Raw genomic sequence first — 288,358 nt, 5'->3', positions numbered from 1 at the left:
TAGGACATGTTTGAGCTCCAATAAACATAGTGCATTAGCATAGCGATTGAATAGCAAGTGCACGCACTAGAAAGTGACTCTGTCTACAAATTCATTAGCAGAAGAGGTGATCTGCTAGACAAATCATTTTGCAGAATTTTTCTATATTGAAGTACCTCATCAGTAAGTGCCATGTCTATCTACCTGCCATAAGAATCTAATTTCCTGTAAAAGTCATGGAAATGATCTTAGAACAATAGAGAAAAGAGCAGAACAGTGTACCTGTGCCGAAATTTTTCAGTGCTCAAAGGGGGATTGTACTGGCACAGCGAGAAAGTTGACATCTGATATTGCTAGAGAAGACTTGTTTGGGCCAATTCCAGTTATTATAGCTCACTGTTACACCATAAAGATTGTGAAGTGGTTATTGGCAAACGTTTGTAAATGTGACCATGTAAAAAGTATTTATCCTCCTTAACTCACCTAAGTATTGACACATGATAAGATTAGTAAACAGGAGTACTAGAACTACGTTTGCATGATCCACAAGCACCAAGACTAATCCACACAGACTCAGTTAATCTAATGCCAAATAAATACTGGTTGAAATAATGTATGGCACAGAATATAATTTGACTTTCAGCATAAAGAAACAGTTTCTCTCTCTATATATATATGTATATATGAATTATGTGGGCATTCTTGATACTTCAAGTTATAGTTTCCAAAAGTACATAACTAATTTAATTTTACACAAAATATTTATGCAGGTTTTCAGAATTTCATATCAGAAAATAACCTTTCTATGTCTCTCAAATATCCAAACAATTTGCTACAGTGTTAATCTGCATGGTTTTAAGCCTGCTGTAGTTGTATTGCCAACAGTGCATGAAAAACTATTCCGCCGGGCTGCCAAAGCCAGAGAAGTGCATGGAAAGCTGGTAGTCTAGAACTAATCAGATTTCTGATTTTAAGACAAAAGACACCAATGGAATGGTTGTATATGCTTGTACAAATTGATTCTGTGTGTTCTTCTGAACAAAGCGGAGAACATTCTTTCTGTTATCCTCAAAATGGAAATTGAACTTCTGACTTCTCTAATAAAAACAATAAAACACCTTCAACACCTTTACAATGTTTACTCCCAAGGACGTATTTTCCAACAAAATTTTCTCCCTTTTCTTTTTCTGGAAGTGATGGATTCAGTGTTCTTAAAGTATTCTTTGAAGGGCTTATTCACCACTCTAGACTTTTTCCTCAAAAAGCAGGACCAGTTTGACTTCCAAATATTAGGTGCTTGCTTCTCCTCTTCTCATGTCCAGCATGTGAAACTTTTCTAGTTCCCCATTTGATGGTATAGAAAAACATAGTCATTAACTATGTGTCTTTTAGCACTAAGGTCCCATAAAGACTCTGACTATTAAGATAGTATTGCTATTGGATTGCCAATTTTCAAATGGCTCATCTCATCAGAGCCCAGGATCCAGTAACCCTTCACTGAATCCATTGCTTATCTCTTCTTTCTGTTTCTGAGAGGTTCACTGAGTTTTCTTCCACCATAGTAGGATTACAATGTACAACAAAAATATGGGTTTTCATTTCTATTTTAAATTTATATATACTCAAATCCTGTATTCTAACTTCTTATGAAGGAAAATAAATCTTGCTAATGAAAGTAATTAATTCTCTTCTAGTTTTTTTAAGATGCTATTTCAAGAGATATTCAATTACTTTTAAAGTAAAATTCCTGTAAGACTCTCCTTTGCTTTCAGATGGTCTCCATTGCATTTCCCAGATGCACTCTGTCTTTAAAGGGAATTCCTAATAGTGGAAAAGCATATCTGATCTCCCCATGGTTGCTCGGTCTTCCCTGCCATTGACTACAGTGCTGTAAAATAGAACATTAATCCCAGTATTTCAGTGATTTGCTAAACTGATTTTTCATCCTGGGTTCCATTTATTCCAGTATTTTCTAGAATAGATAAGCACTTCTCTACCTTTGTGGACTGTGAAGGAACTAGAGAAGCAAATTTAAGTCCTCTCTTTAAAAGTCTCCTTTGGCAAATGTCAGCTACTAGCTTTAGGTTCCAGTATCATCTCTAAGAGGTGTAAGTTTTCTTGAGTTTTTTCTCCAAAACTTAAGCTTGGCTATACTGAGTCACAGGCTTTTTTGACGTTTTACTTCATCTTTTGTTCCTGCTCACAAAACATTTTGTTTCCATTTGAGAGTCAGGATACAGGAGTCTCAGTTCTTACTTTTCTTCCTTCTTCTAGCAACCCAGAAGTGACTTAACTGCCCTTCAAGATAAGTTGCAATGTTCAAACAGGATTGTACTTCTCTAAGTAGATTGTGGACAATAAGAGCTTTTTAGGAATATAATCAGATTGCCAAGTAACAGAAAGCTACTAAAAGACCATATTTCCTGAAATTTAAGGCATTATTGATGTAATACAAATGTATATACATCTCTAAGTAAAAAAAATCTACATTAAACTCTTAACACTCTCCCCAACAAAAGTCACATAAACTGTTGAGCAGTATTTACCTATCAGAATATTTGTTGTGGTTGTATGATATCAATTAAAAATAATACTCCTGTTTTTTATCATACAGTTTTTATTGAGTATGTTTTTCCTTTCCATTCCCTATATATATTCCACCCTTGATCATCAGAACAAAATTCAGGGTGTCTCCTTCCTGTTCTCTTGACCAGAGTTATGAGACAGTACAGTGTTTTTAATGAATTATAACTAAATCTTAAATTATTTAAAAAAAGTTAATTTAAGTAATTTATATAGACTTAAAATGGAGTGATGTCCTATGCAAGTCGACACCATTAATTTGTAGAGACATTCCTCAACTTACAATGGAGTAACATCCTAAAAATTCACTGTAAACTCAAATACCATAAATAGAAATACATTGACAAATGAATAAAATTGTGATAAATATACTACAAACTACTATGCAACTCTAAGAAAAGGTAAGATTGCATATATGCAATGAAACCAGAGGGTATTGTGTTAAGAAAAATAAGTTGGCATAAAAAAGAACAAATAACTGATGATCACAGTCACTTGTAGAATATAAAGAAAGAAAAGAATAGGCAGTATCAAATAGCAACAAGCCCTTATTCATGGATTGCAAAACTGATTATCAAGCAGCAGAAGCAAGGACAGAAGAATGAAGATTAAATTAGAGATGACACAGACAGTAATAAAGGTCTTAGACATTGATGGGGTACAGTTTCCTTGCGCATCAACACTATAACTACTGTAGGTGTGTCACCTCAACTATAATAAAAGCATTAAATTTCAAAAGTGCATTTAAGGTTACGAGATAGTTCAGTAGGTAGGCACTTGCTTGGATGCAGCAAACTGAGTTTGATCGAGCCCTGACCACAGCCAAATATAACCTAAAACTCTATAGAAAGTAATTTAATGAATATATCCCTTATGTGCCCAGCATCAAAACTTAGCCTATCTTAAATGTGCTTAGATACTATTATAGTATAATTGTACTTATCTATTAAAAAAAACCCAAGTATGTTGTAATCATAGATCTCATGTAATTTATTGAATAGTAAACTCAAAGTGAAACTCATGTTGGTTGTTGACCCTTGCGATCAGCATAACTGGTCAGGAACTGCTGCACACTGTTGCTGCCCAGGAATGAGAGTATTATCCAATATATTGTATGTTCTGGAAAATACCAAACTTTAAGGTCTGGTTTCTGTTGAATTGTGGTATTTCACAGATTCATCGTCATAAAACTGAATAAAATCATTGGTTGGGCAATTTCAATTTGGTTACCATCTATTACACCACAAACTCTCTGGTAAGATATTAATTTCAGAACTGTCAAATTTTTGAGGAAAAAAAGTTTGTCCTAAAATTGACGAAATCATAGTGCTTCAAGTTGTTATGTAAGCTGCTCTGACTTTAAGTTTTCAGTTGGGGGAACAAGTTTTAACAGGACACAAGAGAAACATTGCATTAGAAAATTTAAACTAAGAACTTTCTATAACAGGTTATATTTTAAATAATATCTTTATTTAAATACCATGGCTATGACTACAAATGTAGTTGGGTTTCAGTCATACAAAGCACACCCCCTTCCTATAGTGCAATCTCCCTGTCACCAATGCCCCTACATCCCTTCTCCCACACCCGCTGCCTCTCTTTGACACAGGCATTCTCTTTCCATCACTACCATTGCCATGATAGTTGTTAGTATTATTATTTCTCTAACTGCATTCACCAGTCTTTGTGGTAAGCTTCATATCATGGGTGGTCTTTCCAGCCTTCATCTGTAATGTCTGGGTATTATTGTCATGCTTTTATTTTTCTTAAATTTCACAGATGAGCGAAACTATCCTGTTACTTTTTTTTTTTTTGAGGGTGGCACAACTGGCAGTACTCAGGGGTTACTCCTGGCCCTGCACTCAGAAATTGCTCTTGGCAGGCTCAGAGGGACCATATGGGATGCTGGGGATCAAACCCGGGTCTGTCCTGGGTCGGCTGTGTGCAAGGCAAACACTCTACCAATGTGCCATCACTCCAGCCCCAGACATAATTGTCTCCATGTCCATCATCTAAACATACAGGAACATATAGGAAAATTTCTTCATTTTTCCTGACAGCTGCATAGTATTCCATTGTATTTATGTATCACAGTTTCTTTAGCCACTCATCTGTTGTTGGGCATCTGGGTTGTTTCCAGATTCTGGCTATTGTAAATAGAACTACTATGAACATAGGTGTGCAGAGAACATTCTTGTATTGTGGTCGTGTGTTCCTAGGGTAGATCCCTAGGAAGTGTCGCTGGATCGTATAGGAGCTCAATTTCCAGTTTTTTGAAGAATGTCCATATTGTTTCCCATCAAGGCTGATCTCAACAGCATTCCCTCAGCACTGAATGAGACTTACTTTCCCCACATTCCCTCCAGCATTAATTGTTCTTGTTCTCTGTGATGTGTGCCAGATGTTTACAACTAGGTTTAAAATATAACAATGCATTTCAGAGATAGAGAGACTACAAAAGATAAGGCAGTTGTCTTGCTCACATCAACCCTGGTACATTCCTTAGCTCCACATATGCTCCCTAACCACAGGCCAGATCAAACCCCAAATAGAAATAATAATAAAATTAAATGTTGCAGTGAACTTCTTGAATAATTATTCAAAAATAAATCTTTTGTTATTTATCTCCTCAAAGCATCTCTTGTTTACTCCTCTAGCTGTCTCATTTGATTACATATCTTTCATTTCTGCAAATAATTTCCAGACATAACTTTGACTAGTTTCTTTTTTTTTTTTTTTTTTGTGGTTTTTGGGTCACACCCGGCAGTGCTCAGGGGTTATTCCTGGCTCCAGGCTCAGAAATTGCTCCTGGCAGGCACGGGAGGACCATATATGGGACGCCGGGATTCGAACCGATGACCTCCTGCATGAGAGGCAAACGCCTTACCTCCATGCTATCTCTCCGGCCCCTTGACTAGTTTCTTTATATTATCACTCTTAGTCTCAGATTTTCAAAATTAAGCAAATTACTAACATACATACTGAACTTCTGTACATAAATGCTAATTTTCATCTATGTTAAAAAATGCTGATATTTCACTACTTACTCTTTACGCATGATACATATCACATAAAGGTGTTGTAGCAATCCTGAAAAGAGCATTCTCCAAAAATTGCCATCAAAAAAGGAATGCTAAACATTAGAGCAGCTGCACATTCTCTGATGCACCAAAGTCAGGTGTGTGAGCACAACTTAAAGTATGAGAACTCTGGCAAGCACAACTCAAAGTGTGCAAGGACCAAGGTAAAGGCTGGGACCTGAAATATTTACAATTGCCACAACAAAGTATTTCAGTGGCATGATGGGGAATATGAGCACCACAGTCATCTCTGTCAATGCAACAAGTATATAATGAAGGAAAGAGAACACCAACGAAAACATAATTAGATAAGTAAAACTGAAAATTACAAAATATATAGGGAAGTAGTTTGCTCTTAACGGTTGATCAATAAATAAATGCTATTCAACGCCAAATATGTATTCAATGTAATTTTGTGTGTTTCATACAATTTATCTAGTGCATAATATAGTGTTGATGATTGTAGAGTTCAACATACTATTTTAAGAACATCAATCTAAAACAAATAGAATGATATTTTTTACAAAACCCAAAAGATAAAAAAATAGAAGAGCCTGAGAAGTAGCACCGCGGTAGGAGATTTGCCTTGTGAACAGCCAATCCAGGATGGCCAGTGGTTCGAATTCCAGCATCACATTTGGTCCCTGAGCCTGCAAGGGGCGATTTCTGAGTGCAGAGCCAGGAGTAACCCCTGAGCACTGCCAGGTGTGAACCAAAAACAAAAGAAAGGAAAGAAAGAAAAATAGAATAGCTCTCTGTAACTAGAAAAATGTAAATGTACATATTGCACACAAAAAAGGACTACTTAATATATATTTGGTTCTAGGTAGCTATCTATGGACAGAGAATAGGTTTTATGTGTGGCACAATGCCATACCATATGGCAACCATAACACTGTAGGATGTGACACCAAAGCACATTAAATTATGGTCCCAAAACAGTCAAATCTATCATTATTTTAATGACTATTTCCTGTTCCAATTATATGACACAGAAGTTTACAAGTGTCCAGAGTCAAAACCATTACTTATACTGTTTTGTAATTTAGATTCCAAATCTAGTAGGGAGGCTTCGAAGCTAGTGGAGTTAGAGTTAAGGTATTTGAGCATATGCCTGGTTGTGTGAGGCCCTAAGATCCATTGATGTGCCCCAGGCATCTCTGGGAATAACCATCCCACACAACTCTAATTATTGGATACTAGTTCCTATTTTTATTAATTACTTTATAAGGTTGATCATAATACAGTTGGTTTTTGTTTTTCACAGTTTTCATGATTGAGTTTCAGTAACAGAGTGCAATATCCTACACCATTGCACCTTCCCACCACCAATGTCCTCAGTTTCCCTCCTTCTGCCTGCCTCTTGGGCAGACCTGTCTCTCTCACTTTTTCTCTTTCACTTTCTTTCATTTTCCCCCATTTTAGGCACTGTTATTTGCTTACTGTTAATGAGGGTTTTCATGCCTCTCACTTTTATCTCCTTACAGCACCCAGTTCCTATCTAGAGTGATCCTTTCCAGCTATCATTATCATAGTGGTCCTAACTATCCTAACTGCACTCTCTCACTATTTGTGGGAAGCTTTGTAGCATGGACTTGTTCAGTATATGTTCTTTAATTTCTGCCTTCTAGCTTTTTCAGGCAAGTTAGCTACAGAAAATGATTGAACAACCTAAGAGTATATTAGAGAATGAATCTTACAGGCATAGAAAATGACATACCCAAGAAAAGCACAAAGAATCCCATTAGAAAAGACAACAGCTACCAAGAAACTCGACAGTAAATAAATTGGACATATGACTCTAATACATTTTGAAGTCAAGTTAAGTGCCAGTGTAAAGCAAAGTGAAAATGTGTAGACTTAACAATAGGTTCCTACAAGGAGCTACTCTGACAAAGAATACTTGGATATTAGCTCACATTTACCTGGATTTTAACCTTTTTTTTTTTGAGGGGAGGGGGTTTCCTGGGGACCATACGAGTGTCATGGGTTGAGCCCCTGGTTGGCTGCATGTCAAGTTAAAAACACTACCCACTGTTTTATTGCTCCAACCTACGGCTTTAAATCTTAACTCTGATGGTTCCCAGCTATATATCTTAGGCTTGCTGCTTGTTTAACCTTGCTGAATTCAAGTCTTCCGAATCAATTCAAATCTATCAAATCACTTTGTTCATAGGGATGCTGTGGGAATTATTTCAAACTTTGAATGCAATGAGCATGTAGATATGAATACAGACATTGTATTTCTTGTGGATCACTTCAAGATAGCATTTATGATGAAATGTATTACCTTCTGAACCAAGAATTATTCCCAATAAAGCTTAACTAATAATCCATTTTTAATGAATATTTAAAACAAACTATTTTTTTCATATTTTATGAAGATATGATTTTATGTTTCAAAATAAAATGTATTCAAACATTATGCTATTCTGGGTTAAAGTTTATTTCAATAAAATGTTTAATAATATTCATTAGATATTCTTTACAAACAGAAACTAAAGCTCCAACATTGAGAGGAATGTGGGGAAAAAGAATCTTCCACTGACTGCTGGTTTGATTCTTAATTGGTCAGCTCTTTTTGGAAAATAATATGGACACCTCCCCAAACTAGGAATTGGTCTACCATATAATTCAGCAGTTGCACTTCTTCCCATTAACTTCACGGTCCCCAAACCCTGTTCAGAAAAGACATTTCCACTGTTAAGTTCATTGCAGCACTATTCACAATAGTCAAAATATGAGAAAAACCAAAGTGTCTCATTATCTTTTTGTTGTTGTTGTTGTGGGTCTTGTTGTTTTTGGGTCACACCTGATGCTCATGACTGACTTCCAGCTCTGCAATCAGAAATTGCTCCTTCCAGGCAAGGGCAACCATATGGGATGCAAGGATTTGAACCACTGTCCGTCCATGGATGGCTGCATGCAAGGCAAACCCTCTACCGCTGTGCTATTTCTCTGGTCCTATCTTTTTTTTTAAAAAAAAATTATAGCCATCCTCTCATGTGATGGAATCTCTGCAATTTTATTGTGTATTTCCATGATAAATACTAAATATTTTTCATGTGCTCATTGGCTACCTGTATTTTTGAGAAGTGTTTATTCAAAGATTGTCCATATTATTTATTTTTTATTTTTATTTATTTTTTTTTGTTTTTCGGGCCACACCCATTTGATACTCAGGGGTTACTCCTGGCAAAGAGCTCAGAAATCGCCCCTGGCTTGGGGGGACCATATGGGACATGGGGGGATCGAACCGCAGTCGCGATCTTTCCTTGGCTAGCGCTTGCAAGGCAGACACCTTACCTCTAGTGCCACCTTGCCGGCCCCAGATTGTCCATTTTAAAATTGAATTATTCTTTTACTTTGCTGATATGTAGGAATTTATTATACACTTAAAATTGAGTTATTATTTTTATGTTGTTGAGTTGTAGGAATTTATTATATATTTTAAACACTAATTTCTATTTTTTATTTTATTAAAACACCTTGATTACAAACATGATTATGGTTGGGTTTCAGTCTGTAAAGAACACCCCCCTTCACCAGTGCAACATTCCCAACACCAGTGTCCCAAATCTCCCTCCTCCCCACCCCATCCCTGCCTGTACTCTAGACAGGCTTTCTATTTCCCTCATACATTCTCATTGTTAGGATAGTTCACAATGTAGTTATTTCTCTAACTAAAATCATCACTCTTTGTGGTTAGCTCCAATAGGTGAGCTGTAACTCCAGCCCTCCTCTCTTCTCTCTGAAAATTATTATTGCAAGAATGTCTTTCTTTTTTCTTAAAACCCATAGATGAGTGAGACCATTCTGTGTCTTTCTCTCTCTCTCTCTGATTTATTTCACTCAGCATAATAGATTTCATGTACATCCATGTATAGGAAAATTTCATGACTTCATCTCTTCTGACAGCTGCATAATATTCCATTGTGTATATGTGCCACAGTTTCTTTATCCATTCATCTGTTGAAGGGCATCTTGGTTGTTTCCAGAGTCTTGCTATGGTAAAAAGTGCTGCAATGAATATAGGTGTAAGGTAGGGATTTTTGTATTGTATTTTTATAAACACTATTTTTTTATAACATGTATAATATGTGAAATTCTCTCCCTATTTTTGTTTTGTTTTTGTTCTTGTTTTATGGTTTTAAAGATTGGCCTCGAGTGAAATGGCCTGAAATAGGGATTTCATGAGAATTAAGAAAAGAGATAGAAATTAGATAGAAAATTCATGGGGTAAAGACCCTTAGAATCAAAGTCACAACTGTCTTCCACAGACTATACTTATTGCTTAGAATCAGTAATCAGAATATGGGAAATAGTATAGCTAGTAGGAAGGGTGCTTGCCTCTCATGCAGCCAAAACTCATTTGATCCTTGGCATTCCTTATGGTCTTGCAAACCCCACTAGGAATAATTACAGAACACAAAACTAAAAGTTACCCCTGATCACTCCAAGAATGACCCAACCTTAAAATGAAAAACAAGTAATCATGAGTAGGATAAGAAAAACTTTCTTTTATTTTAATTTTTTATAGAGACCATTGTGAATTACAAGTCTTTCACAGTTGTATTTCAGGTGCATAGTGACAATGAATTAGGGCCATTTCCACCATCAGTGTTGTCCTCCCTCCACCATGGTTCCCAGCATGCATTACAAACCTCCATCCTTAGTCCCCTGGATTGCTAGTGTAACAGATCCATTTTGTATTTAGCCTGTTTTAGTTTGGGCCTCTTGATTCTATTGTCTTTGACTTTGCTTGGGTATTTATATCTGACCATTTTTTCCCTATCCAATGCATCTGAGATCACGTGGCCCCTGGACCCTGTGCATTTGCTTTTGTCTTAATAACAACTTTCTTTGGCCAAATAAATACCTTATTCTATATAGGCTAGATCTTTACACATCCAAAGCCCAGAAGTAAACCTAGAGCACAGACAGATGTGGCACTCATACCCTAAAAAACAAAATGAAGCAAAATGAGATGTGAACTTGATCATTTCAACAAATTCCTAACATGAGATACTTGACATAAATATCACTCAAAAGAATTTTAAAGCCTAATAAGAATTTTATTTATTACCTGCCTTGCCTGCGCTAGCCTAGGACGGACCGTGGTTCGATCCCCCGGTGTCCCATATGGTCCCCCAAGAAGCCAGGAGCAACTTCTGAACGCATAGCCAGGAGTAACCCCTGAGCGTCACAGGGTGTGGCCCAAAAAACAAAAACAAAAAAAAAAACAAAAAAAAAAAACAAAAAAAAAAAGAATTTTATTTATTTGGTGGTGGTGGTTAAGCCACATCTTGCAGTGCTCAGGAGTAATTCCTCATCTATATTCAGAAGTTACTCTTGGTCATAGTTAAAGGACTGTTTCTGGTAGCCTGGGGTCTGAACCTCCATGGGCTACGTTCAGGGCAACAAGTACCTTACTAACTATAGCTCTAGATTTGTGCCCTACAGCTTACATAAAATTTGCTACTTAATTCTGTATAACCATGCACTAAAAATAACATTAACATTCCTAAGTAATTGGAAAAACATGTAAGGGAAATCATATTTGCACATTGAAATATAAAATTCAGGTTAATGTGTCTGTAAATAAAGTTGAACTGGAGTACAATCATATTTATAAACTTATATATGACCAATGACTGCTTTCTTGCAGTCATGGTATATATTTATAACTCTATAACTCATGGTATATATAACTTATGACTGTATGGTCCACAAAGTCAGTACCACCACTACCACCACCACCCCCATCATCTTTATGGTGCTTCATAGAGGCTTTGCACTCCTGAGGAGACTCCAGAGTCCTAGCAATAGTTATTGTTCAGCTGAACTGGTAGATGAGAGGTTGCTCAGATTTCATTTTGCCAGGATAACAGGAAATCCCAGTTGTGCTGAAGGCATCTAGGGTCATACCCAAAGGTGATCTGGGTACGTAAGAGCTGGGTGATGCTTGGGAGACAATATGGCGCTCAGAATAAGCCTGAGTGCTGTGCTATCTCCCAGTTCCTATGCTATATTTTAAAAACAGCATAATCTCTAAAGATATAATTTGGTCCTAGGGCTTTTTGTTTGTTTACATTTTTAAATTAAAAGAAATAATTGCAGAAAGAATGCAGCTTAAATATATTTCAGTCAGCCATCCAGATTTCCGAGGCTTATAAGGGCTAGAATAAAAGGCCCTTAAAGTGGGTCAGGAACAATTCTTTTCATTAATCATCTTGCCATGACAAGTGCCAAGAAAGCTAAAGGACTCTGTCTCAAGGACAATATGCATTTCTAAAGTTACTTTTCAGTGTGAATGCCTAATATTTTGCATTTGTAGGAGAAATGGACCCAAAGAACTGTGACAAAGAAGTGTAGTCCAATCTTGATTTTACAAGAAATAATTAGACACAAAAAATTTCATGCTCAGAACTTGTTGACATTTTTGCTTTTGGGTCACACCCAGCAGGGCACAGGGCTTATTCCTGGTTTTGTTCTCAGAGATCAATATTGACTGTGCTTGATGTCAGTACAGGATGTCAGGGATTGAAACCGGGTCAGCAACATGCAAGGCTACCATTCCGACTGTACTATCTCTCTAACCCTAGGACTGTTTTTTCTAACCCACTTTTTACACTTCAGTTATAAATGCTATTGTATTTTTTACAGCCTGATATTACATTTCTAAAAATAATCTTTGAGTACTCTCTTTTATCCCCTTGCTCTAATCAATGGAAAAATATTATCGGCTTTTTCTCCAAATCATGTCTGATATGGAACCACTTTTTAACATTGAAAAATACAAGTAATGGAAATTACTTTCTTTTGAAATTACAAAGACATAGTTATATAAGTATAGATATAGATATAAAGTTATATATATATATATATATATATATATATATATATAACCTGGTTGCTACTATTGTGAACTCTCCCTTTGACCATTGGCACAATCTTTTGCTTTAATTTTCTTTTTTGAGATTTACAATTCTCTCTTCATATAACAGAGTGATCCTCTTGACCTGTAAATCAAAGCATGTATCTCATCAGCTTAAAATTCTCTAAGGCTTTTTTTCTGCATTAAAAATAAAAGCTAATCTCCTTACCTATAAATCCTTTATGTTCTAGTCTCTGCCACTTCAGTTATTCAACAATTGTTAAATAGCAAAATACCTCTAAGTCTAATGTGTACAAAGAATTATTTCTCGTGAAATGTTAAGCCAAAATCTGGCAAATTTCCTCTGCATTACTTGGCACTGACGTTGTCATTTGCATGGTTGCATTTCATTGAGGACCTGATTGGTCCTTTACTTACTTTACTTACCTATCTGGTAATATGATAACTCGAAAAGCTGCCTTTTTAAAAAATTTTTATTTTTAATTATGAGAACAATGATGCAAAGAAAGAGAACAAGTTAAAGTTACAGTGGAAAGACAATCACTCATAAACAGAGTTCTCAGAAGAAATCCCCTTGCTGATGCCTAAATTTTGGACTTACAGTCAAAGAACATTAAGAAAAATAAAACAGAACCCACGTACAATTACTTTGTCCACAAGTCCCCAGATTGTAGTACATTATGACATTTCTTAGCAGTACACAAAGCAATCTAAAGTCATGAAATTTAAACATTGAAGACATAGTATTTTTTACATTTTCATGCATATGCATATTAGTTTAAGTTAACATCAAAAGTTTAAGTGGTTTTTTTTTGAGGTTTAGAGTCAAAGGAGCACAGTAAATACGGTGTTAGAGTGGCAAATATTGTTTGTATAGGCTCACCAAAATATGGGGGACATGGAAAGGAAAAGCCTTGGCCTAAATACAAGGAGACTCTACCCCTGAAGTTTCCTGGCATAAGACCAACTCTAGGCTCCAGGCAAATGAGTTTGTTCAATCCAAGTCATTGTCTATAGTGCCAATACAGTTTTATTTTTCATGCATTCTCTATTGTTGGCATCAGCTTTCTGTATTAATGATCCTGGAATCTGCATATCCTACATTAAAGTCAGGCTGGTTTGGAGCATCCTCTCATTTCACCTCACAATTAAAGGGCAATGCAGAAAGCCCTGTCCAGTAAGCAGGTTGTTGTTGTTAAGTCTTCTCAGTGTTAAGGGAAGTCTCTTTTGAGTAGGTGTGGTTGCTTAGCACTTCATGGTCAATGTTAGACTAGAGAACTTTTCTGATGCCTGATTATGAGTTTAAGAAGACAAGGAAGTGGTGACAGTTGGCCCATTAAGGGTATTTTAATTCATATAATCTTCAAGGATGTATTAGGAGGAGCTGGGAGGTCAAGTTTCTGCACAAATATTGGCATGAAAATCACATTTTTGTAGTCCTGGTGGTTTCCAGGCAAGAGTACTGAGTTCTAAGAACAAATATGGATAAGAAGTAACTTTTGAGGCTTTGTTTCAGTTCTTGGGAGGAGTATAAAAGCTGGAATCAGAGATGTCTCAGTGCCTTATCTTTTATATGCCTCAGTTTCTTTATATGAAAAACAGGGCTAGAAAAATTTAGCTCTGCAGTTCCTTCATGTCACCCCACCTCCATCTTCCTGTGTAACCTAGCCTGGGGGTAAGACCTGCCCATTTCTGGGAGGGGTCTTTGGGAGGTTTCAAAAGGTTTGCCTCAGGGGCAGGAAGGGGATTTTGGTGGAGATTGAGAGAAAATTCAGCAAGAGAGAGCTGGCTGAATGGAGGGAGAAGGAACATAGTGAATGCAGGGCTGATTATGAATCCAGCATAAAAGGTTATGATAGGAACCACACCTGTTGGCTAGGACCTTGAATAAAACTGATGTCTTCTGAAACCTGTCTGTGGATCATTTTCCTCTCTGCTACCCTGGACCTCAGACCTGGCCTGCTGAAGAGGTTTGCAGGTGTGTGGCCAGGTCTGGTGGAGAAAGACCTCACCCTCCATCCCATCGGCATCCAGCCCCGTCCAGGGCTGTTTTTTACAACACCTTCCATCAGTGCAGCTTTATGAATTGAAGGCATTCTTTACTATAGTTCTATAACCTTCATTTAGCAGTAATGTTTAATTCCAAGAATACTCACTTTTGCATCTCCTTCAACTTTGTCAAAAACACTTTTGAAAATTATGGCATAGTTATTTACAATATTGTTAATAGAAGAACTATATATGTATATGTATATGTATATGTATATGTATATGTGTTTAGATAGGTAGATAGATAGATAGATAGATAGATAGATAGATAGATAGATAGATAGATAGATAGATAGATAGATAGATATACAACTTTCCAACTCTCCTTCTGAATGTGTCCACTTTCTTCCACCATTATGTCATATCCCACTCCACTTATCCTCTGACCTTTTGGACTGATTTTTGGAAATCTCCGTTCTGTTTTCATGTTTTATTGCCTTTGGATATTTGTTTTTCTCTTTTAATCCTTGCTTGACCTTATTCTAAAACAAAATAAAAAATATATACTTTTCCCTTATTAGGCTCCACCAAAGAGCAATAAGTAGTTCCTTACTGTTGCATTAATATGAAATACATATAAATGTATATACAAATATATAATATAAAATATATCTATATTCCTAGCTTGAGGTGCCTTTTTGGCACAGAGCCTGTAGCCCATTGGTCAGCAGTTTTGAAGGTTGCAAGATAATGGTAGAGAAATAATCACAGGCAAAGTTTCATCAGAGTCATCTCGTTTTATTCTATGGCCTATCTGCCATGTGCATTTTCTCACATGGTTTCTATGTTCAGCTTATTCCAAGCAGAGTCCTCTATCCTGCTCCTCTGGCGCTATGTCTCCTTCTCGCCTCTCTTCCCCCAACCAAACTCTATTATTCTTTGGGTTTTGGGGGGTCACACCCGGCAGTGCTCAGAGGCTACTCCTGGCTCTATGCTCAGAAATCACCCTGGCATGTCCAGGGGACCATATGGGATGCCTAAATTCAAACCAATGTCCTTCTGCATGCAAGGCAAATGCCCCCCCCCACTGTGCTATCTCTCTGTTCTCCAAACTCTATTATTCTTTATTTAAGATAATTTTTTTGGTTTTGTTATTGTTGTTGTTTTCATTTTTTGTGCTTTGTTTTGTTGTTATTTCAGGACTGTGGTTATTGTGTAGTGGTTGTCTTTATTGCTGTGGTGCTTTTTGGATTTTTTGTTTGATTTTTCTTTTTGTATTGTTGGTGTGTTTCTCTTCCTTTTTCCCTTTCTTTTCTCAAATTAATATTTATAACTTCTAGAGGCTATAGCTTCTAGAGGGACCCCGCCCATTTTTTGCTTTTATAATTTTTACCCCATTTTATTTTTTTCTTTTCTTCAAACAGAACCACATAAATTGAATCATCTTGTTCCACCTCTCAAATTGAGGGGGAAATAATGGAGGGTACCAAGAACAAACAGTTGTATGATCACTAAGTAGTAATAAAAATGACCAGACTTAAACACCAAACCCAATGCCAATGACAACAGAATCGATACGCAATCTACAACAAGCAAGACACAGAGGAAACCACTTATACTAGCACCTCAGAGGGGTAACAGAGGGGGATATGGGATGCATGCTGGGAACTGGGGTGGAGGAACGACAACTTTGGTGGTGGGAACTCCCCTGATTCAATGTCAATATGTACCTAAAATATTACTGTGGAAGATATGTAATGCACTTTGGTCAAAATAAAAATTATTATTAAAATAATAAAAATGATACCCATGCTCATCCCAGGTGTGGACAGGTCTGATCATCCTGGTGATACTAACATTTCAATATAAAGTTTAGAGCATTGTGGGAAGGAGTACCTCACACCTTACATCTCACACACACACACACACACACACACACACACACACACACTTAATTATGTTCTCCTAAATTTATGCAACTGTGTAAAAAAGTTTACAGTTTACTATTATATTTACATCCATAAGCTGCACCCATGATTGTTGTGGGCTGCTCCTTTCCTACTGCCATCAGTGACATTTTGGTGAATCCACTTTAGGGAGAGTGGGTTGCACCGGTGGTGAAATATGAAATATAAAATAATGAAACTACACACAGGTTATGTGGGGTCAACACCTCTTCTGGCAGGAGTGCAACAAGTTTATTTTCCTAACAGGGAGTTTTATAGGGGTAAGCCAGTCACAGGTGCAGAGAAGGATGTTTATAATGACAAAGCAAAGTTAATTCTGAGTTGCAAAAGAAAAGCTCACACTCAGGGCAGTTTTTAGCAACCAACCTCAAATGCAAAACAAAGGAAACTAAGAAGTAGAAAAAAATCTAGGAACATGGTTCCCACCAAGGTGAACTCTATTGTTTTAGAGGTCAAGGAAGGTGAGTTCCCATTTTCTGAAAAGGGTCAATAGTCCAGGATCGGCATCCTGGCTATGCCCTTGATTCACAGACAACGAGACTGCAAGGACATAAGAGGAAAAATATTGTCTTTTGATTTTATTGCTAAATATTATCCAGAAAAAGGGGTTCTCTTAATAATCTTTGGTGCTGGGATTTCTAAAAAGAATTAGATTGAGGTGAATTATTGCCTGAAATTTTACAAAGGAGAGATAGCCAATTAATGACCGAAAATGTAATGCCAAGCAACTCTTCGGAAACTCTTCAACCATCCAGGAAGGGGAAAAAGGCATCCATAGCAGGCCTTTTGAGGAACCCAGTGGGGGTTATTTCAGTTCCCCCACCAGGAAAATCTTAGGATACATCTGGTAGGCTAAGCTCTTCTGAAAGTTTATGTATGCTGTGGCATATTATATTTAAATCCCTTTGCCTCTTTTCTTTAAAAAAAAAAAAGAAAAGATACCTATGCTTTTAATCAGCTATATGATCCCTCCAAGGCTAACCTTCCATGAGTTGAGATACATGAGTAGAAATAACTAATTCTCTCTCTAACCATCCTGTTTCATCTCCTGGCACCAATGATTCCTAAAGAGTGATTTCTGTATCTGCAGCAACAGTGCTTCTTCATGGAACATGATAAGATACAATTTTATTTGCTATCCAAGTGATCATCTTGGGGTAAGACACTAACCATCTATGTGGTTAGTTAGGTTGTTGTCTATATAGCTTTTATTTGAGAATCACAGCTTTAAGTACAGGGAGATTTAGATTCAGTGTAAGTTCTAGATACTTTGATGATTCTGTTGGAAAACTTCTCTGAGACATCTACCTCTAGACGTGGCTTCTAGATGTACTTAGTCATCACCTTCCTTGAAAGATCCCCTACCCTTATCTCCTAGACCAGTGGTGGGCAACCTTTTTTGCAACTGAGCCATATCTCTCCAAAACCATGATTGAAATTTATTTTGAGAGCTACATTTTTAAAATCGAAAATACCTAGGATGGTACATTGTTTTTAGTTTCAATAAGTTTTTATTGAGAATATTCTGCATGCAAGTATCCACATAGGTCGGGAGGATACAAATAACACAACTAATAAAACACAGAAGAGCTGCATTAAAACGTGTAAAGAGCCGCATGTGGCTCGCGAGCCATGGCTTGCCGACCACTGCCCTAGAGGTCTAGGACTTTGACCTTCCTTTTACCAAAGGTGCTTTTTCTGCAAAAACTTATAGAGGTCACTGATTGGAGAGAAGCCAGAAAAAGGGCTTCATTGATGGTGCACTGGCAGCAGAATAACGACTGGCAGCCCCCAACCTGGATTCAAGCACAGAAGACCTCAGCTGTTTAAGCTCCCAGCAGTGGTGGTGGAGAGCTGGGCACCATGTTGCTCCCAGCTTGCTGGCATCTAGAAATCATGATGATGAGGAAGAAAAAGAAGATGGAGAACACAGGCCCGATGAAGCCCAACAGAGAAGCTGATTTTCAAAACCTCCTGCAACTTGGGGCCGGAGAAATAGCATAGTGGTAGGGTGTTTGCCTTGCAAGTGGCTGACCCAGTTCCAACGTTGGTTCGAATCCCAGCATCCCATATGGTCCCAGGTGCCTGCCAGAAGTGATTTCTGAACACAGATACAGGAATAATCCCTGAGCGCTGCCAGGTGTGGCCCCTCAAAACAAAACAAAAACAAACAAACAAAAAAACAATACTTCTTGCAACTTAACTGTGTTTCAGGTTAATTTCTTGATTTATTTGCATCGGCCATTGTCTTGTTGGTTAAAATGTGTCTTATCTGTATGGAACTTACTGTTTTGTTTTAAGACCCACTGCAAACAGAAAAATTCTGTATCTAACTTTAGTGGTTCAAAGCTAAACTAGTTTGCACAATTCAGGGGCAATGCATGTTAGAGTGTTAGAAGTTCTCAGCTGGGGCTGGAGAGATAGCATGGAGGTAAGGCATTTGCCTTTCATGCAGGAGGTCATCGGTTCGAATCCCAGCGCCCCATATGGTCCCCTGTGCCTGCCAGGAGCAATTTCTGAGCCTGGAGCCAGAAATAACCCCTGAGCACTGCCGGGTGTGACCCAAAAAACCACAAAAAAAAAAAAAAAGAAAAAGAAGTTCTCAGCTACCCTAGTAAATGTTCCCCAATTGCTATGCTGTTTTATTGGGTATCTTACGTACCAGCCTATTTTCAAATTGTATTATCTGCAGAAATGTTCTTCTGATTTTGTTTAGAGAAGTTTATAAAAGGGAACTTGGATGTTCTGGATTTATTAATAGTGCTTGGTGTAATAATGCTAAGAATCTCAAACTCTAAGTGTATCTGCAGAAAAGTTCTAATGTTTATGCTCAGAGAAGTCTAGGGGAAAATTTGAATGTATAAGATATGGAAAAGGCTCTTTTGAAAGGAATTGTATATAATTTAAACTTTGATGCTTTGGGTTATATTAGAGTTTCCACTTTTGGCAGAGAGCAGGAAAACAAAAGCTTTGTAACTGTTTTCATTTTTTTTTTTTAAGACAAAGACGCACCCTCACTTGGGCAGGGTCTGAGGTTGGGAATAAAGGTGTTGCCTGGGGGGTGGGGGAGGAGAGAGAGAAAGGAGCAAGGAGTCACAGAGAGCAGCAGAGAACCTGCTGCTTGGGAAAGTCAGCGTAGAAGCCGTGTGAGGAAATGCAAATGGTGTTTAGGGCCATGAAATCAAGCTGGCTGTCTCCTGAATCTTTAACTGACTGCCTATGGATTTCAACACCATTATCCTGCGCATTCAGATCCTCCAACGGAAGGGGTAAAAGCCTCATCTCAACCTAGAACTTTTTTTTTTTTTTTTTTTTTTTTTGTGGTTTTTGGGTCACACCCGGCAGTGCTCAGGGGTTATTTCTGGCTCCACGCTCAGAAATTGCTCCTGGCAGGCACAGAGGACCATATGGGGCGCCGGGATTTGAACTGATGACCTCCTGCATGAAAGGCAAACGCCTTACCTCCATGCTATCTCTCCGGCCCCTAGAACTTTATATTTTTAATTAATACAACACCTGATGACTTGTTGATATATTTAAAATAGAGTTTAGAATAATATCTGATAAGTACCCATACTTGTTTATATAATGAATCTCAACTACTCACGTGTATATTTGAAAAACATGATCCCCTAGCTATTTTGTTTTTAGGCACTGTGATTTAAATACTATTAATGGTTGGATTCCATGCATAAAATATTCTAACACCACATTCTCCACCAACGTCTTTGTTCCTCCACCTTTGCCCTATGAACCCATCTCCACCCCATGCTGTCCACCAACACCCCCAATCCTATTCTCCCACTAAAATAACAGTTCTCAATTTCTGTTGCGTTTGAGCATTTGTTATTCCTCTAAATGCTTGTCTACTTCATTTGGGGGTCACTGCTAGCAGTGTTAGGGCTACACCCAGAGTTTTGCTTCAAGGTTAAGAGCCTCTTCCCTGCTGGGAGGTCATGTGATTCCAGTAAAGCACACAGGATTCCTTTGAGCTATGTCTCCACTCTATGTGAGAAATACTGGATCTACAAAAGAGCAAAGCCTTAAAAAATAAGCCTATGTCAGAAAATCTTATTTTGCTCTATGGTAGTTTGATTGTATTTGGTGATAGATATATAATAAATGACTCACATGTTTGAAGTTCTCAGCTAACAGTAAAAACAAGAAGGCACAATCTAATATTATTAAGATATAATTAGAGTTGAGTAAAGTGTATTATTATAATTCTAACTAAATTAAAATAAGGAAAATCTATTTCTAATTTTATATTCTTGAAGAAAAGTAATAAGCAATCACATAAAGTCCTTTCTTCTCATTAGTTGCCTCTGAGAATATGAGTAGCAAATTACCTTCAGATTCGGAACTTTGACCAAGTAACTAGTTCCACACTACCTTTAATTGCAGCTTATATGACCTGAGAGATAGTACAGCAGGTAAAGCACTTGCTTAGCACACAGCTGACCAATGTGGAATCCCCAGCACAGCACCGTATGGCCTTGTGAGCTTTGTAAGGAGTGATCCTTGGGCACAGACCCAGGAGTGAGCCATGAGCTGAATGTGGCAAAAAACAAACAAATAGATGAAAAAGAGGCTTATAGGACCTGAACATATTTCACAGCAGACAGGTCATTTGCCTTGCAAGCAGCTGACTCAAGTTCAATCCCTGGTATCCCATATGGTCCCTTTGTTTATCTTGTATATTGACCCTTTTTCTGCTGGTTTATGTACAGATATTCTCTCTCATTCAGTAAAGTGCTTTTAATTTTAGCTGCTTCTTTTGGCAGGTAGAGACTTTTCTATTTAATGTAGTGCCATTGTTTATTTGTGTTTCCATTTTCTTTTCCTGTGGAATCATATTGAAGACTTTAGTAGCTTGAGGTTGGCAAATTTGTATGGTGCTTGCCCTGCATGCATGTGGCCAAAGTGGGTTTCATCCCTGGTTACAGCATATAGTTCCCAGGTCACACAGGAATGATTCCTAAATGCAGTGCCAAAAGTAAGCCCCATGCATGGCCAGATATGATCCCCTCCCACCCCCAGCCCTCAAAAGGAAACTAATCCCTTTGAGGTAAAGATCCTGGAGCATTGTGCCTACATTTTATAGTGTATTATTTTGTGGATTATCTTCTCAATTCAAGGTAACTATTTCTCTTTGAATTAATTTTTGTGTTAGATGTGAGATAAAGATTCCCTTCCTTTCTTTTTACTATCTTTCTTATGCTGTTTTTCTAGTTTCATTTTCTAAACAGGCTATCTTTATTCCATTTTATGTACCCAGGTCCTTTGTCATAAACTTGCTGTCCATAGACTGCAGGTTACAATTGATGCATGCCAGTGATCAAACCCAATGCACTCAAGGTAAGTGCCTAATCCCCTGGACTTTACCTCTGGCCCTCTAGCTAGATTTTCACATCATTCGCCTGAAGCTAGTCCAACGGTCCTTACTTCAGTATCTCAGAAATAGCTTCCAGTGGACAGCTAAAGAGGAAGGTATAAGGTAGAGCAAGTTGGCAGTGTAGTACACTCAGCCACAGCAAGTTGGGTAAGTTTCTGCCCCAAGCTCTCAGTTTCTAATGCATTCGAACTGACTGGACCTGAGATTATGCATTGTCATGGTGGGGTAAGGACCCCATCTCTCACTGTGACTTTGAGCACTCATGAGAGTCCCAAGAGGGTCCTTTTTCTGCCAGTTGAGAAGAGGGCATGAGTGCTCTGCACGTTTGTTCAGGTGCCTGCCCAGATCAGGGCTCACACTGTTAGCAAGTTCCCATCCTCTTGGCATGCTTTGAGGCTTAGAAGAGGAGAACCCCTGAAGCAATATCCAGTCTTTCCATCCAGGAGGAAGTTCTGGAGAGCTGAAAATTCTATGATTAAGAAGAATATGGGATTGAGAAAGGGGTGGGAGAAGAGCTAGTACAGTGGATAAGGTGTCTGTGACAGGTCCAGAAAAGATGAGGCGATACCCTGTCCTCAGAGTTCTTCCAGAATGAGAAAGAGAGTAGAGGAAAGAGGAGAAAGAAAGAAGTGGGGAGGGAGAGGGGAGGTGGAGGAGAGGGGAAGAGAAGCAGCTCCAGTGACCTAAAATCCTTCTCCCGTCAGTTCAGCTCCTTATCTCATAGAAATTCAAGCAGGGCACAGTAACCTAAACCTTGGCCTTTGGCAGGCAGTGGAGGAACGAGTGACCTTAAAGTAGGGCCGAACAGCTAGAATCAAAGGTTTTGGGGTCTATTTTCCTCGTCATCTTCAACATCTCCCAGGGCTGCTGCAACCCTAGTCCCAATTCTTTCCCGCCTTTCCACTCGATGGGAAAGAATACATGGAGGCTTCCATTGTCTTAACTTTTCCACACCCCCACATCCTTCCCAAGGTCTATTTGCAGGAACCAGGGAGCGACTCCTGCCTTCCACGGTGCTCATGGGCCTTCCCAGAAAGCTCAGGCAGCCCCTGCACCCCCAGAGAAAGGGCGCAGATTCCAGAGGAGGAGGGGTCCCCCTTTCCCCTAGCTTTGTCCTGTCGCCTTCCCCTCCTCCCTGGCTCCCCTTTCCCAATCCTGGACCCGAGTCTCCCAGCCCCAAATCCTTCAGCAGCCGACGTTCTGGGGTCCCTCGGGGCTCCCACTGCTCGCCCGTGTTCCGGTCCATTAAGTCGGGAAATGGGGCCATCCATCACTGGCCCTGGCGTCCCCATCTGGGCCTCCCCTAGTTGGTTCGCCCCCCCAGGAAGTCCCCCAGGGAGCCCTGGCCCGGGGTCTCCGAAAGCAGCGGGGTGGGGGGCAGGAGAGCCAGGGAGGGGTGGTAGCTGCGGGGTGGACACTGTACTCCAGAGGTTTCCCCCAACCCCGCCAGAGCTGCTGAGAGCAGTCAGGGGGCTCGACGAGACCGGGGGCCCCAGGGAGGCCTGCCTGAGCAACTGGAGGAACCCCGCCGGATAGTCCCCGACTTTCTGTGCACAGTGGCTTCTTCTTTTCTCTTCTTTCCGATTTTGACGGAGTCCAGCAGGCTGGCCTCCCGCGGAGCTGTAGGCGCGAATGTTCGTGTGTTTAGGGGGACCGAAGCTGGACGATGTGGAGCTGCTGGTGGGGACGCAGAACCCGCCAGCCCGGAGTCGGGACGGCAGGTGGGTGACCGACTCCCCCCAGTTCTGGCCGAGGAGGGGCAGTTAGTTGCTAGGTGCAGGTTTGGGGGACCGGGTCAGCCTGAAGGGGACAACAAGACTTTCTGCTGATGTGGGGTCCGGCTCGGCCTCGCCCCTGGAAACGAGCAACTGAGTGACTGCGATTTGGGTCGCCTTTCTGGCAGCGCGACTGCTGGAGAGGCCGGACGGGCATGTCCTCCGGCTACTCCCATTCTCAGGTTCACCAAGGAAGAAAAGAGATCCAAACACCACGACTTCTCGGCTCGGGGCTCCGTGGAGAGGTGAGAGGCAGGTGGAGCCGGGCTGCGGAGACCAAGGGCCACTTGAGACTGCGGGAGACAGCAAAGGACTGGGGTTCAGCCTCGGAGGGTCGGGGTGTTGGCGGGCTCCTCTGCTCAAATCGCTTCTCCATCAGCAAAATTGCGCGACTCCCAAGTGCCAGGACCCCCAGCGACTTGGAAGCGCTCGGCATCTTTCAGACCTCTGCCCAAGGGGCCTTAGGAGACCTTCTCCCCGTCCGTCGGGGTTGAGGCAGCCCTTTCCAAAGGGAGCCAAAAGGGAGGTGTTGGGTGAGAACGGGGAAATCTGACACTGGGCATCGGCCTCCCTTTCCAGCCCCGCAGCTCTTCGCCTACTCCCGCCCCAGACGGGAGTTTCTGGCTTCAGTCCCGCCGTCCCCACCCCGAACCACTCAGGAGGTGGCATTCTTCCTGGGGCCACCAGGACCCCAAGGAAGACATGAACCACGAGTCCCCCAACCTCTCTCCTTTTGGGTGCCTTTAGTCTTCTCTGAACTGCAGCCACCCCACACTGTCTAGCCTGGGCAGAAAGGGCCCAGTCCTAGCACCTTCGCAATGGTGCACCTAGCACCATCTGACCGAGTTTGGGGGCCCTGTGCCCTGCCACCCCTTCGTGGAGCAGAGGCTCCAACGTGCCAGGAGTCCATCCTCGGAGTCTGGAGTCTCGAGTCTCAGTTTGAAGTCTTGTCTTCCAAAGGGGCTCCGGAGACAGGCACCCCCCAGTCGCGGGGTCACAGGCATACACCCCTTTCCTCAGGAGTTCTCTGGTCTAGAAGCTAAGGACGGTGCTTGCTGCCATGACATTCAGTCCCTGGGTGACATTCAGTCCACACTGCTGGATGCCACCTCCGTCCTTGGGTCTAAATCGGTGCGCCCACCTTGCACATGACGGTAGCTTTAATAATGGAATGTCCGACATGTTTGCCCCCCCCAAAAAAAATTCCTCAGTCATTTAGCAGCCAGACACATTGACTCAAAGAAATGGACAGTTATTCTGGAGCGATCCTCTAGGCAGCTCTCGTTGAAGACAGGAACGGTGAAACCATTGTCAGACTGGGGGAACAATATAGTCTTAACAAGCATTTATTTCTGAGAGTCCCATTCCGCCTTTGCAATACACCTAGATTTCCCCTCTTCCCTTTTTTGGATATTGGAGCACTTATTGCAAAAATATTGCAAAATTTTCACACGCCAAAGAAAGTCATATTAAAGGTCAGTCATTTAAAATATGAAGGGGATGGGGTGGAGGGGAAAAGCATTTTAGGATTCCCTTTCTGTATCAGGGCAGCTACTTTCCAAGCACGATATACAATACAATAGTCTGGCTGTTCCCCCTCCTTCTCACCTTCCTCCCAATGCTAATTAGTATATTTCCCTAGCTAAAAAGCATCAAGTTATGCAAATAATTTTAAATAGACAAGTCAAAGAATAGTCAAGTGGCAATACGGAACCCCTGTGGCATATTAGAAGAGGTCTTTTATTATTATTATTATTATTATTATTATTATTATTATTATGAAATTGCATTATTTCAGAATTCAGCAGTAATCACTTAAATTTTGACCTTAAACCCATTGGGGTCATAATTATTACCTGGAACAAAAAAATAAATAAAAGCCAAACTTTAAAATAATGGTTTTTTATTTTTACACAGAAATATCTCCTACCCTAGTGCTAAGATTGTCTGCTAAAAAAGTAAGGAGGATTGCATGGCCTAAAGACTCATTGGTTGAGGCTAGTGGTAAATAATATAAAACAATTTTAATAGCAGCTACTGGTTGCAAAAATAAATAACTTCTTTTTTCTTTTTCTTTTTCTTTTTTTTTTTTTTTTGGCTTTTGGGGCACACCTGGCAGCACTCAGGGGTCACTCCTGGCTCTATGCTCAGAAATTGCTCCTGGCAGGCTCGGGGAACCCTATGAGATGCTGGGATTTGAACCACCGTCCTGCATGAAAGGCAAATGCTATCTCCATGCTATCTCTCCAGCCCCAATAAATAACTTCTTTACCATTAAATCTTTCAGGAATACTCAGTCACTATATGTTTACTCTGACTTAGGTGTTGACTTTATTATTTTTATTTATTTATAAGTAAAGACTTTTAAAATAAATTTATGAAATTCCTAAGAACTTGATTTCCTAAGAACTTGCTAGAAAGATTTGCATAGGAAAGGCCATTGTTCTACTGCCCTTATCATTCTACTGCTTTCCTTCATTGCAGTATTCAACCTGGTTCCATTCAAGTTAGGTGCATGAAAGACCAGTAAAATGGAAAGAGGAAGGAAATTTCAACAAAGTCATGTAATCTGAGTGTATCAGGCACTGTAGTTTCTGACTTTTTTTCTAAAAATTTTATGAATTAATGCACAAAATATATTTTTATATACTCATCTTTGGATTTTTCACCTCAAAAATGTTTCTGTTCTAGAAAAGCTTTCAGTGAAAAAAAAAACAGTGATTAAATAAAATTATATAATTACTCAGTGATCATCTGAAAATAGTATAGTAAGCAATAATTCTGGTTTAACAGTTCCCAGTTAAACTATCCCAGCTTCAGTTACCTGTCTGTTTCTTTGTGTTTATGTTGGGAAGGGGATTGTGAAGTGTTTTTATGTTTTATATAAAAACATAATATCTTTTTATATTTTAATGAATGGTGTACTGAGCACCACAAGCCAAATCTAAGCAGCAACAGACTCATTTCCCCCCTTTGAAGCTCATGAATGTCTTCTAATGTGTATCTTCCTTTCCGTTTTTGTCAGTGTGTTTCTTGAATCTACAAAAACAAGTGCAACCCAGTGGGGAAAAAAATGCTTTTCAATGAAAATATTTATTTTTTAATGTAAGCTTTGCAGCTCTGCAAATGCCATCGTTTTGCACATTCCACCTGGAAAAATTATTAACTAACAAATTGAAGACCTAATTTATTGCTAATTGTTAAATATAAAAGAATAAAGTGTTACATCTTTGTACCGACTCTTGATTAATATGCATTTCTTCAATTTGCATTGCTTTTCTTGTCTTTCACTTAGGTAAGTTTGTCTGCTTCAAATCTATCTTCTCTAAGAGGCCATTTTGGTCAATTCATCCAAAAGCAACTGTACTTTCAGATTCCTTAAATATTTATGTACACTTGTTGACAGTCAATGCTATATCTTTATGCGTTTAAATTTTCCACATCAAACTAAAAATTATAAATGCAGGTAACTTTCCTTCAACGTCTTTGAAAATCTATCATCTAATGGTATGGGATTCATAGGGACTATATTGTTAAGAAAACATACAACTTGAAGAGAATTTTTTGAAGGATTTAGAGGCTCTTCCAAAGCTAATAGATTTTGAGCATACTTAGCCCTCTGATACTTTATATTGGTCCCACCAGAAGTAATGAGGACATTGACATACCATAATCCACATCTAAGTCTACATCTTATATCATTTCTTCAACTTTTCCATTCAAGAAATGGAGAAATAAGTCATTTTCAGAGTTATTATTATTTTATATATAAGTCAAATATAATGATTTTATGTACATTATCATATCCATTTTCTAATATTTTGTTATTAATAAAGGTATTCATGTAATCAAGTCAATATTTTAACTTTAAAAAATGAGAATATATGTAATTATATATAAAAGAGTCAAAATCATTTACATATATTTCTGCTCATATAATAGTATTGTTCATCTTTGGATATCCAAAGTACCAGGTATAGTTTATATGGTAGGTAGTATAGTCACTTAGTGTTTTGGGGCTAAATTTACTTATCATTAAATTTGAATGATGTAATATTCACTAAAAATGATCTAATATTCACTAATTCACTAGAGAAATCAGCTGTAATCCCTAAGCTTCCAATTTTTTAGATCAAGTCAGAAAAATAAAAATCTGTGCAAGGTCACAAATGTAAGGAAACATGGAGCAAAATTGATTAATTTCTTTCTTAACTGCAGTATTAAAGGAAAGATTATATAAATGTCTCATTATAAATACCTAATTGTTTTTATTATTATAATATTACATTAAAATAAATAACAGTTGCTAACAGAACATATTTTAATTCACATGAATTTTAAAATTTCAATTCATGCTGATAATGATTCATTTTAATTCAAATTTTCTCGGGTTTTCTACATATTATCATTTATGTAGTTTTGAGAAATGTTTTTATGCATTTCAAAAAACAAAATAGTGTAATTTTAAATAATACTTTATCACTTGATTGATGTATAGATCACTTAGATCAATATATCTAATAATTAGTACATAGATGGGTTTCAACAAAAGAACAATTCATTGTTGAACATATACATTAGAGCATTATATACATTTCAGCAATATCAATTACCGCTAGGAATTTATGTCTTCATATTGTTATTTTGTCTTTGAATAAAAATGCAATGGAAAATATTTTGGAGTCACGGTATTATATAATAGTTAATGAAGATTACCTATACAAAGCATGTGATATTTCTATTTTAATTCTAACTGACCATGTGACACTTGGAAGGTCATTTAATAGCTGCAAGCCTGTATTTGGAAATATATACAATCATTGTGAGGTGTATCATCTTTTCTAAACTAGTATGGAAGATAAAATTTATCAATGACTATGAAATTTGTAATTTTATAACTTTGTAATTTTGCCCTTAGTCTGCACTTATTGTTTTATGACATTATATTGCTGTTACTTATATAATGAAATAGCTACAAGAAATTTGTATCACAATCATGACTGAGGACAACACTACCTATTGCCAAAAGATCTATATCTGGTTTAGTAAGCAAGTTAAAAAATAAGCAAGTTGCCAGCTACACAAATATAAGAATTGTAATTCAGTAGTACATTTCCTGTCCCCCTACATTCTGCAGAGTAATAATGGTACGTGTATGTATGTTGCCATTATAAAACTGTTTCTGAGATCCTAAATAAAGCTCACAGACCTCAGGCTTACCTACATACCGTTGCCAGTGCAATCAGAATAACTAGGATGGTGGTGAGCTAGAGTTCAGAGTCCTCATGCGATCCGAACTCAGAGAATGAGCCTAAGTGGTTGTTCTGAATTCACGACTTCATTCGAGGAGGAGGCATCAATTTAACTGGAAATCCATGAGCTCATTGAGAGCAGGGGAGGGGGTCGGCGCCAAATTCAGGGAACTGTTGCCATAGCATTTTCCTTCTCTATTCCTGCCTCCTTTTCCTCCCCCTCCTCCTCCTACTCCTCCTCCCAAAGCAGCCACGATCTGTGCTCTAGCGTTTTCTTTCAGCCATCAGACCAGACGCATCCTCAAACCGGGACTCCAGCGATGTGATTGATGCCTTACCCTCCCTAATAACTGGCTCTAGAAGGGAGATGGAGTAACTCCGAGGGCGCTACCAAGTTTCTCCCGACTGGAACATCTTTGCGGCAACAGTTGCAGAGCAGGAAAGAGACTCTGGAGCATCTCAGCACCCCGCTGCCCTCCCACTGAACCCCATTGGCCTGAGCTCAGCAGCGCCCAGCCACAGTCCTGCTCCCCACGACCGAGCTCTTCAGCACTCCGGCCGTGGACAGCTCCCTCGTCCTGCTTGGCTCTGCGGGACGGACGGAGGCGTTCTGGACTCCAGACCACGGTCCCCGCAGCGCAGCATCGGGCGACACAGCCCCTGGGAGTGGCCTTCTCGTCCACCAGCGTCCCCACTTTCTCTCTCGCCCCCGCCCCTGGCTTCCCCAGGCTCACTCAGCGGAGGGGACGTTGCGGGATTTCCTCTTCGGTGGCCTCAGCAGCTTCCCAGCAAGCATGGATCTCCGAGGAAGAGCCCTTTCCCCCAAGTGGAGACTTCGAGTTCTCCTGATGCTGTGCTGTGAGTAACGTTGCAGTGACCTCCGGGGCAGGTGGCCTCCACATAGAAAGGAACCGGCGGGAGAAAGCCAGTAGCTTAAGTTCGAAATAGGGCCCTTCCTTCCTTGGCGGTTTTGGGGGTTTGATTTTTTTTTCCAGACAGCCTCCTTTTTTCTTTAGAGGGGACGCAAAGCAGCTGGCAGCTCTCCTGCCAAAGAACCACACCTGACTAGTGTGGTTCCAGCATGCTATATGGGCCTGCTTCTTGGTATTGGCAAGTAGAATTTGGTTTAAAAGCCTCAGTTGGGAGTAGAGAGAGAAAGAGAGTAAGAGAAAAGCCAATCACATTTCAAGCTAGGAAGGGTTTGAAATGAAAAGAAAAAAATCATCCCAAACGTGCAACTAAGATAGAGTGGAGATGTTGGTGCCAGGGCAGGTGAGAGAAATGGCTCACAGAGGGCAGAGCAGGCAGCTGGGAACTTTGCCACCAAAGACTGTCTGCAGACCACAGCCTCTCGCTACCTCTGTGCCAGAGACGTGGATACAAGCTGAGCATAGAACCGATAGGATTTTTTTCCTCTGCAGATACAATGGCTCAAATCATGGCAGAACAAGAAGTGGAAAATCTCTCAGGCCTTTCCACTAACCCGGAAAAAGATATATTTGTGGTGCGGGAAAATGGGACGACGTGTCTCATGGCAGAGTTTGCAGCCAAATTTATTGTTCCTTATGATGTGTGGGCCAGCAATTATGTTGATGTAAGAAAACCTTTTCCCCTCCAGTTTGCTCCTAGGGCCCCAGGGCGGAAAGGCACCGTCCCTGGAGGCCCTAAGAAGACCCAGGTCTCCCGCCTTCCCCCCTCTGCCCTTGCAGGCTGCTCCTGAATGCTGCATGGGGGTGCCAGCTTGTAAGGCCTCTGCTCACCCTGCCTGCTTTGAAAGTAAACCCTTCTCACTCCGCTTCCCTACCGCGGGGGTCTGCACGTAGAGCACCTAACCGCATGTACCCGCACCTGGGAGCGGGCACAAAGGAGCGCCCAGGCGTGACATTCGGAGTTTGGACGAACTGCCCTTTACCGTCCCTCGTGGGGCCGGGCACGCTGAGGGGGGACGGGGCGTCTGTGTTCCCAGCTGATCACCGAACAAGCTGACATCTCACTGACCCGGGGAGCTGAGGTGAAGGGCCGCTGTGGACATAATGAGTCGGAGCTGCAGGTGTCCTGGGTGGATGGCGCCTACACGCTGAAACTGCTGTTTGTCAAGGTAACTGCAACCAAGGGGTTCGCAGAGAAGGGGTACAGGCTCCGGGAGAACATGGACAGTGGTCACCACTCTGTTGGGTTTCTAGAAGCGCTCGAAGGCTTTGACGGTCTATTCTCCTTTCTTTCCTTGCCGGGCAGGAAAGTCATAACACTTCTAAGGGACCCGAGGGTACTTGGAGGCTGAGCAAAGTCCAATTTCTCTACGACTCATCAGAAAAGACCCATTTTAAAGATGCAGTCCGTGGTAAGTAGAGGCCAAAGGGACTAGGGAGGAGGTCTGGGAAGAAAGCAAGTTCAATTCTTCAAAGTTGTAGAAACCTCTTTCAGCCTTTGTTCTCACCTAGACTAAGTATGACCCAAGTTTTATGTCTGCGATGAGGAAGAAGGAGCAGTGATCAGTTCTCTGATCTCATGCTTTTGTAGATTTACCAAGATCCCCCGGCCCGAGCAACTGGAGACCTGTGACCCATAGCCCGATTCTAGATGAGGCCTCCAGTATGGGCCCATCTTTCTGTGCTGTTGCAAGACAACCACTGAGCTTTTTAGCAGAGCTTGGAGAAGAGCAAAGCTGTTTAATTTTCTACTGCATCATTTTTATCTTAGGCCTCCGATGAAGAGGGCATTATGCCATTCTTTCCTTTTAGTTGAGAGTCTCGGTATCTTTTTGCTCATGGCACAGGGCTCACAAACTGTCCTCACTGACTGCAGTCCCCCAGAGGGGATTTGAATAGTTCTAGTTCCCGAGCTTTTCTCGTCCTCCATGCCAACAGCTTACACAAATCCTCAAAAACATAATGGCAAGAGGAATAAGCTGTCACCATACTCTACTCTCCCGTTTGCAAGTACCATCAAAAACAACATATGATTCATTTATTTATTCTGTAAATGGTCTGATTTACTCATTTTGAGACTTTCAAATGCTGGGCCACTTGGGAAATAATTTTTTGTTATAAAGATGTGATGAAAAGAATGTGTTTTCGCTCTCATTTCACTTCGTATCATGGCAGCAACAAAGAACAGTATTCTCACTTGATCAAAATTTATGTTCAAGTATTTTTCCTTATAAAATTTTCCCTATAAAATAGACCACAAAATAGGTGTGTCGTAGAATAAACTTAAAGTCAGAAAAGAAGAAATAGAGTTAGACTTCGAATGGTATATATGTGCTCAAGGACACCTCCCTGACAACTGCATTCAGCCATGCTTTTTTGATGCTATGTGAACTGTGATAAACCCAGTCACACTTGTGAATCTTTGAAATATCCATTATTATATTGTATTTAGGAAAATGATGGGATTTTTCATTTGTGTATGGGAGGGGCATGAAAGTGTGCTTGAGTCTGGCTTACTCTTTGTGATGCTGGGGGGACCATATATGGTGCCCTGAATCTAACCTGGTAAGAAGTCCATAAGGAAAATCCCTTACCTATTCTACTATCTTTCCAGTACTCAATTGACTCCTTCAAAAATAAATAAATGCAAAAATAATATTTAAGAAGTTCCTGCTCATGGAAAGGGGAACATTTGTCCTTTATAACAATGTGATATCATTTGCAAAATGACAACCTCAGCAAGGTACGACCATATATACTGAATGAGATGGAAAGGAGGGGTGTGGAAAGGAGAAGAGAAAACTATGGTTACAAGAAGGGAATTTTCTGCAAGTAAGCAGCCCTAACCAGTGCTCTGGGTTTTCTCTGCAGCTAAGAAGTACATAGCCAACTCCCATCACCTCTCTGCCTTGGTGACTCCAGCTGGAAAGTCTTATGAATGTCAAGCACAGCAGACTATTTCCCTGGCTTCTAATGATCCACAGAAGACAGTCACTATGATTCTGTCTGCAGTGCACATTCAGCCTTTTGATATCATCTCTGATTTTGTCTTCAGTGAAGGTAGGTTAATGAGGAGGACATGGAGAGAGGAAAGGGAAAGCTGGCTTCAGGATAGGTGTGGTACTACTGGAAATTTCTCAAGGCTGATATGACACTGCTAGTATCTAATATTTTCCAATGATTAAAATCAGTCAGTGGCATTGTGTCAACTTTCTTCAATGGCTCTCCCCCTTTTCCTTTCACTTCATTCCTTTCATTTCTCTTTCTATCCCTTCTTTCTTCTTTTCTTCTCTTTCCTTATCCCTTTCCCCTCTCTTAATTTAATTCTTTCCCTTGTTTCCTTTGCCAAAAGAAGAAAGGTTAAAAACAATTAGCTTCTGGGGCTGGAGAGATAGCACAGCAGTAGGGCCTTGAAAGCAGCTGACCTAGGACCAATGGTTGTTAGAATCCCAGCATTTCAGATGGTCCACTGTGCCTACCAGGAGTGATTTCTGAGCACAGAGCCAGGAGTAAGTAACCCCTGAGCACTGCTGGGTGTGGTCCAAAATCCAAAAAACAAACAAACAAAAAATCCAAAAAACCAACTAGCTTCAAAATATAATTGATGAAAATTTACAAAGCAAAACCAGCCAAAATTCCCAAATAGTTATCTAGAGAACATAAGTTGGACAGATGCCTTTCTTCTCTAGATTTCAGTTTTTCTATATTTTCCCAGGTCCTTCTATATGTAGGGTCTACTCCAGAGTCTTTGTTATGAGGAAGGTATGGACACATGTACCAGGCATATGTGTAGGTCTCAGAGTGAGGCTCACAAGAACCATGCTTGCACTAGCACGTACCTTTTGTGGGGGGAAGGACACCATGACACACCCCCAAGAGGAAGAAGGAAACTTATAGTTAGGTTGTGAAGGATAAATTCTTCTGAGTTGGTGCTAGCCCTTGGGAGATGATCAGCTGGGTCAAGGTCAGGACATTGCCGCTCCCTTGCTTCTCTGTATGCAGCATGCATGAGGTTGGAGCAGTGGTCACATTTCTGCAGCGATTGTTTGCTTCTTTGTCTGAGATTATTGTTAGTTTGATATATTGCCTATTCCTTTTGGTGAGGATGGAATGGAGAAATGGATACAGATTCTGTTTGATCTCTGGGTGCTTTCTTTACAGCTGGGAAACCCAGGTGAATCTAATCATTTGAATATGCAGGGTTGAAGGAAACCACCATCTGTGTCTGAAACAAATGATTTTCCAAGGAATTCGACTTTTAAAAATTGCTCTCTTTCAAATTCTAATGAATGGAATCTACTCCATAGATAGATTCTTCAGATTGTGAAGAATTGTGACAATTCCTGAATTGCATTGTCCTTGATGAACAAAGATGTAACTTCTTATTCATTTTATATATTTTACACTTACTACAGTGCTTGATACATGGCAGGTGTCCAGACATTTGGCAGCATTTCTATTGTGGAGCTTTGAATTCAATTAATAGAGACTTCCAAATGCTTGAAACAGGGAATAATCAAAATGAAATATATTTAATAAACTAGGGCCATGTTAATTTCATGGAAGGTTGCTATTCCTTTTTAATGTATTTTCTACCAATGAAAACAAAACCTGTCCATATGTCAACATTGAAAACTTTGATGGTAGAAATATGTATAACTTCCAACAACCAGTATCATTCTTAAACTAAGCCCATTCAATATAGAAAATAGAACCTGGCTTGTGTAACATTCAGGAATATTAGACAAAAATTGGACTGTGCAGTATCATTGTCCCTACTACAGGTATTTTCAGTTTACCTGGGCACTTTCAATAGTTTCTAAGTACTATTAAATTTTTGCTTCTCAGCTCTGTATCTGTTGGTGGTATGTTACAATTGCTGCCTTTACTGGTTCTTTATAATCAATTCAGTCTAATTCTTTCTATGTTGTTTTAAATTGTTTTCTAGAGTCCTTTATGGACTAAGAAATTATATCTCATAGCTATTTAGAATTTTATAAGTACAATTATTATAAAGATTACAACTTCTTTCTGAAGATTAGTGCAATTCAAGCTGTGGACTTAGGAGATTCTTTTGTTTAAAACAAAACAAAACAAAACAAAAAACAAAGAAAAACACAGCTTATAGAGCCCTTTGACAGTCCCAGGTAGGAGGACTGCTAGGTTAAAAGGAACTTTGTAAGCCTGTATAACTTCCCAAATGTAGATATATTAAGCACAAGCAAATTGCACTTGTCTCAACCGGGCTTTTTTGGGTAATAATTAGGATGTTCTCTTCTATATGGCGCCCCAGGGCTCAAGCCTTGAGGCTCCTGGGAGGAAGAATTCTCATTCAGAATCACTCACTGGATCGAATTGCCTTTGTGTGACTCTAGTTCTTTTGTTCCTGACTCCTCCTATCTGTGCCTCTCAGCACCTGCCTCCCACTGTGTTTTGTAATAGATTATTTTATGTCATTTGATAGAATCCCCTCAATTCCTTTTAGGGTCCCTTTTCAGGTCATGGTCCCCACAATAGATATGCTTCCGAAGTCTGGGTGTCTCGCTCAGTTCTTTTAGAGCCTGATAAAATGGAGTCTGTGTACTACTGCAACAGTATCTCTAAATTCAGGATGATGATGATAATGATGATGATGATGAAGTGTGTGTGTGTGTGTGTGTGTGTGTGTACCACAGCCAGAGTCCAGCAGTGTCTATCACATAGGTCTTCCAGTGAAGAGTCACTGCTTCTGGTCACGGAATTGTCCATGTTACATTTGATCCCTTAATAAACTGCAACTACTAAGAAAGGACTAGGCTGGAGTGATATAGAGTGGATGGGGTGTTTATATTGCAGGTGGGTAATCTGGGTTTGATTTTCAGTGGCCTAATATGGTCCCCCATATACACACCACTCCTTCCAGGAGTGATCACTGAGCATAATGCCAGAGTAAACACTGCTGGCTGTGATCCCCCAACAAGCAAACAAACAAACAAACACAAACCAGTGACCAGAACTAGAAAAGATCCCTGAAATGGGTTAGAGGACATTGAGCAGGGGCCAAGTACAACCCATATAGAGATGATACTTTTGTTCCACAAATTCCTTTAGTGGACTGAATTTAGCAACTGCATTGCTTCGCAGCAAGGAAGAAAAAAAAAAAAAAAAGATCAGTGTATCTCCAACTGGAAGGTACACAGAAATCATTAGGCATCCCTGTGCGACAACTGTGGTGAGCAAGCAGTCTCACTTGGCCAGTCTGGGAGCAAGGCTGCCCTTTTCCCTTTCCAAAAAAGTTGCTTATTTATGGAACACTATGAAAGGCCTCCAGAAATTTTGAGCCTATCAGGGAAAAGCATTCGACAATAAGATTCAGTAACATAAAGCGTGGCACTTGGTCAAAGTTGCACTAAAATGGAAGCCTTTCACAAGCTCATCATGCTTTGGGAACCAGCATCTGGAAGGGAGAAAGGGCAAGAGAGCTTCTAGGCTAGAGAACTATAGAGATGAAGCTTCCCTGTCTGCAAACTGGCTTTTGTTTGTTAGTTTTTATTTTTATTTTGTTTTGTTGTTGTGCTACATCCAGGACTGCTCAGGGCGTATGCTTAGCGCTAATCTCAGGGATTACTCCTGACAAAGTGGGGTCCATATACAAGGGTGCCAGGGACCAAACTGAGGGTAGCTGCGTGTAAGGCAATCAGCTGTCGGTTGTGCTATTGCCCTAGCTCTATATGCATTATTGTTTAACTACAAGAGTCTCAGGTTAGAGGATAAGAAGTGGTTGGTGGAGGGGTGGTCATAACTACAAGTTCTGATTATTTTGTTTTATTTTGCCTCGACAAGTGCTCCAGGGCTAATCCTGGCTTTAATTGTATTCTCTGAGAAGCAAAGTCTATCAATACAAGTAATTTCTTTAGATTATTCTAAAAGTACTAGTAAGTAATCCAGAAAGGGAGAGGGGCATGAAAGGCAACCTGCACTGGTACATTAACAAAAGATTACTATTGTGGCTTGGGGCTCTGTAGGTTAAACATTTTAAAAGTGAGCATCAGAGGGTTGGAGAAACTGAAGTCTATAGGGGAGAAGTCCACTTTCTGAGACTTCCAATCTAGCTTGTCTGTAGAAACCTAGTAGGACTTTTGAGACTATGGAATGCCAAGGGTATAAAGACAATACCCCCTTCCTTTCCTATTATCCCTAAGGATTGATTTACATGAATCCCTATCCTAGTGGAGTTTATAGTCTAGCTGAAAATTATTTTTTGTTGCCGTTTCACTTATACATTTAACTTATTAAATTTTATTTTGTAACTGAGCTCATGTTGCTTTATATTTGTATGTTTAAGGGATCAATTTAACACAACTCGCTCATTATGAAAGTACTACTATCCCATTATCACTTTTTCTAAGATTGGTCCTGCCCATTCTCCTCCCTTTGGTAACCTCAGTTCCATTGTCAAAAGGAAAAATTCCATCTTTTCTTATAGCCGAGTAATATTTCTTTGTGTACAGATACCACAACTTCTTTATAAACTTAATAATCACGGGATACTTGGTTTGTATACAGATCTTGCCGTTTGGAAGTAATGGTGCACTGAAGGTAGGCATGTGTCTATCTTTTCAAGTTCATGTTTTTGTGTTCTTGGTATAGATTTCTATGAGTAAAATTGTAAGATATATGGTTTTTCATTTTTAATTTTTGAAGACTCTCCATAATATTTCCCATATATAGTAGGAAAAAGTCTATATAATGGTTTCTTGTGCTTGCCCTATTCCTATTTATATTCAATAAATAATTGCCTCAATATCTTTTTCAATCACAAGAGGTTAGAGCTAGCAAGTCTTTTCTCATCTCCAAAGATGATTTATCTTAACAACTTTTTAGTATACAGTAAAATTCTGCTGAGATTATGAGTCCAGAGTCCAGACAACCCAGAGACAAAATAGGGAAAGAGGAGCAAACCACTCGGACAAACTGCTTCATAGTACAGTGGAGAGAAACACAGCCAAAAAGTCTTCCTCCTTCTTGAATAGAAGCAGTCAAAGCAGGAAGAATTTAACTACTTATCTCATGGATCCCAACTCTTTTCAATGCTCTTTATTTGGGTGTACAATAAAGATGGTATGTTGGTGGTATGCTTCAGGGAATAAACTCAATTAAAGAGCTGTAGTCAATAAAGAAAACAAAATAAATATCTAGAAAACAGAGCCTAAGAAGAATCAGCATTTCAGATGGTAATTTTGGTTTTGTGGAACTGGGAGCCTTCCATGACAACTGACAATGGAAATAGTGTTATCCTATTTTGGCTAATATGTCACTACCTGATTCTAATGACGAGGCTGGTTGCTGCCTTTACCCATCAGAAACCACCAATCACGAGTCCTATTTTGAACCCTGAATGCAATTAGAGCAAATGCAGGAGGAACCCAGTGACCTATGGCTGTGGACAGGGAGTTTGAGAGCATCTGTATTGGGATACTTGAGCTAAGCAATTGATGCTTTTTGTTCTGGTCAAGAGATAAGGTCATCCTGTTTAAAAATCTAAGATTCTACTTAGATTAAGGTTCTACTGTTTCTAATATGATCAGTTATATTACAGTGGATCCCACAAGATTTGTGAATAGATTTTAGAGTCTGTAAATTTCAATGGGAAAATGTACAGCTTTATTTTTAGTAATTTTTAATTAATATTACAAATGTCCTTTGATTAAAATTGGAGTTACCATCACCCTCTGACCCAGACTGGCATCTTAAGAAGCCAGCCCATTTTAAATACTGGTTCTTAAACTTTGGGTCTCACCATTTTACTGTTTTTGACTCTGTTATTTGGATAAGGTTTTGTTCTTTCTTAACCCTGACAATGCACCTGAGTCCCTTTGGCCCCTCTCCCCTATTATTTTATATATTTTTTCTCCTCTTCCACCCAATGTCTTTCCTACTCACTATACTCTAAGGTCAAGACTGTTCACAACAACAACCAGTTAAACGATAGCATTTTTCATGCAGTTATTGTAACTATAACATGCAAGTGATATCATCCTATATTTATATTTTTTCTTCTGGATCACTTAATTTAATATATCTTCCAATTTTATAAATGATGTAGAAAACTACATGAATGTATCATTTCTCACAGCTAGTTTATGAACACCGAAATTTTCATAATCTGCTACCTCATTGTCCACAGTCAAAACCATAGGCATTTTATTCATTTATTTAGCTTCATGAGATCTTTTTTATTATTTGTTTTGCCCTCAACCAGCTGTGCTCAGGGTTTTCTCCTAGTTTTGTATTCAGGGATCACTCAGCACTCAGGAGATTATATGGCGGGGGGGGGGGGTGTGATGTAGATTGGATCTGGATTTGCTCCTTGTAAGACAAATTTCTTACCCACTCTTTCTTTGGCACTGAAACTAACTATACACAGTTTAATTTTACATCAGTTTTGAAGATATTTTCAAAGTCACATTTAGTTATCTCATTGTTTTGTTGAAGGGATACATATATAAAAGTGAAGAAATATAAATTTCTATGTTCCCATAGAAATTTGACATTCATTTTTATACCACAGCCAGTTGTTCTTGGGAAGTATTCCTGGCTCTGTACTCAGAAATGACTCCTGGTGGGCTTGGCTTGGGGCACTATATGGGGTGATGGGGATCCAACAGGGATTGGTGGCATGCAAGGTAAGCAATGTATATGTTACTGTATTGCTCTGATCCCCTAGCCCACAATTATTTTTAAAAATCAATATATTTTCAATTAAATGACCATAAAATACACAGTTACAAAGTTGTTCAAGCTTGAGTTTCAGTCATGCAATGTACAACACCCTTTCCCTGCCACCAATATCCCCAGTTTTCCTCCTGCCTTCCCACCTGTCTACCCCTGAAACAGACATTGTTCTTTTCTCTCTCTGTCTCTTCCTTTCTTTCCTTTTTATACACTTTATTTGGCAAATTGTTACTAAAGAAGTATTGTGCATATCACTTTTTCTTCGTTTAGCACGGCTTCTTGTCCAGAGTGATTTTTTTTCTTTCAATTATCATTGGCATAGTGATCCTTTCTCTACCCTAACTGCACTCCTCTGCTATTTATTGCAAGCTTCCTACCATGGATTGATCTTCCTCACCCTATTGTTTTTGTATACTAATACCACGCTATTTAAAAACTAAATCATTGTGATTTACAAAGTTATTCAAAGTTGAGTTTTAGACATACAATGTTTCAGCACCAATCCCACCACCAATGTCAACCTTCCTCCCTGCCATCACCCTCTGACCCAGACTGGCATCTTAAGAAGCCAGCCCATTTTAAATACTGGTTCTTAAACTTTGGGTCTCACCATTTTACTGTTTTTGACTCTGTTATTTGGATAAGGTTTTGTTCTTTCTTAACCCTGACAATGCACCTGAGTCCCTTTGGCCCCTCTCCCCTATTATTTTATATATTTTTTCTCCTCTTCCACCCAATGTCTTTCCTACTCACTATACTCTAAGGTCAAGACTGTTCACAACAACAACCAGTTAAACGATAGCATTTTTCATGCAGTTATTGTAACTATAACATGCAAGTGATATCATCCTATATTTATATTTTTTTCTTCTGGATCACTTAATTTAATATATCTTCCAATTTTATAAATGATGTAGAAAACTACATGAATGTATCATTCCTCACAGCTAGTTTATGAACACCAAATTTTCATAATCTGCTCTCTTTTGTTGGACATCTAGGTTGATTCCAGCTCATAGATAATGTATTGAGTGCTTCCAAGAACAGCATCGTGCATATATTCTTGGTCTGAATATTCTTCTGTTCTGGAGGATGATCCTATCATTTTTAATATTCCTCAAATGTTGAATTTTTACCATTTTGTTAAGCCAAAATGCATCATGTTTCGCTTCTATCTCTTCCGTTAAGGATGGAATATAAAATCTTATTTGCTAGAACAACACCAATATTTTTCTTTGAAGGATAAATCTCAGGTTAGAGAGATGCTCAATAAACTGAATGTATGTTTGCAAGCAGGAGACTTTGATTCAAACTTGGACACTTTAAGGTCCCTCAAGTACTGAGCAGGCATGGGTCCTGAGTAAACTTCTCCCCAACAACACCAAAAGAAAAATACTCTGCTAAAATTCTGATCTAATACCAATTCTGAAATGTGGGTGTTTTAAATCACATTACCAATGTATCCTGTAATTCAGGTGTCCCAAGTGTCCTGTAATCAACTTGATTTTGATATAAATTACCTGGAAAACAAATCCTACCACTTTTGGGTTCACATTCCTAGATTACTTTCTGTTCTTGAGTAGACCTGAGATTCTCAATCTGCAGAGAAAGCAATTTCCATGACTTAGTTGGGTTGTCATTTGCAAGAGCTAGTCATAAAACTTAGAGAAAAAATTTGCTCACTAAATCAACCACATTATTACAAAATATATAACTCAGGACTGCCAGATGGAGATGGGGCAAAGTGAGGCAGGGATACAACAGTTTCTGTGGCTTCTCAGGGCATCTTTCTTTCCATGCGTCTCTAGGAATTCATTCAGATGGACCCACAACCCTTCTGTTCGGAGGTTTTAAGGAGACTTTATTACAGAGGTACAATTCATGAAATGACAGGCCTTTGGTAATTTAATTTAATTCCCAACCACTGCCACCTCCCCCAGAATTAGGATAGAGGAACTAAAAATTACAATCCAGTATTTTAGGAGTGACCACGTGGCTTTCCCAAGGTCGCCCCATTAACATAAAGTTGAATGTAGGGAGAAAATTTGTTGTGTATATTAAGGTAAGTGTTTGCTACTAAAAACTCATTCCCTGATCTATGTTGATCCATACGACAAAAGGGACTTTTTATCCTTAAATGGAAAACAATTAATGGTGGCTTTTAAAATGTCTTCTACAAGTGGCTTCAGTTTTACACAGTGGTGTTTTCAAAGAGGCATTATAGTAGTCTAGGGAAAAACCACTCTGCCTAGAGATCCAGAGCATATATCTGTCCCTTATACCAGGAGTTTTCTTTCTGGAGTAATGAATATATTGACTTCAGACTGATATTCAGCATGTATCTTTAGAATTGAATCAAATAAAAAAAAAAAGGTTGTCTAGTAATTATTTTTGGTGTCTCTGTAGAAAGAAAAAAGGCTCATCTACATCCTTAATACTTGAGAAACTTTGGATAATATTAAAAATACACTTTAAGACCAGAGAGAAGAAACTCAAAGGACAGGAGTGGATGGTAGTACTGGGTGTACTGTGTTCTATTCCAGTCGTGGCTCAGCCCTGCAAACACTGATAGTGGGAGCCTGATAGCCTCTGAGAATGGCTGAGCCTGAGTAGGACCCCATTGCCTGCCAAAACATTAAACCATTTGGGTAACATAGCCAAGCTGAGTAGAGTTGGGAATGGTCCTGAAGCATTGGAAGTGCCACCCACCACCCAAAATAATTAATATTTTAGTGAATGGGTAAAATTTATGTGCTCATTTATTTTAAAACTGTCTATTGCAGAGGTCCTAAAACTTTTTAAACAGGGGCCAGTACATTTTTCTTCAGACTGTAATTAAAAAAATCAACAACAACAACAACAAAAACTAAACATTACTGGCCTTCAGGACCATTTGAGGACCTTTGCCTGAGCTTAAGAGGAGGAGTCAAGAGACAGAGGAGAGGAGTTGCAAGTGCAGTGCACATTCCACATACGTTCACTGAGGACCTGGGCAAGTCAGCTGCTAAGCAATGGGGCAAAACCACTCAGTGGGTTGGATAAATGTCCTTGGGGGATTGCGTGTGACCTATAGTTTGAGGACCCCTGCATTTAGGTATAAATAAATTAAAATAAACTGTACACATTAAAGTATAAGCTATGATAAATAATGCAACTGTCACACTATCATGAGAGATCAATATATTCATCACCCCAATGTGCCTCTTCATGATAGATATTCATCTCTTTGAACTTTTAGAAAGGGAAAGGACCTCTGAGACCTGCATGCAGATGCCCAGAGTGAGAAACTCTTTCCCCCACTACCTTATGTTTTTTTCGAGTCTTTATAGGCCAGTAAGTAAATCAGGCATGACTCAACTGTTTTTGTTTTGATTTGGGGTCACACCCGGCAGCACTCAGGGGATACTCTTGGCAGGCTCGGGGGACCATATGGGATGCCGGAATTCGAACTACCATCCTGCTGCATACAAGCCAAAGGCCCTAACTCCATGCTATCTCTCCACCCTCGACTCTCAACTTTTTTAGGATAGACCTGATGATGTCGAATTAAACAGTTCACATTCATATTGGAACCTCATATACTTCTGGGAAAATTACTTTATTATCTTTTTGCTTTGATTCCTTATGTGTAAAACAGCTGATCTGAGAGAGATAACTCGGCTGGAATTCAAGCTTTAGAGGAGAGATATTTGGTTTGATTCTGAGTGGCTCCCTTGAGCACACTGGGAATGATTCTGAGCACTGAGCCAAGAATAGCTCCTGAGTACCACTGGTTATGCCCCTCCCCCCAAAAAAAGATACTCAAGCTAATGGGAAAATATATTAACACATAATACATCAGTAAGATAAAGGACCAATCTCCAAACATGGAAAGTACTTATACATTTTAGAGGCATCCCCCAAAAGAAAACCAATGGCCCCCAACTAAAAATGTGGAAAGGAGAGGAGATAAACACTTCCATGAAGAGAACACATGGAAGGTCAGTAAGTAAAAGAAAAGTGTTTATTTTTATCAGGTACAATGCTAATCTAAACAAAAAATATCTTCTCATACTAGTGAGAATAGCGTATTTTCTAACTTACTTGGGAAAAAGCATTGTTGTGAGGATGTGGTTAAAATAAAACACACAAAAAAGAAACTCATTTACTGGTGGTGGCAATGGTTTTGTTTGTTTGTTTGTTTGTTTTTGTGAGGATGTTCATATCTGCTTTGCTATAGGCTTATTCATGGCTCTGTGCTCAGGGATAATTCCTGAAGGTGCATATGAAGTGCAGGGGATTGAACTAAGATCAGCCATGACAAAGGCAAGCACCCTGCCAGCTGTACAATCTCTCTGGCTAGAATATTGTCTGGTTTAGTTGTACTGATGCTTGTCAAAAGAATAATAGGGGCCAGAACAGTAGCACAGAACTAGGGCATTTGCGGCCAATCCAGGATGAACGCAGGTTCGATCCCCGGCATCCCATATGGTCTCTCAAGCCCAGAACTCAAAGTAACCCATCAGCACCACCAGATATGACACTACCCCCCCTCAAAAAAAAAAAACAACCAAATTAAGAATAGAACTCCCATATGATCCTGTTATTTCAGTTTTCAGCATCTACCCCTGAAATATAAAAAAACAACAATCTGAGAAAATATGTATGTACTGTTGTTCATTGCAGTGTTTACTACAATAGTCCAAATATGAAAATAACCCAAATGTTTAACAAAAAATAATGAAGTTGTTAGTTACTAGCTCAGTGGAATACAATACAGTCACACAGAATAAAATAAATAAATTATATATTTCACCTTGGACGGAAATGGAGGGTAGTCCTGCAATCAAAATAAACCAGAGGGAGAAAGACAAGCACTGGCTATTTTTACTAATCTGTGGTGTACAGGGAAGGAAACAAGGATATAGACATAAATGAGAACAGATTCTCGGTACAGCGGTGTCAATTGAGAGCATTAGAATAGTGCGAAACTAGGTAGATTGAAATTAACTCAGCATGGGGTATGTGGCGGTCACTTAAATAGGACTTATGTGACTACATATATCAAGGCCATGAACGTTAGCACTGTTGTAAATAAACAAGCGAAAAACCAAAAGCCCAAACCAAAAATAAATAAAATGGGTCTGCTGTAATAAAGTTGACCCTTAACCAACATGAAAATTAGGTTCACAGATCCCTGCAAGTTGTTAACCTATATTGGTAAGCTCTGAAATATATATATTTCTTTTCTCTCTCTCTCTCTCTGTGTGTGTGTGTGTGTGTGTGTGTGTGTGTGTGTGTGTGTGTGATTTTTAGCTTCTATGTTCACTTGTAATTTTAATATGATATAAATAACAGATATCAAAGATTGAAGATATACTTAGTTTCTATCAACTATAGGTTTGGCAGGTTATATTCAACTGTAAGAAATTAAATTTTGTATTTTTTTATTTTGGGGCCACCTTCAACTCTGCTCAGAACTTACTCCTGGTACATTGCTCAGGGGTGACTCTACTGTTGTTCAGGGGACCATATGTGGTGCTGGGAATCAAAACCTGATTGGTTATGTGCAAGGAACATGCCATTCTAGCTATACTATTTCTTTACCCCTAAAAGTAACATTTACAAAGTATTTCTAATTTGATAAATCAAATAAAATGTTAATGATGGCACTCACCAATTTTCTGATTCATCAATATGCTCCAAAAGAAAGCATAGTTACTTAAGAAACAAAAGTCAGACTTCAAACTAGAACATAATATGCAATATTAGCTAAAACTATTTGTGTCTGATTTGTTTTTATTTTTTCTCCACCTCCCTCCTGGTTTGTTTTTATTTTTGTATTGAGGGATGGTCTTGGTGACAGTGCTCAACAGATTATGCAGTACTCAGAGTACCATGTGGTACTTGGAATCCAACTGGGGTTGTCTGCATACAAGGAAAATGACATAAACTCTGCATAATATTTTTCCAGCTCCTAGAACTTTTTATTTTTTATATTATCTATAGTAGTAGAGTTTCAGTAGAAAAAAATAATCTCAGAGATTAAGGATGTGGCTCAATGGTAGGGTACATACTTTGCATATGCAATACCTTGGGCTTAATTTCAGGTACTAGAAAAACAAAACAAACAACTGTAAAAAAAAACTAAATCACAAAATTAATCAGTGCTTTGTTTTCTTTTTGTGATGCTTCTAGTTACTATTGGTAATTGAGAAAAATTAATTTTTTTTAGGTTCCAAGGATCTTTTAAAAGAATTTGAAAATTGACTGTAGGCTGCAAAAAGGAGCTAAGCTGTGTATTTCTGTATCAGCAGAAACCATAGAATTTCCCTTTTCAAAACAGTAGCTGCAAGTTTATCTAAAGGCTTAGAACTTGTGATTTGTTCATGACAATGTTGCTTTATCTATGCTAATATTTGTCTAGTAGCTGTATATCATTTCCCAGCTGGTATCTTACATGGTGCTCAGCGTGAATAAGCATAACAGCATATACTTTACTCATCACTTCCCACCTTCTGTGAACAAGCAAGTCCATAAAACCAAGCTTCCAGAGCCATGTTCAATGAAGGCAATATCCTGGCCTTCACAGTCTTTGATAGAAAGTTCCCATACGGCAATCATGTGTTGCTGCATCTTTTGGTGATGCATGGAAGAGGCTGCTGAATTGGTTAAAATTTCTCAGCCTGAAACATTTTTAGGGAAGCAAACTCAATATTTTGTGATAAAAGGCCTTTTCACTCTTTCCCCATGTTTAGGTTCACAAAATTATCATTGGGGTTTAGCACAATTACTTCATAATATGCTTCGAATGCCATTTGACTACATGGTATCTGCTTCCATGTTGGATGTTTAATTGTTCCATGTTTCATATGCTCATGTTTCACATGTTTCATATGTTCCATGATGTTTTATTGTCTGCTGACTCTATTGACCAGCTCCGAAGACTCCATAGTCTTGAAGAAGGGCAAGAAGAACTGAATTCGATAATGTCTTTTTATTCATGAAAAAAAAAAAACTTCCTTATTAGTCTCTGATGGAATATGTACATTTTGTAATTCTCAGACTCTCCAAAAGCTCATAAATGTATTATTTGAGCAAATGTTTAAGGTCCTGGTGTGTTTGCTGTTCCTCAAGAACATTTTTATAATGGTTAAAGACAAAAGGGTTATATGTCTCAGTGTGTCTCAATTCTGCTTTTTCATTGAAGTCATATTTAAGTTCTAGTAATTGAGATTGTTCAACAAATCTTTGGAAGTTCAGCTTTTCAATGTTCTTGTCTCTATTTCCATCCTATGCAGTGAATTCGTTTGTGTAATACTAATTAGTGAATTAAGCTGAGTTGATTTTTTAGCTAAACATATTCCAATAAAAAATTGACTTAGAAGGAAACAGAAGATTTACATTTTTTCTCAGTTAGGTTTGATCTCCAGCACCCCATATGATTATTCGAGTCACACTGTAATGATCCCTGAGCACTGAACTAGGAATTACCACTGCTGACTGTGACCTAAAAAAAAACAACATCCCCCCAAATAAAGAAAATATTATCTATATCTAATATCAAAATTCTGAAAAGTTAACTAAATAATCTGTATATTTTTCTCACATCTGTTTTAAATGTGATACGTTTCTCTATTTAAATAACGATGTATTTTAGTTAACATTGCAGAGAAATCTTAAAGGTAAATCTGAAAGACTTGGGAAAATATCATTTCTTGTGATAAAAGAAAGTTTAAAGGTTTTTTTAAGAAACTCTTCTTAATAATAAAAATATCTTGGTTATAGAATGACTTCAGGTTCATAAGAATTTGAAGGGCTCACTTATTTTCTTCCTCTTTCTCATTTCAGAGCATAAATGTCCAGTGGATGAACGGGAGCAGTTAGAAGAAACCTTGCCACTGATCCTGGGGATCATTTTGGGCCTTGTCATTGTGATTACGCTGGCAATCTACCATCTTCACCTCAAAATGACTGCCAGCCAAGTGCAGATTCCTAGGGATCGATCCCAATATAAGCACATGGGCTAGGTAGGAGCTGTAATGCAGGGAGTCCTCAAGTCCCCGCCCCAAGCTGGAGCAGGTAGAGAAACAAAAGCACTTTCCACCTTATACATGGGATATACCAACATAGCTACACTCCAAGCCTGGTAATTCAAGGCTTGTTTGACCTGCATCCCTGCTTAAAACCAGGGATGGGGGACATTCTTTTGGATTCCTAGAGCCAGTGGCAACTCTCATTGTTGGGGAGTTGGGGGAGGGTGTCAACCAGCATTCATGCTCATTGGTGTCTTGGCTTTGACTCTCCAAGGAGCAACACATCAAACTCGGAGAGGTATCTAGCTCCAAAGTTTAGGGTTTCTCTTGGGAAGATACCCTTTATGGTTCATAAGAACAGAGGGTGATTTTCCCCTTTAAACACAGCTGGCTTAACTTAACACAACAAATATAGCCTCATTCTCCCTGCAGCAAGATCCCGAAGGTGATCCATGCTTCTGGCTGGCATTCTGCATGTCTAGTGATTGTCTTGGGAATGTTTCACTGCTATCTGCACCCAGTGACTCTGCAGCCCAAGGACCTGTTTAGTGTAACCCTGCAGAGTGGCTTGGACTTCATAGCGTGTCAGGTCCAATAAAGGGCCCTGAATAATTAACCATGTGAGTTTGTTTTCCAAATGAATTAAAAACCACTACTGGCTAATGTTTGGCTGCTTTCTTAAAAAGAAAAAATTATTTGACACCCATGGGGAGAAAGAGATATCAAGTGTGATATAGATGTGAATAGGGCTTTTGCCTTGCACACAGCTAATACAGGTTAGAATCTCATATGGTCCCCTGAGCACTGCCTGGAGTAATTCCTGCATGCAGAACCAGGGGTAATGCTGTGAGCCAAATTCTGTTGCAGTCTTCAGCGCCTGCAAACAGATCCTTTGTGGAGTTCGGGAAAAAATTCCGTGGGGAGAGAGTGGGCACACGGAATGGCGAATGAATGGAACAATATTGTAGAAATGAATGAGACCACACAGATTGCATGGGGACTTACATCTGAAAAGACGAAGACAAATTTATTTTTTGAACTGGCTGCTTTTAAAAGGCTGAGGCTTGGAATATAGGGTGCAAGATCTTGACATCAAAGAAACTGGGAAAAGAATGGAGGACTCTGGCTTAAATTAGCATATTAAAGAACCGATACTGAAGGTGAAAAGGCAGTTTGTTTTGGGCTTGCTTTGTTTTGGGTAAGGAGAAGGGAAACGGGTAATTTTCAGGGAAGTGGGAAGAGAGAGAAATGTTTTAGAGTTTTGGGGGAAAACTGAAAATTACCTTGTTTTGAGTAAACAGGGGAAAAAACTGAAAATTGCTTTACTATGAGCTAAGTTTTGGGAAAAACCTGATCTTGGAGCCAAAGTAGCAAAAATTACAGGGAGCTGTTAAGTGGGAGACTTTTGGCGGGATTTGTACTGTCCTCCTTTGTTAGAAAGAATTTACTAAGGCTTGATTTTTAATATTGGTTAAAAATAAAGAGAGAGATAGTTACAGCCACTATTGGAATTATGGCCAAACAATCCACGCAAAGGGTCAAGTGATTTTGACTGCTCTAAGCGGGCCTTTTTGGCAAATAATTCCTTTTCAGGAGAGCACTACACTTTTTGGTGTGTGCCTCTCCTGAGTGGGATGTGGCAGGGTAACTCCTTAGCATCACCGAGTTGTCCCCCCAAAATAAAAAAATAAATAAGAGAAAGGATAAAGAAAGATGACTAATGGTGGAGATATTTTGGTAAAATAAGTAGTTTAACTAATGCACCTCTTAAAGGATTTGTCTTCAGATATTTTGATGACTTGACATTTCACTATTCCTGAACTTGGTATCCCAGGCTAATTTTTATTTGAAAATAATAGTAAATTACTAATAGAATTACTAGTCATATATAGTTAGAATTTTGGTTATTTCCAATTTATTGATTTTGTAAAAGATACGTATGTGGGACATCCTTTCTCTGGTACATAACAGAAACTCCTCACCATCATTCACTCCACCATATAATCAATGAGAAATAGTCAATGAGATCATCTCTAAACCGTTAAAAGATTTTTTTTTTAACTTTTATTGAGACCATTGTGAATTACAAGTCTTTCACGGCTGTATTTCAGGCATAGAGTGACCGTGAATTTTGGCCACTCCCACCACCAGTATTGACTTCTTTCCACCATAGGTACAAGCATGCATCTCATACCTCTACCCTTAGGCCCTGGACTACTAGTGTAACTGGTGCTTAGCTTGTTATGCTTTGGGTATTTTGATTCTATTGTTGTTGACTTTGGCTTGGGCATTTAGATCTGACCATATTGCTTTCCACACAATGCTCCTGAGATCACTGGCCCCTGAATCCCAGTCACTTTTTTTTCTTTTCTCAAAGACATAGAAAGACATAGAAAAATGAGGCAGCACAAAATGATCCTTCTGCTCAGTTGCAGTTGTTGTAGTCAGTCTTCTGTAATTAGAGATCTTGGTTTTAGCACAGATCCTAGGATGGAGCATCTTTTGATTTCATCTCACTGTTAGGTGGTGAGGTAGGGCAATCTCTCCTTAGATCAAGTTATTGCTGTTTCCTCATCATCATGCTGTCAGATGAACCTACCCTGGAGCACGTTGGTGCCAGAGGAACATTCAGGTCTCTCCAGGGGGAATTTGATTCCTGGTGCTGGTGTCAAAAATTGTGCTGGATCTAACGTTGGGATCCGAGATTTGGGATTCAATGGAAGATGTCCAGTCAATCAAGGCCTAAGCCAAGTACCACTGACAAACGTTCAGGATGAAAGACATACCTGCACTATAAAATGTATGAGTTATTATCCTTATTAGATAAAAGCTTCTTTCTATATGTACAATTTCCTGATTTTATAGTGCCTATGCAAAAAAGGGACAAATGATACTCCTGGTGCATATGGGGGTAAAAATAACAAGATAAACAATCTCTATAACCTGATTTTAACCTGAGCTCATATCCCAACCAAGACTATTCTTCTAGAATGTTCTACTAAGCAGATCCAAAAAAACGGGAGGGATGGGGGAAGATACCTCTACATATAGAAATAGACACTAAGGATTATAACTATTAAGGAACTGCATCTACAGAAACATGCAAAGAAAATATAAATATCCCCTTTAAGTTTTTTGAGATAGTCGGAGGTAAAATCCAGTGCACTGTTTCAATCTCCACCCTCTCACCCAATGATCTTGTGGAGTTTGAGAAATGGTTTGCGTAAGTCAGGGATCAGGTCGTGTCCTTGAGCTGAGTCTCTTGAGAGAGTCTCCCTTGAGAGTCTCTTGGGAACCAAATCAATAGCAAGGAACAACCCACAGTGGGGGGAGGTGGAAGAAAAAGAGCCACATTGAATGGGTCTGTGGAAGGGGTAGCTGCAGCTTCTTCCCAAGGTGAGACATGGTGGGCTGGGAGACTGTCTTTTCACTTTGGGAGTTGACTGGAAGAAGGTTGCGGTTCCTGAGGAATTAAGAACTGAGGGTGAAGAGGTTTAAATAGGGGGAGATAATGGATCAGGGTTGAGGGGATGAAAGGATAGAATAATATTTGTAAGGTGAGGTTGACGGTGAGTGGAGGGAAGAAGGGTATTATAAAATAGGAACTACATACAATATAGCCAGGGACTATGTACAATACAGATTAGACAAACATAGAGGAATCAATAAGGTGCACACTAACATATAAACAGACAATGGAGATCTATTTGTAGGTGACAGTTGAAGGACTAACCCAATGGAATGGGTCAGAGCACATAAAAATTTTATTATGTCTATAATAATTCTTTACTTTTTTTTTATCCACAGGGATTCTTGAAGATATAGGTTGGTCGTCCAAGTTTTGCATTTTAGTGTTTTATCATATTGTACTCCAAATACAGTCTCAACATGTACAAAATACAACATGACAAAATACTCTGATTTGTCCATCTTCCATTTGATTACACCTGCGATTATGATCCAATGCTTATGTCCACAGAGACCATTAAAATAGGCAACTGCACACCATAGACTTTTGTTACAGGCCTTGTTCATTGACTATGCTTTTTACAATTTTTTGTTTTGTTTTTGTTTTTTAAACCAAGCTAGCTTAACTATTAGAGCATAATGCCCATCCATATTGTCAGTTTGCTTCCAGGAAAGGAATCTGGCTGTTTGAGACATTGTAGGCAATATGCCATGAGGTAGACTCCTCTTATAAAGCCTACTATCATATTGCTTAGTATCCTAGATGTGAAATTAGCATCCTAGATTGTTCCAAGAATGCTCCATGCATAATATAACCCTGAAAGCTTTTATCTAGAAAAGTTTATTCCCACCATCAATGAATTCCCTAGGAGCTGGAACTGATTATTTTTTAATCCCAGAAATTTTTTTGGGGGGGTCATCCCCGGTGATGCTCGGGATTTATTTTTGGATCTGCATTCCAGAATCACTCCTGAAGGTCTCAGGGGACAATATGGAGATAGAACCTGGGTCAGCTAGCTGCATGCAAGACTAACACCATCCCTGTTGTACTCTGGCTCTCCCAGAACATTTTGATTAGTATCAGCTAGTTGCTGTTTCAATAACCAGCTAGCTGTGTATTGCTCTGTTAAACGCCATGTTTGTTCTTGACTAATATCTCTTCAGTGTCTTAGTAGTGAGGAGGGAAAAGGTCTGTTACCATATGAATATTGACCATTACACAGGAAAAAAGAGGCACCATTGGTGCTGGCTTTTGGCTTTAAAATTTTACTTTACTCCTGTCATCAATGATCTCATCCCCACCCTTCAAACTTGATAATTTGGATATAATGTCATAAAATTGACAAATTTGAGTAGATAGCAGGAGGCCTGACAAGAAGACCAACAATGCAGACATCCATCATTTGAAAAAAAAAAAAGAGTGCCCTAACTCTTCACAAAATGCTATTGTCAAATTCCTGTGTTGAAGTTGACTAAATCTTTCTAGCAACCACATTCTCTTCTATATATTTTGTGGAAGAAAATCTCCACAAGTGCTGGTGGCCATTTGGCTTACATTTGCTCGTACTCAGGGAACCAGTGCATGAGGCTTAATAAGCACAAATTAAGATATATGCTCACATTCTTTAAGCTATCTCTTCTGTCACACCCCCACTGTTCTTTGAGCCCACACACAGTTAGTTGTGTTCAGGGGCTGCCAGACTCTGTCTTAAACACACTCTGTCTTCAAGAAATAAATCTGGGCCAAGGGTTTGAAAGGCAAGCACCTACCCCTATGTTATCCTTGTTTCTCTCTATTCCATTGTCTCCACTTTTAAAAATAGAAACTGCATCCAGCTATGCTCAGGAAACCCAGGTTTATGTTCTGGGGGCTCACCAAAGGTGCTTATAAGGTATTGAGGATGATGACGACTTCAGTGTTAGGAGATGAATTCAAGGCCTTTGTCATGCAAGGCATGTGAACCATACCATCAATAACTAGAATTCACTGTGAGAGTGTGTCTGTGTGTGTGTGTGTGTGTGTGTGTGTGTGCGTGCGTGTGTGTGTGTGTGTGTGTGTGAGTGTGTGTAATGGGCAATACCTGCTGATATTCAGGAGCTGTTCTGTGCTCAGGAGTGACCCTTGGTGGCTTTCAGAGACCACCGAGTCTATGGTGCTAGGCATTGGTATAGACAACATTGCAAGACAAATTGCTGTTTTCCTTGTACTATTTTTCAAGCATAGAATCTACATTTTTAAGGCTAAAAATTAATGGATTTTCCCCACTGTAATATGCAGTTCATCTAACAAGTTACATTACTATGACTATTAATATCTCGCTTTTGTCTTTGGGGTCACATCCAGCTGGGCTCAAGGCTTATTCCCGGCTTTGAGCTCAGGGATGAATCCTGGTGCGTTTCATGGAGTCACAGGTGGCCCTGGATTGAATTTAGAATGCCTATATATAAGACAAGTGCCTGGCCCACTGTATTATATTTCTCCAGTCCCACTGTGACTTTTGTTTGTTTGTTTGCTTGTTTGTTTTTCGGCCACACCTTGTGATGCTCAGGGTTACACCTGGCTATGCGCTCAGAAATCACTCCTGGCTTGGGGGACCATATAGGATGCCAGGGGGAATGAACAGTGGTCCATCCTAGGCTAATGCGGGCAAGACAGACATCTTCCCACTTGCACCAATGCTCCAGCCCCCCACTATGACTTTTAAAATTAGTCACATGTTTATTGGAACTGTCCCAATATTAAATCTTAAGCTCAGTCTAATTTCTTTGAATATCGCCTTACTTTCCTCTCTATCTCCCATCTTCCTTCTCTCTCACCCTCTTCCTCTCTCTCTCTTTTCATGATCAACTACAAAAAATAAAAAGAGGTTTTCTGGCTGAGCAAAGGCAGTAGTTTGTGGGAGGAGATGCAGGGTGTTCAGAAGGACAAACTGACTCTAAACCTCAACCCTGGGCTAATTTTCCTGCTCGTTGCAATTGTCCTCTCATTGTTCCTTACCCAGTTCAAACTGAGGGTGGATCATCTAGCTGCATTGTGTCTGAGCTTAGAGAAGGGAAGCAAACCAAATAGATAAAGCACAGATGCTCAATTACTTCTTACACTGTCTTTTTTCCTTTTTACTGGGGTTTTAAATGCAAACATCTTCAACCACAAAAAGATGTTGTGAAGATTGCTCCAGGAAAAAAACTCAGGCTGGGTGAAACATAAAATAGATTTATTTGGAAGGGGTATAGAGGACGAGTTAGATTTAAATTCTGATCAGAGGACCAGAGAGAGGGAATAGCAGATTAGGCACTTACCTTGTTTACATGTAGTGTGCTCAAGTTTGCTCCTAGGCACCACGTATGATCCCCTGAGGCACTTCAGGAGTGATTACTGAGCTCAGAGCCACGAGAAAGCACTGAGTACCTCTGGTGTTCCCCTGTCAAAAAACCCACTAGCAAAACTACAACAAATAAATTCTGCTCTTTGCAGGAATTAGCTCAGAGGATGGTGGTCAAAGAGGACTTTCTGTTCTCAGCATAAGCATCCACTGTATTATATATAGTCACTTTTTTTTTTTCCTGGCTCGTTGTCCAATCTTTTCATTGACAAAAATTTGACTAAAATATGGTGAGGAGACATCAGAAAAATGGAATTGAAAATGGAAGGATAGATGTTAGCAATGATCTACAGTGTCTATTAGAGGTAGCAGGCTCTCTTTCTCTTTCTCTCTCTCTCATTCCCTCTCTCTCTCTCTCTCTCTCTCTCTCTCTCTCTCTGAGTGGAATTACATTCATTTAAACACACGCACACACACACACACACTTCCTTGGAATAGAAATTTTGAATAGCCTGGACCAGAGATACAGATTTATTTAACTTTTTGGTTTTGGAGTCACACCCTCAGAACTTACTACTGTCTCTCCACTGGCAGGCTCAAGGGACATATTGGATGCCAGGGATCAAGCCTGGGTTGGCCGTGTAAGAAGCAAACATCCTACTCTTATTACTATCACTGCAGGCACAAGACATTCAGCTTTCAAGTGGTGTCTTAGGTGCAGTTTACAATAGATTCACATCACAATTACTTCTAGGTTCTATGAACCAACATCATTTTTAGTATATCTTCTAGATTGACTACGTGTCTTTATGGTGAAACCTGAGCATCCACTGTGCTCACAATAGAATTAAGATACAATCATACCATAACATCAAGCTTAAACTTTTTTGAACCAGGGAGATAGTACAGAGTGTACGACACCTGGCTTGCCTTGCATGTGGCTGCCCTGGTTTGATCCTGGCATCTCATATGATCCCCGCTCAAGCACACAAGAGTGATTCTTGAGCATGTACCAAGAACAAGCTCCAAGCAGCCAGCTGTGTCACGTTCTCCACCCCAATGTTTTACAGTTTTTGCTAACAGGGAGATAGAAGCTAGTATAAAAATTACTTCCTTGTGGTAACCATGACAATGGTTTGAATCCCAGTACACAAGTAGTCCCCTCCCAGAACCTTTAGGTGTCACTCCTGTCTGTATAGCCAGACACTGAACCATATGGTATCCCTGAGAACCTTGGGATAGGCCATCCTCCCCCAAAGTCTTTGATATCACTTGTGTGCTGTGTGCTACATTAGCCAACTTTGTCCTTTCATTTACTTGAAAATGGAGTCTACTCCCTTATCCTTAGAATTATTTGATGATTCATGATGGCATATTTATTTCTTCAGGAATATCTGGCACACTGGAAAAGCACTTTACCTGTGTTATTTTCTATCAGTGGTTTTTTGGGTTTGGGTATGCTTAGAATTTCAGAAGACCTTTCTTGGCTATTTGTTGAAGGAGGATACCATGCTACTTAAACTCTGCTGTGATTGAGGGATTCTGGGGTGCCAGATTGAGCAGACACTGGAATGGAAAGTAAGAACCCTGCATTCTCTCTGGGCTTCTATGCCAGTTCTTATAAATGCATCTTTTAATTTTACCTGTGATACAATTGGTAAAAGATCCAAAAATATTGAGGCAGGTGTTTATAATAGTTTTCTATGTCAGTTTAGTTTTATTTTCCCCACCCCAGCTCAGCAAACCAAGAGATGGTTAATTGCAAGACAATGGAGGGCAATGCTGGAGTTGATAAATTTATATGGGGAAAATATACTCTTTTATCTTTTACTAATATCAAATGATAGTGCATTTCATTTCAGTATAAGAATTTTGTCCTATATGCAGAACTTAGTATATTTGTCATCTGTAGAAATCACATTAATAAACTTGTTAGAAACCAGAAAAAAATAAACTGGCTGCTTTGAAATTATGGCACCAGCATCTTGCTACTTAATGCATTAAAACTAAAATTTAAGATATTTCTATTTACTATGTGGGACCCTGAGATTTCTGCTTTCTCCATGAAAGTTTTTGCTTTTTGCTAAACTGCTTATTAGCTTCTGTATAGCCCCTTTGTTAGCTTGTAGGCCTATTGGAATGTGACCTTCAGATAAGAGTTGGAGGCAAAAGGAGACTGATGAGTCTGAACCAGATGGCTGAGATGTTCTGGCAGGTGTAAGGATAGGAGATAGGTAAAAGAAATAGGTAAAATACTTACATCAGTCTATTACCATGGAATCAGGCTGTCTGAAATTTGACATTAAGTGGGACCCAATGAAATGGAAGATGTATTCTTTGAAAGCAGGTGTCAATAGGAAAATAATTGGGTGGGTCTAGATTGATGCTGAATATCAATATAACCTGAGTGGAAAAGTGGTTTAGGGTCCTTGACTAGAAGCCTGCTCTCAGGTGGAAGTCTTGGATCCTTAGCTAACTAAGCAAATAAATAGCTTCTGTGTTTTATATTCTCGTGTCTTTGTCAGAGCTTATCAACTGCCCTCTCTCTATCTCGAATCTGTGCCCAACACTATACTTACACATTCTGCGGTAATAATAATTTTCCCAAAGGAACTGTGGTCCATATACACAATGGAATAGTCTGCAACAGTCAGGAGAGATGAAGTCATGAAATGTTCCTATATATGGATGTACATGGAATCTATTATGCTGAGTGAAGTAAGTGGGAGGGAGAGAGATAGGCACAGAATAGTCTCACTCATCTATGGGTTTTAAGAAAAATAAAAGACATTCTTGCAATAATTTTCAGAGTCAAAAGAGAGGAGGGCTAGAAGTTCTAGCCCACTACATGAAGCTCACCACCAAGAGTGATGAGGGCACTTAGAGAAATAACTACACTGAGAACTATCCTAACAATGTGAATGAATGAGGGAAGTAGAAAGCCTGTCTCGCGTACAAGTGGGGGTGGGATGGGAGGAGGGAGATTTGGGACATTGTAATGGGAATGTTGCACTGGTGAAGGGAGGTGTTCTTTACATGACTGAAATCCAACTACAATCACATTTGTAATCAAGGTGTTTAAGTAAAGATATTAATAAAAAAAATTCCCAAAGGAGACTATAGGCTTAGCAAGAACAGAATGCCTGAGTGCAAAATGAGGTCAAGAATTCAAGAGTGAGCATACTATTTCAGTGGTCATTTAAAGTCACAAAACATTATATTGCAAGTGGTCCATCCGGGAGCACCCCATGTGTTTCCCTGAACCTCAACAGAAGAAACTCATGAGCACAGAGCAGGGAATAAGAACTGAGAAAACTAAAAATTAAAAAAATTAAGTGACTTTTTACATTGCCTCAAGAAGAACTCACAAAGGTTCTTGTGGGAAATGAGATAACAGGTATTTGTGTGCCCAATAGTACTTGGTCTGCAAGTCAAGAATCAAGAAAAAAATTTTTTCCTTCACAGAAACTCTTTCAATATGTGAGACATATTTACAAAATTGTTCAGCATCGAGTTTCAGTCATACAATGTACAACATCTTCCACCAGTGCATATTTCCTGCCAACAATGCCCCCAGTTTCTTTCCTGCCCCCCCCCCCCGCACTTCCCTTTGCCAACCTCTGTGGCAGACATTTTTCATCTCTCTCTTTCACTCTGTTTCTCTCAGTGTCTCTCAGTTTCTCTATCTCTTTCACTCTGTGTTCTGTCTTTTGTTTTCCTCTGTGTCATTCACAGGGTTATTCGGTATTGCCATTAATGTGCATCCAATATTAACATTTCAGAGGTCATGGCTAGCTCAGGTAAGATGGATCATTAAGATCTTGGAGTCCTGGAGTTGGAGTGATAGCACAGTGGATAGGGCATTTGCCTTGCATGCAGCTGAACCATATGGTTCCCTGAACTTTCCAGGAGTGATTTCTGAGATCAAAAAACACACATCACTGGGTTTGGTATAAACAAACAAACAAACAAACAAAAAGATCTTGGAGTTTTGTGCAGTTTCTGTGTTAGCATCTGCTATAAATATAACAATATTTATATTTTTCTGGGGCCTGAGAGGTAGCGCAAGCCATAAGGCATCTGCCTTGTGTGCGCTAGACTAGGAAGGACTGAGGTCGATCCCCCACCCGGCTCCCACCCCCCCATCCTGTATGGTCCCCCAAGCCAGGAGCAATGATTTCTGAGTGCATAGCCAGGAGTAACCCCTGAGTGTACCAGGGTGTGGCCCAAAAATAAAAAAGAAATTTATACTTTTTCATAAGTTAAATAGTTGTGTCTAGGACTTTTTCTTATGTTTACTACTTACAGAATTCACACTAATTTGATTTGAAAATACAACACGAATTTACATGCATTTCCAAATTCAAATTGGCTGACTTCCTGCACAGATTGTATTTGTACTTTATTGCTTTCACAGAATTGTTTCTGCTGTTACATTTCATACCTAATTCAAACAAAATTGATATTTTTCTCCTTGTTATTTTATTACCATTTTTTCAATAAAATAATGCTATTAAATTGATGCTTTGTATCAAAGAGTCTGAACTCATCCACTTGTTAACTTCATGGAATAATTTCATTTTTCTAGTAAACATAATTCAGTCTGCTTTCATCACTCTAGCATATTTTTTAGAAGTTGTAATTCAAAATAATTTGGGTTAAACTTCTGTCAGAGGAAGAGAAAGTGGCAACAAAGAATAGGTAGTGGCAACAGACATGGTAGGTCCTTATTTTTCCTTTCTTGCCCTCTACATTCTTCCCTCACAGGCTCTCACACTAACTCATAGCCTATGAAGGCAGTTTTGGAGGGTACATCTGATAAACTAAATGGCCAGAATTGATGTCTTGTAGATTTTGTTGGAAGAGGGAAGCTGTATGAATTAAGTGATTTCCTTTGAGGACTACGATAGCTTTCATTAGACTGGTCTTGGTATAAATGGTATGTGTGTCTTAGAGTAATGCTCAGCCACTTCCAACTGCTGACGTACAGCCATATCTCTTGCAAGTCTCTCTCATGGTGCTTGTCTCTAAAACTCCAATTTGAAGTTGTAGAGACTTTATTGTTTAGTTAAGTGGGTTGGCCCGATCCCTATTCCCTCTTTATCCAAGGCAAAGGAGTATGAGAATGAGATAAGACATAGTATATCTTGTATAGGAGAAGAGAATCATTGGCGGCAGAGAAACTGCTTTTTTTAAGGGCCAAAAAAAGGCATCTATTGCTCTTATTCTTTCATCTTGGGCTATTTGTGAGGATTGTCACTTTTCAAAATTTCTGGATGAGAGAGCAAATATATACAGATATAGCTACCGCGATGACATAAGAAAAATATTGACATCTTTCCTGTCACCCAAATGAGAGAAGGTTCCCCAAATTGTTTTCTAGGCAATATTTATCTCTACCTTGGATACTGAGAATAATTTTTTGTTTTTGATATCCTCTGCATTAATTAGGGGCTACTCTCGGCTTTGGGTATAGGAGTCAGTTGTTCAATATGTTCAATATGGGTGACCCATATTGTACCAACGATGGAACATTAGATCCTAGAAGCAAAGCCTGTGTTTGAGTTATATTTGAGTTATATTCCTTTTCTCCTCTATTTCACTTAATACTCTAATTTTGATATTTTTTGTTGGTAAAAAGCCTTTAGATGAGAGCAATGCATTTGTAGTGGGGATGTGGTGTGAAAGTCTTTGAAATGAATAACTTCCCCTAAATTTGGCTTTCCAGAATTGAATACTACTCCCCTGCCCATTAACAATGTTATCTACTCCATTGCTGTACACTATTTATGAGCTCAAAGAATGGGGATATTTGTCCTTGCTTCATGTAACTATATACTGACTAATTTTCATCTCTAAAGAAAATAAATTTGGAAATCACTAGAGGTTCCAATAACACAATAGAAAAAAAGGCGAACATTTATTTTTATTTGCAAGTGCAGTTTCTGCCAATAGTGCTCACAAAATCTTTTTAAGCTACAGTAACTTTTGGTAAACTCAATGACTACATTAAAAAATACCCAGTGATAAGAAAATTACTGAAAATTTCTATGACACTCTTAAAAATGGTTGGACTCCCAAATCTACTACTTTCCATAATGGTTCTAGCATCTGTTCCGATTATAAAAAGTTTTTTTTTAATTGCTAGTCTATATGGTACTGGTTATAATAATACAATCTGTTCTGTGAACTTTTAGGACTGTCACTTTCGGAATTTAGAGTTTTATTCTTACATATTTATATTAATATTTCAATATAGTACATAAAACATTGATGTGTGTTTTATGAAATAAAATTAAGGATCTTATTTATGTTGAAGCATTTTCAGTCTGGAAGAAAACTGAAAATCTAACCAGTAGAAGGTCATTTTATGCCTTTTTTCCTTTTTAACTATAATAAATAATAAACAACCTATTAATTAAAATTATTCATTAATTATGCTTAGAGAAACCAGTGCATTTTCACAAATTTAAATTCATTCTTATTACAGTAGACGAAATCATTATGAAAAAACCTCTGGTTTTCTAGTTTGGTAACAAATGGCTTTTATCTGATGCATAATTAATAAAAACTAATCATGACTATGTAGCACTTCCAGGGTTTTAAAGGCAAATCTATATTGGCCTACAGTTAACATGCAAATTCATCCAACAAGCAACACAAAATGTATTATAGTAGTCATTCATTTTTATCAACATTCAAGAAGATCTAGACAGCAGCACAACTCTCCTATGTTAGAAACACATTATAACATGGTCACAACTGAAGATCATACCGGTAAAACACCCCCTTTCCTATTATTCCTCTAGAGTCGGTTCAGACTTCCAGCACAATACGTGAACAATAGCAATTAATACTGTGATACAAAGGTAAGTACAGACAAGAGTTTGGTGTGCTAGCATACAGTTTTAAAAAACAGTGACAAATGAAACCAAACATCTTGTCCCATTCTCTCTCCTTTTTCTTTGTGATACTGTAAGTCTCATGGCCTGATTGTAATGTACATTTGGAGGAACTGAGACCCATGATCTCAGCACTGAAATTGTTCCTTGGAAGAGCAATTTGGCCACAAGGGACATGGCATGCCCACTTAAGAGAGGGCTCTAGGAGAAACATCCCACTATGCATCAAGGATGGAGTAATTTTCTAAGATATTTAGCTTTATCCCAAGGAGTAGTTTGGTGGTAAATTGTGGCTCAAATTTTATTTTGTTTTTGGTTGAATCAATGAAATGTGCACCACAATCACCATCACTCTGAAATCTTCTTCCATCACATAAGACACTTGTTAAGATAAGAAAGATATTTTACTAAAGCTGACGGTGATTGAGAGTCATTCAGTATTCAAAGTTCCTATAGAATAGTTGGTTCTCTGAAAGGGATAAAAAAGTAGGAAAGGCTTTGTTCAAACTCTTGCTAGTAAACAAGTATTACTTTAACTGATACAATGGTACGTGACATCAAAGTACTATAAATTATCAAAACTATTGTACAGAAAAATTACAAATTCATTGCAAAATACATTACACTGCTACCATTAAGAAAAAAGTGCTTTTTGTTTCCTTTCTTTTATTTTTTTTTTGCCAGAAAAGTATTCTTTCAATATAGAAAACCCTACATACATATTACCCTGCATGTGGCTAGGATATTTCATAATGGAGTTTGTCTGAATCCTTCTGATTTTCTGGATGAATGGTGGAAAAATATAATAATGACTTATTAAAGCAGTGTTCCAAATGATCATGCCAGCTGTCAGTGGAGAGATGCCTGTTTAAGACACAAGAAGATGCCCTGGTCTATTAAACCCTGCTGGTCATCACATTGTCCCACCAATCAGCTGGTCTTTTGCATGTCCTGTGGTTTCAAGTTCTCCTGAATTATGCGCATGTCCTCTAGCTTTTTGACCGACATGACCCCTCTCCTCAGTGGTGTCTATATTGTCTCATAAGGGGAACGATGCAAGATGGTGGACCTGCCAGTTTCAAGAATGGATGTTCAAGGAGTTCCTGGGCCGTGGCTCTTTGAGAGGGTTCTCTCACTAACATCAGGTCTAGGAATCCCCGGAGTACAGAAGAAACCTGTAAACACATAAGACACCATGATGAAGGCTAACAGACAAAGTTATTCTCTTAATGCAATTCTCTTAAACTCACCTTCTAGCTTATATTTAGAAAAATGTTTTTATCAACCAAAACCAAATTAAACTAACTTGCCATGAGAAAAAACATGTTAGGGAAGCAAAATCAGATACTACTACTGAGTTGTCTTCCTTCCCTTCAAGTTGGCGAGAACAGGAATAAATAAATGTATGATTTAAAACATTTAATTGTTTCTTCATTAAAATGATAATGGTAATAATAGTGGTGACTGCAGCTGGAATGAAGCTGCTACTTTGTCTAGGCCAGGGATGGCGAACAAGTTCGACACAAAGAGCCAAAATTTTAAACGGTGAGAGTCAGAGAGCCACACCACGCAGTGACCTGCCAAAACAGGCAAACACTCACACAAAAGCATCTAATTTTAACAATAATATATTAAACACACACGGTATTGCATCTTGCCATTTTGAGTGAGGGTCAAAATTCTGTTCGCCACCCCTGGTCTAGGCATTGACCACAAAAATTTAAATATGGTATAAATATGAAGATTTTTGTAACAATGATTTTTATAACAATATAAGAATTATTTTTATAACAATTGAAATCATCCAGACTCTCTAGAATCCATTTTACTGAAGAAAAGCTTTATTAAGGATAATAGACACAGCATTTTCCATTTAATTTCTTATAATTTACTATTTTGTAGTATCTTACATACATCCAAATTCATATTAAATGTTTATTTTATAGTATTATTTGGGGGACCACACCCGACAGCGCTCATGGTTTCTCCTGGCAGGCACAGAGGACCATATGGGATGCTGGAATTCAAATCAAAGTCAGTCATGGTTCAGCCGCTTGCAAGGCAGAGGTCCTACCGCTGTGCTATCTCTCTGGCCCCTCCAGTATTATTTTTAAATCTTTGTTTAGATACTATGATTTAGAATACTTATAATATTATATTATATACATTATATATAAATTATGGCACATAATATATAATTTATAAATTATGAATTATATATTATTTATATTGTATATAATTTATATTATAAATTTATACTATTAAAATTAAAACCCCAGACAAAAAATATCCTGACACCATAATGATGTCTCAAGGTCCCTGTCTCTCCATGTTCTTGGAAAATTTTTAAACCCTTTACTACCCACCAAGATATAAAGCCAAATATTTCTACTCTCTTAGGAGATGAGCTCAGGCCCATTTCTGATAATAATCTGCAAAGGACTAACACTACACTGAATTATAAAAGAACAAATAAATTTTCCTTATTTGTCCTTTACATAAAAACTCATCAAATCTTCTCTTTCTGACTTTTTTCAACACCAGATTTATAATATTTCCATTATTGTCTTTGCTGTTGAATTATTATACTTATTATTTATCTATTCAGAAAATAGCCTAGTGTGGTTTCCAGTTTCTGATCAACTCTGCTTATACATGACTTGAGAATATTTGCTCACTTCTTTCATATTTCGGCGGTCTAAGGAAGATTCTACAGTTAAATTAGTCTCCTTACATTTTCTATATGTTCATGCAATCTTTATGAATGATTTTATTCTATTGAGGCTCTTTCCTACAATTTAGGGATTAAGGAAGAGAACATGCTCCCATAATAAGCTATTTTTCCACTTAAAGTAGTTCACTCTCCCTCTGCATTCATGGTGCAGATTGAAGGTAAGTGTAAATGAGGTTAGTGTTGATGGCAGTAAATTTGAGATTGACACTCTTGGAAAGCTCTGTTCCTACTTGTGTTTCCAGCACTACAGTTTCCTTGACATTAGATCACTTTTGCTGAGCCTAGTCCTGTTTTCAAGTCTCCGAAAGCAGGAAAGAGCGATTTTGTCCCTTAGCAATAATGTTATTTGATCTGCACAATTTCCCCCTATTTTACTGACGTGTTGCTTTGACACTTTGCTTTTGCCAAAGGAGAATCAGTATTTTTTTCAGTTTGTCTGAGTAATTTTTCTCCCAGATTTCTTTATTTTTTTTATTTATTTATTTATTTATTATTATTTATTTTTTGGTTTTTGGGCCACACCCGGCGGTGCTCAGGGGTTACTCCTGGCTGTCTGCTCAGAAATAGCTGCTGGCAGGCACGGGGGACCATATGGGACACCGAGATTTGAACCAACCACCTTTGGTCCTGGATCGGCTGCTTGCAGGGCAAACGCCATTGTGCTATCTCTCCGGGCCCTCTCAGATTTCTTTATATGCGCTACTTTGCCATTCCACTCAGGTTCCAAAGATGGGTCCAGGATTTTTGGAAAACAATGTGGATATTCTTCAAAAAAGAGAACTAGAAATGGGCTTTTAAAATGACCCAGCACTACGATCCTAGAAATATACGCGATGGAGCCCAAAAGTACAATGCAAAAAAGCCTCCTGCTCTCCTCTTTCATTGCAGCACTATTCATAATAGCCAGAATCTAGAAACAAACCGAGTTCCCAAGAACAAATGAGTAGATAAAGGAACTGGTACATCTACAAAATGGAATTCTACACAGATGTTAGGAAAAAATGAAATCATGAAATTTGTTTACAAATGGATGATACGGAGAATATTGTGCTGAGTGAAATCAGCCAGAGGAAGAGGGATAGACATGGAGACATCACACTCATTTGTGCTATATAAAAGTATTATGGTAATAATATCCAGAGACAATAGAGATGAGGGCCAGGAGGATCAGTCCAGGGTATGAAGCTTTGCCACAAAGAGCTGGAGTGTGCACTTAATTTAAAGAAGGGACAACTATGCCAATGAGAGTTGGAAATGATCACTCTGGACAAGAACTGTGTGCTGAAGGGAGATAAAGTGATAGACACGATACCCCTTCAATAACTATTGAAAACCACAGTGTCTAAAAATGAAAAAAATTGAGAAAGACAGAGAATAGGAGAGAGAAGAAAAAGGTCTGTTTCAGGGGCAGGCAGGGAAGAGGGCAGGAGGGAAATTGGGGGCATTATTGGTAAGAAATGTGCACTGGTGAAGGGTGTTGTGCATTCTATGAATGAAACTCAATCATGAATAACTTTGTAATTGAAAAAGAAAACCAACTATATTATGAACAACCTTGTTACCATAGTGTTTAAAATAAATTAATTTAAGAAAGAATTTTTGTTTTTGTTTTTGGGCCACACCTGGTAAAGCTCTGGAGTTACTTCTGGCTATGCACTCAGAAATCGCTCCTGGGGGGGCATATAGAATGAACCCAGGTCTGTCCTGGGTCAGCTGCATGCAAGGCAAAAATGCCGTATCACTGTGCTATCTCTCTGGCCCCCCAAAATAATTTATTAATGATATTAGTGTAGAGTCTTGGGCACTATGGTGGTGATACTGTGCAGTAGCTTTGTATATCACTGTTATAAACTTAAATATTATCCAAACTTATCAAAACTATAATTAAAAGTTTAGAGAATTAAAATTAAAATAAAAACACTCTTCAACTTAAAATGGCCCCAATATCCTCTCCTGGACTAACATTATAACTGTAGTGCTTTTATTCCATTCACAATAAGAGAGACCACTTTCTATTTTGTTTTGTTTTTACTCCTGTATTTGTTTGTATTTTTATATGCCTTCTTAACTGAATACAATCGTGTTGTGGTAACACAGCAACTAAAACAGTCCCAGTACATTATAAGTTTTTCACAATGAAAAACTGAGTTAAGTGCCAGATTCACATAAGTAGCTAAACCTAGTAGAGAGGTATAGATCACTGTCCCGTTTACAGATAATACAAAAAAGGCTAAATCACTTGTCAAGGAGTGAAAATAAAGACAGATATTTGAATTTATAGACTAGTGTCAATGTGTATGTCCATAAACGAATATCTACTAAAAGCTGTGATATGTCAGTCTCTAAAAATATAGAAACTGAAGAATCCTAGAATGCTCCTGACTTCAACATGAGTCCGGTTCTCACCTTGTGTAGGTCCTTCACTCTTGGAGGTAAACTGTCTCGGATTCTCCTCATTGCCTGGAGGGGAGGCTCATTGAAGTAGGGGGGCTCACCATCTATCATTTCTATGACCATGATCCCAAGAGACCAGATGTCCACCTGTTAGGCACAACCCATTAGTTAACAAAGACTCGAAAAATGTTCTGAGATGTTGACGATGTCTAAATAACCCAACAGATCCACTCTTTCATAAATAAAGTTGGTAATTGTAATCTCACAAAAATTGACTTTGTTTTATGGGTTGTATCCAACATGTTTCAGGGGCTATTCCTGGTTAGGTTGAAAATATCAGATTGTACACCAAACCCAGGTCTCCTGCATGCAAGCCCTGAGCTTGTCTGTCGATCAATCTTTCTAGCCCTTAGCCTATCAAAATTTATGATGCATATTTGTGGGCTAACGTGATGAATGACTGGATATTTGCTAATGATCTTCATGCCAACTTTAATGTCAACTTCAATCTTCCACCAATAACATGTATAAGTCTATCTTAACATTCTGAGAGTTATAACTATTTCTTATACTTTAGCTTTAGTCACTGAGTGCTTATCAGAGCAGATGCTAAAATACTTCCATTTTATGTTACAAACATGTAGGAAAAACTTGTATTGAAACCATTAAAAAATGCCAAGTGTCTGACATGGTCATAACACATGGCAGAACTGCATTGTACAATGTAGCAAGTATTCTTTACTGTTTGTTGATTTAATTTTTAAAAATAGTTCTTTGCTTCCTCTTAGATTTTTGCTGTCTTTAGTATTTTGAAGCAGCCTATACAAAACCTTGCTTTACAAACAATTTTCAGGGGTTTGGAGGAGAACGAAGAGATGACAAGTAATTCTTTTGAGTGAAGAATGGAAAGCAAGACAATGAGAAACCACAGCTATGCTATAAATTTCCAGTTCCAGCCACCTTCTTTCTAACTGTCTCATTATACTCCTTATCAGTTAGCTGCATTCCTGTTATAACTCTTGTGGTGACCTTCACTGAACAGTCATTCTCTTGGGACCTTAGTGAGAAAAACAAGTTGAGTACATATCCAAGGGCAAGCAAATACGGGAAAGAGAGCAGAGTCTGCCTTAACTCATGTTAATTTCCTTAGCTCTCTCATCTGTGACATCTCTTCCCATGATTCTTTTCTCTGAGAATTGCTATCTGGGCTACACTGTGGAAACATGTTATGCCCAGTTGGAACAAGCACCTTGTCTCCCTTCCCATCACTGTCTTTCTTTTACTTCTTCAGCTGCATATAACAAAAATATAAAGATATAAAAGGTATTTCTTTTTTTCCAGAAGAAATAGAAATTGTGTCATATTTTAAATGGTAAGACATTCATATAGAATTTTTTTCCTTAGGGAAAATAAGTGGTGAATGGCTATCTGAGTAGAACATCAGTATGAGTCAGACCTTCTATTCTTTGAATCACTATTTGTGCATCTCCAGCCACTTTTCAAGTTGCACTATACGGCTTTATGGTCTCCTGCCACTAAGAATTGGATCTGAGTTTGAGTGGCTCACCCTGGGTGTAGTAGCAACTCAGGAAAATGCACCTTGATCAATATGTCTAGATGTTCAGGGTGGTCAGGGTCCCTTTGCGACCATCTGTCAATCTGTCAAAGTCTAGTGGTTGATGAGTCACATGTACAATCAATAGTTATTTATCACCTGGGCTTTTCTCTGTCAACTATCTTCGACAGAGAAACCCTGCTTTCCTGAGTCTGTCAGGTTCTGTGGCACCCAGCCATTGAATGTCCCTGCTTACCTCTGTGCCATAAGGTAGCCTCGAAATCACCTCAGGAGCCATCCAGTAGGGGGTGCCAACCAATGACTTCCTCTTTGGCACCTCTTTGGAAACTTGAGCACAGAAACCGAAATCAGATAACTTTATCTGAAAAGAGAAGAAATGCACAAATGATAATTCAGAAAATTGGCGGCAAGTTCTAGAAATAATGCTTCAAATTTTAAACTGAAGTCTCATTAGCAGGTCTTAATAAATCTGAGTATTGTCAAACAATTTTTGCCAAGACATGATCATTTTATTGGAAAAATCTGACAGTTCCTTCAAAATTAACTTAAAAGTATTTAAACTTTTGCTTACGTGTTTCATAAAATTACAAAACCCCAAACATTTATAAATCAAATACACCAAACACAACGAATTTGCTAAGATTAAAACCCATTTCAATTTATTAGATTTTGTTTGCATATAAATACATTTAATTGTGCATTTTGTATAAACCTCTGTGTTTCTTTTGTTTTAAAAATATTTTTATTTCTAGGTATCATCGGATGACTCAAATAAGTAACCTCTTTTATATATTTGAATTATTGAAATAAAATATCTGATAAAGATACTGAGATAGTTAAGTATTGGTTCTACTCATTCCCTGCAACTACTTCCCATCTTTCTCTTTTTTCATTTTTGTTCATGAAATTGAAATTATCAATGCGAACAACAAAAATAAAAATATGGGCATAGAATATGGTTCTCATTTGGTTATCAGGGATTTAAGGCTGCTATATGTACACTCTGGAAAATTCTTGCACCAAACTTTCTGAATTTATTTAAAATGACAAACATAATGCCCCATTAGGCACCTTAAGAGTTTATATGTTCCAAATGACTAGAATTCAATTTGTTTCTGGTTTTGAGTGTAAAGTTTCTGAGTTGTTGCTTATTGGTGAAGCTGTGTATTCTTCCTTCAAAACTGAATGCAACTCTGGTTGGGTGAAGGACTCTCAGAGATGCATTAGTTTCATTGAGTTTTCTCCCAATGTCCCACCACTGCCTTTGGGTCTTGTCAGTTTGCTTCTAGGAGGAAAGACTTGTGTTCTGGCCTGCATTTCAAATGATCTCCTGAAGACAACCGACACTATAGCTTTTTGTGACGACAGAATCATGAAAAGAAAATAATTCTGCAGTTCAGATTGGCAATTTCAAGTTAACATTTCTTTTTCTTTAAACTTTTTTTTAACACCATGGTTTAAAAGTTTTTCATAATATAGCTGTTTGGGGCGTTTAATGTTCCAACATCAATATCATCACCAATGTGACCTTTCCTTCACCGTTATCCCAGTTTGCCACCAATCACCCAAGTCTGCTCCTTTAGCTGACACAAAATAATTATTTTGTGTTGATTATTAAATAAAATGGCTAATGGATTATACAAAATACATCAGCAAAAGATAATCTGTGAAAATTATATTTCACTGTGGGGCCATTCAAGTCATTGCCTAAAAGTTTATTGAGTTCTCAACATCATTATTTTTGTTTATTGAGTTTAGTTGGATTCTATGTTATACTTATGGATCAAGTTAGAAAGAAATCGTATTTTGACACTATTGAATCTTCCTAACCATAGATATGGAATGCCTCTCCATCTGTTCTTTAATTTAATTAATCAGTTTTATAAAAAAATTGTACATATTTTACTAGAATTCCCCTTGAGAATTTCATTTTGGGGGAAACTAGTATAAATGGTTTTGTGTTTTAAATGTCAACTTTTATTTATTTGTTGTAATAAATATGAAATCAATTTATTCATGTATATTAACCATTTATCTTCAAACATTGGTCTGATAACTTTTTAGTTATAGGAGATATTTTGCTAGTACAATTCTACATAATAATATTATTTGTGAACAATCTTTTCTCTCTTCATCAGAAATCCATTTTTTTGGAAGGGGCCCACATCAGGCAATGTGCAGGACCCACTCCTGGATCTGTACTCAGGAATCATTTCAGGAGGTGCTCTAGGGAGCATATGGGATGCTGGGGAACAAACCAGGTTCAGCTGCACACAGGGAAAGCAACCTACCTGCTCTGACCTCTATCTTTTTCTCCCACACCTGGTGGTGCTCATGGGTTACTCCTGGCTCTTCACTCAAAGGTCATTCCTAGTGGTGCTTTGGGGGCCATATGGGATGCTGGGGATTGAACTTGGGTTGGCCATGTGCAAGGTAAATGCCCTATCAGCTCTGCTATTACTCTGGCCTCTGTAGCTTCTTTTTTGGGTACTATTACATAAGTAGGCATTTCCAATATAAAAAGTAGAAAACAAGATTAGACATTTTTCCCTTTTCCAACCAATCTTGATATGAAAATATATTCCATTCTGTGGCACAACCCAAGAAAATATAGTCAATTCTATATGATTTGCTTTCATTTCCTCCAGATTTTTTTTCTCAGGAGTCTATACTAATTACCTTTCAACAAAATTTGAACTCATCAAATTTAAAATAAGAAAAATGAGCTTCTGTGATGTACAATAGTGTTAATAATAGTTTCTCGTGCACATAATTCAAATACCACACTACAAAATCTCGAACTCTTATTTGGTGCTCATTTTCCCCCTCGGGCCATAGAGTCAGAGATCAAATCAGAGTCAGCCACATGCAAGGCAAATACTTTACTCTATATATATATTTATTATTACTGAGCCAAATTTTGTTGTATTTTAATTGTGAAGTTTCACTATATTCGTGCCTAGCTGTAAAAATAGTAGAGAGGGAAAAACACACAGCCACTAGATTTTATATTGATATGAGCATATATGATGATAAATCACATATAAAAGATGATAAAAAGCGATAAAAATTTAATGGTACTTTTTCTGAAACTTACTGACTTGCTGAATACAGCTGTCTCAAGAAATAAAGTTGGATTATAGATAAAATGGAGGTAATTTTTGAAATTATAAAATGTTATTTTTGTATAGTTTTATTTATAAACTTCTTTATAATAATTCCAAGGCTAGTGATGCCTAGTTTGGGAAATGTAGTGATTGGAGTACTTTAGGTACAATGTAATAGATAACTGGTTTAGTGGAGAGATAATTTTCCAAATTGGTTTGACATATAAAGAATGAAATTCAAGGCCAGAGAGATAGTATAGTGGATATGACACTTTCCTCAAACACGGCCAACCTAGTTTGATTCTCCCATACACATATTGATTCCCAGAGCTTTATCAGATCCCTGATCACAAGACAAGGAATAAGCCCTAAAAACATCTGGGTATGCCCCCCATATACCTAAAATAATAAAGTTACCATGTGGCATTGAGAAAAGAACCTAGCTGATCTATATTTCTTATCATTTTTAAATGGACTCTACCAGAAACTATCACTTTTTAGCCTGGCATTAATTTCAGAAAAATAATTAAAAAAAAAAAAAGACTTTTTACTAATCCTAGTTGATGGAAGGGACTTTATAACAATTTAAGTAGCATATTCATTCCTATACAGCCAAGGAAAAGAAAAAGTCATATGTATTTCTGTTCAAAGACACTATTAAAAACTTTTTTGGGGGGGGTGTTTTTTTTTTTAGTTTTTGGGTCACACCCAGCAGTGCTCAGGGGTTACTCCTGGCTTCATGTTCAGAAATCGCTCCTGGCAGGCTCGGGGGACCATATGGGACGCTGGGATTCGAACTAATGACCTTCTGCATGAAAGGCAAATGCCTTACCTCCGTGCTATCTCTCCGGTCCCACTATTAAAAACTTTTAATAGATCATCTGCAACCATCAGAATGTAGATATGATGTTGCGAAGTATCCTGGAGCAACCCAAGAGGCATGGCCATCTCTAAGAAGTATGTACTAACAGGGGATTCTTCAATAACTTAAAACTAGTAGCTGCTGACCCAAAAGCCTGAAAATATTGCAATGTTTTTACCGTGTTAGTATATGCTACTGAATATTGGCTAAACATGGCCATGGATGCAATACAAGTTCAACAAGTCTATTGTTCTTTTGTGGTGCAGGGATCCAGAAGTTCCTCAAAATTTTAGTAAGTGAGTGAATAATTGTTTGGCTTAAGCCTATGCTTCATAAAATGATATAGGCTTAAGGATGGTTTTCAAGACTGAAAGCAAGACTGGAGCTGTGAAATATAGCTGAGGTGCCCTCAGGAATAATCCAGAAGCTGACAAGAACTTTTATCCTGAATCTGTGATAACAATTCAGGTATCAGAAGATGCCAAAGGTGCCAAGACAGAAAGCAGAGAATAGATCTTGATTTCTTTTGTCGAGAGGTCATATGAGTTGCATTTGCTTCTTATTTTCCTGGTATCCATCTTCAGAAAGACGGGCATTCGAAGTGGAAAGAAGAATGTCATCAAAATCAGAATGATTGAGCTTTGAAAGGTAAACTTGACAAAAGTGAGGCTAATCATTGAATGGCGGGCAATATTTCAATTAGTCAAGCCTACTAGGTTTATTTAATTTAATGAAAATGAATGCCTTTTAAAATATCGCTAATGAAGATAATTTAGAAGATTCGGTTTGTTCTGAGAGACAGAAATTCTAATTGTTCTTGAGAATGTGCGTGTGTGTGCACAGAGTTATTTTCAAAGCTTAAGTGTGAGTAGCATTACAATCCTGCTACATAGCAGAGAGGAACTTTTTCCCCCCCAATAAATTGTGTTTTCCTGTAAATTTAAGAAACCCGAATAATTGAGGTGGTAAATGTAGCAGCATGTTGGAACTGCAGAATTTTTTAATTTCAAAGACTCTAGTGTGCCTTTTTCTTTCCAAATATAAAAAAATCCCACATCTGACAGACTAATAATTATCTCACTGACAACATGTAAGACGAGAAATTGAAACTCAATACTCAGAAGCTAGGTCTGTTCTGTTGTAGGAGTAGAAGTGCTTCACATGATTTTTACTCATCTAAGTACACAAAAGAAACAATTTTCTAAAAGAACATAATTGCCCACAACTTTCATCCACATAAATCTGCAAGTCGATAATGAGAACTCAAGTAATGAGTATAATAAAGCATTTTTGGCAGGTCTTAAAAGCAAGTCACACTGACTCTAGGCTGTGCCTTTACTATATAGACTTGTACAATTGAGCTGCTTGGGAAATCATCAGTAAGCAGTTAGGTTAGGAGAACTGGGTAGTAAATTGTCTGCCTCATGAAAGAAGGATCTGTGACTTGCTCCACAACAGACAGACAAATATCTAGAAGTCAGCACCTAGACAAAATTGTATTTAAACCAGAGAGCTTCTCCATCTTAACATCACCTGGCTAAAAAATCAGGGTTCTACAAAAACATGAAAGAATGAGTTGGGGAAGAAGGAAGTGTATGCACAAGATAGCTATAGGTTTAAAATAGAACAGAAAACTCTTGTATAAGTTATGTTCATTCTAATCAATTCTTATTTCTGCTCTAGGTTTAGCTAAAGCAAATAGATTTGGGGGAAATTTTTTGTTTGCTTGTGGGTCACACTCAGCAATGCTCATTGATTCCTCCTGGCCCTGCACACAAGAACTACTCCTGATATTTATTCTGTATTTTACATTTTTTGTGAATTGACAATTTTCTGCAATAAAATTCGCAATCTCTGAAAAGCAAAAGAGAAAAGCCAAGTGCTTGGCGATTTTCTTTTGGTTACATTCTGATTATTACTGCACAGATTTTGATGTGACATGAACTGTTTCAATATGGCTGAGGTTGCTAGGTTGTAAAAGGAAGGTACATAAAAGGGAGGAAAGATTTCATTCCTTTCAGGGTAATTACTTTCGGTGGGAATTTACAGAACTTAACAGGGTCTTAGTGGTAAGAATTTTTACCTTAAATTCATTCATATCTTGGCTGTTGTAGTCTATGTTCTAGTATACCTACCTTGGAGTGGCTACCGAGTTTCAACAAAATTCATGATTATGTGCAATGAAAGAAATAAAGAGTGTGAGTCTGGAAATATGGTTGTGATTTTGACATTTTCTATTATCTTTCCGATCTATTCTCCACTTGATCTGAGCGAAAGGCCAAGCAACAGTATAGATCTATTCTCATCTTTCTGCAAGCTCTTGGGAAGTCAACTTGTATTGATGCAGTGATGATTTTTGACTGGTTTAAATAAAAAGCAAACAACAGTAAGAGATTGGAAAGAAGGAACTGAGTGTGAATTCCTATCTTTTTTTTTCTCCCAATTCCTGGACTGCAAGTTTATTGTGGTCTAACTTCCATCCAAGTTCAGACCTCTGGCAGGCATCCCTCGCCATTTCTCTGCTTTGCCACTGTAGCACTGAGATTCTAAAAGTGCACTAACAATGCCTTGGGGGTGATTCCTAGCTCTTCATTTAGGAACTACTCCTGTGGTACTCAGGGGACCATATGGAATGCTAGGGATGAAATTTATGTTGACCACATTCAAGCTAAGTATGCCACCTATACCCATGTATTATTTCTTCCTATCCAAGGAGCTCTATTTTAGAATTCTGTACTATAAGTTGCACACTGATCCTGAACATATTTTTAGACTCTTCTAATCATTCGTATAATTTTGTCATCTATTGGCTGCAAGGAATCCCGAGATACTGCAAATAAAATCTCACATGAATAGGGGCTTGGGGTCATGATGTAGCCATAGAAAAGTGGTCTTTTTTCCTCCAACCATGGTAAAAAGATAGTAGAAAATTACAAGAAAAGAAACGTTCTGTTTCTATTACTCACTACACTCATCATTACAACATAAAATTATCTATAAAATTCAGATCACAGGAAATTCTAACAGGATGACACAGAGGATGGAAATATCCTCTTTGTAAGCCTTCTAGTAGGGGAGTGCATGACAATGACTAAGAAAAACTAGAATTATGAGGAAGTGTTCTTATAAGGATAATGCCCATGACAAATAAAATGACAAGCTAAATTGTGGAGGGGCCAAACATGAAATTCTTACCCGGCCATCACTGGTCAGGAGGATGGAGTCACTCTTTATGTCTCTGTGAATCACTCCTTGGTTGTGAAGGTAGGAGAGAGCTTTCAAAACTGACAGACAGACGGTAGCTATCTGTTCTTCATTCATTCTAGAAAGGAAACAACATGTGTGGAGCAAAGTTTAAGAACATCTTTGAGATGATCAAAAGAGGACTATGCCTTACACTCCAGTTCTGGAAAATCTATAAGAAAGAGAAAGGTTTATGGCACCTGATTCCTAGAATTGTGAGGTTTTCCATTGAAGATGAAATGGGCAAATGTAAAAGACTATTGTTTAAATTTTAGTCATCAACTTGAATGTACTTCTTTGATATCTTGTAGAAAATTGTTTAGTTATTGATAAATATTCAGGGTTCTACAAGGACAGCGAACTGAATTAGTAGACCTAAATTCTGGGAGAGGGTTTTAAGTGGCTTTGTGCAAGTCTTTTTAACTTTATTGGGTTTTTCTTAGCTCGTTTTGTATATAGGAAATATCATGATTTTCTGGAAGTCAGAATTCAGGTAACGTTCTCTCTGTGATACTACTACTAGGACTTTCACTCCAGGCACTGAAAGTCTCTGTTGCTCCAAGTCCCTCTGTCATAAGGAAATTTGATAGAAAGCTAGTAATAATAAAGTATGAATGGATGATATTGTAAAAAATGAACCAGGGGAATGTAAAAGCACTGAATATATGTACCACATTTCTGATTGTATTCCTTCCCGAAAGATACTTCTGGCTTTAGAATAGCAGACTGAAATCTGGTGAACTCCATAAAGTGACAAAGCAAGAAAGTAATCTGAAAGTAATTTGAATCCCTCCTCTTCATTTTCTGCCTCTCCGCTGCCTCTCATTGTGACTACAAGCCAAAAATAATGATGAACTAATGTGTAAAACATTTCAGGCCTTCAGAATCTAAGTGGGAAGAACCCCTTGGACAAGAGGCTGTTCACTGTCTTCAAAATGACCCTTTTAAAGATCTGCCTAACTCGTGTAGATATATAATAGACCCTCAGCCTTTTTATCACAGAATTGTGTGAGGACAAAATTAGATACCTAGTCTAGTAGAGCTTTTATTTTTATTTACTTAGAAAACCCTGATGACGGTAACTCTCAGGAGAAAGATTGTCTCTAAATGGCAAGGGCCAAAATTTAAGAACTGACTTGAAAAATCCAGGTGAATCTAAATGAGTTTGAATTTGTTTTTGTCTTGTTAAGACCAGAAAACCTAAAATAAAACTAGAATCTAAAGGAAAACCCAAGGAGACAGCCATTAAATAAATACTTGAATGTCCATGTCTCAGCAAAGAAGATTCAATAGTAGCAAACTAGACTTACAGAAATGTAGGCAGAAGAAATATTCTAGCCAAAAATGAAATGGAAATGGACAAATACTGTGTTTTCAACTTTGTGGAGTTGTCTGATTACTTAAGGTTTTCAGATGACAATTTTCACAACAGCTTTAGGGTCATGGTCAAGAATATCTTGAGTTAATTTTGGATCTAAAGTCATCACCTATAATAAAATTCATTCTTCTGAAATGTCATAGATTTGAATGATTTGATTCAGGCTTAAAGATTATTTACAGATCAACTATGCTATGGCCAATGTTAATTGAATCTGAGCCCTGAGAGCTGCTATCAACTTTCACTGTAATATGCAGTAAATGCTATTGATTCAATTAGAAGTTGAAATTCTAAAATTTACAGGATCAACTTTAGAAAGTGCTTTTTGACTTCTACAGGGAAGAAGCTTGGTATGGGGTTCAATAACAAGCATGTCTGGAGCCTGTGGTTGTTCCCATGGCAGTATGCTTCAAGGGTGGAGAAACTCTGTATGACTTAGTCCAAGGGAATTCTCCCTTCCTAATATCCCCAGTACTTATTGTGCCTATTCAAAAATATAAATAAATATTAACTTGCCACACTATAGACCTCCCTTTTTTATTTCCCTTTCCTTTTCTTTTTTCTTTCTTATTATTGTTTTTTGTTGTTCTTGTTGCTGTTGTGTTTTTTGCCATTGCTTTTTATTCTTTTTATCCTTCTTGCTTTTTTAAATGGATATTTATAGCTTTTAGACAGGCTTTCCCCCAGCCTTTGTTGTTGTTGTTGTTGTTTTGCTTTTTTTTTTTCAACAGAACCACAAAACATTTTTCTGCCTCAGAAATTGAGTGGAAAAAGAGTGGATGATAGTAGGAGCAAACAGCCACTTGAATATTAAGTGGAAATAAAAAATGATCAGACCTAAACGCCAAATCTAAAATCAATGACAACAGAATGAAGATCCCCAATTTAGAACAACAAGCTATATACAAAAGGGACCTGTTATACTAGCAGTCCAGGGGGCAATGGGGAGGTATTGGATGCATGCTAGGAACAGAGGTGGAAGGAGGATAACACAGGTGGTAGTAATGGCCCTAATTCATTGTCAATATGTACCTTAAATATAATGTGATAGACTTGCAATTTACATTGGTCACAATAAAATTTATAATAATAAAAAAGATAATGTAGTTCTGAAATAAACATCAAATCCCAATCCCCTATTTATCACATATTTATTAAATATGTGATTTAAAAAATTTTGTTTTGGGGGCTGGTGTGATAATAGAAATGATAGGGCATTTATTTACACATATCCCAGGAACTCCATATGGCCTCCTGAGCCTCCCAGAAGCAATCAATCCCTGAGTCCAAAGCCAATAGTAATCTCTGAGAACCATAAGGTATGGCAAAAAAAGATACCTTTAAATCTCTGATATGTGGCTTCACCATCTGTTAGGCACATCAGCATTTATCTTATATAGACTTTTGAAGATTACATGAATTAATACTTAATGAACTTTGTATTAATTGATACTTCTGAAAACCCAGGTTTCCTAAAAGTCAGGAAGATGCAATTTTACAGGATACTAGGTAAGGGTAAAACTTCAGTAGTTGTAAGATTTAACTCAAATGTTTGGCTAGATCAAGGAGTCTCATTCATTTGGTCTGAGTAGAATCTGAGATTCCGCACTGCTATGAAGCTTCCATATAATATTTATGATGTGGTCACCAGATCACAATTTGAGTAGCAAAACTTTAGATGTTTTGTAAATCGATCAAGCAATCATTTCATAAACTAGTTATTGAACTTTGATCATTGGAAACCCTCTGAATTCTTGGTCAGGGGAGACAGCTTAAAGCATTGTATGCAGGAGGTTAAGGTCATGTTCTCAGTAACATATGTACACCTCCAGTAGTTCTTGGAGATATTCCTAAGTAATGTGTGAGGAAGAGTCCCTAAGCACCATCAGATATGTCCCTATGACAATATCTAATTCCAGATATCTATGGTATGCTTTGATATACAATGTCTTCTTATTCACAAGTGATAACTCACCTTCAAGGAGAAATGATTTGGCAAAATCCCATGGAGTGAATTTGAAATCACAATGGAGAGAAATTAGCTTTCAAGTAGTTGATGGAAATGAATAGAAAAGAACCAGGACAAAAGGACAACTCTAAATAGATATGACTAGCTCCCCAAAGCTCTCTAAGGCAAAAAATTAACCGTTCCTTGGGATATACATTTATTACTTATTTTGCATGTAAATCCTATATGTATTGTTCTTAATTAGTTATATGTGTCGTATATAATTTTGTCCTACAAACTGAGAACATATGCATTTTTGGAGGATGTGTCCTATGTTGACACTAGCAGGGAGCCGAAGCAGTAAAAGTTAAAATAAAATGTAAAATTTTAACTATTTATTTTTAGCTGTACTAGTTACAGAGCTTGGTGGGGACAACCTTTTAATTTTTCCTTATTTTGGAGAGTCTGATCTATTATACTATATATACTGTAATCTACTCATCTAAAAGTATCCAATGTTTTCTTGCTTCATTACTTTAACACTAGACTTCAAATTTTTTTTTTTTTTACCACATTCATTGGTGTTAAAGGCTTCTCTTGGCTTTGCATTCAGGGATAAATCCAGATGGTTCAGGGACCATATGGAGTACAGGGTATTGAACTCAGTTTAACTGTGCAATACAAATAAATACCTTACCAGCTGTATTGCTTTGCCCTTCAAATTAGTTTTTTTTTCAATGTATGTTTGGGAACCATTTCAGTGATATCAGCTAATACTCAATGACTTTAATTCATGACAACTCCCATTGATATATATTTTATCAGCAAGACTAAATATAAAATTTTCCAAATATAACACACATTTTAATATGTCTTTTCCATCAAACTTTGCTGTTTCAACAACATTGGCATCATCTGGGAGATTGTTTTAAAGCTGAAATCTTGCAAGATCTCCCCCCAATAAATCAGGGACATCATTTTAGTAATATTTACTGGCAATCTTAATGCATATTAAAATTTGAGAATCGCCTTTTTAGAAAGTGGTCCTTCCTCTGTTTCAGTGCTTTCCCCACTATCACAATAATCTCCTGTGTATCAAAACACATCTTAGCTATCATGTTATGCTGAAATTATTTCTTGAATCTCCTCAACAGATATAGATATTTATACATTTGTCTATGTTACTAATTATATATCTTCTTACTCTACATTAAAATATATAATAATATATGTTAAATGCAATAATATATAGTCATAATTTTGAATCAGTGATTTCCCTGAATGACTATATCTTGAATTTATCTTTTGTATTTTTTTGTATGCCAAGCATTTAAGAAAATACCTGGTAAATAAGTTGCTGCATAACTACTTAATTAAGAGATTTCAAGGGATGTAAATAGCTGTGATAACCATGGGAATTAACTATTGCCATATGCAAGACTACTCAAAAACAGAATATCTGAATTAAGTAGTTAATATTTTTCCTATGCAGTTTTGTTATCATGATATTAACCTGGCTTATTTTTCACTATCCTTCCCCAAATAACATTGGTAATATCAACATATTAATGGCATGGCAACTAAAGAGACTGAGGATAGTTTTTATAAATTTATAAAGAAATGGAAAGAATACATTATGTAGAAATATAAAGAAAAATTCTATAAAGCTTAAAGAATAATTCTATAAAGAAGTGAAACATTTTAAAGTCCAAAATTTTATTCTTAGAATACTGACTTAAAATCAATAAGCATTAATACATTTCTGAAGGGCAAAGAAGGTATAGGCTAATTAATAAACTATAAAAATAATATTATACTAGACACTTGAAACAAATATAAATTGTGATTATTTTTGCTGACTTTGAAGTGCTTACAATATATGAAGTGTTCAGAGAAACCATTGCTGGGGCCATATCCTGAAAAGAATAAAAATGTCTTCAATTATTTGTCTGAATAATAAATAAACTTACCTGGTATGAGTAACAATATCTGTCAAGGCACCACCTTCCAGAAATTCCATGACTACCCAGAGCTCATCATTGACAAGGTAGCTGTTGTACATATCAACTACGTTGTCATGGTGGTAATCCCTCATTATTACAACCTGCATAAATAGAAAGTTACTGTTTATATTTGTAATTACAATTAATTGAGAAGTATTGGTTGTGGGAAGATTTATTGAAAATTTTTCAAGAGACATAAAAGTTATTGTGAGCAACTAGTAGAAATAAAAGGAATCAAATTAGTACATTTATGAGGAAATAGCAGAAAGGATGGACTGGGGGGAAAATCAACTGTGAAAATAAACAAAAGCATGGCAAAGTCACATTCGCAAAAGTTATGTTGACTGTTCTGGGGGAAAATGATCAGATATTTTTTTTTCTTTTTGGATTTTTGGGCCACACCCGGTGACGCTCCTGGCTATATGCTCAGAAAATCTCTCCTGGCTTGGGGGACCATATGGGATGCCAGGGATCGATCCAGGTTTGTCTTAGGTCAGCCACATGCAAAGCCCTACCGCTGCGCCATCGCTCCAGCCCCATGACCAGATATTTTTAAGAGTTTTGTGGAATATAAAAAATTCTTAGATTACTTGTATTGCCCATCCTGGAAACAGGGTCATCAACTTGTGGCAAGTGAGTGAAAAGTAAATGGATTTCCTAAGTGGATGAAATAACAGTTAGTAGGGATGTGAGAGGCTTACTACTTGGGAAAAGACTTGTCTAAGGTTTGAAAGAAGTTTACACTGGATACAAAATCTTTGGGGGGGCAGTTTGGGCCACACTCGGTGACACTTAGGGGTTACTCCTGGCTATGCGCTCAGAAATTGCTTCTGGCTTGGGGGACCATATGGGATGCTGGGGATTGAACCTATGTCCATCCTGGATCAGCCACATGCAAGGAAAATGTCCTACTGCTGAGCTATCGCTCAAGCCCATGGATACAAAATCTTAATGATAAAAACAAACATGACAAAATCACATTAATATCTGAAGAGATATTTCAGGAATTATTTCCCTTTGCTCCATTTTGGAGACTATTTTTGGAATTATGCTAATTAATCAATGCTAGTGTTGTTAATGAATATTATACTGCTTGATTTGTTCTGGAATTGTGATGTGAATGCAAGTTCCAGGAATCAGGAATTACCGTCTGAGAAAGTAAGGCCCCATAATCTGTCATTCTGGAACATGAAAAAGAAAGAACATCTACCAGTAGTAGGTAGAACAATCAGGGACCAATTAGTTCATGAGGCTTCCAAAGTTATAGCATTATTTTGTTCTATAATATGGGGGATTGACAGGGTGCAGAGGCTGGAGAGACGTTCTTATCAAAGAATAATTTTGTCTACCATTGGAATACTAATGACTTAGAAACTTAGAATTCCCACTCATAAAACCTTATCTCTGTCTTCAAGATTCCTATAATACCATCAAATTAATGTTATCTTATGTGTTTTTCTACTCTGGACACAGGAACTCATGCTTTTCTACCTATGAGTAATCTAGAGCTGTCAAAGAAAGGTAAATGAGAATGTATTTAAAAAAAAGTGCACCAAATATATAGAAAAAGATGACTGATTAATGTATCAGAATTCTTACAAATCAATATGACAAACAAATGTACTATCCTAAGTCAAAATGGGAAAAATGACATAAGTTAATGAATGAAATAAAGAACCCTAAGTGTATAAAATTCAATTCAGACTCAATCGTAAGAAAAAATATAATTAAAATAATGGAATGCATTAATACCTATTAGGTTAAAAAGGATTCATATTAACATGTATCCAACTGCTAGTGAAGATCAAGCAGAACTATTGAGGAGATTCATATTGGTTCATATTGGTTATACTGGCTGAGGAAAGATTGTGAGGGAGAGAAACTATTGCCATCATATTTTCAGGGTTTTCTGATGCCCTAAAATGCACATATATTATTTTGGAATTGGGACAGAATTGTTTTGTAGGAAAGAATGCTATCTACCTCATTAAAAAGGAGCTCTCGTCTCTGTTGCTTTCGGAGATCCATTTTCTTCACTGCAACTTGTTTCCCTGTGTGCTTTTCAGTTGCAATACACACAATGCCAGTTGACCCTTCTCCAATTTTGATAAAGTTGTCCAAGTATTCCCTGGGGTCTCCCGGGCTGACCACCAGTTGCAGGGCAGCCCGAAACTGTTCATGGGATACTCTAGACGAGGGTTGCTGATCTGAGGAGGAGCCCCAGCTGGGTGGCGGGTAGCTGCTGGATGAAATGCTGAGAGAACTCAGGTAAGAAGCGGTAGAGATATACTGTGAGCTGGTCTGTAGGGAGGGATGGTGGTAGAGAGTGGCTTTGTGATATCCAGATGGGTATTGTTGACTGCTTGATGATTTGCTTTGACTTTGAGGTAGTTTGACAGGACCCCTGGGATAAGTGTCAGAGCCTGACAATGGAGGGCTGAGGACCATCTGTGCCCGATCATAGTCCACCTGGGGAGACAAGTGGGGACAGATAATGTTCAGTTTCTGACTCAATATCATAGGCTTTACGACTCAATATCATACCAACCCCCAGCAGCTCTGATGAAAAGCAACACTGCATATCTGCTAGGGTGTGAAGTCTACCTCTTGAGATGCTAGGATGGCTCTTTCGCCAACTTTTATCTGAATTGCAACTTCCCTTTAAAGCCTCTTTCTGTTTTCCTCTTCTTTCCTATTACATCTCTAGGAACAGAGATGGATCCAAATTTAAATAATAGCAGGTGACTATGAAATGAGATCGGAAAGGAAAATGAGTTATAAAACATAATGTGCTAACTTGTTTGGGTGGTCCTTTCCAATGATTTGGTCAAAACCAGTCCAGATATATGCAGAATTGTTGAGATGTAATTAACATTTGTCATGAGACTTGAAATAAAAGACAGTGCTCTCCAGAATCTGACTAAATGACACCACATCACTTGAAAATAAAGACTGATCACACAAATAAAATAGATTTTTGCCTCTAGATTCCCCATCACTTGTGACAAAATTTCTAGATTGTCTGTCAGCCTGGCATGCATGGAACTGGAAGGCTTTGCAATGCAATGGAATTTGCAGGCTTCACAATATTGAATGGATCCATTTCTGAAATTCTTTTTGTTTTTAATCTTACTCTCATTCTCTTCCTTCCTCCCTCCTTCCCTTCCTTCTCTCTTCCTTCCTTCCTTCCCTTCCTTCCCTTCCTTCCTCCCTTCCTTCCTTCCTCCCTTCCTTCCTTCCCTTCCCTTCCTTCCTTCCCTTCCTTCCTTCCCTTCCTTCCTTCCCTTCCCTTCCCCCTTCCTTCCTCCCTTCCCTTCCCTTCCTTCCCTTCCTTCCTTCCTTCCTTCCTTCCTTCCTTCCTTCCTTCTTTCCTTCCTTCCTTCCTTCCTTCCTTCTTTCCTTCCTTCCTTCATTCCTCTCCTTCCTTCCTTTCCTTCCTTCCTCTCCTTCCTTTCTTCCTTCTTTTCCTTCCTTCCTTCCTTCCTTCCTTCCTTCCTTCCTTCCTTCCTTCCTTCCTTCCTTCCTTCCTTCCTTCCTTCCTTCCTTCCTTCCTTCCTTCCTTCCTTCCTTCCTTTCTTTTTCTTTCTTTCAGATTTTGGGCCACAGTGATGCTCAGGGCTTCTTCCTGGCTCTGAGCTCAGAAATCGCTCCTGGCTCCGGAGATCATATAGGACACCGGGGTGCGAACCCAGTTTCATCCTGTATCAGCCGCTTGCAAGTCTAATGCTCTTAGGCTGAGCTATCGCTTCGGCTCCTCATTCTCTTTTTATCTCTTACTCCACACATCACCAAATAATACAATATGCACAAACATATCCTGTTGGTTTTATTTCTTTCAAAAAATAAAAAACTCTGACACGCAATTTATCATTGAAGTAAATTAAACTTAACCCCAGGTGATAATGCTGAGTACTAAGCATATTAAAGAGATTCCAACTAAGGATCAGATCACTAGAGAGATGAGATATTTGTATACCATCCCTTTGATTGTTATTGAACATCTGTTCCTAGGTGTATTGTTCTCTGGTGCTTATGATCTGACCTTCACTGGTCAGTAGACTCAGTAGAAGTCAGTAGACTTCACTGAGTCAGTAGACTCTGTCTACTTGAAGAAGAAAACTCTTAAAGCAGAACTACTAATGTTGCCAGACTACTAATGTTAGGAACCAGAAAATTTAATAATATTATCTTAGCTGTTTTGTTGTATGTTGCTTAGTAGCAGTCCTAGACTCTACCCCTTACATGCTTATCTATATTATGACTTACACAACACCTTAATGTCTCTAAAATGTGGGAAATGGGAAAGCTGGTTAAAAATATCTTTGGGTTTTGTTGATTTATCTCAATAAAAGCCCACCGGAATCCCAAAAACAAAAATAAAATAAAATGTGGAGAAAATTTCTCTTAACTGAGAATCACTGCATTAGACCAAAACACACACACACACATACACACACACACACACACAAAACAAAGCAGTATTGGTACACAAAACCATTAGGATGTAAAGGGCTCCATGTGGCTGAACACCAATAGCATTTTACAAACCTGAGGGAGTGCCTTCACCCACTCACAAATTCCATGATGTGCTTCATCCAAACTGAATGAAGCAAATAAACAAGTGGCTGTTCCAAAGTCAGGAACAAAATGACAATGGACTACTTGTCCATTGGAAGCTCTTCAGTATTATTATTTCTTCTAGATGCTCAAGTGGCGCACCACAGCTTCAGCTAGACAGCATCACACTCAGGTGGTTCTCACCAGACACCCTCAAAACAATAGATAAGGACTATGAAAGTTATAGAGCCAGAGCTCTGAACTGAATTTAGAGTAGAGAAAAGACCATTTTGAGAGACAAAATTGAGATTAAATTCCAACTCTGATGGTTTTAGCAAATTACTTAGCCCTTGGAGCTTCATTATCTTTATTCATAAACTGGAATCATACAGGAATTTCATTAGTTTCAACTGTGGAAATCTGTGTGTGTGTGTGTGTGTGTGTGTGTGTTTAAAGACTTGGGGATAGATAGTATAGGTTGTATGAGGCTTGTCTTGCAGGTAATAAACTGTGGTTTGAGTTCCTGGTACTACATATGGTCTCCTGAGCAAAGCTCCAAGAATAACTCATTAGTATCACCAGATTTGACAAAAACTTCTATAACATCTACTCTACATCCCGCACCCCCCCCAAATGAAAAAGTAAACAGACTTAGAGCTCAAAATTTTAAGCTTAAGTTTAGCCAAGTACAATGTGAGAGGAAGTATAGTTTATTACTTTTGTTTTTCACAGAGTACCCTGGTGCTATTTTCCAAGGTCTTCTGTAGACAATTTGATTCTAAACTTGACATGAAACTGAATTCATTCCTCACAAGCATGTATAATTGATCTCTAAAGACATTAAAAATCAGAAAGCTCAAATCTTAAACATATCTCTTCACTGTATTAGTCCACTTTTCTTCTTTGTTGACTATAGTAATATTATTCAAATATGCTCTTCAAAGGTCTTGATAGATGGCAAAGAGAAGAGGGTGCTTACTCTGCATGAATGGGACAGTTTCCGGTCTGAGATATAATGTAGAGTTGATCCTGGGAGTTAAAGAGCTTTGGAATTAGGATTTTCAAGCAAAATAATATTTCTCAGACTTAAGAATGCAATGGCTTAAAGGCAAATACTATAAGAAGACAGTTTTGGGAATCAAAGACAGTTTTGGGAATCAAATTTGAGGTAGGTTTCTCAGAGAGGAGAAATGGTGCTTTCTCCCCAAACTTCTATCTATTAAAGGGCAATGAGGACAAATAGTTTACTTTGAAGGGAAGGCTTAGGCTATATTGGTTTATCATATCACAGAGCCATGATGCTAAATTCCATTTTGATTTATCTGTGAGTTCTTTGATGATATATACTGCTAGCCTACACACCTATGGCAGACCTATTTCTTTTATACTTTGAGTGTCCGAGAGAGCAATTTATTCCATTTAATTATAAATAATATTAAGACTGAGTACAATAAAGCTACCTCCATGAAAGAAACATATATCCTTATAGTTCCAAGTAAATTTCAAAGTGTAATATTGCTTAAGTAAATCCTTCACTCTGTGTGCACACTGGTTCACAGGCCCAGGGCCTACCTTCTTGTCTGATTTGTATAATCATCCTGATTTGTATAATTAAGGACAGTGTACTTTATCCTTGACAAGACAAAGAGTGTTTTATTGGGAACCTGAGTTGAGCCCTAGCCAGCAAATAATTGCTCCATTAAAAGTCTATTGCTATATAGCATCTACTGATATTAATAAATTACTTGACTTTACTGAGTGCATCTATGATTCAGGGACTATTATACTCACTTTACATTCATGATTACATTAAACCTTAAGTTATGCAATAAGATATGCATCAAACATGATTGCATTTTACCTATTACAAGAGCACAATGTAATAGTGAGTATAGTCAGCAGGTCCTTTAGCTTCAAGAGCTAAAGAGTGGAATTGGGAATCAAATTGGCAATAAAAATTGGGAATCAAATCAATTCAAGATGTTGATCTTTGCTAAATTATCAAATATAAATATACTGTTTAATGAATAGAGAGTAACTGTGGTTTTCACAGAGCTGGGGTCTGTCTCCTATATAATTGAAGTCTAGTTAGGTTGTTTCAGTAGAGACACAGATGTCTGAGAAGCCTGAAGCAAAATTTAAGAACTGGACTAGAAAATGATGGATGCATATGCCTGGGGGAGGGGCATAAAGGAAAAATTAGGCTTTTGTTTTTAACAGACTCAACCTAGTGAAATCAGTTTAAGAGATTTCTAAAGAAAAATCATGATAGACACCAAATCCAAAGCCAACGACAACAGAATAGAAACCCAATCTACAACAAGCAAGACACAGAGGGGACCACTTATACTAGCACCCGGGGATAGGGGGGGGGTCAAAGGAGGGGATATGGGATAGATGCTGGAAACAGGGGTAGACGGAGGACAACACTGGTGGTGGGAATGTCCCTGATTCAATGTCACTATGTACCTAAAATATTACTGTGAAAGATTTATAATCCACTTTGGTCAAAATAAAAATTATTTAATTAAAAAATCATGATAGAAAATGAATTGTTCACTTAGGGATGTAATTAATTGCTCTTATTTTTGCTTTGGTAAAAATAGAATTTTATATCCTGATACAAAAATGTCCAATGGTTTGTGGGAGTAGTAGTTGTTATTGTTGTTTAAAGAAAGTAAGCTTATATAACAAGGCGCTTAACTGGTTCTGGAAATGTTAACGATTAATTGTTATTCATTATTTTTTAGTGATATTGTCTAAAAAGTAAGTGGATTAAATATAAATGAGGCATTTGTTCAGATCTGTCATTTTTCATATAACACACAAGTATATAATAAAGACTTGCGTAGAGATAAAGCTTGAGCTACATTGCATTTCCTATCAATATCTTCTGGAAGGTGGAAGGGAAGAAGACATAGCAGCAGTTCCTATGAACATGAGGTTTAAATGTGTACTGAGACCACAGTCCACTGTGTGGACATGAAATAAGAGAAGGGATATTCAATAAATTAATATATCTCCTACCAAATTATTTCCAAAAAAATCTACCATATATTTTACAGTAACCCAGAAATATAGATGAAAGCCACTAGGCAGGAAGAAAACAATAATCTTTTTGTTTTCTCAGTAAATAAAAAGGCCTTTCCCTCATTTCTGCAAAGAAAGCAGCTCTGGGATTTTGTGGAGTGTTCCTTGAAATGAGACCTGGGTTTGCAATCTTAGAAAGGGGGGTTCCTTTTGGCAAGATGTAATAAAAAAGACTAAATAGCTTTTTCAAATTATCACCCAGATTTCCAAACTGCTTAGCTGCAGTGTTTCTGGATACCCTTTATCAACAAAGCTGGATAGATGGTAAAAAATAGAATGATCTCCACAGGAATCTCTCAGGAAGAGGGCGAACATGTAAGCATCCTTGGTTGGTGTCTTTTTTCGTTGAAATAGTTTAATAACACACATATGTTTCTCAGTTACTTGATGTCTTAGTGTGATACTCAAGTAAATTTTTATGGAAGTGTGCTTCCTCCAGGCCCTATTCAAACTCCCGAAAAAAAAGAAAGAAATAGGAAATGATGTTATAGGAATAATGATTCCCAGTCAGTAACTCAGCCCAATGGCCCATCCACAGTGAGTGTGACATCTGCCAGGATCAGGTCAAACATGGGCTTGTGATGCATCAAAATTATAAATAATTATGCCAAGGAATTCGGTTTATCAATCAATTTCAACAGTGCTGTGCTGGGTGGACAGGACATCAAACTGCACACAGCTATCAATTGCTCTGATTACAGCTGGCTGGCGGCCAGAATTCTCCTGATCCATGTTAGTTAAATGCACATTAATCTGAATTTGGCAGTGTAATCAAGGACCTAACTGAACTGTGAAATTGAATTCTGCAGTAGAACATCATTTGACCATTTTATGCCAAGGCTGGGAGAAAAAATAAAAAAAAAATTGGGGGGGGGCAGGGAAGAAGAAAGAAAAGAAAGGGAAAAAATCTGCTGCAGCATCTTTTTCATCACCAAGGGCTTTCATGCCAGCGACAAGGCTGCCATGGCAGCATTGTGTGTGTGTGTGGGGGGGGAGGCTGGTGGAGGAGTCTATCTCCATAGTACTAGGACAGCAGAATAAATGTTTCCTGGATGTTAGAGTCTTACCACTTCATACCATCCCAAGGTGTGGAAAACAGCTGGTTCCAGTTCTTCTGTTATTATTTTGGGGACTTACCTGGCAGTGATCAGGGCTTACTCCTGGCTCTGTGCTAAGAGATCACTCTTGACATGCCCCAGGGACCATCTGGGGTGCCTTGGTTTGAATCTGGTTGGTTGTGTGCGAGGCAAATACCCTACCTATTGCTCCAGCTCTGGTTCCGTTCTTGATTATCAATCTCTTACACACTTTTGAAAATACAATAAAACGAAGAGACTGTTCATCTCCAAAAAACAAAGCCAAGATTGTATGTAGCTACAGACAGGAAAAGTGTGATACAAGTTAAGTTTGGGCCTCTGCTATTTGATCAAGGAAACGGTATCTGTCTTTACTTGTCACACTTGACATAAAAGGGAATTGTAATAGTACCAGTCTTTGGGAAAGGCAACAAAGAGAATAGGTAACTGGCATTTTCTGCAGACATGTTTCAGAGATTAGTAACTAGGGTAAGATGACTCACGAACTTCTACTACTGTTGTTTGTGTTTGCTTGAGCAGGGTCCCTCCAGGGTGCTCTGCTATTTTGAGTCTTTCTGCAAAGGACAGGCAGAGAGGGAAGCTGGCTGGTGAGGGAACTTTGCATACTCCTTTGGCAGCAGAGAATTAGCCAGGTATGAAATCCATGAGAATGGGATCTCTGCTATTGACTTTCTTGTCTCTGCTCACTCTGCCATGAGGAGTTTGGCACCCTGAGGGATCTGGTGAGTCACTCCAGAGTATAGGAGGTTAAGGAATTCCAATTGTTCTTCATTTGTGTCCAAATAGAATAGTAACTGCTGCTCCAGCTTGGGGCAAATACTGACAAGGGGCAGCCTATGGTCCTTTACTTTGAATTATGTAAACTCATTTGAAAAATGAAGTGGCCCATTTTTTACATTATTTTACACTTACCCTAACAAAATGCTAAAGAGACATGACCAATGATTTGCACCTAGGGTCAATTTTGGTAAAAAGACGTACGTTCTCTAAAGAGTCACTGCATAGAGGTCAGGCCTGGAATCAGTAGGCCTTGGAAAGTCTTAAAAACAAACAAACAAACAAAAAAAAGGTGGCTGGAGAGATAGAAGGTCATCGGTTTGAATCCAGGCATCCCATATGGTCCCCCCAAGCCTGCCAGGAGCAATTTCTGAGCATAGAGCCAGGAGTAACCCCTGAGCGCTGCCAGTTGTGACCCCCCCCCCCAAAAAAAAATCCAGGTGTCTTCTTGAGGTCCAGAAGCAGGGGGCTTAGGAGGAGAGTTAAGTTTCATTAGGGAAGACACATGATGGATTTCCACACTGCATGGAGCAGAAAGCCATTCTCAATGTTTATAATTTTACAAGGAAAATTCCCTAGTTATTTAGACATGTAACAAATTGTATCTCATGGCAAAACATTTGAATAATAGTGTATTCCCTGTTTTAGAAAATATAAGAGCAAGTGAATTTTATACGTAGGCAATACCTAGTTATAAAAAATGAAAAAGTTTGCCATCAGGACTCTTAAGCATAGTGTTTCAGGATTCTCCTCCAAGTCAGTATTTCCCATTAACCCCCACAGTTGCTACCTCAAACTCAAAAGCCAGCGTCCTCTATTCAAGAGCAGATTACACTGCCCTGGGAGCTGATCCATCACTGTCACCCACTGCCTGAGGTGTTTTTGAGGGGGTTCTGTACCACTGGGAATCGTATTTGGTGCCATAGAATAACTCAAATGTGAAGAGATGTCTGATAGATTCAATACAATGTTAGGAACGATTTTTTTTGTTCATTTATGATGGGAAAACGCACTCATAATCACCCAGTTGCAAATCTAAACTGAACCATAAATTCATGGGAAGATGTGTCCATTCAAATGACAATGACAGTAAATATCTCCATCAGAAGACATAAGACAGGTGTTAACAAATTTTCTATAATTCCTTTCTTTGGATATCAAGGGAACTTTGCTAAGCATACCACAGGACACTACAAGGAAAAATGCCTAAAGGCAGCAATATTCATTGCTACAGAATGTAAAAAGCATTTCTTCTTCTTTTTTTTTTTTTTTTTGTTTTTTTGGGCCACACCCAGTGACACTGCGGGGTTACTCCTGGCTATGTGCTCAGAAGTTGCTCCTGGCTTGGGGAAAAAAACATTTCTTTAATTTTCTCTTAGGTTTTTGGTACAGTACAGCAGAGTGGTCCTGCATTGACTTTTCATTATCCAACAGACCCATAAAGAAATGCTGCAAGATCCTCTGTAGATGAGAAGATATAGTTTTATTCCAGGGACCCTTAGTTAAATCTGGGCATGGGAAGTGTCATCACAGTAGTGGGAATATTAAACTGCAATTCAAGAAGGCTGAGCACAATGGTTCAGCTTTTCTTTCCAAGTAAAACAAAGTGACAGCTGAGCAAAGAAAGCCAATTCACTGTTGACCTCAGGAGAAAGGCATAAGCCGTCAGGAAATCCATCATGCTTGTCTTTCATCCTCTATCTTTATCCAGAACCCTTTATCTATGTACCACATTCTGAGCTGCAAATCTGGCTAAGTTTCTGCCTGGTGCAGAGGAGGTGGTCAGCATACATTTTTGATTCTTGCTTATCTTCTGACTTCTTTTTGTTTTGTTTTGTTTTGTTTTTGGGCCATACCCGGCAGTGCTCAGGGGTTCCTCCTGGCTGTCTGCTCAAAAATAGCTCCTGGCAGGCACAGGGGACCTTATGGGACACCAGGATTCGAACCAGCCACCTTTGGTCCTGGAACAGCTGCTTGCAAGGCAAACGCCGCTGTGCTATCTCTCCGGGCCCTTATCTTCTGACTTCTAAGGGAAGTTTGAGAACTTTATGTCCATATTTTCCATTCCAAAAAGCAGCATAAACTGTAGTGTAGTGGAATGGGGGTTGTTATGGCTATAAATTATGGGCCTTGAGAAAGTTACACACAGCTCCATTAGCCTTTCTTCTGTGACCCTCGTCTCCAAAGTGAGATCAGATAAACTTAGAAGTTGCAGGGGTACATAGAGCGAGGATAACGTCAATGAGAACATGTTCCCATAGTTTGCAAATATGTAAAAGATTATACAATCAGGCTATTTCTATGTTGAACATTAGCATATATAGTAACATGCTTTCTGATCAGAAATATTCATGGGAATAGAAATGGAAACTATTCGTCATAAGTTAACTCCTTTAAATTGATGCATAAAAATCCTTGGAATAGAATCAATGTAGGTATGAAAACATTCAACAAATGCAGTAACTATGGCAAAATCAATGTATACAGCTAAAGTTTGATCATAGGAATCTGATTTAGAAAGTTACCTCTTTTATACTTTTTAGTGGGAGTGAAATATGACCTCTTTTTTACAAAATTTTATCAAACAATCCCCAAAGCCTTTATATATATATATATATATATATATATATATATATATATATATATATATATATATATGTGTGTGTGTGTGTGTGTGTGTGTGTGTGTGTATACATACGCACATATAAGGATTGGCATATAGACTATATGTTGACAACGAGACATTTGTATTTATCAATGTATTTAACCTTCACACATTTGATAAACCTGGGACAATCCTTATTCCCAGTCAATAAAGAAACAGAAGTTATAAATAAAAATAATTTAGTCACTAAAGTAAACATGCGGGACTCAGAACATATCTAGAACCTATTGCCTAATCTTCCAAAAACAAATAGTGTTTCATACATAGCAGAGATCAGTTGTTCTTAAATGAGAAAATTTCACTTCTCCCACCCCATGCAGCCCTTAATAGTAACTAGAGAGATGTTGGCTATTATGAAGGCAGGGAGAAATACTATTGGCATTTAGTGAGTTGCATCCAGGGATGTTGCTTAAATACTTATAGAGCACAAAATAGATCCCCCAACACTCATAAGGCCCCAACTGCAGATTGTGTCAAGGTTGACATAGAACACTGTAATCAAAAGGGACTTTATGACTTCAGGGATTAAAAGGAATTTGTAAGGTACATAAGGAAGCTGTGCCCATGACCTTGGAAAATATATTTAATGTTTTCGTGTCATTGACAGACCTGGTTATTGCCGATCCTCTCAAAGGCCAGGTTTCCTCATCTGTACAAAGGGACAAGAACTTCTTGACAATTGATTCAATTCAACATCTGGCAGATGTATCTGGCAGATGGCAGGTGTGCAGTGAATGGACTGAATAGCTATTTTGATGAGAACTCTCAGAATGAATGCAATACTAAGCACAGATACTTTGTGCCAGCACTAAGGCTAACAAGTAGGCAGTTTTGTGAAAACTGGTCCCTGGAAAGCACTGGTCTTGGACAAAGTCAAGTACATGATGGTAATATCTTCAGCTAGTTTTTCTCCTTCCTGAAAGGCAGACCCATCTCAGGAGGAGAGATGGGAGATTTCTTGTTTCACAACTGGCCATACATTGAATCATGAAGAATGAATGATGCTAACTGAAGTTTGTATAGTCTTATTGTTTTCTGATCCCCAAGGTATCCTCTACTTCATCTCAGCAAGGAGCATTTAAAGGTAGGAAGGCAGATGCCAGTATCTACAGATTTTATGACATGCTGGATTTTCAGACAATTAGAAAATTGGGTAAGTAGATAAGATTGAAGGACTTTTTTTAACTATAGATTAACATTCATTTTATTTTTCTTGAACCCCTAACCTGTTGTGCAGTAACATACACACAAATGTGAAGACATGCTCCCCTCTTCTCAAACTATTAAAAGATGTGAATATTACCTAGCAGCTTCTAGGAATAAAATTATCTGAGTCGTGATTGCTATTTCTTCTCTCAGCAGGAGATCAAAACCTGATTGGTTGATTTTTTAAAGTATAGCTCTAAAGACATTTGCACCTATGTCTTTTTAGGGAGATGTTATATTTTTAATCAAGTAAACGTTTTAATTACTAACATGCCTCCCACTGCCTACCCTCCTACAAAACCTGTTCATGAATTTCTCACTAGTCTCCTATGAAACATGAAGCAGCAGCCTGCTCCTTTGGAGTCTTAATTATAAAGGCTCAAGAGTTCTGACTAGATGTTTCGATGGGTAAATATTCTGTGGAGCCACAAGAGTTCCTGTATTGTTATGAGTTTGAGAAAGCTGTATTTCAGGGCAGGTCTGCTATGCCTGTCCTGGAATATAGTTGGAATATATATAGTTGGAATTCTATAAAAAGACAGAATTATATAGGAAGGAAGAATTACTCCTTACATCTGTCTTATTTCGCCCTCTTCTCATTTCTTCACTTAGTCTGAAGTTCTGCTAACCACCTTTTCTCTCTCTGAGTTTTATTAGCAAATGCAGTTGGACTTCACTGAATTGAGAGAACTACTACATGTGGATTGTTGTCCTGTTGTTGCAAGAGCTATGAAACCTTAAATTTGTCAGTGACTTTCTAAAATTCAGTGTTTCTTTTTATAAAATAAGTGATCGGGGTTACCCCCAGTACCTCTGGGATTAGGATAATGGGAAAAAAATGAATAAAAGGGCTGTGAAGGGGCAATCCCATATAAAGGAATAAGCTTCAGTTGTTTCTATTTCCAATGCTAAGTAAAAATGTGTGGAGTCTATAGATACAAGATTGTCCATTTATTGTCCCACAACCCTGAAATCCGTATGTAAAATCTACTAACTCAAATATCTTAATTTTCCAGATATTGAAATGAATACTCGTTGGACCAATATAATAATGGGCCAAATATGCTCCAGAGCAGAAAAGTTAAAGAGTCTCTTGGCAAATTTTCTCCATGACTATGATCCAAAACATCTATCTAACACAAATGTTCAAATATAAAATATATATTCACATAAACACACATCCATATTCTCTCTGTGTCTCTGTCTCTCTCTGTCTCTCTCTCTCTCTCTCTCTCTCTCTCTCTCTCTCTCTCTCTCTCTCTCTCTCTCTCTCTCTCTCTCTCTCTCTCCCCTCAACCCTAAAGGGCCAAAGTAATTGAACAGCATAGTTATAGTTACCTGGTTCCAATGAAATCACAAAGCCATATTAATCAAAACAGTATTGTGTTGGCATGAAGACAGATATATAAGCAAATGGAACAGAGTAGGGAACTCAGAAATAAAAGCAATATAAATATATATATCCAATTACGTTTTTGAAGAAACACATCTGGGGAAAGGATAAGCTCCAATAAGTGATCTTATCCAAACTAGATATCTACATTTAAAGAATAAAACTGTATCTTCATTTTATGCTATATATAAAAATTTAATGAAAATGCAGAAACGACATAAGGCTTGAAAATGCAGAAACAATGTAAGGAAACATAGGCAGTGATAATGATTTTTGATAATGGTCTCCTTGATGACTTTTTAGAATTGACACCAAAAGCAAAAACAAAAAACAAACAAAGAAACGTTAAATAAACAAATGGTGTTACATCAATTTAAAAAGAAACCATCAACAAAATAAAAGACAACCTACCAACTACAACAAAGAAATCAGACTATTCTCCAACATTTGGGATTAGGTTTATCAAAACTAATATGCAAAGAATAATGAAATGATGACTGCCTACAATCAACAAGCAGGTATATGTAAACAGGCTTCCCTTCCAGAGTTTACTGTGTAGCTTAAATCACCTGTTAAAGAATGAGTTGTGGTTTTGTTGTTGTTGTTGTTGTTGTTTTGAGTTTTGGGTCACACCCGGTGATGTTCAGGGGTTATTCCTGGCTATGAGCTCAGAAATCACTCCTGGCTTGGGGCACCATATGGCACACTAGGGGATCGAACCAAAACCAAGAAAGTATTTTTAAGGGGCACACCTGGCGGCATTCAGGGGTTATTTCTGTCTGTGCTCAGAAATTACTCCTAGCGGGCTTGGAGGACCATAAGGGGTGATGGGGATTGAACCTAGGTCTTCTGTGTGCAATTCTGCTCTGGATTTCAGAAATCTCTGGAAGAGATCTCTTTCAGAAAAGAGTATATGATGTCAACATATACAAGCACATCACTAGTAATTACACTTTATCAGATGGTTTATAATTCACAGTCTATCACCAAATTCTCATTATGATATTCAGATAAGGTAGTAAAAATTATTTATCTTCTCATGAATATTTAACCATTAGTCTATTCTCCAACATATTTTTACAGTACATCAAGAGTGACTCAAGTTTCAAGGCAAATAAACAGCTAAGATTAAAAAATACCATAAGGAGTTAAAAAAAAAATAGAGAACACTTACTAAAAAAAAACAAAAAACCTCAGTTTCTATTCTAAATTTTCATATGAAATACACCATTCCAACAGAAAAAACTTTCAAAATGAAAAAAAAATCTTCATTTTTAGTTGACAAAAATTAATCTTATTACAGAATTATCAAATTATCCTGATTTTTTTTTCACATTTCGAAGACCCATGTAAAATTTGCCAAAATGCAGTAAACCACCATGTTCTTCCATCTAATCTTTTAAAACCGTATATTCTTTACTAGGACACTTATTTAGTACACTATGAACAAACAATAGTTATCAGCATATTTGCTCAAACAAATAATTATGTGCCTTTGTCTCAAACCTTTTGGCGACTTTAAAAGACTTTGAGTTTTTTTAAAAAAAAAAAAAATACATGTACTTTGCCCTAAATCTGGGTCATTGGAATCCATAAAATGGAAATGTCAAATTTTTCTACTTGGATTTTCACTTAAAAGGCGAACAAGCACTAAAATTCAGACTAGGGAAGGGTCCTGCTAACTCATATAGAAAGCAAAATATTGACTATCTACAGTCAACAAAGCAGACAAATGTGGCCAGGCATGCCTTGTAGAGTTTACGGTGTAGACCACCGGCCTTCCAAAGGTTACAGTAGTATGACCTTTGGAGAGGCCCTCCCATTTGGGGGCAGTAGGAAGTGAACATTACCTTTGGAATGCACATTGTAGGCTCGGACAGGCGAGGGTAGGTGTAAGAGTTGTAGGAGTGTCCTTGGGAATGGGTTCTAAATGCACTTGCTCCAAAGGGCGTCATGGGTTCCTGGAGGCCTGAGCCTGACCTGGATCTCTGCCGCATGGCAGGCTGAGGGCTCGTCTGGTTCAAGTAGGATGACTTGGGCCGCCTGTCGTAGTCATCCAGACTGGGTCCCCATTCACTTTCGCTGAATGCCAGGCTTTCCTTGGAGTATCGGCGTGTCCCTGCAGTTCGAGAAGGTGTGAACTGAAACGAATAGTCAAGGGGAGAGCAGCTGGAGGCTCTCTGGTAGCCCCACTTCAGGTCACTGTATTCACTGGGTTTGCTCAGGGCATCCAAGTGTGTGTGGTAATCCACTGGAAATCTGGCAAGCTCCGGTTTCAAAGGCTTCATCTCAGAATAGTAGGCCTCCCCAGACTTCATTTTCATCACATGCCCATTTTGCTTGGCTCCCTGGCTGCTTTTAAAATATGGGTCCAAGTCGTCTCCATAGAAACTCTTTTCTCGAGTGGCGTAGTCAGCGGTGGTGTCGGATTCGCTGGAATACTGGGAGAAGGTAATGAAGCCATTTTCTTCCCGTGGGCCTGGCACATGGCTGGAGGCTCCCTGATCTGGGGTGGGCGGGCTCTCTTTCCTTAGGGAGTTGGATCGAGTCACAGAGATGTTGTCAAAATCCTCAAGAAGGCCATTGATGGAGGTTTCCTTGCAGGGTTTGTTGCCTCTAACGATTGTCTGGGAACAATAAAGGGAATACTGTTTAAAGAAAATATGCCCAAGCTTTTCAAAATCAATGGAATAGGTCCACCCCCATGCCGTCCAATCTCAAGAGGAAAGGAAAAGAGATTCCAGGAACAGATAAAAAAAAAAATAAGTAGCAAAAAGTTATTGAGATCAGTACAGAAATAACTCATTCAACAATATTTTCAAATACCAATTTCCTTCCCATCGACTCAGAAAAAACAAAATTATTATTTAGAAAATGGTATAGTTTTGTCTTAATTTGCCAGTTGATAGAAAAAAACTTTCCCTTTCCTCTATTATATTTTAATAATATCTAAGTCAAACAATAAATCGATTATTTTAAATCTATAAATGTAAAGCTATAAAAAGTATATTTTATTATGTTTTGAATTTATTATTCATGTAAGTTGCAAAACAATAGTAAACCCTATCACTTCAGTGCTATCAATAAAGCTAAAAATGGGTACGTATTTCTTTTGGCACTTGATGGAATAAAATAATACTGGATTTATCAGATTTGACCAACAATGCATGAACTTTCTGAGCTTAAAATAGGGAAGAATATGAAGATTATTTTGCGGGATTTATTTTGTGATTCAAGGAAATGTTCTAATTAAACATATAATGGTAATGAGCGATAAAGCCAAACTTTTGTATATGAACCTTGATGACTTTTGGATGGCGTTTGAATGGTAATGAGAAATCTGTACCTTGATCTTACTGAAAAATTTTTTGAAGTCTCAATATTTTCTTTAATGAACTCAAAGAACACAGGAATAGCAAGAACAAAAGGGAATCACAAACAACTTAAAAACCAAGTCAGCTGTGCCTTGACAGTGACAAGGTTTGTAGCAAAATATGACAGAGGAGGATAAAAGAACAAAGAACAAAGTCTGCTGACTTCAGACTCTCAAGATTTAAGAGAAAAATGCCTTTGCACAGGAAACAAGGAGCTAAAACCACGTTAGTATGTTAGATTTCACACTGAAATAAAAATTCAAAGTTGTCCTGGAACATGTAGCTTTAGAGAAATGAGATCTGATCCCCCACCCCAATTAAGTTATGAAACGTTACCTTTAGTCTCTATGTTTCTCCTTAAATGAAGCTTCAGGAGCAGGAGATAGTACAGAGTTAGGGTATGTGACTTGCATACACCTGCCCAGGTTAGACCCTCCTGGGATCACATATTCTTATGATTGTCTCTAGGTGCAGCCTGGGAATTCCCCACCTGAGATCCCTGCCACAGCACGGCAAACACAGGCCTTTACGTTTAACTGAGGCTAGTGAACTGGGACACCATTTGAGTGCCTAGGGGACATCCTCTCCATGGGAAAAAATTACTTTTAGGATTGCTGTAGACTTATAGAATGAATTCTCACACATCTCTCAAGTTCCCATGTTGCTGACACTTTATGGTAACTAGAAATTAAACCCCACTGTTAAAACAGATTTAGTCTTCCCATAGTGTCTCAGAATACCTCATTGTATTGTTCTTTTGTTTGAAGTACCAAAGTCACACCCAATAATGCTCAAGTTTACTCTTGCCTCTGTACTCAGGGATCACTCCTGGTGCTGCTCAGGGACTATTTGTGAAGCTGGGGGTCGAATCCAGGTCAGCCAAATGCAAGGCAAATGTCCTACCCTAGACTATCACTCCTGCCCTGTACCATATGCCTTCTAGTTTTCGTTTCCTCTGGTCTGTGCCAGTTCCCTAGATAGTTGCTTTTGTATTTTGATGAAGCTCACAGTTAAGGAATACTGGTCGTGTATGCTGTAAAATGTGGTCCTAGATATAGTCCAGTGGGTAGGGTAGTTACCTTGCATGTAACTTACCTGTGTTCAATTCTTGGTACTTCATATTCTCCCTCAAGCCCTGAGTGCAGAGTTAGGAATAACTGAACATCCCTGAGCATTCCCGAGCATCACTGGGTATGGCTCAAAAACTTAATGGTTTGGAGGAAGAAGACTACAGAGTAAGGTACCATCACATCATATCCAGGTATGGATCCAGGCTGACTGAATAAATATGGCTTATCACTTTTGATATTAATCTTATTCACCCAGTGGCATAATGTTTGCCAGGTTTCCACACTGTAAAGTTACATTCCACTTTTTTTCCTCCTAGGCTTGTCATGCTGTGGGAACAAAGTCTTTAAGTACAGCCTTGCATTCAAGGGGTAGGGAGTCAAGCTTGATATCCCTGAGAGAGAAGATCCAAATAGATAATTTGCAGGTCCTGATTTGGTACTCAGCTGCTATTACTCTGTTGAAAAGTATGGAACACTTGCCTTTTCTCCTGATTTATTTTTCAATCATTTACTTACTTCAATATGAGCATAATCATGGATGATTATTTCTACTTTGAGTTACAATTGTATGTTTACAGTCCTATGATAGTTTTTTTTGTTGTTGTTGCTTAATTGTTCCAGTCTTGATGACTGAGCAAATTCTTTCAGGTTGGCAGCTGTGTTCCTCTGCTGTTCCCCCATTCTTTCAATTTCTGACCACTTCTTTATTTTCTATGCTAGCAAGATGCCCTAAGTTCATCTTCTATCTCCTCTGCTCTTGAACTATCTTTTGTTATTTTTACAAATCACCCTGGGTTCTTTGATTGAACAATGATACTTAAACTAATATGTGGGTGCCAAGTGTGCTTATTGTTATTTGGGTTCTCATTATAGTCAGATGCTCTCAAGAAACAATCTTAGAAAATGCAGGACTATGTAGTTATTTATTTATTTATTTATTTATTTTGATTTTTCGGGCCACACCCATTTGATGCTCAGGGGTTATTCCTGGCTAAGTGCTCAGAAATTGCCCCTGGCTTGGGGGGACCATATGGAATGCGGGGGGATTGAACCACCGTCCTTCCTTGGCTAGCGCTTGCAAGGCAGACACCTTACCTCTAGTGCCACCTCGCTGGCCCCTATGTAGTTATTTAGGCATGAAAATGCTATCTCTTTGTTTCTGTACTAAGCTAAGCATTAATTCATACTGGTAGACCTAATACAGGAATTAATACAGATAAATTAGTCTAACTTCCCCCTTATTTATAATCTCAGCATCAATCATTTACTTATTCAATCTCAATACATTACAGCAGTTTAAGAATTATTAACCCATAATATAAGAAATAACTTTGCTAATAAAAGAATAGTGTTTTTATAGTTATTTTAAAGTTAATATTACAGTTTCCATTCAAAACACCTTTTATTAAGGAACCAAGATTTAAAAAAATTGTTATAGTTGAGTTTCAAGCATAACAGCACCAATTTCTATTTAGTTAACTTGGGCTTTTCTCCCTATACTCCTTTTATTGAAGTTACTTAATATGTATTAGTCAGGTTATTTAGTCACAGTCTATAGTCCATTTTGGGATCTGATTTTTTTCTTTGTTGGCTAAATAAAAATTTTCTATATTACTTTAGTTTTTGTATTGAAAAGTTCTATGAGTATGAAAATTGATAAATGAAAACTTTCACATATTATCACTAAAGTGCTATACAAATTAGTCTCATTCTCCTTCTACCCCCTGGAAAGCTTTTAGGAAAAGAAGAATTTTAAAGTAGACTCAGGAGAAAACAATACATGTAGTCGTAAAGAGGGAGGACATACAAAATGATCAAGTCATCCCTTACTATATGTTTGAAGTACAGAGATAATCAGAATGTTTAAGATGATAACAATAATTAATCACACATTAGATCAGTATTTCAATCACTATTCTCTGGAATTTGTATCCAGACAATATGTTAGCTCACTTGCAGCAAATAAACAAATGACTATGTTGGGGGCTAGATGTCTTACATGTCTTCCAGAATATACCATATTTGCCAACGTATAAAACGACTTTTGAAACAAAAGAAAGTCAACCGAAAATCAGGGGTCGTCTTATACGCCAAGTATATCCCGAAAAATGTTTCAATATGCCGCTAAACAAGACAAGAAAAAAAAATCAGGCCGCAGAGTTTTCAAATCTCTTTCTTGGGGGCTCCCAAACAGTACTCAGGAGATCTGGAGGCCACTTCTGGCAAAATCCAGCTAATGGTGTTGGTGGTTCATTGCTAGGGTCCGAGGATGGGGTGTTGTTTGGTTCATGTAGTGGGGGAGATTAACTGACGCCACCAGGGAATTGCCAGAAAAGGTGCCTATGAGAAGGGACCAATCACTGTCAGGCTGCTCAGACCGCCCCACTGACTCAGCCAATCCAAGCAGGCTTTTGATGCATGCAAATTAGACAATGTTCTGGACCCAAATCTACAATGTCAAAAGCCTGTTCAGCTTGGCCAGAGTCAGAGAGGAAGTCGATGACAGTAGAACCTCTGAACCTTTGCTTGTTGTGATTGGCTCACTGTGGTACATACAGTTGCAGCACAGGAATGTTCTGTCTGATACAGGGAATAGAGGCCTAACTCCATGTTTTAAATGCAAAATTGGGGGTCATCTTATACGCCCAGTTGTTTTATATGCCGGAAAATACTGTATACTAAAAAAAAAAAAATACTGTCTTAATTTCATTCAAATCAAACCATTACAGAAAAGTTCCATGAAACTTCAGGATCTTTTAAATATCTACATTTTCCCTCTAAAACTCCTTCAACTTGAATAATTAATTCAATAAAATTAATTCACTTTGATGCCTTATAAAAGGCATCTATCTATTCATAAAATAATATTTTAATATTTATAACATGTATCTAAAGTACACATATGTTAATAAGTGTTTACATAATAGTAACCTGTTAAGATTAAGAACATTTTTACCATTAATTGTGTTATAAATGCACTAGGCTGAAAATCTGAAATGTTATTATTTCACAATAATTTTTTCCCCAAAGTATGTTCACTTATGTTTACCTGGAGATTAAAGGCTTGCTGTTTTAGCATAGAAATTAACCTGTGGGATAGGAACTCATAAAGTTTATATTGTAGGAAGGCCTTTAACTCTGAATATTTAACACAGTGACTTGACTTAGGTTTTAGTGGATCAAACATCAGCTATTCACCGAACCATGGATGCCATCTTTGGAACTAGCACTGTTTTCTGCACCAGCACAAGAAATCAACCTTCTATGGAGGAAGGCCCTAATGCTGCCCTGCGCTGATTTGCTTCAGAGTGGACTTTATGACAGCCTCATGACTTGGTAACAGCTACAACTTGATTTCAGGGCTGGTTTCCCCCCACCACTGAATGATGAGATGAAACCAGATGTTCCATGATACCCTGACTGTGACATATTTGCACAAAACCAAGATCTCTAATTACAGAAACCTGACTGCGACAACTGTGATTTTACTAGGACCATGAAGATAGACTTTGGGGTTATACAACATAGTCTGCCCAGAGTTTGTAGTTGGTCTAATGGCAGCACATTTCATGGGTAGGGTATCCTTGATTTTAGGCCAAAGATTTTTTCTTTCTATTTTTTCCCATTTTTTTGTCGTGCCTATGCAAAAAACTGCCAACCCCCATTTTTTTCTTCTTTTTTATTATTATATTTTTTATCTTTTAAATAGGGGCTCCTGCCTTTCTCACAAAACCTCGGGACATGGATTACTTTGTTTTATTTCATATTTCTGTATTTTTCTATAAAATTAAGGAAAAAGAAAAAGAAAGACTGGGGGTCAGGGGTCAAGTGGTCTCAGGTACATTGGTAGAGGAAAAAAAAGGACATAACGAATTGTCCAAGCTAAAGTTAACAACAATAAAATTAAGAGATCTAAATTTTAACAATCTGAACTTAAATTAACTTGTTATTCTGGCAGGCCAGTGGGCAAAGTTTGGTGATATAGGATGCACTCTGGGTCCATTGGTAGAGGGGAAGTCAACACTGGTGGTGGGAATGTCCCTGATTCACAGTATATCTTAAATTAAACTATAAAGGACTTTGTAGATCACAATGGATTCAGTAAAATAAAATTAAAAATTAAAAAATATTAACCTGTGACCACAGAATTAAGGAATATGTCATTTCCATGTACTATTTACTGCATATGTAAAGCAAGTTTAGTTTATATTACAATAATAACATAAAAGTAAAATGTAGAAATATCCTTATGAAAGAAAATGATGCTATGTAGTAAATGCAATCTAAAAGAAGAATAAAAAATAAAAGAAAAATAAGAACAAGTTATGAAATAAATTTTTTTTTGTTTTTTTTCGGGCCACACCCGTTTGATGTCATGGCTAAGCACTCAGAAATTGCCCCTGGCTTGGGGGGACCATATGGGACGCCGGGGGGATCAAACCGAGGTCCTTCCTTGGCTAGCGCTTGCAAGGCAGACACCTTACCTCTAGCATCACCTCACAGGCCCCAAAATAAAATATTTTAACAAATTTTTCAGTATTTATTATTTTTGTTTTAATATTACACTTTAGTAATTATCTGCTGTGTTATTGGACAAATTAACTTCTTTAAACTATTACTTTAATCTATAAAATGCCTTAATAAATTCTTGCTTTATAGGGTTTTGTGCGATGATTTAATTAAATAATACATATAAAAGTTTGTTTTATTACTGATATACAGAAAGTAGTAATAAGTAACATTTAATTATAGAAAATTTAATTTGAGATGAGCTCAACATAATTTAGAAAGGGAGAATGAAAGGAAGCTACAAATAATAAATAAAAAATTAATTTCAACTTTGTGCCTTGAAAGAAAAGAAATAACTGATTCATCAGAGTTTTTAAATAGTAGTTAATACAGGTGCAAATCACAAATTTCTTTAATTTAAACATGAAGTGCATTGTTAATTATAATTGGTATTACTGTGCTTCTTATTAGTTGTAAGAAGCAAAACACTTTCAGATTAATGTCTGAACTATTGTTATTGTCTTAAAAATACTTTTCTCAAAATAAAAATTATTAATAAAAGCATAATCTAAACATAATCCAAAATATAGATAAAATAAAAATTATAAACTTTGATAGAAAAAAACACAATGTCAAGAGTTGAGGTAATAAAATAGGGGTTAAGGTACATACCTTACATGTGCCCAATCTGACTTTGATCCCAATAACACATGACCTCTCAAGCATCACTGGAATGACCCTGTAGGTCCTGAATCCCACCAGGTTGGCTCTGGTAGTCCCTAGTATTACAGTGCCCAAGCATCATTGTACCTCAGGTACAAGCGCTGAAATGTGGAGTGACTCCAAGGACCTCCCTGCACTGCTTTGGAACCTCCAAAATGAAACAGAAAAAAAGGAAGAACAAAGATAGGCATAGAAAAGAAAAGGACAATAAAAATACAGAAATATATTAGTGGCAATCATCTCAGCAGTGACAGGGTGAATTATAAAGGAGGGCAGTGTTTCCCAAACTTTCATGTGTACATAATCATCTGGGGACCCCATTAAAAGAATATTCAGATTCTGTAAAATCTGGAGATACCTGAAGATCTGGATCTCCAATTCCTTCTAATCTAGGCAATGCTACTGTTCTGACAGTCATATTGTATATTGTAGTTAATGGTGTTAGGGCACTTCCCAAGTTTTTTATATTCAGGGTAATTAATTCTTATAATTAAAAACTAGATAGATATGTTTTATGGTGTAAGATGATTCATATTGTATAATTTTAATAATATATATTAAATATGGAATATATTTTATTAAATATATGCTTAAATAATTCTATGCATAATAAATGTGATTACATATAAATTATGAAGAGTTTAACATGGTGTTGAATATTATAAAAGCATAGTTTTAGATGTACATTGTTATACATATATGTATACTAATATTTATATACAAATGTACATGCTTAAAATTATTTGAAACTACCATTGGCTGGTATGTTATTCATCATTTTTCCATTCCTGCTTAAAGTATTTCTTATGTTTAATCCAATTAAACTTCAATGAACAAATTTCTACATTTGGAACACAATAGTCTTAGTACCATGGAAGAAAAGTAGCCTTGCGTCATTGGAAGAGAAGTTAAAAAATATTCTGTAGCAAAAAGAAAGAGAACAAAATAACAAAAATAAATGAAAACAGAGCCTACTTAAGACATGTTTTTTCCTTGAAAATATTGACTGCTGATGTTTCTGCAGCACACTGAGATAAGCAAATGCACTTTGCTTTATTAGAAAATACAATTAAATCCATGTTAATAAAGGACTAGAAAATGTATGCTAATTAATTTCCTGTCCCATGAAATAAAAAAAATTGGATATAATAACTATACTTAATTATAAAGACCTAATCTTGAACATGTTTCCCTGACATAGGTTTTACTTTTAGAAAATGAAGCAGCGAAACAGTAATAAGGAAATCTAAGCATGCAGAATTTTACAACACGGTTTAACCAAGCTTCCGATGGTAAGGACCCTATTCATTACTGCCAATATCTGACTGCTCTGAAAGCAAGATTGTGCAGTTTTACAGAGATCAATAATATAATAACTGCAAGAATATCAGAGAATGTCATGCATGGAACTGCCAGGTATTAAGAATCAATGCAACCCAATCTAAATGAGTTTGAGGCTGTGGCTCTCATTGTCTTTGCATTGTGCAAAGACCAGCTCAGCGTCTGCTTTGGCTCTGGGTGACAGCGGCCATATTTCATGGCGCTCCATCCTCAGGCTGTCGTCTGGTGATAAGCTATAATGGATCTGTCTGTAAAAACAGCTGTCTCTTCTTGTTCCCAGGCAGAGATGAAAAAGTACCTCTGCTTTCAGTGACTGTATTAACCTTGACAATAATGAAGAGTGTAATTAACAGCTTTGCCCTAATAAGACTTCATGAGGTTTTTTTTGTTTGTTTGTTTATTTTTTTAAAATGTCTTCTATCTCCTCAATGATGTGTTTCATTTTGTATTTCTGGGTAAACATTTTTGGGAGGTCAATTAGCAAAGTATTCCTGTGACTCAAAACTAAACCTGGATTCTCAGAAGCCATCTACTTTTACACAATTGATCTAAATTCTTAATCTCTAGAGAAACCAGTACCCTTGTTTTGATTAAGGAATGTGGTTGGAAACAGCTGGGGCCCAAATCATTACAAACAAACAGATCTGATGTACTTTGATTGTCATTAGAATTAATGCTAATTCTGTTTGTATTTTCTAACATTAAATATCCTCTGATATTCTATTTTCTTTACATAGGTTTTTCTTACAATAACAGGGGTTATAGCAAATTGAGTGAGGAGTTGAGAACCATTTATTCTTTAAAATGATAATTAGGAAGATATTGTAGAGGGGAGCTATGATGATTATTTAACTGGTAAGAACTTTCAGATATAATAAGATGTAGCCCACATAACCTAATTACTTTACTAAGATATTAATATATGCACAATTCATGTGAATGCTTTAGGAAGGATTGCATATAAATTTTGTGAAGCTCAATATTTTCTCATTAAATTAATTGGAAATGTTTATTATTTTATCTGGCCATAAATCACCAACGCTTTTAGTGTCATCTAAGGATAACTCCAGAGAGTGACTTTCTATTTATTGTTAGCTTGGCAAAGCAATGTGAACAGTTTATAGCCCTGATTCTTAGCTGCTTAGATGTGAGGCAGCCAGCCGAAGTCAATTTGGCTAGCGTTAATAGACTTTCTTTAGATCTGTGTTGAGAGTCATTTTTATACTCCGAATACAGTATCTAGGAAATGGAACATTATTTGTTGTTTTCTGGTACCATGTCTTTGTATCAGTGACGTTTAACACATTATGTCTTTACTTTTGTTCATTTGTTCATTAGCTCAAACAAAAATCATTGCTAAGTACAGAGAGTACTCTGAGAGGATATAAGCAAGAATTAATTAACCACAAATTACATTGAAATCTTAGTCTGGGTTCCGTAGTCGCAGGAGCTAAAACAAAGGCTAGTATCTTTAGGAAAGTGGGGTGAAAGAACAAAGAGGGGCTTAAGACAGAGAAGCAGGCAAAGCCAATTTAGGGTTTTGGTGAATGGAGCTCAGTTCTTCTGAGGTGCTGTGAGACCATGTATCAGAATTAAACTTGAGAGCAAAGATGAAAGGAGACGTTCATTGACTGTCTTGCATTACAATCTGTATGGAATGTAATTCCATTACATTCTATACTATGTTCTATCCATATGTTTATTCCCATCCATATTACACTGGCTGAGCGACTTCCACATCCACCACAGGGTGGCAGTAAAGTTCCATGTCCTAATGCTAAAGTGCTGCATCGACTTATCTCCTGGCCTCCTTAATGGTTGCTGTTAGCAAAGTTGGCTGAAAAGATAAAAGATGGGGGAATTCAAGAGATGTCTTAAAGTCGTTTAAGGGCTTAAGGGCTCAGTATGTTTCACAACAAAAGAAATCAATGATGAAGACAGAAACTTTTTTCTTTTCTTTTTTTGTTTGTTTTTGGGTCACACCCTTCAGCACCAGGAGTTACTCCTGGCTCTGTGCTCTGGAACCATTTGGGATTCGAACCAAGGCCTGTCCTGGGTCAGCTGCTTGCAAGGTAAACGCCCTACAGCTGTGCTATCTCTCTTGCCCGGGAACATTGTTCTTAAAGAATGGACAGCATTCCTGATCAATTTAGCAGATAAACTTGATGGGCCACCAAAGATGAGGGCTGGCCTATAAGAGTGTTAAGTCTTCGCTAAGAAGCTGCTGCTAGAGAGGGACCACATTTCCACAACATCCTGAATCTCAATGACAATGGAACTGATTCCACCCATCCCATCAGGGGGTGATTTGTGTTCCTTCCTTCTAGGTCAAAGTTGCAAAGAGCTACATTTTCTTCTCTTTCTTTTAGCATAGAGATGGATGAAGAATTTCTAGCAGGATGTTTAGTTACTGGAAAAGGAATTCTTGTATAATAGAATTGACATCACTTAATACCATCACTGAACATTATAGTTTGATCAGGAAAATTCACACTTCATTCCAAGAGAGAAAAAAGTAAACTATTTTGTTGACTTTAAATTTTTTAATCGAGATGTTAGTTAATAAACAATATCCTCTGGAATTATAATAATCAATGTCTCATAATAATAATTACAGTGAATCTAGAATTAGAAAGCAGATCTGGGGTGTTCCCATCCATTGTTGGTGAGCCTGTAAATTGGTGCAGCTACTACAGAAAACAGTGTAAAGAATTCTCAGGCAATTAAAAGTAGAATTACTCAATGATTAGTAACTCCACTGCTGCATGTTAATTTGAACACAACAAAAATATTAAGTTTAGAACCTGTATATGCTCTCCAAGATCATTTCAGCATTACTTATAAGTAAAAACAAGAAAATCAAATGCCCACAGTAGATGAGTGAATAAGATATACAGCTATCTTTCTAAAGCAATATATTAATAGTCATAAAATAATAAAATATTGGCATATTTCTTGGTATCAAATTTGTTTATGACCATAAAAAATATCTCAAATTTTGGTGTTTCAGAATGATATAAAATCCTGCAGGGAAAAATAAGTACATTAGAGGGGATTATACAGGGGGTACATTGTATCATTAATATTAGTCTCTGATATTTAATTTTTTCAAAATGAGCACAATTCTCTCTTTATCTATGCAATATGATAGTTTAACAATTTTCTAGTGACAGTTTTACGTGGCTGATTTCAGTAGTACAATATTCCAACACCAATTCCATCACCAGTGTTCAGTTTCTTTCATCAATGTCTCCAGTTCCCTGCTGATCACTGTGTAAAGAAAGCAGGTAAATATCTTGATATCAAAAATTTTGAAAACAGAAATATAAAGCTTCAAAGTCTCTGAAATATTAAGATCAGCAATGTCAGACATTCTTAGCTATTAGTCATCCATTTCTCTTCAGTGAACAGTCAGCATAATGTATCCAGGAGGATATTTGGGGAAATTGTAGAGTTTAATAAAATATTTGATATCTTGATCTGGGACATGAGAATGATCACTTGAAAAAAGACTAGCAAGCTTAACATTTAGGATTTGTGTTTCTCATCACATGCAAATGATTTATTGGGTTACATTAAAGTGGTTCTACAATGTAATCAACCGAACATCTGGATGTAGCAAACATTTGGAAAGGTAGGCCATTGGATAGATCCTAGGATGGATGTGTGCTGGATATTTGACATGGGTGGGTAATGGCAATGTATGCATTGACAAAAGTTAAAATGAGGATGTAAATTGGAAGGTAATGAAGGTAAGGCTGACATGATACCAATGAAAGACTGGAAGCATAAGGGAGAAAAACAAGATGTTCCTGGGAATAACAATGGGGTGAGTGAACAGAGATAAAACCCATCATGGCCTATGGAATATTATAAAATCTTATAAAATGCTAAATTAATGATTGTATTAAGAGTTGGGAGTCTCCTTTCATCCTGAATTTGTTCATTATTCCTATAAGTAGAATCTGATGACTCCAGCTACAAACTGTTTACTCAGAGAGATCTGGTATTCTCTGGCACTTTCCTTCTTCATGGCTCCGTGATTAACTCCTTAGGTTTTCTTTAATGTATATATGCTGTGTAAAGAATAAATTGTATACTTTTCCCCTCTTTGTAAAATAAGACTCATTTTTTCTAACTTTATATCTATATGTATACCACTCTAAAACTTCTTACATTTATATGTATTATTCTACTCATGATAAGACATATTTACAATTAAGACACTAGTTTAGATGTTAGAGAGATAGCCCAATAGATTGAGTACATTGCTTCGTATGTGGGAGGTCTGCGTTCATGAAATAGATGGTCCCCCCCAAACAGCTAGAATCATAGAATCAGAAGTAGTTCCCAAGCACTGTTTAAAGTGACCCCCCCATTTAAAAAATCTATGTGAAATGCAATAAAGTGTGTGAAAATGAACCTTGAGATTTTCTTGCAGTATTCAGAAAAGGACAAAACAGTGAATGGGTCAGTTTTACTGGGAAACTTCAGCAGCAATGACTCAACTGCACACTAAAACCACCTAGGTTGCTAATAAACCTTCCATGAAGACAATACCAGCCCCCAGACCAACTACATGGCTGGTGGTCAGTAGTTCTAGGGGTGGGTGGTTTCTAAAGCTCCCTGGGTAGGTGATCCAATGTGCGTCTAAGCATGAAAACAGTATTGCTAATAAACAATAATAATAATAAATAGTAAAATAAAAAACAATAATAATAATAATAATAATAATAATAAACAATCTTCCCTTGATACTCAAGCTGTGGTATTCAGATGAGCAGTGTCAATGTCTCCTGGAAGTTCATTAGGAAATCAGATCTCAATCCCTATCCAAAAATATTGAATCAAAACTTATATTTTAACAAAACAATAGGAACTCCGATATGCATTTAAGTCTGAACAGCTCTACTCAACCATTTGCCTAAGGTTCCCCATTTTCAATTCAAATTAGTTCTTCAAAAAAGCTGTTTAAAATCTATCCATTCACATTAGAAGAAATACATATATCATTATTCAAATATTTAATTTAGACATATTATCTATATATTTTGATGTTTTTATACACACATATAAATATAGATATATATTAGTGAAGAAAAATTAACCCTTAGTCCTTAAACTTCAGGTAAGTAGGGCCATTTGTTTCATAGAAAAAGAAACTCACTCAAAACTGAAAACGGGAAGACGATTGATTTATAACACAAAGGGCAGCTGTGGGGCATTACAGTTCTAGAACATGTTCTGTGACTTAATGCCAGAGCATATTTATCCTGTTACCTGTGTTCAAACATCCCCAGAGGGCAAGTGGCAGGTTGGTATACAGGAGTCTGTAATTTACAGGATAATCTTGTTCACTTAATGATACTGACAGAATATCAGGAGCCTTTGCACCGGCTCGCAGAAATATTCCCCTTCTATCCCTTCCTAAGTAGAATCTAGGCTATTTAGCAAAATTTAAAGGTAGGTGATTGTTATAAGCCACCTTTCCTAACATACCCACACTGGACAAAGTTTAAGCAATATCATCTTCTTTGTCCAGGTTGGTGGGAGTCTATCACTGCATTTTCATAATATGATTATAGATATAACTCTAAGAAACAGGTAAGATTCCATTTAGCTTTTGCGGTAGTAATTTTCTTGAAGATATGACCCACAATGTTCCTGCAGAGAAAGCCCTTATAAAACATTGACTTTAAGTTAGAATTCTCTAGAAAGCCTTGATTTCCTATAGGAAAGACTTTTTCTCTCAATCTCAGTTTCCAGTGTGAAAATTTTATCATGGTTCAATTGGATTTCCAGGAGACTGGGGTGAGGGGATAAAATCTTTAGTTTTACTATTAACTATATTTTTGTGAAGTTTGAGCATTTTTATTATTGTTATTGACTTTTCTGATTTCACTATTTGATTTTTGATCTTTTATTGTATTTATAATTCATCAAACATTCATTATGTAAAATTTTACTGTATTTAGTACCAATCCCTTTTGGCGACAAATTAGTTAAAAAATGGTTCCTCTCAATGATTAGTTCTGGTATTTAGCTTGATTATTTCAATAATACTGGGCATTTTTTAAATCCCTTAATCCTATATCTGACCTAGGATACTGAAGAAAGGTCATTCAGAAGGTCTTCTAAAGGTTATGTTTCCCCTAAGAAAATAGTTGTTCACTGCAACCAAGTAAAACCTAATGAAAAGTGCCGGTATCATTAGCACGTTAGAGATAGAAAACATTTCTCATGCCCAAAATTGTTCCCCAAAACAAATAAGGATCTCTGGTACAGACACGCAGTAACTAAGGTTAGAAACTGGCATCCCAGTGTGCTGCATTTCAAGTTCTATGTGATGACAAATAGCTTGAGTATATTTTTAACATGAAGGTATAATATGAGGCAAATGATTTTCCTTTCGTAAACAAAATTTTAGGTGAGTCTATTATTGCCTATCCGTAGAGCATACTTTAATCACAAGGTCCTGAAATAAAAATCCAAATTTTTTTAAAATTATTGGGTTGAAAGTTTCATATTCTTAACTAAATGGGTAAGTGTGCAATAAGTGTGCAGGACGGTGTAGCTGACATGGGGGTTCTAGTCCAAGTTCTTTCATTGACAACCCTGAAAAATTTATCACAAGTTCACTTACCCTGCTAGATCTATATTTCTCATTTATGCTGATTTCTTTTTTTTAATAATATTTTATTCTTCAAAATCACAAACATGTTTGCATTTGGGCCTCAGTCATAAAATGAACAGCTCCATTCACCTGTGCAGCATTCCCACCAACAATGCCCCCATCTATCGCTCCTCCCCATCTCCTGCCTGTATTCGAGACAGGTATTGTACTTCCTTCACTCATTACCACGGTCATGAGAGTTGTTAGTGTAGGTATTTCTCTAACTGCACTCACCATTTTTTGTGGTGGGCTTCATATCATGAGCCTGTCCTATCAGTCCTCATCTCAGTTGTCTGTGTGTAATTACAATAATGTATTTTATTTTTCTTAAAGCCCATAGATGAGTGAGAATCTTCCGTGTCTATTATTTCATTCAGAATACCATATTTTCCAGGGTATAAGACAATTTTTTAACCCAGGAAAAACTTCTTAAAAGTCGGGGGATCATTTTATACACTGGTATATGGCATGCTGAAACTTACTCCAGCTTCAGGGATGAGTGATCCACCCGCTTCTTTCTACTAGCATCCCTCTGGGAGATGCTCTGGAGGGGCCCCCTCTCCCTGCTCTCAATGTAGATCAGTGTTTTATGTTTACATGTTTGATGACAAATTGCCTTATGTTTATAAGTGACAGTTTTCCAGCTAAGTATATCATGACATAAGCATTTGAATTAAATTTTTCATATTGAAATCAAATCTTACATTTTTAAATTTCCATTTGGTGTGTATTAAAAGAGAGGTAGTCAGTCTTATATGGCAAATATAGCCCAAAACCTATACTTTAACAGGAAAAGTAGGGGGTCATCTTATATACCCAGCCGTTTTATACACCAGAAGATACGGTATATTCATGTCCATTCATGTATAGGAATATTTCATTATTTCATCTCTTTTGATGGTTCCATAGTATTCCATTGTGTAGCTGTACCACAGTTTCTTTAGCCACCCACCTGTTGTTGGCATCTGGGTTGTTTCCAGAGTCTGGCTATTGTAAATAGTGCCACAATGAATATAGGTGTGCAGAAGACATTTTTATTGTGCTTTTGTTTCTCTAGGGTATATCCTTAGGAGTGGTATGGTTGGATCATATGGGAACTCAATTTCCAGCCATCTAAGGAATCTCCATCTTGTTTATCATAAAGGCTGCACTCGATGGCCTTCCAACCAGCAATGAATGAGAGAGAGTTCCTTTCTCTTCACATCCACACCAGCACTTATTGTTCTTATACTTTGTGGCGTGTGTCAGTCTTTGTGGTGTAAGATGGTAGCTAACTGCTTTTATGATTTGCATCTCCCTGATGATTAGTGATGTGGAACTTTTTTTTTCATGTGTCTTTTGGACATTTGTAGTTTTTCTTTGAGGAATTGTCCATTTCTTCTCTCCATTTTTTGATGGGGTTAGATATTTTTATTTCCTTGTTAAGTTCTGTCAGTATCTTGCATATCTTAGATATTAGCCCCTTATCTGATGGGTATTGTATAAATAGTTTCTCCCATTCTGTGGGTGGATTTTGTATACTAGGTACTATTTGCTTTGAGATGCAGAAGATTCTCAGCTTATATACAGTCCCATTAGTTTATCTCTGCTTCCAATATTTTTTTTGAGAGTGCTGTTTCTTCTTTTAAGATGCCTTTAGTCTCAGTGCCATGGAGTGTTTTACCTATGTGTTGTTCTATATTTTTTATGGATTTAACTCTTTAATCCATTTTACTTACCCTTTATGCACAGTGTTACATGGAGGTCTGGTTTCGCTTTTTTGCAAGTGGCTGATCAGTTGTTCCAATACCACTTGTTGAAGAGGTTTTCCTTGCCCTTTTTTTGCATTCCTTGCTCCTTTATCAAAGAATAATTATATATCTGGGAAATATTCTCTGAATACTCAAATCTACTCCATTGATCTGAGGGTCTGTCTTTATTCCAAAACATTGCTGGTTTTTTTATTTGTTTGTTTGTTTGGTTTTTGGGCCATACCTGGCAGCGTTCAGGGTTTACTCCTGGCTCTGTGCTGAGAAATTGCTCCTGGAATGCTTGGGGGATGATATGGGATGCTGGGAATCAAACCCAGGTCCATTCTGGGCTGGCCAAATGCAAGGCAGATGCCCTACTGCTGTGCTATATATCCAGCCCCAATACCATCCTGTTTTAATGATTATTGCTTTACAATACAATTTAAAGTTGGGGAAAGTGATGCTTCCCATATTCTTTTCCCAAAGGGTTGCTCTAGCTATTTGTGAATGGTTATTATTTCAAATAAATTTCAGGAGTGTTTGATCCACTTCTTTCAAGAATGTCATGTGTATCCTTAGAGGAATTGCATTAAATCTGTACAATGCTTTGGGGCATACTGCCATTTTAATGATGTTAATCCTCCCAATCCATGAACAGAGTATATGTCTCCATTTCCTTGTGCCCTCTTTTATTTTTTGAAGCAGGGTTTTGTAATTTTCTTTGTATAGGTCCTTCACCTCTTTAGTTAATTTGACTCGAGGTATTTGATTTTTTGTGACATTAATGTGAATGGGATTGTTTTTTTAATGTCCATTTCTTCTTTATCATTATTTGTATATAAGAAGACTATTTATTTTAACGTGTTAATTTTGTAGCCATCCACTTTGCTATATGTATCTATTGTTTCTAGAAGATTTTTGATAGAGTCTAAATAGGGTTTTTAGGGTTTTCTGCAGCCAGAAGTCGCTCCTGGAAGGTTTGGGGATGTCAGGAATGGTTTTAGGGTTTTTTAAATATAGTCTCAGAACATCTGCAAACAGTGAGAGCTTGACTTCTTCCTTTTCTATCTGGATGCCCTTGATATCTTTTTCTTGCCTAATTGCTATGGCAAGAACTTCCATCACTATGTTGAATAGGAGTAGTGAGAAGGGGATGCCTTTCTTCTACCAGATTTTATAGGAGATGCTTTTAGTTTATTTTCATTGAGAATAATATTTGCCAATGGCTTGCTGTAGATGCCCTTGACTATAATGAGAAAAGCTCCTTTCATTCTCATCTTGTTGAGAGTTTTTATCATGTATGGGTGTTGGACCTTATCAAATGCTTTCTCTCTATCTATTGATATGATCATATGGTTTTTATTTTCCCTTTTGTTCATATGGTATATTCTGTTGATTGATTTATGTATGATAAACCATTCTTGCATTCTTGGAATAAAACCTACTTGGTCATAGTGTATGACCTTCTTGATGAGGCATTGGATATTATGCCAAGATTTTGTTGATTGTCTTTGCGTCTGTGCTCATCAGGAATACTGGTCTGTAATTTTCCTTTTGGCAGTATCTGTCAGGTTTTGGTATCAGGGTGATGTTAGCTTCATAAAAAATATTTGGGAGTGCTTGTGTTTCTTCAATTTTCTGAAAGAACCTGAAAAGGATTGTTAGTACTTCCTCTTGAAAAGTTTGAAAGAATTTGTTGGTGAATCCATCTGGGCCTGGGCTTTTGTTTGGGGAAATACTTTTGATTACCATTTTAATTTCCTCAATAATGATGGGTCTGTTTAGATATGCTAGATCATCCTGGTTCAACCATGGAAGATGTAAGAGTCCAAAAATTTGTCCATTTCTTCCAGGTTCTCGTGCTTTGTGTCACAGAGTTTCTCAATGTAGTCTCTGATTATCCTTTGAATCTCCATATTATCTATAGTGGTCTCCCCTTTTCATTTTTAAGTTTATTAAGTTTCTCACTCTCCCTTTCTTTGTGAATTTTGCTAATGGCTTATCAATCCTGTTTATTTTTCAAAGAACCAATTTTTGCTTCATTGATCTTTCATATTTTTTTTTGGATTTCTACTTCATTGATTTCTGCTCTAAGCTTTGTTATTTCCCCTCTGCCTACCTATTTTCGGTTCATTATAAATTTTCCTCTTAGTACCACTTTTGATGTGTCTCACTAATTCTGATAATTTGTGTCTTCATTTGCATTTGTTCCAGGAATCTTTCGATTTCCTCTTCAATTTAATCTCTTACCCACTGGTTGTTCAGTAATGAGCTGTTTAATTTCCATGTGTTAGTTTTTCTTCTGTGTTCCTTTGTAGTTCAGTTCCAATTTCTGTGCATTGTGTAGTCTTAGAAAGTAGTCTGTACAATTTCTATCCTTTGATTTTATAAAGGTATGTTTTATGGGACAGCATGTGATCTATCCTGGAGAATGACCCATGTCCATTGGAGAAGAATGTGTATCCAGTTTTCTGGGGGATAGAGTGCCCTATAAATATGTATATATATATAGATAGATAGATAGATAGATAGATACATACATACATACATACATATAGTGCCCTATAATACATATATATGAAATAAATTGGCCTATGGATATATATCCACTAGGCCAATTTATTTTATTTCTCTTTTCATAACAACCCCAGCCATACCAGCTCATGCATGGCAGCAGATGTAGGCTGTCTCTGCCCATTAAAGGTAGAACCTGAGGCATGCAGCTACTCTACTTTGCTTCACAGCCGCTCACATCTTCTAGCCAATGAACCCAAACACAACATGTAGAAAACAACACACTACAAGCGTGACAATCAGGAAACCATGTAGGTCAACACTATGCATAGAAAATCAAAATGGCAGCTCTGAAACCCTGAAAAGTGCCAATCACCTATTTAGCCTCTCAGATAAGGAGTTCAAAGAAGAAATATAAAGGATTCTCATAGAAGTATAGCATATAAACCCCTTATATATAATGAATAAACCAGAACACTGTTCTCACACACAACTGCATGTGATTCCTGCTATTCATGATTTGCCAACTCTCGTGCATTCAATTTTCCAAGGGAATTCCGAGAAATTACCTGACGCATCCAAAGAAGGCAGTGGCACATTCTAGTACATAATCCTGATATTTTTTTGGGTGGGTCATACCCAGAGGTACTCAGGGGTTACTCCTGGCTCTGATCTCAGAAATTGCTCCTGGTAGGTTCGGGAGACCATATGGGATGCTGGGAATTGAACTGGGCTCTATCATGGGTAGGCCATGTGCAAGGCAAATACCCTACCACTGTGCTATTGCTCTGGTCCAAGCTGAATTGTTTTAAAATTTTTCTTTATATGTTAGCTGTGCCAAAGATTTACAGTGTCTACAATTTGCTAAGTAAAGCAGGTGCTTTGACTGATAGAAAAAAACCAAATGGGTGCTTAATAACTGGGAGAAAAAAAGTGTATGAACTGGAGAGTTTGTATATATATTTTTATGCTTTAAAATTCTTGGAAAATATTCTGACTCTTTTATAAGCACCCTCAAGGTTAAACACAAGAAACAACCTCACCACAAACCAGTGATATCCTGACATAGACTCTGTTGTATCAAACTGTGGTAGATTGATGCAAAAATCCAGCGTCATGTTCTCTCATAGCCAAGTTCTTTGCAATAGAACTCTGCGGGTTTTCTAATCAAAAGATGTGTGTTTTTCTTTTCCTAATATTTGATTTGGTTACACAATTTGCTTAGGTCAACTAAATGCAGCTAAAATGATATTATGGCCTATTTGAGCCTCTCTTTCTCTACAGATTGATAGCTTTGGGCATTATCCAGTTACCATGTGAACAAACCTGAGCCTGGCTGGAGAACAAAAAGAGATTTAGAGGAGAGACGAGCTATCTCAGCTGAGGCCATCTTGGACCAGCCCACTGGACAGCTGATCACACACACATGAAAGAGCCCAGATGAGGCCAGAATCGCCAGCTGAGCAGAGTCCAATTGATCCTCTTGTAGTATAGTGGGGAACAACAGATGCCTATTGTTTTAAGTGCTTTGAAAGACTGTAGAAAGATATGTAACACATACAACTTGCCATTTATTTAGTTTTCTCTTTGACTTCACCTGTTTTGGTTCTGCTTGGTACAAAAACCTACAAGAAAAAGCCTTGCTTGGGATAAAAGCTCAGGTCAAAACCAGCGCACAGAGATTGTAGCCTGACATTCTTACCCTCAAATGCAAAAGCAATATAACATGTCATAATTCCTTTTTGCAAAGGTATACTAAAAAAAAGGTGAAATCTTATGTATAGAAATAAGCTCTTCTCTACTAGAGATAAGAATCCATACATTTTATAATGCAGGGGCGCCTCCCACCCTAAGCATGTGTCATGTGGACCCAACTTAGACTGCACGTGATCAGACAGCAACCGCCCAATTCCGAGCCCTAGAGCCCAGACATAGAACCGACACAGTTCCTTGAAACAGCACCAGAACCAAACTACCCCTGGGAAATTCCTAATACCGCTCTAGCACCAGCTTGCACCAGTTTTGATATGACATCCTGACTATAGGAAATGGCAACAACTTGATCTAAGAGCAGGTTGTCCTAGCTAATCTTACCTAGTGGTAAGATGAAATCAGAAGACACTTTATCCTTTGATCTGTGCAAAAACCAAGATAGCTTACTATAGAAGACTGATCTTGCCAACCATGACTGGGCAGAACTTATCCTGGGACCAATAAGAAAGACCCTAGCCTAGGCTTTGGCCTAGGATTTGTACAATAACCAAGATCTCTAATTCCAGTGGTCTGACTTTGACAACTGGGACAGAGCAGATCTTCTGGAAACATAGTGAAGGACTCTGTCCTAGGCTCATCCTAGGATCTGTGCAAAAACCAAGACCAGTAATTACAGAAGACTGACTACAGCAACAGTGATGGAACAGAACTGCTAGAACAGTAAAGAAAGACGCTATCCCAGGCTTCATCCTATGACTTGTGCAAATATCAGGATCTCTAGTTAGAGGCCTGATTCTATCGGCCACAACTGAGTGGAAAGTTTCTCCGCACCATAAAAATTCTTTTGGGGTGTGAAAAGGAGCGTGTACTGAACCTGTAGTTACTCCTATGACAGTATGATTCAAGGACAGAGAAACCTGTATCTTTTAGGCCAAGGGACTTCCCTTCCTAATCTCCCCAATCTTTACTGTGCCTATGCCAAAAAAAAAAAAAACCGCAAAAAAACAAAAAACAAAACAAAAAAAAATACAAAACGAAAAACAACAACTAAAAAACCCTGCCACACCAGGTCTCCTTTTTTCTTTTCTTTTCTTTTTTTTTTTTTTCTTTTGGTCTTGTGGTTATTGTTTGGTTGTTATAGTTGTTGCTGTGGTGTTTTTTTGTAGTTGATGATTTCAGTTTTTTGTTTGATTTTTGTTTCTTTTTTTGTTTTGTCTATTTGGTTGTTGTTAGTTTTTGGGGTTTTTTTGTGTTTATTTTTCCTTTTTGTGTTATGATTTTCTTCCTTTATTCCCTTTCTCCTTTTTAAATTGATATTTATAACCTCTAGGCGGACTCCTCCTGGTTTTTTGTTTGTTTGTTTTGTTTTTTTATATTTTGTTTTTTTTTTGTTCATTTTCTTCTTATTGTTTTCCAAACAGAACCACATAAATTGAATCATTTTTTTCTACCTCTAAATTAAGGGAGGAAAAAAAGGATGTTACCAGAAGCAGTCATATGGACATTGAGCAGACTTAAACACCAAATCCCAAGTTAACGACAACAGAATCAATACCCAATCTTCAACAAGCTATACACAGATTGAACCAGTTATATGAGCAGTCTGGGGAGCCAAGCAGGGGGATGCTGGGAATAGGGTTGGAGGGAGGACAACACTGGTGATAGGAATACCCCTGATTCAATGTGACTATATACCTTAAATATTACTGTGAAAGACTTGTAATTCATGTTGGTCACAATAAAAATTATTTAAAAAAGAGTTTTATATGTTTTAGATATATTTAACCATGTCCTGATTTACAAATATTTCTCCCATGCTGTGTCCTTGTGTTTCCTCTTCCTTGATATATATATATATCCACAAAGTTAAATTTACTGACGCTTTTGATGCTTGTGTTTTTTGATTCATATTTAAGATACTGTTACCAAATTCAAAGGCATGAAGATTTCCCCTAGATTCCTCTTTAATATTTATATTGTTTAAGCTCTTCGGTTTAGATATTTATTTTAATGTTTACATATATAAAAAGAAAGACTCCTTTCATCCTATTTTTGCATGTGGAAATTCAGTTTTCCCAGTTCCATTTAATAAAAGATCAATTTTCCCCCCTGAAAGGCTTGAGACCCTTGGTGAAAATCATTTGAACATATATGTGAGGGTTATTTTCTGGGGTACTCTAGTGTTTCATTGGTCTAGGTGTCTATCCTATGTCAGCTCCATAAGGCTTTCACTATTTTTGTTGTAATCATTCTTTTATTGCTTAATATGTTAAATTTTAACACAGAAAGTGGGGTCTTCCAACTTTTTAAAAAGGTGTATGTATTTTGGATCCCTTGAGATACTACAAGTTTTTTTCCTATTTCTGAAAAACTATTGAAAGTGACATGTGGCTAGCACTGAATCTGTACATGTCATTGGGTAACAGTTACATATTAGTATACTAAGTTTTCCAACCCATGGACACAGGATGAACTTCTCTGTATTTTATATTCTAATTTGCTTTCAGCATTGTAGTGTAGGCTTGAGAAAATTTTGAATTCTAGCTCTGGTGTACTTTGTCATATAACTGTATTTAAATATTATGTGATTAATACTCTGTGAATATTAATTCAGGCCACTAATTCAAAACCCACTGCTTTAATTCTAAACTTCACTGACTAGAAAACTCCCAGCAAGGGTTACATTTTTAAAAATGAGAAACAAACTTTAGGGAGGCACCCTATGTTTTTGTTTTTTGTTGCCTCTCTACTCAGTTTGTCTGTGACATGAAATGGACAGAAACAAGATAGGCAAAGGCACATGGATGGCTGGAGGGTACTTTGCCTATTTGGGAGTAAGCCATAAGCTGCTTATGGCTTATGTTTTTTTTTTTTAATTTTTGTCTGCCAATGATCCAAAACTTCTCTTCTACATACCAAAAATATCAAATTTCTAAGTTCTCCCACCTATTTAAGTTGGAAGGTGATTTAGATAAGTGTACTATTTCAGGAATCATTTTTAAATGGTACTTAACATTATAAAGCAGATAACCTGGAATTCAACCTCTTTCCTATAGTCTAATAAAAGGGAGAGCCTGCAAAGATAGCCACAGTTTTCTAACATCCTGTGCAAGTATAACTGAATTCATTGCAAAAAGTAAGTGGAGGTCAAAGAGGAAAATTCAAGAACTGCTGTGGAATGAAAGAGAACAAGAAATAAGGACCTAAATGATAAAGGTTGCATACACTGTACATTTTTAAATTTACCTTTAGAGATTCCAGCCACCCCAGAAGTCATCTTTAATCATATCTCATCTGACAATTGAAAAAGTTACGATGATTGACTAAGGTTCTCAGCTTACAAGTGATAGAGGGGATTGCAATGCAATTTCAATTCTTCATTCTTCTCTCTGTATGATTATCCATCATTATCCGTATAAATACACACACAACTTACATATTGAACAGACTAATATGTAAGGGAATTATTATTATTATTATTATTATTATTATTATTATTAGTGTTTGGGGGCCACAACTGGTGGCATTTAGGGGTTACTTCTGACTCTGCTCTCAGAAATCGTTCCTGGCAGGTTTGGGGGACCATAAGGAATGCTGGGGATGGAGCCTAGGTTAATTGCTCACAAGGCAAAAGCCATACACACTCTTCTATTTTTCTGGCCCTCAGGAATTATTTTATGTTGAAGAAAAACAGTGTTAAATGAGTTTTGAATTTTTCTCTGGGGCAGAAGCAGTCTGTGGGAAAATCCTCCATGGGTACAAGGTGCTCATTCACTGATTCACTGACTCAAACAAAGCAAAATATCCAGCCTTGAGGAAAAGAAGGGGGTTGAACAGAACAGTTTCACAAAAGCCGGAGGAAGAAAATAGAGGTGATAGAAATCAAGTAAATGGATGGCTGCATTCTCTTACCACATAAAAATGGCTGCATATCACATAACCTACTAAAGACCCAATGTTGCATCCCCCTCTAACAGCTCCAGCGATCCAGAAACTCCTTGTATCTTTTGAACTTTATGTGAGAATTGGCTGCTCTTCTATCTAGAAGTGTCTGTGATCTTTCCTCTTGAGGCCACTATACAAACCAGCTTACTATGCTTTGTGATGCTTCTTCATTGAAAGTGGTTCTACTCAGCTTTCTGGGTTCTGTGCCAAAATAAAGAAGGGTAAAATAAATCAATTTGTCTTTCTCATGAGAGATACCCCTGTCTTAGAGGACTAGAAGATAAAATATGATGGATTGCACGTGTTACTTTTGTTCAGTTTGCTTGAATTTTTTTTTTTTTTTGGTTTTTTGGACCACACCCATTTGATGCTCAGGGGTTACTCCTAGCTAAAGCCTCAGAAATTGCCCCTGGCTTGGGGGGACCATATGAGACGCCAGGGGATCGAACCGCTGTCCTTCCTTGGCTAGCGCTTGCAAGGCAGACACCTTACCTCTAGCGCCAACTCACCGGCCCCAGTTTGCTTGATTTTTTTTTTTTTTTGGTTTTTGGGCCACACCCAGTGACACTCAGGGGTTACTCCTGGCTATGCACTCAGAAATCGCTCCTGGCTTGGGGGACCATATGGGACGCCGGGGGATCGAACTGCGGTCCGTCCTAGGCTAGTGCAGGCAAGGCAGGCACCTTACCTCTAGCGCCACCGCCCGGCACCTGTTTGCTTGATTTTTTAAAAAAATTTTTTTCATTGTCTTGAAAGACTAGATCAAGTAAATAAATTTATATTTCATAAAAAATTCTGCTCCTTAAACATCAGGCAAGATGAGGAATTTCTTGTAAGTCAAAATTATTTTTCAAGAGAAAACCCAACTATGATTTATATAGACGATTCTTTCTGTATTTTGATCAGATGCTGTGTTCACATTCAACTAATTTGAACTCATTTTGAATTTCAGCTTTATCAAGTGTCACATATAAACCAAGCCTTTTAGTAGCTAATGATCTAGCAATGAAGAGCTTTGCAGTGTAAATGTGTAAGAACAGGTTGAGCCGCATAGAAGTACATTGAGATTCTCAAGACCTGACTGAGAAAGGCGATGGGCACAGGTCTGGAAAGCCTCTAAACCTGCATGGGTTTTCTTTACCTAGTATAGTGGGGTTAATCATTGATTGGCTTGTTTAATAGGTCTAATTCTATTTTATTTTGGATTTAGTGGCCATATCTAGCACTGAGCCAGTAAGAAAAACTATATTTGACCCTAGAACATTTGACTCTAAAATTTATGCCTCAGTATCTCCAAATTGGTAACATTTTGTTGAACATCTTACTTCCTTTATATCTATCTATCTATATTTATTTTTTGGCTTTTTTTTTGGGGGGGGTCACAACCGGCAGCGCTCAGGGGTTACTCCTGGCTTTAAGCTCAGAAATCCCTCCTGGTAGGCTCAGGGGATCATATGGATACCGGGATTCGAACCACCGACCTACTGCATGCAAGGCAAATGCCTTACCTCCACACTATCTCTCCAGTCCCCAGATATATATATATATATATATATATATGTGTGTGTGTGTGTGTGTGTATATATATGTATATATATAGATTTCTAATTTGATTTATTCAGTCCTAGTCACCATATGACAGGAGAAAACATATGGAGAAATTGAAGGTAATTAGCAAAGTCACATTGATTGTTGAAGATAAAGGATCAAGATTAAAAATAAGTTTTCTTTAGGGCCAAAATTTTGCTCATATTTAGCTATAAATATCCATTCTAAATTGTTGCATGCAGACATGGACTTTTGATGGATACTCCTGCTTTTGTGAGTCCCTTGGATCTGATTTTCTCTCTTTCTTTGCCACACACATCATAAATATCATCTCTATCCCACTTTTTTTTCTAGAAGAGAAGAAAGTTGTTGTTTGACATGGTTTTCTTCACACAGAAAGAAGAACAACAAATGTTCAAGGTCAGGTAGTCTGTGTCATGGAGTGAGCCTGAGCACATCCAACTACTTAATTTGATGTTCCCTAGAATTCTATCCTATTGAAAAGCTGGTTCTTGTTAAAGTAGACTCTAAGTAGAATTTCGTCAAGGGTTTTCCTTTGGGAGATTTCAAGATTACATTAGACAGGAAGAAAAGTGCAAAAGAACTGACAGAAATTCAAAATGGCGTGAACGAGCATTTACCAATGTGATTCATTCCTGCTGCAGACATTCTAAGCTAGAAAGTCCTTTATAATAATGCATGTCTGGATCCTCTCATTTTCTCACTCTGAGCAGGGAGATTTATCCAACAACTTTCTTTCCTTATTGCCTAAGGGTTGCCTTTGAGACCATTAATTCTCTCTTTGGCTTCAGGAGTAGAACAAGAGAGGAAACCACCAACTCTTCAAGGATATTGAAGTGAGTTCAGGATTGTAAAGCAAGGTCCCCATGTGATGACGTTACTGTGGGCCTTGCATAAGAAAAGGGTAATTTAAAACATATATTCTGCCTCCTATTCATGAAAAGATCTTTGAAAATCACAGGAGCCTCTCTAAGCAGCAGATACCTTGCATATAATATAGGATTAATTATATGATTGCTAGACTAACAGAATCAGGTGAGCCTGGAAAAGTGCCAAGTCTGGAGTAAAAACAAACCTCTGTTGGGATAAAGGTGAAGAGATTTTGAACAGGCTTACAGCTGAGATGTATCAGCTATATCAGTCTCTGGCAAATGTTCTGGATACTCCAAATAAAGAAGTTTATAGAACAGAAAGGAAATAAAAAAATTTGGGTAATTACATGAGAGACAATACCACAATTTATATATAGTGACAGTGGTAAGAATACAACTCATGATCATACTATCAAAAGTCAAAACAATATGGCAGCTCCCAAGATAAGCAGGATAGCTCAGGCATTAGAGATACAAGTCAAACTTGCCTATGAAATAAGTTTGATCTTTGGTATGACATTCATGAATACTGTCAGGCATGAAGTCAGCTTAGTGGGCCCAGACAGTACCACATTGTCACACAAATTCTAAAATGATGGGCCTCGTTGGCTGAAATTAACACTAGGAGTTAGCTGGCTCTTGGGTCAAGTGGGCACAATTGGGTAGTCCCCATCAAACAAATACAATAGGTTCTGTAAGTTTCATTTCAAAATTTCATTAAAGGTAAACACTGACAAAATCTCTATGACTAGTGGTAACTTTTTGGGGGGTGGGGGTCACACCCGGCAGTGCTCAGGGGTTACTCCTGGCTCTATGCTCAGAAATCGCTCCTGGCAGGCTCAGGGAACCATATGGGAAGCCGGGATTTAAACCACTGACCTTCAGCATGCAAGGCAAACACCTTACCTCCATAACATCTCTCCGGCCCCTGATTAGTGGTAACTTTGAGTGTAGTTGAGCATGATAAGATAGATCCCTTTCGAAAGGCAGTGAAGATTCATTTTATATATATATATATACACTATATAATAAACATCAATAAAAATTCAAAATATGGATTTGTTTAACAAATATTTTCAAGACTTTAAATACCCTGGAATAAAAAAATAGAGGTATGCCGTTTTTATTTCCTTTTATGTATAATATTAATTAGTCACGTAGAAAACCAAGCTTTTCAGAAAATTACTTTTTTTCAACTAGATGGATATTTAAAACTTGCAAGACCATTTGCCTTGCACACACTGACCTGGCTTCCCATATCATTCCCTTGAACTTCCAGGAATGATTTCTTAACACAGAGCCAGGAGTTACCCTTCTGCACAGTCAGGCCTGATGCCCAAATCAAAAAATTTTTAAGACCACATTTCACATTCCTAAACTATCTTACTTGTTATTTATAAAAAAGAAACCTGGCAAACATAACCTAATGAAGAACAAATATATGTGGTAACAGCTGGCAAATATAACCTAATGAAGAATAAGTATACGTGGTAAAAGCAAGTGACAGGTTAAAACCAAGTAGATCCAACAGGAATCTGCCTGTGATTAACACATCACATGAGTCTAGTGAGGATGTGTTAGATAAAACAAATGGAGGCATATTCAACAAAAATTAGTGTTAGATACTCTTTAGTAAAATGCCAAGTCTGAAGACATCTTATACCTTCAAGAACACTGAAGAGAGAAGGCACTAAACACAATAGATTTGTTTATCTGGAGTCTTTGCTATAAAGGCCTTTATTGGAACAGCTGGAAATCTTAATGGCAACCAAGAATTAAAGTACCAAATTTGATAGTGGCATTTGAATTACCCAGGAGATAATTATTTAAAATTCTAAGTAAAATTATAACATTATATAGGTTTCAAACTTACTTCCTGACAAATAAATATATGTCTACACCACATAAAATTTCCTGTAATTTTTCACCATAAAATTGACTCATTTTAGTACCAAAGCAACACAACAGAAGTTATGACACAATTAAGCTGGCGCTGGTGTTTGAAAGGAAGAGACTTTGGGGTCTTGGGAGAGGGAGGGGACACACTGATGATGGTTACTATGTGCATGGAAACCACTAGCAATCCTGCTGAAAATCATAGAACCCTTGATAAAAATTAGCTTATAACCCAACAGACAAAATTTAATATTTTATCCGATTGGCATCCTAACCCTTTCCTTCCCTTCTGGGAAACACCAACTTTTTCTTATAGTCTTAAACTTGACTTAGAAAATCAATTTTGTTTATTTATCTAATACATTGGAATGAAATAATCGTGACTGAAGAAAGGACCTACATTTGATACATAAAACCACATTTGGTTCCCTGAGTACCACAGTATAGTCAGAGTAAGCATTAATCACCAGTAGATATGATTCCCCAAACAAAAATCAATTAAAAAAACAGGATGCCTTCCATATTGAATACCTGATTAGAGCCAGGAGAAAGCCTCAAGCACTCCAATTATAGGATATTTATTTTCTCCATCTAAGGCAGTTTATGTTACCTGGAATATTTTGCTAAGTCTAATACCTGGGGATCTATCTAAGTTGTTGTATATGGCAGGACCACATATTCTTAAATTGTCATATCCAAATGAAAAAAACAGTAAGGAGGTTCCTCAAAAATCTCAAAAAAGAAATTCCAATCAGCCCAGTTATTTTCCTTCTAGACATTTATCCAAAAAAAGAGAAACATTTATGCCCTCCCCATGTTTATTGGAACATTGCTTATAATAAGATTTCAAAATATTTACATGTCCACTTATAGATGAGTGGATATAGAAATACAGGTCTTTGTACAAAATGGGATGCTGCTCCTCAGAAATAAAAAAATAAAACAGTGGCACTAATTTCCTTTGTGGCACAAAATATACACAATGAGATTTTGAAAAGATGAAGCAAGCATTAGGTTGACAACTTAGTCTCAGCAGACTCAGGGCAAAGAATTTTGTATATGGTGTTCTACAAATTGTATGTTCATTTGATATTATTTGAAATAAAAATGGAAATAAAATAAATAATAAAATAAACCAATGGAGTTTCCATGAACAATTCAGACAAAAGGATTTCTGCACACAGAGGACAGCCAAGTCAGTCAAGAAAAGGAAGGAGATGTGCTCCTTCTTAAAGTGGTTTTATTTTATTTGTTTTGGGGCCATATACAACCTGGATTGGCAGTGTACAAGGTAATTTTCCTGCCCACCGTCCCACTGCATAACTGCCCTAAAGTGATTTTAAATGGATCAGTTAGATGCTTTTGTTTCTATGTGGGATGAGATGTTCAGCTACTCCCGATGCCAAGGTAATGTCTTTTTATCTGATATTGAGTCATTTTCCAAAGCAGAGGAAATGTGTTGCATGTATCAAATACTTTTCTCTGCAGAGTCTAGCAAGATATATTTTTATTTATTTTATTTTTAATAATAATATTTTTATTTAAGTCCCATGGTTCCAAACATGTTTGTCATTGGGTTCCAGTCATAAAAAGTACATTTCCCTTCACCAGATATATTTTTAAAAAGAAAGATGTGTTCAGGGCATATATTCTCCAATTAAAACAAGAATAATAGGAAAGGATCTTAAAATGAATTAATTGATGGTTAATTGTTAAAATTGCCGGATCACTCTAATTAAATCAGCTTGGCTGGACAGGTCCACATCCACCGTATTCTATTATCATCAGTAGATTGGCCCCGACAACCCTAATAATTTAAACTGTCTGGCTTCTGTTTCTCCACCTGATGCCCAAAGAAATGGAAACAATGGTGAAAATGTACGAGAGAAAATCACTACTCATTGAGGCTATTCTGTGTGGTGAAGAATAAAGTAGAGCAAACCCCACCTTAGCAAGTTAATGATGCCAATCCATGGAATTATTCTCATTATCTGCAACATATAAATGCAATGCCCTTCCTGAGGCCAGCAAAAAAAAAAAAAAAAAAAAAAAAAGGTTTTCCTTTGTAGTCACGTGTGGCTTCTTTCAAAAGGTTGGCCGCCTCCAGTTGTTGTGGGGGAGAAGTGATGCTCTACCTCCTCCCTTGCCCAGGTTTTCTGGCATTCAGGGAGTGTTTCTGGTAGGAGGGAGGAGGAGGCCAAGCAGGTTTGTGCCACTCAAAGCACTTATTAGTGTCAGCACCTCCCAGATTGACAAGAATTAGAGTTTTTAAATGTTTCTATATCTTAAAGCTTAGGGCAATATGCAAGTGTTAAAAACACTACTATTTTCTAGGCAGACACCCAAAGGCATCAAGACACCATTTCTTTTCTTCTGCAAAGCCTTCTTCTGTTCATGGTGAGGGGTTTCACTGGGAAAATTAATTCCATGGTCTTTGAGCTCAAAAGGCATCCTGTCAACAGAGGCCAGTTTTTAGAATCAGGCACATATCTGGGATTTAGCACTTTGGCCACTAGGCCTGATGACTGGCAGACAGGTTTTCCATTAGCCAGATAAAAACATTAAAAAATGACAGATGTTCTATGCTAGTACTTTGGGAACTATGGTCATTAGATTAACTGATAGGACTTTAATCAAATAGTATATCTTTTTGTTAAAAATGCAAATTAATCCACAAAAGAGGCTCCAAATAGAGTAGCAAGAAATACAGACAAAATAATGGATAGCAAAATATTGAAATTCAGTCCACAGAACTGCATATGACACTGCGATAATATTTCCCCCCCCCCAAGATAGAAAGATTTGAAAGTACCCAGGGGAGCAAGACTTTAAAAGGAAAAAGGAAAAAGATCTAAATACTCAAGCCAAAGTAAACTGCAAGAGAATCAAGAGACCCAAACTACAGCAAGCTAGACACAAAAGGGACCTGTTACACTAGCAGTCAAAGAGGCTACGGATGGAGGTCTGGGATGTTAGCTGGGAACAGGGGTAGAGGGAGGTCATCACTGGCTGTGGGAATTGCCCTAATTCACTCACTCTGTACCTTAAATATAACTGTGAAAGACTTGTAATTCACAATGGTCTCAATAAAATTTAAAAGAAAAAAAAAAGACATTTATTTTATTTATGGTTTTTGGGTCACACCCGGCAGTGCTCAGGGGTTACTCCTGGCTCCATGCTCAGAAATTGCTCCTGGCAGGCACGGGGGACCATATGGGACGCCGGGATTCGAACCGATGACCTTCTGCATGAAAGGCAAACGCCTTACCTCCATGCTATCTCTCCGGCCCCACATTTATTGTTTTTTAAGAACCACGGATTTCAAAAGACCCATCTGCCCTCTGGTGTTTGATGTAGGTAAAAGCAACTGCAGCTACTAAGATGATTAAAAAGCCTTTTAAGGCTGCAATTATCTTGCTCTACATAAAACTTGGTCTGTGTAGAAGGTTTATGCTATTCATAAAGCCTAGACCATAGTGTTTTGATCACTGATTTTATTCAGTCCCAGACTGGCATCTCCGGTGGATATCAAGGGAATGGAAGAATTCGCTTGAACCTTCCAGATATTTGGACTAATATTAAACACTTAGGAAGACCCTGAACTTCACAGAGTGGGCTTGTGCTTAGACTGCTATGCTGTATTTTTTAGGCTCCTTAAGCAATATATCAGGGCATTGGGGGCGGGACTTGGGGTGCAATTACTTAATTGGAGAGACAATTGACAACAGGGCATGCCTGCATTGCTCTGACTTAGAACCATATAATGAAAGTATTTAACTGAATAGAATATGGAAGGTGTGTCTGATGATAAAATTGCAAAGAGGCAAATATAAGGTGTGCATGAGTGGACCCAATCCTATATATTTCCTTTTTTTCTGACTTCCTCTCGGATCTTTGGTGATCTGCTTGGATTCGCCAGGTCTTTCTTATTCTTCCCGTGTGGGCTTGCGCTTCTGTGAACTTCGCTGCTAATACCTGTTCCTGCAATTCACTGTCCAAGAATGATCCTTGGGTGACAGAGCAGCTTTGCTTGCACACATAAACAGCAGCAAAGCCTGGGAACGGATGCTCCCCTCCTCTATCCCCTTCTCCACCTTTACCTCCCCACCCCTCTCGTTCCATTCCCAGCGGCCCCTCAGCCTCCAGCTCAGAAACCTAGTGACAGGATTCATGCTCGAGAGCGCCCCTGTGGGACTAGACTGAGGAATCTTCGAATTGTTCCCCTTGATTTAATGTCTTGGCTCTGCCCACTTTCTTGTGCTTTAAATATTCATTTCTCTCCCCACCTTAAATTCTCTTAAATACAAATCATTGTGTCTCTTAAATACAAATCATTGCTGAAGGCCCCTTCCAGGGAATTTCTCTTTAGAGAGCCCCATTCTTTTCTCTACATTCTTTAAACAGAGAGGAGTAGTGTGGTCCGAGCTCAGAATTTTCTCACCCTCCTTCAGCAAAAGGTAGATGATCTGCTATGGAAAGAGTTCCAAGTGACATGGCTTAAATTCTGAAGCAGAATGGCAGTGAACCTTTTGCATCCACACTTTGCATGAAGGCCTGCATTCTGGTTATTCGGCCACTTGCTCTTAGGCTCCTCTGCCCTTCATACACCAGGCCAGAGACCACATTTCCACACCTGTCATCCTCCTGACCTCTGTCTGGAAGGCACGTTTCTCAGCATCCCCAAACCTTCTCCCTCATTCACTTCCTTTTCTGAAGCAAGGTCTCTATTCTCCCTAAGATCATCTTTGTACTTTTTATCTCCATCACTTTAAGAGCTGGCACTTATCATACCTGACACTAACTAGTTTTTATATGGCCTTTCATTTGCAAGACTATACACTCCACAAAACAAGACACTTCATTTTATATATCTTAGATCCCTATCACTTAAAATAGAGGTTAGCTTCTTGTTTTTAGTTTAGAGAGCCATAAAGTTTCTGTGGACAGACGAGTCCGCCATTGTACCAATGCAATCACAGAAAGATAGTGTAAATGAGCTTTTTATGTTCCAATAAAACTTTATTGACATCATAGGTGTCACGTCTGGTTTCTGATTCAACACCTATAAGAAGCTTGAGTTGTACCACTCTCACAATAAATACAAAATTCGGATATACCGCGAAAAGGAAATAAATGGTATCTTGACTGGGAAGAAATAAATGAGACTTGGCTGGCTAATGATCTGACGATCCTACTCTTATGTAAGAAATCTGAAACAGTTGTCAAAGTTTGGGCTGGTGAGATAGCATGTTACCTCTTTGCCGTGCACATGCCGACCTCCATTTCATCACCAGCACTACAGATTGTGCCTGCACTGCCAGAATGGATCCCTCAACTATGCCTAGAGCATAGTCAACAAAGCCACAGCCAAGACACAGAAACACACACACACACAACTCCTGTAACTAATAATGATTCTGGTCAAGTTTCAGCACTTTACGTTGATCATTTTCCTTCATCACATGCCAGCAACGAACAAGGAGAATTTAAAAGTAAAAGGACTAAATTATCTATATCACTATCGCTCCAAATTGTTAAACGTATTCCCAACAAAACATTTCCTCTCAATGAGGAAAATGAGAACATTATTTTGAATTTGTTTATTCAAAGAAGAATAACTAAACATAGAAATTTTATTTTTAGGTATAAGAAGACTCAAGGTTAAGTTACCAATTCTTTCCATGTTGACCCACTGATTCAACACAAACTTGTCAAAATTCACTAACTTACTTTTTTGTGAATATTGAGAGATTGAATCTTAAGTTTATATGAAAAGGGCAAAGACTCAGGATAGACAAACCATTGAAGAAGTTATTAAAGGAAAATAAAGCTGAATGACTGACTCTAGTTGAATTAAAAAATAATGACTTCGGGAACTGGAAAGCCTGTCTGGAGTACAGGTGGGGGTGGAGTGGGACGGAGGGAGATTTGGGACGATGGTGGTGGGAATGTTGCACTGGTGAAGGGGGTGTTCTTTACATGATTGAAACCTAATCACAATCATATTTGTAATCAAGATGTTTAAATAAAGAAAAAATATATAAAAGAGAAAATTGGGGAAAGAGCTAAACACTTCATTAAATGAGATATGCATATGATCAAAGGCACAAAAAGACATCCATTTTATCACTTATTATAAGATAAGTGAAAATTAAAACAACTAAGTGAAGGGACCAGAGAGATAGCATGGAGGTAAGGCATTTGCCTTGCATGCGGAAGGTTGGTTGTTCAAATCCCGGCATCTTATATGGTCCACTGAGCCTGTCAGGAGCAATTTCTGAGCATAGGGCCAGGAGTAACTCCTGAGCACTGTGGGATGTGACCCAAAAACCAAAAACCAAAACTAACAAACAAACAAATAAAAACAACTAAGTGATTACAAAGGTCAGATGCAACAAGTAAGTAAAGTCAGGTGGTATAGAGAAAAAATAAAACTCTTCTGGAAAATTTTCTGGCAACAAATCAGAACATCATGATGAAAAATGTACAGAGATTTTTCAAAATATTAAATATGTGTAACACAAAAAATGACTTCGAAATTCCGTAGGAATAAGGAATATTATTTTTAGTCATTTTTCAAAGATTATGAAACAATATTTTTAAATAATATTTTCACACATATGTTCACAGAAGCATTATTTAATTAGGAATCATTAATTAAAGGAAAGATAAAATTGCACTTTTTGGAACAAAAAAGTTTTTTTTGGTAAATGGAGGTGATTTTGTTACATGAAGTAAGTCAGGAAGTAAAATGCTGAAGGGCTTCATTGGTAGATGAACTATGAATTAAAAAAAGGAAATCAATGGGCAAAAAAAGAGAGACCAAACCAATGAAACTAACTCCTAGACTCATTCTAAAAAAATAAAGGGAAAGGGACTGAGGGACTAGGAGGAATGAGAAGACAGATCATTTTGGTGGTGAGATGGTACAAAAACCTTGGTGGTGAAAATTATACATGTATAGTGGTGAAAAACCAATGATCTGACGTTCCATATTTTACAGACACACTGTAAATCAATGTTTCTCTAAAGTGGGTGAGACAACCTCTTTTGGGGGCACTAGAACATTCTGGGATAGGTGAGAGGGAAGAAGTAGTGCAATGTGGGCATTTTTTTTTTTACTTAAATAATAGATTTCCAGGGGGAAATTTGAGGTTTTATTTTTTCTGAAAAGGGAGAGGTAGAGCAAATAAGTTTGAAAAACTCTGACATAAACTGATAGGTAAAAACGTACACAAGTAATGACAATGATTTACTATAAAAATACAGTAAACAAGACATATGTTAGCAAAAGAATAGAGAAATAGGCCTATGAGAAAAAGAGAGCCAAGAAGCAGAATCACATGAACAGTCAACAGATGCTTCTCAAAAGAGTATGAACAACAAAGTACACCCTCCCGCATCATTTTTTTCAGCAATAGTATGGCAACATTCAGAGGCACAACAAATGCATCTAGACACACTTCAACTTCCTTCACAAATGTAACTCAAAATAGATCATGGACCTAAATGTAAAGCTCCAAAACTCTAACATTTTCAGAGGAGAATAAAATCTTTTGATGCAACATCAAAAGGAAACTGTAAAGAAAGTTGATACGCTGGATTCCACTGACGTGGGATAATTCTATTCAGTGAAAAGCACTTTCTTTTTTAAAAAAATTATTTGGTTACCATGGATCACAAAGTTATCCATGAATGAGTTCCAGACATGCCGTGTTTCAACACTAATCTCTTCACCAGTGTCCACTTTTTTTCCATCAATGTCATGTTTCTCTCTGTCTGCTTCTGGAGCAGGCAAATTTTTCCCTTTGCTTTTAGGCTCTGAGATCCATAAAACTGTTACGGATGGTATGTTGTGCATATCACTTCAATGGTCACTTATTATTCTTTAACCATCACCCTCAACTTCAGTGGCAGCTGGTCTTCCTTTAGGAGTACAGTTCTCATGTTCTTTGTTTCTATCGCATTTGGGCAGCTGTTATTCCCTGACTATGTTTTTATGTATGCATATGAGAGAGATGATTTTGTAACTGTCCTTCCCCCTTTTACTCACTTCACTCAGCATGCTACTCTCCAACCCATCCACATAGCAGCTTATATGCCATGATAGAATTACTAATGAAAACAATAATAGTAATACCTATATATTAGAATGGCTTAAATTCACAAATGGGCAACGGCATGAACTGAATGGAAGCCTCATCGACGCTGGGTAGGGATGCAGAGTGGCAGAGCCTCATTGGAAGACAGTGGTTTCCTTCAAATGGAAGTACATGTTTACCATATGATCCAGCAAATGTATTCTGTAGTATTTATAGAAATAAGTTAAAAATGAGCACATAAAAGACCTGCATATGAATATTTATAGATAATCGATTTTTTATTTTGCTTTTTGAGCCACATCCTGTGATGCTCAGGGATTACTCTTGGCTATGTGCTCAGAAATCACGCCTGGCTCGGGGGACCATACGGGATGCCAGGGAATCGAACTGCGGTCCGTCCTCAGTTAGCACATGCACTAACTCTTGCACCACTGCTCTGCCTCCGATAATTTATTAATAATTGTTAAAGCTTGGAAATAACTGAAATGCTCCCCAAATAAGAGAATAAGTAAACTGTAGTATATTCAGACAATACAATATTATTATTAATCACTAAAAGGAAAGGTGAAGGGCTGGGTATATAACTCAGTGATGGAACACTTTCTTGTCTTGTATACCTGTGAGGCTCTGGGTTTGAACTCTGGCATTAAAAAAGTAAAAATTGTCTAAAATTATACCAAGAAAAGGTCATGGAAAAACCGTATGTGCATATGATTGAATGAGTCAATCTGGAAAGGCTCATAATTTCAACTGCTTATTTTTCTAATAACAAAACTCTCAAAGACAATAGAAGGATCAGTAATTGTTGGGAGCTAGGAGGAATACAGGGTAGGTGGAACCAAGAACTTTAGAGCAGATAGTATGTTGATTCTTTCACCTATGATGGGTCAGTACAGAATCCATTGATGCAGCAAATCTTTGAGTCTGGTGTAAAGCTTCCATAATAGCAAGGTATGAGTATATTTGGGGCAAAGAAGTATATGGGAAATCTTATATCTTCTAATGTACCTCATTTTAACTGAGAAACTAAAACTACTTTATAAATATAAGTGCACTGGGGCCAGAGCGGTTGTGCTAGAGGTAAGGCATCTACCTTGCAAGCGCTAGCCTAGGACAGATCCCCCGGCATCCCATATGGTTCCCCAAGCCAGGAGTTACCCCTGAGTGTCAATGGGTGTGGCCCCAAAACAACAAAAACAAATAAAACCCCCAAAATATAAGTCCACTGAGACTAAGATAAACACAAAACAGGATGAGTTGCACTTAGCTGGAAGGCCATACTTCATTGGCCCTGACCGAGACCCCTTGTTGAGGGAATAAAAAAAAAAAAAAGAATCCCACACTGAGCTCTACTTGTTGATAAACTGAGGAAGGCTCTTCTTTTCACTGGGTGCAGCAAACATTTCCCTGTTGGGAAGCTCAGAGAGATATAAAATTGCTGGCCCAAGTCATGAAGCTGGAAAGTTGCCCATCCTGATCTAAAAGCCAGAAGAACCATTAAAAGAACCAACTTCATCCTTCCTGTTCCTGGTACCAAAGTAAGAGGAAGCAGCATGTTGGGAAGCTTGGCAGTGTTCATTCTCTTTGGCTAGCACTCGGTCTTCTCCTTGGTGCTTCTGAAACTTGAATGTGCACATATTACTTAGGCACCTGACTATGATGCTGTTTCTGCTTTGATATACTAGGGGTGGCCCGAGACATGGCTTTGACGTCAACGTTCTAAGGGAATATTGAAACTACAGGAAATGACTCACTGGGGCTATTTGCTGAGGTACTGGGGACAAATAAGGCCTTTGATTAAGAAAAGGATACTAAAATCTTGATTTTAAACTGTTATGGGCAGTTTAAATTTAAAGGATTTAAAGCTAGAAGTCTGGGTGATTGCTCAAAGTAGCAGATTGTTGATTTATTTTCATAATTTGTTGCTCCTTTTAGTTTTCAGGGAAGCAGTTGGGAATTGCTAGTTTTCAGTGTTCAAGTTTTTGCTTTCATTCTTTGTTTCCCCCCCCCCAGACTTGTTTAAAAGTATAGAAAATTACATAAAGCTGGTACACGGCAACTGCATGTGATTCAAACGCAAGTCGAGAGGTCAGATAAAGGGCAAAGCTTAAGTCAAAGGAGATCATATTAAACAAGTGATTCTCAGTCAATGTGACTTAATTGTTCTATCATATAATAGCATCAGCTTCACCAATTATATGCAAATTGTATGTAACTGGAAACATAGACAAGGTAAAGCCCCAGTACAACCTTTTGGGATATAGCCACTGAAAACGTTCAAGGTGTCATTCAACCATTTTTGTATCCAAGCAGTTGGGTACAACTGTACAAACTGAGACATACAGTATAAACACAATATAGACTGCATATATATATAGTAGGTATTGTATAAACAGTAATAGTGCATACAGACACTAGGTGGCATAGCTACATTTTTAAAAAAATATTTTAATGATTAAAAGAAAGGAAGAATATTCCCTAGTTGATTCCTCACAGCCATTAGATGTGCTTGTCTGCAGGTTCTCAGCTTGTTTGGGCCCAGTTTTGAAAACCAGAATCTTTTTTCATTTTAGGATAAAGACAAGGTGACATTTACTAATGGAGACGAGAGAGAATAGAAACCGCCAAAGTCAGGACTTTCTCATCATAAAACATGGAGTCATGATGCATTAGAATTGGCAAAAAATTGTGATGCTAAGAAATTAGTACCACCATTAAGATAGACAGTAGGTCATAAGAGATGCTTTCATTTCTGACTCTCTGTCACTGTACATGACATTGCAGTGTTGTCCCCTTCTACCAATTCCAGAATGTGCACCCACATCTAGGGGCCTGACTTCAAGGACAGTTCATTTAATAGTCCAGGCTAGAAATGTATGATCAGTGATCTTTTCATAAATCAAATCTAATAAAACTACCACCTTGCTTTGAGGATTTTAGGAAAAGGCCCAAAGTCCACAACAGGAAGTCCTTCCTGACCTTATGCTTGCTGACCTGTCATCTTCTTTCTTCTCTGACCCCCTTTTCTTGTCTTCTGTGTTTTTTTGCAGTGCCTTGAACTTATCATGCTGCCATTTCTGGGTCTTTTCTGGGTTTCTGCAGTTCTCTCTGCCTCACATCGTTGCTTCTATGTCAACTTTTTGAGACTGATACAGTCATGTTCTATTATTTTTTTAAAGTCCAGTTCTAACAATAAAAAATGTATCTTGATGGTGCTTAAACAGATACATTTTTCATTGATAGAACTGGACTCAAGGAAGTAACCCTGATCTATCCAGGGTTTCTCAAAGACGCAAAAACCCTGGGAATTTGTATTTGTAATAATTCATCTTTACTTATTTTTCAGTATCAGGTATTATGTGTGATATGCTAGTCCCCAATTTTGTGTAGGTGGCAATGGAGACCGCTGACAGTTAAATTCTGAATTGAAATAATGAAGAAACTGAAGCTGACAATGTATCCTCTTTCCCTGAAAACAAGACAGTGTCATATTAATTTTTGCTCCCAAAGATCTTTATTTTCATAGGATATCTTATTTTCCCATGAAAATAATGAAAAAACGGTACACATTTATTGTTAAATGAAAATAAAGGAAATTTATTACCCGTATACGCTTTGGTAGTATAATATTTGTTCAACACAAACCAGACAAACTGAATCGTACAGATGCCAGTCAGAGTGACCCTAGTAATCAGTTTATGGTAAATTAATATTTATTCCACTGAAGAGTCTGGGGTGGGTTTATTTTCAGAGGATGTCCTATTTTCAGGAAAACATGGTATTCAGTTTTCAGTTGCCAGGAAAATACTTGGGGTCCAAACTTCTTGATCCTGGTTCCAAAGACTTTCATAGTAAATCCAGGAAAACAAAAAATATACAACCAAAGTGAGTTTTATTGTCAACTTATCAAAAAATCTGAAAAACTATCTTTAAACTAAATTGTGGTCTGAAATGGATAGAATTTTTGGAAGGGTTGGAGGGATAGCACAGAGATTATGCACATAGTTTGCCTGCGGTCAACCTAGTTTAATCTCTGGCTCCACAAAGTCTCCTAATTATCAGAGGTTAGAGCTTTAAGGACTCCTGAGCACTACCATATGTGGTTCTGGAGGGCGCCTGAACCCTGTTGCATAGCATTACAGAAGGCTATCAACAGAGCATTCTGGCATAAAGCCACCCATCCTTTTGGTGAGAACCAATGGGAGAGTCTCAAGGCTCCCCAGGCACAATTTGGATGTAAACAAACAAGCAAAGAAGCACAACAAAGAAAAGAAGAAATAGAGAAACAAACTATAAGGATTTAGTATTCAATTGAGCAGCTAATTATCAACTGAAAACCAACCTTTCACAAGCATGCAAGATGTACAGGCATGTAATGTGTACTCACTACCAGCAGATGGAAGCACAGCACAAGGAATGCACAACACGTCGTGCTGCCATCAAGGGGAGACATGTATTGATATTATATTGATGATAACAGCTGATATCAATGCATAATGAATATAATTACCTTCTGTTTGTGGATAAAACATATAGCATGCCCAATGCTTATCAGCCTACAAAATTATAACCAGATTGAAGAAACACATCTTTACATGGAAAAGTGTTTATCTCTGCTCAGAGTTAATATCGAATGTAGTTGATCATCAAAAGTGAATGGTGGGGCCGGCGAGGTGGTGCTAGAGGTAAGGTGTCTGCCTTGCAAACGCTAGCCAAGGAAAGATCGTGACCGCGGTTCCATCCCCCAGCGTCTCATATGGTACCCCCAAGCCAGGGGCAATTTCTCAGCACTTAGCCAGGAGTAACCCCTGAGCATCAAACGGGTGTGGCCCGAAAAAAACAAAACAAAACAAACAAACAAACAAACAAAAAGTGAATGGTGATATGCACAGTTCTCTAAGTAAAACTATGTACAAATTATTATCTTTTATATACTATGCTTCATTCACTATTGAAGGCGCAGAGAGAAGAAGGAGTCAGACTATTTAACAAATTAAATTATTTTTTTAGAACATCAAGGAAATAAAAAGTTTGGATAGACAAAGTCATTGGCTGCATTCAATCATAGATTGAATCAAGATTTGGGCATGAGATCCTTGAAAACTATTTTGTTTTTCACTGGCTTTTTGGATGAGACACAACAGAGACCATGGTCATACTTCTCTGTGTGTGTGAAGATGATTTGATCTCCATGTGAGACTCATTAGGAAATACATTTGTTTTCCTATAAGTGAAAGCAAAGTTATTCAAAAAAGAATAGAAAGAAAAAAATATAAAGGAGGTGAATAAAGAAAACATCTTTTAAAAAAGAAAGAAATGAGAAGTACAGTGGCAAGAAAATGCGTGAAGATTATTGTATCCACAACAAGGTAATTAAAACAGTGGCAGAAGGTTTAGTAAGCTCTTGTTGTTAGCTGTTCATTCTGTTATTACATTTGTTTCCAGCATTAAGTGGAAAGTATAAGTATTAAGTATATTAACTACAGCTGAGGGGCTCTACTTTGCCATCTAAATTGGTGTGCTCCTGTAGGGATGATATCATCAGACAAATGAAGTAGTCCAGGAATTCAAAGCACTGTCACTGATACTGCTGTTTTGTGGGGCGTGTCTCAGCTACCAGGCCTCTTGGAAGGAGGATGCAGGGGGAGTGTGCCCCTTCTTGCTCCAAAAAAAATAATTCTTTGTTATATTAGCCCCAATACAGGCATACCTGAAGTTGGGTCGGATTGTTGTCTCCTAAGAGAATCACAGAGGAGTGGTGAGGCAGGGCCACAGGCAAATTGGTGATTATATGTGATGGATACAGCAGGTGTGGCTCTGGCAGGGTGGGGGCTTGGCCTGTCCTTTCCTCCACAGATTGGCAGTTTTAGGCTGCGTGGAGTGTGTACAATGGCCATCATTTTTATCCCTCTTAGGCCCCTTTGCACCTTTCAATATCCATTCCTTTCAAGGGTGTTCTAGACCCCAGACTCCATAGAGAACCTCTCTTATTCACTCTAGTTTCTCTGGGTATAGACTCCTGCCCCTTCTTTCTGTGCCCTGGGACTTTTATGCATGTAACTGGGTCTGTACTCCAACATTTCAGATGCAAGAGACTGTATCTGGATCAAGACTGTTGGGCACTTGGATCAAAGGACAAGATGCCCACCTGTTATAATATGAAGGACCACCTGACAGTAGAAGAAATGCCCCAAACACATGCACCCACAAATGTACAAAGTGATAAAACCAAGGTGAGGAAAAAGACTTAGAAGTATTTAATAACTGCCAAAGTAATAAAAAATGACCAGATAGCATAATTTAACAAAAAGTGATCATTTTCTTGAAGTAAAGACAGCAGTATGCTGCTTAAGAGAATTTAAGGTAGCTTAATCCTTTTTTTTTGGGGGGGGGTGTTTGGGGCCACACCCGCTGGTGCTCAGGGGTTACTCCTGGTTGTCTGCTCAGAAATAGCTCCTGGCAGTCACGGGGGACCGTATGGGACACCGGGATTCGAACCAACCACCTTAGGTCCTGGATCGGCTGCTTGCAAGGCAAACAGATAGCTGTGTTATCTCTCCGGGCCCAGCTTAATACTTTTGGTATGAAAAATTACTGTATCTACTGAACTGCAATAAAAGAAAATAATTTAAAAATTCTAAAGTAGAATAATTTAAAATATCTATTACTATCCTATAAAATCTCTTAAATCTTAGAATGAAAAACTACATTCTCAAGAAACCAAGAAAAAAGAATATTAATGGATTTATTTTTTTTTAAAAAAAACCTGCAGCTTAAGACATTTGCAGTGATCATTTCTGATTGCTGAATAGATGCTGTAATGTGGCTCTGTGCTGGTGGCCCTCAGCTCTGGCATCCTCTCCTGGTTTCCTGGAAAGGGCTCCTAGCCTCAATGAATAAGGCTGGGAAGTCAAGCCCTTATTTGGGGTGGACTGTAGCCAAAAAGCAATTGATTAGTGGGAATCAAATTCAGACCTGTGAGAGAAATAAGCTGTGAGTGAAATAGCACAGAAGTGCCACCACATTCCAGAGCTTTCCCTATGTCAGGCTCAGGCTCCACTCTGATACAAGCCATATCTTCGCCAGCATTGTTCTTGGTTTCCTCCTTCTTCCTTAACTGTGCATGTGCCTCAGCAAGTTCTCTTTCCAGGAATTATTTGCTCTGGGATCCCATCTCAGGTTCTGTTGCAAAGGGACTCTGTTGACCAGAGTTAAAGAACTGAAAAGGCCCTCACTACTCAGCTAAGCTATAACTCAATGATCAGTCAAGCCCACATCGATTTTAAACATAATCAATCATGGAAGCAAAACCCACTTAGGAGATGAAAGAAGGGGGAGGGACTCCTGTTATATAACAAATAATCGAGATCTCTTAATTTCCTGAGGAAGCTACTAGTTACATAAGGCTATTTCATTTAAAAATGAAGATAAGTTACACTTAAATAAAATTAACATTCTCACCATGAGTCACACTTGACACATTTACAGATCTCAGTATGTCTGTGTAGCTAATAGTTACCTTGCTGGACCACACAGATCTGGGCCATTTCTATCACTGTGGAAACTTTTGTTGAACAGTGTGCAAATTATTGTGCAAATCCGAAGCACTAACCTTAAGAGGGGCAAACAAGAGAAGAAAGACATCGCTGTGTAATTTATCCTATGTGGACCCCTCATGCATATAGTCATTCTAAATGGATACAGATATATATGTATGTATATATATATATATATATATATATATATATATATAGTAACACTGATAACTAAAGGGTCTTGAAAAATGTAAAGAGAAGTAGAATATTTTGGTGTCAGAAAGTAAAGTCAATAGAAAGTTAAGAGGTTGGGAGGTGTTAGAGGAATGAAAGTCACTGAGTAGGATCAAATAAGAGGAAGGAGAAAGCATGGATGAAAGATTTCTAACGGTTTGTCTAATTATGGAGGGACAAGGAGGAAATACAGGATCTTCTAGAGCAACTCGATGCATCTCAGTAGAGAAATTTGGCAGGAGTGGATGGAGTTATCTGTTACCTAGAGTAGAGTAGAGTACCTAGAGTAGCAAATGGGTGAAGCCATTAATGGAATTGCAAAGGAGTATTGTCAATTTAAATGAAAAGGCAATACGATTAAAAAGACAGAAAGGAGAAAACAAAATATGCTAAATAAAATATTAATATGGAAAAATCAAGTATAGTCATGAAATTCATTATAAATTGTGCAAAAACCAAATCAAGACAAAAATGACATTGTTAACAAGCACCTATGTGATATTTACAATAGAAGTGCCAGAATATATTCACAAAGAAAAACACAATTATATATAGGTATACACAAAAAACAGGTTTGTAAATATCAGAATCTGACAAGTGGTCATGACTTAAACCTAAAGCAAACTTTTTTTTTTAATTTTTTGTTTATTTTGGGGAGGGCAGGGCACACCCAGTGGCATTCAGACAATAACCATCTTCACACATTACTGCTTAATTACAGGCATCTGGTTAATTTATTGGGCACTTCATAGTGAAATTCGAATTTTACTATTAGGAATAAATGGGATGGCAGAGATATTTTGAGTAGCATTGTAGTGAAAATCTAACTCACAGATGTAGAATTTTAATATACTCGTAGTATATATCTTAACTTTGGTATAAGAAGTAAGACACAAATAAATGGAGATCAGATTAGTTGGGAACTGGAGAAAGAGGATCCTTGCTACATGGTGGTAGAATGTCTGGCAAAATTCTCTTTAGGAATTTTTAAAAAAGCAGAACCTGTAGCTAATACACTTTGCAACATAACTGGGGATATTTCTAAAGAAAATGGTGAAGGGGTTGCATGCTTTCTACAGTTCATTGTAAAATGCAGAAAGAGATAATTGAAGGAGACTTTAACAAAAGAGTCAGAATCCTATAACACACACCCAATAATATTTGTAGTACAAAGTACTTTGATAAAACTAAATGTCTACAAATACTGGCACAAACTGCCTCCTGAGAAAGAAGGGTAGAATAAAGAACTCAGACGGCAGAGCCAATATCATTTCCCAAGCCATAAAATCTAACCAACATATAAAATCCAGGTTGGATTTGTTTCTTTGGTGGAGAAAGTTTGTGTGTGTGTGTGTGTGTGTGTGTGTGTGTGTGTGTGTGTGTGTGTGTGTGTACATGTGAATGTCTGGGATACACCCTACAGTGTTCAGGATTTACTCCTGGCTCTGCACTCGGGGATCACTACTAACAGGCTTGGGGAACTCTATGGAATGCTAGGGATAGAATCTGGCCTCAAGCAAAGCAAATGCCCTCCACAAATGTACTTTTGCTCTGACCCTGAGACATTTTCTTTTTCTTTTTTTTTTCAATTTAGAATCACTATAAGGTCAAGTTACAAAGTTGTTCATAATTGACTTTCAGTTATATAATGCCGAACACCCATACTTTCCCCAGTGCATACTTCCTGACACTGTTTTCTCTCTCTTTTCCCTCCTTTTCCCTTTTAAACAGTAGTTTGTATTATGGTTACTGAAGGCTATCATGCATGTCACTTTACCTCCTTTCAGCACCAAGGTCTTGTCCCAACTATTATTTTTTTAGTGGTCCCTTCTATGCTTGTGGCAAGCTTCTTACTATGTTCTGGTCCTCCTGGTCCTCCTCTCTTTTGTTTATGGGTATTATTACCAGACATTTTTTATATCCCACAAATGAATAAAAAAAAAAGAGAAAAATACCAACAGAGGTTTTCCTTTTCATAAAAGAAAGTCCATAGCTGAGGAATGGAGAGGAACTTTGCCCATTTCTTACTAGAACAAACAGGTGTTTATTTAAATTTGACTTAACCGAGAAATGATGCTGTAGGCGGGGGTCTCAAACTCGCAGCCTGCAGGCCACTTGCGGCCCTCCATACAACGTTTTGTGGCCCTGCCCTAAAGGAATCTTTTTTCGTTTTGTTTTGTTTTAGTTGTTTGGGTCACACCCCCCAATGTTCAAGGCTTACTACTGACTTTGCACTCAAGGATCACCCCGACTTTGCCTCCTGTGGCAAACTCAAAATTGAGTTTGAGACCCCTCTCATAAAGAGACTTTGAGAACACCAGGCTAATGCAAGAAGATTTTCATATGAGCTGGATATGGGGTCAGGGTAGACAGACTCTAACATGACTCCTCGATACTTCTAGCTTCCTAATATTCATGCCTTTGCATAATGTCCTCTCCCTTATAATGAGCTCTAACATTTAAACATAGCCAGGGTAATGAGTTTTCATGCCCACTACTATGTTTTATAATATAGCAAAAGTGCTGTAATATCACCTTGTAATTATATTGTGATATGCAGTTTACCTTCTATATTTTGGGGTTCTGTGTCTTCAGATTGAATCATCCCTGAGTCAAAAATATAGATTAAGTTTTTTGCCTTCATGAATGTGCCTGTATTGCTTGTTTTTTATCCCTATTCACTCAATGATGTCAACTATATAACATTAATTATGATAAGTAATAAAATATAATTTTAACGGAATGTGGGAAGATATGCATAGGTTATATGCAAATACTATACCATATCTTATAAGTGATGAGCATCAGTAGATTTTGGGGATTTAGGAAAATGCTTTTCTGGAGCCAATCCACAAGAATATCGAGGGACTGTATTCATAAGATGCCAAGCAGAGATGCTCTCACTCTTCTGTCCTTGAAGAAGCAAGTTGCCATAAATTCTATAGCCTCAAGGAAAGGACTTCTGCTAACAACCTAAACAAACCTGCTTTCCTGAACAAGTCTCCAGATGGCAATGAAGTCCAACTTACCTTCTTATAAGGTACCTTCTGGCAATGTTGTAAATCTTTGAGCAGAGGCTCAGTTGAATTGTGCCTAGTGTCCAGACTATTTCTCAGTTAAATGGTGAGAAAAAGTGTGTTTTGTTGTTATTGAGGGCTTGGGGGCTTTCTAGAAAACTCTTGGACTATTGTGCCAACAACTCAATGCCAGGGCAAGAGGCTACAGAGCTGATTGGGCCATGTGTTTCTTGGGATTATTTAGACCATACCCGGAAATACTAGGGGCCTCTAGAGCTGTACTGGGAGAAACCTTGAGGACCAGGTACAGTCAGGATTCAATCTAGGTTGGGCAAGTGAAAAGCATTCACCTTAACTCCTGTGTCTTCTCCCAGACCCCAAAGTGTAAGGTTTTAAACTCTCAAATTTAAGCTATCAAATTATCCTAGATTAATAACATTTTGGCTATGGCTTTTCTAGTTGAAATTTTAAATTTACAGGTAAATAATATCCAGTCAATTGTACTCTGATGTGTCCTTTTGAAAATTATCAAAGCATGAATAAATAACATTATCATTCCTTTATAGGTAAAAGACATAATGCTTTAATTTAAAATTACATGTCAAAACAATTCAAATTATACAGTTGACATTGCCACCAATGAAGCCTAGAGCTGTGTTAGTGCCCCAATTTCTATTCGATGCCAAGCGAGAATTAAATCTTTCAAGTTCAAGCATGTGTAGGACTCACAGTTGCTGGCCTTTTTAACTTCTGATTTAGAAGGATTTTTTTTTTTCAGTTAGGTCACTATTGCCAGAAGAGAAAAGCTAGGGCAAATAAAGCCGTCCCAAGAATATCATCTCTCTTTATATAGAATTTTCCAGTTATCAAAGCATGGCCATCTTCATCTGATGAGCTCAGGAGTACAGAGCCAATCACGCAATGGGAAACCAGTAGAAATCTGAAAGACACTGTGATCTGAAGAGCTAAGCTTTGACCTCAAATATCATCAGCTGGGGAAGCAGCCAGGACCCTTAGAGAGAATGAACAGCTTGCATCTGACTATTTGCTCCTGGCTGCTTGGTGAACACTTTCCTTGACATTTCCTGGTTTAAATATTCTATCCAATTCCCTTGGAAATACAGTGTATGTTACATGCACAGCCAAGAATTCTGCAAAGGGATTCTGAGTACTCTACACCTAGAAAATAATCTATGTTATAATAATGCTGTTATAGGGGCGGGGGAAAAATAATGCTGTTATAATAAGAAATTATGGGTTTTGGAGAGATTTATAGTTTATAAGCTGAATCTAGACTTTATAACTACTTGAGTTAGAAACATACCTTAGGTATTAATTTAATATTTGATATTTCACATTTGCTTGCTCTCTGGCCAAGAGAAATATCTTTGGCTAATGAGATCTTAATTGTCACAAATGTTAGAAGGAAGGGGATTCTAGCTAAGAAGTGTTTTGTTTGACTTAGCATCATTTATATACGTTCCACTTTTTTCATCCTTCAATAAACTCTAGTCACTAGGAGGCAGAGTGTTTTGCTGAATACAAGCATGAATTATTGAGTTATAACAACACTAGAGTTTGAATCCAGGACCCTTTCCAGTTACTATCCGTAAGGCTTATGGCAAATTCTTAAATTTGATAATCTTTGATTAATCACTTAAGAGATAAATCAAATAAATACCACCAGTTAAAAAACTGACATGAAAGCTAAAATGGTTCATCTATTAATTCATTTTCCAAAAAGCTGCATGATAAATCACCCCATTGTAGGACCAAATAAAGTGTCTGGGGTTAGAGCAACTTCTTCAAGCTATAGGGACATAGAGGGAGGGTCTGCCCCAGTGATATTTATTCTTCAGCAATTCCTTTGCCTTTTTAGATTATTTTCTCTTTATAATGATGGCAAAAGCACAGCAGGGTATCTCAGCTGTACATTTCAAGTCTGTTCTCATAATCTCCGAAAATAGAATGTATCAAAGATCCACGCAACATAGGGCATGATTGTTTGGGTCATGCTATATCCCTTACCTCTGCAATTACTATGGACTTTTTGGTGGTTTCCAATATTTTCTTAGCAAATTTCTTTTTTGTCCTACATAAAGAAAAGTAAAAAATGTTTCCTGTTCAGAAACATCATTTCACTCAACTGTTTGTTAAATAGATTTCACTCTTTTCAATTACTGACTTCTTTCCTGTATCAAAAACAAATATTTTGGAAGTAGTAGTAGTAATCAACACCTTAGGGAAGAAAAATATAAATTAGAAAGAAAAAAGACTGAGATAATCACATGCAACTGATGTCTGATATGAGATCTAGGTTTAGCTGAGAAACTCGATGCATTTGAAGAAATTAAATAACCATGTTAAATCAAATTTTCTGTGGGTTAAGAATACTCCATGGTAGTTAAGTGGCTGCCACACAGTATTAAATAGGAAGCATTTTTGCCAGTCAATAATTGGCTAGAATATTCTAGGTCTTTGGACAGGCCTGTTTCCTGTGCTATTTTGGCAAAAAATTTTTGGCAAAAATTTGGCAAACGACTTGAAGATTTGGTACCTTTTTTTTTTATGCACTTGTGTCCACTCTGGGTACAGATTTGGGAAAATGCCAGAGTTCGACTTAAAACTTTAAAAAGAAAATTTAAGGTCCTTATGAGAAACATCACAGCAAAAAGAAAAAATAAAGGGTACTCAGAGTGATCGAAAAGTTGTGAGTAGCAGAGGATGTGAAAGATTATCCTCACCGACCCTAATTTTTTCAATTCCCAGCACCACAAAAGTTTGCCAGTGACTCCAGGCTTCACTCCTGAGCAGAGAGCCAGGAGTAACCCTGAGCATCACTGACTTTGGGACAAACCTCGTTATCCCCTCAACCACTAGACCCTAAGAATAAGACAAAACATTTTGTACAGAAAACTGCTTTTCAGAAGTTACCATATCTGTGTGTGTCCTAGAGGTGACGATCTACATTAAATCTGGTTTTGGTTTGAACTTGATCTACTCTACCTTGCTCAAGTCTCCTGAAGTCAGACATGTGGTGGAATTTGGAGTTAATTCTTGCTCTGATGTTTTTCCAGTCTGCATCAGTTGCAAGGTTGAAAAGGCACAAAGGAGAGATTTCAAAGTCATTGACACTGAGAATTGCGAGAGCACAAGCCTTCTGTCTTCCCTGGGTTGGCAAATATAAAATATTAGAGAGAAATTTAGCAAAGAATGTACCAGTTTGCCCTCCCAGGGGGAAAGTGTGAGGCCTGAGAGAGGAAAAGAGATCTTCAGTTTTAATCAACATAATGAACACTGCTCAGACCATTCATGCTGGTGTTTTTCTATATGAAGTGTAAAGTACAGGCAAACTACTCAGTGGATTTCATTTTATAGCCTTTATTCCTGGCACCCTGAGCACTGCCAGGAATGATCCCTGAACTCATAGCCAGATATAAGATTTGAGCACCAGCAGGCTCAAAAGCATAACTCAAAAGGCATAACTCAAAAACAAATCCACTTTGAAGAAACATTATATATGATCTAGTTTGTAAGGCTGTGCTTCTTGTAAATGTAGTTTGACAATCATATCATTAGAAACTGTCAATGCATCTTAATCTGACCTTGAAATATATCCCTAAAGCCTGTAAAGTTGTCTAGTAAATCAAAACTGTTTTCTCACTATAAAGTGGACATGATTTAGATTTTTTATTGCTATTTATTTGTGTATTTGAGGGTTTGGGTGATACACAGCGAAGCTCAGGGCTTACTCCTGGTTCTGTGTTCAGAGCTTATTCTTGGTCTTACATGAGGAATCATGCAAGACTTTTATACACCAGAGATAAATTGGGACTGGCTTTATGCAAGGCAAACACCTTAGCCCCTGTCTAGCAACTCTCAGTCCCTGGATCTGATCTTTAAATAAATCAAGTCATTTTGTAATTTGTTGTACAGTTTCTTGGTCTGCTACCTGTGTGGCTCATGCACATGTGTGTTTCTCAAAAGGGGCCATGAAGGCCACTTGTGGGTCCTCAGGATATTCCAGGAGGCCCATAAATAAAATTTATGTAAATTGACGTGCCCCAGACTCAGGGCCAACTGATAGAGCAGGTGAGCACAGGGGGAAACAGTCAAAAGGGACTGACAGTGAAAATAAATGAGAAACGCTGGTGCATAAATAGCAAATTCCAGAACATGTCTTACAAAACTCCACCCAACACAGCCTCTACTTCCTGTTTACCTATTTTTTCCATCCTCTCTGCAGCCCACTCTGCAACCCTTTAAGCTTATTGCTAACACAAGAAGTTTGCACTAGTTCTTTCTTCTGCCTATAAAATTTCTCCTCCTCTAGGGCAGGGATCTCAAAATCAATTTACGTGGGGGCCGCAGAAGGCAACGTCGGGGTGAGGCAGGGCCGCATAAGGGATTTCACAAAAAAAAGTCCTCAAACGTCATTATTAACAGTATTAATTATTTCTTATGAACATGAATAGAACATTGAGTGAAGATCATGAACAGTTCTTCTAAACATAGCATCTTTTGCCTATTCCTTGCTGCCAGAGACTTGACAATCCTTCTTCTCACAAATCTGAACCACATTTGGCTTTAGAGAGGAAGTAGTTGAGACCCTCAGTATGGCTTGAAGATGATCATCATTAAGTCTAGACATGTACTTTGACTTATTGAAGTTCAATGTGGAGAATAACTTTTCACACAAATATGTGCTCCCAAAAAGGCACATTCGGGAAAGCTCAGGAAAGCTGGGGGGCAATTCTCTCAAAAATTGCCCATGCATGCCTGCTTTTCCACTAATCTCCCTGAACTTGGCTTTGAGATCAGAGTTGCATTGCAGGTCAATGAGCTCCATTTGAAGCACAGGAGGAGCATCTTGCACATCAAAGAAAAAGTGGTCCACAAAAATTTGAAAAGTGGCTCTGTGCTTTTTGAAGTCTGCAAATCTGTGATCCAATTCCTTTTCTAGCTTAAAAATAGCATCAACATATTTCTCACTGCTGAATGGTATGCCTGCATCCACAAGTTCCTTGCAAAGGTTTGTCTGAGAGAGCTGGGATTTCCATAACACAAGTTTTCTGGAGAATGCTCTCACGTTGCCATAGGCAGCACTGATAAGCTGCCCCAGGGCTTGTAACATCTTGTTTAGTACATTCAGCTTATGTGTGATGTCAACAAAAAAAGCTAAGTCCATGAGCCATTTGTGATCACTCAACTCAGAAATAGCATTCCCATCCTTCTCTCAACTCAAAAAATCTTTTCAGGACATTTCCCCTGCTGAGCCAACATATCTCGGTGAAATAGAGCACATCTCCATATTCTGACTCCATTTCCTCTAAAAAAAGCACAGAACCTCCTGTGCTTTAAGCCCCTGGATCTGATTTGGTTGATGCATTTCAAAACAACAGACATTACACTGTCACACGACAGGCATTTACTGCAAAGGGCCTGCTGATGGATAATGCAGTGAAGAGCAATGGCTTTCTCTACACCCTCCTCTTCAAGTTTTTTTTGAACAAGTGCCACCAGTCCATTTTTCCTCCCTGTCATTGATGGCGCTCCATTGGTTATTATTCCAACAAACCTCTTCCATGGCAAACCTGCATTATCAATGGCAACACACAGATGCCGAAATATCTCATTAGCGGTGGCCTGGCCATGCATTGGAATTATTGTGAGCAGCTCCTCTGTCAATTCAAAATTGCAATCAACATCACGGATATAAATTGTGAGCTGCACAGTGTCTGTTATATCTGTACCCTCGTCAAGAGCAACTGAGTATGCATCAAAACATTTGGCTTTCTCAATAGTTGATGATAAATGTCACTTGACGTGTCAGAAATGCGCTCTGCCACAGTGTTGGCAGAAAGGCTGATTTTGCTAAACTGACCTTTCTTTTCTGGAGAGATAATACTTGCAGCCTGTAACATGCATTTTTTAAAACAAATTCTCCTTCTGTGAATGGTTTCCCTGCCTTAGCAATCATCTCACTAACCATGTAACTAGCTTCAACTGATGCAACATTCTCTTTGGTTGTTTTCTTGAAGAAATCTTGTTGCCTCATTAGACTTTAAGACTGGCAACGTGCTTGGCTCTCTCATTTCCTTGATATTTTGCACATTCCTCAGCATGTTTAGTTGAATAATGGCCTTTCAAGTTGTATTCCTTGTGCACTGCAACTTTCTCTGAGCAAATAAGACATGTGGGGATGCCCCTGTGCTCAACAAAGAAATACTGCTTCTCCCACTTTTCTTGAAATTGTCTGTGCTCGTCATCAATCTTTCTCTTCACTGCAGGCTTTGATGAAGTCATGATGAAGGTATGACAAAATCTAATTCTGTAATAAACTTCTCTCCCTTCTCTCCCTTAGGCCTACGATAACGCAAGGGACAGCGGGCAGGAGCAGCGGAAATGAAGTCTGGACTAGGCACAACGTATTTGTGATTATTCACTTACTGAATATTCACAATAAAAAATCGCTTTAGTAAAAAATAATCGCAAAAAATCGCATTAAACATTTGTATACCCTGAACGAAATAATGTTTAATGCAATTTTTTCTTACTTATGCGATTTTTATTGTGATTATTCGGTAAGCGAATAATCGCGAATACTGCGATATTTGAAGCCTGGCCACGGAACACAAAATGTTGTACGGAGGGCCACAAATGGTCCATGGGCTGCGAGTTTAAGACCCCTGCTCTAGGGTCTTTGCCTGGCTCTATTGGCACATTTTTGAACTACAAAGAGCTTCACTACTCATAATTACTTTATACTGATGTAATGGTTCACTTTTTCACCACATTCACTGCTATTCTAATTCTGATTTTTTAACAACAGGACTTTGAGTCAGTCTTTCTATGCAAATCTGAGCTTCCTCAAACAGGAACCTGGCAGTACTGTTCACCTGGGCAATCCTTCACATGGAACAATGCCTGGAAGATTAAGCATTGAATAAAGCTATTGAGGAAATGAGTCAATTCATTATAAAATTTTCTCTACACTCAGTATCTTAATTCTTTTTCATTTGTATGTTTTATATCCCACAACTGGTGCTCAGGACTTTCATCTGGCTCTACACTCAGTGAGCATTCCTATAGTGCTCATGGTAATATATGTAACACAGAGAATTAAAAAAGGTAGAACATGGGCAAGGCAATAACTTTATTACCTATTTGGCCCGTCCTGGATCTTTCTAAAGATACAGATATGATTCAGCTTTGACTTAGCAAACAAGGATTAGCAATCTTAGGGTAATATAATAAAACAAACTAATTTGGAGGAAATGAAAGCAAAGTAAAATCACTAACATCATCATCAATAATAAAAATAACTTAATGACATCAGGTCGAACTTACAGAGTAGCAACAGCATGTAAGAAGTAGTATTCATTTATCTTTTAGCTTTCATAAAAATATTGTCATCTACAGAAGTTAAAAAAATGACTTCTGAGTTGTGTCTTTGCTAATAAAGGCTGTGTCTGAATATTTGAAGTTCCAGGTTTAATTCCTGGCACAACACACATATGCAGGCACACACATCACACAGAAATTTAATAATAAATTAATGCTGTGCTGTAGTCTATGAAATGACACATACTTGAACATAAAATGTGGAAATATATTAGTATAATACTATTGATATTTTATAGGAGTTTATGCATTTGGTATAATTACATTTTGTAACTATTATGGTATTTTATGAGTCTTTATGTTTTTGTTTGTTGAGTATTTACTAATTTTAAGGTGATTATAGTTGAATCAGTCAAAAATAAAGTTGATATGCTGTGTGAGAGAGAGTATACAACTAGTAATGCATTTTCCTTGTATATGGCATTCCCGATTTCAATCACAGATGCTCACTCAAGCATTGCCTGTAGTGATCTTTGAGCAGAGAGTAAGGGAGAATATCCTGAGTAGAGCATGAGAGAAGATTAAAGAGAGAAGAGAGACTGGAGCAACAGTACAGTGGGTATAGTTTGGCTTACAGGTGGCCAATATAGGTTTGATCCCTGAAATCCTGTATTTTATTCATGTAACCGTGACTTTTCCTAAAGTGAAAGATTTTGACTAATTTAAATAAAAAAATACAATTTGATTGTTTCCCATTGTAGTAAAAGTAAATAAAGTTATATTTTATTTAATATAATAGCAGTTAATGTCATTTTCTTACAACTTATCAGACACCTGAAACCATAAGGTATATAGAACAACACATAGGTAATACAGTCCATGATATTGAGACTAAAGGCATCTTTAAGGAGGAAATAGCACTCTCCATACAAGTGGAAGCAGAGGTAAACAAACAAATGGGACTATAATAAGCTGAGTAGTTTCTGCACCTCAAAGGAAATAGTGCCCAGGATTCAAGAGCCACCCACTGAGTGGGAGAAACTATTCACCCAATACCTATCAGATAAGGGGCTAATATCCAAAATATACAGGGCACTGATGAACTTTACAAGAAAAAAAAATCTAATCCCATCAAAAAATGGGGAAAAGAAATGAACACTTTGTCAAAGAAAAAATACAAATGGCCAAAAGACACATGAAAAATGCTCCACACCACTAACCATCAGGGAGATGCAAATCAAAACAACTATGAGGCACCATCTCACACCACAGAGATTGGCGCACATTACAAAGAATGGCAATAAGCAGTGCTGTCGGGGATGTGGAGAGGAAGGAACTCTTATCCACTGCTGGTGGGAATGCTGCCTAGTCCAACCTTTATGGAAAGTGATATGGATATTCCTCCAAAAAAATGGAAATTGAGCTCCCATATGATCCAGTTATCCTAGGGATATACCCTAGGAACATAAAAATACAATACAAAAAATCCCTTCCTCACACCTATATCTGTTGCAGCACTATTTACAATAGTCAGACTCTAGAAACAACCAAGATGTCCTTCAACAGATGAATGGCTAAAGAAACTGTGGTACATATACACAATGGAATTTTATGAGCCATAAGGAGAGATGAAGTCATAAAATTTTCCTATACATAGATGTACATGGAATCTATTATGCTGAATGAAATAAGTCAGAGGGAGAGAGAAAAACGCAGAATAGTCTCCCTCATCTCTGGGTTTTAAGAAAAATTAAAGACATTTTTGCAATTCTCAGAGACAAAAGAGAGGAGGGCTGGAAGGTCCAGCTCACTACATGAAACTCACCACAAAGAGTGATGAGTGTTGTTAGAGAAATAACTACCTTGAGAACTATCATAACAATGTGAATGAACGAGGGAAGTAGAAGCCTGTCTAGAGTACAGGCGAGGGTGGGTGGGGAGCAGGAAGATCTGGGACATTTAGTATGGAATGTTGCACTGGTGCAGGGGGTGTTCTTTGCATGACTGAAACCCAACTACAATCATATTTGTAATCTAGCTGTTTAAATAAAGATATACAAAAAATAGAAGAACTGTAAACTAGCAATAATAGTTTTAAAACTTCAAATAAAGTGCAGAAAACCATAGCTTAACAGGCAATCAAACTAAATCACAAGGTTAAAATTCTTGAAAACTAAATTCGGTGCTCATGCACCAAATCAAAAAACAAAAACAAAACAAAACAAAAAAACCCAACTTACCAGGTAGGTCACTTTTTTGCATTTATTTATTTATTTATTTATTTATTTATTTATTTATTTATTTATTTATTTGGGGGGTTGGAGTGTCACACCTAGTGACACTCAGGGGTTACTCCTGGCTATACTCTCAGAAACTGTCCCTGGCTTGGGAGACTATATGGGACGCTGGGAGATCAAACCGTGGTCCAACCTAGGCTAGTGTGTGCAAGGCAGATGCCTTATTCCATGCACCACTGCTCTGGCCCTTTATTGCATTTTTAGACTAAACATAAATAGATTATGTTCTTCTTGGTATAACAAAGTTCTGTAGACAATTAGGATCCAGCTTCCTAACTGCAGAGAAAATATTAGTATTCTTATACTTTCTGTAGTTCTTGTTCAAGTGAGTAGGTTGGTGACTTTCTGAAGTCAGAGTGTTTGTAAACAGCAGATCTTGGACTCAGACTTCATGTGACTGCTCCTGGGGCCTTGGATTTCCAGTTCCAGGTGTCTGTCTGGTGAGCCTCTGGATATCATGTTTTAAAAATGATGCTGTATAAAATCGACATTTCATTTCAGGAGAAACAAATCCAAAATCAGCAACAGGTAAAACCATATTGATTTAAGAGGAGTCTGAACACTTTAAGAGAGCATGCAATGAAAATACTGAGATGCAAATCAAAAGAAAAGACCTATACAGCCCATAATGTCAGGTTGGAGTTTATAGTTTACTGGCTACAATGCAAGCCTAGGAGCCAGAAAGGCTCAGAAGGAGCAGCTCTTAGCTCTCAGAATTGTTTGGTGTCTCATGCAGCTAAGAGCCTGAAAACCACCTGATACAACTCTTCAATGACAATTCTCAGAAGGTGTTAAGTGGCATTAAAAAAACTGTCTCTCTGGGCTTCAGTTTTCATCTGCATAAAAGTGCTCATTAAAGGTTTGGAAATGACAAGGCTCCATAAGTAAAACTGTCCTCTTAGCCAAGGGACAGACTGAGTAAAAAAGAAAGTCAGAACGTGCTCTACCTCAGGGAAACAGATTGAAGAGAGAAATATTAAAAGACACATAAATTCATTGAGAACAACCCAAACCTTAAATTCTATATGCTTAATTGTGACTCAGGAAATAGGGGGAAAGGCAGAGGATTTTAAAGGAATTAGGAGTAACTATTATTCAATGAGCTGCCAACATAAACTATGAGAGAAGGACAAACAAAATGGTGACATGATTCTTCCAGAATGGGGTATCCAGACTGAAAACTTAAATTTCTTGAGTGAAGTCTTGGGACCATATATAGAGAAACTCAATCTGGTTTGTGGGCCTGGTGAGTTAGTGTGGCTCAATCTGAAGGGACTAGCAATCTCCAGGGCCATACTTGGTGGTTCTGAGGAGTGGAGTGGGAGGTCATATGGTGTAAAGTATTAAACTTTGGACTTTGTGTATATCTGGCATATGATTAATCCCTTTGAACTATATCCTTTATCCAGTACACTGAATTTTAACGCAATGGTCAGGAGCATGAGATAAACAAAGAGGAGAGGGTATTAGTTTAAGAAGAAGATAAAAATCCTAAAGATGCAAAAGAAGGCACAAACACAATGAGCATACCTTGGAATTTCTTGAAAAAAGAATTGAGAAGATAAAAGCAAGGTTGATAGAATTGATGTTAAGTGTAAGTTAAAAAGAAGGATCTGAATAAGAACACAGTCACTAGTTCAATTAGATTATATGAAACTAAAATGGATAGAACATTACTTTAAAAAAATCTTAGTGTTGTACATACCAGGAGAAAAAGAAACTTACTTCAGAAACCAAAAAAAATATATCTACAATATAAAAAATGCACAGCTAGCATGTGAGGGGCAAGTATAAGAGCTTAAGATAATTCAACTTGATGTCAACCCAAAGCCTGAAGGTCTCATTCTATTTGGTCCCAACATCCTCATCTACTGTTAGAAATACAGAATGTGGCTCAAGCAACAGGGCACATACTTTGCATGGTGGAGTCCTGGGTTGGGTCCCTGGCACAGATTTCGACTCATAATCAGTCTGCCCTAGCTGACTGCAAGTAGCAAAGAATTGGCTCTGTGTTAAAAATCCAGAGGCTGTCACACTTATCATTTCCAAGTTTTGATACATTTTATCATGTCTATTTTGGGGGTGGGTAGGCAATTGCCACTGGGGGTAGTCCGTGGCTACTCATGGTTCTGTGCTCAGAGTGACCCATAAAATTTTTCAGGGGACTATATATAATGGTGAGAATTGAGTCAGAGTCCACTGCTTTTTTTCACTCTTTTGTTGTTATTTTGCTTTTAGGAGACGGGTGACAACTGGCTTATTCTTTCCTCTGTGCTCAGGCATCACTTCTGGTCGCTTATCTCCCTTTTAATCCTCTTTAAAAATCCTCTTTAAATCCTCAGTAATCTAATTAGAAATTTTCACTCTCTTTAAAATCTTTTTTAAATATTTCCTTTATTTAAGCAACATGGTTACACAATTGTTCATGATTGAATTTCAGTCATAGAACATGTACCATTCTACACCAGCACACATTTCCTGCCACCAATGTCCCTAGTTTCCCTCATCCACACCCCACCTGCTTCTGGAGAAGGCGTCTTCTCTCTCTCGTTTCTTTATGATACAGTGGTTTTCACTATTGTTAATAATGGGGTTCCATGCATATCACTTTATCCTTTCAGTTCCCAGTTCTTGTCTAGAGTGATTAGTTTCAGTTGTCATTGTCATAGTGGACTTTTCTCTACCCAAATTGCACTCACTACTCCTTGTAGAAAACTTCCGACCATGGACTGGTCCTGATTTTCTCTGGATATCATTACGAGAACAAGACAGAGAGATTGAGAGAGAAAATGTCTACCTTAGAGGGATACTGGAGAGGGAGAAAGAGGGAAAATGGAGACATTGGTAACAGGAAGTCATTTGCACTGGTGAAAGGATGGATGATAGAATATTGGATAACTAAATTTCAATCATGAGCAACTTTGTAACTGTATCTCACAGTGATTCAATTAAAATTTTATTTCAAAAGCATAGAATAAATGTTACAGAAAGTTTTATAAAAGCTATCTACTTGACTTTAAATCTGCACAGGTCAATTTAATCATAACTTCTTCATAAATTTTAATTTCAATGCCTACTCAGATTGTTCTAAGCTATTATCATACATAGATTATTCTCAAGAAACTTGGAAGACTTCTCCAAAGAGATTATTTCCCCAAAATAGGATCAACTAAACTACATGGCACATTTGAGACCCTTAAATTTTTTACATTCTTTTTAAGAGACTAATGAAATCAACAGAATACTTTCAGACAATTTATTTTTTGTAATATCTACTGACAGAACAAGTTATGCTCAGATATTTGAAGAGAAAAAAAATATCTCAGTCTAAAGAGGTATGGGGAAAGCATGAGGTTAAGATTTCAATGAAAAATGTTTGATTAACTCTTTTCTTTCTGGGGGAGATTCAGCCTAATTGCCTATTATTTTGTCCTTGTTTTTTTTTTTTTTTTACTTCTTACAGGAAAAATTGTACCAAAGTTTCGATGGGCAGGAATTCTGGGCTAGATCTATAATTGGGATGTATTTTTGGCCACCTCCTATTAGCATAAGTTTAAAGGTCCAGAACGAGCAGTTTCATTATCTGCAGACTGCATTTGCCATAACACTACTCTACAGTCAACAAACTCTTTAATAAGGGCAGATCTGTCCATGGCCTTTAGCTAGATGCTAGTTATAACTATGTTAGGTAAGATTCTCCTGCCTTCTAGAATTTCATCAAATAAAATGTACACTCAAGTATAAAAAAGTCATTGGAATTATAAAAAAACAGTTGTTATTAATGAGGACGGGACAATACTCATTATTGTATTGACTTAATTGTACCATTTATTATTTTACTTACTTTTTTCTTTTTTTTTTACCATTTAATTTAAATGTTCTGCAACAACTTCACAAGCAGGGATCAAGAGACTTGGTGTCCCACTGATGATTTTTGGCATTGCAGGGGGTTCAATGCAAGAAGTCAATTCTATTTGGGCCTGCAGTGCTGAGGATACCCAGGTAGCCAGAGTGGTACTCAAGTGCCTTCAGGGCTGCATCCAGCAGGACCAGGTGATGAAAGGAATAAACCCAGGTTGGATGAAGGCACTCGAACTGATGGGCTGTTTCCTGGCCCACAAACACCATGTAAAAATAAATAAATATCCATTCTGTGTCTTATTTTTGAAGATATCACATCTGCCTTCTTTTCATGTGTTACAGTATAAGTAGTGATCAAAGTCATCAATAAAGAATATTCATGGTTAATTTGTGGTTATGTAAGTACTACTACATTATTTCGGCATTTTATAGTTTTCTCACAGAAATGGTACATGTCATGCATATACACTTCATCTATATACTTTATATTTCATGCATGCTTCTTAAGCCCACTAGTCAACAGAATCCTCACCATACCTTCATGGGAGCCAGCTGGATGGGTGTGATGCATGATGGGTCTACCATGGGCTTCGGCCTGTTGGCTGTGTCTGCTAAAAGGCTATGCCACTGCTGGGGAAGGCCTGTAAACTTCTGTTCTTGAGGATCAAATCCAGTGTGAACCCTGTGTTCAAAGTTGGATGGCCCTGATATTTCAATCTTTTTCTTTTTCTTTCCAAACATGGTGAAAATACCTGAGAAAATCAAAAAAGAGGTAGCTGTTTATGACGTGCCAGTAGAACAGGAAATGGTTACTAATTCATTCTTCAGAGATTTCAGTTATTCCTCCAAGTACCAGCTGCAACCTAGCAACCTAAATATTCAGGTTGTGCAGATAAGCAATGTCATTCCCCCCCTTTTTTTGTTGCCATCCTCTCTCTGAACCTGTCATATATAGCTCCCATGTGAGTTTCTCTGACTGATGAACTGTGGATGTAAGATACAGTGTTCAGCATGGAGGCTTTCAGAGACATCGTGTAATTCCACTTCTTTTCTTTTTGTGGCTCTGTGATTTGTCATTGAATATCCCTTTAGTTGACCTTAGAATGGGAGATGCACAAAGCAGATAGATATTTGACTTTCAGATTGGAGCCAAGCCCAGCTAAGTCACATGTGAAATTAGTGTAAGAAAATAAATGTTGGTGGTGAAGACACTGAGGCTTTGTACTTGATTGTTATGAGGTTATTACCAAAGGAAATCCTGCTGTTAAGTAAACAAGGGGAAGCATCTTAAAATTTGTTCATATGAGGGACTGGAGAGATAGCACAGCGGTAGGGCATTTGCCTTGCATGCAGCAAGCAGACCCAGAGGGACCCTGTTCAATTCCTGGCATCCCACATGGTACCCCAGTCTGCCAAGGGGCTGTTTCAAATGCATCTTCATAATAGGGAATACAAATGTCTTTAGAAATTTTTTATATAAAACATTGGGATTTAAAATTGTTTTCATGTTGAGTTTTATACATACAACGTTTTAGCACCCCCTACCCACCAGTGTCAACCTCTCTCCAACAATGTTCCCAGAGTCCATCCCATAACTCTCCCTGTCAGCTGCCATCTTAACAATTATTGTTTTCAGTTTGGTTATTTCAAACTTGGGTCTCATGATTTCAGTGTTGTTGACTCCATGGTTGGAATATTTAGCACTGTTTTTCCTTATTCAGGTTCCACAAATGTACCTGAATTTCCTTGACTACTGTGCTCTGTTATTTCACATTTGTATTTCTTCCCCTCTGGGGCCAAGCGTGCCGAAGACAACAGTCATTTAAAACATTGCATTCTCTCATGCAGTTATTCTAAATAAATAAATGCATAAAGATACTATCCTGTAATTATCCTTCTTCTGGGTTAACATGGTATCATCCAGTTATATATACATGCATATGTATATACATACATACATACATATATAAATATATAGAGAGAGAGCAAACATCTTACTGCTTGCGCCTCCACTCCAACCCACCAATTCTATACAGATTGCAGAAAATTGCATGATTGCATCATTCTTTATATCTTTATATTTATATATCTTTATATCTATATATTCTTTTTTTTTTAAATTTTTTGGGGCCACACCCAGCGTTGCTCAGGGGTTATTCCTGGCTGTCTGCTCAGAAATAGCTCCTGGCAGGCACGGGGGACCATATGGGACACCGGGATTCGAACCAACCACCTTTGGTCCTGGATCGGCTGCTTGCAAGGCAAACGCCGCTGTGCTATCTCTCCGGGCCCTCTATATATTCTTTATATCTATTTAGTATTCCATTGCATATACACACCATATCTTCTGGACTCTGCAGTGAATTAAGATATGCTCTTAAATACACCATTTTATTGAGTTCCTTGAATGTGTTCAATATGTCAGAGAAACAACTTAAAACTTTACTTAAATTTTGATCTAAAGTGGGAATGTTGCACTGGTGAAGGGAAGTATTCTGTTTATGACTGAAACCCAACAACAAGCATGCTTGTAATCATGGTGCTTAAATAAAGATTTATTAAAAACAAACAAAAAACCCAAATAAACCTGATAGTGATATTTGCTTTTTGAATAACTTTAATTAGAAACAAGTTGGGAAGTTTGGTATATAATTCTACTTATCAATTGTAAGTTTTATGCAATCTAGAGACTGGCAAGATAGCACAGCAGGCATGGTGCTTGCTTTGCATTTTTATTCAGCACCCCATATGGTCTCCTGAGCCTCATATGGTCTATAAACTCTGCCAGAAGTCATCCCTTAGCACAGAGCTAGGAATAAGCCCTGAGCACTGCCAGATGTGGGTCAAAAATAAAACCAAAAATATTCATGTAATCTAAGATGAGTTAAACTGAATTTCTGATGAAAGTTTAGCATACAAATTGCTGTTGCCATAAGTATAAAATATATACTTAGATTTTAAAGATAACCTAAATAGGCATATAAAATAATTTACATGTAATTCTAAAATTGCTTAGATGATGAAAGAGAACATTTTAGATATTTTGAATTGGATAAAATATTTTATTAAAATTGATTTCACATTTGAAATTATTTCTAATGTAGCTACTAGAATACTTTTTAAAAATATGTATAATTTTCACAATATTTATATTAGAAATAGTCTAGAATATTAAGGTAAAAGAATACTAAGGTAAAAAGTACTAAGGTAAAAGAATACAATATGATTTTTTTATCAGAAGTTTTAGTAAGAGTTCTCTAAAAATTGTCAACTCATTACAGCATTTGGTTGTAGCAAATGCTCAGATAAACACAGTTTAGATTGGCTATTCGGCTCACTTCAGAATTTAACGAAACACTTCCTAAGTCATGCCATAAAGGAATGCTCTTTCTTCCAACTACTAGGTTTCTGCTACAGCTGTAGATTTTACAGAAGATTTTGGTTAATGAATAATTGATGAATCGATCGATTCAGTGATAAGTGTAGATTTACCACTAATGAATTTAAGATTCCTACTGATTTTTAATTGAAGTTTGTGTCTTTTCAAAGGTTCCAAGAGTGCCTTTTTACACCTCTTCTAATATAAGTTGTTATGTCACACCTCACCATATCCCAAAACAATACACTTGACAAATTTCTATTAGATCCCTGCACCCTTTGTACTCCTTATGTCTTTTCCCTTGGGCAATCTCAAATTCTGTTGTCCAGCTCCAAGTGTTAACTTTGGATTGGTTTTTTCTGTTCTATGTTTTGTTTCTTTATATTTCATATATCAATAGGATTATGTTGTATTATCTTTACCTTTCTAACTTATTTTGTTTGTATTCTCCACTTCAATTCATCCATTATGTTGCAAATGGCAAGGTTTTATCATTTCTTTCTTTCTTTTTGGTTTTTGGGCCACACCCAGCAGCGCTCAGGGGTTATTCCTGGCTGTATGCTCAGAAATCACTCCTGGCATGGTTGGGGGACAATACGGGATGCCACGACTTGAACCACAGTCCTTCTGCATGCAAGGCAAATGCCCTACCGCCATGCTATTTCTCCAGCCCCAGTTTTATCATTTCTTAACTTAGTAAAAACACTATTTAAATCTGCTTGTGGGTCATCATATGGAGTGCCAGATATATCTATATACTGTATGGTCACTAAGTGTTTATTGTATTTAATAAGTATTTATTGTATATAGCCCCATGAGTTTTACACCTATATTCCCATTTAATTGATATACTGACAATTCAATTCACTTGGAAGAATCAAATTGTATTCGGGTGAAAATTAGATTTGGCTTTTAATAATGTTCTTAGAAGTTCCATTTGGTTAGTTCCGATAAAAATGAATAGAAGTGGCACACATGAGAGAATATAAACCTTTTAAGTGTATTCTATATTTTAAATTAGGTAGACTCTCTGGCCAATAAATGTCAGGTCAAACATGATTTTATTTTTTTTTTCTTTTATTCTTTTTTTTTCTTTCTTTTTTTTTTTGAGGATGAAACACATGTCTGGCAGCCTTCGAATTCATATCTCCACCCTGTTGCCTGCCAGAACTGCCATTTTTATTGAGTGCAGAAATCACCCCTGGGTGGGATAGTAAGGACAGTGTAAGGACAGATAGCTCAGGCTAGCCTGAGCCAGTCCCATCCAGGTTTACAAGAAAGACAATCTCTATTTGGGGGTAAATCCAAGTTGTAAACAAACGTACAAAGGAAACAAATGATTTTGTTGTTTAAAAAATTAGGTGTATCCTAACACGATACTGCCATTTTATTTGCAATAAATATTAGCATTATTATTACTGTGCTTCTTTTATAATTGTTTTTGTATGTTTCATTCTCACAGTTTCTTTGAAAGATAGCTCAGAGAGCTAGAGCAAATTCCTTGAATTTGGGAGACCCCACCTTCTCTTCCTTCTATTGTATAATATCTCCATCAATGTAGAGATTGTAGAGATCTAATAGCAAATTAGATTAAGCAAATTAAGCTTATTAAGCAAATTAAGCAAATTTATAATTAGAAATATCATTACAACACTTGCCTTGCATATAGCTGGTAAACAAGAGAACCAGCTAAGCACTAAATTGTTAGGTGGCTGATGGAGTTTTGTCCATAGTGGTCTTACACTTTTAGAACTCTGCTAGAGAAATTTGTTCCCAATTTTTTTTCATTTTTTAGATTTTATACATATATATATATATATATATATATATATATATATTTTTTTTTTTTTTTTGCCAGTCGAGAGGTTTATTGAGGGGAGATCAGGGTTTTTATGCCCTGCTTCAGTGGGCATAAAATTGTAATCAAATTCTTGTCGTTGATTTCTCCTTTCAGTTCATGATTGCCCCCAATTTAACGTTTTTTGCCTGTTTCACTAGTTTATCTCCCCCATTGTTTTACATTTGTTTCTTTAGTCCTAGTACCACTGTGTTTTGGTTGTTTTAATGCCTAAATTGACTGTTAGATCAAAAATTGCCTTATTACCTCTTAAATATAATCTTGTGTCTCTCCCCCACTGCAGTACAAAAATCAAACACTGCCTGATATCACCCTAGCCTTATTAAAAGGCCTAGGTGTTATTGGTGTAAGCACAAATATTTATTCATTGGTTCATACTCTAGAATCTGCTAATGCCTTATAACTGTTGCTAAAAATGTTTACAAACTTAAAGAAGTTTACACTACTGTTGATTTCCTAGCAAAGAGTGCAGAATAACCGCCGTGGTTCAAAATTAACATTTTTTTGAGGGAGGGGGGAATTTGTGCCATCCTTAGAGTAAAATGTTGCTTTTTAAAATAAATTCGGCTTAGCTAGAGATAGCATTCAACACATAGAGGATAATTTAGTAAATAGACAAAAAGATATAGAGCAGAGTGAGAGCTGGTACAAAAATTGGTTTTCTACCACTCCATGGATAACAACAGTGCTCCCAGCCTTTTTGGGGCCCTTCATTGGCTTTATGTTGCCAGTTTCCTTTGGTCCTTGGGCTTTTTGCAAACTCACCACCTTCGTAAAGAATCAAGTGGATGAAGCAACCAGAAAGGACTCAAAGGTTCTGTACCAACAACTATGCACCTCAGAAGACCAGCTGACACCTGACATCTCCCCTCCTGCCAACTCTCCGCCACTTAAGTTTGAAGTTATCGAGGAGCTGGAGCATAGACCTCAATCTGTGCGCTCGCGCCTTGCCAAGCTTTGGAAATGACTGAATCAAGGGTAGCAGATGCGGTGACTGGAAGCCCCACACCTCTTCACCCAGTGTGGCCAGTCCACCGAGGCATGTCTGTCCCTTCCATATTGTATACTAAACAGGGGGAGATGTGGGAGATCGAGCACCCCACATATCAAAGGAACTCTGAATGAATTTTCCACCGCCTGCCTGATTCAAGCCACAAAAGTTTGCATAGCCCCGAACCAACAGAAAACTCTGCAAATAAATTTAGCTCAGCACAAAGAATCTGGATTAACCAGATGCCTTAACCTTTCCATGGAACCTGTTTTTGTAACTGCTCTCAAGCATGTAGTTATAGATATGTTTTTGTAAAGTTTAAATTATGATCCTTATTGCTTGCACAAAAGATAGATCTAAATAGAAAATAGGCTAAACAAATAATTGTATTTGCGTAAATATCAATTAGCTATTTGTTTAAGAATTTGCTTCCCCTCCCCCCATCCTGCCAGGTTCCTCTTTATCCTTCCCGCCATCAAAATGTGTTTATGCTCCCATTGGTTAAAATTGTTGTACTTGTACAAATCTGATTGGTTTATGTTTCAATCCTATGTTACTACTCCAAACATGATTTTAGATTGAACCATTTTATTCACAAATGATAGGATGTAGACTATAATGTATGTTTTACCAAGAAAGAGGCCGACAAGTTGAACCAAAAGATATATAGGTACACCCCTGGGATATATAGACACAAATTTTAAGTAAATAAATTAAGAATATTTAACCTTAGATAAATATATATATTAATTACTTTATGACAAAAGAGACTCTAGATATGATTCATCTGGGAGATGGCTCTTCACAAGATGTTATTTTATATATAGATTAGCTATAAAGAACAATGCAATCACAAATATAATTATCAGAGAGAGACAAGGGGAAATTTAACATGGGAGGTGGAAGGTGATCTAATGATGAGGTCAGAGATTTAAAGGTGTTGCATTGCTTGTCAGAGATTATGAGTCTATTAATGGAGATTTAGAAACTACAAAGGCAAGAAAATAGAGAATTCTTCTCTGGAGTGATTATTTTCCAGAGTGATCATGATGCTGACATTCACCTCTAATGACCAACTTTAGACTCTGAGTTTCAGAACTGTTAAAGAATCTGTATGTTATTTATCTATTTTGGTTTTGGGCCATACCCAGTGACTCTCAGGGGTTATTCTTGGCTATTTGCTCAGAAATCGCTCCTGGCTTGGGGGACCATATGAGATGCAGGGGTATTGAATGAGGTTTGTCCTGGGTCAGCGGCATGCAAGGCAAATGTCTTACTGCTGTGCCAACATTAAGACCCCGTATGTGTTGTTTTAAACCATTTAATTTGTGATTATTTTTTTAGGACAGCCACAGGAAACACCATTTTGACCTATTTTGTGGAAAATACTGAAATCCAGAACTCCCTAAAATTCTTACACATTGTGAATAGAATCTTCTGGAGCAGGAAAAATGGAGTGTAACTATCCCATTCTCTAGATTAGTATCAGACCTATCTCATGGCAAATACTCAATACATACAATCACTAAATTGGTTTCCTTGAATTAGGAATTAGGCAATGCAGCAACAACTCTTAGATAAGAGTTAAGAGTGCAGGAATATAGTTCAATAGTAGAACTTTAACATTGATGTATGAAACCCTGGATTCAATTTCTGGCACCACAGTAACATAAAATAAAATCAGAAAGATTAATAGGAGGTATAGATAGTATTTCAAGTGAGGTCCAACCAGCAACTGTAGTGTCCTCTTTCCACATAAACAGATCAAGTAGAAGGACAGAGTTAGACAATGTTTATCTAACCATTATTACAAAAGAAATCCAACTGATGACTTACATCAGTGTTTTCAGATGATTTGGTATAGATGGTAGTAATGGTTATGTAACATTGTGGACATAAATGCATAAAGATCCATATTTATAGAACTATCTAATTAAGCATGTAAAACAAAATTAACACTTTTTCATTATGCACATTTTGTAAACCTATTAATAAATAGTATGATCATTGGTAGTAATATAATGTTATGGATATGCTCCAGGGCCTTCGATTTATATGAAAGTTGTTGCCAGAAAAAACATCCCACCACAAAGTTCTCAAAGCTATGGGGACAGAAGCAAATGAACAAAGCAGAAGCCAAGTTATTAGAAAAACCAGTGGTTCTTTTTTTGGTTGTTGTTGTTGGTTGGCTGGTTTTTAAATTTTTCATCTTTCTTCTCTGTCTCAAACAGTGTTGTCTAATCTAGCCAACCTTCAGAGGTTAGTACTGATAATTCCTTAGTGGTTTAATGGCAAGCTCTATAGCTAAAGTGGAGTGTCCATATAATTAATGGACTATTAAGGTTTTCAGTCAGAGAGACCACTGGATACTTACAGCGTGACCACAGAATTTAAAAGTGGTGCCTTTCATAGACATCTTTAAGAGTGACTCTTTTAGCATCGACTTCCTCAGGAAGAGATTTTTCTTTCCTTTGCCTCAGATCTACTTAAAGAACTTTGTATATGTACTAGTGGAAATTTAAGTACTTCAGAAATATCTACCTGTGCTCAGATAATTTAGTCTTAATGAACAGCCCATTACTGGTACCAGGATTGGTTTTTGTGAATCAATATTGCAGGGGGAATGTCACCAACCACACTATCCATTCCCTTTTGAGATGTCATTACTCAGGTACATATTTGTCTACAGCCTCAGAATCAAGAACAAACCATCCATCAGATTTTTAGTTATTGTGCTTGTAGTAAAACTATAAAAAGGGTCACACATTTGGGATGAAGGAGAAAAGCAAACACTTAGAACGGGTTCACAACAGAATGAGGCATTTTGAATAATTATGAGCACTGTTTGGCGTAGACCGATGGAAAAGAAAATAATAGACTGAATAGCAGATACAGTTTCTTGTCATAAATAATCAAGTGCCACGAACTGTATGATTTAAACAATTAGAACTAATTTTCTCACAATTCTGGAGATTAGATATCTTAGATAAGGTATGCAACAGGGCAAAATTTTCTTGTCTATTCATTTATTTATTTGGGGGGCACACCCAGTGATGCTCAGGAATTACTCCTGGCTATGTGCTCAGAAATTGATCCTGGCTTGGGGGACCATATGAGACACTGGGGATCTAACCAAGATTCATTCTGGGTCAGCCAAGGGTCCAATATTTCTAAGAACCTGCTTTACTTATAGATGTAAATCTTTACTCATAGATGAACCTTTTTACTTATAGATACTTATTTATATATTTATTTATTACTTCTCCTAGTATCTTTAAATAATCTTCCCTTTGTATTTGTCAAATTTTCTCTTATAAGGACACTAGTCATAGTGAGTCCTTAAAACGCACACTCAGAACTCAACTTATTTAACCTATTTTTTGAGCCCCTATCTCCAAATACAGTCACATACTGAAATACTAGAACTTCAACAAAAGCACATGGAAGCAGAGTCCAGTTTTAAACTATAATCGTATATATTTACATTTTTAAAAATATTGGCAAATTGACTTTTAGAAAGATTGAATTGAGGGGTGTCTGTCCTACTGACATGGTTAGAAAGCAAGGTTAGTCTTTCGTACAAAAACCAAATTCCTTAGGAAGACAAAAGTTCCAAATTTGGTTCCCATCTTATCTGTGTCCACCCATAGTAAGATATCAATACATAATTGATGAAAAATGTTAGCTGACCAAAAATATTTCCCTTGATAAAAAACAACACGTGATTTAAACAGATTGGCACCCAACAAGGTAAAATTAGTAGCTAGCATCCAAATTCTTGCCTCAGGCTCTTCAAAAAACTCAATTTAAAAATACAGCTGCCACTGTGGGTGAGAGAGTAGACCTCTTGGTCTTTTAAATCCTCCTTCAAAATTATCCTGTAAGCATTTAAGTGGGTGTATGAAGATCTGTAGGCAAAGCAGGAAGAAAATATTTTAGCATAGAAAGAAAGGAAGAAGTGCAGTTAAGTTTGGAGTCAGTTAAGTTTGTGTTTAATTCCTTACTATGCCACTTACTAGGGCCAAATATTTAATCTCTACAAATATTAGTTTCCTGTTTCTGGGATTACTAATTATATTTTCAATCTTATTTGTAATTTTCCTATCACTTTGATGAAAAAGCTTCAATTCTTCCCTCTTTTAAAGGAAGTTTATTTGGGTAGAATGGACAGTGGTACTATATAGCAAGGGTATGTATTCCTGGGGAAAATGGTGAAAATAATACAATAACATAGAAACTTTTGTGTACAACAATGTCTTAGTAAAAATATGGAGAAAATATTTTTACTGTTAGAATTTATATTTGTAAATTATAAATTTTACTTCTATTTATTAGTATATAGAGATGTTGAGGTATAACTATACATAAATGGAAGTTAAATAATGTGATGGAAGGTTATTTCAAGATAATTATTTACTTATATTTGTTTTTTGGGACATACCTGATAATAGTCAAAGATAACTCCTGGCTCATTGATCACTAAGGCTAAGGGGTAGGGGTTATGTGGTGCCAGTGATGAAATTGAGAGTGGCTGAGTTCAAGACAAGTATCTTATTATTTTATTATCTTTGTGGCCCAATAAAATATTTAAAAAGCCCAAAGAATCATTTCAAAAGAGTAGTTAATTAATTCTTATGTGATTAATATTATCAGGTAGCTGTATTTTATGCCCATTTTTATTTCCTTATCTGTTTTTACTGTTAATAGTTCAGTGTCACAAAAAGCCACCTATTTACAGATGTTTTATAAAATTGACAACATATTGAATAAAGTAACAAATCTCAGTGTCTCAGTTTTCTTATCAGTAAACCATAACTAATATCTGTCTGTGTCAAAGTGTATCTTAGATATTTAGTGAACCTGTCAAATACTGGCACAAAACGAGCACTTAATAATTGATCATCAAGATTATTATTACACAGAAAAGAAAGCAGTCATTATTATGACGTTAACACAATAATATTATGTGATGGAATTACACTGTTCAATATAGCCTTAATCATATATCTCAGGAATAAGACTAGCTCAAATTGCACCAGTGAAAGGGATTGTACATTTTATGGCTGATACCCAAGTATGAACATGTTTGTAACTACTCAAATAAATAAATAACCTAAAATGAGGACTTGTTTTGAATAAGTGAATCAATGCTACTTAAAGGGGAAAATGGAGTAATCTATCATTGTGAAACTTTTATTACCTAGTTTCAGATGATCACCTTTCTTTTATATTTTATTCCAACGATTCCAAAGCACAACTCTCAAACAGAAGTATGAAAGAAACTTGAACTATTAAAAGCTTCCTAAGAAAACTTTAGTTGAACAGAGATTCCCAAATAGGCATTGGTTCATATAGTAATTTTTGTAATCTGTCACAATTAGTAACAATGGTGTGTTACAGTGGTGTAACAATGGACTCCGGGGAAAGGGGAGATTAAATAAACAGTGAGTCAATTTCCACAGTGCCAATAATTCCATAATTGCTCATTTCAAGCTACTTAAATTACAATTTCTTTTTGTTTTCTGCTTGGAGCCATCTTGGAGCTATAACAAAAGTTAATTTCAGGAAAAGTTGACATCCTGGAAAGGAAACATACCAAATTAGAGAAATCAGGTTGTTGATGAAATCATTCAATAATCAAACCAAAGTTTCCTGAAGCAAGATTTCTGTAGGATCTTCATTACATTTATAAAACAAACAAACAAACAAACACTCACAGTTATCTACTAGACCCTCTTTATCTTTGTTCCTACCGTTGACCAGGAATTTTAAAAGATGAGCATAATTTGTCACTCACCCATTCCAAATAGTATGAAAGACCCTGTGCTTAATAAAAGAGTATTGCAGTGAGTTACATGTTCCACAAGCAGGGATAAAGACACCACATTCTCATAAAGGGTCTACACATTTTAGAGAACTTTGCAACAGAAAATATAAGATACATGGTAGATACTCCAATATTCTAGGCAATGGAAAATAGGAGTGTGTGTGTGTGTGTGTGTGTGTGTGTGTGTGATATGTAGGCATGCATGGCTACAGGCAATAAAGATAAGACATGCTATAAATTAAATTGGAAATACTTTCAAGTTTAGCAATATGAGGTTGTTTTCTAATTCCTTTGTATTCAACAGGAAAAAAAAACAGGAAATAATGGATTTTTTTTATAAAAAAAGAGAAATAAAAGAATATTAAGTAACCATAATTTTACTTTATTTAAGTTGGTTAGATGAGTCATGGAATGCAAACACTTGTCTAATTTTGCTCTTTTTCATCTCATAAGCTAACACCATCTCCTGCTATAAAAAAGGACTCCAGCTGGATAATTCTATTTTATTTAAAAAAATTGTAATTATTAATACTATCACTGTTAATACAACCACAGAGTTGAGCACACACTTGCTTCAGATTATGTGTATAGTAAGTCAGTAAGCAGATCATTTCTAAATCTCTGACCATATGAAGTTTTACAAATAAATGTTTTATGGGGCATAAGAAACATTCCCCACTGAAAGAGTATTATGCAAAACAATCAAAAAGAAATTTCAGTGCCATGAGTTGTAACAACATGCAATCTTTAATGTGTGTGTGTGAGAGAGAGAGAGAGAGAGAGAGTGAGAAATAGAGAGAGAGTGATAGATAGAGAGAAGCAATTTGCCTGCTATAGAGGAAGGCAGTGGTGGGCAGGAAATGGGAGACATAGAGTGCAGGGGTCTGGAGTAGGAGACACCACATAGTCCTGGAGCACAGGAGCAACAGGTACAGCAGAAGTCCAGAAATTTGGCTTAGCAGACAGTTCAGCAAGCAGGAGACAGGCTCTGTAGACTTAATTCACTGCTAGCAGTAGACCAGTTGCCCTCCATCCGCACTCTCCCCACAAGCAAGCTCTTCCTGGATCTTCTCCAATCTCTCCAACCTACAGGCTCATGCTATAAAAATCCCAGTCCCAACTGCCCTCCATTGGCAGTTACAGGGGTGCATTTCATAAGTGATATCATCACCCCTTAAAGATATAACACACTTATGGCTGGATTCCTATAAGAAATAAGGAATGGAATCACTTTGGTAGTAAAATGCTACAGATTTATAGTAATTTTTAAAAAGAACTGTGGTGATTTTTGTTTTCATTCTGAACCATTAGAATCTACCATTGGATATTGCTGTGTTTTCAAGGCATCCAACTTCCCTGAAATGAAAAGGCTTCAAATGAAAATTTCTATGTACCCCTGTCCCAGGGTACAATGTTCTCTTTATGTCTTTCCTCACATTTGCTACTCTGTGACAGCAAACATGACAAAGAGAAAGGAGAAGAAGGGCCTGGTTTAAACAGTTCAAGCCGGATGATTCAAGATCCCAATAACAGCAGCATAAAAAGGAAAACAATTGGCATCTGAAGTCACTCCCTTTAGAATCTGAAGTGCCTGCTTTTCCTGTGGGACTCTCTCTGAAGCCAGTCTGAAGATAACGCTAGCCACAGAGAGTATAGGAAATCAGCAATCTAAAGAAATTCAAAATTACTCAAAGAAGCAGAAACACTGCAAAGTAATCACATAGCAAACTGCTTATGTGCATGTTACTGAACTTTGATGCCAGAAGCTTTGATAGAACAAGTTTAGCTCACTATTCTGTCCCTCATTGCTCTCCCCATTATTCCTTTAACAAATATTTTATAGGATACCTCTAAATATAAGTCCATCTTCATGCCAGCCATGAAGAAAGCAATCAATGGAAAATTACTTTCATGTATTAGAAGTTGTAAGGCAGAGGAATCAAAGCAGGGAAGGGGAATGAGGACTAACTGAGGCAAATTTTTAAACTATCTTGTCAGGAAAGAAATGTTCCCTAGAAGGGAACACCTGAAGTTTGCTCTTCAAGCCCATGTTCTCACTTGAACACATATCTCACTTGCTAGTCTCTATGTTTCTTTGCATATTTCCAATTTGGAGAAGCCTGTGTTGTATCTTGGATATATACTCTCTTTCTCTCCCCTTTCATTTAAAAAAATAATCTTTAGGGGCCAGAGTGGTAGTACAGTGGTAGGGTGTTTGCCTTGCACATGGCTGACCCATGACAGATGTGGGTTTGATCCCTGGCATCCCATATAGTTCCCTGAACCAGGAACAATTTCTGAGTACACAGCTAGAAGTCATCTCAGAGTACTGTTGGATGTGGCCCAAAAATCAATCTCTCAAAATATAAATAAAAATAAAAAGCTTCAATTAATCTATCTTCACACACACACACACACACACACACACACACACACACACACACACACACACACTCAGAAATAAGTAAAAAGAAGAAGGAAACACCTGAAGACAGTAGGGTACAAACTGAGATGATCAGCTCAATGAAAAAAGACACCAGAAAGTACAAAAGTCTGAACATCCGGCATGAACACGGTGGGCTCAGAAAACAGGTACTTGGGATCGTCTGCTGCAGAAGATAAGCAAGGGAGAGAACACTGATGACTCATCAAGTCAGACAGCATTGAGTAGTGTGCTCAATTGTGGTCCTTAGACCCCCATTTGAAGAGGCAGTAGGCCTGAGCAGTCTATTCAAAACTGAAAAGGAGAGGGGTAGCTCTACAGTTACAAAACTCATGGAACCAGCAGTTCCAAGGTATGAAACCCAGAAATTCAAATTTGATTACCCTCAAACTTGAGAAGCAGCTAACCATGATATCATCTGCCTCTGTGTAAAAGTTTTATTTTTCTCTTGAATCAATCTAGAGGTATTTTGCATATTGGAACTCTAGCTAATTTGGGGAAAGATGGGATTATCCAATTTTATGTTCTTCAGGTAGATTCATTTTCTACTAAGGGCACGAAAAAGTCATGAGGTGTCTGACTTTTTAGCAAAGCCTCCTTGTGAGTTTCTTTAATATCCCTGGACAGTGATTAACCCTAAACGAGTGGCAGAATAGTCACCATAACCAGAATCTGAAAATAACCCAAGTGCCCAAGGACAGATAAAGAAATTAAGATAATTAAGTAACAGAATACTACAGAGCTGTTAGGGAAAATGAAGTAATGGAATTTGCTTCTACATGGATGGACAAGGATGGTATTACGCTGAATGAAATAGGTCAAAGGGAGATGGACAGATCAGAATGATTGCACCAATTTGAAAGATATAAATAAACACAGTAGGTGAGAAATACTGTTAATGACAATAGAAAATAAAGCCAGCAGAACTAGTCCCAGTAGAAAGATCTCCAATATTGAGGAAGAAAAGTTAGCTCAGAGAAGAGACTGTTAAGACAATAATAGTGGGAAATAATCATTCTCAACAGGAACTACGTGTTGAAAGAGGTAAAGTGACACGCACAATAGTCTTTAGGTAACAGTATTACAAATCACAGTGTCTGAAAGGAAAAAGTAGAGTGAGAGAGGAGGGGAGAGAAAGAGAGAAAAAGAGAGAGAGAGAGAGAGAGAGAGAGAGAGAGAGAGAGAGAGAGAGAGAGAGCAATGTCTGCTACAGGCTGATGGGGAGCTGGAGGGAAACCTGGGATACTGATGGCAAGAAATACCCACTGGTGGAGTTGTATATTGTACGACTAAAGCTCAACCACGAACAACTTTGATCATGTCACAGTGATTCAATTAAATAATTTATTTTTCAAATTAAAATATATAAAAGACAGGCTTGCTAGTTGATGCCAAAATATTAAAACAGAAGCCTGGGATTTTCAGCAGATCTTTATTGCTGTGACCCTAGCACAGGAACTTTTTTTATATATATATATGCTGGCTTAAGATTTAACATACTGGGCTTGAAAGATGGTACAGAGGGTAAGATTCTTCTCTTCACATGAATAGCCTGTGTTCAATCCCCATACTATGTATGGACCCCTGAGCACTGATAAGAATAATTCCCGAACATAGAGCTAGAAGTAAACCCCAAGAAAAGCCAACAACATTCTCTTGCCCATCCTTCTATTCTTTCCCCCAAGAGATTTAGCATAATTTATTATCTCCCAAATGAAGAACCATTTGTTAATTTAGCAAAATATTGGCATCACTGTGTGCCACGAACTAAGCATTGATAGCACCATATTTCTTACCGTAATCATCCTTTGGTTATTGTAAGATAATAAGATGATGATTAATATGGCTATAAGATACAGACATGGAGGAATGGTATTAGAAGGAAGACTTCATAATTATATGTTTTTAACAAACTCGTCATTCTGTAACATGGAGTTCAGATTCGAAAATTGGTGCTCCTACTGGAATTGTATTTCTATTGGAATTGTATTCTCCATTCCTTGTCTCTTTTGGTATAGCTACCGTGATTATATTTGCCATTCCCTTTATCTTTAACATGTGATCTTTTCTCATCCAGAAAATGCCTGCAATAGTGAAATCAGGCAATTCTGGTTCAATAAATTTTTGTTGGTTGGATGCAGGGAGAAATGAATGCAACGAGGTTTCCAAAGTCACAGTAGAATGATCCTAGCTGGGCCATTCTACTGGGTCATCCTGACTGAGAAGACCAGAAAAATCATGTAAGAAGCAAAACACAAAAAGCAAACAATACCAAAAACTACTGTGCAAATTCAAAAAATTTGAAATTATTTGCTACAACAATGAGAATTATCTTTACATACAAGTCATTTTTTTATATTGACACATGCTGATACCAAACAGCATCAACATCCTATTAAATAGGAAAATACTGGTTACTGTCACAAAATTACAGAAGATTACTTGGTGAGCTTGAGACAGAAATAGGACACCGGTAGAAACATTAAAATCTTTTAATGTAAGTTTATAACAGTAGAGTTAGTGAGTAAAAGAATAAGACACAAAAAAGGAACAACAATAATGTAATAATAGATTATTCAAGAACTGAGCATCATCCAGCAGTAACACCCTAAGGAATATTGTCAATGCAGCTATTAATAAGCTTATTGCATAATTTAGAAGAAAGATCTTACTGTAATAATTGATTGCAGGTAATTTTTACCCCCTTAACTATATTATTAGAGAAAAAACATTACAATGGTAAAAAATTTTTAGTGTTCTGGGAGATAAGGCTTTGTTTTCACAAACCTTTGATTTATTTTTATTATTATTCATTTTCCTAGAAGCAACCTACAATACAGCAGCTGGTCAGTCTGGTAAGATAAACTTGAGTGCAGAAATATTTCCAGAATAGTGACTTTTAACTTCTGTGCCTTGAAAACTGTTCTTGAAGGCATTTAATATGACATTCTACAGTGGGTGATTTAAAGAACTTTGTCACTTTTCTTTGTTACGCATAATAGTAACCCTTTGAAATTCAAACCTTTGAAAAATGTCAAATTTATTTAGTTCTCTAATGTACTACTGCTTTTAAATTTGCATAGTTTTTTTGATCGATATAATTTCTTACTTATAGAATTAAAAAAGGAGTGGTGGAGAGAGCATATTAGATAAGGTTATTGCTTTGTATAAACACAACTTGAATTTGATCCCTCAGATTACCTCTGAGCCAGGGTGGTCCCTGAGCCAGGAATAATCAATCCCCAATCACCATTAGGTGGGACCCATAAACAGAAACAAAACCAAAACAATGGAAAAGGGGTTTACTATTTCTACTTTCAATAATGTCAGAATTGTAAAATATGTAAACTGCAAAGATTACTTTTCCCTTTAGAAATTTAAGGCAGGGCAACACATTAGAGTCCTTAGCCACAGGGTCTCCTATTGTTCACATAGAAAGGAATTTTCTTATCATTAAAAGTGCTAGTTTAAGATATGTCCCATCAATAAAAGAGATAAATCTTATAAATGAAAATAGCCTCCACAATTATTGCTTTATGCCCTGTATATGTGACTAAATTCCATTACATACTGACTTTTAAAGTAGCAAAATTGAGTAATCCATAAGCCCACTAGCAGTAGAAGACATAAAATTGTGGGACAGTCAAGAGATTGCTATATAACAATGAGAAAGAGCTACCATGAAAAATTCAACTGATTTCACAAAATACAGCTGACTGAATAAAAAACTTTGCACACTTTATCTCATGACAGTAGTTTTTTTATATATGTCAGATAACACCAGTTATATAAGCATTTCTTCCCACTGTGGCCTAGTAATCAAAGCCATTGGTAACTTTATATCTACTGTCTTACACCCTTCTACCCTTAAGAATACTTAGGACTCCCTAAGACTAAGAAAATACAAAATGTCTCTCTTGAGACTGGCACTAAGTACTGGCATTTAACAACCATTCTCTGGGGAAAATTGCTTTCTTATATTCCTTTGGCTTTGACTGAACAAAAGTAAACTTTCACAAATTCCTTTGTATGCTCAAGAAATTCAGACCTGGAAAGATGTCATAGCTATCCTACCCAGGTAGGCTTGGTATCCGGTTCCAGTTCTCTGGAGCCTTCTTGGGATTGGGACAGAGAAGTTGGAATTCCCAGCTAGAGTTCCAACCCTGTTGGAATTCCTAGTGCTCCATCCACATCCAACATCTAAAGTCAAATAAATGGCCCAGGAAGATATGGAGATATGACACAGCTAAGCAAACTCAGAAAGAACCTCTCTCTGGGCCCAAATCTCTGGATCCTTCTCTGGATGGGGCAAGCGCAAAGCCCTTTCCTATTGGAAAACACAGCACTCCCTCCAAACCCAACTTCTGCATATAAACTTCCTGGCTGAGTCATTCTCAGTTCTCCAGTTCACAGAGGGGGCTGCACGTATGTGGCCATCAGACATCTCCAAATTTCACAATACCAACAGCCCAGTATGAGCATAGAAATTTATAGGGGAAAGTTACTAAGCTAAATGAGCAAAACAATAATGCAGAAGACACACTATCACCTAATAACTGAGTAAAGACTCAATGACTTTAGGAATATCATCATGACATATGTTATAATAAGCCATATAAAGTAAATTATATTTTTGGCAAGCTAAGGGAACAAACTGGGATGGATAAGTGGCTAACTGGGGACAATCTAACTTGTAGTTAGATTGGTGTTGGAACATTAAATACCTGTAACAGCTATGTTATGAACAATTGTTTTTTGTTTTTGGGCCACACCCAGTGACGCTCAGGGGTTACTCCTGGTTATGCACTCAGAAATTGCTCCTTGCTTGGGAGACCATAGGGGATGCCAGGGGATTGAACCGCAGTCTGTCCTGGGTTAGTACGAGCAAGGCAGATGCCCTAATGCTTGAGCCACTGCTCTGGCCCCTATTATGAACAATTTTGTAAACCATGGGGTAAAAATCAAGCTTCAAGCATTTGAAAATCAAATCTTAGAGCTTTGAGTGGATAGAACTGGACTATGGCCAGGCACCCTCTACACCAATGGCCACTTTTCTCATGGCTACGCTGTAGAATACAACCCCAATGGCATTTCTTTACTACTTTCTGTATATAAGATGCATGACTATGTATGTACATTTTAGTGCCCTCAACTATGCATAACCTTTCCCCATCTAAATATGTATGGGTTTTTCTAAAAATATGACAAGGTATATGTCTATATATACATGCATATACACACCTGCATACAGATGTATGCACTATGTATATAAATATAGATCATTAGGTTACTATACCAGGTATAAAACCTTAACCTGCATTCACTTTCTTTAAAATGTGTTCTACAGCATGAGCTGGCTAGACTAATATCTGAATTTAAATACTTTTCTTGTCAATAAAACCCTATTTTCTAGTCATTTATTCCTATGCATTTGGGATGACACCTCAAGATCTCACAAGATCTAATGGGAAGAGCCCTTGACAACATGTGACTTAGAATGAAGGCTCCTCTCTGGCACCTGACCAAGGCCTAGAAAGATGTTAGCCAATCCTCCAAAGCAAAGAAGCCTATCACTTTCTTTTATAGTTAAACAATTCGAAGATTCACCCCCTATTCTGCATGTGAACGTAGTGTTGACAAGAGATTCTTTTTTTCTGGAATGTTTTTCTACAGCAAACAAAACCTTAATTGATTCCATTCAGTAGTAAAATTATCTTTTGATAATCTGAAATTTTGGAATTTGAAAGTTAATGAGGTGCATATGAAAATGGTTGAAAACTACAACATTATAATTTAATAAAAAACCAAATTATAGTTGATATAACTTTGCCAGAAATTCTTTAAAAGCCATGACCTATTTCAGCTTTCTAAAGAACCGAGAGCATTTGCTGCTGCTGCTGTTTGACGTTACTTTTCCTCTAGACTTCTACAATTATCATCTTGTATCCTTGGGACATGATAGTCACGCATGGATGACAGTTCTTATTTAAAAAATGGTTCATAGCCTCCAGCTTCATTTTATATATCATAGCCCCCTAAACACAAGGCTAAAGGATGATTTTTATCAGAAAAATATTCACTGAGATACATCTTTGATCCATAAACATCAAATTATTTCATTAAAAATAATATCTCACAAAGTAGTCATGGAGTAGCTTTGATTATAACTTGTGGAAGTATGGAGAAATAATTGAAAAATCATCACTGGGTATATTTTAACTGTTGATTTATTTCACAGGCAGTCAATATGAAATGAGGTTAACTGTGCCTCTACTCATAGCCAGCCATGCTCCTCTTTCTAGCTATAGGAATACCTCACTGGACACTAAAAATCCATGGAATTTCTAAAAGCTCTCTGAAACTAAATGACTACTTTGCATTGAAAAAGTACAAGCTATGCATGCAAATTTAAGCCATCTTTTTTTAAAAGTGTAGAAATGCTTACCCAAGAACTCGTTATTATTTCCCTTTATACCACTTGGAAACAATGTACTAAGAACCTTGAAAACCACTTCTTAAAGACAGCACCCTGAACTGTCTAAATTATATCATGGAGCCAAACTCCCTCTATTGCTTACACCATTAAGAAAGAATCTTACTGGATACCAATCTTACTTACACCAATCTTACTGGACACATCATAATTTTTGAGATGCTTTGTTATGGAAACTTTATCTTAACCAATCTTATGAAAAAGAGCTTTATGCATAAAGCTTAATTGATGAGTTGGAGAAAGTAAGGAAAAGGGGGAAATTATAGCTCAGCATTTTTAGAAACATAGTTTAAAAATTTATCGTATTTTTTGTGAGGAACTTATTAAGTAGTGCTTGGGGACCTTTAGGACCATATTCAGTGGTTCTCAGGGGCCTGCATGCAAGGCAGACACCTTAATCATTGTACCCTTTCTCTGGCCCCCAAATCACATGTTTTAACAAAGACATTTCTACATAGGAATAATTTGTGTCCTAATAAGATTAGTTGTGTTCAATATCCTGAGAGTCCACAGGAGTCTACTTATATCAAAAAGAAATCCAGTAATAAAAGAATGAGATTGCCACATATCATAATTCAATATTATGGGTAATTTGAGAAAATATTTTCTTAAAATAAAGTAGGAAGGGGTAATATTTGAATAATGCCATTTTGTTGCCTGATCAATTATATATATTTTCTTGTTCTTACTTAGATAACAGACAGGGTTAGGTAGGAAGCCAATGTATCTACAACCTTAAAGGTTATTAGTCATTTGCCAAGAAACTCAGAGAATGGTATAGATTGTGAACTACATTTTTTGTAAATTCTTATTAGAATCATTATCTAATTCAGTGCTCCTCAGCTGTTTTTCCATCTATGGCCTCAATTACACTGTTGTTTCCTTCTATGACAGTCCTTGTCTTACTGGTTGTTAATTTAATTTCATGCTGTGACTCTTGAACTATAAAAATTTTCAGTGTAGCCCCCTTTAAAATGTCCTGAGGCCCAAACAAGGCCCATCTGGTTACTTCTTGAGAAACACTGCTCCAACAAAGAAATAAAAACATTTATAAAAGTTGCATTATCTGGGACTGGAGCAGTGGCACAGAGCAGAAAGGCATCTGCCTTGCTGGTGCTAGCCTAGGATGGGCCGCGGTTCAACCCCTCGGCATTCCATATGGTCCCCCAAGCCGGGAGCAATTTCTAAGTGCATAGCCAGACACCCAAGCATCACAGGGTGTGGCCCCCCAAAAAAACAAAAAAATTAAAGTTGGATTATCTGGTCTTTATCACCAAGGTCTCATTTATTTAAATAAATGCAATAATCTCTATCTCTTGGAAAAAATATTCAAACAACTTAAAACAATATCTTTATTCAAACACTATGATTACAACCATAATTGTAGTTGGGTTTCAGTCATAAAAAAGATGCAACGTTCCCATCACTGATGCCCCTATCTCCCTCCCTGCCCCTCCTGTATTTGAGACAGGCTTTCTTCTTCCCTCACTGTTAAGATAGTTCTCAGTGTAGTTGTTTTTCTAACTACATCACCATTCTCTGTGGTGAGCTTAATATCATGAGCTGGTCCTTCTCACCCTTGGGAATTATTTTAAAATAATATATTTTTATATTTTCTTTTTTTTTTTTTTTTGGTTTTTGGGCCACACCCTGTGACGCTCAGGGGTTACTCCTGGCTATGCGCTCAGAAGTTGCTCCTGGCTTCTTGGGGGACCATATGGGACGCCGGGGGATCGAACCGCGGTCCGTCCTAGGCTAGCGCAGGCAAGGCAGGCACCTTACCTCCAGCGCCACCGCTCGGCCCCTATATTTTATTTTTCTTAAAACCCAGAGATGGGTGAGACTATTCTGTGTCTCTCTCCTTCTGACTTATTTCACTCAGCATAATAGATTCCATGTACATCCATGAACAAAAAATTTCATGAATTTATCTTTCCTGACGGCTGCATAATATTCCATTGTGTATATGGACCACAGTTTCTTTAGCCATTCATTGTTGAAGGGCATCTTGGTTGTTTCCAGATTCTAACTATTGTAAGTAGTGCTGCAATGTATATAGGTTTGAGGAAGAAATTTTTGTATTACGTTTTTGTGTATTGCATTTGTGTTCCTAGGCATATCCCTAGGAATGTGATAGCTGAATCATATGGGAGAAGCGAGCACAAGAAAGTTGATTTAGCATTCTTTTTTTTTTTTTTTTGGTTTTTCTGGCCACACCCATTTTCTGCTCAGGGGTTACTCCTGCTAAGCGCTCAGAAATTGCCCCTGGCTTGGGGGCATCATATGGGATGCCGGGGATCGAACCCCGTCCTTCCTTGGCTAGAGCTTGCAAGGCAGACACCTTACCTCTAGTGCCACCTCACCGGCCCCTCACAATCTATTTCTATCTTTTCACTTTTCTTTTGTCTTAAAATGTATAAAAGCTTTTTGGTCACAACTGTGGATCATAGATCTCTGGAACCCCAATAACATATTTTCATCTCTATCTGCCTTCCTGTAGAGAACAGCTTTGATTCCTTTGGTCAATGCCCAATGACCATGGCTTATACAAGGATATTACTAGGATCCATAAAAAATAGTGTTTTTTTTTAAACATCATGCTACATGAAATACAATGTAGTATTAATTGTAGAGGCCTATAAATTTCTTTAAAAAAGACATTTTTCATATATATAAAACAGTTATTACATAATCTTTTAAGCTACATAAATATCTCAGTGGCAGTCAATATACATTGTTTTGAGGCAAAGTGATTAAGTTATCATTTATTAATTATTTTTAAAACTTTATTGATGGATTGATTGGTTCTTGGGCCACACCCAGTGGTGCTCAGGCGTTACTCCTGGCCCTGCACTCAGAAATAACCTGACGCAGGCTGGGGGACCATATGAGATGCAGGGAATTGAATCAGGTCCCTCCCACGTGGGCCACATGTAAGATAAACACCCTACCACTGTGCTATCTCTCTGGCTCCTTGGTTATAATTTTAAATGTAATAGAGTATAATTACAATGGTTTCTTCTGAACTCAGATTACTATTATATTTATGTGCACTTTATAATTTAATTTCTTAAATATTTCTTACAATATGACATTAAAATAGAACTAGTGTAATCCCATAAATATTTTGGATAAATATCTATTTTATCTATTTTTCATTTCCATTTTTAAGAGTCATATATATCTTTTTTGTATATATTAGGTATAATGTCTTCTTTAATTTTCCTGAGACTAGAATTATTTCATGTGTTAAAATTTGTACAAATATCTCTGTGATGTAAAAAGTTATAATAAAATATTTTTATTAAATAAAGGAAAATAAAACTTTATGTATCATCATCAAAATAACATCCAAATTGGGGCAATTCTGCCTTATATGAGTGCTGCCCACTTTAGAGCTTAGTATTGTTACACCCCATTTCCTTCTTTGCTTTCTGGTTTATCCTCGAAGAAGAAACCAGCAAAGGGAAGGTTTTGTGAAAGTAAACTTGAGTTTAAGATGGACCAGGATCCTGTCAGAGAAATTTTGATGTTTTAACAAAGCTAAAATTCCCAGAACTTTGTACAGAGTCTTTAAATAATGTGTTGAGCAATAAAAATTAAAGAAATAAAGAAGAAAATTAAAATGTAGGAGATTATCACCTAAGAAAAACTTAACCCCAAAGTCAGGATGACTCTTGGGCAAAACACTTTATCTCTTAGACTATAAAGAAAATACTGTAGAATAGACTAGAGGGCATACAAAAGTGGGCCCAGGAAAGAATAGAAAGAAATCGTTTAGAGTCTTCTAGATATGGAGAGAGATATAGGCAAAAATAGACTAGGAAACTGTCACAATTTATACTTCAAATTTGCTCATTGACTGGCTCCAGGTTCTGCTCTTAGTATATCCAGTTAATTTTCATGAGATTACTAATTTTTCATTGCATTTTTTACCATTTTATTTAAACACCATAATTACAAAGTGGTTCATAATTGAGTTTCAGTTTTAACAATGTACACCACCCTTCACCCATGAACATTTCCAGCCACCAATGACCACAATTTTCCCCACCCACCCTCTGGACAGGTATTTAACTCCTCTCTCTTATCCTTTTTTTTCCTTCTAGACACAGTTTTGAATTATTGCTGATAAAAAGGTACCACACATATCATTGTATCTCTGTTCAACACCAGGTTTAGAGTGATCAATTTCAAATATCATTGTCATAATGGTCCCTCTCTATCCTAACTAAGCTGTTGCACTACTTGTGGTGAACTTCCTACCAAGTCCTGGTCCTCCTGGCCCTCCTTTCTATTATCTCTGGATATGAATACCATATTATTTCCATAATATTATACCATGTTATTTCTTATTTTTATTATGTCACATAATAAAAAGTGAGATTATTCTATGTTAATCCCTCTCTCTGACTCATTTCACTCAGCATAATAGTCTCAATATCCATCATGTATAAGCAAATTTCATGACTTCATTTTTCAGAACAGCTGCAGAGTAGATGTATAACAGTTTCTTTAAGCACTCAGATGTGTTTGGGGGCACTTGGGCTATTTCCAGATTCTGATTATTGTAAATAGGGCTGCAATCAACATAAGAGTGCAGAGGCCTTTTCTGTCTTGTGTTTTTGTATCCTCAGGGTATATCCCTAGGATTGGTATTGCTTGATCATATGAGAGCTCATTTTTTTTATTTTAGGAATAGCCACATTGTTTTCCGAAAAGTCTGGTCTAGTCAGCATTTCCACCAGCAGTAAATGTGAGTCCCTTTCTCCCCATTCTGTGCCAGTACTGCTTGTTCTTGTTCTTTGTCGTGTGTGCCAGTCTCTGTGGTGTGAGATAACTCATTGTTGTTTTGATTTGCATCTCCTTGATGATTAGTGATGTAGAGCTTTTTCATATGCCTTTTGGCCATCTATACTTCTTTTAGGAAATGTCTGGCAATTTATTTTTCCCATTTATGAATGTGATTCGATGGTTTTTTTTTCTGAGTTCTACCAGTGCCTTATATATCTTAGATATTAACTTTTTATCAGATGGGTGCTGGTGAATAGTTTCTCTAATTCTGTGGGTAGTCTTTTAATTCTAGTCACTGTTTCCTCCGAAGTGAAGAAGCTTCTTAGTTTAATAGAGTCCCATTTAATATTCTCATGTCTCTATCAACTTAAACAATAATTCACATTTGAATACTAAGGCTGGACAGCAATATAGTGTGGAATAAATGGACAGCAGTGTGTTCGCTTTTAGTTATCTAGGAGACCCTCAAGCATGAAAAGTTCTTATGTGTTTGCTAGTCTCATTCTCTATAACAGACTCTTTTTTGGTGGAGGTCTGTGAGTCAATACAAATGGCATTAAACATCAGAGAGAGAAGAAATACTAATTTTAAAAAGTAATGTAAGAAATGGTAATAAATCATGAACTAATTTAAATTTAAAACAGCTAAATGCCTATAGTTCATCTTTTTAAAAAACCAGTTTTTAGATGCAAAGCAGCATTCCAACCCCCTGGAAGTTTCAGCATGTATGGTATGCCCTGCAGCCCAAGCAAGACCCAGTGAGACTTGCACACAGAGAAAAGCATAGTTGCTATGCTCCATAGCTGCATTCTAGTCAATGAATCATAGCACAACACATAGAAAACACAATGCAAAGGACACAATGTGAAAACAATGCAGAACATCACCATGATTAGATAATGAAAATGGTAGTTTTGAAGATCCAAAAAGTACAGCCACCAATATAGCCTCTTCAATAAGGATTTTAGAGATGCTAAAGAAAACTGTTCAAAAAACTCAAAGAAATTATGGAATAAACCAAATAAACCACAAATAAAAATCAAGAGGTTATGAAAGTAGAAATGAAAAAATTCAAACTGAAATTACAGGACTGAAAAACGTGGTAGGCAAGATGAAAAAACTAATTGGAAACCCTTATCAGCAGAGTCACAGCTGCAGAGGACAGAATCAGAGAGATGGAAAATCAGCTGTATATTAACTCCATACAACAGAAGAGGTTGGAAAAGAGCCTCAAAGAAAGTGAACAGATGGCAATGAACTCTGGAATAAACAACATAAAAATCATTAGAGTTCCAGAGACCCAGGAAGAAAAGCCCCATGAAGAATTGACTGTCAAGGACATCTCTATAAAGAAATTTCCAGAGCTAAAGAGTGCATGCAACTACATTCTGGATGCCCAAAGAATAACAGATAAAAGAGATCCAAAGAAAAGCACCCAAGACACATCCTAGTCACAATGATGAAAACCACAGATAGGTAGAGAATATTAAAAGCATAAAGGGGAAATTACATAAAAATAAGCATCCTTTACAATAGATTTATCATAAGCAACCTCCAAGGCCCAAAGTGATGGGATATAGTGATAAAATTCAATTAAATGAATGCTTCTCCAAGAATACTTTACCCAGCCACACTTTCATTCAGATTTGAAGGAAGAATAAAAAACGACAGTTCTGAAACTTACAGACACGAAACCAACCTTAAAAAAGAGCTGGAGGGTCTACTTTAAGGCAAGTCAGATCCAATAAACACACTAAACTTCTGAAAAAAGATTCCATGACAATCATTCACATCATGTTAATGTTAATAGACTAAACACCCCACTTAAGATACACAGAGTGGCCAAATCAATCAAAATGTTGAATCCAATGTTTGTTGCCTGCAAGAAACACATCTAAATAGTCAGAACTAATATAGATTCAAAATAAAAGGTTGGAGGAAATTAGTCAAGCAAACAATTTCCTTAAAAAGGCTGAGGTGGCCATAATAAAATCAGAAAATACAGAATTTAGGCTTAGATCAGCATCATAATTGGAGGAAGAGAAATGAATTCACCAAGACCAGATAGCTGTATGTCCATTTGGTGGAAATGAAAAATGAGCAGTCTTGAATACAAAATCCAAAGTCAACGACAACAGAAATGATACCCAATCTACATCAAGCTGTACATAGGGAGAAAAGTTGCACTAGTATTACAGGGAGTAGAGGAGGGGGGAGTGAGATGCATGCTGGGAACAGGGGTGGAGGGAGGACAACACTGGTGGTGGGAATGGCCCTCATTCATTACTATTATGTGCCTTAAATATTACTGTGAAAGATTTGTAATTCACTTTACCCACAATAGAAAGGGTATAAAATACAAAGATGGGTATTTGTTTTATTAATCAAGAAACATGTACACCAAAAAGAAATTTCAATTTTAAACATATATGCAGCCAATTATAGGTGAGCAAAATACCTAAAACAACTACTGATAATTTTGAAGAAAGACATCAACAGCAACACAATATTAGTGGAAGACTTCAACACTGCCTTTTTACTACATGATAGGTCAACCAGGGTAAAATTTAACACAGATATACAGGATCTGAAGAAAGAAATAGAAGAGAGTGGCTTGGTAGATATATAGAGAGTTCCTCATTCCAGAAAGCTGGAGATGCTTCTCCAATGCTTCTCCAATTCTTCTCAATTGGACATTCTCCAAGATAGAGCACATGCTGGCCATAAAACTTATAACCACAAAATCAAGAGAATAGAAATTGTTTCTGCTGTCTTCTCTGACCATGATTCACTGAGAATAGAGTGATTTACAAAGACACACAGAGAAATAACTTTAACACCTGGAAATAAAATAATTCAAAATAAACTGAAAGTAGATAGGCAGAAGAAATAATAAAACTTAGAGCAGAAATTAGTGAACTGGGCATCCTCAAAATATTTAAAATATCAATGAAAGCAAGAGTTAGTTCTTTGAAAATATAAAGAAGATTGATAAGCCATTAGTAATCTCACAAAGAAAAGGAGAGAGAGAAACTTAAGCAGAATCAGAAATGAATAGGGGGATGTCACTACATCTACAGAAATTCCAAGTTCATAGGTTATTTTGAGAATCATTATGCTACAAAACAAAAGAACCTAAAAGAAATAGATAAATTTTTGGACTCCCACAATCTTCCAAGATTGAACCAATATGATTTGGAATACATGAACAGACCTATCACTACTGAGGAAATTGAATGAGTAATCAAAACGCTTCCAAAACAAAAGCCCAGGTTTAGAAGGATTTATGATTGAATACTTTAAAGACTTCAAAGAGGACCACCAGTCCTCTTTCAGGAAACTGAGGAAACAGAAACATTACTAAAGAGTTTATCTGAAGCTAATAACACACTAATACCAAAAGTAAATACATACACCACAAAAAAGGGAACTACAGCCCATATCCTTGTCGATCACAGAAGCACAATACAAAAATGTCCTCTGCATTTCTATATTTATTGCAGCAATATTTACGATAGCCAGACTCTGGAAACAACCCAGGTGCCCATCAGCAGATGAGTGACTAAAGAAACTGTGGAATGGGGCCGAAGTGATAGCACAGTGGTAGGACGTTTGCCTTGCACATGGATGAATGAGGATGGACCCTGGCTTCCCATATGGTCCCTCAAGCCAGGAGCAATTTCTTCGAGCATAGCCAGGAGTAACCCCTGAGTGTCACGGGGTGTAGCCCCAAAACCAAAAAATAAAACAAACAAACAACAACAAAAACCCTCACTGCTAAAAGGCAAGAAAGGCATGCAAGGCACAACAATGCAAATCAGAGTCAAAAAATGTGAAAAATTTCTGAATGCATAGCCAGGAGTAACCCCTGAGTGTCAGGTGTGGCCCCAAAAGCAAAACAACAACAACAACAACAACAAAACCCTCACTGCTAAAAGATAAGATAAGAAAGGCATGCAAGGCACAATAATGCAAACCACAGAGTCAGAAAATGAAAGAGTGAGAGAAGAGTGAGAGAGAGAGAGAGAGAGAGAGAGAGAGAGAGAGAGAGAGAGAGAGAGAGAGAGAGAGAGAGAGAGAGAGAAGCAAAATGTCTGCCCTAGAGAAAGGCTGGGGTGGGGCTGGGAGATGTTAGGTTAATGGGAGACATCAGTAGTGGGAAGGGTGCAATGGTGCAGGGTGATGTATTCTCTAAGATTGAAACTGAAAAATGAATGATTTTGTAACCATAGTGCTTAAATAACGCAATTAATTAAAAAAAGCTCATTTCCATGTAATTCTTAAGTCATATGTCATTGAAAATGAAGCACATTTATATTCACATAACTATTTATTGAAGTTCTGATATGACAGTTTTTGTAATATTTTAATATATGTGAAAATATGGAATACAAAAAGCAGTAAGTTTTGAAAATCAGTAATTGCAAATGCTATCAATCCAAAATTACACAATGAGTTTTCTCTTAGAGAATATATTCACATATATAACTAAGATTTTTCAAAACAGATGACTCTTAACTGGAGTCTACATTTAGTAACTCTTCAGCAAAAGAGCTTAAACAGCTTCTGTAATAGGTGGGAAAGACAGAGCATGACTCGTGAGTTCCATCTGACTCTAAGATAAAGACAAAAGAAACGATATTCATCTATTTTTTCCTACTTGTATCTGCATAATGTCTCCTAACAGAAGGAATCTTTACATAAAAGAACTATACGGGCAAGAAAGAATCCTCAATATGAAAGGAGAGAAACAGAATGTTTTTTTTTTAGGTGTGCTTGACATCTTATTACATTTAAAATAGCTACAAAATACCAGTTGTTCATCCTGTTATAACAGATGGAAGGAACCTGGCACCTCGTCCTTAACATTTTTCCAAGGGATTTAAAGATGTGTTATCATTTTTATTTCAAAAGAGAAAAAGGATTCAAAAGAAATACCCCACCCCCAATCTCTTTCCTTGAACCAATATAATAACCTTAAAAAATAGTTGGTGCGGGGCTGGAGAGATAGCACAGTATTAGGGCGTTTGCTTTGCATGAGGCCATCCTGGGAGGGACCTGGTTCAATTCTGGCATTCCTTATGGGCCCCCAGCCTGCTGGGGCAATTTCTGAGTGCAGAGCCAGGAATGACCCCTGAGCACCACTGGGTGTGACCCAAAAACCATTCAACCAATCAAAAAATAAAGTTTAAAATGTTAAAAAAAAAAGTTGGCACAAAGAACTGTACATTGTGATATTGTATGTGTGAGCTGTCAGTGAAATAGCCTAAGTACTATAGGAAGCTTTGAGCACTTTTAGTATGTGTGAGGGCATCTGTAGCACTACATTTTTCTTGTAGTCGACTTAAATGTATTAAATTTCAATAGCTACATATTGGGAGAGGCTACCTTACTGGGAAATATGTTTATAGAGGCCAGAAAATGTACATATCATCTGCAGAAAGAGAGAGGGCAATTTAATAGAATAAATCATTCTCAGATAAATTTGCCCGATCATCTTGTCATCTCAATCAGAGATGTATGAATCATTGACATTCCTCAAGAGTAGAAAAGTTGAAAACTACTGATCTACTCCTTGTTGTAACTGGCGGTCTGTAGACCAGTATGCGTAAAAGTGGATGCTAGTTCATAGGTGAAAAAAGGTCAAAAAAAAAAAAGCTTTATTAACAATAGTTAACTTGCCTTCTACTTTGAAACATCTTTAGAATAGAAAACTTGTGAGGTCCTGCTTGCCCACCTTTGTTCTGTTACAGATTTATGGGCTTTTTCTGCCTGGAAGTTGCCCTTTGGTCATTTTGCCTCTACTTTCAGTCCTACTGAAAGCGAACCTAATTATTGCTCATTTTCTGCCTCCCTCCCCTCCAATCCAACCCCAGCTCTGGAAGATTCCCTCACCACAGTCAGGTCTATTCATACTTTAGCCAATTAGTAAGATAAAACGCAGTGAGAATAGTTCAACTTGGCTCATCAGAGAAATGAAATCTAGGAGAGTCTTCTAGTTTGCATGCAACTGGGACTCAGTAATGCAGTCTGACCTACTGTACTATAGATGGATCAGTGTACCATAATGGACTCATATAAGTTAGGTGAGTAAAAACAAAAAAAGCTCCCTGGAAGCCAGACAAACCAGCAGTGGAAAAAGTATGAGAAAAGCACAGACATGCAGAAGGAAGGACATAATTACTTCTGATCCTGCCAGTCCAGATTAGTTCCAAAATCTCTTTCCAGTGTGGCCACCATGATTTTATATGTTCCTGAGACTTGTAATTCTAATACTTCTAATTCTCCCCTACCCTTTATTGTTCTAAGCTAACCTGAACTAGAGCATGTCTCAATTCATTACCTATTTAGATTTAAAACATGCATGAAGAATCAAACCATCCCTCCATAGGGGGAAAACATTGAGACTCCGAGGGCTATTTTCAAATAGATAAACTGAGGATCAGTCATAAATAAACAAGATTTATGATTTTAGTTTAGTTTTTATTTTATTTTGGGGTCGCTCTGCTCTAAGAAATCGCTTCTGGCAGGCTCAGGGAACCATATGGGATGCCAGGGATAGAATCTGGGTAGCTCTTAGGTTGGCCACGTGCAAAGCAAACTCCCTACCCACTGTGCTATCGCTCAGATTTATGATTTTTGAGGGGTCACACCCAAAGGGCTCAGGGATTACTCCTGGCTCTATGCTCAGAAATTGCTCCTGGCAGGCTCAGGAGACCATATGGGATGTCGGGATTCGAACCACCATCCTGCTGCATGCAAGGCAAATGGCCTACCTCCATGCTATCTCTCTGGCCTCTGAGAAGGTCTTTAAAAAAAACATTTTTGCTTGTTTTTGGATCAGATCCAGCAGTATTCAGTGTTTGCTTCTAGCTCTACACTCAGGAATTACAACAAGCAGTGCTTGTGGACCATATAGGATGCTTGGTACAAAACCCAGATTGGCTACATACAAGGTAAGAGCCCTATCCACTGTACTATTAATAGCTCTGGCCTTTTCTCCCTCCCTTTTCTTTAAAAAAAATACTTTTGACACTATGGTTTCTTAACCCTCTCTTTAAAGTTCATGAGTTTGGATGAAAAAATGGTTTAATCTTTATAAGCCACACTGGAAACTTATTATTTCCTTAAACTATGTAATGCTAGAAAATGAGACTAGCAAAACATGTGACTCTCACTCATGGGATGAATAGATCGTGTTGTATCACAGGAGTGATGCTTTATTGATATATTATTTATTATCATCATTGTTAAGTATTAAAATAGTTCCCGATCATTGGATAGATACCTTATTAATTAAATATGTTACTAAAGCACATAGCATGTTTTCAAATATCTAATAATTTCAGTTCATAAATATTAAAATCATTCTGATACAGGTTCCCCCAGATTGCCACATGAGGTTGCAAAGATTAAAACTCATTATTTGATCTTAATTTTTAGTGATTTTTTTCCTCCATGATTTTGCTATAATAGTATCCTGCTCTATGAAAAATATTTCTGGTCTTTTATAACCTCATATTTTGACTTAATAGCTGCTGGCTTGGGATCTTCTTTGTTGTTGAAAAACATACCCTTTAAGAAAGCTTTGTAGAAAACAAGCTTGATGACCCCTTTGTGGTTGTTGCCAGGCAGTTATTTCCTCGGCGTTTTGAAAATGGCCTACATTTAATATATTCTGTTTGGGTCTGGTGTGTCTCTGTCTCCCACTATACCAATGTCCCTCCCCAATAAGCACTCTCCTATTTTTCATTTCCTAACTATTGGCATCTGACATTGTAATTGTCAGATTGCTGACATTCAAAAGATATCAAAAGAATAAGGGGAGGACTATTGCCCTTGGGATAATAGAGTAAGGAAGAATTCTAAACAGGGTCCAACAACAGAGTGACAAAGTCATGTGACAGAATCCACTTGCTTTCAAAGACAGAGAGGATAAATTTCCCAGCAATGCTGCTTTCTTTAAAGTAACATTGCTGATTTATTACAAATAAAATCCCCAAAGAATAAAAGCAGTTCTTCCTTCTTGTTGTAAGCAGAGCTAATTCTGACATAACTGGCAGACAAAAAAGTCGGTTTCAATAACCATGACATTTGTTCTCATCAGGCTCGCCATTCTTCAGAAAGGCTTGAGTGAAGGCCCCTGAGACTCTTTTGACATCGGAACGTGATTGAGGTTAGTCTCTGCGATGTGGAATCTAGGCCTGTCCTTGGAAGAGTACAGATTTGTTTCCACTTTCTCCTTTCAAAACCTTGCTGGTGGGACTTATTTCAGCAGAACTGTTCGAGAGGACAAGTGTGAAAAGAAGCTTCAATGATGGATTTGACACTTGTTACAGACAACTCCTTGAGCACTTCAGAGGTGCTAGGACAAAGACTAGTACATAACATTAAAAGTAGAGTTACTGCACTTCAGGCATTTCCAGAATTGTAATTTCTTAACCAGGGTAATTTAGTTGGAGTGACATAAAGGAACACAATGGTGGGAAATGTCTTAATTTGAGTTCTTGGAAAAGGGCCCTAGACAAATGTTTGGGTGTAGTCTTTTATTGTAGAGGTGATCTAAGGAGGTTTGGAGAGTGTGAGAGGAAGTTAGACAAGAAGGAGAAAGTAACTAATACAGATCTGCAACTCCATGCTTGCAAGTAGCCTGTGTTATGCTGACAGTAATTGTGGTTTTCATGACACCAGTCAAAGCAGGTCACAAACACAGGATTAAGAATAGAGAAAACTACATATTATTCCATTGTGTAGGCATACCACTGTTTCTTTTCCTACTACTCATCTGTCCTCAAGCAAACAACTTGAGTTGTTTCTAAACCCTAACTGTTGTGAATAGTGGTGCAATGAACACAGGAATGCAGAAGGTTTTTCTGCATTGTGTTTTGGGGCTCCTAACTCATGGTATTAAAATAAAATAAAATAAAAGAGACAACTAAAAATATGAGCATGGGATTAGAGAACTCCCAATGTTGTGAATGTCTGCCATTTAAGTTCAATATTTATTACTTAGAAGTACTAATCATCAGAAGTACGACATTGTTTGGCCAAATGCCTATCTTAATCTAGAAATGCTAAACTTTTACACAACTGAAGGCCTTAGCATATGGGGAAACCATTCTTATGATGACTGAAAACATCTCAAAGGGAGTTCCTTCTGTGATAAAGACCAGAGATAAGGCATTTATAAGGATTCCCATGCAGGACACCCCAGCCCCCTAAAAGCAGTAGTGTTCTACCTTGGTGTCCTGTTTAGGATGTCAAGATTTTGCAATTCATCCTTTTTGCCTCTCTCCTCAATCTATCTTTCTTAACATTTTGTTCCCAACAGAGTCAGTCCTAAAGGGTCTATTTGGGAGGTTATTTAAACATATTTGAGATCTTCCTGTCTGAGAGGAAATAATTTATGGAGCAACTCCCATCTTCCAAGGATCTGAAATTGTCCTTGGTATATCAATGCCCTGATGTATGCAGCTTTAAGTGTGTGACCTAAGTTCCTAAAACCAGGGAAAGACCACAGAGGGAATCTGGATATTTGCAAATGAAACAATAGTAGACATTAAGCAGCAAAACCACAGTCTGCTTCAGACCAGAGTGGTACCTGTAAGTAAGATTTTTGTAGAGGTCAGAAGACCTGAGAGTCAGTAAATTTCATTTCGACCTTAATTCTACAATCATTAGGTACTTTATTACATGCAACATATAATTATATCAATACAATTAAAGGTTTTTTGTCACACCCAGAGTCGGTGCTCGGGGGTTACCCTGGCTTTGTGCTCAGAAATCACTCCTAGCAGGCACTGGGGACCATATGGTATGCTGGGATTCGAACCACAGTTCATCTTGAATTGGCTGCATGAAAGGCAAATGCCCTACCGCCATGCTATCTCTCCACCCCAGTAGTTAAATGATATATTTACTATATTATGCTATATTCATATTATGTCTATTATATATGAATGTTATGTGTATTATATTAACATATACTATATTTTCATGTATATATTATAATATATTATGAAAATAATATAATTTTTATTTACAAACTGTATAAAATTATTTTAAGGTATGCCTCTTATAATCAAAACTTGTTTTTTAATTTAAAAATGGAATATAGTTAAATACTTCTCAATGAGTGAAAGACTAACCATGCTAAATATCAAAGTTCAAGTGTCATCACACTAACAAGAAATTCTCTTATGTCCCTTACCCTCCACTTTCTTTCTCCAAGGTAGCGACCTATTTTTCATAGATCAAGGAGAAATTTTTGCTGTGTTTTTCCAGTTTATTTGCCTTTCTTACTGATATTCTACATTTGACTGATTCCATCTAGAAATTGTGTTATACTTGCACCCAAACCATTACAAAAGGCACAGCTTCCTATTTCAATTCATAAAATAATATTATTATAATTTATGTAACATCATTACACTAGTGTTAATATTGATAGTACTGAGTAGTATTTTGCTTTATTTTGATTTTGGATCCAGGGCTAAATCCTGGCTCTGTGTGCTCAGAGATCAGGACTCTTGGCTTGGGAGATCTTATGAAGAATCAAACCGAGTCACCGCATGGGCAATCCAAGTGTCCTACTCACTGTATCATTGCTATAGCCCTTGAGCAGTATTTTATTGTGTATATACTACATATTTACCCATTCATTAACTATTGAGAATTTAGGATGATTCTGTGTTTTGGCTACTGTCACAGTATACTTTTAAAGTAGTATATCTTTTGTTTTAGGGGGACTACACTCAGTGACACTCAGGGGTTGTATCTTGCTCTGTGCTCAGGTATTACTCCTCACAGGCCCAGGGGACTGTATGAGAGGCCTGACATTGGACCTGGATCAACCACATGCAAGGCAAATACCCTTCCGCTGAATTATAACTGAAGCCCCTCAAATTAGTATTTTATACCCTCTGTCAAAAGGACTGGCATTAATAAGTTTTTAATATTTTTAATATTTCTAAAGTTTATTAAAAGGATTATGGTTTACAAAGTTACTTATAGTTGAGTTTTAGACTTACAATGTTCTAACACTGATCCAACCATCAGTGTGTCATCCTCCCTCCAAGAATGTTCCCAAAGTCTTCCCCATAACTTGTCCCTATAGATCAGGGGTCTTCAAACTACGGCCCGCGGGCCACATATTGTATTTATTCCCATTTTGTTTCTTCACTTCTAAATAAGATATATGCAGTGTGCATAGAAATTTGTTCATAATTTTTGTTTTAACTATAATCTGGCCCTCCAACAGTCTGAAGGACAGTGAACTGGCCCCCTGTTTAAAAAGTTTGAGGACCCCTGCTAGATTCTCATTATACCTTATTTAAATAAGCAATAAGAATATTGTCTTTTGCTTAGCACACTAATGGCATTTTGAAAATAATTTAAAGTAAAGGATATGACATTTGATTGTTTTATTCCCTTTTTAAAACAGAGTTTCAATATTTGATTTTCTCTAAAGTTCACACAATCAAACTGGAGCGAAGATGGCTAGACAGATTAGTATAATTAGAGTCATTGATATGGGATGATTTATACATTTAAGTAATTTTTCCATGCCTTAAGCTTTATTAACATTGACATTTTTCAGTGGCTAGAACTCCACTATTAAACTATGTCTTTCAGGGCTAGAAAAATAAATAGGACAGTGGGTAAGATACTTGCCTTGCATGCAACTGACCTGAGTTCAATCCCTATGATGACATTTGGTCCTAGAGTCCCTCTAAGAATAATTTCTAAGTGTAGAGCCATAAGTAATGCCTGAGCATCACTGGGTATATCCCCTCAAATATGCCTTTAATTTCAAAGCTGTTGCAACTTTTTTTGCAAGAAAGAAGCATAAATTCACCTTATGTCTCCTTCCATACAGCAACCTTTGATGCTATTTGCTTTTGCTATCAGAGTGGTTAACAGACCTTAAGGCCTCTCAAAATTTAAGTTTCAGAAAGATGGTCCAGAGGTAGAGCACTTGACTTATATATGTCTAAACTAGATGTGATCCTAAACATGCATAGCTGAGCATCAAAAACAAAGTTTTATGAAGAACACACAGAAAACAACAAAAGGACCTGTTGAACTAATAACATTAAGATCCCTATCCTGTTTATCCCCCCACAATTCCTTTATTATTATTTTTTTAAATTTTCACCAATTTTCTTGTTGCTATACTTTAATTTTTCTCTCTTTGTTTCTTCTTTTCTTCTTTTCTTTTATAAAATTTTCATTTAAGCACCATAATTATAAGCATGATTGTAGTTGGGTTTCAGTCATAAACAGAACACACCCTTCTCCAGTGCAACCTTCCCACCACCGATGCTCCCAACCCTCCTCTCCCATCCCTGATTGTATTAGAGACAGGCATTCTACTTCTCTCATTCATTAACATTGTCATGCTAGTTGTTAATGTAGCTATTTCCCTAACAGAATTCACCACTCTTCGTGGTGAGCTTCATATTGTGAGTCGGTCCTTCAGACCTTTTAACTCATATTGTCTCTGGGCCTTATTACAATAATGACTTTTAATTTTTCTTAAAACCCATAGATGAGTGAGACTATTCTGTGTCTATCTCTCTCCCTCTGACTTATTTCACTCAGCATAATAGATTCCATGTACATCCATGTATAGGAAAATTTCATGACTTCATCTCTCCTGATGGCTGCATAATATTCCAATGTGTATATGTACCACAGTTTCTTTAGCCACTCCTCTGTTGAAGGGAATCTTGGTTGTTTCCAGAATCTGGCTATTGTAAATAGCACTGCAATGAATATAGATGTGGGGAATGGATTTTTGTATTATGTTTTTGTGTTCCTAGGATATATCTCTAGGAGTGGTATAGCTGGATCATATGGGAACTCAATTTCCAGTTTTTTGAAGAAATTTTATATTGTTTTCCATAAAAGCTGGACTAGACAGCGTTCCTACTAGCAGTGAATAATAGTTTCTTTCTCTCCACATCCCTGCCAGGACTGCTTGTTCTTATTCTTTGTGATGTGTGCCAGTCTCTATGCCATGAGATGGTATCTCATAGAACAACACGTAGGTAAAACACTTCATGACATTGAGACTAAAGGCATCTTCAAGGAGTAAACAATACTCTCCAAACACATGGAAGCAGAGATAAACAGATGGGAGTATATATTAAGCTGAGAAGCTTCTGCACCTCAAGGGAAATAGTGTCTAGGATACAAGAGCCACCCACTGAATGGGAAAAGCTATTCACCCAATACCCATCAGATAAGGGACTAATATCCAAAATATACAAGGCTCTGACAGAACTTTACAAGAATAAACATCTAACCCCATCAAAAAATGGGGAAAAGAAATGAACAGACACTTCCTCAAGAAGAAATACAAATGGCCAAGACACATAAAAAAATGCTCCACTTCACTAATAATCAGGGAGATGCAAATCTTTTTTTTTAATTTTTTCAAACAAATAGGTATTTCCAGTGCCTCTGACACATAAAAATCATCTCTGAAACAAAGGGACCTGGAGATTCATATTTTTATTCTTTCTTGTACTCTAGACTGTAATAAAATCATGTATTTTTTTTTCAAAATAAGTATTGGAATAAAAAAAAACACATCTTAAAAAAATGAACCCTCTTGACTCTGTTGGTAGGTATTATGGTAAATTAGTCTGAGTCTCTCTGGAAAACAGTATGAAGGTTTTAAAATATGAAAAATAGTTTTACCATATGATCCAGCACTTCTACTCGAGGTGTCTATCTTAACACAAAACTATTAATCAGAATGTGTACAACATATTTAATGTTCACTGCAGTTTCTGCTTTATTTTGTTAACTCTGCTAACAAGACATGTTTGGAAGGTGGGTGGAAAACTGCTGTTTTCTATTTGTTTGCTAAAGGTCACGCTTGGTGGTGGTACTGGAACACTGAATGCCTAAAACAACTATACTATGAACAGCTTTGGAAATCACAATGTTTAAAGAAAGAGGAAGTTTCACTGATAAAATAGAGTACAAACTTTCCACACACAAATACGTTATATAAATCAATTTATTTTGAAATTATGTCTAGAGGTACCAGAAATAATCTTAGACAGGTAGGATTTGAGAGAGCAGAATGTTGGAAAGAAGGAACTGTGTAAATAAGATAACTTCGAAGATATTGTGAGACATTGGATTTATTTTTTGCCCTTTCTTTCCGTTTTTTGGGTCACACCAGAGCTTACTCTTGTCTCTGATGATAGGGATCACTTCTAGTGGGCTTGGGAGACCATATGGGGTGTCAGCGATTGAAATCTGGTCAGCTATTTGGCAATTTAAATGCCCTTTCTGTGTACTATTGATTTAGCTTTATATTTTTACTATCCTGTTACTCCCCCATGAATTGGTCTGAATTATAATTTTGTGATAGAAATTGTTTCTTTTCAGCTTCCTGGGCACAGAGTGAGATTATATTTCCCAGGTACCCTTACAGTTATATTTGGTCATGTGCTTAAGTTCATATCAATTACATATGGGTGGTAGTGAGTTTATCCCATTCCTAAGTATGACTCATAAAATTCTCTTGAATGATCCCAGATTTCTCTTTCTTCAGATGCCAGTGCCATTGAGAGAAGAGAGTAGAACTTTAAGATAGAAGAAACTTGGCTCCTGGACAGGATTTGGAAGGCTGCTGACTAGAAGAACTCACATTAACAAAAAAATGAATAAGATATACACTTAGGTCATGAGGAATTTTAATTTTTGTTTTAGAATCTAGACCAATATCAATATAGGAAAATTGAATAGAGCTATAAGGAGTAAGATCCCATTTATTCTTTAAAACTAGAATTCAGGGCCGGAGCAATAGCATGGCAGTAGGGTGTTTGTTTGCCTTGCATGTGGCCAACCTGGATTCAATCCCTGGCATCCCATAAGGTCCGTCGAGCCTGCCAGGAGTGATTTCTGAGTGCAGAGCCAGGAATAACCCTTGAGGACCACCAGATGTGGCCCAATAAACAAGAACAAAAACTTAAACAAAAATAAAACTAGACATCCGGGTTCAAATCCTGGCTATTTCATTTGCACTGCTGAAATGACTCTGGAGAGCTCCCAAAGATTTTGGTTCTTGCCCAAATCTGTATAAGGTATCTGGACTGCAAGTTTTGCAAATGACCGGGGCATGAAGAAGTAATAAATACTCACTAAGCTAAACCACCAATAAATTTGAAGCTGTTTGCTACAGCAATTTGTCTTTTCCGCTTAAATCAAAAGTCATCAAATCATGAAAGGGTTATAGTCTACAGTTGGAAATATGCAGAGAAGCAAATTTGGATACTTTGCCAGTTTATAAATTTGGAATAATTGGGGCATGTTTGTTTTATAACAATGTACTGACCTTCTCTTTCAGCCCTTCTTCCTTTTCCCAAGAACATCTACCCTGCATCCTGTGTCACCTATTTTCTATAAATAGGTTTCTTTACTCCACCCCTGCAAAAAGCTAATGAAAAAATTAACTTTATTCATGTAGAACGTTTTACTCCAAATATTCATGAGTGTCTTTAAATCTCTTTGGCTTAAAACCTAAAGTCTACCCTGTGGAAAATTATCCACCTAACAATCCCCTGGGTAAACTAGTTTAGGTCTTTTAGAGTGTAATACTCTAAAATACTAGAAAGCAAAAAATGCCCAGGACAGAACAAAACAAACTGTTTCAGACCTTTACATGTAGAGGTCAACACAGGCAAAAATACAATAGGAGGGGAGTCTACCGCCATGCCGGAGGCCTTATTAACCAGGCCTGGGGGGGTGGGGTGCGGGACTTGGGTAACCCCAGCACCCCTCTACCGCCTTGCTCCAGATCTCCAGGGCTTCCCCGGGCCACATGCCTGGGCAAGCAGGTGAGTTGGGCCCCTTGGCAGAGCTTGAAGGTACCCTAGGCTTTCCCCCATTATCCATTCGGCTCCTTAGGGAGGGTCTGGGTGGGGCTCTGAACTTCTGGCCTCCCAGCTTCTTGAAGTCACTAGTAATCTCTTTCCAGTCTATATTTTCAAAATCGCGCGGGGGCGCACACAAGATACATTAATAGTACTCACTATCATTGAATTATGTTTTTATGTATGCAGAATGTCCATTTTGTACTCTGCCCTTTTGCACACCCCTACAAAAGATCATTTTTCTCTTTAACTTTCATAACCCCTATCATCATTACTCCTCATTTACCCTTTCTAACTTAAGCACTGTAAAGTTCTAAGTCACAGACCAAAGTGGTGCCATGGAGTTAACACCCACCCAACTATTCCAAAAGGCATAAAAAGGACACATATATCTTTCAACATTTTATGGGTGTTTTCTTTGACTTTGGCTATAACTTTTGCTGAATATTTTCTTATACAGTGACGACCCCCCCCCTTTTTTTATCTTCTCTTTGTGAACTGCTCAATATGGAATTTGGTGTGAAAGAATCCCTCAGTTTAATGCTTATGTTTGAACCAAGTCATGGGTATTGTTGGACATGTTCTTATGCCCCCATATACTCTGATAACGCCATGTGGCTTTATTTCTTGTTTGCATAGGCACACTAAAATGGGAAAATACTATACATACCAATAAGTTCTTATCTAATAGAGATGGGAACACACAAATCTTGTAGTGCAATGGGACCTTACACCCTGAACATTGACATAAAGACCTGGCACAGGCCTCAGAAAAATGGGCATTCTCCATTCACCCCTGATCTAGAGAAGTCATCTACAAAACATCCAAGGTTGTCTATAACATCTCCTGGAGGCAATCCTCTACCAGGGAAGACCCTAAAGCTGCTCTGACATTGATCTACTCAAAAGAGACTTCCCTTAACACTGAGAAGACTTAACAAGAACAATGACCTGCTTACTGGACAGGGCTTGCTGTATTGCCCCTTAATTGTGAGTTGAAACTAGAGGATACTCCACACCAGCCTGACCTCAATGTAGAATGTGCAGATTCCAGGATCTTTAATACAGAAACCTGATGCCAACAATAGGACTGCGTGAAAAATAAAACTGTATTGGCACTACAGACAATGACTTGGATTGAATAAACTAGCTTACCTAAAGCCTAGAGTTGGTCTTATGCCAGGAAACTTCAGGGGTAGTGGTCTCCTTGTATTTAGACCAAGGCTATTCCTTTCTATGCCCCTCATATTTTGGTGGGCCTTTGCAAACAATATTTGCCACTCTAACACCATTTTTACTGTGCCCCTTTGACCAACCCCTTAAAAAAACCTCTTAAACTTTTGATGTTAACTTAAACTAATATGTATGTGCAAGAATATATAAAAATACTATGCCTTCAAAGTTAAGGAGTCACATAAATCTCATGGCTTTAGATTGCTTTGTGTACTGCTAAGACATATTATAATGTACTACAATCTGGGGACTTGTGGACAAAGTAATTGTACATGGGTTCTGCCTTATTTTTCTTAATGTTTTTTTGACTGTAAGTTCAATATTTAGGCGCCAACAAGGGGATTTCTTCTGAGAACTCTGTTTATGGGAGATTGTTCTTTCACTGTAACTTTACCTTGTCCTCTTTGCATCATTGTTCTCATAATTAAAAATAAAAAATTAAAAAAATACAATAGGAAATTGTCACAGGTTTAGCTAGACTTTAAGTACCTACTGAAATTTGATGTGCTTAGGAACTATCCTTCATGTCTTTGTAAACTTAAACAATGGCTCAAATGGTGGGAGCCAGAGGAGGGGGGGTAAATGTTGAACTTAATAAATGGCAAGCCTGTGAACTAAGCCAGTTAACCATAAACCTTGGGTAGTACTTGCATATTTGTCTCCTTAAGTGCTTGTCTCATTTTCTGCAACCAATCCCTGCTAAATGGAGGTAGCAGGTGCCAATCAACTGGCTTACATAACCCATGCTTTCTATAATAGGTTTTCTATTTTTTCTCTTTTTTTCATTTTTTTATTTTATTGAAACAATTGTGATCCACACAGTTCTTCATAGTTGAATTTCAGATATACAGTGAGTCAGGGCCATCCCCACCACCAGTGTTAGCCTCCTTCCACCAATGTTCCCAGAGTGCATTCTATGCCATCACCTTTACCCCCTGACCTGCCAGTATAACAGGCCCTTTTAAGTTTGTTAAATTGCTAGATCGTTAAAGGTTAGGACTACTAATTCTATTGTCATTGACTTTTGTCTATGACTATTTTCATATGTCTATTGTCATTGACTTTGGTTTGGGTATTTAATTTTGTCCTTATTTTTTCCCCACCAATACATCTGAGACCACTTGTTCCCTGCCCCCATCAGCCTTTTTTTATTCCTTTATTCTTAGTTTTATAGAAAAATGCAGAAATATGTGGTAAAACAAAGTAATCCATGTCTGAAGCTTCTATGAAAAAGGTAGGAGCCCCTATTTAAAAGATAAGAAATTCAAAAAAAGAAAATAAGAAATAAAAAGTGTGTGTGTAGGGGGCAAGGTTTTTTGTTTTGTTTTGTTTTTCATAGGCACAGCAAAAGATGGGGAAAACAGAAATGAAAAACCTTTGGCCTAAAAACAGGGATACCTTACTTATGAAGCATTCTGCCATAAGACCAACTACAGGTTCTGGGCATACAAACTTGCCTAACCCCAAAGTCTAACCAGTAATAGTTTTCAGTCATGGTTGTCACAGTCAGATTTTGGTAGTTAGAAATCCTGGTTTTTGTACAGATCCTATGTCAAAATCAGGGTGACATGGAGCGTCTTCTGGTTTTAATCTCACTGTTAGGCGGCAAGGCAGGGAATTCTGTCCTGAAAGCGAGTTGTTGAGGTGGCCAACACATACACTCATACACAAAGAGAAATAGACGCTGAGGATCAATCCGACTGTAAAAATCATAAGTTTTACCATTGAAAAGCTGACTCTGGTGAAATGGGACAGAACGCTTACAAAATATAAAGTTGGTAAGTCAGATGTAAAACTTTTCCATTTTCTAGGCAAATCATCATTGGTGAGGGTAAACTTTACTGAAGAAAGGCTTCTTAGGTTAGTTTATATAGAGAGCATTCTTAAAAACAAGCATAATTTTCAAGTCTAAAAAACTAAGTAATATGGTAATGAGCACTATAAGAGGAGTCTACACCATGAAGTATTGTTTAGAGGGTCTTGAGCATCCAGGTTCCTTTCCTGAAAGCAAACTAAAATCATGAGCATTATGGTATACTGGTAAATTTAAGTAAATTTTCTTATGATTAAAAGGCCTTCTGAATGGCAGATCTGATGACTATCTGGGGCCCTATATAGATGGTGTAGAAGGGGAAGCTTGTGATCATGACTGATGGCACTCATTTTGAGAGTTGCTGTGCAGAGAACCTAATGTGACTTCTTCCTTCTATATAGCATAATACTCGAAAGATCTGTGTATACATTCTCTCCTTGTAGCTTAGCTAGAAGGAAACATCTTGGCTCTTACATCTCCCCAGTCTTAACCAAATTATCTGTGATGCTCGAAAAGGAGCAGTTATCAGCCACATGTAAGGCTTGCCTTACCACATAGAATTTCTCTATGGCCCTATGGATGTGTAACTTATTTCTAGCTTAAATTTCTCCTCTGAGTATGGTTACAAGCTGAACTATTTTTCCTTTAATCCCCATGTTTTGAGATGCTAACTCTGAGTACCTCAGACTGTGACCTTATTTGGAAATAATGTGTATGAAGATGTAACTAGCTATAGGTGGATCCTGGTTAGAGTCTAGTCCAATCTGACAAATGCCTTCTAAAAGTAAAATTCGGACACACATATTTGAAGATTCAGACCAAGATCTAGAAGTCGAGGGATATGGAGGTTTTTCAGCAAATCTCCAATATCTAGGTAAGAAACATAGAGCAGAGTTTTCTACCATCTCTCATAAGAAAACCATTCTCTCGATATTTGATCTCCAATACTTATAGCCTATGGAAGGATATGAGTCAATATATGTATGTAATTAAGCCAGTCAACTTTCAATACATTTTCTAGTAGTCCCAGCCAAGTAATTTAAAGAGGAAGAGTGGTATCTAAGTGAGTAGATTGTCTTGATAATTCCAAGAGGTAATATTTAAATGCTCAGATATAGTGTCTAGCACAGTAAGAACTCTATAAATGACAGTATTACCACTAATTTTTATTTATATTTCAAAACTTTTATTTTAACACTATGATTTACAAAGTTGTTCATAATACAGTTGTTTTAGGCATCAAATGTTTCAAAACTAAGTCTACCACCAGTATGGGCTTCCCCTCTAAAGTTTTCAGTTTCCAACTCACCAACCCAGCCTGAATACTTGTACACAAAAAATTACTTCATATTATATGTTACAAAACAAAGGTAAATGGAATTACTAAAGTAGATCAATAAGAATAAATTTGTGTTATTATTATGTATCAGTGATATTACTTAAGTCACTGAGGATCTAATGTGCTGGTTAGTACTAGTTGTACTTACTAGTAGTACTAGTAGTACTCTGTGTTATTGTTTAGTTTCATTGAACCTGATGATCTATACAACTTTCCCATCAGATTTATGATTTACTGTGATCCTACTGGACTAATATTACTAAAAATTGGAGGTATAATACACTGTCTCATGGTCCAGGGGATATAGATATGGAAATATTTGGTGGTTTGGCAGTTTAATGAATCTCAGATATAGAGCTGGGCCATTTCTATGTTGAAGGATGTTAGATATAGCTTCAGGATGCTGTGCCTTCAGGAAGAAATGGAAATCTGTCTGCCCTCTCACTGAGAAGGACAGTTCTCAGCCTGAACCAGTCTTTCTAAGAAGATTCAGCAGCATCATGGTTTTTTGGAGATAAATTGCAGAGCTGGGCCATTACTTTTCTCTTTATATTATGACTTACTTATTGAGCATTTAATCTATAAATTCTATCCTCTGTGTTCTAAAGTGCAGCCTTTTTTGCTTGCAATAGTACCATCAAAGTTTCAAATGCTAAAGAAAAAGCAATGGTTTTTGGAACCATCTTCACAATGATAAGTGAAGTATGACTACTTGCAATGAAAATATAAATTGATCCTAGAGATTTCCTGGAGTTAATTCATCTTTGATTTTTTTTCTTAATGGGTCTTGATGTCTTCACTTTTTAATCAAATCTATAGTGATTTAGAAAGGCGCTCAGAGTTGTTCAATAATAGAATCTAGAAGTTAACATGCTGCTAGAAGGAGATGAGATTCCACTATGACAAGGAGGAACTATTTTTCACAGAGTGTGAATGCGTGCTCTTATTCACATTGCTCTATCATATCCAATATCTTCCCTTCTTTGTGCTCTCAGAGATTGGTCAAACAACTTGGCCAAAAGTCCCTTCATGACTAATGTCCAGATCAGTTCATTGAACATTGGGAGATACAAGTTCGGATATTACTTTGTTCGGATATTACTTTCCTTCTTCCTTCTTGCTTTGCCATCCCATTTTGGGGGAATAGCTATATCCAAAAATCATCACAATGCTTGGGAAATGAACAGTTGACAATATTTGTCGCCTTAGGCCGAGAGACATTAAAGGTAACAACTAGCAACTAACTATGTTTACTAGTTCCTGGGGTGTCACAACATCTTTGATTTCCTGAACAGAGACCACATAATCTGTGACAGCATATCTTGTATCAAACTCTCCCCATCGAGACTGGATTCTCTTCTTACCTATCTCCTGCCTGCTGAATTCCTAAAGTCAAAAGTTTCTCCTGAAGTAAATTCCCAGGCAAAGATTTAATAGTGTGATCCAGTGAAGGAAGCAGAGAAGTCGTATGGGAAGTGTAAAACACCTAACAAAGGGATTGTTAATTGCTACAGTGTGTGTGTGACTGAGGCCCAACCCCACTGAGGAACTCTAAGGAATAAAGCATATGGTTCAGAATCATCTCACCTTTGAATCAAAGCTGTTCCTTCCTGGGAGATCAGTGGATGGAGTCCTACTCTTGGGGATGTTCATTCACGCTAACTGTCAATCTACCTTATTTGCTGGCTGCATAGCTTTGCCCATGATGGAAAGAAAAGCCCTCAGACCCCAAAGAGCACTAATTAGTAGCTCGAACCTAAATGAAAATTCTCTATGGGAGATCCTCAAAAGCTAACTGCTGTGTCACCGTGTCTGTATATATTCATCCTTTTAGACATACTGTCAAGTCTTACATTGTAGGGAATATTTAGTGACAATAAGTTATTTGGAAATTATTGATGCCTCTGAGTATGCATCCAATTAACAGAATCTGACACCACAAACAAGCAATAAGAAGTGATTGAAGCACCTGATTAAGGAATTTGTTCTGATGAATAGTGAAATGGACCATTGAAGTTGAATCTGACAATCGCTGGATGAAAGGAAGCCCAGGAAATGATGAAAGTAGTGATGGTGGTGTGAGTAGTGGTATGTTTACATATGCCCTACATATCTATCTATCCAGAATTGTTGGTTAGGTCAAACAATTGTCTCAATCAAGATACTTCGGAGGTATGACTGTAAACACCTGGGATGTGGGGCATAGAATTCTGAGGTAAAGATATTTCAGATAATTAGATAAACTCTTGGGTTAAAGACAGGGTGATGCCTTCTGAAAAAGGAACAGGGCCAGAGCGGTAGCTCAGTGGTTGGGCATTTGCCTTGCACCTGCTGACCTAGGACAGAATGCAGTTCGATACCCCCATGTCCCATATGGTCCCCAAGTCAGAAGCGATTTCTGAGCTCATAGCCAGGAGTAACCCCTGAGCATCACCGGTTGTGGCTAAAAAACCAAAAAACCAAAATATAAAATAAAATAAAAGAGGAAGGAACAGTCTCAATCTAACTAACTAACTAACTAACTAACTAACTAACTAACTAACTAACTGCAGTGTAGGCAGAGAAGAAACTAAAGGTAAATAATGGATAAAGATGCAAGTAAAGTATTTTAGCCATAATACCATCACTCTGGTACTGTGTGGACATAGTAGACGTAGTATTGATGTTCAAAAAAAAAAAAAAAAGATGAGGACTTGGTAGAGGCAAGACTTTGCTACTTTTCTGCATCCAAATCCAAAGTAGATGTCCCCAAATCTCAGTATATGACTGGGCAAGAAGTACCTGACTTCAAATCTGCCTCTTTCAGGCCTGGAAGACAGATCAACAGGGTACAGTTTGTAGCATCACAGGATTTCTTGAGCACCTTTGACTGCCCCAGAGCATCTAGCAGGAAGTAGCCTTCCCAGATTTCATTGGGAATGCCACCCCCTCAAGTTCCAACTTTTTCACATGTGCAACTTGTGTCACATAGAAGATAAAACCTTTTCTTTGATCTTGAGCAGTTTCTTCAGAGTGGAGGTTGAGGCTACTCCAAGGCCTAGGCCTAGGGAGTAGGAGATCCATATGTATATGCTCACTGAATGATAACCAGACTTGGGTCATCCTCACTTCTGCTGGCTGCTTTTGTTCTGGGCAGAAACAGGGATCCCTAGTAAAAGAAGTGCTCCTGTTTTCCCAGGAGTCCCCTTGCCTATGAGGTATCTTTCTCCTCTTATTCTCTTGACAAAGTCAAGTGTAGTCAACAGAGTTAGAATATACCAAGAGATGGAGGCTCATAGAGCTGAGGCACAGGGTGGGGATTGAGGAAAGTCGGGGCATTTAAGTGTTTCAACCTCGGAACTTTATGCCTCCGTCTCCTCATTAGTTAAAAATGGAATGATGATGTTTGTTTTATTTCAAAATGATTTGTAGCATCTAATCTAAAGAGATGACTGTTGGTGGGTGTAAAGTTTTAAAATATTTCAACCCTTTCTGCACAAAGGATGAATGCCCCCATTCTAAGTTAAAAAATTATTATTTTAGAAAATTCCCTCTAGCCATACTGATAAGATGTCATGATATGCATGTGCCTCCGTATTGCTGAAGCGTGAGGCAAAGTAATAAAGAGTTTGAAGTAATGACTTTGAACATGGTTTTGGGCTCCTGAACTTTTCCTAGGTTTTGGGTGCTTGCCTAACCCGATCCCCCAGTCTGACCAATGTATTAAGACCTCTTTGTTGTCCTGCAATAGATTCCCTCACTAGGCTTGATTAAGTGATCTATTACTAAAAAAAACAAGAAGAGCGACAACAAAACCCCAGCATAGTTCACATATGTTAAAAATTGAGGACAGTGCCTGACAAAAATGATAGGTGTCTAAATTTTAAATAGTAATTTTCTAGTTCCACACAGTAATGATTACCAAAAATGATTTAGCTCAGAATAAAATATGCAGCCTCACTGACAAAGTGGGGAATGGGATGGGATGGGATGGGATGGGATGGGATGGGATGGGGTGGAATGTACAGTGGCAACTTGGGATCACTTCCAGTACTGTTGAGGCCCATTCTCTATCACGAGACAAGAGATTCCTCAGATTAAACTGGATTTACATCAAAGAAAAATTGTAAACTCTTCTCAAAGAAGTAGGTGTCTTGATTGCCTTTGTTTATTATAATTAAGGTCTGTAGTTGAATATTTCTCTCAGGTACAGCTTCATTTGTTTTCTGAGTCAAGAGCTGTCACTGCCTGGTAAACACTCTCCCTTCCCAGAAGTCGTGGGAGGCTCTGTCTGCCACATCCCTGTCCTCTAACTCTGCTTCAGAAAGAGGAGGAAATCAGAATGCAAGAGAAATGCACCAGTTATTCTCTTTCATTCATCCTGTGACCAACCTAATTATCTACTCAAATACCAATTGCCTGTAATCAGTGTTACCATGAAGTTCAATAGCAGATGAGCATTCAATTGATTTTAGACTGATTCTTAATTGTTTCTTCTTATTTATCTCCTCTTCTTCCTTTATATCTATATCTGGCATTCTAATTCTCTCTAGAATTTCTAAGCTCCCTGCAACTTCACTGAACCAACAATTATTACTCTTGCTAACCTTCATGCTTCGAGTGTTTGAAGACTTAAACCCTAACCATAAATCTTCCCATATCCAAAGGACATCATGCAGATTGGCTGGGAGAAAACTCTTTGGTAACCTGGATTAGAAAAATGGACTATCTAAAATTTAAATTTATTAAAAATTTCTTTTTATTTCCCTATATACTGTAGCTGATAAGGGGTGACAGTACATTTGAATTTAGAGTTATAAGACTAGTTGAACAGTCAAATCTTACCAGAGTATTTCTAAATTCATAGAAAGACCCAAATATGTGTGTATTTAGGTCATGTGTAGAGATAATGACATTTCTGAGCTTTAGTCCATTTCTGGCCTGGGGACAGAAAGATGTTACAAGAGACTTTACATAAAGATGTTGACATAATTTTTTGAGGATGATATGCTATACTCTAGGTTTGATATAGTACAAACGACTTTATCCTCTTTGCCCAGTGAGACTATCAAGTCACTATTTATAAATAATTCATAGGTTAGTTGACAGAAATTCTGTCAAAAGACAAATGATTTCAGTAGTAATGGCAAGAGAAATAAAATTGGTAGCCAGGGTTCTATTGAGATTAACTTAACTGTCGCTCAATGTCTAAAGCAGGATTGTGATAGTTGTCTTATAGATTGCTAACTCCCTAAAAAGAAATGAAACACAATATTGATAAGGCAACCGGGAAACAATGGTAAAGAAATAAGCAAATAATTCAGTCCAAGGCTGCCACTGCAAACTGAATTAATGGGAAAGTTAATGCTGTGGAAAACTGATGGGGACTGACCTCTGACAGTCATCATAAATATGCTTCGGAATTGGCTACTGTCCTGTTTCTTACATTCTACCCCAAATTAAGAAATATGCAATTCCTATTCATTCATTCTTGTCCTTCAATGGCGAAGAAATGTTCCATATGGGAATGAGTTCTTTTCTACTTCTGTCTTCCTCCCATACATAACTAGGTCAGTTAGAGAAAAACAGAAAGAAGACAAAGATAAGGGAAAAACTGCATCTGTATGTCTTACAACTGCCTCACAGAAATAAGCACGACCATACCATAGATGCATTTATAGATGTATTGAATGCAGAGAGGTCCCGGATTACTCAAAGAGAACCCAGAGTTACGGTGAATTATTACATCTGTAGCTAGAGACATCAGCACTTGACTACAGATTACAATGAGTGAAGGTGAAATTAGTTATGGTGAAAAAATACAGAAAGCAAAGAAGTAATGCTTCTGTGGTGTTGAAAATCATAAGGCTTAAGAGATATAAAGTAACCTTTTAGCAAAAATCAAAATTTCTACGGAAATAAAAGATTATCTTAAGCACTCCTCAATCAGCAACATGATAACTGAATGGCCAAAATTTCACAGGATTAAGATCTCTAATCATCTTTTTTTTTATGCTTTTGGGTCATATCTGGTGTTACACGGGGGCTGCTCCTGGTTCTATGCTCAGAAATTAGTCTTGGCAGACTCAAGTGACCATATAGGATGCTGAGGATTGAACCCAAATTAGGTGCGTGCAAGGAAAATGGCATACTCAATGTACCATCTCTTTAGTCCCAGGAAATTACCTTATTTTTTTAAAACTTACCTCCAATGGGGCTGTTTTATATGGATTGCCTTTTCTTTCTCTGAACAAGTATATGATGATACCATAATTTTTGGTCACTCAATTATATATAATTATATGTCCCAATTAAATGTACCATCTAGTTGTAATCAATTTAATCACCTATACCATATAACTTTAATCAATCAATTAAAAATTTTAATGAAGAATATTGGTTTATAATTCTATCACAATTTTATACATCTTTAAAATGTATATTGGTGTCAGACAATAATGAAACATCACTGATCAAGAAAATCGAAGCAAAGATAAACAATTTGAACTATAATAAAAGAAGCTGCTAAACCTCAAAGGAAACTATAACCAGGATATAAAATAGCCCTTGAAGTGAAATTATTTACCTAAAACTGATAAAGGGTTGATATGAAAGATATATAAAGCACTGGTAGAACTTTATTTATTTGGGGGGGAGGTTTGGATCACAACCGGCGGTGCTCAGGGGTTCTTCCTGGCTCTATGCTCAGAAATCGCTCCTGGCAAGCTCAGGTGACCATATGGGATGCCAGAATTCGAACCACCGACTTTCTACATGCAAGGTAAACGCCTTACCTCCAAGCTATCTGTCCAGCCCCACTGGTAGAACTTTATAAGAAAAAAAAACACACATGGAATTCCATCAAAAAGATGAAAAGAAATGAGCAGAAACTTTCTCAAAAAAGAAATAAAAATGGCCAAAGGCACATAAAATACTCTGCATTACTAATTATTAGAAAGATGCAAACCGAAATAACACTGTGACATAATTTTATACCAAGGAGATAGGCAACAACAACCACAATAACAACAACAAATCTTGCTGATAATGGTATAACTCTGAGCTGATCCAGCCTTTTTGGAAAACATTATGGACATTCTTTAAAAAGCTAGGAATAAGCTGCCATTTGACCCAGCAGCTCCATTTCTTGAAATACACCCAAGGCCCAAAAACAAAATGGAGAAAAGATATTTGCACCCTTATGTTGCATAACAACTTAAATCTACAAACAACTCAAGTGTCCAAGAATAGATGATAGGGTTAAGAAACATATGGTATATACAGTAGTATGTAGTTTTACTCAGCCATAGAAAAGATGAAGTCATGCAATTTTCAACTTTTTAAAGTAACCTGGAGAGTATCATGCTGAGTGAAGTTAGGCAGAGAAACTGACACAGAATAATATCTCTCATATATATAGGGAATAAAGAAACTTAATGAAGGAATAACAGATGCATGAAGAGAAGGGGAACAGCACATGAGAATTGGTATTTAGAAGCAAACATGCTACTAAGGAGGATGGAGGATAGGGCAGGGAGGAAGCAGCAATTCTGATGAAGTGAAGCACTCAACCAATAGGAGGAGAAGCTAAAAGGTGGTAAAGTGTTATGTATAAAACCCTATCAGCAACAGTATAAAAAAAGGGAGTCTCTTGTAAGAGAAGACTGGTGGGTGGGTGGGTGGTAAGCAAATGGGAGCTGGAGGGAAACAGACACTGGTGAAGGAGTTGGTATTGAAATATCCCCAGATAACAATACCCATTACACTAATATTGCTTTTGACTTGATGTTAATGTCAAGAAATACTAAGGATATATTAGTTATATGAAAGCTTTGAGGTTATGTTTATGGTTGCTTTCTGCCCTCTAATATTACTTTTGGGGTCTTATTTACATTATATCTTTCACACTAAAATGTAAATCCTAGAACAGAATTTAGGAGCTTGTTGAATTCTTTGCTATTGTGAGTGTCTTTACGTATGGATCACAGAAAAGCACCATAATTTTATGGCAATTAGTCAGTTGGACATTTTATGGATAAACTGACCAATATAATTATTTAAAATATGTAAGCAGGCCCACCTCCACATCTTCTGATCTGTTGTTTGTCCCTCTACCTATCAAGAGATAATAAGCGCCCTGATGATATCTGTGGTCCCTTTTGGGAAGCAGAAGAGGATGATCCTTCCTTTAGCTAGTGTCCTAGTAGCCTCCATTCCATGTAAAATATACAATATAAAATACATATAGAATCCTACCAAGCTCAATGAGGGAAAATGATAAAATGGAAGGCTCTACCAGTGCCAACCAGTTCTGTAAACTCTCATAATTTATACCATACTGAGAATGTTTAAAGAACTCAAAGATATGATGGTACATGTAGTCAGCAAAGCACAATAAATGAAAGGAGCGGAAATCAGAAAATTGTAATCAGACATAACATAGTAGTCAATATATAAAATGTAATAACAAGTCTGAATAGCAGGACATGCAGAAAACGATTTTGTTTCTAGACGTTTCTAAAAACAAAAGACGATGGAAATACAATTTTAAGGAAATATATAACATATTAGAGAACTATGAAATAAGTTCAAGAGAAACAATATAATAGTCACCATTATCTGAAGAACAGAAAGGCATATTTGAAAAAAAAAAAACTAGTTGAAGAAATTATAGATAATAAGAAGAGGCTCGTGTTACCCTGGAAATCGTGAGTTTTACATACCAGTTATATAAACTTATCAAATAGTAGATTACTTTGGACTAGAGTGATAGTATAGCAAGTAGGATGCTTTCCTTGTAGGAAGCCAATGCAAGTTAAATCTCTGGCACCCCTATACACCCCCTGAGCACTGCCAGGAGTGATCCTTGAATTCAGAACCAGTAGTAGGTCCTGAAAACTGCCAGTTGGGACCAAAAAACAAAAAGCCCAATCCTTCCGAATAAAACCCCTCTGAATAGTAGATTAATTTTTTATTAAAACGTGTGTTTCCCACCCTCTCCAGCATAGAAACTATTCTAGGTCCTCTAACAGATAAAATCAAGTATGTAAGCACAAATTGCCCTTGCCAGAAAACCACAGATGATGTGATAACATTTTATATTATATTCAGAATAAAATTTGATTGTATTAATATATTAACTGGTGCCACGAGTGACAAATCATTAATTTATGATAGAAGAATGTAACAGATCATTGGTTAAGATAACTTTCATTTAATTTTTCAAAACATTCCTTTTAAATCTCATTCTTTTTAAATCTGTCAGTTTTTTAATTATAATCTAAGACTGGGGTCATATCGTCATTTTAAGTGATGCTTTTAAACACAATATGATGAGAAATTAATTTAACTTCATAACTATCACAAACAAGAAAGTCTATGCAATAACTTTCTTTTATAATTAGAACAGCAATTTCCTTCTTCAACTTCTCTACCTACATACTCTCTGCATCTCTTATATGTTGCCCTCTCTGCATTTCCTCTCCCTTCTCTCTTCATATGTCTGTTTTTCTTTTATTTATGTATTCACACTAATGTAAAACATTAAATCAGCAAATAATATCAGAGTTGTCTCTAAAAGAACACATAACATTAAATTAATGGAAACATACCAGGAATGTAGCATTTAAAAGTAGTTATTCATTGATTTTTGATGTGACTCCATTGCAATCATACATTATATATAACCAACAATCCATTTGAGTTAATGAGGCTAAAGTCACATAATTTTTAGATTATTACTACTTTATAAGTATATGCTTTAAGACCAGATTTTTCTAGTGAAAATTTTCTAGTGAATAAGTTGTGTTGATGAGTGACTTGTATTTTCTAAAATAACATCAGGATAGAAAGCCTCAATATAAATTGTCATTTCAATTTAGTGAAAATAAATGGATGGCAGGTCTATAAATTATGGTCGTCATAGCTCTTTAGGATCATATAGAATTATTCAAACACCATAATCAATAAATTATTTTGAAGGGAAGAAGTGTATAAATATATTTTTTGAATTAACGTGAGATACAGTTACAATCTGTTCATGACTGAATTTCAGTTATACTATGCCCAGCACCCATCCCTTCACCAGTATACATTTCTTGCCACCAACATCTCCAGTTTCCCATCTCCATCCCCACCTCACCCCTGCCTGCTTCTGGCAAAGATATTTTTCTTCTCTCTCTTTCTCACTTCCTTTTTTCTTCCACTTAGATCTGTGCTTTGCAATATTGTTGTTGAAGGGGTATCATGCTGATGACTTTACCTCCTTTTAGCACCCAGATATTGTCTAGGGTGATCATTCCCAACTACATTTGTTTGTCATAATGGCTCCTTCTCTGTCCTAACTGCAGTTTCTCGCTCTTTACTACATGATTGCTACCATGCACCAGCCCTTCAGTCCTCATACCAATTGTCTTTGGTTATTATTACCATACTTTTTCTTTTGGTTCATGAGCCACATCTGGCAGTGCTCAGGGATTACTCCTAGCTCTGTGCTCAGAGATCATTCCTGATCATACTCTGGTGACCATATTGAATGCCAGGGAGCAAACCCAGTCAGGCCAGGTGCAAGGTAAATATTCTACCTGTTGTGCTATTGCTCAGGCCTCCACCATACTCTTTTTATATTCCACAAATGAGTGTAATTATTCAGTATCTATTCCTATCCCTCTGACTAATTTTGCTCAGCATAATACTCTCCATAACTGTGATTGATATTTGATCTTATATTTACTTATATTAATTTGTGTGTAAAGCAAGATAGTTTCCATTGAAATTTATTTAATAAGATGAGGAGAACGTAAACAAGAAGTTGTGTCCATGAGAAAAAAAAACTTTTTTCCAGAGTGGAAATAAGCAATCAAATGAATATAGACAAATAAAAGAGATATATGTTCAAGGGAAAAGAGTTGGCTTGCTCTTTAAACAAATATTATTCTTAAAATATACATTTTTATTAAACATAGCATAGAAACAGGAAAGAAAACAAATTGTAAGAGTACTGATTAATAAGTTTTCACAAAGACTATTCAAAATATTCTTAAAGGCATATTGCATATTGAGGAGTAAAGTTCCTCTCTTTATTTACTCCAGGGTTATCGGTTCCACCAAAGTTAAATAACTAACTTCTTTAAAGTTCTATTTGAGGTTATAAATATCAATTTAAAAGAAGAAAGGGGAAAAGAAGAAAAACATCTTTTTTCTTTTCTTTTTTATCAAACAGAACCACATAAATCTTGTTCTGCCTCATAAATTGAGGGGGAATAAATGGATAGTACCAGGATCAAATAGTCATATGAACATTGAGAAGAAATAAAAAAAATGATCATACTTAAGACACAAAACCCAAAGTCAACGACAACAGAATCGATACCCAATCTAGAACAAGCTAGACACAGAGGGGACCATGCTGGGAACAGGGGTAGAGGGAGGACAACCGAGGTGATAGGAATGCCCCTGATTCAATGTCACTATGTACCTTAAATATTACTGTGAAAGATTTTAATTCACTTAAGTAAAATAAAAATTATGTTTTTAAAAAAAAAGTTCTATTTGACCTTTATATATACAGTGTCACATCATAGGCTTTAATTTCATTGAAATGACTGATTCAATACTTGACTGTGATATTTATTTATGTTTTATGGTGTGATATATGTCTAGTACATTATTGTGCCATAATGTATGTTTATTCTAGTGTATCAGCATTAAAATTTGTATTTGACAAATTTCAAATGACATTTGCATTCTTTTCCCAATTGGGAAACACTTGATGCTGCTATGAATGTACTAGTATTGTATTTTTGAAAATAAATGTATAATGAATTATTATTGGGCATATTCATACCTAGGACTGGAATTTCCAGGTCAAAAGGTATACACATATTTAATTTTAGTTGATGATTCCAACAGTTTTCTAAAGTGGTTTTACAATTTTTATGCTTACCATAGATAATAATTTGCTCAAATTACTTGCTACACATTTTTATTGCCAAATCTTATCATTGTATTATTCTGACAGGTTTGCAGTAGCACCTTATTAGTTACCATGATTTTATTTGGCATTGTCTTAATAATTGGTATGTTTGACTATTTTTAATGTTAATTTGAACGCCTCTACTGTGAAATATCTGTTGAAGTTCCTTGCTCATTTCTGCACGATTTTATTCCTCTTTTAAAAGAAATCATTATAAATTCTAGGTAAAACACTTTGTTAAATGTGTATTGAACTACTATCTCCTATGCTGCTTTATTTCCTGTTCTCTTAGTGATGGTATTGATACACACATAAACTTAGATTTATTACAAACTGTATCCTGTTTTAGGAGTTTTTGTTTTCTCTCAAGAAATGAACATATGGGGCCAGAGAGATGGCATGGAGGAAATGCGTTTGCCTTGCATGCATTTGGTGGTTTGAATCCCGGCATCCCATTTGGTCCCCTGAGCCTGCCAGGAGCGATTTCTGAGCATAGAGCCAGGAGTAACCCCTGAGTTTTGCCGGGTGTGACCCAATGTTAAAAAAAAATAAAGAAATGAACATATTATATTAATCTTGGATTTGCAATCCATCTGAAACTGACTTATATGTGTTGTGCTAGGGGGCTGGCCTACGTAGATCAAAGGAAGAAAATTCATTACTAAGATGTGGGACAAGAGGAAGAACATATTCCTCACCTGTGTAAGGATATGAGTTCAATGCTTCATAGGAAATCACCAGGGCTATAGTGACTCCTTTGTTTTAACAAAGGAAAGTTCAGTGAAAGGCCTTAAAGCTTTTCCTTCTTAGCAAACATTTCTTACAACTCCAATAAATTAACTAAAACAAAGAAAACTGTTATACAGCTGCATAAATTAAGGTATAGAAATGTTCAAACATTTGTTGAAAGAATCTTGTGCTGAATATTATCTTGAAAAAACTAACAAAGCAGTATATTGCTCAATAGTACCAAAAATCATTTATTTTCAAAAAAAAATACAATACCATCTTCCCTCTGAGAGTAAGTAGTAATTCAAATTCTGAAACTGAAAATTCTCAAAGTATAAAATTGGGAACCAGAAGATAACTCAAAAAGCTAGAATATATGCTTAATAAGTGCTATGCCTCTAATTCAGTCCTTCGACTGTATGGCCCCTGGGCACTGACCAATATGGCACAAATGACCCTAACACTACTGATGCCAAATAACATCACACTGATAAAGGAGGCTCCAGACCCTAACACCCTTTGTACCACATCTGCTACCCTATCCTCCAAAGAAATGAAAACTCCAAATGTTCAACAAACCACCTACAAATTGCTAAGATCAGTGTTGTCCAATAATTGCATGAGAGAATGCAATGATTTAAATGGGAGTTTGTCTAGAACATTCTTGTCCACAGAGTAAGGAGAAGGAACGAAATAGAAGGTAGGGGAAAGATGTGAAATAACAGGGCATAGGGATGAAGAGTTTTTCAGCTAAATAAGTGTTGTTACAGGACAGAACTAACTAGACAAACCACAGTCAACACTAAAATCATAAGATTCAATTCAACAACTAATTAAAAAGGTGTTTTTTATGATGGCAGGTGGTTTGTGTGTGAGGGGGTATGAACTGGTGGAGTCCATTGGTGGAGGGAGTTTGACACTGGTGGTGGAATTGTCTAAAAATCAACCATAAATAACTTTGTATATTTGAATGCTTTAAATAAAAATATTTTAAAACTCTAAAAAAATAAATGTAATGCAAACTATATAGGTTATTTTAATTTATCATTAACATTTAAAAATGAAAGATCTGATAATTTATAAAAATTATAATTTTGTTGATGTAGAAATTTCAAAATGTTTTCATTGCATGTGGTACTGGCTACATGTCAAGAATTTAATAAGCTAGTGATTACCCTATAAGAAAAACTAGCCACTGCAGAAATACAGGATTCATTAACAAGAATACATAGGACTCCACTGCAAATTACACATCTATAGATCATTCTATTTACATCCTTTTCATAGCCACATATTATGCAAAGAACACAATAGGGCCCAGAGACATGATCTGGTGGTACAACACCTGCCTTGAAAAATAAAGACACCTATTTAATCCCCAGCACCACTCCACATTTTTGTGAAGTATGATCTCTGGCTGTGCCCAACTGATATGCAATGTTAAAATCAAGTGTATGACCCCTGGGATACTATAATGAAGAGTGTGTCACTCCTGCATGCTGTAACAAAACAACAGAGGAAAAGGGAATAAAAGAAAAAGAATATCAGTGATTTTCATTGTATTAATTTCTTCGAGCAGTATTTCTCTTCTTTCTCACTATGTATTCACCAGGACATGAACAAACTTATCACTTGAGATGGTTAGAAATGTAAATTCTTGATCCAAGACAGACTTTCTGAATGAGAACCTCTGGGGGTTGATTTAACAATTTGGAAATAGCAGGACTATTTCTATCCTATGCAGTGACAGTAACTCTGTCTTTAAATATAAATATTCTACCTAAAGCGAAACATTTTGGATGTGTCTGTAATCTGTCAAGTCATCATTTCTTATTCCAAACGAGACTCTTATAAATCATGACAAATGTTCTGTTCCACTGTGTGATAGACATGTGGAAGAATGCTTCATTTTTGATTGTTGATGATTTCCAATTGCCACAGGCATCTATTAAATTTGCAGAAGGAAAACTTGGGCCCACACAGTAATAATCAAAGTGAGGAAATTGAATTATACAGAGAAGCAAATAACTACTTTCTCCTTATTAGCTTTGTATGAATAGAATGAATACATAAAGAGGTACTTGAAACTTAAAAAATAAAATAATATATTTCGTTGGCTGGGAATATACAACCTTGAAAGAACAGCTTTTTATTAATGTTCTCTCATAGATAGGGCACTTTTCTCACATTTTACACACCAGTATACCATTATCAATACTACGCCAGGCATCTAAAAAGTTCTCAAAAATATTTGTTGGCTAAATTAATTGAGGCTGCAAAATGTCATATCTATGTTTCAACTTCTGATTTAGGGTTCCCTTATTCATTTAACAAAACATAAGTAAAATTACCCTAATATTTTTTCAAGTACCACTTATCTTCTCTAAATTCCAATTGCCTTTTAAAAGTTCATTTAGAAGACATGCAGATCTTAAGAAATGCTATTAGAATATGTTTGAATATAAGTTAATAAATGTAAGAAATTTTATTTATTCTCCATTAAATGAATAAAATGGAGATAATTTCCTGCCATATTATAAATAGTATTTATTAAAAGATTATACTTTATCCCTTTAAAATTCCTTTATAAGCCCCCTTTATCTATTTTCTAGATACAGCCACAGAAAAGATTAATTTATTATATTTTTCTTTATTATTTCTCTTATTCTGCTTTTTCCATAAATGTACAAGATCTCTCAAGCTACCCTCCTACCCTCCAAATAAGATTCCTAGCAATCTCACGGTAGTCTAAATCTCTATGCATGTTTTTCTTCAAACAAATATCTACCTCACTTATTCCAACATTGCTAATCAATGTGTAAACTTCACTTATTTTTTGCATTATTGAATGTTATAGAATTTTCCTTAATATATTAATACTGTGTTCTCGAAGATATTCTTTTTCTGGAAGTTAGTGATTCTAGAGTCACAGTATACAACTAGCTTGATTGGCTTTAACATCTTCCTCAGATATAGTTTAGCGTCTAGTGTGAGGTATATAGAGGTCTTTATAATATTTCTCTTTTGTATCTGTTCTCTAGGCCTACTTTTCCCCCTTACCCCGCACTGTTTAGGATCTGAATAAATTCAAGGCAGGACTGAGAAAAAGGAGCCTTTTGCTGGAGGCTTGCTAGCTCTAGGATTGGAGCAGCTGGCTTGTTAGTAAATGCTTCTGTTCGAGTTTCTTGTCTCTTTTTACACTCATACCTCTGCGGATTATTTACTGCTGACTAATATACCTGGGACAGTTTCTCCTATTCTTCCTGGGTAGGGGATAAAGGGTTCCCCATTCCCTTTTGGGAACTGTGGAATAACCAGACCTTAACCCTATATCCAGCGAATGCTTGGCTTCATATAGCTCATATTAGACATAGTTGTGAACTAACTTAAAATGAGAGCTGTTTAACAATATACTTATATAAATTTTAAAGCCTAGACCAGATCTACATTATTGTTTTTATCCTGGCATACCTATTAACAATCTTTCTTTTTGCTGTAGAACCAAATCTATTTTGATATTATTGTGTTTTACCAAACTGTAGCCAACATTCACGCAATAAAACATTGAACAAAAATTGCACATTTCAACAATAACCCATGACATCAGGACAGACTAAGAAATGAATTTGACAGATGAAATGTCTATGCTTATTACTATCTTCTGTTTTATTTCTAAAAGTTGAAAAATCAAATAATACAGCAAGTATAATACTTAGTGTATTTAATATCATAACTCATTCATTGTCTGTTGCTTGGAAATCTCTCTGAGAAAAAGATGAATGTGTTACAAATCTTAACCTACATACTTTTACCTTTTACTTTTAAGGGCTTTTCCCACATATAGTACCTCTTATTGTTAAATCAGGTTGTGGATACTGGTATTCTTATTTTAAGAAGAAAAACAAAACTCCAAAGAGTTAATGCATTTATTTAGCCAGGCAGCCACAGATAGATACTATAATATAACTTAATGTTACCAGAAATATTTTTATTTCCTCTCTGATCCACTGGTGGGTTATCTGTTTAATTTTCAGATTTTAAGGTATATACAAATATATACATAAAAATAATATTGTAATATACCTAAAGATAATAGAGACAAGGGTCAGGAGAATTGGTCCATGTTAGGAAACTTGCTACAAAGAGTGGAGGGTAGGGGGTAAGGTGGGAGTGCAGTTAGGGCAGAGGAACAACCATTATTATAGTAAAAATTAAAAAATGTCACTCTAGACAAGAATTGAATACTGAAAGGAGATAAAGCAATACACATGATACCCCTTCAGTAATATAGCAAACCACAAAAGGGAAAAAAAGGAAGATTATGATAGAGATAAAGAGAATGGGAGCGAGAGATAGAGAAGAAAAATGTATGCCATAGGGAAAGGCAGGGGAAGTGTAGAGGGGAGGGCAAGAGGAAGACTGGAGATATTGCTGGTGGAAAATGTGCATTAGTGAAGGGAATGGTGTTGGATATTGTATAAGTGAAACTTTATAAAGAATTTTGTAACTGTATCTTAATAGTGAATCAATCGAAAATCATTAAAAATAACAAAGCCCAGTGTTATAATTGCATGACTTTCTATCCTTAAAAATATAAGGCCACACCCCTTTCTAATTAAAAAAAAAAGAAACATTCACTATAGAAATAAAGGAGCACTTCTTCCAAAGAAAGCTTGTAGGCACAGCATTTGGTATGCTTTCAAAGATTGCCCCCAAATACTAATCATGCTTTCCATTCACTTATTGCTTTTTCAAGGTATCTTATATTATCTCTTATATCAAACTTATAAAAAATACTTTGGTTGGGGCCGGACTGGTGGCACAAGTGGTAGGGCATTTGTCTTGCACGTGCTAACCAAGGACGGACCACGGTTCTATCCCTTGGCATCACATATTGGTTCCCAAGGCAGGAGCGATGTCTGAGTTCATTGCCAGGAGTAACCCCTGAGCATCATAGGGTGTGGCCCCAAAAAGAAAAAAAAAGGAACTTCAGTGTTTTCACTTTGTTTCCTCCAGAGGTCTCAAGGCTATATTGAAGCTGAATATAATGGATGTACTTGACTCCCAAGCCAAGTACCTTTAGTACCTTTTATTACCTTTGTTAAGAGACAATATTGGAAAATAAAATGAAAACATTTCCATGGAAATTATCAAATATTTGAACACTCTTAAATAAAATAATATCCTAATAATTAGAATGTAACACGAACACTCCCTTCTTTCAGGTCAAGTGCTTACAAATACTGAGTTGAATTATGTTTGAGTACCATGCATAGACATAACTGAACTTTTAGGAATAAAATTCTAAAGAAGACAGGTACTGGTAACATAATGCTTTATCTGCGTCATCTGGATGTCACATCTGAAGCACCTATTGGTGCTTTCATGAAACATAAGTAATAAACTGCAGTAAAAACTGTAACCTACACATATTTGGAGCACATATGTATGATCAGCAGCTCTTTCAGACTTTCCAGAGCATGATGTCTGCTTTCATAGTTATTACTGCAGACATTCCTTTGAAAGAACGTCTTACTATGTACTAAAGTACTAAAGGGCAAATGTCAAAAAAAAAATGCTGGGCTGAGCTCTCATTTACGTTTCCCTATTATTATTTTTTTTTTAATTCAAGTATGCTTTTGAGTTTCTGGGGCTTTGAAAACAGTCTATAGAAACACAAATTTTTATGGGTAGACCCTTAGGTCAATGCCTTAGGAAACATTAAATAAATAGTAAAATTATAAAGGAAAAGTGGACACTCTACCAATTGCTTTTTAAAGAGTGAGAATAAAATAATGTAGGGGCAGATACAGCACTTGGGAACACAGAAGTAACAATGCCCTTCTCTCCCCCAGCCCATTCGATGATGGCAAATGAAGCCTGTGTTTTGCAGGAGAGCAACATGGATAAGAATGAAACACTGGGCTCTTTTGTCACGTGGGAGAGCAGATCACAGTAACCTCTACAGACATCTATTGTCTATTGACATCTTCTGGTTGAGAGAAATGAGAAGAAATGGTCTTCAAGAAGGCAATGTTTTCGCATTTACAGAAAAAGGGTAACTTAAAACCTCTTTCAAATTATCCAGATGCTATCTCTAAACTGCTAAATTCAATAGTTAACTCAATGTACTCACCATTTTTCTCCATGTATAGATAGACACAACTAGTAAATCTCACATATGTTCATACATAATCCAATTCCTGATCATGTTAATGTCTGTTAGCGACATCCTAGCAGATGTCTGTGAATATACTAGGATTTATCACAATAAAGTAATTTTGAGTTTCACCATAATTGTTACTTTTGTCTATTTTTTAACTTCATATAAATTAAATCACAGATATATACTTTATAACTTATGGCTTTTTTTAACTAAATAACAGCTTGACATTCATCCATTTTGTGGTATATTTCAATAATGTATTCACTTTATTGTTTTGTAATATTTCATTGAATAAAACAGATTGTTTTATTCTGTTGCTGAATATTTAATTTATTTCTAATTTGTACTATTATGATATTCATTATGCATTGATTATTTTCTAATATAAACAGAATTTTGCCTTGATATCCTCATTTAATGATAGTCTGTTATACAAGTTCATTCATATTACTTACATTCAGTATTCAGGTATTTGGCAATTACAAATATGAGAGTTTTGTGGAGAGTTAAACATATCGTACTAGATTGGAGCAATAGCAGAGTGAATACGGTGCTTGTCTGGCAAGCAGCTGATCTTACATCACATATGGTCTGCTAGACCACCAGGTGTGATCACTGAGTCACAGACAAGAGCTTCACTGGATGTGGTTCATAAAATAAAACAAACGATAAAATCTCATGTCTTATTATACTACCAAGTTTGAAATGTTAAGGAACAGTTGAAGTTAGAGGGATAGTTTCAAGTATGTTGAATATGTGCATTTAATGTATAAATAGAGAGAGTTGAGCCTGATTCTTTACTCTAGAAAACTTCTGTAGAATACTTAGGATATATTCTTATAGTACCAGTCTTTTGATTGGCATCTTTTAACCATGTGAACCAACTATCTAATAAGACAAAGAAACCTAGGCCTTGTCATTTAAATACTTAAATAACTACTTCCTGGACAAAATTCAATTCCATTATAATTGGCGCACTGGATAGTTGATAACTCCTCGCAGTCATTTTCATGCTGCAAATTATGTAGTAGGGAGTCAGTGTTATTTCATTCGAGTAGTATGCAATTTTGATAATTGAAAATTTCCTTATCCTCATATCAAATGTATTCTGTATACATTTTCCAAATGATATATTTTTCTATGTTCATTAAAGAGTTATGGAAATATCTGAGCTTCCCCTGCCATACAACATAAATAACAGAAAAATAAAATTAAAGAAACGACATGGAGTGAATCAATAAAAAGAGCAAGGATAACTCCAGAGGAGCAAGATAATAACAAGACTGATTCAAAGACAAAGTCATAGACCAAGTCAAGCAGGCAGTATAATTAACCCTAAGAGAATGAGCTTAAAATGGAACTTTGGAAGAGATCAAGCATTGTACTTGGACAAAGAAAAGTGATAATCTCCAAATTAGACATACTTCACTTATTATAATTACTAGTGATAAGTACAGAAAATTTAATCAAAAGGGCTAATGTTGAGATTAAAAGCTGACCACCACGACAACTACTTTGCCATCTGGGAACATATATAAGAAAAAATATGGGTCTACCAAATTCTACCACATATAAGTACAAGTTTTATTCTACTCCATAGTATACAGCATCTCTATCAGCACTGCTAAGATGTCCAGACTCTCTCTGCCATTGAATATTCTTCTGATTCAATTCACCTTGTCTGAAACTTTAATTCTACTCCCCATGTGATAGTTGAGCATACCTTGCCAATAACAATCAGTGTTATTGAATTCCAGTATTTTAGACTACATCAATCCACCTTGTGAAATTAGGAAGGTGAGTTCCTAGATGGTTTTCAAACATCAACTACTGTCTGTGGATGACAGCCTTTACAGAAATTCTCAAATCTACCAGTGACCTTGGGTAAAAATATCTTACTATCCTTGAAAAGAGCCTTCCTAGATTGTTTGGAACAGAAAAAAGTGAAAAAAATTAATTATACTTATAAAGCACCTATTTTAGGTGATATCCCTTCACAGCAACAGGCTGAAGAATGCAATAAGGAAGAAGAGATTGGTTCTATGTTCTACAATGAGTCAATAAAAAATTAAAATGTAAAGTTTTTACTTTATTAAATCAAATAATGCATGCCTGGTATCCACATACCTGTCAGGATAGAGTCTTAAATTAAAAAAATTATTAATGTGGGTATATCACTTCCTTCATGTCTTTAGAGAAAGGGCTCTTTGAAGATGTCTCAGTGTTCTCTAGTTACAGAGCATTCCTTCACTTTGACCTACAAGACACTCAGGCTATGTAGGACAAAGTTATTACCTCCTTTTTATCTGTGATAATTATCAGAACATTGATAATTGTAGTTACTAGATCTAATATAACAACCTTTTTCAATTTACTATGAATGAAAGCTTCAATAATTGTAATGTGATTGCACAGCAGGCTATATTTTCAGTTCAATTTAGCACAACAGAATGTGGACCCTATTGCTTTCAGATGATTTGATAATCCAGTTCCAAATCCAATCAGTAGGATATCTTTCTTGAATAAATGACTATTTAAGAACTAAATGTAAAAACTTTGATTTTAATGTTCTCAAAATATGAGAAAAGAGTCTGGGAACAGCAAGGCAGGGAAATTTCACTGTTCTTGTCACTTTCTCTCAATGAAGCAGGAAGATATAGTCAGGAGGCACAGTAAATGCATCTGCTAAGTGACTTGGAATACCTCTACTCTTATCTAGGGAGTAAAAATGTCAAAAATGTCTAGAGATTTTCGTAGTAATTCCAACTAGGGTACCTATTAGTATCTCGTAAATAGAGATACCGTTCCAGGTAATGGTCAAACCAAGAAAACTTAAAGAAGTGCAGCAAATATCTGACAAAAGAACCCAACTGTAAAAGAACGAAGAGTATATAGAAGGTATTTCGCAGAAAACACAAATGAAGATTAATACATGAAATACAAAATTGGTTACCCAGTTCTGAAATTATGGTAAGGCATCATTTTACACTCAAGTGAGTGGCAAGAACTAAGATATCAAACAAGGGAAGAACAGGTCTCAAGGGAAATCTCTTACTTTTAGTTGAAAATTTAAATGGTACCATCTCTTTGGGAAGTGATTTCTGAGCGCATAGCCAGGAGTAACCTCTGAGCTTTACTGGATGTGGGCCAAAAAAAAAATAAGATTTAAATGATAAAATACATCAAGGATATTCAATATAAATCACCTATATCTTAGGGTTACTTGCTAAATTATAGCCCTATTAATATAAACATAATCTTCATTATTATTGTAACTTCTTGGAGTAAAAAATGTAACAATCCACCCATATTCTCCTGACATTCTTTTATTTTTCTGTTCATAATTTTCAAATGCTGGGCTTAATATATTCTTCTGGTTTCTAGAGCTCTCTTTACTCACATACACAGTAGAGCAGTACCTTGTACTTTTCCAGTAAAGGAACAACCCTCAACCAAAGCAAGTAGTTACATATACTAATTCCCTTGTGGAGGATAAATTCAGCTTATGCTCATACTACATATAAGAATTATCTAATAAGATAATGTACCTCTCGGTCATTATGACAATAATGAGGTTTTTATATGTTTTTTTCCTATATAAGATATCCAGATTACTACAAAATATATAGCATCACCTTTTTTTTTGCTTTTGGATCATGCATTTTTATTTATTTTTTATTTTTTTATTTAAACACCTTGATTACAAACATGATTGTTTTTGGGTTTCAGTCATATCAGATGATATCCACCCTCCATCACCAGTACAACATTCCCATCACCAATGACCCAAATATCCTTCCTCCCCTCCCCGTTCCTACCTGTCCTCTAGACAGTCTTTCCACTTCCCTCATATATTCTCATTTTTAGGATAGTTCGTAATGTAGTTATTTCTCTAAATAAACTCATCACTTTTTGTGGTGAGGTTCATAAGGTTGGCTGTAATGGCTAGCCCTCCTCTCTTTTGTCTCTAAGAATTGTTGAGAAATGTCTTTCATTTTTCTTAAAACCCATAGATGAGTGAGACCATTCTCTGTCTTTCTCTCTCTCTGACTTATTTCACTCAGCATAATAGATTCCATGTACATCCATGTATAGGAAAATTTCATGACTTCATCTCTCCTGACGGCTGCATAATATTCCATTGTGTATATGTACCACAGTTTTTTTAGCCATTCATCTGTTGAAGGGCATCTTTGTTGTTTCCAGAGTCTTGCTATGGTAAATAGTGCTGCAATAAATATAGGTGTAAGGAAGGGGTTTTTGTATTGTATTTTTTGCGTTCTTAGGGTGTATTCCTATGAGTGGTATAGCTGGATCATATGGGAGCTCAATTTCCAGTTTTTGAAGGAATCTCCATATAGCTCTCCAGAAGGGTAGAACTAGTCAGCATTCTCACCAGCAGTGGATAAGAGTTCCTGTCTCACCGCATCCTCGCCAACACTGCTTGTTCTCATTCTTTGTGATGTGTGCCAGTCTCTGTGGTGTGAGGTGGTACTTCATAGTTGTTTTGATTTGCATCTCCCTGATGATTAGTGATGTGGAACATTTTTTCATGTGCCTTTTGGCCATTTGCTTTTCTTCTTTATCAAAGTGTCTGTCCATTTCTTCTCCCCATTTTTTGATGGGGTTAGATGTTTTTTTCTTGTAGAGTTCTATGAGTACCCTGTATATTTTGGATATATTAGCCCCTTATCTGATGAGTATTGGGTGAATAGTTTCTCCCACTCAGTGGGTGGCTCTTGTATCCTGGGCACTATTTCCTTTGAGGTGCAGAAGCTTCTCAGCTTAATATATTCCCATCTGTTAATCTCTGCTTTCACTTGCTTGGAGAATGCAGTTTCCTCTTTGAAGATGCCTCTAGTCTCAATGTCATGGAATGTTATAACTACATGTTGTTCTATATACCTTATGGTTTCAGGTCTGATATCAAGGTCTTTAATCCATTTGGATTTTACCTTCGTACATGATGTTAACTGGGGTATTATTATTGGTGTATGGAAAGGCCATTGATTTTTGTGTGTTAATTTTGTAGCCTGCCACCTTGATATATGAGTCTATTGTTTCTAGAAGCTTTTTGGTAGAGTCTTTAGGGTTTTTCTAAGTAGAGTATCATGTCATTTGCAAACAGTGAGAGCTTGACTTCTTCTTTTCCTATCTGGATTCCCTTGATATCTTTTTCTTGCCTGATTGCTATAGCAAAGACTTCCAGTGCTATGTTGAATAGGAGTGGTGAGAGAGGACAGCCTTGTCTTGTGCCAGAATTTAGAGGGAAGACTTTTAGTTTTTCTCCATTGAGGATAATATTTGCCACTGGCTTGTGGTAGATGGCTTTAACTATATTGAGGAAGGTTCCCTTCATTCCCATCTTGCTGAGAATTTTGATCAAAAATGGGTGTTGGACCTTATCAAATGCTTTCTCTGCAGCTATTGATATGACCATGTGATTTTTATTTTTCTTGTTGTTGATGTGTGTATGATGTTAATAGATTTACAGATGTTAAACCATCTTTGCATTCCTGGGATGAAATCTACTTGATCGTAGTGGATGATCTTCTTTTTTCTTTTTAAATAATATCTTTAAGTACCATGATTACAAACATGTTTGTAGTTGGTTTCAGTAATAAAAACATCCTCCTTCACCAATGCAACATTCCGACTATATCCCTCCTCCTCCATCCCTGCCTGTATTCGAGACAGGCATTTTTTTCCTCTCACTCACTATCATTGTCATGATAGTTGTCCGTGAGTTATTTCTCTGACTGAACTCACCACTCTTTGTGGTAAACTTCATACTGCGGGTCGATCCTTCCAGCTCTTACCTCTATTGCCTCTGGGTATTAATACATTAATGTCTTTTATTTTTCCTACATCCCACAAATGAGTAAGACTATTCTGTGACTATGCTCTCCCTCTGCCTTATTTCACTCTGTATAATAGTTTTTTTTTTTAATTTTGATCTTCTTAATGAGGCATTGAATCCAATTTGCCAGGATTTTGTTAAGGATCTTTGCATCTGTGTTCATCAGCGATATTGGTCTGTATTTTCCTTTTTTCGTAGCATCTCTATCTGGTTTAGGTATCAAGGTGACGTTGGCTTCATAAAAGCTATTTGGAAGTGTTCCCGTTTTTTCGATTTCATGAAAGAGTCTTGCCAGGATTGGTAGTAGTTCCTCTTGGAAAGTTTGATAGAATTCATTAGTGAATCCATCTGGACCTGGGCTTTTGTTTTTCGGCAGACATTTGATTACCGTTTTAATTTCATCAATAGTGATGGGGTTGTTTAGATATGCTACATCCTCTTTATTCAACCGTGGGATGTTATAAGAGTCCAAAAATTTATCCATTTCTTCCAGGTTCTCTTTTTAGTGGCATAGAGTTTCTCAAAGTAGTTTCTGCTTACCCTTGGAATCTCTTCAATATCAGTAGTGATCTCCCCCTTTTCAGTTCTAATATGAGTTATCAAGTTTCTCTCTCTCTCTCTCTCTCTTTGTTAGTTTTGCTAATGGTCTATCAATCTTGTTTATTTTTTCGAAGAACCAACTTCTGCTTTCATTGAATGTTTCAGACTGTTTTTCTGGGTTTCCACTTTGTTGATTTTTGCTCTCAGCTTTGTTATTTCCTTCTGTCTCCCTATTTTTGGGTCTTTTTGTTGAGCAGTTTCTAGTTCTATGAGCTGTGTCATTAAGCTATTCAGGTAGGCCCCTTCTTCCTTCCTGATATGTGCTTGCAAAGCTATAAGTTTTCCTCTCAGTACTGCTTTTGCTGTGTCCCATAAGTTCTGATAGTTTGTGTCTTTATTATCATATGTTTCCAGGAAAGTTTTGATTTCTTCTTTGATTTCATCTCAGACCCACTGGTTATTCAGCATGAGGCTGTTTAACTTCCAGGTGTTAAAGTTTTTTTTTCTTTCTGTGTCCCTTTGGAATTCACAACTAATTTCAGATACTTGTGGTCAGCGAAGGTAGTCTGCAAAATTTCTATCCTCTTGATATTATGGAGGTATGTTTTATGTGCCAGCCTGTAGTGTATCCTGGAGAATGTTCCATGTACATTGAAGCAAAATGTGTATCCAGGTTTCTGGGGGTGGAGAGTCCTAAATATATCTATTAGGCCTCTTTCTTCCATTTCTCTTCTCAGGTCTAGTATATTCTTGTTGGATTTCAGTCTGGTTGACCTATCCAGTATTGACAAAGCCGTGTTGAGGTCCCCAACAATTACTGTATTGTTATTGATATTATTTTTCAGATTTGTCAACAATTTTATTAAATATATGCTGGCCCCTCATTTGGTGCATATATGTTTAGGAGAGTGATTTCTTCCTGCTGTACATATCCCTTGATTAATACAAAATGTCCATCTTTGTCCCTTACACCTTTTCTGAGTATAAAGTTTGCATCACCTGGTATTAGTATGGCCACTCCAGCTTTTTTATGGGTGTTGTTTCCTTGAATAATTTTCCTCCAGCCATTTATTTTGAGTCTATGTTTGTTCTGACTATTCAGGTGTGTTTCTTGTAGGCAGCAGAAGATTGGATTGAGTTTCTTGATCCATTTAGCCACTCTGTGTCTCTTAACTGGTGCATTTAGTCGATTAACATTGAGAGAAAGAATTGTCCTGGGATGTAATTCCATCTTTATGTCGAAATTTGGTGTGTCTCTTGGTTAGTCTTGTCTTAAAATAGATCTTTCAGTTTTTCTCTTAAGACTGGTTTTGAGTCTGTAAAGTTTCTGAGCTGTTGTTTGTCTGTGAAACCATGTATTCTTCTCTCAAACCTGAAAGTGAGTTTTGCTGGGTGCAGTATTCTAGGCGAAGCAATTATTTCATTGAGTTTTGTCACTATGTCCCACCATTGCTTTCTGGCCTGGAGTGTTTCTGGTGATGGTCTGCTGTAAATCTCAAGGATGTTTCCTTGAGTGTAATTTTCCTTTTTGATCTGGCTACTTTCACAATTCTGTCTCTATCTTGGGATTCAGCATTTTGACTAGGATGTGTCTTGGGGTATTTTTTCTGGGGTCTCCTTTGGTTGGTTGTCTTTGGGCACGCTGGATTTGATCACATATATTCTTTAGCTCTGGAAGTTTGTCTTTAATAATGTTCTTGACCGTTGATTCTTCCTGGAGATTTTCTTCCTGGGTCTCTGGGGCTCCAATGATTCTTAAGTTGTTTCTGTTGAGCTTATCATAGATTTCTATTTTCATCTGTTCCCATTCTTTGACTAATTTTTCCATTGTCTGTTCATTTGCTATAAGTTTATTTTCCAATCTCTCCTGCTGTATGGAGTTATTTATCTCATCTTCTACAGCACTAATTCTATTCTCATCTTCTGTTACCCTGTTGGAGAGCTCATCCATTTTGCCATTCAGTTCGTTTACTGAGTTTTTTCAGGCCTGTTATTTGACCTGTTATTTCAGTTTGGAGTTTTCTGATTTCTGTCTTTATATTTTCTTGGTTTTTATTAGTGTTCTGTTCAGCTCGATTCATGGTTTCTTTGAGTTCTTTGAGCATCTTCCATATTTCTTGTCTAAACGCCTTATCTGAGAGACTGAATAGTTGGTTGGCCATTTTCTGGTCATCAGAATTGTAATCTTCATTTTCTATGTCTGATGTTGGCCTGCGTTCTTTCCCCATTGTCACACTTGTATTGTGGAAATTTCTACGTGTTGTGGTGGTATTTATTGGCTAAATGATATGCATGGTCACGCTCCTCTGGCTCCGCCCTTTCTGGATGAGTCGACTTGCCTCCAAGGGATGGGAGTCCTCCGTGGATGAAGCCTCACACATGATCAAATCTTAGGCCCGAGCACGCAGCAGAGAAGACAGTCCAGAGAGAAATGCTGGGCTTCAGTGATCCAGCACAGTTCCTAGTGTGATTTTTTCTTCTTGTTGCAGTGGCGTTCTTTCATTAGAAAGAGAGCACAGCCTAGCGAGGCAAAGCGGCTGTGCTCTTCTGGAGCCTGTGGGAGAGCGAATTTTCTGGGCCCTTTTAGGCCCACTCCCAAGAGGTTCAGGGGACAGGACAGTAGAGAAAACACACACAGGTAGCACTCACAGTTTCTCACAGCCAGGAACCACTGGGCAGGCCTAGATTTTCTCAGGCTGATGTCACAAACAGGGGACCTGCCTTCTGCAAAGTACTGCTCAGAGTCGGTTTTCACGATTGGAAGCAGTTTCTTGGTGTTCCGGCCCGTGAATGAGCCCGTGGGAGAGCGAATTTTCTGGGCCCTTTTCGGCCCACTCCCTAGAGGTTCAGGAGACAGGACAGTAGAGAAAACACATACAGGCAGCACTCACAGTTTCTCACAGTTGGGAACCACTGGGCAGGCCTAGCTGCATCACCTTTTAATTAAAAAGCAGACTATGTTTTCATTATCTTTTGACTTAAAAGCAATAAATTAAAGCATTCCTAAACTTTCTGTTTTACTTTTTATTTTCTAGAAATTCTTGTTTTAAATTTGAAAGAGTAGGCTTACAATGATCTCACGGATATCAGTTTAGTTAGTCAAAACCAATCAGAAAATGTGGTTTAAATTTTTTGACCTTTCTTCAATAATCTGATCATGACTCAATGCTATAAGTTTATAGGGGTAGGATTAGTTTCAATTGGCATTTGGTAGTTCTGTGGAAGGCCACCTGGCACCATGGTATTGATCCTTTTACAAGGCAGAGGTTCATGCCAGTGATTTAAAATACATTGCTGAAAATCTAAATATACCCCAGAAGTACCCTGTAACAGATTGTCAAAGCTATTCATTGAAAGTGGAAAGATGGGCTTATACCGGCTTACATGTTCACAGAGCCTATATTTAGTTATCTGAAGTGTGAGATATAAAATACCACTCTGTTGACAAGAGTCTTGTCTCCACTGAGATTAAGATATTGCACCATTATCTATATAATCCACCCCATATAACAAAGAAAAGGATCCTCAGCCCTGGAAGTCTTAGTCCTTTCTGATGGAGACTAGACTTTCTTTATTATTTTGTAGTTTATATTTTGCCTTTATTAAAGTATTACAGGTGTGACTGAACTTTTTTCAGTTACTCAAAACTGTATAACTGTTGCATTGAGGCTATTATTGGATGAGCAAAGAGTGGAGGAAAAGAGGGTTCCTACTATAGCATCCAAAAAGAGTTATTTCAGAAATTAATAAATATTAGAAAGCGGGATTCTCCACTTTGTTGGGTTTGTAGAATATTATTTTGCTCATTTACATATAAATTCATTTGACATTGGACTTTCATGCAATCTCATGTTCCATTGGATGCGTTGATTTCTTTAATTCTTTTTTTTTTTTTTTTTTTTTGGTTTTTGGGCCACACCTGGCGTTGCTCAGGGGTTACTCCTGGCTGTCTGCTCAGAAATAGCTCCTGGCAGGCACGGGGGGACCATATGGGACATCGGGATTCGAACCAACCACCCTTGGTCCTGGATCGGCTGCTTGCAAGGCAAACACCACTGTGCTATTTCTCCGGGCCCGATTTCTTTAATTCTTGAGTTAACTTTCCTTATCCACCCACCTCTCTTGTGTAGACTTTGCACATTGGTCAACACAACCTAATACATGAAACCATCACTGAACAAACATTTATCTACTAGACATGCTTAAATATATGTACTGTTGTCTTTTTAAAATATTAATCTTGAGTAGTGTTTTAGCTTTGTTTTCTTTCTCTCTTCCATCATATCCAATAGAAAAGTTAGAGTTTTGAAGTCATGCTTGAATGACCTAACTTAAGTGTTACTAAAAATTCACAGTTTTTTTTTTTAATCTAGAAGGGACTCTTTACACATGATTCTTCAGACAATTCTCTCAGTTCTTTAAAAAACAATATGTGCAGAAGTAAGATATAATAAAAGGAGAGTATTCATGAAAGCATCCGGAAGAGTCACATTATCAACTTGCCTAAGGCTTGCCTAAGGCTGAAGTAATGGTACAGAGGGTAAGATTCTAGGCTTGCATATACCTGGGTTTGATCTTTGACATACGTAATGAGTTCTTAAGCTTTATAGGAATGATTCATAGCACAGAGCCAAAACAAAGCCTTAGGAGCTTATAGTTACTCCAAAGACTCATAGAATGCAAGGCAGAATTTTCTTTCTCACTATTAATATCAACTCTTTAGTTTCAAAAGCCACAAACTTATACTTAAATAAACTTTAATTTGAAATAGTAAAATAAATGATCATTTTGTATTAGAACACAAGTAATTAGCATGCTTTTATATAAAATTAAAATTATATTTGAGGATAATTGGCAGTCACCTATGGTAATCTAGCTGAAGCAGCTCCTAAATATACTGAAATTCATCTCTCTCCTAAACCAACTGATGATTATCTCTTACTTGTCCATTTACTACTGAGCCTTCAGCCTTAGCACTCAAAATGCATAATAGCCTCTAGGAATATAACAAACTCATTTCCCTGCTAATAATTCTCAAATGGCATTTCTTTTGTTAAAGTAAAAGCAATATATATATATCAATATATATATATATTTGTCCATGGATAAAAATATTTATCATTTTTTTAAATTTTGGGGCCACACTTGGTGATGCTCAGGAGTTACTCCTGGCTATGCACTCAGAAATCACTCCTGGCTTGGGGAACCTATGGGACACTGGACACTGGAATCAAACCAAGGTCTGTCCTGAATCAGCCATATGCAAAGCAAACCCTACTGCTGTGCCATTGCACCGGCTCTATAAATCTTTATACTTTTTTTTATCTCTTTCATAATGTTTCTCCAAATACCTTCTAAAATAACTATGTTTTCTTACTGAATGTTGACCATATGCCTCACTTGGTTTATGACTCACTAAAAGTTTATCTTTAAGTTATTCCTCAGTTTGCACATTTCATGGCTTCATTCTTTGTACTTAATTCTGAGTACAAATAGCCTGCCAATTATCCTTTATCTCATTAGCCTTTGTACCAAGTAGATGACCATAAATATTGCCTGCCTGTTTCATTGTGCATTTCACTATTTACTTGTCTACTCCTTCAAGGCCAAGCACATGCCTATTTGGGTCTAGTATTGTACTTCTACTCTTCAGAAGCTCCTACTAAGTACTTGTTGCCTAAATCAAGGGATTTATGCTTTGCAAATGCATTATCCTTTAAAATTGATATACTATGAACACATTAGTCTCAAGGATAAAACATGATTTACCATTTTATATATCATGAAATGACCACCACAGTTAATCTAATTTATATATATATGAATATATATAATCAACAATGGCAGATTATTCTCTTGTGATTAGAAGTTCTAAGATACACTTTCAAATAAATTATAAAGAGTGATTAGCTACAGTCATCATGTGCCACATTATATCTTTAGGACTTCTTTATTTAATAGAAAGTTTGCACATTTTGTTCCCTTCATCCACTTCCCCTTCCCTTTCCCCTTCCCAATCTCTGACTGAAAACAATCAAGTCTATGATGTTGGAGCTTTATTTATCTATTCACTTAGTTTCTACATGTAGATGAGGTCAAGTTACTTATTTCACTTAGCATAAAGGCCTCAATGTCTATTAGAGCTATGTCACATTGCATATTTTAATAGTTTTATTACTAAATAATATTCCATTATACATATATAAATTAAGGTTTAAAAGGGTAAATTATAGCATAATTTCTCCACTACCTTTTTAATGATGACTCTGTAGAAATAAAACTCCAGAGGAGTGTTGATATTTTAGTCTGTAATTTTTTGTTCACGTTCCTCAGAGCTCTTCATTTCTGCTCAGCGTTCATTTTGGCAAGAGGTAGAAGTATTCTGCCATAGCGTATTTCTGTAAAAACATGGGGACAACTTTAGTTAGAATCCCACCAACATTATGCTCTGTTTAAAAATAAACATATACCTCATTTACTTTACATTCTCCTACATGCTTTGTATCATTTCTTCAGTTTTCGTCATTCCCTGGAATACAGCAGCTGTTCTGTAGCTTCTAACAAAGACACCCTCAGATTATTTTAGACTCCCCTTAGCACCTAACTGTCCTTCACAGTACTTTGATCATTTCACTGTGAATCCATCGCCAATAAATGGCGAGGTCTTTTGGAGAACCTGAACTTCTGGGCCTGATCCACTCATCTGTAATTGTGCGTGTTTAATATAGTTGATTCTCATTATCTCCAGGACAGTAGTTCTGTTCTTTAAAGTTGCTACAACAGCGAACACTGCAGATGATTGCTGCAGCACTATAGTATGAAAAACAGAGAACTAGGTTTCTGCTAGTCTCTGGACCCTACATTTTCATCAATCACACAACACATACATGTTATTATGATTTTACATGCACTTCCATTTAAGGATACCTTATTTAATACATATCACTGACTTATTAATACTCAATTGACAGCCAACAGCACTAAAGCTCACTTCTAATGAGCTTATCTAAGAAGGGTATAGTCTCTTTAGGCACACAATAGGGAACAGTATGCAGAACACTGGTGGGGGGTGTTCTGGTGGGGGGACCTTTTAAGAGACATCATTCCCCAAAAGAGGAAAAAAGGGACAAAATGCATAAAACACATAAAAATTTCTGCAACTGAAAAATCTATGAATAATGATTGGCTATAAACACTTCTGTTGTATCAATTATGCACAGCTCTTACAAGTTCTTAGCCTTATTTATAGTTTTGCATAGCACTGCCATTTAAACGAGCAAAGAATAAATACTATTGATGAGATAGAAAGGGACTAAATACAGACTTCCTATGCTGCATCAAAGATCCAGGAATGCAAGAAGTTATTCACTATCCTAATAAAAAGACAAATTATAGCTCTTTTCTCTAGCTGATATTAATCATTGCTTATCCAATTTTTGAACGAGTCCAAAGAAAATTTCCCTGAAAATAATAATAGGTTAAGTCTACCTTATCCTTTAAGGGACAGCTCAAATTGTCCTCAGGAGATGCTTCAATTCTTCTCTAAGAATAGCAAGAAATACCTACTTTTAATTCATTATATGCATCAGTTAACTGTAGGTACACAATGAGCACACTTAGAGACTTATTTTCTGTAAAGTGCCAGAAATTTATGACAATGAAGATATTCCACATTAAGTATAGTACAGTTAAAAAATGTTTCAAGCTACTTTCTGAATATGAATTTATGGTTAATTTTTTAATCTTTCCAATTAACTTAGATCTGTGACATTTTAAGCAGGTTAATTCAATCTTATTTTATTTGCAGCTATGGGGAGCAAATTTGTTACTAAAATAATCCAACAATCACCTAAATTCTAAACTATCATTGCTAAAATCTGTAGGACTTGCTAAATGACTGTCACCACAGTAGCAGTATTTTATTTAGAAAAGGAGAAATTTTAGAAAGATGATTATGAATGTTCATTTTCTGTGTGCTTTTAATTTAGTTCAAAATGAGCAAAAAACATAGTAGTCACTCTCTTTGAAATTCTTGTGATATTTTTGTGCATATCCCAGATTACCAAATATGATAGTCAGAAAATAATTTCAGAACTGATAGCATGTACCTATGCTATCATATGCATAAAATTATATTAGTGTAATATAAAATTGCATATACTATTCATATACTATTAATACAACATTACATATGATATCATATGCATACTAATTACTGCATAATAATTAAAATTTAATGTATTTTACCAAAGTAATATATTGACCCAGAAAAACAAAACTGATTAATGCAACTTATTTTAGTTTTTACTAAAATCATTACATAAATATCGCTATTTGCTTTGTATTTATTTTCATAAATATTACTTTAAATTTTCTATTTATTCTGAACATAAACAAATTAAACAAAGTTGATACCATACAATTCTTTTAATATATCTGTAAAGAATTATTAAATTTTCTCAAATTTTTTTCTTTTTAAACATGCCACCAAGAAACTTTTGGGTATTTTTGGCAAAGCTCTATTACAGGTACTGGCCTACTAAAAGCAAAGTCATGTTTATTAGGCCATGTTCAATAATGATGATAAAACTGTGAAACTACTGACAATGTGTAATGATAACTAAACTTGATATTTTGCTTTTCCAAACTTTGAGTGAAAGAGGTTAAATTTTTGATAAATGTAGAAATACCCCTGTAGTAGTTGCTTGATTTGGGACAATTCACTATATTTTGAGTGTATTTACTGAAAATAGTGATAAATACCATTTCCATAACAGTGTGCTTTTCTTCTGAGTAAAGAGAAAAATGGCTTAAGTAAAAGAGCTTGCCCAATAGAAAATCATAAAAACGTTAGTTCATATTTTTACTAAGTGTAAAACTGACTTAAGCAGCAAGAATAAGATTTTTAGAACCAAAAACAAACAAAAATAAGTAACGTATCACCTGTAAAAATACTTAACAAAAACCTATAGCTTATTTACATATTAACTTAGCACCCACCACAAAAAAGTTCTATAGCTGTGATGTATATGTTATAAAAATGGAGTTATACCCATCAAGGAAAAATAATTAAATCTTCTTTAAAGTTAAAAAAATTTTTTTGGTTTGAGGACTATGCCTGGTGCTGCTCAGGGCTTAGTCTTGTCTTGGTGCTCAGGCCAGATATATGTGGTGTCAGGGATTGAATCCAGGTCAGCCAAATGCAAGGAAAGTGTCTTACCTCTCTAAAATACCTTTGGCTTCATTATGCCCCCAACACATTCATTTATGCTGTGTTGAATATTGCATTTTCATAGATTCTCTGCTAAGCTAATCAATATTGAGCACCTTGACTATTAGGTTACATGGAAAGACCAAAATGTTATTACAAGTGGCACCAAAGATATGGGTATGTAATTCAGCCAACCAAATTGGCAGATTTTTAAAACACTTCAAGATTCTTTTTCCAATACAATGGAACAAAGTTTTACCATCAACTATATTAGAACAATTTTATTTCCTCCATACATTTCTCCTCTCTCCTATGTATAGACAGAAATACTTATACTGATGACTTTTAAAAGGGTTTAAACAAAATGCATTGAAACCCGTAAGTGCTGGAATATAAAAATGTTGATTGCATTCTTTTACGTCTTTTTTCATTTCCCCATAGATATAAATTTGCAAATAACAGATTTGATAAATGGCCCATGTTATTATGTTAGAAAATAGTATTTTTCCCTCTTCCTCAAAGAAAATAGACTGTGGCCTTAGCTTCTTTATACTCTATTCTGTTTAAATGAATCCCAAAGCATTAAAATCATCAAGATGTCAAATCTGTTAGGTCAATTTCTTCAACAAGTTTGAGAAACAGAGAGAAAAAGGGACTGTAAGAAAAAAAAGAAATACAACTTATTTTTTAACTTATTTTAAAATAAGAAGCATTCTGAACTAATAATTTTCTAGAAAACATGTTCCTTCATTTAATAGTAGGTTTTCAGTATACTTTATAATATATATTATTGTATTATATTAATTTATAGTATAATTCTATAATATAATATTTATATTATAATTATATTAACAATATATATTAGTATTGGTATATATATATTACATAGTACTAGACTTACAGTTAGATTCTCTATTCATCAAGTAACTGGTTAATTTTAAATACACAAAAGAATTTCATCATCAACCTGACAGTGTCAAAGTTGAGAGAAAATAAGACAAAAACAGTTTAATATAAACCTGTGAGAAATTGAAATCTCCACATAAATTTTCTGCTACTTGTCTTCTCCTTTGTGATCTTGGTTTCTTTATATAATAAAATATTCAAAATTGAAGCTTACCTCTTGTCATCTTTCTTCATCATTGTAATAAGTGTTTTCCATGAAGAAAAACACTAAACATGCAAAACACAATAGGACCATTAAAACAAATTTGAAGTGAAAATGTTAACCTCAGAAAACAGGCTTATTTTTTTTTCATTTAAAACATGATAATGATGACAAATGGAGCTGCATTTTTTGCAGTAGTTAATTATATACTTGTCAACTGTCTTGGATTTATTTAGAAAAACTTTTCAGAAACCTACATATCTATTTTCTGTCTTTCTATTTTTCCAAATGTGGTTTAAGGGCTATTTGGTTTTCTGTTCAGGAACTAATAAACTCACAATTTTTCCTTTTCTATAGGAAAAATATCTCATTTGAATGTCGAATCCATATCCTTGAGACATTTCACACTCATTTCACAAATTGAGCTTTTTAGGACTGTGACCAATGAATGGACTTTTTCTCTGGAAGAGCTAAGTTTAGCTAGACTTTTATTTCAGGGGCAACTAGTCTTTATTTTTATAAAACCACACCAATGTAATATTACTGGACTTATCTTTATTGTATTATAAAATGACTTAATGTTTTTCTTTATTAGACATCTAAATTCTACCCCTTTGATGCATATTTACTTTAGGAATCTCACTGACTGAACTGTTATTCTGTGTCTAGTTTATTCACCTTGAACTCAAGGTACTGCTAGTAGAAGAAACTATGATGGCATGTACTTTCAGAAGACAAAATGAGATATTAAGTCTTATGTAGCATTGTTTTTAGAAAATTTATATTAATTACCATGTTTTAGTTATATGGAATTAAATATAATCTCAGATTAAACATCAACAAATAACAGCTCAATATTGAATATCAGTATAAATTGAATATAAGAATTTTCTCATAGCCATTTTATTAGATCTGTGCCTATCTAATCTCATCCTATTGTTCAAATGTTTTGACAGAATATATCTATGAATGATTTCACTAAGGGATGGTGGGATAAGAGTTCAACAGAGATGATGACGGGTTGACCAAGTCCTTATAAGCAAGACTCTCTCTAAATCAGGAGTTGTTTTTATATTCTATTTTTTGTTTTTGTTTTTTAGGGGCTACTCCCAGTGATGTTCAGGGGTTAGAGGATTCTAAATCCAAACTAAGGGATCATTCCTTGCAGTGCTCAAAGGATGGGGTATAAAATCCAGGTCATCTATGTGCAAGAAAAGTACCGTAGCTGCTATAATATCACTTCATCTTCCTAAAACTTGACTCCTTAACTGGGTGGGAGGTAAATCCAAATACTTGGGCACATTTAGATTTAAAAAATTATGGTTTTATGAGTTTGAATTTTAATGAAAAAGAAAATACATCTTTACTTTCGTTTACCTCTAGCAGGTATTAAATACCTCAGGTTCTTAGAGTGCTCCTTTAAGGATCTCTTAGGAGCACTCTAAGAATCTGAGATCTAGAAAATACAAACTTCCACATTCTCTTATAATCACTGAAGACTCCTTGAAAAATCATTTGTATTCATTACTGCATTGACTATATTAAAATAATTAGACTCAATTAGTTCATATATCTGTTTATATATGTTTTTTGTTTTGTGTACTGTGCTTTATAAACTGTTACTAGTAGGATCTGAAGAAACATATTTTTATAGAAAAGATACTTTTATTTGATGCTTTAATAACTGCACAATGTAACTATAAGGTTTATTTCTACAATCCTATGTATTTTATGCATTTAAAAATGTTGTCATTGTTGTAGACCTGTAGTTCTAGACATAAATCCCAAAGAACCAAAATCGGGTACTGAAATCTTGGAATAAGACTATGAATAGTGGCACTATTCTTAATAGCCAAAGGCAGAAATAGTCCAATAATGTACAAATAAAATATATCCATACAACAAAACATTTGTCAGGCATAAGAACAAATAAAGTACTGGTATTCATTAGAATGTGAATAATCATTAAAAACATTATACTGGGGCCGAAGCAATGGCGCAGCAGTAGGGCATTTGCCTTGCATGCAGTTGACCTAGGAAGGACCACAGTTTAATCCCCCAGCGTCTCATATGGTTCCCCAAGCCAGGAGCGATTTCTGAGTGCATAACCAGGAGTAACCCCTGAGTGTCACAAGGTGTGGCCCAAAAAGAAAAAAAAAAGGAAAGAAAAAGAGAATAAATAGAAATTTTACCACATAAACATGTTATTTAGTTATCATAGAAAATTATACATTTTCATGAACAGAAGTAGCTGATTTTACTGTTTTCAGTGATCTGTCTTCTGTACTTTTAGTTGTTAAATATACCAGGAAACTCTGCTGATTATCTTTATGACAGGTATAAAGCTTCTAGTGCATTTTATTACTTCCATAGAAAATTTGTTCCTTTGGAATTTTTTCTTTTAACAAGTATACTTGACAACAGTGATTAATACATGGTAGAAAGGAAAGTAATTGTCAGAAATGAAAGGGAAAGGAAGTTACTAGAAAAAAATAAAGAAAGAAAAATGTTATTAAGAAGTTATACTTAAACCCCCCCCCCGGGACCCCTAGAGCAAGCGGAGAGCAGACGGGCATTCTTGGATACAAAGGGTGGACAAACCAAGATGGCAGCTTGGGATACCACACGAGATACCATACCTAGCTGGCACTAAGAGATGGTGCCGAGAAAACTCTTTAACATACACTTTATTTCAAGGTTATACCTTCTTTTAGGAATCGAAGCACGTGGCCAGTCAGACCACCGAAGCAGTAACTGTGACATACAGACTTAAACTACAGACTCTACTCATCGAACACATTCAAGCAAACTAACATTCCCTTACTATTCTCTCCTCTCTTCTCACTACTTTCTTTTTTTTATCATTTCTTTTCTACTCTTCTCTCTACTTTTTTTTCTTTTCTCTTTTCCCTTTCTTTCTAATGTATTTTCTCTTTTCTCCCTTCCTACCCCTACCATATACCTTCCCCTTTCCCCCCTTTGGAAATCCAACTACCCCCTCACCCCTCATTCCCATCCAGACTTCCCACTGTATTAAAACTCTTCACCCTCAGTCCTTAATCTATTAGGCATCAAGATTGACCTCCTACCCCAATGAACCAGTACCCAGTACCCAAATGAAGAGACACCCAGTCAAACCCACACTTCGTCTTCTGCAAGAAAAGGCAGCTAACTCCCCTGCGGACCCATGCTGCGTGGCCCTCCCTACCATCTTCCCCTAATGTGGACTGTTACTTGAAACCGGACTTAGTTCCAAAAGTAGTCCCAATACAAGAACTCTTCCAAGACTTCCAAGACCTCCCTGCCACAAATCTTTTGCCAATCTGAAGAAGGTCAGGGGGTGTGATGGAAAGGTGCCTGGGAACTCACACACTACAAGAAAAACCCAAAAGACAATGGGAAAACATGTACTCCCAACATAAACATAAGACCTGTATTACACCTCCTCTTTACCTGCCTTTCCCCAAATGTAAGGTAATCTTCTGCATCACTTTGGTCCTTTAAATACTTCATTAATTCATTTTTAATTGTCTGTTCTACATATACATATGTGAGCACAAACATTTTTAATCCTATTTTTTTAAAATCTTTTTTGGGTATGTGACCTGTTTCTGTTTTCCTCTCTGTCCACCCCCAAATGCACCAACAATATAACGTAGCACCATTTCTCTCTGCAAAGGCACACTAAAAGAAGGGGAATTCTTACACATAAAAAAGAGCTCTTATCTACTAGAGATAGGAACTCATAGTTGTTTACAATACAGGGATAACTCCTACCTTGAAAATATGTCATGTGGAATCAACTTAGACCTCAGGAGATTAGATCCCATCCGTCCAGCCTTAAACCCTGGATCCCAGTCACAGAAACGGCACAGTTCTTCACAACAGCTGCAGGAAACAAACCCCATCCGGGACAACCTTAATACTGCTGGAACACCAACGAGTGCCAGCTCTAATACGATATCCTGACAACGAGGAAAATGGGAACAACATGACCTAAGAACAGGTTATCCTACCTTACCAGCCATCGATAAGTCAAAATCAGAAGACTTGTCACCTTTTAGTAGGTCCAAAAACCAAGATCGCGATTACAGATGACTGGCTGCTAGAACCATGACCAGACTGTATATATCTTGGGACCAATAAAAAAGCCCTAGTCTAGGGTTTGAACTACGACCTGCACAACAACCATGATCCTCAGTTCCAAAGGTCTGGCAGAGACAACTGTAACGGAATGGGGCTTCTGGAAACACAAGGAAAGGCGTTATCCTAGGTGCCATCCTAGGTTTAGTACCAAGACCAAGACCACCAACCACAGAAGATGGATTAAAATGACACTGAGAGAACGAAACTTCTAGAACCACAAAGACTGACTTCATCATAAGTCCCACTCCTGGACCTGTGCAGATACTGAGATAAATAGATACAGAGGTCTGATTGTATCACCTAGGACGGAACAGAAGTCTTCCAAACAACACAAAAACACCACCGGGAGAGTAAAGGATCCTGAACAGAGGCTATAATTGATCCTGTGACAATATACTCCAAGGGCAGAGAAACCCCATATCTCTTAGGCCAAGTGAATTCCTTTTGGAATGACCCCAATATTTACTGTGCCAGGACAGGAGGGAAAGAAACAAAACACAAAATATTATTTATCTTTTTATATATATTATTTTTTATCTTCATTTATTACCATTATTATTATATTTACCTATCTATTTTTGGTTGATTTCTTTGTTTTGGTGTGGTTATTGAAGCTGTTGCCCCCATTTACACTCTTTTCTTTTCTTTTCTTTTCTTTTCTTTTCTTTTCTTTTCTTTTCTTTTCTTTCATTATTTGCTCTGCCATGTTTCTTATCTCAAGACCGTGGCGAGGTATTTCTTTTTTTGTGGTGCTTAGCATTATTGTTGGAGTCCTCACTGGATATTTGACACTTCTTTTTGTACTGGTGGAGTGTTTCACCTTTTTTTCCTTCGTCTCTCTAACTGAGGATGAGACCCTCTAGAAGAATTCCGCTTGTTTTCTGCATATTAGACCTTTACCCCAGTTTACTACTATTCCCTTCTTCAAACAAAACCATGTAACTTGAACTAACTAGTCCTGCCCCCCAGTTAGAGGGGGAAATAAGGGAGACACCAGGACCAAACAGGTGCAAGACTACTAAGTATTAGGCTAGATACAGAGGGAACAACATATTCTGGCAGCCCTAGGGGTGAGGGAAGAGCATATGGGAGGTAGGACAAAAACGGAGGTGTAGGGAGGACAAATTGGTGATGGAAATCCCCCCTGATTTTATGTAAATATGTACCTAAAATATTATTGTCAACAATATGTAAGCCACTATGATCAAAATAAAAATTAAATTAAAAAAAAAGAAGTCCAAAGGGCAAAGGGGGGGGGAGATATGGAATGCATGCTAGGAACAAGGATGGTGGAGGACAACACTGTGGTGAGAATGGCCCTGATTCATTGTCATTATGTACCTTAAATATTACTGTGAAATATTTGTAATTCACTTTGCTCACAATAAAAAATGAAAAAGATTAAAAAAATTAAGTTATACTTGAAGCAGGAAATGTGTAATGGAGTAGGTTGTACCTTGTATGACCATAACTCAATCACAAACAAGAACAGAATAAACAGTAAGTACTACTACTGTAACAACAAGTATCAAAAAGAACAGCAACAGCAGCAACAAGCAAAAGCATAACAAAAACAGAAACTGAATGTCCCTGGAACCATAATGATTGCATGCATGATGTGGTTGAGAAAGTGAATTGAAAATATATATAAAACTAAGGGACTGACTAAATTTTGGATGGCATTACGGTAAAGATTTGGGATCTTATTGTAAGTCTGATGGGTATTTGAGCAGGTTATACAATAAAAATATATTTTATTAATTAATTTAAAAGGCATTTTTGCAAGAATCCTCAGAAACAAAGAGAGGAGGGCTGAGAGGTCCAGCTCACGATATGAAGCTCACCACAAAGAGTGGTGAGTGTAGTTAGAGAAATAACTACATTGAGAACTATCATAACAATGTGAATGAATGAGGGAAGTGTAAAGCCTGTCTAGAGTACAGTTGGGGGAGGGGTGTGGAGGAGGGAGATTTGGGACACTGGGGATGGGAATGTCCCACTGGTGAAAGGGGATGTCTTTACATGACTGAAACCCAACTACAATCATGTTTGTAATCAAGGTGTTTAAATAAAGATAATAATTTAAAAAAAGAAAATTCCAAGTGATGCCCAAGAGGCCTAGAGATCATCCTGGTGATACCTGTTTAACCACAGACTGGACCATACGTACTGGTGCCTAGGAACCTCTAAGGCAACATATGACAGTGTCTGTTGAGGCCACATTATACCAGAGATTAAACCTGGGTTGGGTGCATTAATCCTTGTATTCAATCTCAAACCCCTAATTTACACTTTAAAACTTCCTTGGTATGATGAAAACATTGCAGCAGCATAAGACTAAAACAGAACTAGTGGTCACAGGTGATTAGGTGCATAAATGATAGCAGCTTGTGGTAGGATCATAGTAGAGGGAAAAGAGTGAGAATAGTTAAACTATAGATGTGCCTTGATATCACACAATTATTGGTTGGGTACAAGACAAGCAAAGGATAGCCTAGATACAGGGAGGGCAAAGCTGCTATGTCTACAGCTGGGAGGAAGCAGAATAAATATTACCTGCATCTGCTCTGGCTTCCACAGCCAAATATTGGACAGTTTATGGGCAGAAATTTCTCCATTCCGGTATGAGTCTGAGAACAGGATGGCTATGCAATTAAGGGAGAGTTTTATGAAATATATTCAAATATGTGGGAAAGGAATTAAGGAGTTCTTTGAAATTTGTTTCATAATCCCATTTATGAACGATCTACCCTCAGGACTTAATATATTCCCCATCTTTAGGGATTACAAATTGAAAATACTCCTTTTCTCTGTACAGACACAAGCATTCAGACCATAGTGTATGTGTTGTTCAGAAAAATCTACCCCAAATTCTTCATCTTTGACCAAATCCCTTATCTAAGAGATCTTGCCAATTATGTCTTTCTTCTGTGTTTGACTATGTGACTTAATTTAGTCAATGGAATACTGTTAACATAACTATAGTTCCAAGTACTAAATTATTTCTAATTTTTCTTGAATGTGTGCATCATAATAAAAACATGTGCAAAGTGAGAGTCATGCAGAGCAATAGCACCACACTAAATGCATACCATATAACACACCAGCTACCTGGAAAATATGTGCAAGAGCAGACATTTGTCTACTTGACCTGCAGTTAGTTGAAAAGGTATGAGCACTTCAGCCTTGATCAGCTATGTCTTTGAAGGTATTATATTTAGAAATAAATGATTGTGTGACTTGATAATAAGCAGTATTTCTATGGCATTGGTTACCCGACACAGGATTTTTCTTCTTTTACAAATATGAGGAAAGGAATGTAGAGTCACCAGATGCCTAATACCCTAGATAATAGAATTCTATTCTTACATTCCAGGACACTTACATCTTGCAAATAAAATGTAGGAATAAATGATTAAAAATGGAAAAATAATTAAATGAATTAAAAACCCAAGACCTTATTTACTTGGACCTGTCTCTTGCACTGGCATTTATATCTAGGTTAACTGGAAAATTTGGTTTTAATTTACAATTTAGCAACATTTGCTCAGTTTTTGGTATTTTAACTAATTATTATCATCTCTGTAAATACCTTTCCTCAAGTATAAGATTTAAGAAATTGGGAAGATTTATTTGAATTGACAACACTCAGCAACTAATTCATTATCAATATCAATATCTATTTGCTTGTTGAAACATCTTCAGAAAAAGAAACAGATGCTAAGGAATCATGAAACTAATAAAAATTAAAGACTTGTGGGTTCAAATCTATAATAAGGAGAACTTCAGTAACTTGTTTATATAGTTATATTTTTAAAAAATTATGTAAGTTATTTTAGCAGCGACCATTTAGGATAGCTGTCTTTTGCGTTCCAACTTCCTACATCACACTTCTAAGTGTTGCGTGGAGCTGGGGTGGCTATAGTTATTTTGGATCTATTGCTAAGGGATTGTTATTGGAGATGCACTTAACTTATATTCAGTTTTCTATATTTATGTATTACATACTCAATTTTCATTAAAATTCAGTCTTTGCTAGCCATCCCAATGAGAAATGCTTATTGGGATCTCGTTGTACTGACTGACTCAGGACCATGGCATAGATGTACATGACCTGAAGAGAAACCTTGATGTAAGTGTGCCCAATATCTCCCCATAGATGGTTGTGGAGGAAAGTTGCCTATTATACAGTTTAAAAACTTTGCAGCAAGTCTTAGCATGATAAGTATACATACATATTTTTTCAAAGAGACACCAAAACATTGTTCATGAGGTGGGAGTATTTAATTGTTAACGAGGTTTTATATATATATATATATATATATATATATATATATATATATATATATATATATATATATATATATATACCATTACTATGGTAGTAGATTTGCCTTCTGAAATTGAACCGACACGAGACCTGGGGCTGGCTCAAATCTTTTCCTTGTCACTTTGCACATCGCCATCATAGATCATCAATTGGCCTCTGGTTATACTTACTTATGCAAGGAAGTGCAGCTGCAGTTTACAAGTTAATCACACATCTATATTTCAAATAACTTTTAAAGTTTAACTGAGTAACTAGTGCATGATAAAACCATAAAATCCCAGTCTTGTTAGCTCTAGGAAGACCAGAAAGTTGAAAATAGGGGGAAACTGACAATATTTCAAAGAAATGTTCATACTTTACTCTCAAGTCCCATACATTTCTTTCTGACTAATCAACTTCACTCATAAGTTATGCACAAAAATCCTGGGAGGAATTTTATATTTATATAACCATGTTATTTTTATATAACCATGTTGGCTAAAAATATTTTGAGATTAGGAGTTAATTTCTTCTTTGTTCTGAACCACTGATATGACTTTGGTTAAATTACTTGTTCTCTATTTTCCTCAACTTCTTACCTTACAAAATAAAAGTTAATACCTGCTGACACAAGTATCAACAGAGTAATTAGAAGGTCATTTCATCCAAGGAAAATAAAGTGATAGCACTTATAAGTTGCTTATTGAAATCCTAAAGTCCTCTACCAGATGAAGCCTCTATGCTGAGGACTCTGAATTTGTTAGGGGAATGATGTCGGTCAATTGGATGAAATCTAGAAAATCTCTGGAATACTAAGCATACCTACTTTGACTTACCTATTTCTTCAAGCAACACTAAGTAGGAACCCAACTATCCAGCAAACAAATAATCCTCTTTTTCCTTTCCTAAAAATTCAGGCTAGCACTTGAACTAGCTACTCGAGGACTCTGTATGTTTGTTCGCATTGAAAGACATAAATAAAGTTTGGAGGCCCTCAGAGGTCCTCTGACCTCTGAGTAGATTTTCTTAGCAAACCAAGCAAGCAAGCTGAATAGAACTCCATTTTATCCGAAGTTCATTGTCCAAGGGCATTTGGAGGCCACAGGACCTGACCTTCTTAGAAGTGATTCTAATATCCATTTTCTTCCCATATAGCCCCATCTTACTGTGAAACTGTTCACAGCAAGGAATCTCGCACACAAATGGCACTGAGAATATCATGTGCCAAGTCTATACTGTTTCTTCCAGGCAAAAGCCAAACACAAAGTAAAAGAGAATTACCTCACTTTGATTTGTCTCCATAACAAAGGCCAATTGTGAGGTGAAAGAAGATCTGCTCATAAATAAAAATAGGAAGCCCATTATTTTATCTAAGTTGCTCTGTCATTCATCAGATAAAGGTTTTAATTGTTTTAAAGTGTGTGCAATAAAGGCATCTAAATATCCTATAAATAACTTACACACACTGATGATCATTCTCTTAGCAGAAGTCCCTGAGGCATCTTCAGGAAAAACAAATAATCCAACTTCTGTTCAAACAGCAGACATTACACATACAACAATTTCATTCCCAAAACTCAGTTTGAGAAAATCACACACACACACACACACACACACACACACACACACACACACACACACACACACAGAGTCACTTCAGGATGGGCCTAAGAAAATAATAAATGTCCTGTGTACACTTGTATATGTAGTCTTCATACCTCAAACTAAAAGTAAAAAAAAAAAAAGTGACACTGATATCTATTAATAGTCATAAAATTCTTTGAGCCCCACAACACATTCATGTATGGGAGGAAAAGAGAATTAGCTATTCATCTATCACTTGTTCTCATCTCACTTCTTAACTGTCTCATGCTCAAGGAGTATCAGCCTTATCAAGACCAGACCTCCATATATATACTGAATGAAATGATAAATCAATGAGTTTGCTGGAATTCACTTGTTTCACACTTTTAGGCAGAGTTTTTCAGTTATTCCAAGTCAATATTTCATATTAGGACACAAAAAAGGATTTCTTTAGAGTCAAAATGTAGAATGCTGATATTATAGGGTAGGTATTTTTGACCAAATTTACAAAAACATTTTTTATTGGTTTGGAGATCAGTCAATCCATAATCGTCTGTGGAATAACAACAATGTTCCAAATAAAATATTTATTAAGAGTTGACATTTTATTTTATTAGGGGGTGTAAAATCTTAATGTTAAGAAAAACCGATCAGGTTCATGCTGAGTAATTGAAGGATAGATGGGTACAGAATGAATTGAATAAAATATTGACAGGCTATATTGTTTATCTCTTTGAAAACAATCAGCATTATAGAAAAAATCTTTACACTTACGAAATATGTATGATGGAAAAAGCATGGTATTCTTATTGGGGTGGACTTCTGAGGGTTAAAATTAAGGGCCTCATACATGAGGGAAATCATTCTACTGGAGTTATATCCCCAATACAAAACAACCATATTAGACAATTCTCCTTACTAACTCAAACTTATTTATGCTGCAACTTTAACCTACGTAATTGTGCTTTTGTGTTTAATAGTTGATCTCACCAGCATTGGTTCCCATTTTATTTCCATGCTACTTTTCCTTGGTTTCTGTTCTCTAATTTGAGAAAAATCTGTTCATTTATAAAATGACAAGAGGCCCCTTGAAGACCATACTGTATGCCCACAATGTGAACTGTTGAAAGATGTAAAGAGTAGGTGGAGGACTAGATAGAAATAGATACTTTATTTATTTCAGATTTTTAGCATCTACGCTAAGTGCTCGATTTGAAATAAAATCACTCTCAGTCAAAAATAAGCAAAAAAAGAGGGATGCAGCAATAGTACAGTGGGTTGGGTACCTGCTTTGCCTATGTCTGGCCTGGGTTTAATCCCTGGAATTCTATATGAGTATCCCATGAGCCTGCTGGGAGTAATTCTTGAGCACAGTCAGGAGTAATCATTATGAACTGCTTGGAATGGCCCAACAACCAAAATAGAAGAAAAGCAAGGAAGCTATATATTATAAAGACAACAATAAGTAATATTAATTATCTGACATTGGGCTTATTCATTCTTTGTCTTCTTTCAATTCCAGAGATTAATTGAATGCTGTCAGTACCAAGTTATTATTAAATTGCCATCATTTAATCAAAAGCTTAAAATGGTAGAATTATCTTTACATGTTATGTTCCTATTAAGTGATAATGCATGAAAAAGTGCTATTCAAATTTAATATATAAAAGAAATTTGACACCTCACATGTTTATTACTAATATGAATATAAATATATATTTATATATACTTAATATATAAATTCAGGCCCATTCTGAATTTATATAATATTTACAAATACATATATTTATATGAATATAAATTTGACACCTCAAACATTTACTACTAATATGAATTTAATTTAGCTGACAATAGAATAGCTAAATTACTATTTATATCTCATCTTGAATCATGCTTTCTAAATGATCTACCAAATTTCTGAATGTAGTTATGCATTATTTTGTGTGCTATCTATGATTTCACCCATTAATTTTTGACTTCTCTGGCAGTGCTAATCTGGCTGATATCTGTACATGAATCTCCTTTTGCAACTCTTTCTAGTTTTGTAGGTTAGGATATGATCCAGTAATCAGCAAGTTCTAGTAGACATTAATGCTGCTGCTCCTGGAATACATTTTTGTGAAATAAGGCCTAAAATAAGTAAAGGATAGAAAATAAGTTCACTCTGATGAAATTGTCAAACTCTGAAAAAAATAAGATTAAAAGAGAGGAGGAAACATTGTAAAAAACATACACTTACAAAAGAAGAAATTGTGATTGTATTCACTGTTTCCTCACTAGTTGTTTACCTAGCCTTTTGCCTCTTGTCCTAGAAGTCAATGTTGAGGAGAACATTGAATCAAGCAGAAACAGTGGTTTTCTCTTCATGTCTTTTCTATTTCCTTCCTTCCCTTTGTTACGATGATGGACACATACTTCACCATACTGCTTCAAAGGTTACAAACACTTGCATCTGTTGCTTGGATATTTCTGTAAGCTGCTTTGAGGATCACACACTCAGATGTGGTTCTCAGATACTCTGGGCTCTGGTGTGCCCAGTTGATGTACACATGATAATAGTATCAGAGACTGCCCTCAGTGACAATTCAGGGTAGGTAGTGCCAAACATTGAATTCTTGTCTTAGGGTGTGAAATAGGTCCACTATTGAATCACATCACTGAAATCCCAGAATCGGGATTTTCAAATGATTCAGAGGAAACCCAACAGTAATAAAAAGTATTTCTAAATCTTTTCAACTTCCCACAAAGAGACTAAAATTATTTCCTCTCTGCTATCACCTGTTGTCAATTGATTGTTCTTTGTTTTAGAAATTTCTTTTTTTTTAAATTGATTGATTTGGTGAAGCATCTGCCTTTCCTATTCTTGAGGCAGGTTTTAGGAATATATTCTCTATATCAATTTCCCACTGTTCAGAAGTAACACTCCATTAAATTAAACAAAAAGAAATGCAAAAGGAGACACATTTCTGTTTTACTTTTTTTTTTACAACAATGTCTTTTATTTTTCTTAAACCCCATACATGAGTGAGACAATTCTGTGTCAATCTCTCTCCCTCAGACTTATTTCACTCAGCATAATATATCCTATGTAGATCCATGTATAGGAAAATTTCATGACTTCATCTCTCCTGATGGCTTCATAATATTCCATTGTGTATAGGTACCACAGTTTCTTGAAGGGCATTTTGGTTGTTTCCAGAGTGGCTATTGTAAATAGCACTGCAATGAATATAGGAGTGAGGAAGGAATTTTTCTATTGTATGTTCATGTTTCTAGGCTATATTCCCTAGGAGTGCTATAGTTGGATCATATGGGAGCAGAATTTCCAGGTTTTTTTTTTAAAAAAAATCTTCATATTCCTTTCCATAAGGACTGGACTAGATGGCATTCCCACCAGCAGTGAATGAGAGTTCCTTTCTCTCCACATTCCTGTCAGAACCAATTGTTCTTATTTTTTGTGATGTGTGCCAGTCTCTGTGGTATGAGATGGTACCTCATTGTTGCTTTGATTTGCGTCTCCCTGATAATTAGTGATGTGGAGCATTTTTCATGTGCCTTTTGGCCATTTGTATTTTTTCTTTGAGGAATTGTCTATTCATTTCTTCTCCCCATTTTTGATGGGGTTAGATGGTTTTTCCTTGTTAAGTTCTGTCAGTACCATGTGTATTTTTGATTATTAGTCCATTATCTGATGGATATTGGGTGAATAGATTCTCCCATTCTGTGGGTGGCTCTTGTATCCTAGACACTATTTCCTACAAAGTGCAAATTTCTGTTTTTAAATTTATGTTTAATTCCCAGCATCCCATATATGAGTGCAGAGCCAGAGTAACCCCTGAGTGCCACCGGGTATGGCCCAAAAACAAAACAAACAAACAAAGAGAGAGAGAAATGTCTATTCGTCCAATCTTTTTGGAAAACAATATGGACACTTCTTTAAAAATATAAATTGAACTATGGACCAACAATTCCATGCCTTAGCATTAACTCCTAGGGCCCAAACTTTTATTCAGAAAAAAACATTTATACTTTTAGATACATTCCAATACTATTCACAGTATCTAATATCTGGAAACTATCCAATTATTGACGATCAAATTACTGACTAAAGAAGCAATGGTTTATATACACAATGGGATATTATTTACCTATACAAAAGGGCAAACTCATGAAATTTGCTTATATGTGGACGGTTCTAGAGAGTACACTGAGTGAAGTTTGTCAAGAGAGGAACAGATACAGAATAATCTCCCTCATATATTGGATATAAGGAAACAAAATAAGGGAAAGGCATATGCTCAAAAGCAACAGTAAAATGAGAACTGATCTTCAGTAGGAAGTTTACCAAAGCTATGGGATAGGTAGGAATACTGAGACGAGGGTGGAGAAAAGTGGACACTCTGGTAGAAGTTCTAATTCTAGAATACTTTATAAATGAAACCCAACCATTAACAGTGCTTTAAATATGGCACCAAAATAGAAAGCACATTAATTAAAAATAAAAGAGTAAAAAAATGCATCTATAGATATATTGTTGAAAAGCTCAAAAGAAAAAGATCAAGGAATGAAGCAAAGAAAGCTAAGATGGATCATGACTAGAATTCTCCAACCAGCCCAGTGAAAAATTTTATATGTTCTCAAAAGCTTATACTACCTTCACCATCTGCATTTATTATATCCTATGGCCTCATTGTGACAACCTTAACAATAAAGTGCGGCTTCTGTTTCTCATCTTTGTCTCATAATTTAGAGTTCAAGTATATTATTTTTTCTTTTTTATTAATTTTTATTTTTAATTATGAGAACAAAAATGCAAAGAAAGAGAACAAGGTAAAGTTACAGTGGAAGGACAATCACCCATAAACAGAATTCTCAGTAGTCCCATTGCAGATATCTTAACTTTGAACTTTCAGCCAAAGAATATTAAGAAAAATAAAACAGAACCCATGTACAATTACTTTGTCCCTCAAGTCCCCAGATTTTAGTACATAATATTTCTTAGCAGCACACAAAGCAATCTAAAGCCATAAAACTTATGTAACTCCTTAAACACTGAAGGCAAAGTACTTTTTTACATTTCCATGCACATGCATATTAGTTTAAGTTAACCTCAAAAGTTTAAGTGGGTTGCTTTCCTTAAGGATTAGAGTCAAAGGAGCACAGTAAAAATGGTGTTAGAGTGGCAATTATTGTTTGCATAGGCCCACCAAAAAATGAGGGACATGAAAAGGAAAAGCACTGCCTAAATACAAGGAGACCCTACCCCTGAAGTTTCCTGGCATAAGACCAACTCTAGGCTCCAGGCAAACTAGTTTTTTCAATTCAGATCATTATCTGTAGTGCCAATACACTTTTATTTTTCACAGTCTCTGTTGTTGGTATCATGTTTCTGTATTAAAGATCCTGGAATCTGCATATCCTATATTGCAGTCAGGATGGTGCAGCGCATCCTCTCATTTCACCTCACAATTAAAGGGCAATGCAGAGAATCCTGTCCTGTAAGCAGGTCGTTGTTGTTGTCAAGTCTTCTTAGTGTTGAGGGAAGTCTCTTTTGAGCAGGTCGATGTCAGAGCAGTGGTAGGGTCTTCCCTGGTAGAGGATTGCTTCCAGGTGTTGTTATAAAACACCTTGGATGTTTTGTAGATAACTTCCCTGGTTCAGGGGTGAATGGAGGATGCCCATTCTTCTGAGGCCTGTGCCAAGTCATTATATCAATGTTCAGGGTGTAAGGTTCCATTGCACAACAAGATTTGTGTGTTCCAATCTCTATTAGATAAGAACTTATTTGTATGTATAGTATTTTCCCATTTTAATGTGCCTATGCAAACAAGGAACAATGCCACGTGGCGTTATCGGCGCATATGGGGACCATAGGAACAAGTCCAACAATCCCCATGACATGGTTCAGTTGTAAGCATTAAACTGAGGGACTCTTCCACCAAAATTCGTTATTGAACAGCTAACAAAGAGAAGACAAGATAAAAAGTGGGTAGAATCTTCACAGTAAAAGAATATTTAGAATTATAGCTGTTAAAGAAAATACACATAAAATATTCAAAAGACATATGTGTCCATTTTATGTCTTTTGAAATAGTTGGGGATTGTTAAATCCAATGTACGACTTTGGTCTGTGATTAGGACTGTGTAGTACTGAAGTTAAAAAGGGTAAATGTGGGATACTAATGGTTGGGGGTGAGAGAGTTAAGGAGTAATAATGAGCTTTGTAGGGGTGTACGAAAGGGCAGAATCTGTTGTGGCAGGAGGTCGGTCTTGGTGCCTAACAAATTAAAGAACTGAGGGTAAAGAAGGTTAATTGAGAGGAAGATAATGCTGGATTGGGAGATGAGGGAGTAGAAGGGGCTCTGGTGTGGGAGAGTGAAATATATCAGAGGGGCTATATACATTGTATAGATGAATTGTTTATGGATTAGGCTTGGCAGTCAAAGAGGACCACTGCATAGGAAGTCACGTCTACATATACACTAATTTTAGAGACCTCTTTGAATATTATCCTCCAAATCTAGGGAATTCCATTTTTTTCCCTAGAAACAGTTGAGAATTAAGAATATTTTTGGGTGTTGTTAAAAAGTATTAGTGCCCGCGCACTTTTGAAAATGAATACTAGTGAAAAAAAACTCCTGAATGGGGTCCAGTATGCATAGGGGAGGAACTTCTCTCCCCCACCCTCCCCCCAGGACCCGATTTACAAGGCGTGGCCATGAAGACCAGTCTGTCATGGTGGGATCTCAGTCCCCTGGACTAAGTGGTCAGCCCAGGGGGCCTATGGCTGGCTGTCCTGCTCAGAGCCCCCAACATACCAGTCAAAGACACCCAGAAGTCCTGGCATGTTGAGTCTTCTGAGCCCAGCACCTGCTTCTGTCCAAGTATATTATTTTTAAGATTAAAATTACATATATCTGTGTCCCAGAAGTAAAGAAGGCTGGGAGACTGATTTTCTTCTAATGCTTCTATAGACTCTAAAAGTATTCTTTTCTTTCTATTTTTTCACCTTTGAATATTTTTTCACTATTTTTTATTTAAACATCATGGTTACATAGTTGTTCATAATACAGATTTTTAAATAAAAATTAAATTGTTCACGAATTATAATAATACAATGTATAACAACCTTCACCAGTGTACATTTATCACCATTAAGGTAATAAATTTCCCTCTCACCCTCCCTCACACCCACCCCCTCCCACCTGCCTCTGGGACAAGCATTTACCCTCTGTCTGTCTCTCTCTCCCTACCCTCTCTTTCCTGTTGTGATATTGTGTTATGTATTACTACAAATCAAAGGGTGCCATGGATAGCCTTTCCATATTAGACCTATCTATTCGAACTGCACTCTCCGCTATTTGTGGCAAGCTACCGACCATGGACTGACACTCCTGATTTTCATCTCTATTGTCTCTGGATATCATACCCACACTATGTTTTATTTTCCTTATATCCCAGTAATGAGTAAGATAGTTCTATGTTTATCCCTCTTACCCTGACTCATTGGCTCAGCATTATAGTTTTCATGTCCATCCATAATTAAACAAAATTCATGCCTTCAATTTTCCTCTAAGGGCTGCATAGTATTCCATTGGAAAGAATCCAATTGGAAAAGAGATTGGAGCTATTGGACAGCTCTTCCAAATTACAAATGCATATGGTAACAAATAACGAGCTAAGAGTTTATGAACAGGGGCCAATGAGATAGCAAAACAGTATGGTGTTTGTCTTACACATAGCCGATTCAGGACGAACTTGGGTTTGTTTTCCAGCATTCTATATGATTACCTGAGCCTGCCAGGAGTAATTTCTGAGTGCATATCCAGGAGTAACCCCTGAGCGCTGCCAGGTGTGGCCCAATATTTAAAAAAAAAGTTTATGAACTTTACTCTGTGTATACACAAATCATTATTAATATATAGAAAACTTGTAAGTAAATATATCTTGTAACATTAAGAAATCAACAGCTTCAAATGCTTATTTAAAGTGTATTTTACATGTCTCAAATATTTTAGCATAAACATATTTTGATGTTTTCTACTTAGGGAAGGTATGTGCAACATTTAACTTCCTCCTCTATTTCTTTTTTAAGTGTATTTCCCAAGACCATCATCTAATAAACAATCCTACAATAAAACTGCCTATGAAACAGATGACTTCTTCATTAGCTTCACTCTCTCTCATCTCATTTGATTAGCAACTGATAAAGAAAATCAAACACCTGATACCCATTTTCATAATAAGAGATTAATTCTCTCTGGAGCATGAACAAAATTCAATTTCAAAGAGCTATCTTCTCTATTCAGAAAGCTGGCAAAGTCCCCTTTCTGAAATGTTTATTTGCATTGTTGTAATTAATTAAATATTAATGCATTTATTTTATAAATATTATAGATGCAGTATCAAAATTTTAATTGTATTTTATATACCCCTTGAACAGCACAACTGCCTAACAGATGAACAGATAAAGAGGCTGTGGTATTAAATATTATGTAGTTCTAAGAAAAGATGAAACCATGTGGTTTTCCTCAACATAGGTGAACTAAGAGCACTGTATTAAGCTAAATAACTTAGAAAAACAAATACAAGATGATCCCTCTCATCTATTGAGTACAAGGCAAAACAAGGGAAAGACATTATTGAATAATAAAATCCCTTGCCTTTGAATTACAAAAGTGATTAACAAGCATTGAGGGAGATGTAAGGTGCCAATAAAGGTCAGGTTACAGATGATATAGGAACAGTAGTGATGGGTTGTGGGCACTTAGGTACTGATGGAATGCAAAGACTTTGTACATCAGCATTATAAATTTTAATGCTACAGTAACCATGTAACTTAAACTATAACAAAATACTCTCTTAAAAATCACTATGCATGTTATGTAGAGAACGGATTAGTTTTAGTAAGGAATATATGCAGAGAGAGAAATTATGAAGGCACAGTATTCATCTGAGGTTCAAATCAGTGTTGATGTGAGGCAAATCAATTTTAGAAAATATCTTTCAGTAAAACATATAAGAATCATTGATTCTACCCAACAAATCACTATGTAGCCCATCAGTTACCTGCAACCTTTGCAATTTGATCATGCTTTCCCTCCTACCAGGATGCAGAGTCATCTTTACCTTTACTTAAATCTAGGCTTAAACTTAGGGTTGAAAGTGTAGAAATAGGAAAGCCAAGAATATAGAACTTATGATATTTAATTAATCAAACTATCATCCTAACCAAAGAATGTTTGCATCAATTTATTACTCTATGGCAAATCCTAAGGTAATCTTTATAAATAGGGTTTACACAACTATATACTGGAAGATGGGTCTATATTGGGTCTATATTAAGAGAAATGACAGATTAAGGAATATACAAAATAATTTTATTCTTCATTTACACACTACTATTAAAATTTTATATGTTTACTTATCATCAGTATGCAGAAAGAACTAATTTATTTTTAAATTCCAGGTATCAAATATCAAATTAGCTATCATTTTACTAAGTTCAGTCATTCTATACACAGATATAATCACACTTTCATTATCTTGATAATTATTAGTTTCTCCTAATGTTTTCATTTACTAAAATGATTTTTCAAAAAAGACGTAAAAACAGAACAATATTTTTGAAAAGCCATTTTATTAAAATGATTGAAATCACGATTGGACCAAGTGTAGCAAAACTGCAATATGTTGGCTGTGAATTGGACAGACTCCCTCCAAGAATGTAGGAGGCATAATGAGAAAGCAGAGAAGAAATTTCATAAGTGAAGATAATAGCCATAAGAGTGCTAATACTCAACAAGTACCAACCAGGTGTATAATCTCTCACATATCAACTTTATAGAGGAGATATTGAAGATAATATTGAAGATAATTAATGAACTCAAAGTAAAAGTGTCCAGACAGACACAGGGACATCTGAGAAAACTAGAAAGGCCTAAATAATTTGGTAGATAAAATGAAAAAAGCTTGATGAAAGACCTTAACAGCACAGTAACAGTAATTGAGGATAAAATCAATGAGCTCTAAGATGAAATACATGATTTACTAAGAGTTCCCCATGAAAAAATATAAAATATAGCTTTCTTTCTCTGCCTGTCTCTATCTCTATGTCTGTCTGTTGGTCTCTCTCCTTTAATCACACACCACATTCACACACTCTCTGATCAGGTGATAATCTGGTTTTAGCTGAAAAGGCAAATCTGAAAAATGGGCGAGAGACAAGTGTTTGTATAACAATATGACCTTTATGTTTCCGTACCAATTTACTCATCTACAAAAACGCAATGTATGATTGATGGTGAGACCTAGTCCAATACGAAAACCAGAAGAGGACTCCAAGATTTTTAGTTTCTTCCCACCATAATCCACATAGCATCATGGCCTCAAAATGGATGCACTTGCAGCTCTTAATTGTTCCCACCAGTCAAGTTTCAGAAATATTGTCTGAATCTAGGCAAATTATCAAAGGGGCACCTGTTTTAAATTTATGGCCATTGAATTTGATCTGTGTATAAGGCATGTAGGATCCCTGAGTTTGGTCTGGAGATTAGGCACATGATTCCTTGGAGAACCACTGGGAAAGGTTTCCAAACACTTCATCAGCAAGCCTCTTCCCAAACCAGCTAATATAGCTTGAAATGTTTAAAACATAAAGTCATTACAAATGAATCAATCTTAAATTTCAGAGTCTCAAAATATTATCTTGGTTTAAAATCACTATATATTCAAATAAAATGAACTGAAACTAGGGACTGAATGAAGGTGAGTTTTTTTTTTTACCAGCTTTCATTAAAAAGAGAGACAGTGAATTTAATAAGAGACCCATGCCGTAATATTAGTGTGTAGAGAAATTGAAATAAATTATCACCTGATCAGGCAGTGTGTGAATGTGGTGTGTGATTAAAGGAGAGAGACCAACAGACAGACATAGAGATAGAGACAGGCAGAGAAAGAAAGTAATATTTTATACTTTTTCATGGGGAACTCTTAGTAAAAGATATTTCAGTCACATATTTGACAGTGATTTCTCTTCTGTCACTCTAGTTTTGTGTTAGCAATTGTTATATAATTCATATTATATCTCAATTTCATTTTATTTTTCATACTGCATTTGGATATGGCCTCAGAAAAAGTGACTGTAGTTCTGATTGTCCCTAAATAATTTGATTAGCATAAAAGGAAAGGTGGATTTTAAAGTCAGCCTTGAAAATATAAACAAGAATAATGATCATGGAAGAGTGGAAATAAGTTCATGGCTAGGCAGAGAAAGTCTACTATCACTGGCAGCTTTGAGTAGCTTGCTATACTAGAGGGATAAATTTCATCTGGAGATCAGGAGAAATTAAATTTCTATTACATTTTAAAATATTTAAACATAAACGTTTGTACCAAGTATCGATACTTATTTATTTTAACCATCAATTTGAGAATACCTAGCAATAAAATATTTATACCAAAACTTAAATCTCTTCTCTATAAATTAGATTTCCCCCCCCCCCCAGTCTGGCTCATAACAAATCTATTCCTGAGTTAAATGGCTCCTCAAAATTTAGTTTGAAGCTCTTCTAACAGTATTTGATAGTCTTAGGATATTTCTCTATTGTTAGATTTTTTTTTTCAAAAGAGATGTGATCCTCACCTGCAGTCTGATAGTTCTACAAGACTGATTTCCAGGCAACTCGAATTTCACTGTAGTAACCAATGGAAATTTTATTAGGAACAAATTAACGAAGAGTGAAGAAAGGTCTGTATTACATAGGACACACAGTCAATAGGAAGTCTTATTAATATTTAAGAAAGTTAATTTGGTACAAAAAAGATCTCAGACTTCCTGGAGTCTGACAAGTTTAAAATCTTTTTGTTTTGTTTTGTTTTGTTTTTCGGGCCACACCTGTTAGATGCTCAGGGGTTACTCCTGGGTACGCGCTCAGAAATTGCCCCTGGCTTGGGGGGACCATATGGGACACTGGGGGATCGAACCGTGGTCCTTTCCTTGGCTAGCGCTTGCAAGGCAGATACCTTACCTCTAGCGCCACCTCGCCAGCCCCAAGTTTAAAATCTTATGTCTCATTCACACTTACATTACTTAATGACTTTTGCCTAATTTTCTCTATATATGACATAAATGAAATTATATCCCTCGTAGAATATTGCAAAATTAAAAGTTTTAAATAATCATTGAATAACTGGATGTACAAATAAGTGAATAATAAAATAAGGTCTCATGTGATAAAGGCATGCAAAACATGTGATTTCAGAGTTCATTTAAAGACAAATACCAGGGTTCTTGTTTTTATTATCATTCTCATAAGGGAGTTAGTAAAGCTCCAAGCACCACGTCATGGCATGACTTCATTCAAGTAAGTAGGAAGATTTTGGAATACATATCTTTTTTGTAAGGGAAGTAAATCTTTCCAGCAAAGTTCACCTCCCATTAGACTTCCTCTCAAGATTTACTGGTCATAATTGCATCACAAATGTTTGTCCTAAAGGTAGATAATGCTGAAAAAGTAACTACTTAGCACTTAGAATTTTTGTTCGTTTTATGGACACATCAGGAGTTACTCAGGGCTTACCCATCGCTCTGTACTCATAAATAATTTCTGACAAAGCTCAGAGGCCAGAGGTGGTGTTGGGTATCATGGGTTGAGTACATGCAAGGCAAGTGATTTGCTCACTGTATTATCACGCCAGTCCATTGCTGACTTTTTATTTTTATTTTTGAGGTTATTTTTTTTGGAGGGGCACAGTTGGCCCTGATTTCTGCGCTCAGAAATCACTCCTGGCAGGCGTGGGGAATCAAATGGGATACAGAAAATGAAACTGGCTCCATCCCAGGTCAGCCGCATAACAAGGCAAACGCCCTACTGCTGTGCTATCATTCCAGCCCCATTCCTTGTCGACTTTCAAATGATAATTGAATTCTGCAAGGAAGGAGGTGGATGAAAAGATAGTGTAGAAGCATCCAACAATTTCTACCACAACATAGGCCATAGCTTAAGAAGTAAAGAAGAATTTGCATTAAGTCAAAAATACTTGATAAATTTTAGTTCTTTTGTTATAATTCTGCAATCTCAACTCCACAGGTAATATATACAGGTATAATATATGTATAATATATGCATTCCACATGTAGCAGATATTTGTCATTGATATTCTGAAGCCTCCACTTCTCATCACTAAAAGTTCCTTACCATCAATAATCATTCCCAAAAACTGTGTGCATACTCCCTTGTGTTATTATAGTACTGGTAGGAGTCAGAGTTTCTCTTTTATATTTTACTCATACTTTTCTACAATAATCAGAGGATGGCATAAGTCTTAGGTAGGACAAAGTTATACCTTCTTTAGAATTTTGCATTTTGAATGGGTGATGCAAAATCAAACTACAAAACGAGGGCAGTAGAGGAATGAACTTTCCCTAAAGTGTGATCCTTACCATGTTCGCTGACATAGCCTCTAGAAGATATTTCCTAGATCTTCTCTTGTGAACTTGCCAGTAAACCCACCTATAAATTCTGGTAGTATTTGCTACAATAAGCATATGACTGCCTCTTTTCCCAAAGAACTACTCCAGGCAGACAGAAAAGAACTCTCCAGGAAAAGCCTGAGAGTGGTGATTTCCTGACTCCAGCACATATTCTGACATAAAAGCTTGAGGGGCATAGTTCTCTTGAATTCTACTTTTGATAATGTCAAATACCACAGCATTTATTTATGCCAGGAAAAATGCCACGGCAAATATTTAGATCAAGAAAAATGACCAGTGTTCTAAATAAGGTTTTGCGTCTTTCCTCAGAGTGCAAATTTATCAGAACTTTATTGCTAGGAATTATTGAGCTTCATTCAGAGAAAATTTACAGTCAATAGATGATTTGATTGAGTGTAGCAAAAGGTTTTTCTTTTATCTCCAGGTAAAAAAATATTTTCAGAATATATTTAAGTTCCAGAGATCTGGAGGAATCAAGGAACATTAGACATTACATGAACCATAGTTTTTATTGGCGCCTACTTATGTTTTACATAGTTTCCCCTAATTTTGTTTTGGTTTTGCCCACACTAAATACCTCTCAGAGATTACTCAAGGATTATTACTCCTGAGTATTTTTAGAGAACTCTATGTGATACCAGGGATCTAACCCGTTTTGACACATTTTAGGCAAGCACCTTACTCCCTGTATCCTTTCACTGTCCCCCATCCCAACATGTCTTTACTTTCATACAACTTACCATGTAGAGTGTTGAGTCAATAAATCTTTAAACACGAATTTCTACTTCAGTCTCTGCAACTAAGGTCCCCAGTCATATAGACCCATAGATTAAATGTCCTTTCTGCCTGTCTGACTCTCAAGATTTCTATAAATTCTCTAAATCTAATTATTTTGCAGCAAGTTTCTATTTTTCTTAGAGATTCTCTATTAGTTTCTATTTTGCTTCCAAACATAAGAACAAAAGTGACTCAAAACCACCTTAGTCTAGTGGGAAATGGTTTAACAATCACTCTATCTCATAAGACTAAATCTATAAAATATGTGTGATCATAAGTACTCAATCAACTGATGTAATCTGTTGTGTTAAAGATGTTTAAGAAGTAAATGCAATCCTTATGATTCCATTACATTAACTTGATTCTATTAACAAATGAAATGCCAATACTCATTAAATACAATTATTATGTAATAGATACCATTCAACATTATTACTCTCTTCAAGTTAAATCTTTTTAAAAATAATATCTTTATTTAAACACCATGATTACAAATAGGACTGTAGTTGGACTTCAGTCACTAAAAGAACATTCCCCTTCATCTTGCAACCTTCCCACCACCATGCCCCTCATCTCTCTCCTGCCACACCCTCTGCCTGTATTCGAAACAGGCATACTACTTCTCCCATTCATTAACATTGTCATGGTAGTTGTTAGTGTATTATTTCTCTAACTGCACTCACCTCTCTTTGAGGTGAGTTTCATATTGTGAGTCAGTCCTTTTGGCCCTCATCTCTGGGCATTATCACAATAATGTGCTGAACATGGAAACTATTATGCTGATTGAAATAAGTCAGAGGGAGAGAGAAACACACATAATAGTCTCACTTATCTATGGGTTTTAAATAAAATCTTCTATTAAATCTTCTAGGAATAATCTTCACAGCATAGTAGAACAACTTCAGAAATCGCCTATATTTGCAATCAGCTGCATTAAACTTTGCGGATACTAATGTTTCAAGTTAACCTTTCTGTAGCATCTTAAAACTCAATTATGCTTTGAAAATATCAAAATATTAAATAGTTTTACATTTAACCAAGTGAATATAACCACTGTAATAAATAAATAAACCATAGCTTTGTTCATATTAGCAACAGAAATAAATACCTCCTAAAATTCAAATGGAAATATGGAAATATAAAGTCTTTGACTTGCTCTACTAGCAGTTACTTTTCAAAGCTCTATTAAGTTTTCTCGAAGGATGGTACAAACAGTAATTTATCCTTGTGTCTGTTGGCCAGTGGGGAAGTATGTTGTTTGAATTGCTCATAAATCAGAAACTCGGGCATCTAACATATGGCCATGTAAACATCCTCCTAGTCATTTTACTTCAAAAAAAATCTCCCATTGTTCACTACTACATTAGTTTAAAGAAACACTTTAAATCGAGGTCTTCCTTAATGAAAGCTTCAGGTGAAGTGTTGAAAATCCTTTTTTTGATAAATATTTTAGGAGGTTGAAGTGATAGCACAGCAGGTAAGGCATTTTACCTTGCATACAACTGACTCCAATTTAATCTGTGGCGTCCCACACGGTTCCCCATGCATTGACAGGAACGACCCTGAATACAGAGCCAAGAGCCTCCCTTGAGCACCAATGGGTATAGCCCCAAATATAAACAAACAAAAAGAATTATTTAAATAAGCACTTTTAAGCTTATTACTTTAACACATGAATTTTTATTTCTACAAGTGGCATTTAATTAAAGTGAGATAAAGTCTAAAAATATACTACAAACACTATTGGCTCATGAAGCCATGAGCTTTGCATAGTGATGATATATGTGGTTCATCAATAGTAACAAATATGCACACTGAAGTGGGAGAAATGTTCAGGGAGGGTTTGTATAGTAAATCTCTGTACTGTCCTCTTAATTTTTTGTAACTCCAGAATCTAAAAGAGAGATATAAAATTAAGAGCAGTCTTTATTCACAGCACTTATTTATGTGGAACTTGGTTCAGTGCTCTTTCTCACCAACATGTGAGTTTCTTGCCATTGTCTTTTACTCAAATGTGACAAAGTATAAAATTATGACTGACTAGGAGAACTAAGAACACTAAGAAAATAAACCATCGATATTCTGTATCTTACAAGAGAATTTTATCTTTATCTTTACTTATACAGATCTCCTTCCAGCTATTTTTTTTTTTTTTGGTTTTTGGGGCCACACCCGTTTGATGCTCAGGGCTTACTCCTGGATAAGCGCTCAGAAATCGCCCCTGGCTTGGGGGGACCATATGGGACGCCGGGGGATCGAACCCCGGTCCTTCCTTGGCTGGCGCTTGCAAGGCAGACACCTTACCTCTAGCGCCACCTCACCGGCCCCCCTTCCAGCTATTTTTAAATGTCTGCTTGAATTCCTTTCCTCTTCTCCCCAAATATCTTGGTAGTAATAAATAAATTAGTTCCCTGTCTTAAAGAAACACATATTTTAAGGTCTTAAATCACTGTGAAAAGAACAATGAAATATTATATTTGAACTACTGATAAAAGTAAATATGGGTATTTGATCTCTTAGAAAATATTCATGCCTTATCTGTTTCTATAATTTATAAAGTTTATAAAAACAACAAGGTCCTTTGTAGAATAGTTTGCTTCTGAAGTTATGTTGCTCCTGAAAGCAACTTTATGATCATATTTAGAATGCAGTCTCTTTCACATCTTCCTACAAAAAAAATGCATGCAACAGCACTCTTTAATGAGAATGAATTACACGTGTGTACATTTATTTTATTCTTGGAGAAGACATAGGCTAGTAATGAGAGTATCACTTAGTCATTTCTCCAAAATCATGAAGTATTATGTTTGTTTTAGCTTTATGTTCTATAGTGACCTTGCTACACTATTAAAAGAATATTCAGCATGTAGTTCACACGAAGCCTACACTTTACTTGGAAAGAAAAAAGTTCAAATAGGTATTTTCTCAAGATTGGTCACTCTCACTTGACTCTGTGGTTCTCTGGGCATCACCTGTGACTCCTCCCTTGTGCCCATGTTCATCCAGGCCTAGCTTAATTCCTGCCATCTGCATCTCATGAGAGCACTGGGAAGAGAAGCTTGAGATGTGGTGCGCTGAGGTCAGTTTTCACAAGAAATTCCACCCCCAATTGTCTGTGTCTAGTCCCAGTCCTAGTGATAACTTGAATTGGGAGGAGCATTTAAATCATGGTGTTAAGTGAATGTTATAGTTTTTGTTCCACCTCCACTCTAAAAGAGTAGGTTGCTAATCATTTGTATGTATACCTCTGAATTTGAAAGATAAAAATGAACACAAAGTGCACTAAGTTAAAATATTGCCTATTCGGACAGGAAAAAATACCTGTAAGGAAAAGAAAAACTTTAGTACTTTTGTAGAGTCTTTCTTTGCTATTTAGGCAGCACCACTTTTTTCTTTTTTTAACTTTTTATTAATATCTTTATTTAAGCACCATAGTTACAAACATGTTTGTAGTTAAGTTTCAGTCATAAAAAAGTATATCCCATTTCACCAGTGTAACCTCCCACCACCAAGCAGCACCAATTTTAACAACATAGAAGAGGTAATATGTCTTTAAATTCATAAATTCAATTCACTAAATCTAATTGTTTCCAAAGAAGATGTGATTGGGATTTTCTCAGTTTTATGTAACTTCCAAAAATGAAACACAGCATTTTGGAAGCTAATTTGAAAATATTTGCTTAATCAAGTAAATATTTCTCATGATATGCAACCTTTGTAACAATAAACATTTTATACTTTTCTCATAACTTAAAAATTCTTCCTGCCAGTGATATGCATGGGTGATACAGTCACTCTCATTCCACTAAAATAATTCTAACAGTTTTTCTTTTAATTTTAATCATTGCATGTTCACTGTTATGTGCAGTCTGGAGGCATCACTGGCAGTCTAATACCTGCAGAGAAGCCCAAGTGCCACAAGCAGGGCAAAGATATTGGCCATTTAAAATTTCTACCCTGTAATGACCATAAAGAAAAAGGGGATGTGTTGGATATACAGACATTCAGGAAATAAATATGCTTAGCTAGAAAGATGCTAGTCTGAGGAAAGGAGCTAAACAAATAATTTAGGGACCCTCATTACTAATTGCCAGACACCAGAACATTAGTGAATGATCTATTTATGAAGGTCCTGATTCATTATTTTTTATCTGCCATTGATCCAGAGACTTGCACTAACTCCATTAGCCCCAGTGATATATCAAGTCCTAGTTATGTTAGATTACCATAAATAGATAACAGTCTGTTAACATTTGCCCTTCTGTTTACTGTTCAAAACCATGTTTTCTGGTTATAAACAAGAAATACTGAACTTGAAGGACAGTCAGGGCTCTCAGTCCAAGAGGATATGAGGCCCCTGATGCCATACTTTTCTTCTCTCTCATTTTTTCTTATTTTTTTTCTGTCTTGTTTTCTTATCCTTGAGAAATGCCTTTACTTCAGAGGTGCCCTGTTTCAGATTCCTTCCCCAACCCGGGCTCTTCCAGACACTCAATGAGCAAACAAGTACATAGTATGGGAAAAAATTTAGATGAGGACATTTTCAGTAAAACACTATGTCTGTGATATAATAGGGGAAATCCAGGCAGGAGGATATCTAAAAAGTATGAAATTAATAAGATGCTACAGAATCTAGGATCATTCGCTTATTTTAATATCTTTTACCACTATACTAATAATAATGAGAAAAGAGAAAGAAAAAATCCTCAAAGTTCTTTCTAGAGCTATGAGAACAGTAAAACATCTTAAAATACTATCATTTATTTCTAGGTACTACTTAATATAAGTATCAATATTGAGGGCATAATGATTACTTTGATTAATAATCCATTCTAGAAACAACCAAAAAATAAAAGGCTCTTGTTTTTAGTTCTAAGCAAAACCATCCCACACAGATCTGTTGTTTTCCTGTTCACATTTGTACTCATAAAAGGACTGTTCTGTCAATATTATTTATACAACGCTATGAGCCTACTTCTGACAGAATCAACAAAAAGTGTTTCCCAAATTCCCAACGTAGAATTTCAATATTTCCTGGGCTAGAGAATATGCATATTTACCTGATTTTAGTTTCTCCTAAAGTTCATTATCATAATCAATTACTCTGACATCAATACTCTCCCATTAATTTATAGGGCTTATTCTAAAATTAAAGTTTATTAATCTATCTTACATATTATACAAGTAGCTTTCCTTACAGCAGAACCATACAAAGTGTCAGTAGTATCAGACAAAGCTTAAGAAAATATTTTCCTCCAACTATGTGTGATAATGAGGCTGATCTGAAGTGACAGATAAATATGAAGAGTATTCATTAAACACACACACTAACTCTTGAGGTCTTTACTTTGGAGGGCCTATTCTTTTCTTTAAAATAATTTTTAATTGAATAACTGTGAGATACACAGATACAAAGTTGTTCATGATTGAGTTTTAGTCATACAATGTCCAACACCCATCCTTTCACTGCACACATTTCCCACCAATAATTAACCCAATTTCCCTCTGCCCTCTCCCTGAGGATACTGCAATATCTTTAATTATGTTTAAGATTTCCTTAGGTAAAGCAGCTTGTGCCTGAATATCTGCATATTGATTTTCTGCCATTAATAATTCATACGATAGAGTGACCCCTGCCACTCGTTTTTTTGTTCCATCCGGGCTATATAATTTGGATTTCACACCCTCCGCATAGAACATCTCCCATTCCGTTCGCTGTTTAGATGGCAAGCATATTTCAGCTAGTTTTTGAAATTCATGCAGTGTCCAAAGTGATTTTCGACACCAAAGTCTTAGCGTCTCCAGACAGTATGGAGAGGTTGGCCCAAATTCCTTACATGTTTTCTTAAACCGTTCCATGTCTTCTATTTCAAGGGGTTCGTAAATGGTTCTATATACTGTTTGTAACGGAACTGAGGCCGGATTAGCAGAAGTACTTTGCACCGGGCTCTGAGCCCTGACATGTGGAGCACTAGCCTGTGATTCGTCATCTGAGCCGGCACTATTTTGTGATTCCATTCTGTGTACAGAATCCGGACTCACTTGTGGACTTAGCACCGGGGGTTGGTCATCAGTGTTAATATTTTGATTTGGGTCCTGAGTTTCTAAATTATGTTTCCGAGTAGATTTTTTGTTGGGAAAAATGCCTATATTTTTGATGGTGGTGCTAGATTCATCAGCCTGCACTTTGGCCTGGAGTTTCATTGGATAGATCTCCTTATTTTCCAGGCTGGTCTTAGCCTCACTTTTCCCACACTTTTTCCTTCCGAAATACCAGCCAATACCTATGCATGCCATAACAATATTAGCAACCACAGAGATTCCAAATATTTCAAAATGTTAACCTTTGGAAAATAGAGTTCCAATGGCTATGATTCTTCTCAACAAAAGGAATATGTGTTTGTTGAGAAATATGAAAGTTAAGAAAATACTCTTCATGCTTGGTCAATAGTACAGTGGGCAGGGTACTTGCCTTGCATGTGGCCAATTCTGGGGATTGAACACATATGGTTTCCCAAAGCTCAAGTAATCAGTGACTGCACAGTCAAAAATAATCCCTAGGCACTTTTGAGTGTGCCTACCAAACAAAAAAGAGGAAAGGAAAGAAAATACTCTTCATTTATTCTACAGTTTCACGCTTGATTATATAGTATTTTGGAAAATCATTAGTTTTATTTAGGGTCAACTTTATTGTGTTTTTACTTTATTTCCTGGTAATCAAATAAAAATGAGCCCCCCCAAATAAGGATGTTTTTCTTTTAATAGGAGGCTACCAAGTGATGAGCAGGACACCTGAATATCCCTCCCATCAATTCTTGGCCAACTAGTAGTTCAGTGTTGACACCCAAGGATATGGTGCTACTCAAGACCAGTGATAGGAATCTACTGACCACCTTGGCAGTGAATAGGACCTTGGGGATCACACTCTGTGGTGCATACCTCTGGGTCACATCTGGGGATATGAAGGTGGTTGTGTGGTACCGGGGACCAAAGCAGGGTTGGTCCCATCATGCAAAGCATTTTTATTATGAATGTTTGTACTATGTACTAACCCTTGTACTATGTCTCCAACAACAAAAAGAATCTTTTCAATTATTATCCTGTCCTGAAGAAATCTAGCAAAAGAAACTGAGTGAGGGAGTACAGTTAGGGCAGAGAAGGGACATTATGACAATGATATTTGGAAATGATTACTCTGGACAAAAGCTGGATAATGGAAGGAGGTAAAGTGAAATGATGTTACCCCTTCACTAACCATGTAAATCCCAGAGTATAAAGATAGTAAATGGAGAGAGAGAAAGATAAAGAAGAAAAAATCTGACATAGAGGCAGGTAGTGGGGTGTAGCATATGAAAAAGTTTCCATAAGATGATTCTTGGAATTGTATATAAAAGTGTCTCCTTAGGATTGTTCTGTGACTTTTGCCCCACCTAACCCTTCCAGGTGGGGCGCTGTGGAGTTGGGAATAAATAGCTGGAGGGACAGGAGTTAGGGGTCCTTCTGTGAAAAGCTGCTGGCTGCAGGAGGATTCTTTGGCTCTCCTTGCCGATCTTTTAAACCCTATCGTTCTGGTCTGTGTGTATTATTATTTGCTGCGGATAAATATTTCCAAGGTCTTCCCCCGAAAGGGGACAAGGGGATGGGAAGTAATTTCTCATTCTGGGGACTGTTCTTGGATTCACAAATATCCAGCCAAGATAACAGCGAAGATATCTTGCAAATGGCGCCGGGAACAGGTGGACCTGGACCCTCAATAACTGTAAGTGAAACGCTTTATTGGAAATTGCCTCTGGAGATCCTTGGATGGCTTCTATGGTCAGCCGTGTTGATTGTGCCACCTTGTTACAAATTCTTTGGTTTGGCGTTTGTCAAGTGGATATTTCCATACTATTTAAAACAAATAGGCTGGATGATAGGTAAATTCATTGCTTTTGGATGGTTGTGGTCTATAGTTCAAATGACAATTGATACTCAAATATTTGCCTCGCCTGTGTTGGCTCCATTAGCCATAGTTTGTGGAATCTCTGTGGTTGCTAATATTGTTATGGCATGCATAGGTATTGGCTGGTATTTCGGAAGGAAAAAGTGTGGGAAAAGTGAGGCTAAGACCAGCCTGGAAAATAAGGAGATCTATCCAATGAAACTCCAGGCCAAAGTGCAGGCTGATGAGACATTTATATGATGACAGTTAGGAACAGCAACCCTTGTACAATTGAAAAATCCACAAAAAATCCTGATATATTTAAAAGTATTCATAGCCTCTTATTGACTTTAAAAATACAATTTATTAATAAACCTATTGTGTTGTTAGATGTACAACTTATTATAACATGTTAGATTATATTATAATAAAATCAAGAAAGTTAAAATCATAAGAATACATTTATAATATGACACTGTATTTACTGAACAAAATTCAAGTATAAGTGAACCTTACATATGGTACACATGGTTCAAACTAATTTTGTTCAAGAATCAGCTGTATAAAAAAGGACCACCATGATGATAATCATTGGAAATGATCATTCTGGACAAGAATTGGAAATTGAACGGAAGTAAAGTAATATGCGTAATGCAACTTCAATTATAATATTGCAAATTATGTTGTCTAAAATATAAAAGCAAGAGAGAGAAATAGAAAGAGATAAAAGTGTCTGCCACAGAGATAGGCAGGAGAATTGGCAGAGGTGACAATGTGAAGGAAACTGGGGACATTGTTAGTGGGATATGTGGACTGGCGAAGGGATATGTGTTAGTGGGAGATGTGTACATTGTATAACAGATGATCAATCAGAAACAACTTTGTAACTGTGCATCTTATAGTGATTTAATAAAAATATTGATTAATAAAAGAATCAACTGTATATATAAGATTTGTTTCTATTTTTACAAAATTATACATATATATGTATACAATTAAAAGATAATTATTTGAAAATTAAAGATGTGACATTAACAAGTAATCAGCATATTTCTAATAAGACCAGCTATTCTCATATCTAAACACAATATATTAATCGTACTTAGAAAGTTTAACATTGATATGTTATTATTCTACAAGAATCACCACATTATTCCAGTTATCCCTGCAGTACCCTCATAGCTTTACTATTTCTAAGATTCAGTCCAGAACCATAAACAGCAATTGGTCAACATAATTCTTGAAAAATCATCAAGCTAAGACAAACTATTGTCTCTCATAACATTTCATGTTTATAAGTACAGGTATAGAGATATAGTAGCGGGATCAAGGCACTTGATTTGCACTAAACTTGGACCACTTCAATCCTGAATACTACATATGGTACTTCCAGGAGTGACCCCTAAACACAAAGTAGGAATAATTCCTGTATACTAGCAGGTATGGTCCCTATACCAAAAAAAAAAAAAAAAAACTAAAATAAATTTAGAAGCACAAAATTATTTAAGGATTACACTGATCTGCTATATATAATCTTCTGACAAAAATTTTCAGTTTTAACAGATTTGGAAGGAAGTACTTAGACGATGTCAGACTTTTTATGGCTTCTTATGGGACAAATGGTTTTAGTTTCTCATTGGCTCCATCAAATTTGATCAATTGAAAAAGCAATGTTAGAGCCTTTGAACAATAATACAATGAATAGGACACCTGTCCTGTTCACAGCTGATTTGGATTCAATCTCTGAAGCTCAATCCCTTTAGCCTTACCAGGAGTGATCTCTTGAGTTCAGAGTCATGGCACCACTTAGAGTGTTCCCTCCTCCCCCCAAAGCAAATGCCCATAAAATATCACTATTTTATAACTATTTTTATCCATTTAAAAATATCATATGGGGCCGGGCGGTGGCGCTAAAGGTAAGGTGCCTGCCTTGCCTGCGCTAACCTTGGACGGACCGCGGTTCGATCCCCCGGTGTCCCATATGGTCCCCCAAGCCAGGAGCAACTTCTGAGCACATAGCCAGGAGTAACCCCTGAGCATTATCGGGTGTGGCCCAAAAACCAAAAAAAAAAAAAAATATCATATGAATTACATTTTAAAATTATGTGAGGGGCCAGAGAGATAGCACAGCAGTAGGGTGTTTGCCTTGCACGCAGCCGATCCAGGATGAATTGTGGTTCGAATCCCAGTATTCCATATGGTCCCCAGAGCCTGCCAGGAGTGATTTCTGAGCACAAAGCCAGGAGTAACTCATGACTGCTGCCGGGTGTGACCCAAAAAAAACCCCAAACAAACAAACAAACAAAAACTAAACTAAAAACAAATGTCTCCAAGAATACAATTACGTGGCAGAGCTAATTGCTGTGCATGAAATCCTTACAGACTCTCCCACAGGTACAATTGCCTTTGCAATTGGGAAGAATCAAGTAACTTGTTCTTGGCTATGACTAGTGAGTAGAACAGATAAGATACTTCTGAGCTAAAGCTCCTCCAATTCCATCTAACCTTGGCCTCTTGCTTCAACCATAATTATTGAGACAGCGTGTCAAAATGAGGAGTCATAAGACAGAACACTCATAAACTGTTAAATAAATGTGTGGAGAGCAGCTACACAGGAGAGCAGCTTGAATAAAGGTGGATCTGGACTGAGTGAGAAAGTCCTACGCACTGAGCTGCTGTGGGGCCAAACTCTCAACTTTCCTAATAAGCCAATTTTCATTGATAATTTTACAAGAATTAGAATAGTTTACTAATTTCTTCAAGATAATAACTCAGTAATATATACAAAAATATTGGTTAACTCTTACAGACTACTTTCTTCCTTCTCACTTTTGGATTTTTTTTTTTCTGGAAGAGCAAACTTCTACAAATCAAAGTGAGTGGAAAACTGAAGCCAGCTTGTTCCAATTTAGGAGAAATGCTTTGTAAACTTGTTGACATAATACAAGAAACTTGAAACTGTCCATGATGTGAATATTTACCTTGGCAAATGCCACAAATCAACCCCAATTTCACAATCCACTATACACAGAACTTCAAGACTGACCCTTATTAATGGTAAATTACCTATATATTCATAAAAATATGAATTTATCTGTTAAATAAAAGATAGAACTAGAATGTTCATTGCATCACTAAAATAATCTCAATTTTGTTATTATTTATCCATAATCGGCTACAAAATATGCCAAAAAGAAATGATAATAGGTTAGAACTGGAAAATAGTGTGATTTCATGAATATAGTGAGTGAAGAAGGCCCACATAAGATACTACCTATCATGGTTGGTATTTAAAGTTCACAATGAGGGGCCGGAGCAGTGGTACAACAGTAGGGCATTTGCCTTGCAAGCAGCTGACCTAGGATGGATCGTGGTTCGCTCCCCCTGCATCCCATATGGTCCGCCAAGCCACGAGCGATTTCTGAGCACATAGCCACGAGTAGCCCCTGAGTGTCATCGAATGTGGCCCCAAAACAAACAAATAAGAAAATAAAGTTCACAATGAACTAATCTATGATGTTAGAAATTCATGCTTTTTATGATTTTTAGTTCTGCTATATAATTAATATGTTTTTTTTTAATTTCTTTTTTCTTTTGGTTTTTGGGACTCACCCAGTGATGCTCAGGGGTTACTCCCGGCTCTGCGCTCTGAAGTCGCTCCTGGCTTGGGGGACCATATGGGACACTGGGGGATCGAACCGAGGTCCTTCCGAGGCTAGTGAGCTCAAAGCAAACGCCCTAGGCTTGTACCACCACTCAGGCCCTTAATGTGTTTTTCTTATAGGAGGATTTTAATAGTTATAAAATCTGTCTCCAAATGACTGACCATTCCTGAATTCCTTCAAAATATATCCTATAAATGTTTTCTAAGGAATATTATAACAAGTATCCTTTCCTCCACTGCAAAAAAAAAAAAAAAGGCAAGTTATAATACATTAGGTCTGAACTTCTGACTCATCAGAAACACATCATAGTAAACTTAATGCAATTAACATTTGTTAGATTAATGAAAATTTAGGCAGAGGAGCATGATGACCTACAGCCTAAATGATCTGACAATAAAATAGGACATCTTTTCCATGGCATGAAGATGACACTTGCTTTTCTCATTATCACTAGAAAGAATATTTCCTGCAAGGGTGCCCATGGAATAAAATTTGCCATCATCACAGTAGAAAGCAGAAGTTCTAATAATTCCTTAGTATCCCTGCCAGTTTGCATAAGTCCAACTGTGTTCCTGTGTCAGGTTCTACCTGTATTTTTAGCCAGTACTAAAAATATTTCTTTGCTACAACTGCTATGAAAACTCTGATTCTAACGTAATTTACTAGATTTGGCTACAGTTTTTCACCATCATTTTTTATTCACTTTCAGTGAGACTCTGAACTCTCCCCTCAAAATTGAACCAGACAATTCCTTAACCAAAGAGATTTAAAAGAACAAATGTTCTCCAAGCTTTCCTTCAAGCCTAGTTAAACAGGCTTAAAGTGAATTTATCTCAGCTAGAGAGAGCACATCTAAGGCACCGAGTACATTGAAATGATTCAACAAAGGTGATGAAACAGAATGGCTTCTCTTCTCTAAATATATGGCAGCTTTCACACTTCTTTTCATCTGTCTTAAACCACAAACCAGCCATTCTCCATGTGAGCTGACTTCTGGTGTTTAACAGAAATATCTTCTGATAAATCAGCTCTTTAGAAACTAAATTTGGTAGAAAGAAATCATAGTAGCTAACAAAGTGATATAGTTAGAAGTAAGACACTGTTGGATGTTGTGATCAAGTGGAAATAATGTGAATAACTTTACAGAATTTTACCCGTTAGGGGAATAGAACAATGGAGTATGAGCTGGAGAGCCCTAAAATAAAGATTGTTTTTAAAATTTAATTAAGACTGTGATTTTCAAAGTGATTGATAGTTGAGTTTTATGTATGTAATATTTCAACAACAATCGCGTCACCTTTGTCAACTTCCATTACCAGTGTTCTTATAGTCCATATACTCTCACTTTGCCCCCGCTGCCACTCCTGCCTTGACAGGCATATTGGAAAATTTGGCAGCTGCAGCTTAAATTTTATATTTTCAGTTTTGTTGAATCTGTGCTTTAGATTTATAGCTATATTACTCTCCACATCACCAATATAATAGAATCTGAGACTCCAAATCCCTTTTATTTCCTATATATTCCCTTTATTATCTTCTTCCCACTTTGATTTCCTTATTTCTCTGTCCTTCTCTTCCCCAAAATCTGGCATCCAGGATTATTTAGGCAATCTTGTTACTACATTACATTTCCTCATCCAGTATATATACTACAGAGAGCTCATTCTGTTTGTCTTTTTTCTTCTCGCTTACTTCACTCAATGTCATCTCCAATTCAGCCAGGTTGCAGCAATGAATTGCTTCTTCCTTGCAGTTGCATAAACATAGTATTCCATTGTATGTATATATTATATATCATGTCTTTGTAATTCATTCGTCTATGGTTGGGCAACTAGGTCGATTCCATATCTTAGCTATTATACAAAGTGAAGAACAGACTTTTGGTGTGCATATGTCCCTGTGAATAAATTTGTTTAAGACCTGAGGTAGATTAAATAATAAGATTATATGTGTGATACAGAAAGGTAAATAAGATTATACAGGTGGTAAAGAAGTTGTAAGAATAGACCAGAAATGATAGGTCTCTGCAATTTTGAGTGGTTTATGGTCATGGATGCGAAAGGAAGAAAGCCAGAACTCTGGTGTACATTTCCCCAGCAGTATTTACCTGTATACATACAAGTAATTATTGAGAAAGAATGGAAAGGTATGGGGTGAATTTTCCAAGTAAAATATAGAGGAGCTTTCATGTGAAATTATAGATAATAGATAATAGACTAATAATAATTCTGGAGAACTAAATCTGAGCTGGAACAAAGCAAAATGGGGACAAAAAGTAGTTGATAGGATCAAAGGACACCAGGTCATGATGAGGCTGACCTATTATTGAAGCTAAAACGTTATTTTAATTTAAAATATAGTCTAGGGGCCAGAGTGATGGCACAGTGGTAGGACATTTGCCTTGCACATGGCTGACATAGGACTGACTAAGGTTTGATCCCCAGCGTCCCATGTGGTCCCCCAAGCCAGGAGCGATTTCTGAGTGCATAACCTGGGTGAGCAGTCAGTTACAGTTTCCAGAGTCAACCAGCTGCATTTCTTCACTTGGCTTCAGGGCTAACTTTTTCCAAGCAGCTTCTTGTCTGCTCCTCCTCTGGCTCTCTGCTTCTGTTTCTCTTTAGCTGTCCTCCGTGTTTCCTTGCTTCCTTCTTCCCCCAAGACAACAGCTTTTATACTTTACTCCAAACTGCAGACCCTTCCCAGGTGTGGATGGTTCTGATCATCCTGGTGATAATAACATAGGGCACTGGGGAAGGAGTACCTCACTCTCAGATAGTAAAGGGAATAAGACTTCTCAATAAGTTATCATCACTGCCATACTGTGCTCCTATTAGTACAAAGAAGCAAGTTATCAAAGATGAATAATCAACAGAGAGTTTCCTATAATCTAAATCCTCTAAAAATACACAACTCGGGGCCAGAGTGGTAGCACAGTGGTAGGATGTTTGCCTTGCACATGGCTGACCCAGGACAGATGCGGGTTCGATCCCTAGCACCCCATATGGTCCCCTGAGCCAGGAGAAATTTCTGAGCAATTACAGAAGCTGAAGTAATCCCTGAGCACTGCCAGGTGGGGCTCAATAAAACCAAAACCAAATAAATAAATAAATACATAAATAAAATAAAAACACAACTGAGACTATAACTGCCTGAGGGGAAAAACTCTAAAAAATTGGAAATACAAAGAATGAAATTTTGAAGAACTTTAGAACAAACGGGAGATAGTTCCTAGGTAAAAAACATACCGGGAACTCACCTTCTTTATGACATTGTACAAATGAAGCAAATTATCAGCAAGAAGGAAAAACAAATTCTTGCGGTAGCCACAGCCAAAATACAACCCAAATGCTGGAGCCTTCCCATTTCCTTTAAGATTCTTAAGACTCAGACTTATTGCTGGTAAACACCTAAGCTTTTTCTAACTAAAACACTTTTACAGATGAATAGCTAAGGCACAAAGAGGTAGAAGGATTTACTTTAAAACCACATACTGTAACACAAACAACTTAACTGACATTTTCAAAAGAAGAAAATTACAATATGTATAAATGTTTAACCATTAGAAACAAGCCAAAAATAATTGAATATTCCAGATTTATATCATTAATGTAAAGAACTCCAGGACAGGGGCCGGGCGGTGGCGCTAAAGGTAAGGTGCCTGCCTTGCCTGCGCTAGCCTTGGACGGACGTGGTTCGATCCCCCGGTGTCCCATATGGTCCCCCAAGCCAGGAGCAACTTCTGAGCACATAGCCAGGAGTAACCCCTGAGCGTTACCGGGTGTGGCCCAAAAACCAAAAACCAAAAAAAAAAAAAAAAAATAAAAAAAAAAAAAAAAAAAAAAGAACTCCAGGACAATCTCCACCTTAGAAAAAAATTAAAAAGTATATGCGATATAAATGATTCTTTAAACTCTGACTTTGCTCACTTGTTCTCATTAAATTTCTATAAATTTTATTAAGAAAATTCTTGTAGAGCATTTTAAATTAAGTTAAATTTAAATGACCAAAATTAAATTACCAGCCAATTAAAATTGAAACTAAATCTAATCTTCATAAGGAAATGATAAGCCAAATAAGGCTAGAGAAATCACCTGAAGTTGTGACTATTACTGGGGACTTCAAAAATATATTAAGGCAACTAAGAGGGTACAATTGGATAATGATATAATGTTTATTATTAAAGAATTGCAGTGTCTGTTAGAATAGAAGAGGAAAAGACCAGAAATTTGTGTATAAAGAGTAGAATAAGTCAAACGAAGGAAAAGAGTCTTGCAGGAGTCTCCAGTCCAGTTCTATGGAGTGTGCTCTCTCTCTCTTTCTTTTTCTTTCTCTCTCCCTCTCTCTGTCTTTGTCTCTGTCTCTCTGTCTGTCTATATCTCTCTCTGTCTCTAGTCCTCCCCTCCTTGAGACTCGATTTCATGGATTTAGAGCACTCAGCGATGCCAGCCAATAAAACCTTTGTACACTTCGATCGCTTCTGTGATTATCTTGGTTTCTTACTAGAATTTGACCACACAGATTTGTTCACACATAAATTAACAAAATTATTTTTCATTTGTCTCTGTCCTTGGTGAATGTGATTGTCTTTGCCCTTCTGCCAACAGTGCCCATGTTTAAAAAAATGGGGGGGGGGCGGGAGAGTTAGTATAGAGGTAAGGCTTTTGCCTTGCATGCAGAAGGATGGCAGTTCAAATCCCGGCATCCTATATGATCCCCTGAGCCTGCCACGAGCGATTTCTGAGCATAGAAACAGGAGTAACCCCTGAGCACTGCCGGGTGTGACCCAAAAGCTAAAAAAAATGGAGTGCCCATGTATATCCTCTGCATCTACTCTGTGAACAACTAAGAGAAATGTTCCTTTTGAGTCAAAGAATGTGTTTAAAAGGTTGAACATGCAGAAAGTTACTATTGAAAAAGTGGCTCTCAATCAACAATATTTTTTAGATATATATGAAACTTGAGGCAAGATTTACAGCAGATTTTCAAGGAAAACTTTATAGGTAAGTAAATAGGTAAATAAATCAAGTAAATCAAATCAAATAGATCAGACTACTCATTTTTCAAAATTAAAGGAGAGGCATGGCAAGTTACGCATGAGGCTCTATAAAGATAAGCTGTGTTTCCCATATAACTAAATATTTCCCAAAATTAATGTAAGTAAAGCATACTCTATATTAATAGTAATTATAAGAGAAGTTTTTCTTTGAACTCTATATAATGAATAATAAAATATACATGATTTAAAATATACATAGTGTAGTTCTAGACCTTACATTTAAATTTAGTCAATAATGTATTATCTTTCCTCATTTGTCTGGATATCATACTTCTTATAACTGGTTTAATAAATAAAAAATAACAGCCAAGTCTGAAGACAATACATTGGTTTCATGTGGCTAAAATGTATATGAAAAGGAAGAGAAGAGAGATATGAAAGTAAGTGGCACAAAAAAGCAGAAGATGATTGAGTCAAGTTTGTAGACACCAAAAGTAGCCAAGATGTTATATAAATAGAATTCTGGCAATAAAAACAGAGCAAAGAGCTAGAGTCCTGTGATACTTATGACCAAGTGCTTTTTACACTCCACATTAATCACGACAGAACTTATTTTTTATTCCACAATAACACTAACAGTAATTATTTTATTTTTAAAGTACTAAAAACAAATATTATGCTTAAGTTCCAGGTAAACAGCTGGCAAGTTGTATTGTTAGGGTGTATCAATAGGCAGTCTTTGTCCTGAGCATACATTCTTCAACATCTCTGTCCTTTTGCTCTTTGTACGGCACAAAACAGATAGCTAGGTGACTAGAATAAATTATGCTTCAAACGGCAATATTTAGGAATGGAGATAGTATAAAGAAGTTGAGAAGACTGCATAAAGCATAGCAGGATGGGGGAAAGACTTACTTCATTTGACGAGTGCTGAAGTCATTGAAGTATTGTCTGGTTTGGTAGGAGACTTCACTGCATGCCTTGCAATCTTATAAACACTCCAAATACTAAGTACACCCCATTGTATTTACTAAATACACTACCACTAGAAGAAATTAGAGGGGAAGGAGAGAATCAGCCCAAATTTCTTTTTTGAAACTAAAGCCAAAAGCTGTGGCCAGAGAAAATGGAGCAGAGAAAAATAGCATGTGAGTAAGAAAAATTATCGATACCACCGGGAAGCTTTAACTACAAATGTTGGGAAGAACGTGGTACAACTGGACATCTCAATGCTAGTGGGAATAAAATATGGTGCAACCACATTTTTAAAATGCTGGTTCATGCTTTAAAAAGGTAAGCACCAAAAATATTATCTAACAATTATTATTCTTTTGTATTTACCCTAAGTAAAAATTCATGAACTATATTCATTAAGTCCCCAAACCAGAAACAATAAAATATCTTTCATCAGATGGATAGCAAAACAAACTGCGATATAGACATACATGGGCATATCAGTCAGTAAGTAAACAAAGAAAATGCCAATAAATACAATAGGAACCTCAGAGACATAATAATAAACAAAGTAAGAAAAACCTTCTAGAGCAGACTAAACTAATTATGTCAGACATCAGATGAATGATTGCCTTGGGGCAGAAAGTTATTAGAAAGAGATAGAAAGAATATTTCATCTTGATAAACCCTATAAGGGTATTGTATATTGTAAATTATATATCATAAAACTCAGAATATGAAAAGTATATCTATGCCTTTCACTGAATAAATGTAAGATTCACCCACAAAGTGAGGAAGTGCCTCAGTCAATTCACTCATATGGTACCAAATTTCAAGACAGCTGGATTGCATTTTTGTTGTAGGTTGTGATTCAAATAATAACTGTCAAGTGCTAGTTTAAGAACAGGGTCCCATGGACTCACTTTATCGTCACAAAATAATCTTGTATTTAAATTCATCTCATAGTCATTTGCCACAGAAATGAATGTTTAACTGTGGATGATCCCTCTGATTTCCTTTTAAAAAGAAAGTATGATTATATCCTTCTGCTTTAAACATATACCAGGATAAGGTTATCTTAGATTATACTTTGTTTTACCCAAAACAAAGATCATCCCTGGTTTCTTTGTATCTTTTGTTTACAATTTGGTTTCACCAAAACAAAGATTGTCTTCAATGTAAATCTGGGCAGACAGGCTGAGAATAGCCTGAGCTGTCTGCCCTTACTCTGTTCTTACTCCTCAACCTGGGGGGCAGGTGGGCTCTGTACTTAATAAAAACAGTTCTGGTAGGCAGCTGGTTCTGGATACGAGAGAAAAGATTGACAGAATATATGTTTTTCACTCTGCATGATTGCTCTGGTCCCTATTCTGGGATCTCTGGGCACAATCTAAATTTTTTAATATGGTCAAAAAGAAAGAATTAATAAATAGAGTAAATGTAAATATAAGCATATTTTAATAGGGGAAGGGCAACTATTATTTCAACCCAGTTTGCCCTATAAGTTGGTACGAGAGGAAGTTTACATTTATGTACAGCAATGTTCAGGGATCAATAGGTACCAGAAACTGAATCTGAATCTTCCAAATACAAAGTTTATGCTCCAACTCTTTAGGCATACTCCTCTAAGATCAACCCACATTCCGTATTTCCAACCCCGGGTAAACAAGTCTAAAGCTGGGTTGCGCATGAAATAATCCAGACCAGGCTAAGACTGAAAAAAAGGTGTTTCCGAATAATTTAAAAGAAAAATAAAAGAAAAAATATAATAGAATTATGCCTTAGCATGGAGTTAAAATTATTTTTAACCCATGACATTCTTTAAAGACATAGATAAAATGCTCTTACATTCATATGAAACTATAAATCCAAATGAATAGCCATAGAAATCCTAGGGAAAAGAAGATGGGAGGTTTTTCTCTTTCCAATTATAACCTATGCTAGAATACTATAGTAACCAATGTAGTACTGTATATACAGTCTCTCAGAACAATGGTATAGAATTGAGTGTCCAGAGACAAACCCTGGCATATGTACACTTAATCATTGAAAAAAAGATAAAGGAGCAAAAAAATTAAGTAGAACAAGACAAGCCTTTTGAACAATAGTGCTGGGAAACTTATCACTCACATAAAATATTAACTCAGGTCCCTTTCTAACACCGTGCACAAAAGATACGCACTAAATACTTCAGTATCAGGCCTAAATTTATAAACTACATTGGGGAAAAATAGGTAGAACACTCATAACACTGAAACCAGACATATTATAAATGATTCAAAAACCATTTACTGAACAAATTGAATCAAATATAAGTAAAAGGGCTATATAAACTAAGACGCTTCTGCATTACAAAGGCGATGATGCCCAAAATAAAAAAGCCACCTCATACACTAGGAAAGGATGTTTGTTCACCATTCATTGGATAAAAGCATAATGTAGCCTATAAGTACACACATATGTATATTTCTGTATATATATGTGTGTATATATGAATATATATGTATATACACACATATATATACAGAAATATACATGTATATATGTGTGTATACATATATATATACGTCACTAGCAGAAATCTACCAAATTAAAAAAGAAACCACCAACTCCATCAAAAAATGAGGTAGGTGGTAGATGATTCCCTCATATCCCACCCCCACCCCATTCCCACTTGGGGAGTTACATCATTGCACAGATCCAAATATTTCTGTTTTAGGTCCACATCAGTAGTGTTTAAGGTTTACTTCTGGCTTTGTAGTTAGGAATCACTTTTGACAGTGCTGGAGTACCAGTGATGGAACCAGTGCAGGGTAGTCTGCATGCAACAAAGCCTGTTTTGTTAACCTGTTTGATATCTCTACACACACTCCAGTCAAATTCTTCATTGAATATAGCTTTACTTTACTCAATATTCTGATGAAAGTCTCATGAGAAAAACTGAACCAGAAATATCTAGCTCAGTTAGTCCTAAATTCTTAATTCACAGACTGTAAATGAGAGACTCGCTCTAAGACAATAAGTTCAGGCTTGATTTGTTACATGCCAAGTAAATACAAAAAAGATAAAACGGACCATGGATAAAAGAGTTATCAGAAAACAAAGGAATGAAAGAAAAAGAAAGGTGCTAATTCTGTTAGGTCAGCCAACCATGGAAGGCATTTTGAGGATTTAATATTTTATTTCAAACAATAAAATAAGAAAAGACAAGTGTTCCTTGGATTTGACAACATGGAAATAACTAGGTCTTTTGACAAGAATCTTTACAGTAAATGGTGGAACCAAAGCTCAAGAAGAGTACAATAAGCAGCAGTAAATTGGCAGAAAGAAGCAGTAGCATTATTTACATGTTTTCCTAAAATATTAGCTAAAAAGAAAATATTAATGGTGGGATTATTAGCATGGAGCATACATTGAATTTCATTTTGGTTGGCACTACATTAAGTTAATTATAACTTTTATTCTCAGTTCTAAGACTCTGATATTAGTGATGATGAAAGAGACCATAATCAATTGCGTATATTTTCTTTGAATTATATTTATAAATTTAAAACCCAAGTAAAATGGTAGTCCTTAAATCCATTTCTTCATTATAGTAATAAAATAATATAAAATAAAATTATTAGTAGACTAGTAAAATCCTTGATTTCAATTGGGAAGGAATAAATGTTTTAGCTAACCTTAAAATAAAAATAATTATTACACTATGACCTATACATACAAACCAATGCAAAAGTGTATGGATCCTGAATAATATATATAACAATTTGCACTGAACAGTAATTCCAGAAGCTATACTGCACAGAAGTTATGTTTCAATGTACTAAACTGTGTTTTTAATAGGAAATAATAGCAACTAATATAGCATCTCCAAAGTAAAGATAAAAATGTAAATGGACAGGTCAGGAATACTGGGGAAGACATTTATTTGTATTGCAATACCTGGGTTTGATTATCTGCATCCCATATGGTCCCTGAAGCTTGCCAGGAGTTATGTCTGAGTGCAGAACCAGTAGTCCCTGAGTGCTGCCAGGTATGGCCCTCAAAAGCAAAGCAAAACAAAACAAAACAATTCAAATATACAATGACAATACTTAAAATTTCAGAGAATCTCTCCTGATTCTACTGATATCAACAGACACATTTTTCTGTGTCATATGGAAATTAGGTAGTCAAAGCACCAGAAACAATTTCTCTACTTGTGGAGAAAAAGTAGTTCCTAGTTGTTTGCTATTTAAATGGGGCAAAATTAAGGGCCGGAACTGTGGCGCAAGCCATAAGGCATCTCCTTGCCTGCGTTAGCCTAGGACAGACAGCGGTTCAATCCCCCAATGTCCCATATGGTCCCCCAAGACAGGAGGGTTTTCTAAGCGTATTGCCAGGAGTAACCCCTGAACGTCACTGGGTGTGGCCCAAAAACAAAAAAAAATGGTGCAAAATCAGATAAAAAATGTAAAATATAAATAACTCATATTTTTAGTGTGATCTGAAAATGTTATTATAAAAATTTCACAGCAAAGTGTCTTGTTGAAATGTACCTTAACAAAAGTGTCTTATCCTTTTTGATATGCATGTTAACAAGACAGTTAAAAAAGATAGTAATAATATCAAATGAATTTAATCTCCCTGGATTTTAAGTATGTTTTAATAAGCTAACAGGTAATTAGGGGGTATATTTAAACACTTCTGAATCAGTTATGCGGCCAGGAATCGAAAAAAAAAAACCACCAAATGCCTTATTCTTCCTTAAAATTCTATTTGTCTTTATAAATAGAGCACTGATAGTAAGGCAAAGCCTCTATATATGAGTATGTATGTATATAATACAAACATCTTTTGATAAACCAGGACTTGTCCTGTTCAAAGAATAAGAGAATTTATATTTACTTTGCTTTCTCTAAAGAGACATGTTAAGAAAACATCGGTTTCATTGAATGTCATTGGATACCAGTAAAGGCTCATTGCATGTTTAATTATAGACTGTAGCATTAACTCCTATGGTAATATACAGAAACTCGGTCAGATTCAATGAAGACTTACAAAGGAATCTCAATCAAGGAAGAATAGAAAATAGTATTTATCATTGTTGAGTTTTTGTTTTTATAAAGATCTAGTCTATTAACTGAAATCTCACCCTCAAAGATTTTCCAAAAGGTTATCAGACTACATTCTCAAATCATTGTAGATCCAGATAACCTTTAAATGAAGGCCAGGGTAAAATCCTCCCAATTCAGTATCCAATTCTAAACTGTTAAACTGA

General features: G+C 36.9%; 2 protein-coding genes across 2 annotated transcripts; one reads left to right on the top strand and one right to left on the bottom strand.

Annotated features, from left to right (window-relative positions):
• Positions 1-29,155: 29,155 nt before the first annotated feature.
• Positions 29,156-48,239, top strand: LAMP5 (lysosomal associated membrane protein family member 5). Its single transcript, XM_049780226.1, has 6 exons — positions 29,156-29,776; positions 30,340-30,512; positions 30,885-31,016; positions 31,154-31,259; positions 32,719-32,907; positions 47,392-48,239. Exons 1-6 carry the CDS (start codon positions 29,713-29,715, stop codon positions 47,568-47,570), a joined length of 843 nt encoding a protein of 280 aa, XP_049636183.1. The 5' UTR covers positions 29,156-29,712; the 3' UTR covers positions 47,571-48,239.
• Positions 48,240-60,274: 12,035 nt separating this feature from the next.
• PAK5 (p21 (RAC1) activated kinase 5) lies at positions 60,275-237,327 on the bottom strand. The gene is made up of 9 exons (XM_049780224.1): positions 237,183-237,327; positions 160,156-160,370; positions 97,150-97,926; positions 82,498-82,983; positions 80,482-80,615; positions 75,138-75,264; positions 68,209-68,334; positions 66,410-66,544; positions 60,275-62,444 (listed from the first exon to the last, which is right to left on the bottom strand). Exons 2-9 carry the CDS (start codon positions 160,357-160,359, stop codon positions 62,289-62,291), a joined length of 2,145 nt encoding a protein of 714 aa, XP_049636181.1. The 5' UTR covers positions 160,360-160,370; positions 237,183-237,327; the 3' UTR covers positions 60,275-62,288.
• Positions 237,328-288,358: the final 51,031 nt, after the last annotated feature.

This window comes from Suncus etruscus, chromosome 9, assembly GCF_024139225.1.
Source record: "Suncus etruscus isolate mSunEtr1 chromosome 9, mSunEtr1.pri.cur, whole genome shotgun sequence".
Lineage (NCBI taxonomy): Eukaryota > Metazoa > Chordata > Mammalia > Eulipotyphla > Soricidae > Suncus > Suncus etruscus.
The sequence above is the reverse complement of the archived record's forward strand: the minus strand, read 5'-3'. Positions and strand labels throughout refer to the sequence as shown.

What these genes read in the sequence shown, in the direction of transcription:
- LAMP5 (XM_049780226.1), top strand. Translation starts at nt 29,713, where the DNA reads ATGGATCTCCGAGGAAGAGCCCTTTCCCCCAAGTGGAGACTTCGAGTT. An exon ending in GGGCCAGCAATTATGTTGAT is followed by an intron (nt 30,513 to 30,884) that starts GTAAGAAAACCT and finishes CTGTGTTCCCAG; the next exon opens with CTGATCACCGAACAAGCTGA. An exon ending in TGATTTTGTCTTCAGTGAAG is followed by an intron (nt 32,908 to 47,391) that starts GTAGGTTAATGA and finishes TTCTCATTTCAG; the next exon opens with AGCATAAATGTCCAGTGGAT.
- PAK5 (XM_049780224.1), bottom strand. Translation starts at nt 160,359, where the DNA reads ATGTTTGGAAAGAAAAAGAAAAAGATTGAAATATCAGGGCCATCCAAC. An exon ending in CTACAATGTGCATTCCAAAG is followed by an intron (nt 82,984 to 97,149) that starts GTAATGTTCACT and finishes TTGTCTCCCCAG; the next exon opens with GTGGACTATGATCGGGCACA. An exon ending in TCCTGACCAGTGATGGCCGG is followed by an intron (nt 68,335 to 75,137) that starts GTAAGAATTTCA and finishes TTCTCTTTTCAG; the next exon opens with ATAAAGTTATCTGATTTCGG.